Below are 225,212 nucleotides of genomic sequence, written 5' to 3' on the forward strand. Positions count from 1 at the left end.
GGCCTCAGAGCAAGTGACCTGTCCCACCTGGGAAGTGTGGCTGGTCAGAAAGCACTGAGGAGGCAAATCCTGAAGTGGCTGCTCACCAGAAATGACTTATTTGCTGGCCCACAACAACCCCCACTTAAGTTACTCTTTGGAAAGCAGTTTGGGATAGAATAATGGCTATTATACGTGACCTTCCAGCTGCTAGCACCTCTGTGAACCCTGAGACCAACAGGAGGGGAAATGCCCAGACTCACATGGGAGGGGTAAAGAGACCTGGGTTCTGGCTGCCTGGGTGGCTGAACTGCTGTTACTGAGGAAAAGCAGATTAGTAGGGATTTGGTGATCTGTTTCACTTCTGAGACTCCTGCTGCAGAGTAGTAGAGCACTGATGAACTATGGTAGGAGTAGCAGACCAAAGTCCAGTTCCATGGAGCCCCTGGGGATGTGTATGTGGGGAGGCAGAGAGGGCCACAACATTAAATAGCAGTCTGAGACGCTGGACTGGAAGGGAGAGAGGCACCAATGACTGTCCTAAAGCTTCCTCTCTAGCATCTTCTCCTTGCACTGGGTCATAGCCATATGTTCTTGGGTTTTGGCATCAGGCAGCTCTCAGTTCGGAAATCCCCCACCGTTCCACCTCAAAATCCACTACTTGTCAGTTGCGTGACCTTGCTGAGTAACCTAATACCGTGATCCTCAGTTTCCTCACCTGTAATGTAAATCAAAATGGATGGAATGTGGGGTGCCTGGGTGGTTTAGTTGGTTGAGTGTCGACTCTTGATTTCAGCTCAGGTCACGATCTCATGTAACATGAGATTAAGCCCTGCACTGGGCTCTGTACTGACAGCTCGGATCTTGCTTGGATTCTCTCTCTCTCTCCTTCTGTGCCCCTCCTCCCCCCCAAAACAAATAAATAAACTTAAAAAAGAAACGTATACTGTTTTAGGGGCACCTGGGTGGCTCAGTTGGTTGAGCATCTGACTTCAGCTCAGATCAGGATCTCACGGTTCATGAGTTTGAGCCCTGCATCTGGCTCTCAGCTGTCAGCCCAGAGTCCGATTCAGATCCTCTGTCCCCTCTCTCTCTGCCCCTCCCCAGCTTGCATGCTGTCTCTCTCAAAAATAAATAAACATTAAAAAAAAAAAAAAAAGAAAAAATGCATACTATTTAAAAACTAAAATGTATGGAATAAGAGAAAGAAAATGATAGCTGTTGTTATATTAAACCAGGTTTTACTGGTGTCTGTGACATGCAAGGATGCAAGGTGTACTCTTACGTTTGACAATACGGTGGATGTAGGGGTTAAGAGTGGGCTTTGCAGTCAGGTGTAACTGGGACAAAATCATATTACTGTCACTTATTAACTGGGACCTTGGGCTAGTCACCTAACATCTCTGAGTCTAGTTTCCTTACCTATAAAGGGAGAATCATAATATAGCATCTCCTTGAAAGCTGCTCTAAGGATTAAATAATGAATGTGAAGAGTTTTGTGCATCCAGAAATATACATCCAGAAATCAGCATCTGTTGCCATCGTATGTTCTGAAGCCTATAGGGAGTGACAAAGTACCTTACACCCACTGTCTTACTTGACCCTGGCCACGACTGGGAAGGAAGGACACATCAGGTGCGTCTGGCAGGAAGGGGGCAGGCATTAACTACCTTTGATGTCCATTGACTTATCTCCAGTCACAAGGGACAGCATCAGGAGTAAACCCAGGTGTTCTGATTCCCCATATGACTTGTGACTTCTGGAAGCTCTGAATCTGATGGTTGACAGAAACTTGAGGATCATCTCTAGGCAAGAAAGGGAGTTCCTTAAAATCAGTGTGAAGAGGTTCATTGGAAAGGGAAGGAAAGGAAGTTAACCGTTTTTGCTTCTTTCACAGGTGCTCTTGACCTTCCACTCCTGTCCAGCGAACCCCCGCAGGCTATAAACAAGAGAGAATGAATAAACCTATATTTGACGTCAGATAGCGCCCAGTTACGGGGCAGATAATTAAATCAGGATGACACGTTCAGATGTGACTGGAAGGGTAGGGGAGAGAGAGTGGGAATTTAAACTGAGACCTGAGACAAGAAAGAAACCAGGCAGCAGGAACCAGTGGTCGGTCCCGAAAGAGAACAAGCTTGGCTGGCAAAGGAGGCCAGGATGGGTGGAGAGCAGAGAGAGAGGGACGGATGCCAGGTAAGAAAGGCGCCGGTCCAGAACATTCAGGACCTCGAAAGCATAGGGAGGAATTTAATTTTATCTATAACGTCAAGAAAAGCCACTGAGGATTTTAAGTGAAGTTGGAATTACGTCTCATATTTATTTTTACATTTTTATTCACATCTTAAAAGGCGTCTCTGGCTAATTGGGACCTTCAGTGGAGAGTAGGTTACACTAATGGTAAAGCCCCTAACTTTCCAGCTGACCTTTCCCCATTTAGGATCTTCATTCCACATCTACAAAGGGAGAGTGGGAGGGGACAGGGTCCCAAGGGATCAGTGATAAAGACCTTCCAGCTCGAAAAGGCAGAACACTTAACCGCTCTAGACAGAAAGCTTCCGGGTCTCTCCGGACACCTTTTCCTTGCTACGCTTTCAGGGTTCAGGTGCAAAACCGCTGATAATTCCTCACAGCCCCCAGCGGAGAAGGAACCTCCCGAAGAACCAGGGACTCGCGGCCCTGCCGGGTAGCCAATCGTGAGGAGGAAAACAGCCAGGGGGCGGCACCCCCGCGGTCCGGGCCGCGTCATTGGCTGGTGGCCGCGTCGCTCGCCCGCGGGGCCACGTGACTGCCACCATCCGGGCCGTCGTACTGGCTGGGTCTTCCGCACCTCTCCACCGGTGCTTCCAGGCCGCTCTCCGCGGTCCCGCCCGGTGGGGCCCCGCCTTCCTCGGGGGCCGGGCGATGGGCGGGGAAGGGGACGGGCCGGTTAAAGGGAGGCCGGCCCGGGACCGGGCTACCTCTGCCGGCGCTGCTGTGTCCCCTCAGCCTCGCCACGGCGCAGGACGTGCCGCGGGGCCTCGTCGCACGGGGAGGCCAGGGACCTAGAGGTGAGAAGAGGGGAGGGGACGCGAGAAGGGGGAACCGGGCGGTGCCGGCCTCCACGCGGTCAGCGGGCCCCTCTTAGGGTCGTTCTGGCCTGTGCCGGAGACGTGGTGGCAGGAAGCCCGGACCAACGGTCGACGTGGGCGTCGTGGCCAGGCCGTTGTAGGTGGGTGTGCGTCAGGGTTGTACCCTCGGTCCGCAGACCCGGAGCAGGGTGAAAGCCCCCGACTCTCGCTGCGGCGATTCCGACCCCACTCCTCGGCCTCAGGGCTACCCACCTTCCACCCCACATCACGCGGATGCCCCGCACCTCGTAGATAGCCGTGCTGCTCTTGTGTTGGAGCCCTCGTCTAGGCGTCTCAAACTCGGAAAACTGGGAGAAAGACCTAGGAGATAGGAGCCGCCGCCACCACCCAGCGTCCCACCCTCGGACAGATGGGGAACCAGGCTTGGACACGGGAGAGGACCTCATTATCTTGGTTTTTAAAACCACACATCTGGTTAAGTACAAATCAGGGACTGTACTTCGAGACTCATAGACTAAGTTGTAATCTTTCACTGGATAGTTGGGAACACTGAAAGGACACAGAGAGGGAGGGCCAGGTCCTCTCCTGAAATTATACAGCATGTCATTTGCAGAGCTGGGACTTGTACCCACCTCTCCCAAACTCATAGAATATAAGGCTGAGTCCCCCTTTTTTTTTTTTTGCACGGATTGGGGACCACCTGAGTTGGGAGCATTCAGGACTTAAACTTTCTGGCACCCATTCTAGTACCTTTTTTTCCGCCCCCCTCCTTTTCTCTAGGGCTCTTTATGTCAAATCTGGAACCAGTGTGATATCCAGTATTGGGTTAAGCAGAAGTTCTTGTTTTTGAAAATCAAGAGAGAAAAGGAAAGCCAAACCTACTGGAAGACAGAAGCCCATTTTTTCCCCCCGTCAAGAATCTCGAAGGACAGACTAGTAACTGTCGTTTATTGAACAAATGCTATGTGCCAGGCACTGTGCTGGGTACTTGTGCTACCTTTACAACAGCCCTGCAAGTTAGATAATGTTATCCCCATTTTACAGGTGAGAAAATGATGCTGAGTAAAAGGAAGTTTTTCACCCGTGCCATACAGTTGTTGAATAGTGTGGCTGGGATCTGAATAGAGATCTGTTCAACTCCAGGACATATCCAATGATTCTCCTAGTAGGGCCCTTACCTCACTGGCTCCGAGTCTCCAGGGATTCAGTCTTGGCTCTCATCCCTGGATTTGCCTGAGAAACCGCACTTGAATATCACTGAACTATAATATGCTGCCTCCCAGGGGTAGATCTAGAGATAACACATTCAGGGCTGGGGAGAGGTCCAGATTGGATTCACAAGGGGTGAGGATTTTGATCATTGACTTCACTTTTAGTGAGCATAGACCCCCGCCAAGCAGATGCTTGCCACACTGAAATTTCATGACATAAACTTCGTTATGGCGCATGGAGGCGGAGAGAGAGAGAGAGGTCACTCCTTTTTCTTTACTACATAGCTGTTCAACTGTCATTTCTCCATTCACTCAACAAATATTTGTTAAGCACTTATTAGGTGCTAGCATGGTTCAAGACCCTGGAGATAACAGCTGTGAACCAAAGAGCAAATTACTGCACTGATGAGAAAGACAATTAACCAAAAGTTAAATAAATAAATAAATAAATAAATAAATAAATAAATAAATAAAAGTATGAGATGGTAAGAAGGGCCATGGAGAAAAATAAAGCAAAGTAAGGGGGGCAGGAGTACAGGGCAGGGATGAGGGAGGGAGGCGTGGTGGCGGCAGTGATGCTGTATTATGTGTTGTGTCTGGGAAGGAACTGCCTAGGGTAGTATTTGAGCGGAAACCTAAAAGAAGCAAGAGGGAAAGCTATGAACACAGCCCCGAGCACCATTCTAGTTAGAGGGCCAGCAAAAGGAGACGGAGGTAGGAACAACCTGCTTGGCCTGTTTGACTCTCCGCTGGGATCTGAATTATTATTCTGGCCAAAGTACAGTTACAGAGATAAATTTTACATTGTTGCTCCTGACAGAAAAAAAGAAAATGAAAACGTTACCAGTGCACATGTGTAATGTGAAAGATAAAATTGATTTCATTCTTAATCCTCTGCCAAACCTGCTTCAATAATGTTGTGCCAACAGCTTCAAGAGTTTTGCCACCTTCACTGATTAAAATTAATAAGACTCAGAACTATGAGTTGAGCACTTGGCCGCAAAATGGCAATTTGAACTAGCCCCGAAGACTTCTTAGCAAGGAAACAAATCTGGGGGGTCAGGTGGTATTTTGGAAAGAGAGGGAACCTTGGAAATTGGAAAACGAGGGTTGAGACTTTGGTCCTACTAGTTGAGGCAGTGACTACAACTTTGGTTTTTCTCATATTGGAGGAGAGGACTCATAATCTGTTCTCGGATCTGTTGAGGAGGCAAGTGGGAGGTGTATATGAAATCTTTTTGAAAGCTGTGACTTACTCTTCAAGGAACTATTATTTGATCGTGGTTTTACATGACGTTATTTTCCTCTTTGGTATTTTAGTTTTTCGTCTTACATTGATTGGGCTTTATACCAGAAACAATACGTCATAGTGGCGTTTGAGGTGGGCCTTAAAGGATTAGGAAAAGGACCAAGATAAATGGAGATAGAAAGGAAAGGCATTCCAGACTGAGTGAACAACATGAGGAAAGGCCCAGAGGAACCAGGGATGCTTAATATTTTCCTAGATTGGTGACTAGAACACCAGAGCATGGAAGGAAGCAAAAGAAAGGCAGGTTCAGCTCGTTCAGAGAGAGAAGCCTGTGCTAAACTTTGTAGACCGTATGCAGGAGGAGGTGGGGTGCCATTGCAGATTTTCGAAGAGTGATCCAAATGGTTTGATCTCTTGTTAATGAATGCTTCTTTTGAAAAAGAGGCAACACAGCATGGTGGTTAAAAAAAAAAACGACGGGTTCAGTTAGGTGTTTAAGGCTGAAGTACGTCTGGGGACAAAACTCCAAAGCAACCAACCGGTGTGGATGGAGAGGTGCAAAAGTGCAGACGTAGCAAAACGTTGACAATTGGTGAATTGTGAAATTGTTTAATAGGTGAACTGTGCTGCACGTATCATTCTTTCAACTTTTCTGAAGGTTTGAGAAGTTTCAAAAGAAGCAGTCGAGAGACAGAGTGCGTGTGAATCACACAGGCTTTGCTTCCCGTCACAGTTCCACTACTTGCCAGCAGTGTGAGTACAGGAAAATGATTCCCAACCGCACAGTCCACACCTGTTACAGCCTAGTTGTAACTGAGATTTTTCCGTGTAAGTGAAGAGAGAGAGTCTTTTGGTAGGTGACTTGTTCACATTAATCTGAGGTGAATGTTAAGACTTCAAGTTTCCCACAAACTTTAGATCTCGGTTATTTTATGGAGTCGCGATTTATTTTCCCTTCTCTGTTTTCTTTTGGATTGTTTCGTATTATTTTCTGTGATTCCATTTTATCTCCTCTGTTGGTTTATTAGCCATAGCTCTGTGATTAATGGAGTTGTATTAGGGTTTATAGTATGCATCCTTAATTTATCACACTCTACCTTCGCCATTATTATACCATTTTGTGTATAAGAGCCTTTTAATACTCTGCTTCCTCTCCTCCTGGTTTTATGTTCAAATATATATTAAACATGTAAAATAGACCACTTTAACCGTTTTCAGTTTGCAGTTCAGTGCATTAGGTACGATTCACTGTGTTGTGCAACTGTCACGACTTTTATTTTTAAAACTTAAGGGGCGCCTGGGTGGCTCAGTCAGTTGAGTGTCCAACTCTTGATTTCGGCTCAAGTCATTTATCTCCCGATTTGTGAGTTCGAGCCCCTTGCCAGGCTCTGCGCTGATGGTGCGGAGCCTGCTCAGGATTCTCTCTCTCTCCCTCTCTCTCTCTCTCTCTCTCTCTCTCTCTGCCTGTGCACTTTCTCTCTCTCTTAAAATAAACTTTAAAAAAAAAAAACAAAAAAACTCGGGACACCTGGGCGGCTCAGTAGGTGTTCTTCAGCTCAGGTCGTGATCTCAAGGTTCCTGAGTTCAAGCCCCGCATTCGACTGCACACCGACAGTGCGGAGCCTGCTTGGGATTCTCTCTCCCTCTCTCTCTGCCCCTCCCCCGCGTGTGCTCTCTTTTTTAAAATAAATGAATAAACTTAAAAAAAAACAACAACAAAACTTGAAACAGAAACTGTAACCATTAAGCGATAACTCCTTCCCTGCAGTCCCTGGTAATTTCTAATCTATTTTCTGTCTTTCTAAATTTGCCTGTTGGGGCGCCTGGGTGGCTCAGTCGGTTGAGCGTCCGACTTCGGCTCAGGTCACGATCTCGCGCGGTCCGTGAGTTCGAGCCCCGCGTCAGGCTCGGGGCTGATGGCCCAGAGCCTGGAGCCTGCTTCTGATTCTGTGTCTCCCTCTCTCTCTCTGCCCCTCCCCCGTTCATGCTCTGTCTCTCTCTGTCTCAAAAATAAATAAACGTTAAAAAAAAAAAAAAAAATTAAATTTGCCTGTTATAGATACTTTATGTAAGTGGGATTATATAGTATTTGTCCTTTTGTGACTGGCTTCATAGTGGTTTCAGAGTTCATCCATGATGTATGTGACGAGTATCAGAACTTCATTTATTTTAAAGGCTAGATAATATTCCATCTTATGGCTGATATCACACTTTGTTTATCCATTCGTCTGTTGGTGCACACTTAGGTTGTTTCCACTTTTTGGCTGTTGTGAGTCAATGCTGTTATGAACAGTAGCATACAAGTATTTGAGTCCCTGGTTTTAATTTTTGGGGTGTATATATCTAGGAATGGAATTGCTGGGTCACATAAGGATTCTCTAACAGAGGAAACTACCAAACTGTTTTTCTCAAAAGATACACCATTTTACATTTCCACCAGCAGGGTACCAATTACCTTTCAGAGAAACAAAAATTAGGTTTTAAAAGTAAATTTAGTTCTTTTTGAAATCTTTTTGTTAAAATAACTTTTTAAAATAAAAACCAACTGGGGAGCCTGGGTGGCTTGGTCAGTTAAGCATCCCACTTCAGCTCAGGTCATGATCTCACGGTTTGTAGGTTTGAGCCCCACATCGGGCTCTGTACTGACAGCTCAGAGCCTGGAGCCTGCTTCAGATTCTGTGTCTCCCTCTCTCTCTGCCCCTCCCCCCCCCCCTTGTGCACATGCTCTTGCTCGCTCTCTCAAAAATAAATAAACATTAAAATAATAATAATAAAAACCAATCCACCCATTAACAAACAACTTATTAGGTGCCTTCTGTGTGCCAGATTTTATGCTAGGTATTGTGAGAATACACAAAAAGTAGAAAACATCTCTTTGAACAATTCTTAATCTAGTTGGGAAGATAAAGCATCTCCCCAACAAATGTTCATTGAATATCTAAACAATGGGAGTTCAGAGAAAACATGAGGTACCATTTATGTGCTAGTATGTTCCTTTATGTGCAATATGTTCCTCCTCTCCCCATTTATTTTTCCAGTTTTGGCTTCTCTCTTGGGCCTGATACCCCCATTTCCAGTTGCTCACTGGACATCCTCATGTGGACATCTGATAGAAATTTCAAACCTGTGAAACCTAAAGTCAAACTTTTTGTTGTCTCCTATCTTTTCGTTTCCTCCTCCGTGTTCCTATACATCATTCTTCCTTGTGCGTGTCGCACCTCACGATCTGTCTTGGATTTGTCCATCTCCTTTAGTGTCTCCGGTCTTGTTCTACCACTGAAATGTCAAGCCTCTCCCATCCCTGCCCTGCCTTGGAGTTTATGCCTTTGTCAGCCATAGCTTACAGGATGAAATCTAGGCTTCTTGGGATCAAATACGAAACCAGTCTTTCACTCTAGTCTTAACCTCCTGCAGCTTCACCCTAGGAATTGGCATTCTAGGTGACTTTTTCCTGGGTCTTGGATTAAACTGTGACCTTTTACTTGCCTGAGTTTCCTTTCCTTTCTTGCTTACAACTTGTTCACATTGGCCCACAGCTCATCCTCCACTCTCAGAATACGCCAAACCTCTGTTAATGGCATGTAGAGTGTTATAGCTTATCTGTTTATAATTGTCTTAGTCCTTTGATTGTTGGTAGAAACTGGGTTTCTTATTCATTTTAGCAAGAACTTACTGATCTATTATGTGCTAAGTATTGTTCTTGTACTGTGGATATGAGAAAGACTATAAATAATAGTATTTTTAATGTATAAATACATTATATAATTTCAAAAGTCCCTGTGAAAGTGCTATGAAGAAATAAAGCCAGGTAAGGATTTAGAGAATGATGGAGTGGAGTATTATTTTATTTGGAATGGCCAAGGAATGTCTCTCTAAGGGGATGATACACTGGCTGAGCCCTGAAGGATGAGAAAAAGCCTGCAAAGATCTGGGAGTGATTATTACAGGCAAAGAGAACTTGAGCAAGTGCAAAGACCTTAGAAAGGGAATCAACTTGGCGTGTTCCAGAACAGCAAGAAGGCCAGTAGGAAATGAGGGTAGAGAGGTAGGCAGGGTTCAGGTATTGTAGGCCATTAGAGTAGCCCAGATAAGATGTGATGGTGGAGGGGAGTGAAAAGTGATTAGGTTCAGGTACTTGGGACAGTAGGGAGCAGGTGGATATCATATTTGAGGTAGCACAGACAGGACTTACTGACGGATGATATATACGATTAGTAGGTTAGAGGAAAGAAAGATTGACCCCTTGGTTTTGGGTCTAGATTCTGAGGCAGTGTGTCTAGCACAGTGGTTAGCTTATGATGCTTAGAAGGGGCGCCTGGGTGGCTCAGTCGGTGAAGTGTCCGACTTCGGCTCAGGTCATGATTTCACGGTTTGTGGGTTCGAGCCCTGTGTCGGGCTCTGTGCTGACAGCTTGGAGCCTGGAGCCTGCTTCGGATTCTGTGTCTCCTTCTCTCTCTGCTTCTCTCTCTCTCTCTCTCTCTCTCTCTCTCTCTCTCTCTCTCTCTCTCAAAAATAAGCATTAAAAACAGTAAAAATTAAAAAGAAAAAGATTGTCCTCTGAAAAGGCACTTCAGTTTCACAAATTACAGAACTGTTATACATGCATTGTTAGTTAAAAGTATGTGCTGTAATTACCAACAGCAGACATTGGTTTGCTTCTATCCAAATCTTCAAAAAGAAGTTGGCTGACTGCTATCAGGCTCATACAGAAAGGATGTAACCTCTCTTCTAGTCCAGTGCTCTAGCCTCTCAGTAATTCACACGGGAATTGTGTCAATGCTGCCTGTCTGCCACCTGGATCACACCGCTTTCTAGGTGTCACAGCTGCATGTGTGCAGCTAAAGAATAAAGTGAAGAAATGTCGTTCCTTTTTGTGTTACTCAAACTACCATTGTACTTTAATGTATGCATAGGTAAATGCACTGTTCAGCGTTTTGTTTTTTTCTTCCCCTGTGATTCCTGCAAGGTAATGTGGAAGGTTCAAGTATTTTCCTCTTGAACCTTTCCTTTTCTCACTCTCGATTATCAATGTTAATAAAGGGAGAAACTGGCCCAGATGATACGGTACACTTGTGTTTTATTGAACTTCATGGAAAGTATAGTTTGTATTCCAGCCTCCTTAAAATGGAAGTCTGGCTGTAGGCTCCATTCCAAGGATAAACACTGTCATGTCTTAATTTCCATGAAGCAATTGATGAATACTATAATTGAAAGCAGTAACTGGCTTAAGGAAGGGAGAGGATTTTTGTGCGAAAAGGGGTATTTGAAAAATATGTTCCAAAGGAGATATTTCCACTTGAAAACAAATATTGCTTTGCATTCTACTTTTCCTGTACTTGAGTTATTTGCTTAGCAAATATTTTAGCTCCTATTTTGGAAAGCATATACCTGGACATGTTGGGGGATACAAAGATGAATTAGACTGGAGCTTGCTCTCAAGGAGCTTACTGTGTGTGAAGGTCACACCTACCATTTAGTGTAAGATAATTTTTAATGTAGTTTTATGTTGCTTTGTGTTTTAAAATCTGTGTGAAAAAGGAAAAAAAATAGTGTTGAGAGTTTTAGGAGGTGAGTAGAATAGATAAAGGAGACTATGCGTGGCTTTTGGATTCAGACTGATGGCTGTGTCAGTTCTACTTCTAGGACTGTTTGTGAATGAATACCTAAGTTTTTGAGAGTTCGAGGTGGAAAAGGGCCACGGCCAAGAGTATAGTAAAAGGAGAGTTGGGTACACATTTGTAGGTATCAGTCCAGGTCATTTGGGGTAGCAGGTAGGTGAAACTGGAATGTGTCGAGCAGCTGAATTCTAAAGTGTTTGGAACTATCTGAGGTTAGAGAAAGCTAATTAGATAGGTGATAGGAATAGTGCCTTGCTCAAAAAGAGCTATACTTAGAGTCCTAAAATATGGATTTTATTAGCTGACTCAGTCACTTACAAGCTAAATAAATCACTGCATTGGACAAGTCCTTTCACTTTTATAATCTATCTATATTTAAAGTGGGTTTCTTATAGATAGCATATAGTTGGGTCTTAATTTTTAATCTAATCTGACACTGGCTACCTTTTCATTGGCACGTTTAGAACATTCACATTTGACGTGATTATTTTTATGTTCGTTTTAAACTCTACATCCTGCCATCTATTTTCAGTGTGTTCCATCTACTTTTGGTCTCCTTTTCCCCCCCTCTTTTTTTGTTTTCTTTTGGGTTGAGAATTTTTTACGATCTCATTTTATCTCCACAATTAACTCACCATTTATGCCTTTCAAAAAATTTAGTGGTTCCTCTTGGGTTTACAAATACATCGTTAATCAGAGCCTACCTTCAAATAATAATGAATCACTTCACATCTAGTTTAAGACTTTACAATTCCGAACAATTACCCATTTTTTTGTGCTATTTTTATACATTTTATTTTGCGTATGCTATAAACAAAATACATTCCTACCGTAGCTTAGATGTTTACCTTTTAGAGCAGTTTAAGATATTTTAAATTAAAACATGGATTTGACTTGATTTTCATTTGTTCCATTCCTTGACTTTATTTCTTTGTTGTGTTTTGTGTAGCCCTAGTTTCTGTCTGGTATATGTATACATGGTAGTGCTGGTCTGCTGGATATTCTTAGTGTTTGAGAAAGTCTTTGTTTCTCCTTCATCTTCTAACAGATATTTTCTCTAGGTATAGAATTCTGGGTTGACAGCTATTTTTCTGTGATAAAGGTATTACGCAGTCACCTTCTGATGTTTCTAATAAGTCCACTGTAATTTTTGTCTTTATTCCTCTGTATGTAATGTGTGTTTTTAATTTGGCCATTTTTAGGCTGTTATCTTTGTTTTCAGCAGCTTGAATATGATATGTGTAGGTGTGGGATTTTGTTTGGTTTTTCTTTCTATATTTGTCGTTTTTGGTATTCTCTGAGATTCTTGGATCTGTACTTTGGTGTCTGTCTTTAATTTGGGAAAATTCTTGGCCATTATGTCTTCAAATATTTCTTCTGTCCATTCTTTGTCCTCTCCTTTTGGGATTCCAAGTACATATGAGTTAGATTGTTTACTATCTTCCATAGCTCTTGGATGTTCTCTTACATTGTTGTTACTGATTTAAAAAAAAAAAAAAAATCTGTTTTTCTCTTTTTTTTTAAATTTGGGTAATTTCTATTGACCTATCCTCAATTTCATGGATTCTTTCTTTGGCTCTGTCGAGTCTGTTGATGATCCTGTCAGAGGCATTCTTCATCTCTATTACTGTTTTTTTCACTTTTAGTATTTCAATTCAATTATTTCTTATAGTTTCTATCACTCTTGTACTTTCTAGTATTAATTTTTATCTTTTTCCTTCCCGGATAGCAGCCATGTAGGGCAAGATTTGGATTTTCTTAGTTTTTTTCTTATGCCTCTTTTGCATATCTTAGGTTTGGAAAAGCCCTTTGACCCAGGAATCACCAAGAGCTGTTCCAAAATAAAAGGACCTAAGAAATGTACTCAAACTAGGTTGACCTGAGTAGGAAGTAAGAAGAGAGTTACAGACCAGTTGCATTGAGGAATGAAGACCTGCTGTGTGTATCCACCAATCTGATTGACTTGCTCAGGGTAAGTTGTGATCTAAATCTGTTCTTTTCTTCTTTTTCTACTTAATGAGACCATCAAGTAACTATTATTTTACTCTTGTTCATTGGGAGGATCAGCTATAGCCCCTTCATCCAAACAAAATTAATGTGGATTACTTTGCAAGGGTGTATTTTTCTGTCAATTCCAAAACAGGAAACTTTCTGAGTCTTCTGTCTAGTATATTTTGTCTCTGTTTGGCCACAGTCATAAAGTGTGTATTCATTTGTTCTTTGATCCATTCAAACATTTTGTAAGCCTACTATCTTGGAATTACTATCCACCTGTTGGTGATTACAATGATGAGCGAGATATCCTTTCCTCCAAGAGCTGGAGAGACTCTTAGTTAACTAACACAAGAGTATTACTAGTACTATAATGAAAGTGAAAAATACTATGGGATATAGAAGTATAGTGATTCACTTGGGCTAGGGGATTGGTCGGTGCTTTGTAGAAAGGGTAGTGTTGTTTAACTGGGTGTAAAAATGATTAGAATCTTGATGGGCAGAGAGGTTGATGGCCATTCTAAGCTAAGCAAACAGCTAACACAAAGACACTGACTTGTGAAGTATCTGGTAAACAGTTTATGGTGTATTCAAAAAGAAAAAAAAAAATACCATCTTCTTTGCTTCAGGGACTTGCAGGTAGCAGCAAAGTTTTGAGAATAGATCCTGTTTTGCAGTATACCTGGGAGTGAAAAACCTGGAAAGAAGATAGTGATAGTAGGAGACAGGCCACCCTGATACCTTTTCTGGAGGAAAAAAGTGCAGGGGGAGCCAGGCAGAGATGGGGAAGAATCCTTGATGGTTTTTACTTTGGGGAAGCCCTATACCCAATCAATTATTTGCTCTGACTTGGCTATTTTTGGTCTATATTTTGTGTTTGTTTTTGTTTTCCCTGATCAAGACATATGAGGCTCAACTAACTAAAGAAAATGAATATAAGACACCTACCCCCGAACTGAACTCGTCTTCACTCTCATGGATGACAAGTAGGACTGTTAAAATGTGTGAGCACTGAGAATTACTTAACCAGTTAATCCCGGTTTTTTCTTTGGGGTAGGAGGCTGAAGCATCTATCTCCAGAAATGTCTTTGGAAAGTAAAGAGCAACATGATCTGTCACTCACTGACTTATCTGAAGGAAATGACCACGGTCCTCTGTGTAACATCCCTCCGGAGCCTGCAAATGAATCAAGTACCGACTTCAAGCAGTTTGAAGCCAATGATCAATGCACACCTTATCGTAGGATCCATATGGAGCCTCAAGAGAAATCAAATACTAACTTCAAGAAATTTGTCATTAAAAAATTGCGGAGGACTTGCCAGTGCAGTCCAACCAAAGCCAAAAATGTGATTTTTGGTTTCCTTCCTGTTTTGCGATGGCTCCCAAAGTATGATCTGAAGAAAAACATTTTAGGGGATGTGATGTCTGGCTTGATTGTGGGCATCTTATTAGTACCCCAATCCATCGCTTATTCCCTCTTGGCTGGCCAAGAACCTATCTATGGTCTGTACACCTCTTTTTTTGCCAGCATCATTTATTTCCTATTGGGTACCTCCCGTCACATCTCTGTGGGCATTTTTGGAATATTGTGCCTTATGATTGGTGAGGTAGTTGACCGAGAACTACACAAAGCCGGCTATGACACTGCCCATACTGCTCCTTCTTTAGGGATGGTTTCAAATGGGAGCACATTATTAAACCAGACATCAGACTGGATATGTGACAGAAGTTGCTATGCAATTGCAGTTGGCAGCACTGTGACCTTTATGGCTGGAGTTTATCAGGTAAGAAACAATGGAACGGGTGGTTGCTTCTACCAAAAGAATTCACCATACATGAAATCTCAGATCTGTAAGGGATCTCAGAGATCATAGTAGTTAAAGCTGTCATTTACTGAATGCTTAGGATATGTGAGGGATAGATCCAAAATTCAGACCATAGTTTGACTCCACATGGAAGATAAGGCTGCTTCTCTTTCTTCAACCTTAGGCTGCCTCTGAACCAGTGAATTTCAGTCAGCCAGATTGTAATTATTTGGTTGCAAAATGTAGACCAGAAAGGGACCTCAGATCACCTAGTACAACTCCTTAATTTTACATGTTGAGAAACACTGGGTTTTCTTGAGATTGTGTGTGGTTCCTTATTGGCAGAGTGAGCACTAGCAAGCAGGAGGAGGGTAACAGGATGAGGGTTGGCAGAGGGAGGAGTGCAGGAGATTTCAAACTATAGATGCCCCCCCCCCCCCCCGCCACCAACCCCACTTTAGAATCGTTGCTCTAGTAAGTGACTCTCACTAAAGACAGCACTTTCCGTGGACTGCTAGGGAACAAGTTGAGAACCACTATTTCATATGATTAGCCAGAAGAAAGGATTACAAATTAAATTCTCCTTGGGTCTCCCATAGAATCCGCAAACCTACCATTGTCATCACACCCCTGTCTTTTAGCATCTGGGAGTCGATGCCAGCATTAAACCTCTTCTCCATTATAGGCATCTGGTTCCAATATGGGAAAGGGAAGAGTAGCTCACTTAGTTTGGTGCCTGGGAAAGAGGAAGAGAAGGGGCTGCTGTGCAGAGTGGTGCTCTTCAGGGTCCAGTTTTGCTTTTTTGTTATTATGTCTCACCAAGAATGAGGAAGGGCTCAGGGAAATTCTGAGGAATTATTGGGAAGAGGAAAAAAATAAAGAAGTAAAAATGTATCTTTGACGATGCAGAATTAATATGGGAAGCAGTTTGGCATAAGCACACACACACTGAATGAGAATAGTTTCTCAGCGTGAGGTTAAAGACTGTTCTATAATTTAAATGTGATTCTATTTTGATGTGAATCAAAATTTTTTTATTAATTAAAACTTTACTTTTATGGTAACGATTTATAATTTAATGGAAATACATGCCCTTGTCATTAGAAGAATTTTTCCAATTTGAGTTTTTGGAATTTGTAATTTTTTGTGGAAATTGTTTTCTTGAGGTCTGAACTTTATTCACATTTCAGAAACATTGTACAAGAAGGTAGGAATCCTAAGTTCTTGTCTTATCCAGGCTGAGGAACAGTGGGACTTTGGACCAGTTGCTTAACCCTCTGAGTGTCAGTAAAATGAACCCTCTCTTTGTAAAATGAGAGGGTTGATGTATGATTGTGTTTTTTTCTACCTCTGACATTTTGTGATGCTCTGATGTATGTCTCCATGCAAGGCAATGCCAGGATATTAGAGGATTTAGAAGCTCTTTTCCATTTATATTTAACACTTGTATATCCTTCCTTCCAGGTAGCGATGGGCTTCTTTCAAGTGGGCTTTGTTTCTGTCTACCTCTCAGATGCCTTGCTGAGTGGATTTGTCACTGGTGCCTCCTTCACTATTCTTACATCTCAGGCCAAGTATCTCCTTGGGCTCAGCCTTCCTCGGAGTAATGGTGTGGGCTCGCTCATCACTACTTGGATACATATCTTCAGAAACATCCATAGGACCAATATCTGTGATCTCATCACCAGCCTTTTGTGCCTTTTGGTTCTTTTGCCAACCAAAGAACTCAATGAGCACTTCAAGTCCAAGCTTAAGGCACCAATTCCTACCGAACTCATTGTCGTCGTGGCAGCCACATTAGCTTCTCATTTTGGGAAACTCCACGAGAAATACAATAGCAGTATTGCTGGACATATTCCCACAGGGTTTATGCCACCCAAAGCACCGGACTGGAACTTAATTCCCAGTTTGGCTGTAGACGCAATAGCTATTTCTATCATTGGTTTTGCTATCACTGTATCACTTTCTGAGATGTTTGCCAAGAAACATGGCTACACAGTCAGAGCTAATCAGGAAATGTATGCCATTGGCTTTTGCAATATCATCCCTTCCTTCTTCCACTGCTTTACTACTAGCGCGGCTCTTGCGAAGACTTTGGTTAAAGAATCAACAGGCTGCCAAACTCAGCTTTCTGCTGTGGTGACAGCTTTGGTTCTTTTGTTGGTCCTCCTGGTAATTGCTCCTTTATTCTATTCTCTTCAGAAAAGTGTCCTTGGTGTGATCACTATTGTAAATCTCCGGGGAGCCCTACGTAAATTTAAGGATCTACCCAAAATGTGGAAGGTTAGCAGAATGGATACAGTTATCTGGTTTGTCACTATGCTGTCCTCTGCACTGATAAGTACTGAAATAGGCCTGCTTATTGGGGTTTGTTTTTCTATGTTTTGTGTCATTCTCCGCACACAGAAGCCAAAGATTTCATTGCTTGGCTGGGTGGAAGAGTCCGAAATCTTTGAATCCATGTCTGCTTATAAGAATCTTCAGACAAAGCCAGGCGTCAAGATATTCCGTTTTGTAGCCCCTCTCTACTACATAAACAAAGAATGTTTTAAATCTGCTTTATACAAAAAAACTCTCAACCCAGTCTTAGTAAAGGCAGCTCAGAAGAAGGCTGCCAAGACAAAGATCACAAAGGAGACAGTGATTTTCAGTGGAATCCAGGATGAAGTTTCACTGCAACTTTCCCATGATCCTTTGGATCTCCATACCATAGTAATCGACTGCAGTGCAATACAGTTTTTAGATACAGCAGGGATCCACACCCTGAAAGAAGTTCGTAGAGATTATGAAGCCATTGGCATCCAGGTTCTGCTGGCTCAGTGCAATCCCTCTGTGAGGGATTCCCTGGCCTGCGGAGAGTATTGCAAAAAGGAAGAAGAAAACCTTCTCTTTTATAGTGTGTATGAAGCGATGGCTTTTGCAGAAGAATATCAGAATCAGAAAGCAGTATGTATTCCCAATGGTCTAAGTCCTTCCAGTGATTGAGAAAGTAGATGGAAAGAATACTTATGTCTAGCCAGTGGGTTGGGTTTGAAGTGTGTAACACTTTCCAGTTCCACAGCAGAAAATGTTGCACACTTGAAATTTTAACCTGATGATTAGGTATTATTCCTTTGAAGCTGATGGCCTTTGTAGATATCTACACATATGCAGCAGAGTAGAGCTTATAGTCAACCAGAATCAAAAAGAAGAAAATACCATGGTTTCAAGCTTTCTTGCAGATATGAGGTATTCTTGGAATTAAATGTCTATTGAATTGAACTGTAAAGTGACCCCCAAACTTAATTACCATCGTGTGTTTTAGAAGATTCGCATTTGGATTCTTCCTTCTCCAGGAAGTAAAGCTGTCGTTGACATTCTGAGAAGTGCTGGAGCCTGCTTGATATGGCTCTTTGGAGAGGGAGTAGAAAGGAGGCAGGGAAACAGTGTTGTGCCTGCTCTTATACCAGCAGGTCGGGAGACTTCTGGAGCACCAGGTTCGTTCTTACTTGTGTTTCTCCATTCCCAGTCTTTACTCCCTAGACAGCAGTAAGATCTCTGGCTTTTAATACGAGAGCGCCATTCCTTGCCTTAAGGCAAGGAACCACGGGCACTATCTTATTAGGAGCTGGATGGCTGGGCAGGCTTGTGAAATCCTACCAGCCAGCCTCATATTACTTACAGCATTCTCTGTAATACACTTGATGTTTTTATTCATGCCTTTTTGTTTAGGGTAAGTGGATAAGCAAAGGGCTCTTGCTCATAATCAGCCAAAATAATAGGAATCTGCCCTGTCTTTTCTGTGACCTCAATCAATCCCTGTTTCTGAGTATTTCTCTACCATTGAGCTCTGGTGTAGCTTTCATTCATCCATTGTTTCCCATGGAATCTGTCTTACACTGTTGTGGATTACCAGCAACTAGCTTGCCAGGTAGAAGGCAGAATGCCGACTCCACAAGTCTAGAAGGCATTTTTAATGAGCTTGAGGCAAACTGTTGGATGGATTGCAAAAAGGAATGATTGACAGTTTCCCTTAGGAATTTGTATACTTAGCAGTGAATTTTTTTCCCCTTCCCTTGGCATTTTAGTGAGGGTCCACTGCGGATTGACAGTCTTTCTCAAGTAGGAGGTACTGTTCATCTTTACTCTGCAAGAATATTTTATTGTAACCAATGGAAAAGAATGCATGGAAGTGATAGCGTGCTTCCAGAAGAACATCAATAATTAATTGGTGGATGTTTTAGTGAAAACAAAGCTAATGCTCACTGTCAGGCACCCTATTGATGTCCAGTAAATATGGATGACAGTGACAGCTTTTAACTCTTTGGGCCACCTAAAGCTGTTATGCAAGAGGATTTAGAAACATCCCAGATTCTGTGGGTGTATTATTTATGACAGCTGGCCACAGGTTGTGGCTCCAGGAATAGTTCCTTTTGAAAAGCAAGAATGTCTGGCATTGAAAGCTTATTGTCCTGTATGTGGACCTTGATAGACAAGAAAAAATACGGGTTTTCCAAAGTTAGGACGAGGAGACTAATTTAGAGGATGTTAAAACATTTAGCTACAGTATTTAAAGCAAGAAAAATAATTGCAAAAACACAAATCATTTTTTAACCTGCACTACATTCTAAACAATTTAAATGTGAGACCCAAACCCTATGGGTAGGGCATCTATTAGAGTGGGACACTTTAAAACATATTTAGCTTTCTTTTGGGCTCCATAAATTTCAAGTATTGCTTTTCTATTGGTGGAGCTCTGTCCATCTATTTGCATGGAAAATGCCTTTCAGTTGTTAAAACAAAGCAGTTTCTCAGTAAAAAGTTGGATTTCTGTCTTTGAGGTGATTGATTTCATGATTAAATATAATAGTACTAAATTTTGACATCCTTTTAGAACTTAAGTCTAGAATTTCAGAAATGTTAACTACCGTTTGTATTCGTGGGGTTTTTTGGTTTGCTTTCAGCCAATATTTGCCCTTCCTACCCAGTTTTAGGGATAGAAATAGTAAAATTCCAGTGTCTTGGTTGGTTATTTGTTTTTAATCCCTGTTCTCCCTCCCTCAAGGCAGGTTTGAATCCCGACCATTATAGATGTCTAATGTCATGTGAGAGAGTAAATAAGTACATGTTCAAGACGACCCTGTCTGTAATTTAGCAAACACTAGCACAGCAAAGAAAAGTGTCCACGGAATTTGGAGAATCCCTTAGGAATAACAGGGTCTGATTTTTACCTGGCATTTCTGTCCACATGTGGATATAAACAATTAATGGAGCTGTATGCAATTAGCAAATTCTCGAATTGTGTTCTGGTTTGTTCCTCTCCTACCCAAACAAACAAACAAACAAAGAGATTCTGCTTTTGGTAACTACTTACAAAAACACTTAAGATTTCACTAGAATTTATAGCTCCATCCTCTGCTTTGGTTGAGGCCCACCTATACTTACACATTGTTGATTGCTAGTGTTTAAAAAAAATCAAATCCGAAACCAAAATCTAGTTCACCAACAAAACTATTGTTTTCATTTTCTTTCTTGCTCAAGGGCTTAGACCTTGAGTTCAATAACTGATACTTTACATACTTTATTGATACAAAAATATCTTGCATACCTTAAACTTTAGAGTCTAAATGAAGTGTTTTCTCATTGCTTATTGACAAATGTATAAAATTCTAAATATCTTAAAATGGTCATGTAATTGAAATGTAATGTGTACATTCTTGATAGTAAAAACTGGAAGGGGGGAGTATGCTAAAAACAGAAAGAGTAAGGATAACTGTCAAGAGGAGTGAAGGGAATACACCATCGAAAAAAGACGATCTCTGACCAAATGGGGGAGAAAGGAGAGGGACTCAGTTGAATGGAGTCCAATCCCTGGTTGGTCCTGACCTTGGGAGATCAGGATTAGGAGCCACACCTTAGTTTTGACAGCAAGGTCGGAACTGGGTTCTGTTACGAGAAAGGGAGGGTAGATTCACCAAAGCAGAAAGAGCTGAGGAGCATGTGGTACCCTAGGGCTGGGGCAAAGGCCCAGTGGACCTGCTCCGGAGCACTAGACTGAGTGACTATAGCCTCTGATGGTGGTAGAAGTGACAGATGTCTAGTTGACAAGTTTTGTTTAATAGGACCAAAGGAAAACAAATTTTGATAGTCTGACTTAGCTTTTAAACAGTAGTAGTCATTGAAGCCAAAATTTGTTGGTAAATTTACAGTATGGTACATGGTAATCTTTAAACATGTATCAAGAAGTTAGATGAGTTCATTAGACTAGTCTAATGCTAATGAAAATGTTTTAACCAGAACAATAATTCTCTGTAAGGGGATTTTTCTTAGCAGTTGGTCACTGAAGAGTGCATTGTCTGGCTTTTAGCCCTGATCTTAATATGAAACTGAGAAAAACCATGAATTTCTTGGGAACTTAAATTAGTCCAGAAGTTGCAGTGATAAATTTGAGCTTTGTGATGCTTGTTATTGTTCTTAAGGATTGTTTTCCTTTGTGTATTGCTACAGATGAGCTATAGGGTTTTGTTTTGTTTTTTTCAGCAATGTAGATAATATCTCAGTACTTACTGAGGATCCGTGCTGGAGTCTAGGGTCCTGCACCAAGTACTAGAACTATGGTACTAAATCTCGCAGATGGGCTATAATGGTCACCCTCCTAGGATAACACCCAGGACACTTGGAGGGGTTTATGGAGGGGCTAAGCTGAGCCTGGACTGAGGTCTGAGCAGAAGACCGGCAACTGAGGTAAACAAGGAGGCATGAACACTCCTGGTCTATTCAGGGAATGATTCCAGTGACATGGTAAAAATCCCATGAATAGGATTTAGACTTCGTTTAGTTTTTCTGTTCTTTGATGTTTTTCATTTTTTGCATCTGTTTTCTTTCTCTATTTTAGTGATGCCTTAATTTGAAGCTGGGTTTAAAACACTGCAAAGAAGAGGAAATCAGATCTAGAAAGCTTTTAGCCTTTGAACTAATTTGGCTTTTTTTTCCTTTTGTACTAAGATTTTATTAGATAATCATGATTGGAATCATCAGGTGCTAATAACAAGAATGAAAATTATAATGGAACAGGCCCAAATAATAAGCCTACTGGTTTGTTATCACAGCCTATGATTAAAGTAAAACACTGTTGAAATATTGTAAGTTAAAGGTACATTTTAGTTTTTAAAAAACAAACATTAGTAACTTTAGGGATGGAGAATTTAGATGTGGGAGTAGGAGAAGATTTATTTTTATAAGGTAATTTTTATCCTGACAAGGACTATTTTTTAAAAGTGTTTTGCACCTAAAATTTTTAAGTGAACATAGTCAATACAGTGGGAAAGTTAAATAAGCAATATACTAAATAGTGAATTTTTTTGATATGAATTTTATTTTTCTCTTAATGACACAAGATAAGGAGATCCTGAATTATGAAAACTAGAATAATGAAGGACACCAAATGCGTTCATTGGAGGTACAATGTTTGCAAGTCTGCACTGGAGCATTGTACCTTTTTTGGACTTGAATTATAGCTCTTAAAAAGGCCAAATACTTACAATGTAATTAATATAATCTAATCCAATATAAACAAAATACCAATGGCAAAATTTCTAACTGAAGGTTTTTTAGTTGGCAAATAGACAAGCAGACTTAGCCAGAAAGGATTTTTAACTGCAGCTTTAATGGACTTATTTTACGGGGCACGTGGGTAGCTCAGTCAGTTAAGCTCTGACTTTTGATTTCGGCTCAGGTCATGATCTCATGGTTTGTGTGATCGAGCCCTGCATTGGGCTCTGCACTGACAGCACAGAGCCTGCTTGGGATTCTCTCTCTCTCTCCCTCTCTCTCTGCCCCTCCCCCCACTCACAATCTTTCTCTCTCTCAAATAAACTTAGAAAAAAATTTTTTACATTAACTTATTTTAGGGACGTTCACACCCCCTTTTCCCCATCTCCCATCCTCCCGTCCCTCACCCCTAAAATAATAAGATGCTAGGAATCAAAAAGCTCTTGCCTTTTCCATTCAAATCAGTTGGGGAATTAGTATTTGAATTCTGATGCTACCATGATTTCTCAAAAATTAGTGGGAACAAATCAATCTATATACAACGCTACCTTTTTTTGTCTCCTTTGCAATGTTATATACAAATCAAGACAATATCAGGGTGACAGGTGAATGAACGTAAATTCTCAGTTTTGTCTATTCCCTAAAAAAGTATACTGCCCTTTTTTTCCCCAATTGTTCAAGGCTAATGACTTTTGGGAACATGTTTTATACCACATATATCTGTTTTTAATTAAAGCAAGTGCCTTGATGCCATTCTATATAAATCATGCTTAACCCTCTATGGGATGAGAATGAGTTGATGGATTGCAGTCTATTGCAGGAGGGGGGGGGGTAGTTGGTTAATAGCAGATGTTTTTCTTCTGGAAGGATATGTTCATGTTGTTTATTATGTAAGATCCTGTACGTGTTGAGATCTAGAGGTGTCATTTCATTCTTCTAATAAATTGTTAATGCTAATAAAATATTACTCTGTGTCTAAATTATTTAACTGCTTCACTAAGAAATACATTTAGGTCACCAGTGATCTTTAAAATACCATCTCTTTACATTTGGAGAGGGATCCATCCGGTCATTAATTTTTCCCAACTATGACAAGAGGATCTGTCCTTACAGAAAGCCATAATGCATAAAGAAACCCAGTTCTTTTGTCTTTGCTTTGTGATCCTGAGTGAGTACATTAACCCTTTGGGGACTCAATTTTTTCATCAGTGAAGAGGGCAGGAGCACTAGATTGCTTGAGGAACCTTCTTCCAGTTCTCATGTTGCCTGACGACTACTACTCTGTACCATGTTGGAATCCAAAAATCCCAAACTGGCTAATGTCTCGCTAGTCCTAACTCTGAATTTCAGTAAGTGAATTTTGCGCCACATTTTCCCCGTCAGTAAGTGGAAGCTAACACCTTATACACAGAATGAAGGAGTTGGACTGAATGGTCGTCTAAGGGCCCTTCCAGTCTTGCTGTCCTGTGTACTCACCCTGTCTGCACGCAGCACCTGGCATGCAGAGCCTTGTGAAGTGCCTCACACACTCTGTAGCATCTCTGCAGGTGCCTTGGAGGGCTCTCCTTCCCCATCTGTCCTTTCAGTGCTCATGTTCTTGGTCTCTTCTCTCCTCATTTAGCATCATTGCTCGTTTTTAATTTTCAGATCTGATTGAGACCGATGAAAGTATGACTCTTGGAGAAATACCACATGTGCATGTAAAAATATCCACATTATTAAAAAGGTTGGTTCACAGACCCCACGTCATGACCATTTTGCATTATAAACTCCAGATGACTACATCCACGTCTATGGCTTCCGTTGCTTTATTATCTGCATGCTGGTGGCAGCCAAACACGATTTCCAGCCTTTCTAGATAGAACACCAGTCAGCCTGTCTATATATAAATCTCCAGAGCTGTTATTGGACAACTGTGCCTGGGTGCCCAGAGGCACGTCACATGCAACACATCCTCAAACTCCTCTTTTCCCGTTGACCTAGCTTGATCATGGCATGACCCAGCAACTCAAGCCAGAAACCTGGGAAATCCTAGACTATTCCTCTTCAATTCAATCACCAAATCCATCTCTTTCAACATCTCTTTCTTGCCCTGAATGTTCATTTATCTTCAGGACTATGCCACAGCCTGACCTCCACCACTCAGCCTCCACACTAGTTATCAATTATTTTCTTAAAAAAAAAAAAAAAAAAAAAAAAAGGAAGAAAGGACCTTTGCTATTTCTAAGTGGTTCTCTAGTGTGTTCAGAATAAGTTCAGAACTAATGCTGTAGCCAACAAGGCCTTAAAAACTTTGCCCTTGGGGCACCTGGGTGGTTCAGTCCATTAAGCATCTATCGCTCAGGTCATGATCTCATGGCTCATGGGTTCAAGTTCCACATCGTGCTCCATGCTGACAGCTCAGAGCCTAGAGCCTGCTTCAGATTCTGTGTCTCCCTCTCTCTCTGGCCCTTCCCCACTCATGCTCTGTCTCTCTCTCTCAAAAATAAACATTAAAAAAAAAAAAAAAAAAAAAAAAACTTTGCCCTTGCTTACATCTTCAACTTCTTGTCCTGCCATACATCCCTTTGCTTGACATAACCTCTGACCTTAGGTGATCCCAAATGGGCCGTTTAAAAATACGTTTAAATATACGCTCTTGTTATGCTGTTCCTTCCACCAGGAGTTGCCTCCCAGCCCCATATGCCTAGCTTTTTACTAGTCTTTCCAAATACTTCTTACTAAATGTCCCTTGCTCTTGGCAAAATTTCCCATTGAATTCCTCTTCTCTCATGCAGGGTCTCCCTTTGGGCTTCATCTCTGTATATTCTCTAAAATGGCATTTACCATTCTGTTGTTTTTTCCTCTCTCCTCTCCTAACTGGACTCCTTGAAGATAGGGCCATGTATTTCATCCTTAGAGACTTCATGGCCAGCAGTGGGTATAAGGTCCAATGTATGACTATTACAAGCATGGATATGTTTGATGGATAGTCAATTCTCTAACATTGCCTCATTTGCAGAGCATGTCTATCTGTCCAGGGTCAATTACATGGCCTGTGGTTATCAATGGTTGGAAAAAGTCCCTGGTGAAGGGGTAGATGTGCAATGGATTGGATCACAAGGTGGTCCAAGTCACAGTTATTTCTTAGTTGCCCGAACAAGTCTCACATCCTGTGTCTTTTCTCTCCTTGTCGTCCTTTTCAATCTCTGCCATGTCAGGGAAATTACACATGGCCGCTTCTAAGGATGCTTCGATTGGCCAAATGTTTCCATTATGTAGTCTTCCTCTGCCCTCTGGTGGCCAGAATATGCCACAACATTCCACTTCAAAGAACTATGGCCTCTGGTAGTAGGAACAATTGTTTAAGAGGTATGCAACTTTGGAATACATTATCTGAGCCTATTTGTCCTTTTGAATTGCAATTTTCTGGAAAGATGAAATGATAAGGAGTAAAACGGTTCTTGGCATATAATAGGCAATAATTCTTAGCTTCTTTCCTTTTTAATGAAAGAACCCATCTTAAGAACAGGACAAAGAAAACTTGAATTTTATCTAATGATTAGGCTGGGTGGTTCCAGAACACTAAACCCCAAGATCTGTTAGTGAAAAAAAGGTCTGGCAAGGGAGGTCCCTGCCTCTAGAAAGTACCTGTAAAGTTCCGAATAGGGATGGAAGCTAATGACCATAGATAGCATTTATAAAATACATAGTCTGGGCCAGGTATACTTTATCCTCTTAACAGCTCAGCTGAGGTAGGTGCCTAGTTACAGAATATTGGCCTACAGAGTGGATTGGTCAACTGGGGTAAAATAAATCCTCAAGTTGGGGACGAGGGACAGGAGGGTCAGGGAGAAATCATGGCCTGATGAAGACAGCAGACTCAAAAGGGATAATATTAGATTCTTTTAGTTCAAAAAGCAAAGCATCAAACAAAAACCCTAATGTCCAACAGGATCAAAGGTTTATCCAGTGTAAACCAGACCGCAAAAGTTCTGCTTTAGATATGATTTCTATCTAATAGCATCTAATTCATGTGATACATTAGAGTCAAGAATGTGAGATTTAAAAAAAAAAATGTTTATTTTTGAGAGAGAGTGGGGGAGAGGCAGAGAGAGAGGGAGACAGAGGATCCAAAGCAGGCTCTACACTGACAGCAGAAAGCCCGATGTGGTGTTTGAACCCACAAACCATGAGATCATGACTGATCTGAAGTCAGACACTTAACCAGTTGAGCCACCCAGGTGCCCCCTCTCTCTCTTCTTATTTTTTAAAACAAGTTTAAGCACATATTTACTCAATACTACTATATGCAAGGCACTTAAATAAAGCCTTTCAGGGGCGCCTGGGTGGCTCAGTCGGTTAAGCGTCCGACTTCGCTCAGGTCATGATCTCACGGTCCGTGGGTTCGAGCCCCGCGTCGGGCTCTGTGCTGACAGCTCAGAGCCTGGAGCCTGCTTCAGATTCTGTGTCTCCCTCTCTGTCTGACCCTCCCCCGTTCATGCTCTGTCTCTCTCTGTCTCAAAAATAAATAAACATTAAAAAAAAATTAAAAAAAAAAAAGCCTTTCATACCAAAGTCTTGTGTGTGTAAATTCTGCAATACCTTTATATGGAAGGAAACAGTTGAAATTCTTCATTATCAAAGAACAGATGATAACCTGGAATAATATATTTGAGGCAAAGATATTCATGGAAAACCTTTGCAAATTCTTTTAAATACAGGACAGCCCTGCCCTATCTTCAAGTCATTTTCTGGTAGAATCAATGCTTCAAACAGCTTTTTTAAAAGGTGGCATTGACACATTACACATGTATATCAATTTATACACAAATGTTTATTGAAGTGCCTATGAATGCCCAGCGCAGTGCTAGGCACCATTAAGGTTACAAGGGTCCCTGCTCCCATGGAGCTTACAGTCTAGTCAAAGAGCCACAGAACATTGATAAACATTTAAGTGTTTGAGTGCTAGAGACAAAAAGTGCCAAGGACTTGAGAGACAGAAGGGTGCTTAATTCCTCGAGAAAGGCTGGGAGAAAGAGGACTCCAGTTAGTTCTTGAAGGGCCTTATGTTCAGGGCCTACCTAGGTAGGGAGCAAGGCAAGGCATTCAGGTAAAGGCACACAAGCAGACATAGGGTTGGAGTGGAAGAAAACGGCCTATCCAGGAGCAGCACATACACTGAATTGTAGGGAACAAGCAAGCTAGAAACGTAGGTTGTAGCTAACTCTAGAGGGTGCTAAAACTCAACTGAATGATCTATTTTTTTTTTTTTTTTTTTTAAGGCATTTAGGAGACACCAAAGACACGTGGGCAGGGGCCATCGCATGATGTCAATAGATCTGACATGTGCAAAGTGGACTTCAGGAGAAGAAAGGTGAGGGAAGAAACTCAAAATCATGTCAGTAACCCTGACACAAAATGGTGACCACAGGTAAGGTGCTGACAGTGAGATGGAACCCCAGGACTCAGCCAGAGGGCACTGTTTTCCTCTCCTAAGTATTAAGGATTTAAAAATATGTATAGTGCTTTTGGGGCGCCTGGATGGTTCAGTTGGTTAAGCGTCCAACTCCTGGTCTTGGCTCAGGTCATGATCTCATGGTTCATGTGACTGAGCCCCATGTCAGGCTCTGTTCTGACAGCATGGACCTGCATGGGATTCTCTCTCCCTCTGTCTCTAAAAATAAATAAATTTAAAAAAATTTTAAATAACGGGGCACCTGGGTGGTTCAGTTGGTTAAGCGTCCAACTTCGGCTCAGGTCATGATCTCGCAGTTTGTGAGTTCAAGCCCCGCAACAGGCTCTGTGCTGACAGCTCAGAGCCTAGAGCCTGGTCCAGATTCTGTCTCCCTTTCTTTCTGCCGCTTCCCCATTCACACTCTGTCTCTGTCTTTCTCAAAAATAAATAAACATTAAAAAAAATTTTAAATATGTATAGTACTTTTAATTCTACTAGTTTGTTGAAAAGAAAAATATCCAAAACAAGGTTTTAAAAATCCATTTAAGCATTTTTTTTGTGATTGTTGTTGTTTTGTTCAACATGGAAGCAATACTTTCTATAATTAATCTGCTTTATATGTGTTTCAATTAAAATGACTACAGAAATAAAAATTACTGAATTGCCATGGGTTTTTGAAATAACCACAAAATTAAGCTGTGTGTGTAGGCCGGGGGAGGGGGTGGGCACGGGGGGAATCTACCCGACAACACTGACAGGTATTGTACATACCTTCTAAAAATGAAACAGATGTCTCACATATTAGGAATAGATACCAGGGTTATAAAGGTTATCAAGGATATTAATAATATCCTTCTTTATGGGAAAGCAACTTTAATATTATAAATGTGGTCATAAGTTTATACAGTCCTAAATAACTTAAAATCAACTCAGCTCTAGCAGATATCTCCGAAGAACAAACATAAAGGAATGAAAGTGAAGTAATTTCAGTAAAGGTAAACATAGTGTGCCTAATCATAAAGTCCAGGCTGGACTATCCACAGGTGTGGAGAACAGTGCAAATAATCCAAATAGAGGATGAGCCAAACCCTGTCACACATGTCCTCGCTCCCACAAACTTCCTTCTCACTTTGTCTGGAAAGTGAGAGGTACACTGGGCCGTATGTTCTCTCCTGTGATCCTGATTAGCAGGATTTTCTGATATTATACCATGCCTCCTGCTTTGTATTGTATCTCCTCTTTAATGCACCTCGTATTCCCCTGTGCCCCAGCTCCCTATAAGCAATAAGCCTCAAGTATTACAAGGTGTGTCAATATGCTAGGTGACTCCTGTTAATTCTTTGGGCACAGACAGATGTACCTCTACTGAATACCTGGCTAACTGGTGGGGCATATAGGAGAAAAGCTAGGAAGGTTGTAGATTACCAAATCAGCAGAAAGGAGTCAACAGATCTGGAATAAGAACAGCTAAGGCTTTTCTTTTTTCTTTTCTTTTTTGCTAGTTTGTGAGTGGGAGTTTTCAGATGGCCAAACGAAGAGAGAAGTACTAGAATCCAGCTAAACCAGTGGTTCTCAAAGTATGGATCCTGGACCACAGCAATATCAGCATAACCTAGGAACTTGTTAGGATTGCAAATTTGGGGGCCCCACCTAAGACCCACTGAATCAGAAAATAAGGAGGTGGAACCCAGCAATCTGGGTTTTAGCAAGCCTTCCAAGTGATTCTAAAGGGAGCTAACATTTGGAAAACACTGAGCTAGACTTACTGGGAAAAAGTTGGCTCTAGCCCCACAGCGTGTTTGATTTTCCTGTGGCCAATCCAATAATCTTTTCTGCACATCGGAATTACCTGGGGAGCTCCACAAACTAATGCCTGTGACCCATCACCAGTGATGGTGATTTAATTGGTTAGGGATAAGGCCTGGGCTTTGCAAATTTTTTTGAAGATCTTCAAGAGACCCTAAGGTGCAGACAACTTGGGGAACCATCTGATGAATCAAAAGATAACACACATAGTAGTCAAATTTCATTTCCAAATACCGTTCAAGGAAGTTTCCTGATTATTTCAGAGGACTGGAACGTTGTCATCAAAATCTTAAAATTTAAGTTCCGTATCCTATCTTTAAAAAAAAACCAAAACTCACTTTATTCTTGTAAACTACATGTTCTAACTTAAAAGGGACAGTTAATTCCTACATTATTTTGTTTGGAGAAAATCTGTAATTTTAGAGTCAACAAGAGTTTGTGTCACTTTTCTCATTAAATATTCATCTATGCCATTTAGGTGTCCAAAAATGGCATCAGGAACACCTGCACAAGTGGAAAGGAACTGTCTGAGTTTCTGTACACTTGAGATGGCCTCTGTGATGGTGATTTTTGGCTGCTGTGGTGAAGATGCCTCTCCCTCATCCTCACTTCCAGCTTCATCTGTATTTTCACCAGCCTCCGTGCCCTGGATGACCTCTGTGTCCATCAGATCTTGAGAGATGATAAGGTCATCGTCTGCAGTGACAAAGTCCTGGAAATTTATTTCATTTGGGACACAGGTGGCAATAGCCACGGAGTGCCACAACTCTTCAGTGGCTATCTCTGGTTCACTGGCTGCTGCTTCTGGGCCGGAATCTGTCAGTTCCATAGGGATGATGCCCGCCTTCTGCCAGCATCTCACCACCGTGGATTGCTTGACTGACCACCATGCTGCAGCGATCATGTCAATGGCCTGCCTCATGTCCACTTTTTCTTGATCCTCACTGCTGTGGCGCTTGAGGAGGATCTGTTTCAGGAGGTGGCTTCTATATAGCACTTTCATGGTGTGAATTATGCCAAGATTCAGGGGCTGCAGAACGGCAGTACAGTTGGAGGGCAGGTACCCCACCTGAATCCTTTCCAAGCGTGGCAGCATGTTGTGAGCCGAGCAGTTGTCAATCAGCAGGAGGATGCGGCGTTCTGCCCGCTTCATCCTGGCATCCACTTGCATCAGCCACTCGTTAAACAGGTCCTGCGTCATCCATGCCCACCGGTTGGCTCGGTAATCACAAGGGAGGGAATGGACATTCTTGAGACAGCGTGGGTTGGCTGACCTACCAACAATCAATGGTCTCATTTTTTCAGTCCCCGAAGCATTGCAACAAAAGAGTGCTGTCAACCGCTGCTTTGCTTTCTTGCCCCCTCTACAATGGTCCCCTTTAGCAGCAAGCGTGTGCTGGGGAAGCAACTGGAAAAACACTCCTGTCTCGTCAGCATTAAAGATATCATCTGGGCTGTAGTCAGCAATCAGTTTTATAATTTCCCCTGCATGCCACTCGTTAACCTTATCTATTCCTAGACCATTCATTAATCTGTCACTATCCTCTCTACAGACTGCTTTCAAAGCAATTCCGTGGCGATCCCTAAATCTGTTCAGCCAGCCCACACTTGCTTGAAAGTTGTCATAGCCAAGCATGTTGGCCAAGTTTAGTGCTTTTTTCCGAATGACAGAACCAGTCACAAGAATGTTTTTGGCATGGATTTCTCGAAACCAAGCAAAAACAGCCTTATCGATGTCGTCATAGAGAGCGTTTCTCATCCTTTTCCGCTGGGGTCCTACGGATGCCTCCCGGACCTTCTCTTCAAACTTGGCGCGGTCCTTTAAGAATGTAGACAAGGTGGAAGGAGTGATACCGAATTCTTTTGCCACATCGCCTTTCCTCTTTCCCGAGTCTACAGCTTCCACAACTTTCATTTTCTCCTCCAGGGAGAACTGCCGACGTTTCTTGTTCCCCTTGTTTGCCATGTCCGCAGAATGAGGGCCGGGCCACGATTACCAGGGCTGTGTGTGTCCCTCCTCCTGGCTTGTTTTGTCACAAGTGTAGAAAGCTGAGGAGACAAAATGGAGGACCTGTCGGGAACCAAAGATCACAGAATCCCCCTAAACAATGGGTCAGATTTTTCAAAATCCTACTAGGAAATGATAACATAAGGCCCAAATCAAGAGAAAACGGGATTCATACTACTGCTTTTGGTAGGGATTACTTATTTAGACTCGTAGCGTGTTTGAAATAGAAGAGATCTTACAGAGGATCTAGTTCATTTACACTTTACGAGCCTCTGTAGAAATAATAATGTCTGCTCTGATATGAGAGTAGATTGAAACAATAGACGGTGAAGAGGTTTGTAAATAGCAGTGTGCTGTATAAATTCAAGGGATTATTTTCTGACTCATTTTAAAAACAGAAACTAAGGCCAAGAGAAGGGCCTACCCAAGTTCATACAGCTCAGATTTCTTGATTCCGAATTCGTGGCATTTCTTCTACTCCACAGTCCTGCTTGAAATGCCAACAAAATGAGATCTTCAAAGCTCTACCCCTATTTGGCTTGGAAGGATTTTCACTGTGGGGATGTTTGTGGTAGCCACACATTCATTTAGTGAATATTTATCGGTGCCAAGTGGCAAGGATATCGTGATGAACAACACAGTCAAGGTCCCTGCCCTTATGGAATATACAGTATGGTGGAGGAAGATCAACAGTAACTGAACAGATAAGTAAGAGAATGATAGAGTGTGATATGGCTATGAAAAAAATAAACATGATCAGGCAGTAGCAGTTTTGCTAATTGCCTGTGCAGACAGTTTATCATGAGAGTCCTCACAAGACAGGGGGCTGTGACCTTCTACTGTGACTGCAACTTTCCAAGCGCTGACTTCTATCACCACCTCCACACTTATCTATTCATTCTTGGCATCCTCTACGTGCTAAGCACTGTGCTCGATGCCAGCCATACAGAGATGGATGGAACACAGTGCTCACCATTGAGGAGCACACCAGGGACTCAGAGAAGACAAGTACTACAGTGTATGGAAAACTATAAAAGAGGTTACAGAGTACTATGAGCTAGAACACAGAAGTGGAGATGATCAACTGGGTGGGGCATGGGCAGTGCACTTCAAAGAGGAAACCACTGATGTTGGGTCTTAAAAGTATAAACAACTAGGAATTCATGAAATAGAAGGAAATGGGTGTAAAGGCAATAAAGTACTATATAAAACAAGAAGGCATGGTCAGGAAAAAAAGTCTCTGGAGAAGAAAGCAAGAGCCAAATCATAGAAATTCTAGCTTGATCCTGGACAATAAGAGGCCAGAGAGGTCTGTTTATTTGAATGACATGATCATATTTGCATTTTTTAAATGTTTATTTATTTTGAGAGAGAGAGCCAGTGTGAGCGGGGGATGGCAGAGAGAGAGAGAGAGAGAGAGAGAGAGAGAGAGAGAGAAAGTGAATCCCAAGCAGGCTCCATGCTGTCAGCACAGAGCCCTACGCAGGGCTTGATCCCACAAACTGAGATCATGACCTGAGCCAAAATCAAGAGTCAGACGCTTAACCGGCTGAGCCACCCAGGTGCCCCAGATTTGCGCTTTAGAGAGTCCTTTGGTTGCAAAGTGGAGAACCTGATGGTTAAAATCATTTCCCCAAGAGGTGGCCCTAACTCTGAAGATGAAAGCAAGCTAGCCTAATAGGCCACAGACGGTTGGGATATGTTAATTTGAATGTAAAGGGAAGCTACTGAAGGATTTTAAGTGAGGAGAAAGATGACTGTTAGGTAAAGAATGGAACTGAAGGGGGTCAGAGAAAAAGCAGGGGAGACTAGTTAGGAGGCTGCTGTGTGAGTCCCAAAGTGAGAGAATGGTGACTGGGATTACAAGAATAGTGGATATGGTGAGAAATAGTCAGTTTGGGTCTATGTTTTTGTAGATCTTGCTGATGGACTGCATGTGAGGCGCAGGGGGAGTCAAAAGGTAACTCCCAGATTTCTGGCTGGAGCACTGAGCAATCCCATGGATGGTGGTACCATTTACTGAGATGAGAACTGATTACCGAGGAGATGGAAACCAATTACTGACGATCTACTTCATAAACGTAACTTGTTACTTTGCATGCTTTACACAGCTTACACACGACAGGACTGGGATTCAACTCCTGGGAGACTCAGCGCGAAGTCAGTGTTCTGAACACTTGTAGAGTGCTACATACCCTGTTCTGGGAACTACCAGTATTGAGAGGAGACACGCAAAGAGAATGAAGCAAGAGCCAAGCCAAAGTCTCGTAGGTCAAGCTAAGTTTGAATTTTATTCTAAGTGAATGAAAAGACACTAAGTGATCTTAAGCAGAAAGTGACCGAATCAGACTTAACAGTGCAAAAAGATCATTCCGCCTGTTGTGTGGAGAGCAGATGGCAGAGCTACAGGAGAGGAGGTGGGAAGAGACTGCATCAGTCCAGGAGGAAACAATGGTGACCAGGATGTTGGTGACAGTGGTACATGGAGAAAAGTATGCAGATTGGAAATACATCTGCAAGACAGTGAGGGTCGTGCAGGGACTTGTACAAATGTGGAACATTCTGTGACACTGGCGGGAAAATAGTATACCATTCTTGTCTGATTCCAGACCGTCTCCACTTGGGTCATTCAGCTAGGTTTCACTTCAGGAATTCACTATCATAACTGTGTGTGGGGCGGAAGGACGGATTGGGGGAGATCACCCGGGTGAGAAGGCCAGCTTGATGCGGCACTAACAGGTAAGAATCCTATCCTGAAAAAGCACGGACAGACTGGGCAAGGCTGGGGTCAGGCCTTGAACACCGTGCTGAAAGGGAGGCGCTGGGGCTCCTGAGGGCCCGACGTGGCTTTGAGAGGTGAGGCGTGGCCTCGACCTCTCACGCTCGGCACAGCCCCGCCCCAGTTACCTGAGCGCCCTACGGCAACGCCCGAGGGCTAAGCGGCCCCGGCGTCCCACCGCGGGCGGCCGCAGCTTCCTCCTCCTCCCGGAACTGCTAGCCGGAAGCAGTCCGTCCGCCTTACCAAGCCCCCTCTAAGCCTCTAAGGAGTTCCTATGGGCCCGCCTCTCGACTAGGGCTGGACTGTTGCGCTTGCGCAAAGGGCCGCACGCAGTCACGCGCAGGTGGCCGCTTCCGGCGCGCCGCGAGGGCCGCCGGGAAGGGTCTCCCTGGCGATCCGAGGTGTGCTGCTGCCGCTGCTGCCGCCGCCGCCGCCGCCGCGCAACCGGTGCTGCGGCGACGCCCGCGTCCCTGCTGTCTTCCTCGGGTTCCCCGGGGCTTGACCCCCCGGGGCCCTCGGCAGGCGTCGGTGAAGAGCCTGCGGAGCGAACCTGTGCTCCCGTACCCGCCTTCCACGAACTCATATCGCGACTCCGAGGAGGGGGAGCGAGAGGACCTGTCGCGACTCCGCGCCGTGTGTCGCCGGGCGGGGCCGCGGGGCCGGGGCTCCTCCAGCCCCCGGGATGCGCGCGCGAGCCCTCGCCTCCACTTCCTTGTTGCCGCTGTCACGACTGGAGCCGCTTCTCGCCGACAGCGGGGAGCGCGAGTGCGCCGGCCAGCCCCCTCGTCGAGCCCTCGGGCCGGACGCCTCCGGGAATGTGAGCCGCGCGGCGTGCACGCTCCTCCGGGTAAGTCCCGCCCTCGAGCACCTCGCTGCACTGTGCCACCGACCCGCTGGGCCACCTCGAGTCGGGTCCTGCGGCTCTCTGAGCCCTGTTGCCACTTCCACAGAATAGGAGCAGTAAGTCTTAGTGTTCTTCCGCATTCGGAAGGGACGTCTGAGACCCCGAGAGGGGAAAGAACTAGCTCAAAGGCAAGCCATGGCCCCTAGTCGAACCGTCAAAGGCCATCTCGTGAGGTTATGAGGAGCATCTGAAAGAACAAAGTGTCTCAGATTTCACGTATTGCCCTTAATCCTGTTTTACAGATGAGAACAGCGAGGCTGAGAGAGTAAGTAGGTTTCTCAAGGTCATAGAGCTCTGTGTGGATGCCGTTAAAATGGGTAACTTAGAATCCTGATCTTTTGCCTTCTAGAGCCCTTGGTTTTAACCTTTATATTATCCTGTCTTTTTTTGCACTGGTGTATTGAGGCCTAGGGTCTGAAAATCATCTTGGACCCAGGTTAAAATGGGGTAGTCAAACAAGCAAAAACCCAGGGCAATCTATTCCTGCCCCCACCCCAAGGTGGTTGTAATGACTCTGTTTCCTAAATTGTTTTTGCTCTGGGTGCTAAAACCTTATATGGCATTCTTTACAGATGCTTTCCTGCAGTTACTGCTTTTCTTTGCAAGACTCTCAAGGGCTGAAAAGTCGATTGATTAAGGGCAAAAAAAGGACAGTACCTACATAGCCTTGATTTGAATTCTAGCTACCCTTATCCTGTGAAGGCACTGGCCTGTTAACTTACCCAACCAAGTTGTGGGTTATATTCTCTTCCTGGGTTGCACTGTGACAGAATGCAGGGTTTATTTGTTTTAATGGGAAGGGAAATCATTAAAGTGACACAGAATGAGAAAGAACCTTGGGAATAATGTGTTTTTGACTGGGGGTGTCTTTAAAGTTATAGGTGACACATTGTCTGCATTTTCTAGGGGAGGGTTTTTAGCTTTCATAGCATTCTCAAAGGTATTCTTGCCTTCCCCAAATTTAGCAGCTTACCTGTTTCAGCTTTTTCATCTCACATAAGGAACAACTGAAATTCGGGGTGGAGTATCGACTTGTCTGAGATCACATGGTTAGAGTTGAGCCTTGAAGCCAGGTCTTCGTGCGCTGCTCAACATGCAGTGCTCTTTTTCTCGTTATACCTTAACCAGGTAACCTCGTCATTTGTGGAGTGAGGTTTAAATGAGATGTGAGTGGGCTTTGTAATACACAGATGTCTCCTGTGTTTTCTGCTCCGACTCCCTCCTCCCAGAAACCTAAGTTCTCTTCTGACAGATTTTCAGGAGCAACAACAGTGTATCATTTCTGTCTCATAAAATTGAAGTGGTTTCTGGAAACCTTTCTCCCTCTAAGGATGGAGTCTTTTGGGTAAAACTCCTACTAAGAACGTGGCCACAGATATACTAGCTCTTGTGGCCACAAATATACTAGCTCTTCTTGAACTCGTCATTCAGGTTTTTTTGTGCCTTTCTTTTTCTAGCAAAATCTGTTCATAGATTTTCTGTTTCTTAGGTGGGACGGTAATGTTGGTCTGTCAGATTGCCATTTAAACCTAAGCTGTCCAATACTCTAGCCATATATGTGGCTAATTTAAATTCATTACAGTTAAACAAAACCAAATTAATTTGGTTCCTCAATCATACTAGTCATATTTCAGGTGCTTAGTAGCCGTATTGGAGAGCACAGATACAGAACATTCCCATCATTTGCAGAAAGTGTATTGAACAGTGCTGGTTTAGAGGATTGCCAGTGGAGATGGGGAGCAGTGTAGTATAATGAAAGAAGGCTCAGAGAGTTGGCTTTTTCAATTAAAAAAAAAAAAATCTGTTAAGTCCCTATTTGGGTGTGGTGGCCTTAGGCATGTCATGAAACCACAGATTATTAATCTTTACTAATGAACCCTTTATTTTGTGTAGCACTTGACTATTCTCAAATAGACTTACTTCTATGGTATCCTTTGAGCCATATCACTGTAAATCTGTAGCAAAGGTGGATGAGACATCTTTCTTTTTATATGTGAAAGACTCGAACCTGAACTAGCTGAAGGACCTACCTGCTCAAAGTCACACAAGCTGGCAGAGTGTAAAGAAATCTATTACATACAGCCACTTACTGCGTGTCTGAATGAATCATTGAAGCAGTTTGCTTAAGGTAATGAAACATGAGAGAGGGTCCAGAACTTCTGACTCCTGGCTAAGTATTCTTTTTACCTGTTACCATATGGAATTCTTATAATGTGGGGGCTATTCTTTGAGTTGAAGAATTATTACGTCCCATGAATGATTATAAGCAAATGGGCTGTCTAAGCTAGTGATCCTAAATTTGCCTAGTCAAAGGAATCACCTGGGACACTTGTTAAGCATGCAGATTTCCATACCCTCTGGAGATTTTGGATTCTGAAAAGCTGAGGTGGAACCCTGGAATCTGTATGCTTGTTAAGTACTCCGCCCCCCCTCCTCCTCCCAGTGCTTCCTAGGATCTGCTGAGTTTGGGAAATGACTGAACCTTAAGGGCCTGGCAGAGATAGGGGATCATTGGATCAAGTGCCTGCTGTCCTTTTTAGGATAGATTCTTGAAACTTGTTTGTGTTTGCCTTTGCTCTAGCCATGGATGCATCATATGATGGTACTGAGGTAACTGTCGTGATGGAGGAAATTGAGGAAGCCTACTGTTATACCTCTCCTGGGCCACCCAAGAAGAAGAAAAAGTATAAAATACATGGAGAAAAGGCCAAGAAACCCAGGTTAGCCAACACCTTTAGGTAGCTGACATTTATAAACACAAGCTGCTTGGAAAACTGTGTTGAGGAAGACCTTGGGCTGTGTCCAGATTCTTTGAGAGTGCCATGTCTGTTATTGAACGGGTGTGGTGTTGTGGGGAGAAGGGGATGGGAAGTAGGAAGTGATACCAGCAATTGCCATTCCTGGCCAGATTATGATCATGTTTTCCTGTCACTGGAAATTGTACCATACAAATGGTGGAAGCTATGTACAAATGAACTGTGTTATTTATTATTGTCATTGTCGATACTGAAGCATTTAAAATCGGGCATTAATAAAAATACAGAATCATAAACAGTATCAGCGATGTCTATAAAGACTATCCATACTGTAGCTCTAATCTCCCTCTTAACTAAACACTCCAAACTTCTTGCTGAAGGTACCAGTTTCAGGTTACTTTGGTAGTTAATTTACTTCCCTTTCTCAACTCTGGGGAGGTGCTGTTCACCAGTGAGATGGCCAGAGGCTGTGTAGAGGAGTAAAGCATGTGAGTGATAACCAGATTGCGATCAGCCCCCTAAGTAACCTTTCCCTGAGAGAGGAGTGACAGGGCACTTGTATATCTTTGCTCATACTGGCCTTTAAAGCCAGTCATTCCTGTAGAAAATGCGGTCCATTGAAAAGTGAATCAGACAAGCTTCTGCTTCCAGCTTTCTGGAGGGAGAAACCTGTACACCATCTGGGGCTGTTACTTAAATGTTTGTTTGCTTCAGTCCCTGTTTGGTTAAATCCTTTGAAATAAAAAGCTGGGTTTTTGCCTCTTTACTGTCAAACCCTAACACTGCAGTATTTACTGGTTGAATGAGGGAAAATCTGAAGAAGTCACTGCTTCCTTTAGGTCGGCTTATCTTCTCTACTATTACGACATCTACTTGAAAGTGCAGCAGGAGCTCCCCCACCTCCCTCAATCCGAGATCAATAAGAAGATTAGTGAAAGTTGGAGGCTCCTGAGTGTGGCTGAGAGGAGTTATTATCTGGAGAAAGCCAAACTAGAGAAAGAAGGTTTGGATCCTGTAAGTAATTTTGTTTTCCAACTAATTTCTCCACTGGGTTAATGGTGAAGGCCTTGGGAAGACCAGCCTCCTGTTCTCCTGTTTCCTTTTCTTGGGAAAACTTTGAGTCCGTTTTATCTTTTTTTAGTTTTTCTTTTTTAAGGTCTATTCATTTATTTTGAGAGAGAGAGCATGCACGTGCAAGTGAGGGGCTGGGGGGGTGGGGAATGAATCCCAAGCAGACTTTGTGCTGTCAGCGCAGAGCTCAGCACAGGGCTCAGTCCCACGAACAGTGAGATCAAGACCTGAGCTGAAACCAAGAGTTGGATGCTTAACCGACTGAGCCACCCAGGTGCCCCAAGTTTTGTCTTCATGTAGTAGCTTATTTAGGCATTTCTCCTGCACAGTGTTCATGTTACTCATTGAACGTAATGAATATGTGTCGTGCTGGTTGCTATCAGTTATAACATAATCAGCAGTTGGGCTTGCAGAGTTTAGAAGTAGATACAGCTGCTTTGTATAATGTCACATTCTTCTGTTACCCGCTGGTGGTTGTGCACTGTGCCAGAAGCAGAAATGCAAGGTTAAAGCTGAAGATGATGGAGGAGACTGAGGCTTGAATTAAAGAATATTCTAGAGTGCCTTCCAGTTTGTGCCTATCAGCCATTGTGTATTTCTAGTTCACAGTAACAAAACACACTGGCAACTATTAATAGGGCTGGCTTATTTTTGTTTGTTTTTACTCTTTTTTAAGAGAAAGAGCTAGAGAGCACAAGTAGGTGAGAGGGGCAAAGGGAGAAAGAAAGAAAGGAAAGAGAAAATCTTAAGCAGGCTCAAAAGAAAAGAAAAGAGAAAATCTTAAGCAAGCTCCATGCTCAGTGTGGAGCCCAGTGTGGGGCTTGATCCCATGACCTATGCCAAAATTAAAGAGTCTGGATGTTCAACCATCTGAGCCACCCGGGTGCCCCAGGGCTGTTTTTTGTTCTGTTTTGTTTGTTTTTAACAAATTCCTGCAGGAAAAATATCCTTGTTACTGCAGGGTTAACCTTAACTCTTTTTTTCAGTTGAAACATTGTCTCTACTTTCTTTTTCGATAATATAGAGCAAAGGTTCTTCAGGAATGCAACAACTGTGTTACAGCAGAAGAGGTTGTGTTTTCCCTTAGTGGAGCCGTCTGCCAATGCCATTTAGATTATGTTGTCCTTATTGGCTTGGCATTCCTCTTCTGGAAGAGTTTTGTGCTATCTATGGTCTTGGAGATACCACTTTGTATCCCCTCCTTTAGATGATTTGTTTATAAATAATCTGGGAGACAATTCCTGTTGGAGATAGAAAGTGGAATTTAGGAATTAAGTGCATATACCCCTGTGGTTTCCCCATTATAAATTCAGCAACCTTTTGCCCTGATACGAGAAAATTTTCCCTATTCCCAGAGTGATAATAGCATTTAAAGGTAGACAGTAATATAGGTCCTTATGAAGACTTTAAAAAAAAAATTTGTTTTTAAATGCTTGTTTATTTATTTTGAGAGAGAGAGAGATGGAGAGCGAGCAGGGCAGAGCCACAGAGAGAAGGAAACAGAATCCGAAGCAGGTTCTGCACTGTCAGGGCAGAGCCTAATGTGGGGCTCAAACTCACGAACTGTGAGATCATGACCTGAGCTGAAATCAAGAGTTGGACTGAGCCATCCAGGCACCCCTTGTCCTTATTAAGACTTTAAATTTTTTTTTTTTAAGTAAATCATCTGCAGTATCCACATGGGATTTTATATATTTACCGTCATCTCTGCCACTACTGCCAAGAACATGAATAGATTATCTCTGATATTAACTAGCTGTGACCTTGGAAGAATCACTTAATCTTTGAGTGTTAGTTTCCTCATTTATAAAATGGGGAGTAATAGTAACTGCTTACAGTGTTTAAAATATATAACATAAAGCATCTAGCTGAGTCCTTGGCACACACTGCCTTGGTCAATAAATATCACTCTTTACTAGGTTAAGTGTCCAGTGGCCACATAATAAGAAAAGGTGGTATTTCATGAGCATCTGAACGTGCCAAGACTGGGGAAGGCTTTAGGTGCTGTGTTTGAACTCTCCCATGTTGCCTGGTGTGAAGGTGAGACCCTCCTGCCTGCATACTTTGAAAGCCTGTCAGAGACTTTGTGGCAGCTCGGCGTCTCGGCAGCCCTTCCAGTGTCTTGCCAAGTGGCAAGACCCGTGGTTCCAGCGTCATTCAGGCCGGCCTGGTTTCTCTGTGCTCGGATTTGTTGATTAAGTCCAGATCATTCTTTGCATTTGCTACCACTTAATCTTGTTCTCCTGACCTGTCTGCTTCAAAGGGTGACTTGAGAATGTCATTTCTCCATTATCTCTCCAGTAAAGGCTCCATAAAGGATTTGGCCTGTCTGCTTTTATGTTTCATCTGAGTGCTTCTTTTAACTTTCATCTCTGAGTGCTTCCTTTGTACCTTAAGTAGTCTCATCGACTTCTTGCTTTTGATTTATTTAAGGATCCTTTTGTAATGGACTTAGTGTTCCTTTTAAAAGATGCATCTGAAATTATTTCCATTTAATTTCAGTTCTCACTTAACTGTTGACTTTGAACTTTTCTGTTTTACTTATTGGGTAACTTTCAGTTTAATTTGAAAAAAGAAAACAAAAGCACCTTTTTCTTGGGTACCAATTAGCCATGAAGGGTTGTGCTTTTAATACCTGGTTTCCTTGCTCCTTAGAAGAGCTGGCTTAGAGTCCTAGCTTTGTTACTTTCTAATTTTGTATTTTAAGAAAATTTACCTCCCTAAGTTTTGGTAGGAATAATAATAGTACCCAACTTAATAGTGTTGTTTTTAAGGTCGGGAAAGTGTTTTCTAAACTTTAAGATCCTAGTCAGTGTTCATATTTCTATCTGGCCCACTCCCCCACCCCCACCAGTATAGTCAGGTCCTTGTCAGATATCCCCATCACTTTGTCTCATGATGTGATCGGTTCATCTTTGTAAGTCTGGGAGAAACCAGTGTTATCAGAATCCTTGCTTGCTGCCTTGAGTTCCAGTTTGACCTGTTGACTTGTATTTTAGGCTTTTTGGGATTTTACTGAACATCGTACATTCTCATGTTTCAATCTTCTGCCACTTTGGAATCCTAAAGTACCAGAGCTGGGAAGAACTCATAAATAGCTAAATTCAGCTTCTTCATTTTATAGATGGGGCAGCAAGACCTAAAAAGTGGAAAGTATTTGCTCAAAACTATGCAGATCTGGGATTCCAGCTCACAGTTTCAAATGCCAAGATCAGTGCCCTTTCAGAGTCTGATCTATTTTATCTATCTGTCTCCTGTGTGACTGAGCAAGTAAGCTACATTGGTGAAACTGTGATTCAGATGAGGGTGACACTGCTGTTGACGGAGGCTGACCCTAACTAAGTCTTTGGGTCAAGAGAGGAGTCTTTCTGGTACCCTTTTACAGGGGGGGGGGGGGAAATCATCATACATATATGTCCATGCGGTCTCATGCCATTTATCTCTGCTTGTCTTCCCCTTCCTGGCTTACTCATCCTCAGAACTCTAAGCTCTCTGCACTGACTGCTGTGGTTCCGGACATCCCAGGTTTCCGCAAGATCCTCCCCCGCTCAGATTACATCATCATCCCCAAGAGCAGCCTACAGGAGGATCGGAACTGCCCTCAGCTAGAGCTTTGTGTGGCCCAGAACCAGATATCCCCTAAAGGGCCATCTCTTGTGTCCAGTGCTGCCCCGGAGGCAGTGCCCAGCCATGCAGGCATGGCAGAGCAGTGCCTGGCTGTGGAGGCCCTAGCTGAGGAGGTGGGAGCCCTTGCCCAGCCAGGTGCTGTACAAGAGATCGCTACCTCAGAGATCCTCAGCCAGGATGTGCTCCTGGAGGAGGCTTCCCTGGAGGTAGGAGAGAGCCACCAACCGTACCAGACAAGCCTGGTGATTGAAGAGACCTTAGTGAACGGCTCACCAGACCTCCCCACCGGAAGCCTGGCTGTGCCCCACCCCCAGGTTGGGGAGAGCATGTCAGTGGTAACTGTCATGAGGGTAAGTGACTTTGGTACTGATGTCTCTTTTGCTTTATCTGAAATTCCTACAAAGGCAGCAAGTGCCATGCAGTGGTAGTGAAGAGTACTGGTGTGGACTTCTAGTAGGACTACAGTCCTCTTGAACCTTTTTGCCCCTGGGCTTACTCTAAAGTTCTCTTCACTTTCTTAGGCACTCTTACCAACTCCTCTTGCCCATGATAGCTAGGGTTTTCTTCACATGAGATAGTCCAGAGGTACATTAACAGCATTTAAATGATATGGGCTATCCATGAATCGAAGCCAGGATCTGTCAAGCTGTTAGGATTTTATGTTCCCTGAAGATTGTTTTGGCAAACACAATAGTACCTTGAACTGTTGAGGAGAGTTTTCAGATGGTCTTCCTGGGCATAGAGTGTGTAGGAAAAAGGAAGCTCTACTTAAGGCCAGATCAATGGGACTTACAGTTCAGAGGAGTCTCTCCAGTGGCATAAGTGTCATGCCCAGCTGAGGGGAAAGAGCAGCTTCAGTGATCCCACTGCGTGGCTCCCCCCTATTACCCTGGGTAGTGTGGCATCCTTAGAGAGTAGGAGTTCTGCTTAGGCTGAGAGGAATGTAGGATGGCCTACATGTATGAGAGGAGAGCAGGTACCCCCTTGCGGAGGAATCTATGGTAGGCCTAAGTCCATTTTGTTTGTTGCCTCAGTGCTATTTATGATAATGAAGCATGCCACCTGCCTGCTTAAGGCAGATTGATAGGGTGTTAAGAACATGTGACAGGGTCAGAAGAGTTGGATTCTTTCACTAAGTGCTTATGTGATTTTAGGAATCCTAAGTCTGTTAGAACCTCAGTTTTCTCATCTGTGAAATGAGGATAGCACATTCTCTGCAGTAACAGTTTTCTCTTTATTCTAAATTAAAGTTTTGAGATGATCATAGATTCGTTTTTTTGGGCAAGCACATTGTTGTTATTGGACTTGATCAGTCTTTCAGTGTTGTGGGTGGCCCTGGATGTTTGTTCTTTATTCCATCTCAGTAAAACCGTCCTTCTCTCCGTGTGCCCACAGGATCCCAGTGAGAGTAGCTCCTCTGCGCCAGCCACGCAGTTCATCATGTTGCCTCTTCCTGCCTACTCAGTTGTGGAGAACCCCACCTCCATCAAACTGGTCAGTGTGTGGGGAGCTGATGGAGATTAGCGCTCCATAAGAATTCTCTTCCAGGTAGTTCTGTAAAAGTCCTAGTAACGTTAAGACAGTAGTACCACTGGCAAACTCAAATTATCTGGTCCAGGTATTTACTGGGCAGAGGGGTATGGGGAGGGTCTGTGAATGGGGTGCTGCAGGACCCTTAAACTCCTCAAGTTACATACGAACTTTTCTTCTTAAGAGCATTTACCTAGGATAGGTTCAGTACCTCTTTCCAAATTCTCAGAAGCATACATGATATAGAAAAATTGAGGGGCCACTGATCTGATTCAATCTTATTACTGTGCCGATTAGAAAAAAGGGCCAGAGAAGAGAAAGGACTTGTTCTCCTAAGTATTCAAAACCACTGGGCTGCAAAACAAGCCAGAACCAGGACCCTAGTCTTTTGATTCTCAGTTAATGTTATTTTCCATCACATACTGCAGCATATGGGCTGAGATTTATCCCTAAATATTTCATGTTTTTTTATGCTATTGTAATGTTATTCCAAAGCTTTTTTTCTTTCTTTTTTTTTTTAAAGTTTACCTATTTATTTTGAGAGAGACAGCGAGAGTGAGGGAGGAGCAGAGAGAAGGAGAGAGAGAATCCCAAGCAGGCTCTGTGCTGTCAGCACAGAGCCCAACGTGGGGTTCAAGCTCACAAAACTGCAAGATCATGACCTGAGCCGAAATCGAGAGTCAGACACTTAACTGACTGAGCCACCCAGGCACTCCAAAACTGTTTTCAGTATCTGATTGTTCACTACTAATATATGATAATATAATTGATTTTTTTGTATATTAAATTTGTATTTTGCAACTTTGTTAAACTCATGTTTCCTGGTAGCCTTTTTGTAGTCTCTGTTGCATTTTCTACATAGATGATCATGTTGTCTGTGAATAAGGACAGTTTTATTTCCTCCTTTCTGATCTGGATTCCTTATTTCTTATCACCCTGTCTAGGACCTCCAGTACAATTGAATAGAAATGGTGAGAGCAGATATCTTTGTCTTGTTCCTTGTCTTAGGAGGAAAGCATTCAGTCTTTCACCACTAGGTGTAATATTAGTTACAGGTTTTTCAAAGATACCCTAATCAAATTTAAGAAGTTCTCTTATATTCCTAATTTGCTGGGAGCTTTTATCAGGAATGGATGTTGGATTGTGTCAAATGTTTTTCCTATGTTTGTTGAGATGGTTGTAGGAATTTTCTTTTTTAGTTTGTTAACGTGGTTAATTTCATTGTTTTTCAAATGTTAAACCAACCCTACATTCCTGGAATAAACCCCACTTGGCATTGAGGTGTTATTCTTCCAGCATATCGTTGGATTTGTTTTGCTGAAGTTTTGCGCAGAAATTTTGTGTCTATATTCACGAAGGATGTTGGTCTCTAATTTTCTTGTATATTGCTTATCTGGCTTTAGTATCAGGGTAATGCTTACCTAATAGAGCTAGGAAGTACTTTTTCCTCTTCATTTTTCTAGAAGAGTTTGTATAGTATTGGCATTATTTCTTCTTTAAACATTTGGTAATTGCTGGTGAAGTCATTCTGGACCTGGAGACTTCTTTGTGGGAAGATTTTTAACTGCAAGTCCAATTTTTAAAATATGTATAGGACTATTTCGATTATTTTTTTAAATGTTTGTTTATTTTGATAGCGCGTCCATGAGTGGGGAAGAGGGACAGAGAGAGAGAGAGAGAGAGAGGAAGAGAGAGAATCCCAAACAGGCCCCATGCTCAGTGCAGAGTCTGATTTGGGCTCTGAGATCGTGACCTGAGCGGAAATCAAGAGTCAGATGCTCACCCGACTGAGCCACCCAGGCACCCCTAAATTATCTGTTTTTGAGTGAGCTTTGGTAGTTTGTCTTTCAGGGAATTTGTTCATCTCATATAAGTTGTGAAATTTATTGATGTAAAATTGTTCGAAACATTCCTTTATTTTTTTTTTAAACTGTGGTAAAGTAGGCATAACATAAAATTTATCATTTTATCCATTTTTAAGGGTATAATTCGGTGTCATTAAGTATATTGACATTGTTGTGGAGTCATTACCAGTATCTATTTCCAGAAGTTTCATCATCCCAAACAGAAACCTTGTACCTATTAAACTATAACTCTCCTTTCTTCCCTCCCACGGCCCCTGGTAACCTCCGTTTTACTTTCTGTCTCTGAATTTGCATGGTTTAGGTACCTCATATAATTGGAGTCATGCAAATATTGTCCTCATGGTCTCTCCTTTTTTCACTTAGCATAATGTTGTCAAGGTTCACCTATCTTATACCGTGTATCAGAATTTCATTGTTTTTTATGGCTGAATGATATTCCATTGTGTGTATACGCTATATTTTCTTTATCCGTTCTTAAACATTGATGGACATCTGGTGTGTTTTCACCTTTCGGCTGTTGTGAATATTGCTCCTATGAACTTTAGTGGATAAGTGTCTGCTTGAGTCCTTGATTTCAGTTGTTTTGGGTATATACCTAAGAGTGGAATTGCTGGATCATGTGGTAATTCTGTGTTCAAAATGCTGAAGAATGCTTATCCTTCTAATATCTATAGATTCTATTGCTTTTACTTCTCTCATTGCTGGTAGCATAAATTTGGGTCTCTCTCTCTCTCTCTCCGCCCCGCGCCCCCCCCCCCCCCAAGCCTGACTAGAGGTTATCAATTTTATTGACCTTCAAAGAACCAGCTTTTAGTTTCATTGATTTTCTCTATTGTTTTTTCTATGTTCTGTTTCACTGATTTTTGCCCAGGTCTTTATTATCTTTCTTCTTACTTTGGGCTTCATTTATTCTTTTTTAGTTTCTTAAGATAGAAGCTGAGGTCATTGATTTGAGACCTTTTTTTTCTAATATAGGTGCTTAGTGCTATAAGTTTCCCTCTAAGCACTACTTTAGTGGCATCCCACAAATTTTGATATACTTTCATTTTCATTTTGTTCAAAATACTTCTAACTTATTCTTTGACCCAGAAGTTACTTAAAAGTTTTTTTAATGTTTATTTATTTTTGAGACAGAGACAGAGCATGAGCGGGGGAGGGGCAGAGAAAGGGCGACACAGAATCTGAAGCAGGCTCCAGGCTCCGAGCTGTCAACACAGAGCCCAACGCGGGGCTCGAACTCGCCAACTGCGAGATCATGACCTGAGCCGAAGTCAGACGCTCAACCGACTGAGCGACCCAGGTGCCCTGACCCAGAAGTTATTTAAAAGTATATTATTTGCTTTCCAAATATTTGGGAGTTTTCAGATATCTTGTCTTTTATTGATTTCTGATTTCATTCCATTATAGTCAGAACTTTGCAGTTTGTAAGACCTGAATCCTTTTAAATTTATTGAGATTTATTTTATGGCCCAGGTTATGGTTTGTCTTGATAAATGTTCTGTGTGCACTTGAAAAGAATGCGTATTTTGCTTTTGAGTGGAATATTATACACATATCAGATTAGGTCACGTTGATTGATAGTATTCAACTCTTACATCCTTAATGATTTTCTGTTGCCTTGTTTTATCAGTTATTAAGAACAGACATCCACCTATCACTATAAATAGTATTTATTTCTTTTTCCATCTTTATTAATTTTTGTGTCATATGTTGACTCTTTTTTTTATTAAGTACTTAAACCTTTAGGATTGTTATGTCTTCTTGGTAAATTGACCCCTTCATCATTATGAAATGACCTTCTTTATCTCTGGCAATATTGTCTGCTATGAAATTTACTTTTTTTTAATGTTTATTTATTTTGAGAGAGAGAGAGAGTGTGTGTGTGTGCACACATGAGCAGTGGTGGGTAGGGAGGAAGAGGGGGAGAGAGAGAATCCCAAGCAGGCCCCACACTGTCAGCGTGAAGCCTGACAGAGGGCTCGATCTCAGGAACCATGAGGTCATGACCTGAGCTGAAATCAAGAGTCAGATGCTTAACTGAGCCACTCAGATGCCTTGTCAGTCTGAAATTTGAATATTGAGCTTTCTTTGCATTGTTGTTATTAGCAAGTTTTATCTTTTTCCAGCATTTTACTTTTAACCTATTTATCTTGTATTTAAAGTACTTTTTTTTTTTTTGCAGCAGTATATAGTTTGGCTCTAAGAGCAAGACTTTATGACAACCTTCTATTTTTTAATTGTGGTATTTGGGCCATATACATTTAATGTGATTAATTATATGTTTAAGTTTAAATTTGTCATTTTACTGTTTTTTTATTCTGTTGTATTTTGCTTTATTTTGAATTGGATGTTTTTGATGAATCCATTTTATCTCCTTTATTGGCTTACTAGCCGTTAACTTTGTATTAGTTATTATGGTGGCTTTTTAGGATTAATATTGTACATTTTAACTTATCACGGTCTATCTTCTAAAACCTTGGATAAACAATATATTTTTAGATGAGAAAGTTGTATCTTAAACAGGAACAACCCCTGCAACCCAATTCAAAGGCCTGAGCCTTTGCTCTCCTGGAAATTGTTATTCTCTCATAATTTAATAAGTGTCAGCCAGACTCTTCCAGAAAAGCTTTTATAGATAATACTTAAGAATGAAACACCAGCCTTGAAAACTAGCATTTTTTCCCTAAAGTTCTTTCTATAAGCTGCTGTTTAGGAGTCTTTCCAAGTTCATGGGAATTTATTTATAGAACTGACCTAACTTAAATTTTTACTCTGCTTTCTGGTGGTATTCAGAATGAATATTCTGTATGGAGCCACAGTCGGAGTGAAGATCAGAGAAGTTTTATATCCCAGTAATAATAATTTCTCACAAACCTATAGAATCTTCTACGGTTTACTGAGTGAGATGTTTCCTTATTTCTTACCTCATTTGTTTTTCAAGAGATATCCATGAAATAGGAAGAATAGGAAGGGCGGGTGATTTTACAGAAGAGGGGATAAGGTGACTTACCCCCATGTCATCCCGTGTGTCAGTAGTGGAGTTGGAACTTGAAACCCGGTCTCTTTCCCTCTTACCACACTACTTCACCCTCAACCTTGACTTGCTACTATTAGAATCACCTTTTCCCTAGGCATTCTGGCACAGGTACCCTAGTGGCAGCTTGGTGTTTCTCCAAGGGAGGTTTTTGCTTTTTGGCCAGGCTAGGAAAAATGGGACTAATATCTGAGTAAACATCTGTAAGACACAACAAATCTGACAGGAAAATGTCTCCTTTGCGGCATTAATCAAGAAATGGAGCTTGGCTAATTTCTATTTGTAGCCGAAAATAAAAACCCATTGTAATCATTCTGTTCAAAGGGAAATCATTGGAGATGGTGAGAGCCAGTAGCTGAATATATTCGTATGCCGATAATTAAATTCAGTTGCATATCAAAGGACTTGATTTCTGTTGAAATTCCCTTTTTTTTTTTAAGTGGCCATACTCTATTTTTATATCTCTGAACCCTAAGTCCTAGGTTCTCTGATTTTTAACTAACAGGAATGAAGAGGAAGCAAATTCTTCGAAGTATTTAGGGCTGTAGTGTGCAGCCAAGTGCGTGGAAGGAATCTAGGACCAAGAATCAAAGACCTCTGGGTTCTAAGTCTAGGTGTGCCCTAGATTCACTATACAACTTGAGGTAAAGCATTTAACTGCTCTGAACCTCAGTAGTTACAAATACCTACTTCATAGAATTGCGGAAAGCGTTAAATGAGATATTGGTAAAGCGTTCAGCACTGTGTGGTGCTTCATTAATTAGTAGCAGTTATTGCTGTGTCTGTTCTTCTGATACCTGTGTAATCCTAGGCAGCTGTCTTTCCTCATTTGAACCCAGTTTCTTCATTTCTCAAAAGTGAACTAATTGTATCTTACAACCTTTCCAATTCTGACCTTTTAAGATACCACGAATTGGCTATTCTTCTACAAACTGGTATCCTCCTGGCAGTTTTGTGCTTATAATGGTCTTCAGGATCTGAGAGGGCTTGCACTGTGGTGTTGATTCTGACCCACTCTTTTCCTTACAGACCACTACATACACCCGCCGGGGCCATGGGACATGCACCAGCCCAGGTTGCTCCTTTACCTACGTCACCAGGCACAAACCACCTAAGTGCCCTATCTGTGGTAACTTCCTAGGAGGGAAGTGGATCCCAAAGGTAAGGTCCATTGGCCATTGCTGCTTTGGAAACCCCATAAAGTAGGCTCCCTGTTCCCCTTTAGAGCAAAGGACTTAAAAAATAAATATTTGTTTTTACTTTCTGACTATACAAGTAAGTCATTTTCATAAAATGTCATCCATAATCTTACCCATCCAAAGAAAAGTCATTATTAACATTTTGTTGTATCTTCTTCTAGTCTTTTTTCTGTGAATACACAAGTTCTGTAGCTTGACCTTTTTTTTTTTTTACTTCACATATCATGCCATTAAATATTCAAGACCGTTATCTTTAATTGCTTTATAACTTCCTATGAATGACTACACTATGTCAGTTTATTCATTTCCTGTTAAATTTTTAACAATCCACCCTCCACACTGACTGCTTAGTGATTCAGATGCGTAGCTCACATCTCACTTTTTAGCTCAAAGTCCTTTCAGTATCCTATAGCTGCTATTAAAAGTAAAGGTCCTTAACCAGATATCTAGGTCTTTCATAGTTAACTCTCCAAATGTATACTTCTGTCTCTGTTTCTAAGTAACTGATGCTTGATAAATAAATGAGCATCAGAGCTATGCCCCTGTGAAGTTCAGTTCAACACATTGCTTTGTTACTTGTTTTATACTTCACATTGACTATATAAATCATACATAACTTGTCACATTTTTGTATGAGACTGTAAATTGTTTAGGGTCAAAAGAACTAGAATCGTCCGGGATGGGATATAGAGGAGATGGTCTTGAAGGATCAGTGGAATTTGGGTAGGTAGAAAAGGAAAGAGAGAGCATTGTTTTTGTGACAATAACTTAGGCTAGGTTTGTGTTTGTTAGGTGTCTAGCTCAGCAGGGTCCACATTTATCTGTAGAGAGAAAACTTCTATAGTGCCATACCTTTTAAGTTCCTTGGGGGCAGTTTCCATAGAACATCTCTGAAAAATACTGGGATGGTGACTTTTGCCCTCTGGCTGAATGTTGGGAGTTCAGGGCATCACTAATTCCAGGAGACAGAATAAGTTAATACTTAAAAATACACTTCTGGGGGTGCCTGGCTGGCTCATTTGGGAGAGCATGAGACTCTTGATCTCGGGGTCGTGAGTTTGAGCCCTACATTGGGGGTGGAGACCATATATGTATGTACATACGTACATAAATACATAAGTAAACGCATAAATACATAAACTTTTAAAGGGAAAGAAAGAAAGAGGCATGTGATCTCTGTACCGGATTTCTGGCACTGAGTTCCTAAAACCCTAGAAATTTCCAGTGTTAGGAGAGAGAAGAGTGTCTTTGGGAGGATAAGAAAAAAAAGTACACTTCTGGAGTCTGCTTTTCTCCGTTTGAACTTCTGTCTCTCAAGGATTTTGGCTATATAATCTTGGGCAAGTCATTTTATGTCTATTCTTGATTTGGTTTTTCTTTCATTTGTAAATGGAGATTAACAATAGTGCCTACCTCATTAGGGTTTTTGGATGGATCAAATGAGATTATCCCTGTAAAGTGGATGGTGCATTCCTAGTATAGATTAAATCCTCAGCAAGAGGTCGCTGCTATCATTATTGGCAGTAATAGAATTACAGTCTCTATTACTGCTTTTTACACTATCAGTTCTCAGGGCAGGAAGGGCCCAGTGCTTGTGTGTTTCAGATTTTGTTGAGTTTCTTGTGCTCACCATCTGTCTTGTGCTGCTGTGCAGCCATTCAGTTTCCTCCCATCCTAATTATCCTCCCCAAAATGTACTTCCTCATCTGCAGTAGGGAGATTGAATAGGGTAGTTGGACTCCTCCTTGACCCTTCTTCACAGATGCACAGCAGGTTTGTCACATGACCTTATTTCTGATGCTTTTTTATGGAAGAGTCTAACTCATCCTGTAACCTTGTCTCCTTCAGGTTCTGTTTTTAGTTTGGCTTTCTTTTTTTCATTTATGTCTTTTTCCCTTCTTTGATTGAAATAACTTGAGCCATGGTTCTCTTTCTGAGAGCAAATTCACATTGTGAAATCAAATTTTTTTTATTAGCTACTTGTCCCCCATCTTTAAAAAAAAATTTTTTTTTAATGGTTATTTTTGAGAGAGAGAGACAGAGACAGAGTGCGAGCAGGGGAGGAGCAGAGAGAAAGGGAGACTCAGAATCTGAAGCAGGTTTCAGGCTCTGAACCATCAGTACAGAGACTGATGCAGGGCTCAAACCCACGAACTGTGAAATCACAACCTGAGTCGAAGTTGGACGCTTAACCGATTGAGCCACCCAGGCGCCCATAGGTACTTGTCCCCCATGTTGATTTGTTAAGTCAGATTCTTTTCTCCAGAGGTTTTTATAGAATTGCCATGTAAAGAGTAAATACTATGATTTCAGAATTTCATAGGATCAGAGTGAGTGAGTGTAAGAAGAAAAAGGGTAACATTTTAGCATCAGTGCACTTGGAATTTTAGGGAAAAAAGTGACTTTGGTCATCAGGCAGTTCAATTCCAAGTCTCTAGTTGAGGAAAGATAGATTCAAGAGAAGTGACTTGTTAAGTTCATGTAGCTAATTATGTCAGTGCTTTTCCACTAAATCACACTTCTCAGGCATTGCTGTGCTGTTTAGCTGCAGAATTTTAAGATTTGTGGAGTTCTGATTTTTGAAGCTGCAAGTATAAATAGTTTCTAAAAGCTCCAAATCTGTTCATGCCTGTCAGGAAATGACTCACCTTTTCTTGTATTGTTCCAGAGTTTCATACTGGCTAAAATTAGCCCAAGAAACGTTTGGCACAGTTCCCAATGAGTTGGATGGAACAAAAGATAGTATATAAAGCTCTGTAGCCCAAGGCCTCACTCCTTTGGCTCTCTGATGGTGGTAATTGAGGTCTCTGAGCAGGCAACTGGTGGTATTTACCTTCTATCTGGAAAGAAAGTGAAATCTCAAGAGGGTAGGCTGAGTTAAGGAAATGTGAGCTCATTAGCTAGTTATTTTGCTCTGATTCCTTAAATTATTCAGTCTCCCTGAAGAGAATTTTTATCTGCAACAGCCTACTTAGTGGGCAGTGTTTTGCTCAGAGATTTCATTGCAGAGATTTAGCTTGTCTCCTGTTTTTCTACCAACTTTTCCCTCTCCAGCAGTCAGTAAGCTCAGTGCAGTTTACTAGGAATTTTTCTCTGTATTTAACTTGTCTTCACGGACTTATTAAAGTCTAATAAGTCTAATAAAGTCACACTTACTGTGTGTTAGAATCGGAGAATGCTTTACAGGAGATTTCTTAGGTCATCTATGTTGGTTCTTAACCAGAGGCAGTGTGCTGCCCAGGCCCCTTTGGAAGTGGAAGGGGTTTTGGTAGTCTGTGACTGGGAGAGAATACTAAACGGTAATAACATCAGCCACAGATGCTAGACTTCTGCAGCATGCAGGGGAATCCTGCACCATGAATTGAGCCCCCCGAAAGACTGTTGTACTGCTGTTGACGAATGGTGAGAGGCCGACCCTCTTGTTTCATGGTAGCAAAGTGAGAGAGTTCAGGTGAAGGTTGTCTGAGGTGACATAAGTCATTAGATGTGGAGCACAACCTAGATAGAACCCAGCTTCTATGTTTATATCTCTTCATTTATAGCACTTTTCACTATTCACATGGAGTTAAAAGAACCTTCCTGAGACAACCGCGGTTTTAAAAAAATTGCTTGTGTATGTAGGTAAACGTATGTGTATGTACGTATGTGTGTGTATAAATAATAGTATATTTCCACAGCATAAAAGCTAAGGCACCAAGGAATTTTTCAAGTAGGCTGACCTGAAATAGTGGCTGGGATTTATAGTGAGTTTGAATATTTTCTAGTAAGTAATTAATATATGTATGAGTTAATTTGACTGAGTGAGAAGTTTGTGGCGTGTGTGTAAGCCAGCCTTAAGACTCACCTGAAAGAATCTGGGACAAAAGATAGAGTTTTCCCTAACAGAATTGGAATTTTTGAGGCTCATCATGTGAGATGTGACTGCATTGGGATAAAGGGAACACCAAGATAAAGAGCTTGGGACTTCTGGGCCCAAATATGGCAACGTATCAGCTTCTTTCTAGACCTAGAGAAGCAGGCTTTGAACAAAGGTCAGGTTCAAAATGCCAACTTCATTTGCTGAAACCTAAAGAGGCTATCGATAAGAAATTTGTTAGAACAGCTGTATGCTAACCTGGGTGTTGAATATTGTAGTGAAGGGGACCTGAAGTCTGAAGACTTGGATTCTGGCCAGCTTTGTCTTGACACCTGACATTAGCCTGTTCCTGCCTCTGGGTCTCAGTTTCCTAGTCTGTTGCCCATACGTTGTTGTTGTGAGGAGCGAACGAGAAAAGATTTGTGATGTGTTGTCCACTGTAAAATGCCAAATGCCTACAGGCATTCTTATTTTTTTTAGGAAAAGCCAGCCAAAGTCAAAGTGGAATTGGCTCCTGGTGTCTCCTCCAAAGGTTCGGTGGTTAAAAGAAATCAGCAGCCTGTCACCACTGAGCAAAACTCCTCTAAGGAAAATGCCTCCAAACTGACTCTGGAGAACTCAGAAGCTGTAAGCCAGCTCCTAAGTGTAGCTCCTCCGAGAGAAGTGGGTGAGGAGAATGAGTGGGAGGAAGTGATGATCTCAGATGCCCATGTTTTGGTCAAGGAAGCTCCTGGGAATCGTGGTACGGCAGCCACGAAGACGCCGGTGGTCAAGAATGGTGTGCCGCCTGAGGTCTCTCTGGGGACAACTGAGAATGACAGTCCAGGACCAGACATACCACCACCAGCTGAGAGGACCAGCACCTCCAGTCCTCTCCCTGCTCCCAAAAAGCCTGCAGGGTAAATGTGTTTATATGTTATAGGATTGTTTTTAGAATAGCAAGTTGGGAAATGTTCCTTGTTTTGTTTTATGTCGTTATTAGCATTACTGAGAGAGGCAGCAGAGCCCAATTAATGTTTCCTATTTTAGAGATATGGAAACTAAGGCCCAGAGCCACAGAATGATTTGCCTTTCCTCTTACACTCTGCTGTCTGTGCGTTGCTGGCACATTCCTGTGCATCCCTTCTTGTCATTTTCCCAGAAGCACTTGCTAGGATCCTGTTGGTACAGCCTGAGGCCAGTATTAGAAGCTAGTATCCAATCCTGGATAGTAGATTTGGAAAGAGAAGCCTTATTAAGGTATAGAAAGATTCTTGTCCTGGTGATCAGAGAATTCAGTTCTGGTTGTAATCTGTCTCTGACTTCTGTTTGACCTTGTGCATAGTCACCTCATGCCCGTTCTTTCCTCTGAAAAATCTTGAGTTGGATATTAGAAAAATCTAATCCTTAATGGCTGACCTCATAGACTTTAGATTGTGTGTGAAGCATGCATAGCCCAGTGCATTGCAGATAGGAGGTGGTCCATAAATATGGGCTATTTTTCCTCCCCATGCCCTCCCTAAAGGCTTGACTGCATTTTTCATGTGGCCCCTTCCCAGAGGCAGTTGTGGTCTTGTAACTAAAGGCCCTTATTTGTTTATATTAGTGGTTCTCAATGGGGAGCAGTTTGTCCCCAGGGGACATTGTGGCAATGTTTAGAGACATTTTTGGTTGTTAACAACTGTGGGGGAGAAGGGTGCAGCAGGCATCTAGTTGGTAGAGGCCAGAGATACTGCTAAACATTCACAGGACAGGCTCCTACAAAGAATTACCCAGCCCAAAATGTCAATAGTGCCAAGGCTTAGAAATTCTGGTTTCTATTATTTGATTTAAAATTGTTTATTGTTGACTAGGAGATATATGCACATGATTCAAACTCAAAGGGTATAAGGAATATACACTGAAAAAAATCTCTTCTAGTCTATCCTTAAGTCATCCATTTCCGTTTTCCAGACAATCAGTTTTCTCAAATTTCTGTTTTCAGAGATAATTTTAGACATATACTACAAATATGTGTATGTGTATATATATTTTTTCCTACCTTTTTTTATACAAATGGTAGCATAACTTATGTATTTCTACATCTTGCCTGTTTTTATTTATAGTATACTTTGGAATGGTTCTGTATCTTTAGAGCATGAAGCTGTGTAGTTTCGACTGTTCGTTTTAGGCAAGCGTGTCACTCGACAAGAGCCTTCTGTGATGTAGGCTCTGTGCTCAGCATTGGAGCTACAAGAAAATGTGGATTTTGTTCTGCGGGTGTTTTAGCCTCCCTCATCTGGGAGACTGATATACTTTAAATACTAATTAGAGACAGATCAGATATTATAACTACACTAGCTGTTTGTATTCCTCACAGTGGGCACTATTTTGTATTTATCTTCATAATGACCCCTGAAATATCTACCCTGAGTTTACTACACTATCCTTCTGCTAAAATGCTATTTGGAGATTGTGCTTTGGTTTCTTCCACGTGGTCCAGAATTTTTAGGTTTCCCTTCTTTTTTTTTTTTTTTTTTTTTTTTTTTTTTTTCCAGAGTTGACCCGCTCACCCCTGGGCTCAGAGCCCCTGAGCTTAAGGGCAAAGCTCGGGGCAAGCCCTCATTACTGGCTGCGGCAAGACCCATGAGAGCAATTCTCCCAGCCCCATCTAATGTGGGCCGAGGCAACAGCATGGGACTGTCCAGGGCCAGGCAGGCCTTTCCCCTGAGTGGTAAGGGCTGGGACAAACCCGGGAGCGGGGAGCTGTCAGATAGGAAGGGGACAGCATTGGGGTTGTTGAGAATGGAGATGAGAGAATGAGGGGGACTCTGAATGCATTTAAGTCACCAGTTTGACTTCTGATTGTCTCAGATAAAACCCCCTCTGTGAGGACTTGTGGCCTGAAGCCAAGCACGCTGAAGCAGCTGGGCCAGCCGATCCAACAGTCATCACACAGCAGCGAAGTGAAGGTAAGACCTGTTCTCCAGAGGTAGGGCATCCTGGGGGCAGGCCTGCTGCTCCGAGAACAGGGCTTCTATTTAGTGTCTCAGAGCCATAGGCAGAAGCCTATTACATTGGAAAGTGACCTCTGGAATGAAGTTGAGCATGAATGAGTTACTTATTTTTACTTACTTTTTTTCTTATTATAAAACGAATGTACGTTTAAACTTTTGACTTGGAAATAATTTTTTTAAGTTTATTTATTTTGTGAGAGAGTGTGCAGAAGGGATACAAAGAGAAGGACAGAGAGAGAGGGGGAGAGAGAGAATCCCAAGCAGGCTCTGCACCCTCAGCAAGGAGTCCGATGTAAGGCTCTAACTCATGAACTGTGAGATCATGACCTGAGTTGAAGTTGGATACTTAACCCACTGAGCCACCCAGGCGTCCCTTAATTTAGAAACAATTTAAAATTTAGGAAAATAATTGCAAGAGTGAAGACAGTACAAAGAAAGTACCCATGTACTTTTCACTCATAGTTGCTTATTGGTAAGGTATCACCCATTTTGTTTCATCATTTGTGCTCATGTATGTTTCTAAAGTACATGTAATTTAAGGGAAAGTTACATGGCCTTTTGCTTCTTAATATTTCAGTGTGCATTTTTCTAAGAATAAGGATATTCTGTTACTGAAACATTGATACAATACTTCAGTCTGTCATTTGTATTCCAGTTTCGACAATTTTACCCAGTTATGTTCTTTATAGCGTTTTTGCACTCCAGTACAGGGTTCATTGTAGGATTAGATACTGCATTTAGTTGTCTTGTTTCTTTAGCCTCTTGAAAAAATGAACGCGCGGTTGTTGTAGAAAATACAGAGAATTCAGTAAGGCAGAAAGAAAGTCAGTCTCTTGTAATCCTGCCACCCAGAACTAACTGCTATTGGCATTCTGTGCCCATTCAGCCTCTGAGGCTTTTCCTAGGTTTGTGGGCATTTTTTTAATATAATTTTTTAAAACCAAAAATCATGGCTCTTCACGTTCCAGTTTGTAGCCAGTACAGTCCATTCATATTAATGATAGAGGTTTTTTTTGGTTTTTTATCCATATGTGACCAGAATAGTTACTATCAAAATTCCCTAAATGAGCATTTTTTTACTAGACCTCTTTTTTTGGGCCATGACCCTCAATAACACATTTTTACATCACAGCCCAGTAAACATCCATACCTGTATACATAAAAAGAATAAGGAAGCTATGCCCTTACTATATGTGGTTATTTTGGTATTTTCCATTTTGCAAATGGAAATGGTTTCAACTCATTAAATTAATTTCATGACCTGTCAGTGGATTTTGTGGCCTGTAGATCAAAAACCCTGTTAGACCAAAATGGAATGGGAAACTCGGGCTGCCTTCTCCCTTGCAGGGTGCTCTGCCAGGCAACTCCCTTTGTTCCAAATTTGCCCCAAATAGAGTATCAACTGGCTTTTACTTTGAAGGCTGATCTGTCACCCAGATGTGGTGTCAGCACTGGATGCATGTGTGATTTAGATCTAGAAGGATCTAGTCTACTTTTCTGCTTTGTAGATTTCCAGCCTTTAGAGTCCCTTTACTTGGGTAAACTCCCGGTCTTCTCTGTAAATAGTTTCCTTTTGACTGGTAACATTGGGTATTTGTTAAAAGTTGCAAGTCCTTTTGCTAGTCTTAGGCCAGTTAAGTTACATCAAATTATATGTTCTGAATATCAACTTAAATTCAGTATTACAGAATAATTACTAATGCTGTCTTCATCTTTTTTTTCTTTAATAGTATAGAACATTTGAAAAGTTCATAGATAGTGGTGAAAGGGGAAAAAGTCACGATCTTCCTCTCAACCTGTGACATTTTAGTGAACAATTTTTTCGAGTTCTTTCTATGCCAACATTACTCAACCACATATTTGTGTGGTATATGACTATTATAAGTTTTTCCCACTTGGTAGCAGTTGTAAATCTGATTCACAGTGTTTCTGGTATGCAGTGTTAGAAGCTGCACAGAAGAATGTGGCAACCCTGGGCTTGAAAATGACATTTAAACTTTTGGCGGGCTGGTGACTGCTGACTAGCATCCTAGAGCTCACATGGAGTGTGGCTCTACAAATTCCCTGGGAAACTATTTCCTCAAGCTCTTTCAGGACACAGGCCCTCAGGAGTGTGAGGTTTTATAGAAAAGCACTAAATCACTGGTTCTGATCCACAGCTAACAAATGGCCCGGGCAGTCGGACGTCACAAGTAAAAGTTGTAGAAGTCAAGCCTGATCTGTTTCCTCCATACAAGTACAGCTGCACTGTAACGCTGGTAAGTGTGGCCAGGTGATGGGTTGACAAGGACATGGGTTTTGGTTTTAGGTGGAGGGCGAGTAGAAGTCTGAGGGAGGTGGGGAGTGGTAGTTAGGAGTGAGAGTAGGGTCAGAGATAGATCATTGGTTCTGAAGATCCCTTCACTGATCCAGATGGTAGCTGCTGGGTGAATTAGCTAGGTGTTTTGCAGGCGAGATCTATAGCGTGTAGGCCAGTTGAGACCTGGATGTTTCTTGGAGTAATTGGACATGAGAATCCAGTCCAGCTGTAGCATTCAACAGTCTTTGGACCTTTTAGCCTCAAAAGTCTGTTATCCACTGGTAAGTGTGAGAAAGGTCTATTTTTCCCCCTTAAAATAGAGTCACAGTCAGTACTGGCCTCTTAAAGGATTTGAGAAGTGCTTTGGTAAAGCATCTTTGTTTAGCCTCGCGTTTGCCACAAACCTTTTCCCTCCCCACCCACCTTTTATTTTTATCCTTATTTACTTATTTTATATATCTTTTTAAAAAAAAATTTTTTTTTTTTTAACGTTTATTTATTTTTGAGACAGAGAGACAAAGCATAACGGGGGAGGGTCAGAGAGAGGGAGACACAGAATCCGAAACAGGCTCCAGGCTCTGAGCTGTCAGCACAGAGCCCGACGCGGGGCTCGAATTCACGGACCACGAGACCATGACCCAAGCCGAAGTCGGCCGCTTAACCGACTGAGCCACCCAGGCGCCCCTTATATATCTTTTAATGTTTGTTTGTTTTTGAGAGAGACAAAGCAGGAGTGGGGGAGGGGCAGAGAGAGGGAGGGATAGAGAATCCCAAGCAGGCTCCAGGCTCTGAGCTGTCAGCACAGCACTGCAGGGGCTCGAACTCACGGACTGCGAGATCATGACCTGAGCCGGAGTTGGACACCTAACCGTCTGAGCGACCCAGGCACCTCATCACCTTTTATTTTTAACACAGCATATATTAACATCCCAATAAACATCCCAGTAAACAAACAGAGTGGGACTCTGGGGTCATCCTTTTACAGGGGAAGCCACATGGAGCAGTGGAATAAGCACTCAAAGGACTTAGTCCCAAAGTGGTTCTGGCTCTGCTGCCAGCATGCACATGACTTGGGGCAAGCAGGCATCTTTGCTTCTCTGGTCCTCAGTTTTCACCGTCTGTAAAATGCTGCATCAGTTTAGATACCACGTTGGGGCTCTTTTTTTGCTTCTAGCATTCTCTAATTTTATTGATCCTTAGATACCGATTAGCCAGGTAACTTTTGGCAGGTTCTCTGCCTGAATTGAGTAAGATACACAGATATTGAGAGAGCAGCTGGATTTTTAAAAACTCTTACCTGATAAAGGCAGGCAGGTACAGAACCATTCATTCCTTCATTCAGAAAATATTTACTGAAAGCCTGCTCTGGCCAGACCCTCTGCTAGGGATTCTGTAGTAACAAGACAGGACAGTATGGTGGACTAGTGCATAGACTGGCCTGATCCTTAAGGAGAATATCTCCTTTATCCTGAATATCTGCTCAGGTTTCTTTTCTCAGAGACTAATTACTACCTTCTCCATGCCATCTATACCGTCACCTCCCTATCCCTTTGACTACAGAAGGCCACTAGGGTTACTATCTGGGGGAGCTTCCCAGGACCTTCTCTTTTTTGATTAGATAGCAGCATGTCACAGGAGCCTAGATGCCAGAGATTTGAGCTTAGGTAGTCCAGAGGTCCTGATTGTCTTCAGGAAGGGTGTGGATGCTTGTTCACCACAGTCTTCAGCCTTCTGCTAGAATAGGCCTGCTTCTCTCTGCCAGTAGCCTGGACCCTGAGGGCATTTGAATTTCTAACATTTTTTACAAATATTTATTTTTTTGAGAGAGTGAGTGAACATATAGGAGCATGTGTGAAATTGTGTGTGTTGGGGGGGGGGGGGGTGGAGAGAGAGAAAGAGAGAGAGAAAGAGAAAGAGAGGGAGAGAGAGAGAAATCAGCCCCAAGCAGGCTTGGCACTGACAGCACAGAGCTGGTTCCGGGGCTTGAACTCACAAACCATGAGATCATGACCTGAACTGAAACCGGGAGTCAGACGCTTAGCTGACTGAGCCACGCAGGTGTTCCATGGCATTTGAATTTCTGACACTAAAGAGTCAGCTCACTTGTTTCACAGATGGGGAGGGACTTGCCAAAATTATACAGGCTGTATTAAGATTGAAAGGAGGTAACCGCAGAGTAAGGATCTTGCATCAAGGCTCTTTGGAAGTTAGTCTGAATCTGGTTTTGCCATTGTCACTTTCTTCTCTGATTTACTGATAGCTGGTCATCCTGGTTTTTGACTCTGCCCAGGTGTAACTTTTGTGGAATTGAATACTGGTTTTACTTTTTTAGGATTTGGGCCTCGCTACTTCAAGAGGTCGGGGAAAATGCAAGAATCCCTCTTGTAACTACGTCTACACCAACCGACATAAACCGCGGATTTGTCCCAGCTGTGGTTTTAACCTTGCTAAAGACCGGACTGAGAAAACCACCAAGGCTCTTGTGAGTTCCTCCCCTAAACACATCCCCTAGCCTTGTGTTGGGCTTTGTTAGTGGACCTGTTTTAGTAGAAATAAAATGATTTCTTGGTACATGATCATAATTAGAACACCAGAACTGGAACCAGTTTTAAATTCTGGACGTTCTCTTTGGGCTTCCTTGTCCTCATTATTAAGTTGAGAGAATTGGAAAACGTTCTAGCCCAGTGGATCAAGAGTTCATTCACCAAAGAGAATGGGAATACAGGCTTTACAGAGGATTCTTAAGGGGTGCCTCGTGGCTCAGTTGGTTAAGCATCCCCTCTTGATTTCAGGTCAGGTCATGATCTCACAGTTTATGAGTTCGACCCCTGCTGGTTGCACGGAGCCTGCTTGGGATTCTTCCGCGCCTCTCTTTCTGCCTCTCTCCCTCTCTCCCTCTCCTGTCTCTAAAAACTAAATAAACTTAAAAAAGTTTTTTCTTTAAATAGGATTTTGAAGAGAGGGACGGAAGGGTTACATTCTTTTAGTTCTGAGACCTGGTGGAGCACTGGTAAATAGTATTTTGGTAAACAGAGAATGCCAGTCCTAAGACTTTGTAGATTAGATCACTGCCTCTCAGGTTCCTTATAGAGCTTTTGGCTGAATACAAAGCTTCACTTCTAGCAGTTTTGGCAAATCTCTGAAGTTGGACCAAACTGTTTGGAGTATAAAACACATTCCATTTGCCCCATTAGGGCTCATTTTTTATTTATTAGAACCAGGAAAAAAATGGGTATTTTTAGAGGTCCTCAGACTTTACTCATGAATTTTTTTTTTTTTTTTTTTAATGTTTGAGAGTGTGTACATGCATGTTCTAGTCGGGGAAAGGGAGAGAGAATCCCAAGCAGGGTCCACACTGTCAGTGCAGAGCCCAGCATGACGCTCGATCCCACAAACTGTGAGATTATGACCTGAGTTGAAATCAAGAGTCGGGCGCTTAACCAACTGAGCCATCCAGGCGCCCCTCCACGTGTGAATTTCTTTAAGTGTACAGAACGTTACAGTACCTCAGGCAGCAGATGGAATGACTGGGTTGAAGGTAAGAAGATAGATCTCCCTGATCTGCCTTGGGAGGAAAGAGGATGGCGTACAGAACAGGTCAGGATCCAAGGTGGAGTCTGGCCACTCCAGATCTAAGCTGGACTTTGCAGGGTGGAAATGATTTGGATGGAAGAGGAAGGCATGCCATACTCCAGGATAAGCATGGGTACAAGCGAAGCGCTAGGGAGTCTGGTGCTCTAATCACCTAGAAAAGAAAGGTGTGTATGTATATATATATATATATATATATATATATATATATATATATATATATGGAGGAGTATGCAAAATAAACTGCTTGAAAGGCATATTGTGGCCATATTGTGGAAGATGTTTAACATTAGACCAGACAATTTGTTTTTTAGGCGATGAGGTCACATTGAATGTCCTTCATTCATTGTGAGGGCTAGAAGGTTGTGTCAGGAAGGAGGCATATGGGGGTTTGGGAATGGACAGGACTACCCAGGTGGTGAGAACCATTTCAAGCTAAGTTTTCTATGGATATGGTGGGCAGGGCAGGGGAGCTCCTGGCAGATAAATCTCACCCCCTGGCCCCAGGTTTGTTTCCATACTTGAGGTGGTGTTCTGAGGTTATCCTTGTGAGAAAGGGAAATAGAACTAAAGTATGTGGACACTGATGGCTTAGTGGAAAACACATGGGGACTGGGAATAGAGAGACAGCTGGGAGGACCCTCAGCTGGATGCCATCCCTCTTCGGAGTTTTAGTTTCTCTGGTGACAAAAGCGGGCCAGGTAGATTGTATCTGGACATTTTATTTTCAGGGCCGTGAACCCCAGAGAAGACTCAGAATTGAGCTTCAAATAATCTGTAAATCCCTGAAATAGCATGTAAAATGGGTCCGTAGCTTCCATCACATTCTCTTCCATTGGCTGCTCTCTGCTGGCAATGAGCTTCCTGGATCTTCTATGCCTTTAATGGGAAGAAAGAGGAGGTCTTCACTTAGTGTTGACCATATTCTGCCTTGACTCTGTCTTAGCTCCCTGTGACACCGTAATCTCTTTTAGGACAGGTGTATCTGTTCCCCCATGCCTTCTGACCTTAGAGTGTGCATACTCAATGTATTGATCATGATCATGGAATGGAATTGAGTCCTGTATAAGTAGATGCTCTGAACATTCCCTTCTCCTATTTGATTGTAGCAATTGGTGTGGTTTGCAGTGTGGAAATGGATGTTGGTTCCCTGGATCGAGGATGATGAGGTGACCTAACTTTCAAGGTCAGACAGGAATTGTTCAAGGACTTCTAGCCAATTGATTTCAAATCCTACTCTTGGAATTTTATATTCTTTTGTCTTTGGTTGATAGCTGCTTACCTCCAGTATCCTTCTGACATTCTGTCACCTTTCAACTTCCTAAGTTTTAGAGAAATAAAATGTAATTACTGTTTTTCTGTAAACTAAAACACTAGTCTGAGACCCAAGGACCTTAGTATGTAATGCTCTCTGGAGCCCCCTGGTGGCCATATGCTTCCTGCGCAGTTTGTCATTGGTGGCTGTAATTAAGACTGCAGCAACTCTGGGCTGGAATGGTCTTCATTCCTGTCTTTCACTGTGGCTCAGAGTAGAAGGATAGTATCCCTGCCAGCTACTCTTCCAGCCCATAGTTCAACATAGACAGGGCTGGGAACACACTGTCTCCCAGGGCAACTCATTCTAGTGTCAGTCAGCTCTCTGCAGTTGTTCTTTTTCTTCCAGCAAGCATGCATTGAATGCCTACTGTAGGTCAGGCCTTTGGAGATACAAAGATAAATAGAACATGGTCCCTTCCCTTGAGGAACACACAGTCTCGTGGGGGAGAAAGGTAAGTAGCCAAACTACAGATAAATGAGATGAGAGCTATAGGTGTGCAGAGTTCATAGAAAGTTCCTTCGTGTTATTAGGCAATTAACTTCTGCAAAGCAACATATTATATGTCCAGCAAATAGGAATTAGAATCTTTAGTGTGCTCTCATGCTGGTTTTGGGAATCAGCAAATAAACAGGAACCTTATACTCACCGAAAATAGGGGAACGGTCTCACCAGCTGTGAGACATGAATTCTGCAGTAAAAGAATGGACTCTGGAAACATGAGGAAGGGAGTGATTCCTGTTGCATTTATACAAGGGATCTCGGAGGAACCTCCATTTTTTAATGAGCATTTCAGGACCTTAGTCCTAAAAGCCTTTGATTGATATATGAAATAGTTCCCTTGTACCCAGAAGATAAAAGTGTTAAAGACAAATACCTTAAGTAGTACAGATATTTGGTGACATATCAAAACTACCATTTGTAGAGCTTTCATTGTCTACCAGGTACTATGCTAAGTGCTTTACTTGCAATATTTTGTTTACTCTGCATGATAACTCTAGGAGATTACTGGTACTTCATCCTTCATTTCATAGATAAGAAAATTGAGGCTCAGAAAGATTCAGTAGATTGCTTTGGGTCACAAATGTATGGCTATTAAGTGGCATATCCAGGATTGAGACCCGGGTCTGTTATTCTCCAAACCTGGTGAATGGGAGCTTACCTCTGAAACCATTTCTGAGTGGTGTGTATAATCCTCTCCTTTTACTGGTAGAGAACTTTGTGCCAGAAAGAGAACACCTGCCTCGAGTCACGCAGCAAGTTACTAACTGAGGTGGTTTGGAAACTAGGTTTCCTACCCTCAGCCACAGATGGGCCCATCCCTCTGCCGCTTGCAGCCTCTCAGCATTTTAGACCAAGGCTGGCGGTGCCCTGGCTGTTTGCTGATCATTCAATCTGCTCCTCTCCCAGGAGGTCAGCTCACCGCTCCCAGATGTGCTGAGTGCCACAGAGCCCCTGAGCCTGGCCCAGAGGGAGGTCCAGCGCCAGTCCACTCTGCAGCTGCTGCGCAAAGTCCTGCAGATTCCTGAGAACGAGTCTGAGCTGGCTGAGGTCTTCGCCTTGATTCACGAACTCAACAGCTCTCGACTCATTCTGTCCAACGTGAGTGAAGAGACGGTCACCATCGAGCAGACCTCTTGGTCGAATTATTATGAGTCTCCGTCCACGCAGTGCCTACTCTGTAGCAGCCCATTATTCAAAGGGGGACAAAAGTAAGCACCCCTTTCAGATTTACCCTGTCCCTAGCTGCCATATCTTACTTGGCCCATCTTGCCCCTTTTTCCAAACTTCTGTAAAGCTATATCTGCTTCTCTTAGGTTTCCTTTGCTTTTTCAATTGCCTAAAGTAAAAGCATAGTGATTAGTAATTATCCATTATTTCTATTGAAAATGCCTGAAAGTTGTCGTCACCAAGTTAGGATTTCATTTACATCTGGACTGCCCGGCACAGTGCTTGGATTTGGGAGTTCAGGGGCATTGGTTAAAGTAGGTAATGAATCCAGAGTAGTATTAACTTAAGGGGTGATTCCACAGACCACATGCCACCAGAGCAGACACCCACCTAGAAAACCTTGGAACACGAGCTCCAGCATCTTCATTTGCCTACTTTATTAAAATCTTGAGAACTTTGCCGTTGATCACTGAGCCCTGGAACTGCATAAGTTGATTTCCTTTATGTTTTTCTGTCGGTGATGTTTTGGTACTAGCTCCCTGGCCGGGCCCCAGGAGTGCTGGCTGCTGACAGCCAGCCGGCTACAGGTGGTGACTGCCCAGGTGAAGATGTGTCTGAACCCTCATTGTCTGGCCCTGCACAGCTTCACGGACATCTATGCAGGTGGGTGTCATTGTCTGGCCCTGCACAGCTTCACGGACATCTATGCAGGTGGTATCAGCCTTTCTTCCTTCAGAGGGCCCCAAAACAGGCTTGGGAACAGCCTCTGTTGGTCAGACCTCTGGTTCTTTGAGCACTGCACCTTCCCTCAGATGTGGCTTCTGAGAAAGAGGGGATTTTTTCTCGTGGATGTCTTGGTGCCAGAAGATTACTTCTGGGCTCTTATATTAGGGCTCTTGTATCTTGGATCTTTAGACAAAGTTAATTTTTAAATAACAGATCTTCATTGTGGGAAAAAAATAGAAAATGCTGACAGGTACAAAGAAGAAAATAAAAGGGAATATGGGATTTATGGGTTTATGGTTTTTCTTTCAGCAAAAGTGGGGTCGTGCTGGATATCGTTTTGGGATATTCTTTTTATTTTTTTTATGTTTACTTATTTTGAGAGCAAGAAAGCGTGAGCCTGAGTGGGGGAGAGGAACAGAGGGGGTGAAAGAATCCCAAGCAAGCTTCACACGGGGCTTGATCTCATGACCATGAGATTGTGACGTGAACCAAAATCAAGAGTTAGATGCTTGGGGCGCCTGCGTGGCTCAGTCGGTTGAGCGTCTGACTTCGGTTCAGGTCATGATCTCATGGCTCGTGACTTCGAGCCCCGCGTCGGGCTCTGTGCTGACAGCTTAGAGCCTGGAGCCTGCTTCCAATTCTGTGTCTCCCTCTCTCTGCCCCTAACCCAGTCGCATTCTGTCTCTGTCTCTCTCAAAAATAAATAATTAAAAACATTAAAAAACAAATTTTTTAAAAAAGAGTTAGATGCTTAACCGACTGAGCCACCCACATGCCCCGGAATATTCTTTTTAAGTTTGGCAGTGTACCATGGGCATCTTCCTGTGCCAGCAAGTGGGGAAATACATGACCATTTTTAGAGAGTGTATGGGACTCCATTTTAGAATTCTCTTTATAATTAACTCTTTGTGTATAGCCTTAATTATTTCCTTTGGACAAGTGCTCAAAACGGAATTGCTGCGTGTTCACCCATTCTCCCTGTATGTTCATCAGCATCAGACATTTGTGGAAACATTCACCATGTACCACAGTTGTAAGAATTTGGAATTTGAATTTCATACATACACTTGAGTGCCAAAGATTAGAGTATTTGTGATTTATTCTCCTCGTCTTCAGAGCCTTACACTGCCTTGTTTTGTATTCACGCTCTCAATGTCTTGAATTGCCCAGCTGAGTTTGTATTATTTTATGCTTTTGCGAGTAGATAATGAGAGTGCCATTTCCCTGCAGTCTATCTGAGTCAGTAGTACCTAGGATTATATATATTTTTGATTTTAGCTTTAATTTTAAATTTACATCAACAATAACATTTACTTCATTGTCGTACAGTCACATGAGTTCTGACAGGTGCACCGAGTTGTGTACCTGCCACCACAATCCGTATATAGGACAGTTCCATGGCCTAAAACATTCCTCCTGTGTGTAATCACCCCTGACCTCTAGCAGCCATCTGATCTCTTCTTCATTCCTATAGCTCCATCTTTCTAGAATGTCATTTAATCCAATCATAGTATGTAGTATTTTTTAAAAATATGTTTCAAAGATTAAAATTCTTTTCAGTGTAGTTGATACACAATGTATGCAGTATTTTAAGTGAGTCTGGCTTCTTTCGTTAAACATCATGCCTTTGAAAGTCATCCACATTGTTGCATGTATCGGCAGTTTGTTCCTCCTTCTTGTTGAGTAGTTTTGCATTGTGTGAAGTACCACAGTTAGTTTATCTGTTCACTTTTTGAAGGACATTTGTGTTGTTACCAGTTTTGGGCACTTTTGAATAGAGCTGCTATGAACACTCATGTACGGGCTTTTGTGTAAACAAATTTTCATCTTTTGGATGAATACCGAGGAGTCAGACTGCTGGGCCATATGCTAAGTGTATCTTTATTTTTGTAAAGGAATTGCCAAACTGTTTACTTAAATGTTTGTACCATTTTGCATTATGTCCAACAGGGAATGAGAGGGTTTTTTTGTTCGTGTTTTTCTAGCCGTTCTGATGGCTGTGTGTAGTGGTATTTCTTCGTGGTTTTAATTTGTGTCTCCTCAATGACTAGTGATGTTGAGCATCTTTTCATGGGTTTATTTGCCATCCACATGTTGTCTTTGGTGAAGTATCTGTTCCATCTTTGGTCTGTTGGAGTAGATTGTTTGTTTTCTTACTGTTAAATTCTTTATAATTCTGGACCCATAAGTCCTTTGTCAGATAAGTGATTTACAAGTGTTTTCTCATGGTTTTTGGCTTGATTTTTCATTCTTTTAAAGAAATCATCCACAGACCAGAAGTTCTTAATTATGACAAAGACTACTTCATCAGTTGTTTCTTTTAGGGATTACGCTTTTTGCAGTCTACGGTCTCTCTACGTCGGTGAAGACCATATATATTTTTCTGTGTTTTCTTCTAATTTTTATAAGTTTATGGATTACATTTAAGTTTGTAATTCATTTTGAGTTAATTTTTATATAAAGTGTGAGTATAACGTGTGAGGCCCAGATTGAGTTCTTCCTTTTTTTTTTTTTTTTTTTTTTTTTTTGCCTGTGGACATCCAGTTGTACCACCATTTGTTGAAAGGTAGTCTTTTCTCCATTGAATTGCCTTTGCTTCTTTGTTGAAAAACAGTTGATCATATGTGTGGGTTTATTTCTGTTCTCTGTTCTCTTTCGTTGTTTTATGTTGTCTGTCCCTTTGCCATTACCACACTGGTCTTGATTACTACAGCTGGATAGTGGGTCTTAAAATCAGTTAGTGTGAGTCCTCCAACCTTGTTCTTTCTAGTTGTTTTGGCTATTTTAGTTCCTTTGCATTTCCTTTTTTTTTCTTTTTTTTTTTTAATTATTTTTTTAATTTTTATTTTGAGAGAGAGCGCGTGCCAGTTGGGGAGGGGCAGAGGGAGGGAGAATTCGAAGCAGGCTCCACACTGTCAGCACAGAGCTCTGGGCTCAAACCCACTTACCATGAGATCATGACCTGAGCCGAAATGAAGAGTTGGACACTCAACAGACTGAGCCACCCAGGTGCCCCTCCTTTGCATTTCCATGTAAATTTTAGAATCAGCTTCTCAGTATCTGCAGAGTCCTACTGGAATTTTAATTGGCATTACATTGAATCTATAGATCAATTTGAAAGTTTAACACGCTTAAAAATATTGAGTCTTCCAATCCATAAACATGTCAATCTGTCTTATTAGGGTTTCTTTTATTTCTTTCATCAGTGTTTCGTAGTTTTCAGCATGTAGATCCTGCACATATTTTGTTAAGTATTTCATTTTGTTCAATTCTGAATGACATGGTTTCAATTTCTGACTGTTCAGTGTTAGTGTAGAAATACCGTTGGGTTTTGTCTATTGAGTTTTTACCCAGTGACCTTGCTAAATTTCCTTATCAGCTTTAGGAACTTTTTGCAGATTGGTATTATAATTTTTTAAAGTTTTGCCAATTTGATAGGTAAAAACTGGTGTATTATTTCCTAATTTGTTGCATTTCTTTGATTCTTAAGAGGATTGTATGTTGTTTTTTCTTAAATCTCTTTTGTGAATTTCTTTTGTTTCCATCCTTCATTTGAATGTTTTGTTGTTGACAGAGTTATTCCCCAGTTTATCAGTTGTCTTTTAATTGTGGTTAATTTGGGTTTTGTTTTGTTTTGGGACACAAAGGTGTTTTTGGTTTTTTGGTTTTTTTTTCTTTTTGTTTTAATTTTTATGTAACCAGATTTGGTATTCTCCTTTATGGTTTCAGCCTTTGGTATCATGCTCGGAAAAGCCTTCCCCACTCCTTTATACCCTTCTGTAATGAGAACACATATTCTAGAACTTGCTTTTGTGCAAATTTATGCTTTATGTTTTGTGCAAATATAAAATCACCCTCTTTTATTTGTCTTCAATTGATTGCATTTAAATTTTTCTGAGTCTTTCATCTTCGGATTTTGTTAGGGGTGATTTTATAGTTTTTGTTACATCCCTGGGCTAGAGGGTACTCCTGGCCTTCCCCCACAGTGTGGCTGTTGAGAAGTAGAGGAAGGGCAGCCCCGCTGGTAATGAAGACTGAGCTGGGCCACAGGGAGGGGTTTCTGTTTTTATGAAAACATTCTCTACACATTTAATTGCGTGCTTTTTTCATTTAACTGTGTATTATGGATGGCTCCCATGTCAGAGCATTTAGGTTTACCTTATTCCTTCTAATGCATAATTTTCTATTTGAGAAATGTACCATAATTAATTTAGCTCTTATGCTATTGCTGGACATTTAGTTTGTTTCTAATTTTTTGCCATTGTAGATGTTTTAACATGAGTTTCTGTGTTGCTTCTTTTTAACTCTGCAGGTCTCTTTAATGTGGGGAACAAGCTACTAGTGAGCCTGGACTTGCTGTTTGCAATCCGAAACCAGATCAAGTTGGGGGAGGACCCCAGAGTGTCCGTCAGCACTGTTCTGAAGTCAGTGCAGGAGCAGACAGGTACAGGTTGTCGTTCTCCCTTTTCCATGCTAGTTCTGAGTTCCCTGAGAATTTTCAGCACTGGGCTTCGGTTGAAAGAATCATCTTGCAGAAGAATCTGATAGTTCGGAAAGGAGACATTCTTGACTTCCCTGGAACTCTCCTCCTTTTGAATTTTGAGAATGCCAAATTAACTTTGGGAAGAATGAGTCTTTCCATCCAGCCAGGGACCCCCAGCACGAGGTTAAGCTGACTCTTTAGAAGTTCATCCTCTGATCATATGGGTAGACAAGGCCTCACTGCATGTTGATCAGACTCACTCTGAGTACATAGCTTCTGGAGGTCTGCTACCATTCCCAGGGCTCATGTTGAGACCTGAGGGTGGTGACCACCCTCCTTATTATTAGCAATTATTTTCCCCCTTGCTTTCCTTCTCTCTGTTGTTGCTTTTCCCTTCCTATCCCTGCAGGTTTCCGTTCCCTTGCACCTTGCTTGCTAGGAGGTCAGATAGAGTACTGCAGAGGTTCTGGGGTCAACAGGCTTGTGTTTGAGTCTTGGCACTGCTACTTAGTGGCAGTGTATTTTTGAGCAAGTTATTCTCTGTGCCTCAGTTTCTCCAGTTGTAAAATGAGGATGAGAATAGCTTTTATTTCATAAAGATGTGAGAGTTAAATGAGTAACGTATTTGAAGTTGTTTGCACTGTGTTTAGTGCCTAGTAGGTACTTAGTGCGAGGTGGTTACAACTCTGATTGGAATTGCCCTTTGGGGTTGCCACCCGAGCCCTTAGGGCCAGGGTGCTTGACCCCCGGGGGTTCTTAGGGGAGAAGCAGTCTTGCAGAGTTGCTGTTCTTGCTGGCCATTGGCTCATGCCCAGTGGCCTCACGGTCTTTTGCCGTGACTTCTCAGAACTCTTGCTCTCCTTGCAGAAAAGACCCTCACCTTGGAGGAGCTGAGCCAGCTGCAGGAGCTGCTGTGCAATGGCTATTGGGCTTTCGAGTGCCTCACTGTCCGAGACTACAATGACATGATCTGTGGCATCTGTGGTGTGGCTCCCAAAGTGGAAATGGCCCAGAGGAATGAAGAAAATGTGTTGGCACTGAAGAGTGTGGAAGTAAGTATCTCCTGCCGCCTTTAGAACTGTCCTCACGCTTCGGCAGCCACCTTCCTTCATGCTGTCCCAGGAACAGATGGCTCTAGTCCTGCCTGAGAGAGGGGAGTGGCTTTTTTATCTAAGGAAGGCTGGATGGAAATTATGGCATTTGTTACTTGCCAACAAACTTATTAAACATGAACCAGGTACACTTTTTAGACACTTGGGACATGGCAGTAAAAAAACCTATAAAGTTCCTGTGCTCATGGGGCTCGAATCCTGCTTTGGGAATGTGGGAAATCCCCAAATTTGAGAATTTAACAGGAAACAAACATTGTTAATAATTGTATGTTATATCAATGTCTATATTATATGTAGTAAGTAGTAATTAAAAGTAGCATAGTGACAGTAAAGCAGGTGAGGAGAAGAGAGCAGTTTGGTGGAGAGCGGGATTCCTGTTTTCTAGAGGGTAGTAGGGGGAGGCGTCTCTGATATGGTGGCATTTGAGGAGAGATCTGAAGCCCACGTAGCTCTCAGGGGAGGAATATTCCAGGCAGAGAGAGCAGCAAAACATGGTCTGAGGTGGGCTTCCTCTGCCTGGTTGAGGAATGGCAAGGAGGCTGGTGGAGAGCGGTGGAGAGAGTGGTGGGATGTGTGAGTTCAAGAGGCTGCGGGAGGCCAGACTCCACGGGGGCACATGGGCCCCTGTGAAGACTTACACCAAGTGAGATGGAGAGCCATGGAAAGAAAGTGTGGAAAAGAATGACCTGATCGGGGACTTAGGTCCTTAAATAAAAAGCGTTCGCAGAGGTAATACCAAACTCAGATGGGTTTTATACCTTAATTCTAACATCTCCAAGAAATCTATGATTCTGATCAGAGAATGGTAAAAGCAGATGTATTTCTCCACCTCATTGTATAAGACCAAATAACCTTGAAAATAAAACCAGCCATTTACTATAAGAACAAATCGGAGCTGATTGTATTCATGAATATAGATGACACAGTGCTCTCTATAGGATAATAACAGTGAGTAGAGTAACACATCATGACTAAGCTTATCCCGGGAAACCAAGATTGTTTCAACGTTAGAAAATATACTAATGTAATTTGCTGCTGTACAGGTAAAAGGTAGAAACCCGTATGATTATTTCATTAGGTGTAAAAAAGGCTTTCATTATTATTTAACACCAGTTTCTTTTTTTTTAATATTTTTATATTTTTTAATGTTTATTTATTCTTGAGAGAGAGAGACAGAGCATGAGTGGGGGAGGGGCAGAGAGAGAGGGTGATACAGAATCTGAAGCAGGCTCCAGGCTCTGAGCTGTCAGCACAGAGCCCGATGCGGGGCTCGAACCCACACACCGCGAGATCATGACCTGAACCAAAGTCAGCCGCTTAACTGACTGAGCTGCCCAGGCGCCCCAACCCCAATTTCTGATAAAACTCTTAGTAAACTGAGAAGAATAGGAATTTTTCTTAACCTGGTTACGTGGTGTTTCAAAAAATCCCATAGGTTCCTGAACTCTCTCCCACGATCATGCTGAGAGGTCTGGTCTGCATGCCTGTGAGTAGGCTAGCAGTAGCGTAGTGGTGGGGTGTGAGCTCCCCATCCCTGAACTTGCAACGTGAAGTGTCTGTTGAGGCACTGGACCTTCAGCTCATCTGTTCTCTACCAGGGGTGGGTGCGGGCCCTCTCGAGAAAAGCTTGGGTGCATTTTGGCATGGCCAGCTGAGCCTATTAGGGATTTAATGCACATGCCTCTGTTTCTTCCCAATTAAAAAAAAAAAAAAAAAAGCATATATTTTGATTACGTATTCCTTTGAAGGATGGTGGTACGTAACAAGACATATGAACGTAAACATAGTGCTTCCTGGAGTCCTGTAAGTGTTGTTTGTAGATAAAGTAAACTATAAAAAAAATTTTGCTGTTGTGTGTTATGTCATCAAGAGGCTATTGCCAAACTTCCTCGGATCTGTTCATCTCATGGTATTATATATAGTGTAGTGTTAATAGTAATGCAGCTAGGGTTTATTGAGCATGTTACTGCGTTTGCCAAGTTCTTTGGCTCTGCTCAGTGCTTTATTATAGGACTTACTTCTCCAAGCCTGTGAGATTTTTATAGATGAAGGGACCGAAGCCCAGGGGTTTTGTCCAAGCTCACCCTGCCAGGAGGGGTAGAACTGGACGTTGGTGTTGGCTGTCTGACTCCGGAGTCTGAGTTTGTAAGCACTGCTGTGCTCACTCCTGGGACCCTGAGCTCCAATTTTTGTTGTTGTTGTTGTTGTTGTTGTTCTTGTTTTTTGTTTTTAAACACATCTGGCTTCGGAGACCATTTGGTTTCCAGAAGTAAACAGATGCCCACCTCCCTGCAGAGCTTAAGTCTCGTAGACCTGCCTGGTACCTGCTTTGTCAGATCAAGGCTTTTTCTCAGAGAATGGCGTAGAATTCCCTTCACTCTCAGTATAGGCATCTCTTCTCTTCTGTGGTACTGGGTATTTCTTTCTAGAGACCAGGACTTCCTTTATTCTCCCTTTTGTGTGTGCAGGGTGGTGTGACGGATGTGTGGGGGAAGCAGGTGGAGGCTCTTCTGATGTCAGGGAAGTGGAACAAGAAGTTACTGAACAGAACTTAAATTTGCATTTGTCCCTGAGGAGACTGTCTGGTGGCCTCTCCCCTCAGGGACTGTATAGAGGAAGACCGTCTGGACTGATGACAGTCACCACATCAGTTTGCACACACAGCAGCACAGTCAGCTGGCATTTCTCATCCCCTTGTTTTGTGGAGAGGGTGGGCTCAGTAGCTGTAAAGTGTGGTGGGACATCTGTGCTCTTTGCTCGCAGCGTGCACTAGCGCCCTGGGTGGCAGGAACACAAGGCTTAGGCTTTGGAACTGGACCTTTGTTCGCATTCTTACTCTGCCCCTTACTGCACTAGTGTCACCTCAGACAGACTCCCAGACTTACGGAGCAGTAATCAGTGTCCAGCACATAGCGGGTAGTCAGTGGTAGTCCCCCTTTCCTTGCGAGTCAGGGAGAGGACTGGACTATAGATGGATGCAGAAGGGACATAGGATTGTTCGGGTGTTGGGGAGTGCTGTAGTATGGGAGAGAGGAATGCAGCCAAAAGGCAGTTGGGTACTAAGATGTCAGATCTGGGGGTCCCCTGGCCGTGCATGGCCGTCAGATGCGCCCCCCCCCCCCCCCCCCACTTTTGTTGTCCGGAGTGTATCAAGAAGGGGGGCTGTTCTGTTGCTAATACTCTGTGGCTCCTACAGTTTGATCATTTTTATCCTTATCTTTTAGTTCACCTGGCCCGAGTTCTTGGGCCCTAGTGAGGTAAACGTGGAGGACTTTTGGGCCACAATGGAGACAGAGGTGATTGAGCAGGTGGCCTTCCCTGCCAGCATCCCTATCACCAAGTTTGATGCGTCTGTTATTGCCCCCTTCTTTCCACCGCTCATGAGAGGAGCTGTGGTCGTCAACACTGAGAAAGACAAAAACCTGGATGTGCAGCCAGTACCTGGTGAGATCACCTGACTCAGGTCAGGGGAGGGCCCAGTCCAGAGTCTGGAACATTTTCATGGCCAGACAGCATAAGTGGGGGGCGGGGGCGGTGCGATGGGCAGGCTCACCTAGAGGGCTCTTTGGAGAAAGATAGTGACAATCTGTGACAAAATTCCCTAGAGATTAAAGTCATGGTGCAGAATTTTGGAGAGCTGCCAGCCAACTTTCACAAAACAGTACTTTTCCTTACCAAGTGGAATACATTTCCTATTTTATTTCATTTTTTAAATTCTGGACGTGACCTCAGATGATCTTAAAAGTATTTTAATACGTTGTGATCGGCTGGTTCTCAAACAGTGCTTCCTAACATTAGTTGCTGAGGTCTCACCTCATGTTTACTGTTTCAAGACCCAGAAACTGGTTTTCTTTTCTAAGACCTCCACATAGTTCTCTGTTGGCCAGGCAGGTTCAGGAACACAATGTACAGAGAGTGTTCTTGAAATGAGCGCTACTGCTCATCTGCTGCTGCCCTTGTGGTAAGCATCTGAGATCTTGATTCTTAAATACCCATTTTGGGGTTCTTTGAGGGCACTCTACTGAATCTCTTCCCTACATGTTCAAGGGTAGAAAGCCGGTTCTGAGAGACTTCAAATATCTCCAGAAGTTATAAGACCTTCTTTGAGTCCACCTCCTCCAGCACCCGGGGCAGTGCTTGGGGCAGAGCCTGCTTCCACCGCCTGCTGTACTTAGGCCTCGTCTCCCCCGCCCCGCTTCTCATCCTCACACATGAGGGGCTACCCGTGACCTCTGTTGGCTGGCAGCAGCCCCCCCACCCCCCCTTTAACAGGGCTGTCTCTTGCAGGCCATGGCAGTGCCTTGGTGAGGCTACTCCACGAGGGCACCTGCAAGCTTGAGGAGATTGGCTCCTACAGTGAGGAGGAGCTACGGCACCTGCTGAGGCAGTGTGGCATCCCCTTTGGGACAGAAGACTCCAAGGTGAGTGTCGGGGGTGGCAGTGCAGATAGGGACTTTGCGAGCAGGCTGGCTGCCCTTTCTGGGCAAAGAGATGAGCACCCGTGACAAGTGCCTTCACCGGACAGAAGGTGCGGGCAGTCAGGGAGGCCTGGGATGTGGTCCACAGCCAGAGCATAACAGGAATGGGAGGCCTTTGCCTCCAGTCAGTTCCTCTGTGGGCCCAGACTCTGGGGTCAGGAATCCTGGCTCTCCCACTTACTGGGCGTGATCTTGGATAAGCTCTCCTACGTTTCTCAGCCTCATTTTCCTGGTTTACAAAGTGGAAATAACCAAACTACCAACCCATGAAATTGTTGTAAGGGAGGCACTTTGCAGTATGTGGTTATCACCTCTCCTGGCTCTTAGAAAATGAATGCTGTTACATGCATGAAGAGAGACAGTGTGTGTATGCATGTGTGCGTGCGTGCACACGTATATGTGAATGTGTGTGTTTTATGCATGTATTATTTCCTTTTTTTTATACTAATATGCTGTTGAAAATGTTACGCTTTCTTCAAGTTCAGACTCAAATATTAGCTTTTTTTGAAGCATTCCCTGCCCTGTAAAAAGTAGGAAGACTCCAGGCTTCAAGAGTCTGGCACTTTGGTCATTCTGGCTGGCTCTGTCTGTGACCTGGTCCTTTCATGGCCCTCAGAGGACTTTGGGCTAGGGAGGCTCCAAGGCCCACTCTGGCCTTGGCAGTTTATTCTTTTGCTTTGGATATTGAAGTGAGCATTTGGTGCTGCACACCAGGCCTGGTCCCTTAGCATTTACTGCTCTGTTTTTAATCTTGTCTTGCTCCAGGAACAGCTCTGCTTCTCCTTGTTGGCCCTCTATGAATCTGTACAGAATGGAACCAGAGTTAGACAGCCCCCACCTCATCTCACAGGGGGTAAAATCTACAAGGTGTGCCCCCATCAGGTAAGAGGATAAGAAAGATACTGTGAATTTGTCCACACCAGATTGTCCACACAGGGAATCTGGTTGATCCAGCTCATCCTGTGGGAGCTGGCGCTTAGGTCACTGGGCAGCCTGCGGAGTAGCTCCTTAGGGGTCAGTGCCAGCATTTGCACTAGGAAGGGAGCCTGCATCGTCACCAATGAGGATTAATCCCCTTTCCACATGCTGGCCCTGCATAGCTGTTGAGGATTCAGAGGTGAGCGCCGAAGATGTCATTCCTCCACTAGATGACCTCATTCTAGAAGGGAAATAAAGCCACCATGGCATATGGCGCTAGCTCTGAAGGAACTAGACGAGACCTGAGATAGAAGATAACAGAGAGGGACCTGCTGTCTGGAGCAGCCAGTGATAAGCTGTGGAAGTAATGTTCCAGCAGAGGGAGGGGTTGACCGCTAAGTCCTGAGTGGGGAAGCCTAGTGAGCCCAGAGGAGGAAGGTTGGAAGGGTCACCAGAGGCCAGATCATGTAGAGCTTTGTAGGCCACAGCAGCAGTCTGGGTTTCCTTCTGAGAGTGATGAAGGGCCCACTGGACAGTTCTGAGTGGGAACTGGGGAGGCCGTAGTTCAGATTTTGGTTTAAGAAGAGCACGCCTTATGTCTGTAGAGCCTGAACAGGGTAGACACTGGGATGACTCTGGGAAGGTTGCGCGCCATATGACAAAGCTGGCCAAGGAAGACGCTGGGGTTGAAAACCCCTTGAACAAGTACTTAAACAGGGCAGAGATTGCCAGCACAGCCTTCAGTTAATTCAGGTGTGTGAGCGGACGTGGTGACTGGCTAGCCACAGAGAATCCGATTATCAGCTTCTTTGACAAAAGCTGCGTCTGAAGGGCAGACTTGATGCCTCTCCCTGGCAGAACAGAGCCTGCTCAGAGGACTGTGCTCATGTGACTGGGGACTGTCTCGTGGGAAGCATTTGACCACACAGGGCTGTGAGAGCTGCAGAGCTCAGGGCTGTGATAGGCGAGCAGGGTTACTAGGAGATGATAGCCAGGACTGGTAGGGGTGAAGGTAGGGAGGTAGAGGCAGATGCAGGATTCCCCACTGTACACAGAGCTCTTCAGCAATGAAATGGCATCTGGGGGCGGGGGGCCCTGTTGGTGGAGATGTTTCCTGGTTAACATTGGGCAGCATATCCGGGTCTGCTGGAGAGCTGCTCAAAATACAGATGCTCAGGCCCCACCCCCAGAGGTTAATTCCTTAGGTTTGGAGTGGGGCCCTGGAACCTCCATCTTGAACCAGCTGTTAGCTGCTGGTGCTGTGTGGCTGGGAATCGGAGCCACTGGACTTGACAGTGCTTGTTAGTGTGGAGGGTGGGGTTTAGAGCAGATGCCCTTGGGGCCTCTCAGCCTCAGTTGAAGACCAAATGGTCCCAGCTATTCTCTCAGGAAGTCGGGGACGAACTAACAACTTCAATTAGGGACAGAAGTAGGAAGCAGGATGTGACGGGCTCTGGCAGGACGGCCATGGCTTTAGTCACAAAACCTGATTATTCCTGGGAAGAAGGCAGTGAAGACTCAACTCAGTCTGTCTGCTGATTGGCTGTGCTGTGTCCTCCCATCTCCCTGCCCAGGTGATCTGTGGTTCCAAGTATCTCGTGCGGGGGGAAAGTGCCCGCGACCATGTGGATCTGCTGGTCTCTTCCCGCCATTGGCCACCTGTCTACGTGGTAGACATGGCCACACCAGTGGCCCTGTGTGCTGACCTCTGCTACCCAGAGCTGACCAACCAGATGTGGGGGAGGAACCAGGGCTGCTTCTCTAGTCCTGCGGAGCCACCTGTGGTGAGTTCCCTTCTGAGGAACTGGAATAAATCCCGCAGACTCACCATGTTTCACCTCCTGGTTCTTTGGGAAGGCCTTACGGGAACCGTCTCCGGCATCCTTTGTCTCCACTACTATTTTGTCTTGATGCTCTGAACCAGCATGTACTCCACAAATTTTTACTGACCAACCCCTGTACATGTGAGGCCACAGCATGTCACTGAGGAGTGCCCAGGATGTCCCAAACACAGATATTTTGGAGTCAAAGGAGTTGCCCTCCAGATAAGCCTAGAAAATTGCCGCTTTTTGGAGACATCATGCGTGTTGGTGTACTAAAGACCCAGACCAGCCAGGTGTTGGATTTGACCACGAATATACCGCATGGCATACCTGTTATGACCTAGAGGTACAGAGGCTTAGAAAACACCGGTCGTATCCAATCTACTCTTCTTACTAAAAGGGTAGAGTAAGGTCCAGAGAGGGGAGGTGGACTTATCCAGTGTCACAAAAGCAGATTAGAGGCAGAGCCCTTGTCTCTGCTTCTTGGTGCTTTGAACCAGGCAGTGATTCTTACCAGACACATGTGCCCTTTGCTGGAAGACATGTTAGGACCGGCAACAGGAAAAAGGGGGACATCATTGTCATCATTCATCTTTTCCTTATTCCCTGGGACTCACTGGCTCTGTGAGCTTGTGCTGGGCACTGCCGAAAGGCGACTGAGCCTCAGCAAGGGCCCCCTTCTCCCCACTCCCCGCAGCCCCAGCCTGAATTGACTAGGCACAGTAGTAAGTGATAACAGCTCAGGTAAACCAACATCTGTTCTGGGAGGTGGCCTCTGTTGCTGTCCCCGTCCTCACGAGGAGACAGAGGCACTGAGGAAGAAGAGAGGGGACTTGCCCCAGGAGATGTAGGCATATGTGGAGACGTGAGGGTTTACTGGGCTGACTGACCCCACAGCCTTCATTCTCCCCCACCACACAGCTTCTGCCTCAGTCATTCCCTCATGTCAGAGTGGTTTCTTCTCTCTCCTCTAGAGCGTATCCTGCCCAGAGCTCTTGGACCAGCATTATACTGTGGACGTGATGGAGGCTGAGCACTCTGTCCAGCACCCAGCCACCAAGACTGCCGCACGGCACATCGTCCATATAGACACACAGTCCAGTCTTGGTGACCCCAGTACCGGGCACCACTCTTCAGCCCTATGCCCTGAGTTAGCACCCTACGCAGCCATCCTGGCCTCCATTGCAGACAGCAAACCAAACAGTGTCCGCCAGCGGCCCATTGCCTTTGACAATGCCACCCACTATTACCTCTATAACCGCCTCATGGACTTCCTCACCAGCCGCGAAATCGTCAACCGGCAGATCCATGACATCGTGCAGAGCTGCCAGCCTGGCGAGGTGGTCATCCGCGACACCCTCTACCGCCTTGGGGTTGCTCAGATCAAGACAGAGGCTGAGGAAGAGGGTGAGGAAGAGGAGGTGGCTGCAGTGACAGTATAAGCCAGGCTCTTGCACCGGGACAGGGACTGCACCATCTCAAGCCATAGTGAGGCCCTTGCCCGAGGCAGATCCATCCAGGGAACCAGCGGGAATGTTCACCTTTGGGGAGGCCTCTGATGCTGGGACTGACCAAAGAGCTTCCCTTTCCTGAGCATGGTGGGGCACGGGAGCCATGGTTCTCAATCTCCTGGGGGTCAGGAGAAGCACCAGGACACTCCTTACTAGCCCCAGAGAGCACTTAGGGGACTAGGATGTTCAACAGAGGGGAACGGAGGCTGAGGGAATGCTGGTAGCGGATGGCTTCCCTGGGGCCTGCTGCGGGTCTGGGTCGAGGTCCTGGGGTGGGCTGAAGCGGAGTCCGGCCTTCCGGGGGGGAAGGCCACTGAGGTAGCTCTTCCCACCCCAGGGAACGCTCTTTCCAGCCCCTGTGGCCACACAACTTCCTTTTAGCCTGTTGCCTTTGACTTGGGGGCCTTTGGGGCCTCATTAGCTCTAGGGGTCCCTTTGGGCTCTTGATTTTCCCAGAGGAGGGATGCATTTCCTTCCTACTCTTCCTGCACCCAGATTTGGGGGAAGCTGAGGAAGGAGAAACAGCCACCGCTCTCTTCCAGGACTGTCTTCTCTGCCCTGAGCTTTAAGGAAGAGGACCCCCTTCCTCCTTTCCCTGGCCACTGCTGCTGCACCCCACATCCTTTCTGGGCCCTGGATCCTCACCACAGAAGGGATGTGGCCCACTGGCATGACATAACCTGGCGGCAGTAGGAAAAACTCCCTTCTGTGAAGGGGAAGCAGACTGGGCCATAAGGAAACAGCGGGACTGGCTCAAGTGCCTAAGGTTTGCTTAGGGCACGGGAATTGGCCGTGTGTTATTTAATTTATTGAGAGGAGTGGAGTAGGTGGCTTTTTTCCCCTCCTTCCCCTGCCAAGAATAAAATTTATTAAATTATCTGTTTTGGTGAAGCAAGAATCAATTCCACGCTCCTTGTGTGGGGCACAGTGTGGTTGAACGACCAAGGTGCTGAGCTGGTCACTGGACATGAAGAAGGATGGAAGGAGGTCCCAGGGAATCCGCAGGCCCTCGTGTGGCACAAAGAACCAGAGGCCAGCTGTGTTAATGCTGTTAGTTTAATGACAGAGATGTCCCGCAGCGTGACTGTTAGTTAAGAGGAGTCAGCTTGTCGGAGTGTGTGCTGCTTGCTTGGTGTGGCCAGCCACACGGGTCCCCTGCCTTCCAGCTCAGAACGACAGGGTGGGGGGGGGGGGGGGGCAGAACCCCGAACTTTTAGCTGCCACCTGGCTCGTTCTAGGGACCAGATCCAGGGAGGGTGGGGCTGTAGAGAGAAGGCCAAAGGGCAGGGACTAGGAGGTACAGTTCATTCTTACAAAAGAGCCCCCCCCCCCCCCCCCCCCCCCCCCGCTCTGAGGCACTGGGCCAGGCACAGTCTCTGAGCACCTGTCTGCTCTTGCCGTTTCACTTGGCTACAGGGGGGGTCCTCTGCCAAGGCCTAAGGAGCCTTGTCTTCTCAATGTTAGGGCACTTCATGGCCATAAAATCAGTCCATTTCCAGTGAGACAAGCGAGTTAGGGAAAGGGGTTCCTGGAAGTCAGAACAAGGTTAAGAGAGTGAGCTGGGGGTTCTCCCAGTCAGCATAGCAAACGTGAGGCCATAGCATTGAGAACAGTGGGCGGGGTGGGGGGCTCAGCCCTAGCCCCTGATTGGCAGTGATGGCCCAGGCCCTGGAAGCGGGGTCCTCCCGAGACCCCCGTGGATCTCACGTTCCTGAGTTTCAGAGCTGGGCTGGGCTGTTGAGTGAAATGACCAAGGGCAGAGTCTGTAGGTTCTCCCCGTGGTGCCCCATCCACGGAGGAGTTGAAGCTTGGAGGAAGGGGAAAGCGGCGCTTCCCTGTTGTCCCCTCAGCAGAACTGGTAGTTGTTGGGCTGCAGCAGGGGCTGGGCGATATCCCCCTGCTCACAGCAGGCCAGGTGCTCGCTAGAGCTCTCCTCCTCGGGCTCACTACTGCTGCCACCGCCACTGCCAGTGCGGCAGCTGCTGCTGCTGCTGCTGCTGCTGCTGCTTGGCAAGTTGGTGTAGTTCTGAGGGTGGGAGAGTCAGGGGTGGTCAGTCCTGACCTCTCAGGCCCAGCCCGGCCCTGCTGGAGCCAGCCACCCATCCTGAGGCCAGCCCCACTCACCGGCACTCTCCTGTCCTCTTGGGCCTGCTTCTGGAGGAGGGAGCAGATCTGCTGGAACGTGGGTCTGCGGGTGGGCTCCAGGGCCCAGCAGGCCTGCATGATGCTATATCTAAGGTAGGACAGAAGCTGCCCGTGGGTCTGGGGATCCAATATGCACACATGCACACGTGGGCACATGCACACACACCCTTACAGTCTTGCCCAGCAGAGGTCCTGAAACCTAGTGAAAAGTGTGCCTGACACAAGGCCTGTGCTAAGTCCTTGATATGCATTATCTCATTTAATCTCCCCAGTAACCCTTGGAAGCTATTTTCATCACGCCCATTTGACAGCTGAGGGGAGAAAAAACTCAGAGATGCTATCTTGCCCAGGCTCCTAGAACTGAGAAGGGGCACTCCCGCTGCCTGCAGGTAGGTCTGAGAGGTGGGCTGAGATGACTGTAACAAAAGACGAACATGGCAGTGAGCCGGCCACAAGTGCCTGGCCAGACGCGGGAGCGGCTGTGTCGAGAGTGGCTGGGGAAAGGTGTGCTGGGCAAGTTCACGGCCTGCCGGCCCACGGAAAGGCCGTGGCGAGGGTAGGGAGGTGGCAATTCTTGGTGGGCCAGCTGTAGCGAGGTGGTTAGGAGGCTGCATTGCAGGCTGGCTGGTTACACAGTGAAGGAGTGGCTGACACCACAGAGAGCCAAGATAAGAAATGAGAAGAGTCTGCCTCGACATAATAATAGAGTCTGACTTCAAAGTCTATCATTTGAGTTAGCACCAGTCCCATTTAAGAGACCTCTGAGAACAGCTACTTGGAAACCAGCGGAAATCCCGCACTCCCTAAAATGGGCTTGTTTTGGCCCACTGTGGGGGAGATGAAGCCTGGCCCTGGAACACTGTGGACAGGGAGAGACTAGGACCACACACCTTTCCATCCCCTTCAGCCAAAGCCTGGAGAGTCCTCTCTTCTCCCTGGGGTCTCTCACTTACATGTTCTTTGGGGCGAATGCAGGCTGGGCCATTTGGTATCCATCCTTCACCAGTTTGTAGAACTTGCTGTTCACCAGGATGCCAGGGTAGGGGTTCAGCCCTGCAAAGGCCAAGAGCACGTAGGAGCCCGTGCTCGGGGCTCACGTTCACCTGCCCCCACACCCACACCTACATAAGAGTTACAGTAGGCATAGGCTTCAGTGAAATTTGGGAATTTCAGTGAAATTCACCCCGGCCTCATCACACCACACAAAGAATTCCAGCACAGGCTTGGAATAAAAGGTTACAGGAGCTCGCTGAAGGGCTTAGCCCAAGTCTCTGTGCCTAGCACTCCAGAAGTGAGATGTGCACACTTAAGACAAGGAGGGAAAACTTCATCTGAGGAAGCAGCAACTGCACCGGCAGGCAGATGAAGGAACAGCCCAGAAGGAATGCCTGGCAGCATGGAGCATCTGCCCGGCCCACACGGGAGCTGCACTGCTTGGTTTTCAGACGCTTTGCCCGTCACTTCACTCCCACCAGCCTTTCCTCTGCCCTGGGCAGCAAACACTCTTGGCTGGCATCCTTCGTGAGGTATAGGACACCATGGTAACCAAACACGGGTCAGCCCCAGGCTGAGCCTGCACTGGCCCAGTGGCCTACCGAGTGAGAAGATTTCCCAGAGCAAGATGCCATAGGACCAGACGTCGCTCTGAACCGTGTAGACACAGTCAAAGATGCTCTCCGGAGCCATCCACTTCACAGGCAGGCGGGCCTGGCACGGAAGACCCCGGTCACCTCGGACCCCGGCTCACTGCCCCCTCCCCAGCCCGGCCCACCCTCCCCAGCACTCACATTGCCCTTGACGATGTAGTTGGAGTCATTCATGATGTCCCTAGCCAGCCCGAAGTCCCCAATCTTGGCCACACGCCCACTGGTCAGCAGGACGTTTCGGGCCGCCACGTCCCGGTGGATGCACTGACAGAAAGTACTTGCAGAGTTAGTCTCGGCCCATCCCCCACTTGAGCCTGAGGTGCAGGGGGAACAGCCAGGGTCCCCCCAGAATGCCTTGGGCTCCTCGTCGAGGGAGTGAGCATCAGTTTTGGTCCTGTACCCTGGCTCCCATCCCTACCTGCTACCAAGATCCAGGTCTGAGGAAGTTTCATATGGCTGGAAAGTTGGGTGTTTAGAAACCACCATCACTGTGGCCCACTGGGCCTGAGCAGTGGGAGCTGACTCAGAGCCAGGCGACCCGCTTGTGCTCAGCAGGTATGAGCCCTGGTGCTGGAAACAGCCTCTGACCCCACCGGCTGCTGATAATAGCAGCTGCCCCTTCAGGGCCCGACCGTGCCAGGCTCTTCCCTAAGCATCTGCACACACCGTAACCCTGTTTTGCCCTCCCAAATCTGCTGTGAGGGGGGCGGTCACAGCCCCCACCTGCTGGGAACCTCCTGAGTTGGGCATATTGTACACATCATCTCCTACCCTCACGACAACTCAGGGAGCTTCCTTTATCGGCCCCATGAGACCGTGTGCTTCACAAGAGGACATAGTCGTCTTGTTCACGCTGTTGACCAAAACTGAAGGAATAAGGCCTGTTCTTGGAAACGGGGTCCTCCATGGCCTGCTGCACCCCAGGGAAACAGGTCTGCTCAGGCTGGGGCCCTCACCGTCCTGAGTTTGAGGAACTCTTCAGGCATGGGTTTCTCCCACTCACCCCTAGAGGCTGTGTGGCAGCTGCCCACTTGCTCTCTGGCACCCTAGCTCCTCCTTGTCTTCACCACGTGCTCCCCTTTCCTCCCCTTCATCCTTAATCACCCAGCCTCACGGGAGATGTGGGGGTTCAGCCACCTCCCACCTCCCTGGATGACCACATTTGGACCCAGTTTCCAACTCACGTTCTTAGAGGCAAGGAAGGCCATCCCCTGGGCCACCTGGCTCGAGAAGTGGAGCAGGTCCCGTAGCTCCAGTGGCCTCCCGTCCTCCTTGCCCAGGTCTGGTGTGGGGAGAGGTGTCAGGGCAGCCCCACCACACCCCAGCCCCCAGCGGCCCCTGTCCTCCGCCCTCCGCACCTGCCACCCAGCGCCTCCTCACCTTCTTCAGAGAAGGAGTCGTTTGAAGAAGAAGTGGAGACAGGCCTCATCTCCACATAGGTGTCTACACCCTGACTGGAGAAACCGCTGTCTCTATATAGGAAAAAGGATGTGGGGGTGGGTAGGTCCCCATTGCTATACTAACCAGCACGGGCCTTGGCCTCCAGCTCCCCGTGTCCTCTCCAATCAGCAGGGAAGGGCAGGGACCTCAAGGTCAACTCGAACATCCCTTTCTGACAAGGAACCCCCCCAACCCCAACTGCCACCACATTCTGTGTAAGCGATCATTGATCCCTGCTTGGCCATCCCAGGGAGGAAGCTTACAATTTGTTCTGTCTTTGGGCAGCTCTCTGCCTATTACAAAGTTCTGCACTTTTCCTAATGCCAGTCTGCCCCTGGGATTTTCCTCCTGCTGGTCCTTGCTCTGCCCTCAAGGGCCACACAGAAGTAGGCTCCCTTTTCCCATAACAGCCCTGCAGGGATTTGAGGATATTCTAGGGCCCCTTCTTTGAGCCTTCCCCGCCTGGACAGTGGCTCTCACCACTGGCCAGCTTCACATTCAACCACCTGGGGAGTTGTCAACTCTCCCCATGCCCAGAACACCTCAGAAATTAGGGGTGAAACCCAGTCATTCACACTTTGAAACCTCTCCAGGCAGTTCCTGTGTGCAGCCTGAGCGGAGGCCTCTGGTCTAGAGGAGGGCTTCCTAAACTGTAATTCATGAGTGTAGGACTCACCTGGGCAGTCTCATCTAAATGCTGATTCTGATTCAGCAGGTCTGGCGGGCCCGAGCTGTGTCTCTAACAGCTCTTAGGTGATGGCTGTGAGCATAGGCTTTCAGTCGTAGGTAGGTTGGAGAAGCACTTCTCTAGATTGAATAGCCACTACTGTTTCTAGTATTCTAACAGGTGTGATTTCTGGCCGTCTCCCTTTCCTGTCCCCTCTGCGATGGAGATGCGCACCTTGACCATGCCCATACTCTAGTGTTCCCAGAAAGAGAAGGGAGTGTCTTATCTATGCTCTGACCGTGGCAAAACCATCCCCTCCCCTGGTCTAGAAACTATACTTCTAGCCTGGGAACCCGTTGGCAGGATTGGTTCCCATGCCATTTGCCCTTGAAGTGACCCCACTGTATGAATCCTTTCCCCATCTGCACATTTGAAGATAAGAAGTTAATACTTCACTTTAGTTCTCATTTTTATTTGACCTGGCCTGAGGTTCTAGCCTGCAGAGGCCCAGTGTGAGCCGCCCTTTCAGAGGGGTGTCAGAGAATCAGAAGAGGAAGCAGATCCTGCCAGCCCTCCTATTCGAGGATACTGGATGGAGTTAAATGGCCTCCTTCCCCTTTTGCCTCCCCAGGCTTGGCAGCTGAAAGTGGCTAAAATAGGGGTTCACTGTACACCCTTCTTGTTCTGATCCTGTCTCAGCAGCCTGGCCCTGAGGCCCCACAACCCCCAAGACTGAGACTTTCAGGACACCACTGTGGCTCAGGTGAGCACTGGACCAGGAGTCAAGGGAGCAGAATCCGAGCCCAGGCTCCGCCTCTGCCCCTGACTCATGTGTGACATGAAACTGGCCACTTCCTCTCTCTGGTTCCCCATGTGGCTTTGTCCATTTGTCTCTGAGTGGCTTCCAGGAATCACAGCAGTACAGAATAATGGAGACGGAAAGTCTCTGAGAGGCTCAATCCCCCAATGGCTTGCCTGGAGAAACCGAGGCCCAAGTAGATCAGGGACCTGGCCACAGACTGTTTTGCCCCTTCTCAGCCAACAACGAACAGACTCTGTCCAGGTGCTCTGCAGCCCCTGACGGCATGGGAAAAACAGGGCCATTACCCCCAAGATCTGCCCATCTCTTGCTAGAGCCCTGAACGGATCTTGGCTGACCTTTTACGTACATTCAAGTGACGATACCATTAACGCCTGTCTCCACCAGACTATGAGTCACCCATCTTTGCCCAACATGCTCCTAGAACATAGTAGGTCCTCAATTATTTGTTGGATGACAGAAATAAGTAGTAGAAAAACTGAGTTAGCCCACAGAAGCTGGGGTGACTACTCCCCGTGGAACGTGAGGGCCACACAGCCACCGAAGCCTGAGTTCACTTTAGGGACAGACCCTGGGGCTTCCTCCCAGTCCCAGCCTCTTTCCTGTCCTTTGCCAGGGTACTACCTGCGAACATATTTCTTCTCCAGGTGGATGTTCTTGTAGCCAGCGCCTGCCTCGGGGTCCTGGCCCACACTCAGGCTGGGGCCCAGCATGGCCTCAGCCTGCCTTCGCAGGAAGTTGAGCAGGTCGCCGTAGCAACAGTACTCAGTGATGACCAGAACAGGGCCTAGAGCAGCCAAGAGAGTGGGGTAAGTGCACTCCTTATCCTCCCCACCCCCGTGTGAACAGACATGGGGTAGGGCAACAGGATACCCTGGAATGGGGATTCAAGAGCCCTGAGTTCTAATCCTGACTGACTGTGAGCAGCTTTTTCTGCTTCCTTTGCCTCAGTAACCCCATCTGTCTAAAGCAGAGGAATCTCAAAAAACCGTAGTAGAATTCCTTCTTCAAAGGATATCTGTGACAGTTCCGTAGAGGTCAAGGCCCTGGGGCACCTCTGTGGACCCTGTGGTGAATGTCCAAGTGTCTTTGGGTGGGATCTTCCCTCCGGACCCCCGGAATCAGACTCCCTGCAGCAGGGCCTGGGGACCTGCACTCTTATTCCCCTCTCTGGCTGACTCTGATACCCACCAAAGTCTGAGAGCCACTGATCAGAGCTCCCAGAACTATCTATCATTCATAAACAGCTTCTGACCCATCCAGGCACCTGGTGTGGGGATTTGAGGAATGCTGAGATAGATAGGGATCCTTCCAGAACTTGGGGGAGATGGGAAGATGGGGTGGGGTGGCCATGGGCCCCGATGCCTGCCAGGACCCCTCACCTCCGTGGGTACAGGCTCCCAGAAGGTTGACTATGTTCTCGTGTTGGCCCAGGTGACTCATGATCTTCAGTTCTGACATGAGGGCCTCCTTCTCATCTGCATGAGCAGTGGCTGGGAGATGGAGCCACAGGTCCCATAGATGGGGAAGGGCAGGACATACAGAGCCACACGGACAGATGGGAGACACCCAGGAGAGCAAGCAGGGCGTACCCAGGGCCCCAGAGTGACCAGTGACCAAAAGAGGGAAGAGGAGAAATGCGGGCACACAGATAGGAGTTAGGGAGGGAGAGAGGAGAGATGGCCTGTCACTGAGCTGCTCTCGAGTGGCAGGCAGCCAAGCTGTGGCCAGGCCGTGGCCCAGGGTGGCCTCTGTGCACCCTAGCCTCTTTGGGGCTCCAAAGAGCCCCTCCACACCCAGGAGCTAAGGGGAGGCTGGGGCTCACTCAAGAAGCCAAGAGTCCTTGCCCCCAATCCCAGGCCCTGTCCCCCAGGCTGTCATAGGCCAAAAATGTGTCTCTCATGGCAGGGCAGCCCCTCCCCAAGGTACATGGGCTCCTACCCGCTCCCCCAGATTCCCGAAGCCCCTGCCCCTTACTCACACTTCAGCATCTTCACAGCCACCTTCAGGACGGCATCTTCCTTGCCCAGACCAAAGGCTGTGGCCTCTACCACCTTCCCGAAGGCACCGGCTCCAAGAGTCTTACCTGCCACACACACACACATGTACACACACACACACACAGAGTCTCCTTAGGTCCCCACCGACAAAGGGCTCATAGGCTCCTGCAATGTATGCGTGATGGGTGCCAAGACCTCATCTCACCAAACTGCAGGTTGTTTCGGGGGAACTCCCACTTCTCATTGTAGGGCAGCTGGGTGGGGTCGATGAAGGTGTAGCTGTTGCCCTCGTAGCTCTCGATGATCTTCCAGCGCACCTGGTACTTGGGCTTCTGCAGAGGAAGAGGGGGGAAAGTCAACCAGGCCTGCAGGCAGATGTGGGATCTCATCCCCAACCCCCAAGAGCAGGGGGTGTGGACAGTCCCAAGGCATGGTGGGAGGAGGCAGGGGTGGCCTGAGATGTGGTGAGAGGGCCCGGGTCATCCCATGTCCAAGGCACTGAGAGCCCCGTCCTTGACTGGTTTGGCCTCACCATGTGACCTGCCTTTCTCTAAGCCTTGGTTTTCCCCACCTGTGCACTGAAAGATGTGAGCAGGGTCACCTCTGAGAGCCTTGACAGCTTTGATAACTTGGTAATTCTCGAGCCAGGAGGGTGGGAGGACCTTGAAGTATGTCCGTCCGTCCATGCATCCATCCCCCCATCCTCCCATCCAAATAGTGTCTGGGTTTATTTTTAATTGTGGCAAGATGCATACAACAGAAAATTTATCATCTCAAATTTCTCATTCTCATTATTTGAGTGTACATTTCAGTAATGTTCATTCTCATTGTTATGCAACCAGTCTCCAGAATTCTTTTCACCTTGCACAACTAAAACTCCTTACTCATTAAGCAGCTCCCCTTTCCTACCTCCCCTGAGCCCCGGGCCACGTATCCCTTGAATCTGCCTACTCTAAGTACCTCATTTAGTTGGAATCACACAGTATGTGTCCTTTTGTGACTGGCTTATTTCACTTAGTGTAATGTCTTCAAGGCTCCCCCGTGTGTCAGAATTTCCTGCCTTTCTAAGGCTGAATAACATTTCCAGACAAATATTTCACCAAACTCCTATTTGTGCCAGACGCCACGGATTCAGAATTAAAGAAGAGAAAGCCCTGCCCCTGTGGCGTTTGCATTCAGGGGGCTAAGACAGGCATTCAACTCAAATTAAATAGATAAATAGATAAATAGACAAATAAATAAATAAATAAATAAATAGAGGACATTTTCAACTAGTGCCGTGAAGAAAATAAAGCAAAATGATGGAACAGAGAGAGCCAGGTGCAACTGAAGGTGTAGGGCAGGGAAGGCCTGAGGAGGAACCAGCCAGGTGACTGGCAGACGAAGCACTTTGCAGGTAAAGTCAATAGCAGATGCATTGGCCTGCAGGTGGGCAAAGTCCTGGCAAGTCCGAGGGACTGGCCGGTGCCCGTGTGGCTGGAGGGAGGTGAGGGCTGTTCCAGAGACAGGAAGGTCTTGAGCTCTGGGATGAGTGGATTCCCTCCTAGCTGCAATGAGAAGCCCTCGAGGGCTTGACGCCGGTCTTTACACAGACTTTGCACTGTGTTTGTTTTAAGCTAGAGGGAGAGGGAGAGGGCAGAGCCAGATCTAGGAGGAGGAGTGACTGCCTCTCTCTTTCCTGCCCAGGGTGGCAGCTGCTTGGGGGCATCATGCCAGGGGGTGGTGCCCAGGAGAAGTGCTGATGGAAGATGGGCTTTAGGTGGAAAGTGGAAGCTGGGCTTGGGCGGTGGAGGACACTGAGGCCTTGGGTCAGCAGTCCACCTCTTTCCGGTCAGCCCTAGGGGACAAGGACCAGCTGGGCTGTGCTTAGCCGCTGGACTCCTTCTCGGGTCACCCAGCCCAGGGGAGCTAAAGGGTATGTGAGTGGGTGTTGGGAAGGAAGGCAACCTGTGGCTGCAAGTTGCATCAGGTTAAGAGAAAAGACTCCAGATAGCTGTAAGGGAGAGCTTCCAGATGGTAGTTTGGGAGACGAGACTGCAGTTAGACATAAGGAAGAACTTCCAGGTTCTGATTCAGGAGAGAGACTATAGCTAAACTTAACATCCATGCTGTGACTTGGGAGGAGAGTCTGAAACGGGACAAAAGGAGGAACCTCCTGAGGCACAGAGGATTCAGGCCCTGCATGTGGGTGCCTCCCCAAACCAAAACATGGAGAGAAAGCCGGGAAGGGATTCTTTGACCTCCCCTGGCCACTTCCGTCCCCAGGGGGCTTCTGTGGCCAAAGCTGTTTTTCCTCCTCACCACTTCTCCTTCTTCTGGCCTATGCAGCTGGGCCTGAGTCAGCCCCCTCCCCAGAGCTGCTTTCCCTTCCCCACCCCCAGCCAGGCAGGGGATATTGGGGAAAGGGAGGGGGATCACAGGAGGAAGAGGTTGTCTGGCTGGATCTCACAGATCTCTGAATCCCAGACTCTACCAGGAGGAAGACACAGCTCTCTCCCCACCACACCTCAGGCATCCCTATCCCTTCCTCTGCTTCTGTGCCACCTTGGCTCCCCAGGGCTTCTATGTAGAGGGTCTCCTCGGAGGGAGAGCTAACGGGAGTAGTTCCAAAGAGAGTAGGGAGTGCTCCTTGAGCACCCCTGTGAGCTGCGTTCAGCCAAGCTGAACACTCAGTGTGCTCCATGTTTCTTATTCCTCGCGGCGGGCCCAGGCCCAGGCTCACCCCCACTGCCCCTTGGCGACTGAGATGGGCAGGGAGACATCAAAGTCCTGTGGCCCTCCCTGTCTAGGCCTGCTGTTTCTGGGCTGTTGGATGGTCTCTGTCTTAGGAAGGTAGTGACCTCAACATGTCCCACTGGAAACCTTGGAGACCCTCCTGTCCGGCCCCAATAGGCCTCCAGTCCCCAGAGGTCGGTTCTGACTCCAGAATCCCAGCTTGCACTCCTCCCTACCTCATCCTTTCCTCTTTGAGTGCCTCCTACCAGCCTGCTGACTCCTGACCTTTCCTCCTCCCCCTTTGGCCCCTCTGTGGTCTGGCTGGGGCCAGAAAGGCGATGACTCAGCCCTGAGGCAGAAACAGCCCTTCCCCCCACCCCCAGCTAGAGCCACCCCTTAGTCCAGGCTGAATTCTCAGTGCAGAGGCAAATCTCAGAACCCCATGGGGCAAAGCAGAGGGGAATTGGGTGGAAGGCCCTGAGGCAAGGCCAAGGCCATCTTGACCCCTCAAGGTCTTGTCTCATGGGATGCCCTCCTTTTCTTGGCCTTGGATGGGCTCAGGGGGCAGCTGAGTTTCCTGGATGGGAAATGAGGTGTTTCCACATTCCAAAAATGGTTCCATGGAGAGAAGATAAGGTGCCCTCAAACCAACACTGGCCAAGGGCGCTGGACAGCTCAAGGTAGAAAGGGCTGGAGAGGGAACTGGACCCTTCTCTGGAATCTCAGCAGGGGTGTCATGGGCTGAGGAGGCAGCTCTGTGGGGCACTGGGAGCAGTTTTCAGCTCCGTATAAGGAAGAAGTTGACAATAATCAGAGCTGCTCAGAGAAGGAACAGGCGGCCACAAGAGTGAGTTAAGTCCTGTCCATAGAGGTGGGCGAGCAGGGCCCGCTGTGTGTGTGTAGTCAAGGAGATGCCCAACCTCAGACACCCCTCCAGTCCCAAGATGCGTGAGCTAACTCAGGTTCCCCAGTCAGCTTCCTCCTGGGACGAGGGCGGGCAGCCTCCGTCCTGAGCTCTGTCTGTGCCCAGCACCCTGCTAAGTCCCCTACCTACATTCCGTTGTTGAATCCTCACCACAGCCTGGTAGGGTGGCCACCATTATTAACCCCATTTCACATTGGAGAAACAGAGACAGAGACACTCCCAACTTCCCCAGAGTTGTAATAGCTGGAGACTGGCAGAGACAGGACCCACATCTATCCAACTCCCAACCCCAGACTCTCAGGAGGCTCTTGGAATGTCAAAGGAAGAAGACATTACCATGGTACAGGTGGGGAAACTGAGGACCAGAGTGGGCAGTGAGTCAGCCAAGGTCTCATGGCAAAACAGTTTTGGAGCTGGACGCAGATCCCTGAAGTCTTAACCTGAGGCCTTCATTTGCTGGGTGCTGGCATGAGCATGAGAGCTGACCCCATGGACCCCAGGGTGCCCCAATATCCTGTCCACACTGCCTACTCCAAGCCCTCTTCTCATACTAAAACCCCCGAGGTGGGGAAGAGAAGGCAGCAGAGGAGGCCCACCAGGTGGTTATTCACCCCTAAATCACATTGCTCCCTTGTTCAAACCCACGGATGGCTCTGAGCCTACAGGATGGGGTCCAACTTCTTGGACCCCTCAACCTGCCCCACCTGCCTCCTCCCTCTTCCAGGGACCAGCATTTTCAGAACTCGCCTTTGTCTTTCCCCCCTCCCTCCCCTTTGCACACATTACCCTTCCCTGGAGATACCCTTTCCCTGAGCCTTGTCTCCCCCTGCTGCACACCCCCCACCCCCATTCTCCAAGGTCTGTCCCACCCATGCCAACCACCTCCTCCAAGCAGGCTCCCTTCCTCACCAACAGAAGAGATCCTTCTACCTCTGACCTCCCACAGGCCTCAGTATCTATTGCAACGGCCACCATCTTTTGTGTAGGAAGGCAGCTAGGCAAGGTGGCAGAGGCCTCGGGCTGGCATGTGGGAGGCACCTGGGACCCTCGGGCAGATTCTTCAACCTTGCCAACCCCCAGTTTCCTTACTGTAAAATGCTGGCTGCTACACTCCCTGCTTCCAGGTTGTTGTGAGGGAAAGATAAGATGATTCAGTGTTTCACATGATGGTTAAAAAACATGTTTTTTTTTTAAACCCAGCCTCTGCCACTGACTGGCTATAGACTAGAGCACTGTCTAAACCTCTCAGAACCTCAGCTTCCAACTCTGTAAGATTGGGTTAGTGATGCTATCTACATGCTGCCATTGTTGAGGGCATTAAGCTCTGTAATCCATACCCTGTCTTTTCCGGTTATTTGACTTGCAGCCATTTCCTGCTCTAGACGGTCAACCCTATGAGGCAAGAGCCTCAGAGGCTCTGAGTTTGGGCTCACTTGGCACCAAGCCATGCACGTTCGCATACAGTTGGCGCCCGCTGAAGAGCGGCTGGCTGAATGGGTGACAGAACGACTGGGTGTGCGGGGGCTAAAGGCTAGATCCTTGCAACCCGGTGACACTCCCCCAGGCCACCAGGCGCCTGGCTCCCCACCCCGCCACCCTGCCCAGGCTCACCTGCTTATACTTGTACAAAAGCAGCAAGAGCAGCAGCAGCAACAAGGCCATGATGGACATGCAAGTGAGCAGCACGGGCGTGAAGAGCAGCTCGTCGGGGAGCTGCGTGTGGGCTCCTGGAAGGGGAGAGCAGAGGAGGGAGCCGGCAGAGGGGACCTTCAGGACCCTCCGCCACCACTGAGAGCAGGCCACTGCACTGCCTGGAGCACAGTAGGTGCTCAGTAAATGCCTGTTGACTGAACAGTCTTCTCCCCCAGAAGCCCCAGACCCTCGCAAAGCCTTCCTGTAGACCCTCCCCCAGCCAGGGGCGGGGAGGACGGCCTCTCCAGTTCTGCTCATGCCTCGCCCCAAACCCTGCCCGAAGTCACAGCGTCTGTGGCTGGGGAACCCCTCAGGTCATGCAGTACCCACTCCTGCCAGTGCAAGGAGCCTCTGCAGCAGGCTGGCTTAGTACTGGCTGTGGCTTCCACACGCGCACGCGCGTGCCCACATACACACACACACACACACACACACACTAGTGATGGGTGTTCAGCTCCTACTCCTTTGGGCAGCTCAGACAGACAGACCTGGAGGTTAGACTGAACTCTGCCTTCCCAGCATTTCCCTGCTGCTTCCTCGAGGGCCTTTGGAACCACACAGCCCTTCTAAGGGTCTGAAAGCCTGGCTTGTGGCCACTGGCTCTCTTCTTCCCAGACCAATAACCTTAGTTCTTTCAATGCGTTTGAAGAACGTAACTTCCATTTTCCACATCAACACCAGCGTGGTTCTGAGGCCAGATCTCACCTCTGCCACTTAGGAGGTGTGTGACATTGAACGTGTGTGACTTCTCCCTAAGCCTCAGGTTCATCATCTCCTAAGTGGGAAGGAAAATAGTGCCAACCTCCTGGGGTCATGTGAGCTCGCTGAGATAATGACTGTAAGGTGCTTAGCACAATGCCTGGCACAGGGTAAGCATTCAGTGAAATGTCAGTATGGTCTTTTTAATATATGACCACCAGCAGTGAGACAGAGCAGCCACGGGCAGCTGCACGTGGAATCTGTCCCTGGTCGCAGCTGCCCCAAGGCACCTGAGGGGCCACCTCTGAGCCAGTCCGAGGCTCCCACTCTGTCCATCTGCCCAGAGGGTCTCGCCGGGGCTTGCCACACAGTGGTGCTGAAACCTGGCTGTAGGAAGTCGGAAGGTGCTGTGGGTCTCTACGGCTCTGGGCCTCTCAGACCCAGACACCTGGAGCCTTTGTGTGACACAGAGAAAGGCACCCCTTCCTCTAAATGGACACAGCCTGCATCTGTGCCCAGTGCTGGCCATCAGCCCCACCCTCCGACAGTGGCCCTGAATGGACGGGGCTGTGTCTCTGGAGGGAGAAGAGTCCAAGAGGGATGGAGAAGGCTGTCAAGGCTGGCCCTGGGGTGGGGATGGACTGTGTTCACTTGTTGCCTGTCTCTGTCACCAGGCTCTAAGCCCCATGGAGGCACTGCTCACCCGAGTGAGTGCTGGGCACATAGCAGATGCCAAATATCCATACTTGTGAATTAGTGAGTGAGTTGGAAGATGAGCGGAGGGGCCAGACGAGGCCACGCTCCAGGCTGCTTTCTTTCTGGGCCTCACAGCTTGCTGCCCTTTGCCCTTCTCCTCCCTGTGTCTAGTCCCATGCGGTCCAGACTCCTCCACCTGGCCTCTTCAGGAGACCTTTGGTCAGGAGGCGCCTGGAATCAGACCCCAAGAGGTGGAACACGATGGGTCTGGGATCTGCTCCACTCTGGCACTCTGGCCCTGGCCTCCAGGGGGCTGGGGCAGTTTCCCGAGCCCGCCTCCCACCATGGGCTGGGAGGGGCAAAGGCTCACCTATAGAGATGGGCCAGAAGGTCTGGGAGCTGTTCCCCACGCTGTTGAAGGCTCTACACTCATATGTCCTGTTGTGTTCCAAGGTCCCGATGGCCAGCAGGCTATGGACGATCACCTCGTGGAAGGGTACTTGGCTCAGGACCTCAGAGTGTGAGTCCTCTAGGACCAGCCCTGCAGACTCATCACACCTGGCAAGAGCAGAGTGTGGCTTAGAGCTTTGGGATGCCCAGCCCCCCTTGGCTCTGCAGCCCAGGGTGAAGAAGGTAAGCAGAGCCACTTACCTATCGGTGTGGCTCCTGCACTGCAGCCACGTCACACTGGGCTGGGGGTACCCGGAGGCTTCACAGAGCAGTGTGTCCGAGCCATTGATGAGGGTCATCGTGACCCTTACCTCCGGGGGGTCTGAGGAGAAAGAGAGGAGCGGTAGAGGGAGGGATCAGCCCCAGAGGCCCCAACTCCCCTGTGTGACCACCCTGCACTGAGCTGCTATCCCTCCATCACCCCCACCTGCAAGCCCCAGGGACCTTAGTGCCCAGCCCCCGCTCCATCACTCACATCGCAGGGTGAGCTCAAAGGTCAGGGCATTCTGGCCTCCAGCGTTTCGGGCCAAGAAGGAGTAGCGACCGGCCTCCGAGCGCTTCAGGCGAGGCAGGGAGAGGGTCGAGGTGTACCTGCACGAAAGGGGCAGGCTGTCTGGCGTGAACCCCAGTCCTGGTATGGCCCCTGCAGGACAGTGGGCTCAGACAACCTCCCTAAAGGGCTTTGTTTTATTTTTCGTAAAGCGTCCAGGGCACAAAGGCCTTGGGTGAGCCAGGTCCCCAGGCTGAGTGCCGTTGAGACATGGGAAAACCAACCCAATTCCCTTAATTTCTTCTCTCGTTTATGAAGTGGTTTTGTTCTGAGGTTTAGTAGAAATGATGTCTGTGAGGTGCCGACCCTGGAAGGCACATTAGCTGCTATCTCTAAAGCACCAGCCCTGCCAGGAGGGACCGTGAGAGGGACGAGAGGCAGGATGTAGCCATGGGGCTACAGCAACCGGGGCTCAAGTCCTGGGGCTGTTATTTCTTAGCTGTGTGATCTTAGAGAAGTACTCGCCCTCTCTGACCCTCCGTTTCCTTTTCTGTGAGGGCAACACTGATGGTAATTAATGCACAGATTTGGCCTGAGGATTAAAGGGACATGTATTCAGGGTGCTTGACACAGAGCCCGAGTCATTGTAGGTACGCAGTTTAATGGTGCCCTTTGCTGCAGAAAAAGACCTGGAAGCAAATGAGAAGAATGTCAGTTATCCTCAGCTGATTCCAGGTAATTTTTTGTTTTATTCTTTTCTTAAGCCCTATTTTGGCATTTGTCCATAATGGACGTGCATAATTTAGGTAATAAATAAGTTGTTTAAGAATACATTATAGCATCTAATTATAAATCATACTAGACTAAAACCCATGGTATGCAAAGGGCAATCTCTTCCAGCCAGAACTTTGGTGTCCAGAACCCCTGTACTCATCTGCTTGGTAAGCTGAAAGAATTTAACTTCTTTTTGCCGGACTCAAAGTCACCGTTATGAACATATCCATCACATGAGCTAAGTTTGGTGGCTGTTTGGTGCCCCGGGTTATCTGCCCTGTGCTGGATGGCCCCATGCTACTGCGTTTTGGGGGAGCTCCATGGTTTCTTTCCACAATGTCCCTGTTGCTTATGGACCAATGTTTCACTTGTCCCTGGACTGTCCCCCTCCCAGGGGTCTATAGGCTCCAGATTCAGAACTTCTGCTTTAGACAAGGGGAGGCTCAAAATCCTGACCAGAATGGATGAGAAGGAAACTGAGAAGAGAAAAATGAGGACAAGGAAACATTTTTGTTCTGTTGAACATTTCGTTCTGTGCTGATTCTGACAACTGGAAAGCAGGAGTCCAGGATTTAATGAGGTCTGGGCTTCAGCAGCTAGAAAGAGAATCCCAGAGAGTTCTGGAGTTGGAAGATGGCTGAAGGATTATCTACCCCATGGGATGGTAAAAACATTTCCTTGCCTGAGTCAGTTATAATAAAAATACTGTTTGGGACTGTGTCAAGAAAGACTCCGAGGCTGCATTTGGACCCTGAGGGAAAGAGTTCAAAAATGGATTAGAATTAGAGATATCTATCAAGAGTGTGGGAGGGGAAGCGGTTGCACGCACAGCGCACGCTTGCTGTCCTTGAACGCTGGACTCTCGTTCAAATAGAAGCGGGTGAAGCAGCTATCGTCTTAACACGTGCCATGGTGTTTCTCCCGTGGAGGAGACTCTCTTGTGTAGAAGTCTACGCTGGTGAGGCCACTTTGGATGGGAAAGTAACACCCTGAGGACGTAAGGAGACAGGAAAAAGGGACTTCTAACATGTTGTGTTTGCGGGAGAAGCAAGAGTCTGGAAATGGAGAGATGGGAGAAAAGAGGAGATACAGTGAGATGGCACTTTGTGAGAAGAGTTTTGAGCCTGTGGACAAGAATAGCTAGTGAGAAATTCTCAGAAGCGGGCCACCACAGGCCTTTCAAGAACTTTTGATGTATACGTGATCATGTGATGTGAATTCTCTCTACCCCCCAAACCCATGTATGTGGCAGAGTCCCTGTGCAGTCCTTATTACGAGTGTGTTTAGTAGAAATCATGGAGCAGTGGTCTTCTGTATTTGGATCGGCCGCAAAAGAAGAGAATGAGATTAAGAGTTCTTGAGTGAGCAGGAGAGTGCACACCCCCAAGAAATGGTAGAGCTCTTGAGGAGGGCATTGGATCTCCCAAGGATGTGGGACAGAGGGGCAAGCCAATTTGATTTCAATCTCAAACACAGATGATCGATATTGAGGTTCTAAGATCAGGGAAAGTGAGACAGAGAAAGGGGAAGGGGTTTACTCAAGGTCACCAGCAAGGTTGAGACGTGACCCAGTCAGTGTCCTGCCTCCTGGCGGAAGCATTCCCCTTCTGGATGTGGGGCTCTCCAGATGGGAGCTGATAGGTGGTACCTGTATGTGTCCTTGATGGTGACAAAATCGAGCTTGTCCTGGTAGTCAGAGAAGGGTCCCAGATAGGTCCAGTTAAAACTTTCTAGGCCTGGGTAGGCCTCCACCTTGACTTGGAGATCAACCTTCTCACCCACAGTCACCTCCTGGAGGAGACTCTGCTCAGAGGTCAAGTTCAAGTAGGCACTCTCTGGAAAGCGTAACACATAAAGATCTGGCATTAGTGGGAAGATGTCTCAGTTGGTTTGTTCACTGGTGATCTACCCATTCATTCAGCCATTCAGCTGGACCCTTCCTGAGTGCCTACTATGTGCCAGGCACATAGCCCCCACCTCTAACCAAAACTTTCCCTCTGACATCTTCCTTCTTACCACTGCCCCATAGAAGCCCAAACTCTTCTCTTCACTGAGTCCCTGGGAGAACCTGGGCAAATGTCTATTCTCCTTGCTACCTCTGCCTCCTTATTTGTATAACAAAGAGATTGAGTATATTTGTGTTGTTGTAACTTTTTGAAACTTTTTCAGTAGCAAAAACATAAAAATCTGCTGTTTTTTTCAGATGCCCTCACCTATTTCCCCTTCTCCTGGTAATAGTTCAGGCAGCGAGGCTTCCACATCCAGCTCTAAGCGGGCATGTGACTCAGGCCAGCCAGTCAAGGTGATGCCCCCTTTACACCAGTGAGTGGTTTGGGGTAGGCACTTGTGCCCATGGGTCCATGACACTTATTTCCATGAGTTTTGTTGGAGCTCTGAGAAAGGAGAAGCCCTAATTCCACTCGGGTTGTCAAGCCTGATGCTGCTAGGGGTCCCACAAGAAAAATGTACAGCTGAGAGTTGAGAGACAACTAGAAGCAACTAGATCCAATTTACCCGAAGCTCATATCCATGGGCTTTTTAGCTATAAGGCTGATGAAAATCCCCGTGATTAGGCCAGCTTAAGTTGGTTTCTGTTACCTGTGCCTGAAAGAGTCCTGACTAGTTTCTTCTAATTAAATCTTGCGTGAATTAAAATCAAGTTGCCGTGGTTGAATCTCAGGCAGAGGAGCTATGGCAAGAATCCCCATGTACTCAGCTTCTCCATGCCTCTAATGGAAGCCCCTGAAATGCTTTCTTAAATCCCCCAAGACTTTGCAAAATGCTCTGGACTAGATGATATACAGGGGCTCCTCTCCTTACTCAGCTCCGTGAAATCTAATATTCACTCTTCTACCCTGTGATGTACCTGCTCCAAAGGCCCTATGGGTCCCCATCACCTCCACTATACAGATATGCGTTTAAGGCTCTCTTCAATCAATTCTCCTCCTCAGGCCCATCTAGCTGTCTCCCCTCTTCCTACACACACACACACACACACACACAATGCTCCACCCCACCCATCTGGGTCTCCTAACATCCCATGAACACACCACACCGCAGTCATTCCAGCCAAGCTTGGAGGTTTTGTTCAAGCCACTTTCTCCGCCAGGAACACTGTCCTCTTCCTTTTTTTTTACTTAGATCCTTCTCATCCTTCAAGGCTCCTCCCCATCAGGGGGTCTCCACCCACCACTCCAGGCCACAGGGAGCTCTCCCTCCTCTGGACTCCTGCCACCCTTCTAGACGACACATTCATGACGTACCACATCAACACTACTTTGCGCATCTGCTTCTCCCTTCGGCTGGTCATCTTTTCTATCCAACTAATCTGTGAGCTTCCTGGGTGAGGCTTTCGACTTCTCTCTCCTACAGAGAACGTCTATCTATCCATCCTGCATCCATCCTCTCACCTCCTTCAGCACCACCCTTATCAAGCCACCGTAACCCCTAGCTTCGGTGACTGCAGTAGCCTCCTAACTGCCCACCCCCCCTCCATTTCCACCCTCAACAAAGTGGGTGAGAGTAAGTGTCACATTCCTTTACTCAAACCCACCAATGGGCACCCCATCTTTCTCAAGGGGAAAAGCCCAAGTCCTTACATTGGCTTACCGAGCCGAGCCCTGTGGAATCTGCCACCTTGCCCCCTCCCTCTTTGACTTCACCTTGTGCCACTCTTCCTCCCGAACTCTGCGCCAGCCACACCGGCTGACCTGTGCCTTGCGCGTGGTGAGCACAGTCCTGCCTTAAGGACAGTGCTTGCCGTCTGCCTGGAGCTCTGTTCTGCAGGATATCTGCATGGCTTACCCCTTCCCCAACTTCAAGTCATTGCTCAAGTGTCAGTTTCCCAGTGAGACCTTCCTTGATGACTACCCAATTTAAAATTCTTTTTTAACATTTATTCATTTTTGAGAGACAGAGATAGAGCATGAGTCAGGGAGAGGAAGAGACAGAGGGAGACACAGAATCCGAAGCAGCCTCCAGGCTCCGAGCTGTCAGCACAGAGCCCGACATGGGGCTCAAACCCACAAACTGTGAGATCATGACCTGAGCAAAGCCAGACACTTAACCGACTGAGCCGCCCGGGTGCCCCTTTTTTTATTATTATTTTTTACGTTTATTCATTTTTGAGAGAGCACAAGTGGGGGAGGGGCAGAGAGAGAGGGGGTGACCACCCGATTTTAAATAGCAATCCTATAGAATTGATTTGGTTTTCAGGATTTATTTTGCTCATTGCTGTCTTTTCCCAACTAAAGCACAAACTTCATGTGGGCAAGGGTCTCTGTGTCTTTGCAACTGTATCCTCAGCATCCAGAACACTGTCTGACCAGAAATGTTCATGGACACAACGTTTATTGAGTGACTACTATAGACGTGCACTAGAAAACACATAGGATTAGAACTCTTAACTGGGGAACAATTCTTTGTGCTCCTCTCCTCCTTTACCCCCCACAGCTCCCAGGACAGAGTGGGGCCCACAGCAGAGGTCGCGTCTACTGTGCATCTAGCCTAGTGCAGGTGCCATCATGGTGGTGACTGTCATGCTTCTCTCCCCTCCATCCCTCGTTTAATACACGAGTCATGGCCAGACCCAAATGACTCAGCCTGTCTTGACCTTTGCTTCTCCAGCCTCTGATCTCCCATCCAGTGCACAAGGCGTCAGACTGGCCTTGTCAGATAACATCTCCTGTGCACACTTAGGCAGCATTTACTCTGTACCAGGGTATATATACAGATTCACTTAATTCTCACAACAAACCTCTGAGGCAGTTCCTGCTCATACCGTTAGTATCCCATTTTGCAGTGGAGCAAGCTGCTGGTTGTTAGCAGGGTCAGCTTGGAGTGCTGCCTGGGATTGTGGACTCCCGGCCGCCACGAAGCACCCCACCACGCAGCCTGATCCCGCCATTCTCCTCTAAAGCTCTCAATGACTTCCAACCGGATATGATGCAAACTACGCACCCATTTTACTGGCTGGATACTGCCTCCATCTCTGCGCCTCCTTGGCCACTTGTCACACACCTCCACATCCCTGCCATTGTCAACTTCTTTTGATGCCTGAAATGCCCTCCGCTCCCTTTACCTTTGGGCCTGACATAGGCGGTGTGGTTCCTCTTCCTTTCCCACCCTTCTACCTAGCTAACCTACCTCCATTCTTTTGGGCCTAGCTTAGGCCACACTGTCCAAGCCAGGATTGGGGGACCCCCTTGGTGTTCCCAGGACACCCCGTACTTCCTGCCTGATCACACTGGGTGAGCATTGTCTGCTCCTGTGTCCATCTGACGTGAGTGTTGCAGGCATGAAGGAATGAATGAGGGAGTGAGCCGCAAAGTATGTCCCTCCTGGACACCGATCACAAAACAAAATGCAGTAATGCACTGTAGGAGCTCCAGGGAGGAAGCAAGGGATTCTGGGGGAGGATCTGGGAAGGACTCCAGAGGTGTGGCTTCCTAGCCAGGCCCAAGATAAGGGAAATCTAGCGCAGGTGTTCTTAACAGCGTCTCCTCATTCTCCACCATCAGCCCCCTCCTTCCCAATCCCCTTATACACCCCCTCACCTCAGGATCCCCGTCAACCCTCCCCCATCACCCTAATGCTCACCTACCACCCGGAAGACCATGGAGGCGGAGTGGTTGCCCCAGGCATTGGTGGCCATGCAGGAGTAGTTGCCAGCATCTTGGAAGCTCACGTGATCGAGGTTGAGAGTCAGGACTTTTTGGTAACGGTTATCATGGAAGTCGGATTGTTGAGAGATTGTGAGCTGTAGCCAGAAGGAATAGAAATGCTATACCAGGGTTGTTGAGGGATTAGAAAACTCTAGGTTCAAATCCTCAGCCTTTAAAGATTACTATCTGCCTTTTCTTGGGCAAGGGACTGAACTCTGAGCCTCAGTTTCTTCATCTGTAAAATGGCACTAACACTGGCCCCTGCTCCTAGGGTTGTAGTGAAGAACAATGAACTATTACACGTAAATGGGGGTAGAGTTGTGCTTGGCACAATATAGGCACAGTGGGACAGGAAGGGGCTCTTAGATGCAGCCCCAAACCATTCCCTTTTACTCCCTCTGCTTCCCTCTCACCTTTATATTCCTGGGCTTCAAGGTGGCCTAGGAACCCCTTGCTAAGTCAGAAATGAACTGACCTCTGGCTCTTGTCAACAGGCTGGGGCAAATGTCATGGGTCAAGGGGGTAGAGTACCACCTCCCTTCCCCTACAAGATTCAATGACATGAGCCTGAATCCTGGTCCTGAATCAGCTGTTGATGAGCAACGGGTGCACTCCCCTCTCTGGGCCTGGCCCATGCCCTCAGTCTAGAGAGCCAGCTCCCAACGAGGCTGGGCTCGGTCCTGCCAGGCCTGGTGTGCTGGCAAGGTGGGCACACTTCACCCTGCTGTCTCCCCAGGGACTGACCTTGGTGTCTCCATGACGGAGGGAGACGTCAAAGTTAACATCAATGTTGCTGGCTGAGCACACGATCTGGGCAGCCTCTCCTTGAATCCGCACCAGCTCTGCAGGCTCCAATGTCAAGGTCGCAGGTCCGGAGATGTCTGAGGCCAAGGGAAGCAACCCATGAACACCCAGGCCTGAGCCGTTGCTCTGCTCAGGGCCAGGCTACTGGCTGGGGCCCCCACCATGCTCCCATCCCAAATCCTGGAGGTGGAGGATCAGCCTTGAGGCCCCAGACAGCAAATCCTGTCTTTTGTACAGACTCTCTGAAGTCCACTTCCCTTCATCACCTCACCTCTCCCCAGTGTCACCCCGTTTTCTGCTTTGGATTCCTGCAACAGCCACTTGGAAGGCCCCCACTCCCCCTCTGACCCCTGTACAACCCAGATGCCTCACAGCAGCCCAAGTGAGCTCTTAAGAATGTAGATTGCGTCACGTCTGTGTCCTGGGCCAGTATCGGGCGGCTTCCCACTACTCTCGGGATACAAGCCCAGGCCCATTACTGACTGCTAAGCGCCTGCCGCCTGGTGCTCACCACCCTGCAGCCGCACCGGCCTTCCCACCTCACACACTGTACACTCGCCCGCCCTCCCGGAGCTTTCCCTTCAACGCTGCGAGTGGGTGGCCGCTCTCTTCCTTCAGATCTTTCGCTCAGAGAAGCCGTCTGTGACCAGTCAGCTGAATTCACCTCACCCCACCCCACACACATCCAGCTTTCTCCGGCTTGGTTTCTTGTTCATCCCAGTTGAAACGTTATTTGCTCTCTAGTCTGTTTCTCCTGGAAAGATGTCAAATCCCCAAAGGCGACATCCCCAGCGGCCAGGACAGTGCCTGATATAGAGCAGGTGTTGAATTAAAGTTCATGGCTATTGCTGTCATTGGAAGAAGATCGAATCCAGTTTCGCAAGGTCCAGAGACACTAAGGGACTCATCCAAGGTCACCAGGCTCCACAGGGCCCTGCCAGATGGAGTGCAGGGAAAGAGACCTAAGGACTTCCTCTGTCCACATAGTGGGGTCCTGTGACTTCCTGAACAGGTTTCATGGCCTTAAAACCCCAGGGCTTTGGGCCAACCATGCCACTATTACCCTGGCCCTCATTGCAGGGACCTGATTCCTGTCTCAAGCCCAGGTGTCGAGCCTGTTACTCACACCAGTCGTTCCAGAAACCAGAATCCAGTCCATCAGCCTAGCCAGGGCAAGGGGGAAAGGAGTGAAATTTCACCACACCAGTGTCACCCCCACAGTGAGAGCCTTCCTGTGTGCCCACGCCCACCTTCCCAGCACTCAGCTCCCCACCCTTCCTGCGTGTGCCCAGCACCTGGCACCAGGCTGGCACCGAGTGGGAAATCCATGTCTGAGGGTGTGGGGCCGCTTTGGGCCCTCCTGTTCCCGGAACATTCAGGGCCTGTTCCCACCTCATGGCTTTGTACCTGCTGTTTCCTCTGCCGAGGCACAGCTTCGCACAGCCACCTGCTCCCCATCATTCATAGTTCAGCTCGAATAAAATGGCACCCTCTCAGAGAGCCTCCCGTCCCACACACACCCTCTCCTCCATCACCTTGTGAGACCATCTGCATAGCGTGTCTCATGAGCTGAGGTCACTTCCCAGCAGGTGCCCCATGGGCGACCATGGTACAATTGGAAGGAAGAAGCCCAAGAAGGGGGCACCCCGTTACTCTCCATCAGGCCCGGGCCCTGTCGCAGCTCATACGTCTGCCGGCTCTCTGGCCCTCCCGGCCCCACGCACCTTTCTGCACTTTAAGCCAGATGCCCATCGATGTTACCGTCCTGCCGTCTACTTGCGCGCTGCATTGGTAGACGTGATTCTCAATGAACTTGGCCTTGTGGATGGTGAAGCCATGCCAGGGCGAGAAGGAATAGTTGGTTTGGCGCAAGACGGGCCGGCCACGCACCCGCACCAGTGAGACGCCTGCCTCCAACGCTGGGTCAGTAAGCAGGCAGGGCAGCAACGCATCCTGACCTTCCAACACTGTCACTTCCTGGGCCAGCACCTTCCAAGGCCGAGCAGGGTCTGGGGCAGAGGGGATACAGGGTTACAACTGTCCTCCCTCCACCAGGCCGAGTGGTCCCTGAACCCTGGGGACAGGGAGGCTCAGAGAAGCTGATCGTTTGCCTGAGGTCACACAATACCAGAGAAGCTCAGCCGGTACTTTAGAGTGGGGACACTGGAGCCAGGTTCAGCCCATTACTTGATGCTGTGTGACTGTGGGCAAATGACTCAACCCCACCAGCCTCTGGAAAATGGCTGTAATCATGGAGCCTACCTCACAGGGTTATTATGAGGACTACATCAAACTGGAAGGACTGCACAGGTTTTTGTTAATGGCAGGCACTCAGTACACGTGGAACTGGCTTCTTATGGCTGTGAATATTAGGGCCCAGCCCTCCCACCCATTCCCAGTGGGACCTGTTGGGCCAGGCCTCTTGGGGGTGGGTTCAGAGTCCTCACCTTTGACATAGAGGTGGATGGTGGCATTGCCCCCCTGGGGGTTTCCAGGCTCAGTGCAGTGATAGGTCCCCGTGTTTTGGAAGGTGGCATTATTCGTGGTCAGGATGCTGCTGGGGGGATCGAGGTCCAGGTTCCAGTGCGGGGAGATGGGGCCGTCCCATTCCACGCTGCCGTTGCCCACACATCGCAGGGTCACTGTTGTGCCTGGCTCCACGACCAGCTCAGGGCCGCTGGGCTGTATCACTGGGACCCCTTGAGCTGGGGTTGGGGGGTGGCAAATAGACAGAAGTGAGGCCTGAGGAGATGCTTCCTGGTCTGATGATCCTGGCCTCTGAGATGGGGAGTGCCCTGGCAGGGGTGGTGCGAGTGCTAGCATTCAGCTGTGATTTGGAATCACCTTACACAAGTCCCTGTCCCCTCTGTCATGTGCTCAGCCCCCCCCCACCCCCACCCCCACCCCCACCCCCACCTCAAACCTGCTTGGGGATGGCTTGATGTCCAGCAGCCCCCTCCTCTGAGAAACGGAGACTGGGAGCTTTCTCAGCTTCTAGTCACCTGCTGTCCCACGGGGTCTCCCCCAGACTCCTGCCTCAGTCTTCCCAGCCTCCCCAGGGGTTGACCCCTTCGGCCCCATGGACAAAGCGGGCCGTATCCCTTGTGCCAAGCCCAGGACCTGGCTCCAAGCAGGGGACTCAAACAAGCAAAGGAAAAGACAAACGGATGGAATGTTCATGGCAAAGTCCTCCGACTTAATCTATATGGGAAAGAAGAAAAGGGTCATAGGATCTCAGCCCAGCAGTGTTAGAAGGGTTCTGAGAGTCTTCTGTTATGCCCGCTCCCACCATTGGACATCTGGTCTGCAGCACAGGGGGATGGTTCAGAGGCTCTGTGCCTCAGTTGCCCCGCCTATAAAATGGAGGCAATACTTTGTACCCATTTATTGGGATGCCGGGAAGTTTAAATGCATGGAAAGCCTTTTGGACCTCACCTGTCACCAAATAAATAGTAAGGATTGGTCAGCAGTCCAGCCCAGCACCCCAGCACTGCTCTGTTTACTAGGAAGCCAATCTCTTTTAAGGAAAATTTGCTTGAAGGAGAAAAGAGAACTTGCAGCCCATATCAGGCCCTCCGGGAAGAAGGCCCGCTGCCTCTGCAGTGTCAGCATTTTTCCAGGGCTGAAAATAGGGACAAAGGAGGGAAGTGAGAGCTGATTCAAGGCCTTGGGGGGGCTGCCAGGCGCCCCTGAGCCTGTGTGGGCGGAAGCACATTGCTGGCGTCCAGCCCGGCCCCCGGTTTCCGCTCAGCCTGCAGCCCTTCCCCCCACGGACGCTCTCACTTCTGTTTCCTGGCCCTCCTGGCTACTGTCCCCTCTCCAGGGGCGAGACCCCCAGGAGAGGGAGTGCCGCCTGCCGCACACTGGAACATTCTGGGTTGCAGGGCCTGGCTCTCCCACTGACCAACTGGGTGCTCCCCATGAATCTGACCCCTCTACTCTAGTGACAGGGACAGGGACAGGGACACTCCTCCCCCCAGGGAATTGGCTGAATTCAGGGTGTCTCACTGTCCTGCACGAAAGTCCCTCACATGGTTATTTCCACCCCATCCCCACCACAGACTTCAGAATTGGAAAGATCTTCTCTGTCAAATTATTTCAGGATGACTCAAGTTCTGTTTTGATTTTATACCCATCAGAGGCGCGGGTTGCCTCTCTGCCTGAGCCTCTGATCAGCATGAAGAATTGAGCGAACTGGTGAATTCTGCCAAGCCCAACACCCGGGGGTATTTTATCCCTCCTGGGCCATGTGACCACCAGGGAGAGGGGCAGGTGCCATTTCTGGCAGGGTATCCCCAAATCCCAACAGAGCTGGTGCTGCCCCATTACAGCCACAGCAGTGCGGCGACCCCCACCCCGGGGTTTTACTGCAGGTGAGAGCTTGGACTATGGGGTCACACCCCCTTGGTCTGAAACTTGGTTCTCCCTGATGCTGGGTAGGTCACTTATCCTCTCTGACCCTCAGCTACTGTTCCATCCAATGGGATTAGTCCGTTTCCACCTCTGAGGTCTTGGGAGGATTCGATGAGGTAATACCAGTCCTTGTCTCAGTCAACTGCTGGTGGCCTGGACTACTGCTTCAGTGGAGACATTTCTAACCCCCCTTCTGGTCCTGACACTCTATATCTAACGTTTTGAACCTTTAAAGGTCAGTCTGTGACCGTACCATCGGCGATCTCGGATTCTGTGATTCTTGCTGTGGTCCCCTTCTGCACCCGCCTGGTCTCATAGGCACCTTCTCCCTTCCCCTCCCCTGCCCTGTCTCTCTAGTGGCTGTCTCGGCTTCCTGGAAATGTGGTCAGAGAAATGTGTCCTGTTTTGTCTTGTCCTGTTGTCCTGGATATTCATGCAGAGCAAGGCTGACACCCTCAACTTCTGCCCCTAACTTCCCCCTGCTGGCTTGGCCAGTGGGGAGAGCCTGCTCAGGCCAGTCCTCCTTGGGCTGGGGGCTGGGGCTTGGCAGACACTGACCAAGGTCCCCTTCTGTGCCTGTCTCTCATCTCAGCTCCCAGGGTGTCCCCCAACTTCCATTCCTCTCCCTCAACCCACACACACATGGCACTCCAAGGCCTGGCACGTAGCCCCCTCATCAGACCGGGATCTTAAGGAGCCTCTAACCATCTCTAGGGTGTTCAGAGCCTGGCCCTTGACTCCCTCACAGCAGCCCTCACCCGCCACTCACTCATGACTGGTCTGTTGGGCTAAAAGCTGAGGCTTCCAGCTTGCTGCCTCCCATCTTTTCCTTCTTCTGGGTCTGGAGGCTGGACAACCTCCCCACCCCCAACAGGGTTCCACGGACAAATTCTGGGCATGAAGACAGGACAAGGCAGTGAAATAAAACCCATGGAAATTTCTAGAGAGAGGGGAATAGTTTTATCTTAATTGGGATGGTGGGTACACAAACGTATATGTTTGTCAAACCTCATCAGGCTGTATATTTAAGAATCTGTACATTCTACTGCAAGTAATTTACATCTCAATTAAAAAAAACAAAAACAACCAGACACACTCAAGCCCAGAGACGTTGGGCCAGAAAAAGACCTTCAGTGGGGTGAGCCATCTCCTCATCGGGGACTAGACGTACCTCCTCCCCAGGATCCTGCAGCCCCAGAACTGTGAGGAGGCCAGAGCTGATGCTGCCTTCCCACCCTACTCCAGCCCTATCCTCGCCCAAGATACCTCCAAATAAGCATGTGATCAAATAGAACTGTAGCTACAAGCCAGGCCGCCAGTCCCTCGCCTCCAGTTAGGCACCCTCCTGGGAAGGAGATTCTTACCAGTGTGGCTCTACCAGTGAGTTGGAGGCAAGGTAGCAGCCTATGTCTGGGAGGGTTCTGGCCAGGGAGTCCCTCACTGCCCTCCCCCACCCAGGCCCTCCCTCATCTCCTCCCAAATTCACCTCACCTGAGCCCTGGGCCAGAGAGGGTAACCTCTTATCTCTCCTTCCAGCCCCTTCCCCAAGCCTATGGAGGAATGACCCTCCCCCCTCTGGCCTTTCCAAGTTGGGTCCTGCCTACTCTCATGGCTCATGGGCTGGCAGAATTGGCAGAGCCATCAGGAGCTCTCTAGGGCCTCCCTACTAGGCATAGGTCTGGACCAGCAGCTTTGGCCTCTCCTAGGAGCTTGTTAGAAGTGCAGAATCTCACGTTGTACCTGGGACCCACTGAGTCAGGATGTGCATTGTGACAAGATCCCCAGGTAATCTGTATGCATAGCAAAGTTTGAAAAGCATCGTTTTAGTCTAGTTCACCACTGCCCCCAGCACCTGCCTTTCGATAGATGAGGACACAGCAGCCCTGAGAGCATCAGGGGCTTGTTCAGGACACATGGTGAGCCAACATCTTAGCTGGAATGGATCCACAGCCCTGGCTGGGCTGGTTCCACCCCACCCATACCCTCTTTTCCTCCACTGCCTTTCCAAAGCAGATACCTGCAAACCTGTAGTCCAGGCTGGGAGAGATGCAGGCACAGAGTGGGGACACCCGTGAGGAGCAGGGGTTTACAGAGTCCTTGCACAGGGGCCGCCTGTGTCCCTCATTTCTGCACCCCCCCCCCCAACCCCCAGAGTCCCTGGTCTTACCATGCCAAGCTGTGGCCACCAGCAGGACCAGCAGAGCCCTTGGGCCCATGGCCTCAGTGGGGAGGCAGCAGGATGATGCAAGGCAGAGGGGTGGGCAAGGCCCTGGAGTCTCAGCGCTAGCTCCGTAGTGACCAGGACCACTGGGCATACGTTCCTCTCTGCTGTACTGGCTGTTTCTCTTGTTTTCCTCTTCCTCCTCCTCCTCCTCCTTGGGCTGATCCCCTTCTTCCCCTTTTAGCTAGGCAAGGCAACCACAGAGTTTGGAAATCTTGGGTCTTTAGAAGAAAACAAAGCCATGACCCCCAGGGGGAGGGGTTGGAGTCTAGGACAGGGCCAGTCTGAGCCTGGGGGAGCTGGTTAAGTTTAGGGCCCTTCTGAAACCACCTTCCAAGTATCCTGGCAGAAGAGACATGCCCGAGGTCAAGCAGACAGTCAGTAGCACAAAGGGAGGGGTCTCCAGAGTGGCCAGGCAGCTCTGGCTTAGCCAGAAGGAAAGTGAGGTTGGTCTGGGAGAGCTTCATGATAGAAGCAGGAAACTTCTATTTACAGGACACTCCCCAGCTGAGCCCTTTACATTCACTGATTCCTCTGGTTCCTGTAGAACCTTTATGTGATGGGTACTATTGCCATTCCCATTTTGCAAATGGAAAGACTGAGGCTCGGAGAGATCAAGCATCTTAAACTTCTCCATAGTTACATGGCTACCGAATGGCAGAGGTGGGATTTTGATCTAGGCAGCCTGGTTGTAGAACTCCCTTTACATTGCTTAATTATTTGTTTGTTTATTTGTTTATTTTTACAAAGAGTCGAATTGTGTTGCTATATTTCTTCAGAAAAATAGCATTCCTCTGCCCCTTTCTTTCCTGGGGTCAATTGCTTTTACTCCTTTTAATTGATTCCTGTAGTATTTTCCTTCTTATTTCTAAGTAACATGGTTCTAGAGTTAATTCTTGAAAGTAAAAAAATTCTAATACAACATTGATCCAGGAAAGTGATCATTCTTTCCATGTACTCGGGTATATGTAATATATTTCATATATACTTTTTTTTTTCCAGGAAAGTGTTCTGAACCTCAAGTAGTCATGAATACTAAACAAAACTGACTCAAGAAGAAATAGAAAATCTGAATATACTTATAACTAGCAAAGAGACTAAATCTGTAAACAAAAACCCCCCAACAAAGAAAAACCCTCGATTAGATGGATTCACTGGTGAATTCTACAAAATATTTAAAGAATTAACCCCAATTCTTCTCAAATTCATTCACAAAATAGAAGAGGAAGGAACACTTCTCAACTCATTCATTGAGGACCTTTATACTAAAGCCAGACAAAGACATCACAAGAAAAAAAAACTACAGACCCATATCTCTGATGAATACAGATGCAAACATCTTCAGCAAAATACTAGGAAACCAAATATAATAGCACGTTAAAGTGGGATCCCAGAAATACAAAGATAGTTCAACACGTGAAAATCGATCTAATACACCACCTTGATAGAGTAAACAAAACCCACATTATCATCCCAATTGATGCGGAAGAAAACCTTTGACAAAATTTATGTTAAAAAAAACACACAAAAAAAACTAGGAACATAAGGCAACATCTTTAACATGATTAATTAAAACCATGGGTGAAAAACTCGCAGCTAACTCAATGGTGAAAGATTGAAAACTTCTCCCTTTAAATCAGGAACAAGACAAGGATACCACTTTCACTGCTTCCATTTAACACTGTACTGGACGTTCTAGGCAGAGCAATCACAAGGAGAAATAAATATCCAAATTCAAAAGGAAGAAGTATTTGACATAATCCTATGTATTGAAAAAGCCTAATGAGTCTATAAGAAAAACCCTATGTATAGAAAATACATAATCCTATGTATAGAAAAATCCTAAAGGATCTACGAGAAAAAAAAAAACCCTCTTAGCGCTAATACATTCAGCAAAGTTGCAGGGTACAAGATCAACACCCAAAACTCAGTCGTATTTCTATACACTAACCGTGAACAATCTAAAAAAGAAGTTTAAAAAACAATTGTATTTGGAATAACACCAAAATGAATAAAAATACTTGAGAATAACGTTAACCAAAAAGATGCAAGACATATACCCTGAAAACCACAAAACACTGCTGAAAGAAATAAACAAGACTAAACAAATGGAAAGACATCCTGTGTTCATGAATTGGAATATTTAATATTCCAGTGGCAGCACTCCCCTGAGTGATCTGTAAATTCAATGCAGTCCCTATTGAAAGCCCAGTGGCTATTTTTTCAGAAACGGAAAAGCTGATTCTCAAATTCATGTGGAATTTCAAGGGACTCCAAGTAGATAAAACAATATTAAAAAAGAACAAAGCTGGAGGAGTCACACTTCCCAGTTTCAAAACTTACTACAAAGCTACAGATATCAAAACAGTGTAGTATCGACATAAGGAGAGGCATATAGGTCAACAGAATAACGTTGAAAGTCCAGAAATAAACCTTTACACTATGGTTAATTGATTTTCAACAAGGGTGCCCAGGCCATTAATGTGGAAAAGACAATCTTTTCAACAGATTGTGTCAAGAGAACTGGATATCCACATACAAAGGAATGGAGTTAGACCCTTCGCACCATATAGAAAAATTATAAAGGATCAAAGATTTAAATATAAAAGCTAAAGCTATGAAATTCTTAGAAGAAAACCTAGGGGTAAATATGCATGACCTGAACATGGAAATGGTTTCTTAGATATGTCAGATGTGCAAGCAACCAAAGAAAAATTCAGTAAGTTGGGCTTCAGCGAAATGAAACATTTTGGTCATCAAAGGACATTATCAAGAGAACAAATGAGGCGCCTGGGCGGCTCAGTCCATTGAGCGTCCGACTTCGGCTCAGGTCATGATCTCACGGCTCGTGAGTTCAGGCTCCACATTGGGCTCTGGGCTGACAGCTCAGAGCCTGGAGCCTGGTTTGGATTCTGTGTCTCCCTCTCTCTCTGCCCCTCCCTCACTCACACTCTGTCTCTCTCTGCCTCTCAAAAAATAAAGAAAACTAATAAAAAAAATTTAAGAGAATAAAAAGACAACACACGGATTGGGAGAAAATATTTACAAATTATATATATGATAAGAATTAGGTTTCCAGAATATATATGTATGTCTTCTAACTCATCAACAAAAAGGCAAACAACTCAATTAAAAGTGAGCAAAAAAGTTGAGTAGATATTTCTTCAAAAAAGACCTACAAAGGACCAACAAGCACATGAAAAGATGCTCAACATCATTAGTCATGAGGGAAATGCAAATCAAAACTGCAGTGAGATAGTACCACACACCAACCAGGTTGTCCATAATTTAAAAATCAGAAAATAACAAATGGACGATGGGGAAAAACGTGAGCCCTTGCACGTTGCCGGTGAGAATGCAAAATGGTGCAGCTGCTTGTGGCAATGGTTTGATAATTCCTCAAGAAGTTCCACGGAATTACCTACCATATGAGCCAGCAACCCCAGTCCTAGATGGATCCAGAAGAATGAAAAACAGGTACTGGAAATAATACTTGCACACGAATGTTTAATGCAGCACTATTCGTAATAACTAAAAGGTGGAAACAGTTGATTCATAGGTAGACAAAAATGAGGCACAGGCATACAACGGAGGGTTATTCAGCCATAAAAAGAGAATGAAGCACTGATACGTGTCACAACACGAATGCATCTCCAAACGCTATGCTCAGCGAAGAAAGCCAGACGCAAAATCGCATATTGCATGACTATATTTAGATGGAACATCCAGAATACCTAAGTCCACAGAGGCAGAACGCTGACTGGTGGTTGCCAGGAACTGGAGGCAGGGGGAACAGGGAGTGACTGCTCGATGGGCACAGCATTTCCTTTCAGGGTGATGAGAATGTCTTAGAACTAGATAAAGGAGATGGCTGCCCAACATTGTGAGGGTATGAGACGTCACTGGATTGTACCCTGAAATAGTCGATGTTTAAGTTATGTGAATTTTACCTCAATTTAAAACAAAAGAGGAAGAAGAAGAAACAATGCAGACTTTCTTAGAAAAGCAAAAACGGAATTCATTGCCGGGAGACCGTGCTGCAAAAGAAGAAAATGTTGAGGGAAGCTCTTCAGGCCACAAGAATACGATACCAAACAGAGCTCAGCTATGCACACGAAAATAAAGAGTGCTGGAGATGAAAAAATAAAGGTAAACATAAAGAATACTTTAATCTTACTTTTAATTGCTTGAAAGATAACAGACTGTCTAAAGCAGACATGGGCAAAATTTTTTGTAAAGAACCAGATGGCCTATGTTTTAGGTTCTGTGGGCCATAAAGGTTGTGTGATAACTGCTTAAGGCTGCCATTGTCACGCAGAAGCAGCCACAGCCAACACCTACTACGCTGTTGAGTGTAGCTGTGTTCCAATGATACCTTATTTACAAAAACAAGTGGCAGGCTAGGTTTGGGCTGTAGTTTGCCAACCCCTGACTTAAAGCAAAAATAGCAGCCGTGTATTATATGTTCATAGCATATGTAAAAGTGCAATGTATGACAACAATATTACAAAAAGATGGGTGGGAAGGATATGCTGTGTGCTCTTGTAAGATGTTTATACTATATTTGGAGCAGTATAATATTATTTTAGAGTAGATTGTGATTAATTAAAGATATATATATTTTTCAGTTTATTTATTTTATTTTTGAGAGGGAAAGAGACAGCATGAGCAGGGGAGGGGCAGAGAGAGGGAGAGAGAATCCCAAGCAGGCTCTGCGCTGTCAGCACAGAACCTGATGCGGGGCTCAAACTCACAAACCGTGAGATCATGATCTGAGCCGACATCAAGAGTCAGCGGCTAGACCGACTAAGCCACCCACGCGCCCCTAAAATTGTATATTTTAAAACCTAGGATAACCACTAAAATTTTTTTAAAAGGTGTGAGTTATAAGCCAATATGGAGATAAAATAGGGTCATAATAGAGTCATAAAATATACTCAGTTAATCCAAAGAAAGAAAAAGAGTACAAAGGAGAGACCAGGTGAAACAAATAGAAACATCTAACAAGATAGTAGATTTGTCTTATTATCTTACGTGCAAGCTATTATCATATATGTAAGCAGCGTAAATATACAAACTAAAGACTTAGGTTGTCTGATTGGATAAAAATGCAAACTCCAGCTATTTGCTTTCTATAAGAAACCCACTTTAAATATAAAGACACAGGTAGGATAAAAGTAAATGGAAAAAGATATGCATACAAACAATAATCAAAAGTGCTGGGGTGCTGTATTGATATCAGACGAAGTAGACTTCCGAACAAGGAATACTTCTAAGGATAATGAAGGACATTATATAATGACAAAGGAGTCAATTATCCAAAATGACATAACAATTCTAAATGTATATGCACCTTAGAACAGAGCTTCAAAATAGAGGAAACAAAACCAATAGAACTGAGAGAACAGATAGACAAATCTCTGGTAAACACTTCTCTCTCAATAATAAATAATACAAGTAGAGAAAAAATAGTAAGAATATAGACCCGAACAAAACTATAAACCAATTTGACCTAATTGATATTTATAGCACAATCCACTGAACAGGTGCAGAATCCACATTCTTATTCAAGGCACATGAAACATTCACCAAGATTACTATGTTCTGGGCCATAAAAAGAAAATAATAAAAAAGCACAAATACCTAAACTTTACAAATTATTTCTTGCATTATAACAGAATTAAACTTGAATTCTTTGGGACGTATGGGTGGCTCAGCCAGTTGAGCGTCCAACTCTTGATTTCATTTCAGGTCGTGATCCCAGGGTCCTGGGATCAAGCCCCACATCTTGAATTCTCTCTCTCTCTCCAACTCGCACATGTGCTCTCTTTTGCTCTCTCTAAAATAAAATAGTTAACTTGAATTTATTAACAGAAAGATATCAGGGAAATCCCAAATATTGGAAATTGAGTAACACACTTATTAACAACCCTTGAATCAAAGAGGAAATCACCAGGATAACTAGAAAATATTTTGAATTGAATGAAAAAATAATCAGTGATCTGAACTTCTACCTTAAGAAACTAGAGAGAGAAGAACAAATTAAACCCAAAGCAACTGTGAGGAAGAAACTAAAGATACCATCAGAAATCAGTGATATCCAGAACAAAAGTGTTGGAGAAAAAGCAGTAAAACCATTGAAAAAAAATCAATAAAATATACAAGGGAAAAAAAAAAACAAAACAAGAAAGACACAAATTACTAACATCAAGAATGAAAACGGGACGTTACTACCAACCCTATGGACAGGGTTACAAGAAAATCGCATAAACAACCCTAGGCCCATAGATTCATCAGGTTAGATAAAAAAGATAAATATGTAAAATAGACTAATCCCTTGAAAGACACAAAGTGCCAAATCTCACATGAATGGCCCCGTATTGATTTAAATCTTTCCAATGAAAAAAACAAACCCCTAGAAAACAAAAACCAAATTCTAGGACCAGATGTTTTTGCTGGCAAATTCTACAAAACAAGGAAGAGATAATACCAATTCTATACAAACTTTTCCACAATGTAGCAAAGGAGAGAACACTTTCCAACACATTGTATTATGCCAGCACTACCCTAATATCATAACTATACAAAGACATTACAAGAAAATAAAACTACAGACCAATGTCTTTAATGAACACAGATGCAAAAAATCCTCAACAAAATATTAGCAAACCAAATCCGACAATGCATTAAAAAAATTATTCACCACGATCAAGTGGAATTTATTCCCAGGATACAAGTGGTTCAGTATTTGCAAATCAATAAACGTGCTATGTCTGTCACATTAACAAGAGAAAAGACAAAAACCATATGATCCTCTCAATAGATACAGAAAAAGCATTTGACAATGCACAATGTCCGTTCATGATAAAAAAAACACAGTAGGTTTAGTGGGAACATACCTCAACATAATAAAGGCCATATATGAAAAACCCATAGCTAGCATCATATTCAATGGTGAGAGCTTTTCCTCTAACATCAGGAACAAGACAAGGATGTCACTCTCATTACTTTTATTCAACATAGTAGTGCAAGTCCTAGCCCCAGTAGTCAGAGTAGAAAGAGAAATAAGACACATCCAGATTGGTAAGGAAGAAGTAAACTTTCACTATTTGCAGATGACATGATATTATATATAGAACACCCTAAAGACTCTACCAAAAAATTATTAGAACTGATAAATGAAGTCCATGAAGTCACAGGATACAAAATTAATGGACAGAAATCTGTAGCATTTCTGTACACTAACAATGAAGTAGCAGAAGGGGAAGTCAAGAAAGCACTCCCACTTATAATTGCACCAAAAATAATAAAATACCTAGGAATAAACCTAAGCAAGGAGGTGAAAGACATGAACCCTGAAAACTATAAAGCACTGATGAAAGAAATAGAAAATGACACAAATGGAAAGACATTCCATGCTCATAGACTCGAAGAACCAATATTGTTAAAATGTCCACACTACCCAAAGCATTCTACAGATTTAATGCAACCCTTATCAGAATACCAACAACATTTTTTTAAACAGAACTAAAGCAAACAATATTGAAACTTGTATGGAACCCACAAAGACCCTGAATAGGCAAAGCAATTGTGAGAAAGAAGAATGAAGCTGGAGGTATCACAATCCCAGAATTCAAGACAGACTAGAAAGCTGTAGTTATCAAAACAGTATGGCACTGGCACTAAACAGACACACAGAACAATGGAACAGAATAGAGAGCCACAAAAAGAAACCCATGCTTATATCGTCAATTAATCTATGACAAAGGAGGCAAGAATATCCAATGGGGAAATGACAGTCCCTTCAACAAATGGTGTTGGGAAAACTGGACAGCAACATGCAAAAGAATGAAACCGGACCACTTTCTTACATCATACACGAAAATAAACTCGAAATGGATTAAAGACCTCAAATGTGAGATCTGAAACCATAGAAGTCCTAGAAGAAAACACAAGCAGTAACTTCTTTGACATCAGCCATAGAAAGATTTTTCTAGAAACATCTCCTCGGGCAAAGGAAGCAAAAGTAAACTATTGGGACTACACCAAAATAAAAAGCTTTTGCCAGAGAAGGAAACCATCAACAAAACGAAAAGACAACCTACTGAATGGGAGAAGATATTGGCACATGACATATCTGATAAGGGGTGATGGAACTATATCTTTTTTTTTAAGTTTATTTATTTTGGGAGAGACAGAGACAGCATAAGTGGGGGTGGGGGGAGAGGTGGGCACGCAGAGAGAAAGGGAGAGAGAGAGAGAATCCCAAGTAGGCTCCACAACTGCCAGCTAAGGAACCCGACTCGGGGCTCGAATTCACCACCCTGGGATCATGACCTAAGCGGAAACCAAGAGTCAATCACTTAACCATCTGAGCCACCCAGACACCCCTGATGGAACTATATCTTAATTGTGGTAGTGGTAACATGACTATATACATTGTCAAATGGAGCACTACAGGGCTGCCTCGCTGGCCCAGTTCAAAGAGCAATGCAACTCTTGATCTCCAGGAATCGAGTTTGAGCCCTAGGATGGGTGTAGAGATAACACAAACAAAACAAAATAAAATGGACTACTATAAGGAACTGTAGATTTGAAAGGATGGATTCTACTCTGTGTTACTTAAACCTTAACAAAACAAATGGGGAATAAAAGTATAGGACTGAGAATAGCCAAGACAATCTCGAAGAAGATGAAAAAGAAAAATGGAAAGTCTTGTTCTACTATGTATCAACACATGCTATGAAGACACTATGTTGAGGTTGATATTGACTCACAGACGGACAAATGGTACAAAGTAAAGATCCTAGAAATAGATCTCTATCTACAGGCACTTGATAAATGATAGAGGTGACCCTGCAAGATTGGGGGGGGGGGGGGGGAGGGGAAACACACAGTCTTTCCAAGACACGGATGAGGTAATTGGCTACGTTCACGTTTTTTGAAGTGTATTTCTTCTACAGAGATCCTTTGTCCATGTTTCTATTTGCTCTTGTCTTTTATTGACTTGTTGGGACTGTTTTTATTCTGTATGATGTCTACTAACCCTGTTCTCGTGCATGTTGAAAGTATTTCCCACTAGTCTACCACTTCTGTTTTAACTTTCTTTTTTGGTGTCTCTGTACACAGAAGTGTTTACTTGATATGTAGTAAAATCTGTTGGTCTTTTCATTTCTGGCTTCTGGGTTTCATGTCTTGCTTGGGCAGGGTGGGCCATTTATTGTTTACAGGGCACTTTCATTTCCATTTTCTCATACAGGCTTGGGCCACGGGGATGCAGCAAAGTACATACGTTCTCCACTGTAGAGATGAGAAGCGGGAAGGTCAGAGACGGTAAGTGACTTATCTCTGATCACACAGTTACTTTTGGGAAGACTCAGAGGCAGATTTGGGATTCTCAGGGTCTGAAGCCAAGGTCACCGCTTTCTGCTACTGGGGCCACTGGCTCAATAGCATTCCCCTCACCCCCACTGGTAGGTCACCTGCACGCCTCCTGTTGTTGGAAAGTATAGCCCGTGCTTCCCTATCAGGGAACAGACTGCCTCCTGGGGGCATCTCCTGTCACTTTTGGTGCTGCTTTCTGGACCCCCAGACAACTTTGTTCCTTGTCCCTCGATCGGCCTCCCATGATGTGGAGGCAGCCCCGTGCTCCCTGGAGGCACCACTCCTCCAGGCTGAGCACTCCGGTCCTTTCGCACTCCTCCTTGGACCTCGTCTCCAAACACATCCAGTCGTCCTCACTCTCGTCAGATCTTTGACATATGTGGGGTCATCAATATGACATTAACTTTCTCAAGTCCAACACGTTTGGAGGGAGTCCCTTCATGTAGTGACAGGGGTACAAAGGGCTACATATATCGTGGGGGGAATGGGCCTTGGAGGAGTCCTCCAGACAGAAAAAGAATCCACGAGAAGGACTGGTGTGGGGGCGGAGAGGACGAAAACTCAGGGTGAGCCAGAGGGATGGAACAGAGGTGGAAGTAGGAAAGGGTGAGGTCCAGGTGAAAAGAGCCCCTGACAACCCAGCCCAGACTTCATCCTGTAGGCCATGGGCTCTTCATGGGAGCCTCTAGATGGGCACCACCAAGTATGTATAGTCTGGGGACTCCAGCCTCAGAATCGTAGAGGTGCCTGTTGAAATGCAGAATCTGAGGCCATCCCAGGCCTGCTGAATTAGGGACGAGAGGTACAAACCTGCCCAGGAAATATGCTCCCTGGGGGATTCCAATGCTTGCTCATGGCGGAGGCCACTGCCCTCAGAAGTCCACGGATGGCCTCAAGAAAACCTGAGAACCCCTAACATGTCGGTAAAGTGTGTGTCTAATCTCAGGGTAGGGTGCCCAGCTTCCATACCATTCTCCCAAAGTCCTTGACCAAGTCTGCCAGAGACCCCTCTCTGGTGAAGGGTGTTGAGGTAGAGAAGGGATGTGGCCCCGCAAGGGATCTGCCCCAGGGGAGGAAACTAAGGCTCAGAGAGGTTAGGTCACTTGTCCAAGGTCCCAGAGCCAGCAGACGGCACAGCTGGGGTTGGGACCAGGCAGCTGGGCCACAGAGTCTGTGCTAATGACCACCACACTGCACAGAGTGATCCCGGGCCTCCCCAGCTGCAAACGTGCTGTCAGTGGACATGGGGTGAAACTGGCCTGGGATTCAGTGAGGCAATGCCCAGGAAGCCGCAGTGATGCGGCCGGGAGGATGAAGGGCAGGAATCTTGGATTGACATCACTCCTTCCTGTAGCAGAGGAACTTTGAAAAGGGTTTGCATGTCAGCCCAAGGATTAGGAAATCCCAAAGTCACTGTGTGGGCTGTGTCACACTTTTGCACATACTAAGGGCCAAAAGCTCATCTCCCCACCTGGCTCCTGGCTCCTGGCACCTCCAGACCTCATGGCAGGTACAACTTGTCCCCCACCCTCCTGACCACTCAACCCCAACCCATGCCCCGGGATTTAGGAAGTTCCCCTATCTCACGGTGGAGAAGCCCACGCCAGGAGCCAGCGACCCAGGACAGTTGGCTACTGGTCGTGCTACAACCCCAGGCCAGAGAGGTTCGACCACCCCAACCCCTACACCAGAGGATTCAACGGTCTCCGGCATCCGGGGTACGACACTGTGGGGCACTATTCCAGCACGGCAGTGCAGGTCAGGTCCCTATTCTAGCAGGGCTCATGGGACCCCTGGGATCTATCTGCTGCCGTTCTCCCTGCCTCTCTCCACCCACCCTCCCCCTGCACTGCATGCTGGGCTTGCAGCTGCTGAACTCACCTGGCCCCTTCTTACTGCTACACGTGGCTCTGCCTCTGTCTCCGTCTGGACTGAGCTCACCATTCTGCTGTCGGCCTGTCTCACCCTCTCTCTGGCCCCTGAGTTCGCAGCCCCTCTCCCGGCCAGCACAAGTGCTGTTCTAAGCAGGTTACTGACTGACTTTGTCCCGAGACCTCCAGCCCCAACGCAAGCTCCCTGGCAGGGCTTGGGCTTCTCCAGGTCTCGTTTGTGTCCTGCGTTTAGCTGATGCCCAGCAGATGGGGAGCCCAGTCAGTGCTGGATGCGTGAATGAAAGAGGAAGCGGGTGAACAAGTGAAGAGTGGAGGGGGTTCTCCACTCTCAGAAACCACTTCACTGGGTGAGTGCGTCATGCATCTGGCCCTGCTGTAGGCCCAGGAAGGAGAAGGCACAGAGCTCCCCCCTCCCTGCAGGGCCCTCACCTTCTTGGGGGATGTCGTCTCTAAGCAGCGGTACTGTCCTGCAGGCGACAGTGCTAACATTGATCTGTATTGACACGATCCATCATCCAACTGGGGACCTTTGAGCCCAAAAATTATTTGCTATAAATAATTGCACTAACACAGGGGCATGAAGAGGGCTCATTCTCCATCACCCTGTCCATTGGGCACTCCCTTTGTGCCAGTCTCTGCACAGATGATCTCATCTTATCCCCATAACCACATTTGGGGATAGCTATAATTATCCCATGTCGCAGATGAGAAAAGACAGGCTCAGAGATGGTAAGTGACCTGCCCAGGGTCACACAGCCGATAAATGACAGAACTGCATTTGAATCCAGAAACTTGTAACCACCTGCCTTCAGCAATGGCTGGGGCTCTCAAAAGGGTCAAGGCTAGAAGGGGATAACCTGGGCTTTAAAGTCAGAGAGATGGCGAATCACATTCTCCACTCTTAGCTGCATGACCACAGCCAGGTCCTGGGCCTCAATTTCTTCACAGGTAAAGTGGGGGAGAGGTTATTAACTCAGATCCAGTGAGACCATAATGCAGGTTAGTGTCCTCAACAACTATTGATCTAGAGTTCCCTCTGCGCCTGGCCCTAGGGACACAGTGGTGACCATGGAGGTCATCTTCCACCTCCCTCTGGAGCTCACAGCCTGTTGGCAGAGCCAGGAAAGGAACCAGAAGCTCAGGGGGTTGTAGGACTTCCTGGGAGCACTGAAGAAGGGAGTCAAGAAGGAGTCTGCCTAAGCTGACTAGGAGTTGAGGGTGGGTTCAGGGAAGAGTAGGGAATATTCCAGGAGGGAGAGACAGCAGGTGCAGGCCCAGAGGTGAGAGAGTGCATAAGACATCCAGAGACTGAGGCTGTCAAACAAACAAAAGACTGGGAAGAAAAGCCACTTCCAACTGAATGATCAGGAAGGCTTCTTGGAGGAGGTCACTTTGATCTGTGCCAGAACTTCATGCAAGACTTTGCCCTTCAGCCGTTGAGGGCTGGGCATCTTCAGTGGTAAGGACAGCACCAATAAAGGTGCAGAGGTCAGGCTTCTGCACAGCAAAAGAAACAGTCGACCAAACGAAAGAGCAACCTACCAAATGAGAGAAAATACCTGCGAATCATAAATCTGATAAGGGGTTGACAACCAAAATGTATGAGGACCTCATATAACTCAACAGCAAAGAAAACAGAGAATCTGATTTAAAAACGGGTAGAAGCAGGGCTCAGTAGGGGAAGCATGTGACCCTTGATCTCCGGGTTGTGAGTTCAGGCCCTACATTGGGTATAGAGATTACCGAAAACTAAAATCTTTTTAAAAAATGGACAGAAGAACTGAATAGACATTTTTCTTTTTTTAATTTTTTAAATGTTTGTTTATTTTAAATGTTTTTATTTATTTTTGAGACAGAGAGAGACAAAGCATGAGCAGGGGAGGGACAGAGAGAGAGGGAGACACAGAACCCAAAGCAGGCTCCAGGCTCTGAGCTGTCAGCACAGAGCCTGACGTGGGGCTCAAACCCACGAACCGTGAGATCATGACCTGAGACAAAGTCAGACGCTTAACCGACTGAGCCACCCAGGCACCCCATGAATAGACATTTTTCTAAAGAAAACGTATAAATGGCCAACAAGTACATGAAAAGATGCTCAACATCACTCGTCATCAGGGAAATGCAAGTCACAACCACGACGAGGTATCAGCTCACACCCATCAGGGTGGCTAGTATCAAAAAGACAAGAGATAGTGAGTGTTGGCAAGGATGAGGAGAAAAGGAAACCCTACGTGCAGTTGGAAGGTGGAAAAGCTTGCAGTCCGCTAGGGGTAGACAGGCCTTGGAGGGCAGATGTGGGAGAGGTAGCAGGAGAGGTTGGAACCAGGTCGGGGATGGCCTTGGAGACCACACTGGGATGCCCAGACTTTGTTGGGCCGTGGGGAGCCACTGAAGATGTCTGAGCTAAAGAGAGGCAAGATCACGGTTTGCTTCAGGACGGTCAATAACGAAGAAGAGAAATTGTCAGGCGTGGAACCTTCCACCTTGTCCCTTCAGAAGGGGAACAAGCACCCTTGAGAATTCTGATTTTCCAGAAGCTCTGTTACTTCCCCATGCTTGTGACTTCTAGTTCCTTGCAATGATTACCATGAAACCCCAAACCAGAAAGAGACTATGGAACTGCCCCACGCCTGTCAGGAGGAGAAGAGCCATAAGAGGGTATAAGGAGCTGTTCGAGAAGGAAGGCATCCCCAGGGCCCAGAGAGAAGGGCGGGGGGCTGAGGCAGTGGTGGGGGGGTGCGCAGGGAGACAGGCTGGCTTCTGTGGTATCCCTAAGTCACTGCTGGCTCCTAAGAAGAGCCAACCCCCTATCCAGGCTGGGACCCCCTCAGCAGGCCGTTGAGGCAGCCGTAACTGATTTTATTCTGAGCTGTGGGAATCTGTCGTAGCCCAGAGAAGCCCCGGGACCCCACTCCAAGAAGACCCCCCACACACACACACCTGGGGAATCCAGGAGTCACATCCTAAGTGGCAGCCGGTACCCTGACACCAGGGTCCTGTCTGCTGCCCCTTCTGAGTCCAGGAAGTGGCCTTAGAAACTCCCTGAGGGGCGTGCCGAGTGCCTCTGTTGGTTAAGCATCTGACTCTTGATTTTGGCTCAGGTCATGATCTCGAGGTTTGTGAGATGGATCCCCGAGTCTGGTTCCTGCTGTGCCGAGCACGGAACCTGCCTGGGATTCTCTCTCTCTCTCTCTCTCTCTCTCTCTCTCTCTGCCCCTCCCCTGCTGCCCTCTGTTTCTCTCAAAATAAACAAATAAACATTAAAAACAAAAAAGAAGAAAAAAAAATTTCCCAAGGAAGGCAGTAGAAGCATCCCAGACTGGCAGGCCAAGTACCTCTCTGTGTGTGACCTTGGACCAGTACCCGGTGGCTCTGGGCTTCAGCCTTCCTCATCTGGGACTGAGCCCTTGGCTTGTCTCACAGGCGGATGGTGAGCATCACATGGGACCACTGTTAGGAACATACTCTCTGAACAGTGAGGGATCAGGCAGGGCCCAGGTAGCCAGGGCAAGCTGGGTTTCCCAAGTGGGTCCCCTCTGGACACGGGCTGGAGGCCGGGCTGAGGGAACCCCGCACAGCCTCGCAGGCAAGCTCTTGCCTTGTTGGGTCTCCCCACCCTCTGATTACGCCAGGTAGAAAGTCTCCACTCCATGCACCCTGTCTTTAACTCTGTTCTCCCATGTGTTTGTGGCTTTGTTCAACAAACAGAAGAGGCTCCAGACTTCTTTCTGGAGGCCAGAACTCGTAGCTAGAATTAAATAATGATGTTTTCATCACTTTTATGTTTGATTTTCTTAGCTTCCTGGAAGCTTTATGATTTTGCATATTTTAAAGGGAACTTTTAGACTCAATAACATTTTAAATGTTTATTCTCTTTACTAAGCAACTCTGTGTCTAGGAATTTAACCTATGGAAACAGGTCCTTACAAAAACATGCAAATATAAATGTACTTTATGAACGAACAGTGGTCATTCCAGCATAATTTAGAACTTGGAAACACTAAATGTCCATCACTAGGGGATTGGTCAGATAATTTATGGCATAGACATGCTTTAAATGATGTGCAACTCTCATAATGAATCCATTAAATGTTCATTTTTGAGAGAGAGAGAGAGAGTGAGGGAGGGGCAGAGAGAGGGAGACAGAGTATCTGAAGCAGTCTCTATGCTGACAGCAGACAGCCTGACGTGGGGTTGGAACTCATAAACCCTGAGATCATGACCTGAGCCGAAGTCGGACACTTAACCAACCGACTCAGTTAACCACCCAGCCACACCTCGTAATGAATGCATTAATACCTACGTGTACCACTGACCTGTGAGTGTGAGCATGACGTGTTCTTAAGCAAAAAACACAAAGCTGTAAAACGGTAGTGGTAGTTTTTTTTTTTTTAATTGTAATTATATATTTACACAGATAAAAAATGCAAATTATTATTATTTTTTTTTTTTTTAAGAGAAAGAGTGCGAGCCTGCAAGAGTGGCAGAGGGAAAGACAGAATCCAAATCAGGCCCCATGCTGAACGTGGCTCGGGGCTCAATCCCACAACCCTGGGAGCATGATCTGAGCCAAAATCAAGAGTCGGACTCTCAACCGAGTCACCCAGGCACTCCGGAATACAAATATTAGTAGAGATGTAAGGGGAGAAAACCATGGAAGAATATAACTGAACTATTAACAGTGAGAAGCAGAATTTCCATAAGATAAATTCCTATACACAGAGTTGCTGAATGAAGAAAATAAGCATTTACAATGTTACTGGGAGCCTAAAGTACAAATACACAAACAACTTTCTATATTATATGGATATTTTTAAATTTTATTTTATTTTTAAAATTTTTTTCAATGTTTATTTATATTTGAGAGAGAGAGCGCGAGTGGGGGAGGGGCAGAGAGAGAGGGAGACAGAATCGGAAGCAGGCTCCAGGCTCCGAGCTGTCAGCACAGAGCCCGACGCGGTGCTCGAACTCACAAACCTTGAGATCATGACCCGAGCTGAAGTCTGACGCTTAACCGACTGGGCCACCCAGGTGCCCCATATATTATATATTTTGATAATTGATTTTTTTTAATACAAGCGTGTGTTACATAAATACTTTTATAAAGGTAATTTTTAATTGTTGTGACATTGAACAATAAAATAGAAGAGGCCTTTGGAGACAGTGCCCTAGTTCAGGGGAGGGCCACCAGTGGGGGGTGTGAGCCCTGCTTCAGCTGAGGGGCAGAGCTCCGAGAGTAATAGCTCCTTTTGGTCTTTCCCTCTTTTTCCAGGAACAAGGCCCCTGGCTGTGAATAGGGTGGAGGAAGAATTGTGCAGTCCAAATGGCTCATCCGTCTGGGAGGAAAATTCCAGCTCACGGGTTCCCTGGGGCCTGCCTGAGTGGCAAGCCTGGGAGACAGGAGCCAGCACAGGTGACCTATGGTTCTCCCCTCCCCCGACTCCTACACCCCCTCAGCACAGGGGCCCGTGAGGTCCAAGCCCTCCGCCAGCCCTTCTATATTCTTTCTATCTAGCCCTCAGGTTCACTTAGCTCTTTTTTTTTTTCAAAAATTTTTTCAAATGTTTATTCGTTTTTGAGAGAGAGAAAGAGAGAGACACAGCGTGAGCAGGGGAGGGGCACAGAGAGAGAGAGAGAGAGAGAGGGACAGAATCCAAAGCAGGCTCCAGGTTCTGAGCTGTCAGCACAGAGCCTGACACGGGGCTCGAACCCATAAGGCTCACTTAGCTCTTTCCTCTTCCAGAACTTTCCAGAACTTCTGTACTCTGAGCACCAGACAGCCCTAGAGTCTGGAGACAGGGGTTGGGACCCAGGCTGCCCTACTCCCCAGCTCTGTCACCTTGGCTGAGCATTCTGTCTCCCTGAGCACTGACTTGGGAGTCAGCCAAGCCCAGGCTCCTATCTTATCCAAGTTTCACCTGTAATATAGGGAGAGTAGTAGTACCTGGTTCATAGGGTCTGTGTGAGGGTAGAATGAGAAAATGGGTGTGAAGCAATAGGACAGACCTGGCATATAGAAACTGTTCAATAAATGGTTGCCAGCATTTTATCATCCTTTCCGTCTTTGTGACATCATTAGCTCCATTTACTACTGGGGAAATTGAGGCCTGATGTGGTATAATCTACCCAAAGTCCCACAAGGAGCAGGCCTGAACTGGGGAGGGGGGAGGGAAGGGGAGCCAAAGTCTCCTGACCTCCAGACAGAGACTTTTCCCACGAGCAAGGATAATCCCCGTCTGGAATGAGGGTTGTTTATTCTCTTTACAGGGCAGATCCGGGTATTGGCTTATTCATCTTCCACCACAGTCAGGAAAGAAAGGGTCACAGGCTCTGGGATTCTCTGAAACCAGGACCCCCAGGGGGGTGGGCTTTGTGCGGCCAGGCCATGTAGTGGGCGGGCTTTCCCTTGGCATGGCTCAGCTGCCCCTGAGTTGGCGGCTGGGCCTGTGAGTCACAGCTGCCCCACATCTCCATTCCTGTCCCCACTGGCAGCCGCAGCCCCAGACCTCTGGCAGCAGTCCAGGGATGCGAGCGGTTCCAAAGCGAGGTGCCCGTGTTCCAGAAAGAGATGCCCCCTTCCCCGCATCAGAGAAAGCAAGCGATGGCCAAGATCACACAGTGAGGTGTGATAGATCTCAGACTGAAACCTGGTTCTACCTCAGGTGACCCCTGCCAGAGGGCCCAAGTGAGGAGGTCAGGAAGCTGTGGCCTGGGTCTAAGACGCTTGTGCTGGGGCCCATGCCCCGGTTAGTTCTATTGCCCTGGCCCCGTGCTGCTGCCAGGGTCTGTCAGGCCCGGGCTGGGCTGTGGAGCCTACGGTCAGGACAGAGCTGGCCAGCAGGCACCAGGATGTCTGGCCGATGCCGGCCCCGCACCACTGAGCGGCTGCAGTCGTGAGGGGCCTGGGGCCTGCTGGTCTGCACCCCTCTGCCCTGCCCTCAGAGCCACAGCTGGGCTCCTATTCCCTCGTTGGCCTCGCCCTGGCTGCACCCACCCCCGCCCACCTTCCTCTCTCTCTTCCTCTTCCTCTCTCTTGCTTGCCCGCTCTGCTCACTTCTTCCTGCGCTCTGGCCCCCTTGGGCGCCTCTGTCTTCCTTGCTCCCACTTGAGACCCAATTGCTAACTCACCAGGGCCTGGAATCTGGGCTGGAGCCGATGCCTCTCACGAGCCACACCAGCCTGGGCTGCGGGCGGAGTGGAGGGGAGGGCAGGGGGTGTCCCAGCTTAACAGCCAAAGCCAAAGCACATGGTGGGGTGGGGTGGGGGACGCGGGAGGGACTCAGGTTTCTCCACATGAGCCTGTGAACAGTCCAGCTGGTCCCAGGGCCAGGCCCTGCAGAGCCAGAAGAACCTTTTCATTTCACACTTTGGAAAACCGAAGCCCAAGGTCCAGGCCATCCGGCTGCTAGCAAGGGGTGGAGAGAGTGTGAAAATCCCCATTTTACAGATGGAAATGAGACTCAGAACCGAAGGACCCTGTGTGGGGACACTGTGGCCGGGGATCAGCCCTGTTCACCCCATTTCATATCTGTCACCTCCCAGCACAGGGACTCAAACCCGTGAGAGACCACGAAGTCCATGAGTGAGAAGCACCAGGTTTAATATTAAAATCTTTCCCTTAAAAAAAAAAGTACGCAGATAAGAAAATTTGATGGCATATAAAATAGCACTTCTGCTGTATAAATGTGAGTTAATGTGAGTCCTAAAAATACTTGTAAACCTAGGTGATTACATCTTTGGTACCGTAGTGAGAACCCACTCCATCTCCTGGATGGGCAGAGGGGGCTGGTGCCCGGGGGCTGCTAGGCTGCCCTCCCCCCACTTCCAGCTCTCTTCCTGCCAACAGTCTTGGCTGCAGCCCTCGCTCCCCTGGCACCTCCAATGCCCCCTGGGTTGGGGCATGGCTGGAAGAGAGAGTACAGTGAGCGGGCCTGGGCAGTGACAAAGCCATACCCCACAGTTACTCCCTTGGGGACCGGGCAGCTGGTGGGTGAGAAGGAAACCCCCAAAATATCTGCCTCTCGCACCCCTTCTCAGGTTCCCTAGAAAGCCTTCTTGTCCTTTCTGGGGGACCCCCAGACTCCTCACTGTCCATTATGTCTGTGGCACAGACCCGGACAGCTGCTGGAGAGGCAGACTGCGTGAGGTGGCCTGCTTTGCCCTCTCTGCCTCCTTTGTTCAGGAAGGCTCCAGAGGTGGTTGTGAGCCTGAAAGGGGTTCTGTAGTCTTCCCATGGGGCAGTTGCTGGGGGCTTTCCAAGACACTGGCTGTCACTTCGAGTCAAGACCTGGCCAGCTGGCCTTTTGGGACTTGCCCGGGGGCCTGGGGAAAGGGCACGGTTCCTGAATGCCCGGAGAGTGAGGCAGGGTCTGAAATCTCCCCAGACCCCAGCTGATGCCCAGGACGGAGGTTTGGGGCGTTTGGCTTTGCTTCATCTGGGCAAGCGTGCCACCCCCTGGAATACTCTAGAATGTTCGTGCTGGCAGGACACAGGAAGTCACAGAGTCCACCTTGCTCATCTTTCAATAGGGCAAACAGGTCCGGACAGGGTGAGGGATCCCTCCAGGGTCCCATGTCGAGTCCAATGCGCAGCCTGATCCACACGTGTGGACGTCTCTGGCGGGCCCACCAGCACGCTCATCACAGATGTGGGGCCCACCTGGCCCCGGAGACTCTGGTGGGTGAAGTAAGACTGGTGGTGACAAGGAAAAAGACCCCCGCACTTAGGGGGCCAGGAAGACACAAATGCAGGCACTTTGTATGGGGAGGTGTGTCCCAAGTGCCTGGGACAGCAGCTGTGGGCCAGGGTGTCCTGTACTTGGCTGGGCCCCCAGCATTAAGCGTGGATGGCCCCAGACCAGCTCGGGCCTGGGAAAGTGGAGACTGGCATTAAGGGGCGGTGGCTTCCGGATGAACACCACTGTCCAAGGCTGGGCCCCAGCTCACCAGGATCCGGGGATGCCAGAGTCCCTTCCCCAGCTCTTAGGTGGATGAAAGTGCAAGGAGAAGGCTACAGCTCCTTGAGGCGTAGCTGGCTGAACAGAAAAAAGCTAATCCCCCCCCTCCGGAACCTCGAGACTCTCTCTAGTGATTCCAGCCTCCCCACCTGTCAGCCAGGGAGAGAATCCCAGATTCTGCGTCACCAAGCCCGGCTTTCCCATCCTGTAGATGGAGAAACTAAGTGCCCTGGGAGAACCCTGGCCCCCAGTCACATGGCCTCCCCAGAGGCAGAGGGCTGGCCACGGCCCCTGCAGTCCTCTTGCCTCCTAAGCCAGCCCCAGCGGTTGGGTGCCACATGCCCACGGCAGAAGCTCTCTAGAAAGGGACAGCTGATGGGAGGCCAGGCCAGGCCGGGAGGCGCTGGGTGCTGGGAGGTAGAGGGGGAGCTCCAGGCAGGGCGAGGTGGGGCCAGCCCCCTACAGGAAGCTGTCCTCCGCCTCGGCCCGAGGCCCAGGGCAACACGAATCCAGTGGTGGCTCTGGCTCCACCTGGGGCTCGAGCTGGGGCTCTGGCTCTGGCTCCTCTTGGGGTTCCAGGGGGCTGTCACAGGAGATGGTAGAGGAGGTGTTGACTTCATTCAGGGTGGAGCTAGGAAGAGAAGGCACACGTGTGAGGGGCTGGGAGGGAGCCAGAGTAAGATAACAGCAATAATCAAGAGCTTCCTGTGGGTGCAAGCTTGCACCATGCACCTTACACCCTTTAGTTCATTGAAGCCTTGTAAAGACTACATAAGAGGGACGCCTGGGTGGCTTAAGGGTCAGTTAAGCATCTGACTTCGGCTCAGGTCATGACCTCACGGTCCGTGAGTTCGAGGGCCGCGTTGGGCTCTGTGCTGACAGCTCAGAGCCTGGAGCCTGCTTCGGATTCTGTGTCTCCCTCTCTCTCTGCCCCTCCCCCACTCACGCTTTGTCTCTCTCTCTCTCTCTCTCTATCTCTTTCAAAACTAAATAAACATTAAAAAATTCTTAAAAAGAAAAAAAAAAGACTACATAAGATAGGCACCATGAGGAAAGGGCTGATCAGAGAGGTTGTGTCAGTGGCCGACATCACACAGCGAGACTTTGGAGCAGAATATCCTGTTAGCTCCAAAGCTCGTTCCTCACTCACCAGCAACTCCATTCCCTGCACTCCTGAAGCTGATCCCATTGGATCCTTCAGCAACCTCCAAATAGACGTGTGCTACCGTTTTCATTTTATAGTTGAGGAAACTGAGGCTCGGAAAGTGGAGGCAGCTTGTCTGAGGGCACATCGCAGGGCCAACATTCACACCTCAAGGTGTCTGAACTCTGAGCTTAACTCCTCTGCACACTGGCTACCAGGAGCCTTGGAACATTTGCTTCTTACGGAAGGTGAGGAGGGCCTTCTAGATCTTGTGTGTGCTCCCAGCAGCTGTGGGAGATGGGTCTCAGGGTGGCTGGGGGCAGAGCTGGAGCTGAAACCCAGCCTGTGGTCGCTGCCACTGCACCAGAGGGGGGGATCTGGTTTTGGGGGTGGGTCTGGCCTCACGGGGGACACTCCTCTCCAGCTGAGGGAAGATCCTGTCGGAATATGAAGTCCAGGCAACGGCTGGGCCTTCTTTCAACCACGCCCCCACCCCTACTGTAACTTCACCACATCTCAAGGCAAAAGTAAAACGTGAATCTCCTTCCCAGCCTGAATTCTGACCTCAGTTCCTGTGGGCACTATGCCTCCCACAACCACACCAGGCTCCCGGGGGCCCTTGGGCCATGGTCCTGGAGAACAAAGCAGAGGCCAGGGCTGGCGATGACCCCAGAGTGATACACAGGGTGCCAGGGATGCCGATTAGATTTCCTACCTCTCCTTAGGGCCTGGATAGGATGAGAGGGTGGATGGTCTGTGGGGGCCACTTTTCAGGAAACAGCTACCTTGCAGCTAAGCCCTAGCCCTTCTGTCTCTTACCAGCCTGCCCTTTCCTCCTGAGGTCATCAAAGGTCAGATGAGTTCAGTTCTCTCTTCTCCTCACTGGCAGGAACAAGTGCTCACCCTAGGTAGCTTGCTTCTAAGGCAAGCCTGACGGCATGAACACACACACACACACACACACACACACTGCACACTATTGCCTTGGGCCTCAGGCCACAGTGGCTACCTGGCAAGGCTGGGGGAACCCTCCAGGGGGCCCTCATCAGCAATCTCGGGTTTGGGGTCAGGCAGGGGGATGATATAGTCATTGTCACTCTCGTTGGGCTGCACAGCAGTGTAGAGCACAGAGCTGGTGTCCAGGGGGGATCGGAGTCCATTGAAGCCGGGAAAGCGGGCTTGGGACCGAAGGACGGCTGGGTGGTCGCTCCTCAGAAACTCCTCATCCACCTGCTGGTACTTCTGCTCCGCAGGGAGGGAGAACCCAAGAGAGAGAGGGATGTTCAGACCAGAAATGCCCGTGGGGATCATCTAGCATGAGACTCTGACCTGGCCCCTCCTGCCTAAGGCAACTGGTGCTCAGAGAGGAAGGAGACCTACCCAAAGCCTCACAGCCGGGAGGCTCTCCCACCTGGCATCTCACAAGACCAGGTGAGCTCAGGGCCCCCCAGGGAGGGGGCAGTCGGCAGACTAGTGCCCTTGACCCTCACACTTCCCCTACTTCGGAGTAGACAGGTGTGGGCTCTCCCCCCGCCTCAACCTCCTTCAGTGGGGCCTCAGTTTCCCTAACTACTGAATGGTGACAACCCACTCCATCTCACCGGGCGCTGAGCTGGGACAAGATGTCGGGGGGGAGTGTGGTTAGGAACGGACAGGGAACAGGGAGCGCGCATCACCCCTCCCTGTAACTCCCTCTGGTGGACAGGCCCTACTGGCTTCATTGGCCTCAAATGAGCCCGCAACAGGGTCCAAGCTGTCCGGCCCTTAGCAGACATGGAGCCTGGGGTTGTTCAGACTTCTGAAGGAGACCCAGGCCGTGGCATGGGTGCAGAGACATGAAAAGGGAGCAGGATGAAGGGGGCTGTAGGCATCGACTTCCAAGCAGGACGTCATCTCAAAAACCTCTGTGCTGCTAAAATAAATTCCACTCATAGCTCCAGCCCATCCCTTACTAGAACCAGCAGGGAAACTGAGGCCCAAGAGGATACAGGATGGTCCCTCAAATACCAGCATGACACACAGAGTCAGTGTCTGACTTCTGGACCAGAACTCTCCATTTCGCTGCCCTGACATACCTTCTTGTACCCCTCACCCAGCAGCCTCTCGAGAAGCAGCACCAGCTGGGAGAAGGGAGGCCGGATCTCAAACTTCTCTTCCCAGCACTTCTGCATGATCTCGTAGCTGGGGAGAGGTGCACAGGGGGTCAGGGTCTCTGGCTCAGAGTCTGCCGCCTCCAAGAACGAGGTGGGTAATGAAGGGAGTTGGGGAGGACAGGTGAATGGGACTGTTTTTCCCACTCCCTCAAGGCCCTCCCTCCACCGGTGGTTCCATGGGGTTGACCGTTCCTTGGTGAGCACACGGCCCAGGCAGGTCTGGCTGGTAGGAGTTTTCATGCCCTGCTCTGGATGGGTGGGCACGAGACCCCAGCTGAGCCCTTGACAGTCAGCTTGGGGCCTTTTACTCGAACTATGGTGGAAGCAGTGAGGAGGCAGCCGTGTGGCCTGAAATCCAGGCCAGCGCAGGGGACAGCAGAGACCAGGTAAAACAAGAGATTCCTGATGACGGCGTCTGAATGCCTAGATCCAGCTATAGCAAGGTTTTTCTAGCTCCCTGAACTAATCTATTTTCACCTTAAGCTGGCAACATTGGACATCTATGGTTTGTACCCCCCAAAAAAACTCTCCCAAAGGCTCCACTCACATCTCATCAGAGGCATGGGCAGGCTGGGCCATTCGGTAACCCCGCTTGATGGCATTATAGAACTGCTCATTCATGGGCAGCTCTGGGTAAGGGGTGCCACCTGTCAGGGAGGAGAGACAAGAGATACACAGGCTCAGACGTGTTGGAAAAGTGGCAGGTGCCCTATTCTATGGCACAGGGAGAGGCACACCAGCCCTCGAGCAGGCGAGGGTGCAGTGGCCTCGGCACTGGGAGATGTGGCTCTTGTAGAGGCTCTGGACAGAGATGACTGCCACCCCCAGAATCAGAGAACCAGAGGACGCCAGAGTCAAATAGACTTTTTGATGTCACTTCCAGACCCCTCGAGAGATGGGGAGGTAAAGAGACCCAGGGAAGACAAGGGACTTGCCAAGCTCACACAGCAGCGAGACAGCAGCAGCACTGTGACTCGAGCCAGAGAGCCCTGACCCCCCTTGCAGAGCCTGTCCCATGGCCCCACCAGGCTGGGGGTGTGAGTGGCCAGTGTGCCGTGCAGCTGAGGGCTGGGGGAAAAGGAAGCATACCCAGGGTGAAGATCTCCCAGAGTAGGATCCCGAAGGACCACACATCACTCAGGGTGGTATAGAGGCTGTTGAAGATGCTCTCGGGAGCCATCCACTTCAGAGGCAGGAAGGTCTGTGGGAGGGCAAGACGGCACTAAGTACCAGGACGGCCAAGCCGCACTCTGCCTGGGCATGGGGAGGAGGTCTGGCCTCCTTACTTAGTAAGGCCACGCGCCTTACTCCCCAGACCCTGAGAGCCCGCCTCTGCAGGCATACAGATCCCACACTCATCCCAGTGCTGGCCAGAGGATCAGAAGGCCATGTTTTTTCACCCACAAGCTGGTCACATGGCAGCCTCTACCCTAAGGAGGAGCCCCAGGGTCTGAGGCCTCTTACAGAACGGCCCTTCTTCCTGATCCCAGTAGAGGCCCTGGCCAGGTTGGCAGACAGCAGGGGCGCCAGGGACATGCCAAGGTGCCACCCAACTCTCACCCAGCCGCCTTAGATCTCTTGGGTCTAGAGACCCTCCATCTCTGGGGTTCACTGTCCCCTTGTGGAAAGTGGGAACATGAGTGGCACGCAGAATGGTCACCAAATATACACTTGACCTGCTTCCCTCTTCCCAGAACCCATTACAGCTGGTCCCTCGCCCCCTGTCGTGACCAGTGAATCTGAGCCCCGGGATCACCCTTACAACCTTAACATCTCTGCCCCCTCCTGCCCCATGCACAGCCGGTGGCAAAGCCTGTCACCACTGGGCAGGGTAGGCCATGAGGAACTCCGTCCTGACCTCCTATATGCCACAGCCACACTGACCAGGAAGAAACCTGTTCCCAGGTCACACGGGTCAGGGAAGGTACTCACGCTGCCTTTGGAGATATAGTTCGAGTCCCTCATGATGTCACGAGCCAGGCCAAAGTCACAGATCTTGACCAGCTTGCCTTCACAGATGAGCACGTTCCTGGCTGCCAGATCTCGGTGGACGCACTAGGTTGGGGGAGATGGGAGCTGAGGCCTTGGGAGCAGTTGTAGGAGAAGACCTCCCCGTCAAGGGCTTTGGGGAGAATGCATCGCCACACAGGCATGAGAGGCCACGCGGTGAGGGCTTTGACTGTCCTCACCCACCAGAGTTGTGGTGAGGGGACATAGCTGCCATATGGAGCTATGTACTTGGAGGACCCTGGCTGGCTTGGGTTGCCCACCTCCCCATGACCCTGCTCCGCTCGCTGCAACCATACGTACATTCTTGGAGGCCAGGAACTCCATGCCATTGGCCACCTGGTAGCTGAAGCCCACAAGATCTGTGTAGCTAAGCACCGGGGACTCGTTGATCAGAGTTGCCCGACAGGTCCTCTCAGGAGCTAAGAGAGAGAGCAGAAGTTCACCTACTTACTGTCTGTGTCTCCACATGGCCCACAGAACCCCCGCCCTTTTATTCACCGAGGCTGAATGTCCAATACAGGTAACTACTAACCCTCTAAGTCTCCCACAAAAGGAAAACAATTGCCAAATATCTAATGTAAACCTCTCCTACCATATCAGTGCTCTCATTGGCCGGAAAAGCCTTTGGCATTAGCCTGAGGCCTGGGCCACCTTTTCTCAGCCTGACCTGCCCACTTCTCAAGGACACTGCATCACCCTTGTGCCTGTGGTGTGCCAGCACCCCAGGAGGCCAGGTACTCCTCCAACCCAAGTCCTCCCCTCTGGATCCAGAAACAGAGGCTCCCGATGGGGCTCCACCACAGGACAGCTTTGGGCAGGTGGCTAACCTCAGTTTCTGCATCTATGAAATGGGTACAAGGCCACCTTCCTCCCAGTAAGAAAGGCTGTGATAAGAAAGCATGATTACATAGGCAAGGGGGCGGTGCATAGGCATGCACCCACCTGTGGGGACGTAGTTGTCATAAGGGGCCACGTAGCTGGAGGACTCGATGTCTGCATATTTGATTCCTCCTTTCATGTCCAGCATGGGCACGTAGTCCACCGACTCGTCCTTGCTCATGTCCATGTAGCCGCCGTCACTCTCCCCAGGCAGGGACACGTGGCTGGGGGAGAGAGGAACATCCCAGGAGGAGCCACAGGCTGTCCTTTTCCTTCCCTTCCCGCCCCTGCTCGCCCCCAGGGCCCACCGGGCGCTATTACTCAGGGATTTCTTCTTTCCACTCATCCTCCTTCAGCTAGTCACAACTTGAATGGCCACGCAGTGAGCTCTCTCAGCCAGCCTGTGGGGCCCTAAGCTGGGCACTGGGGTGCTAAGAGGACACAAGACCCAGTGTGTGTCCTTAGGGAGCTCACACCTAGGCATGATCACAGCACCCCAGCATGAGGGTCATAAGGAGAGCATGAAGCAGGTGCCTTTCTGTGACACCATCCCGCCGTGATGCCCTGGGAGGCCCCAGCCACAGCCCAGAGGCGGCAGGAATTGCCCTAATTCCCTGCAGCACCTGCTCCCCAGAGAGCTACGGGACCGTGTATACACGTGTCTCTAGAGGTAGACCAAAGACCGGAAGGAAATCGATCAAATGTTGGGGAGGACAGGGGTGAGCCATAATGTCTTTTAAGGATTTTCTGAAGTTATGCTTGTCTCTGCAATAAACCCATCTTGCTGTTGTCATCAGCAGAAGTAGGAAAAGTTACTTTTGGAAAAGAAGAAGAAAGACACTGCATTGCCCACGGGACACCGCACACCAGAGACTCCCAGCAGGGAGCAGAGCACTGTGTGCTGCGATGGGAGTCGGGCCTGGGACCGGAGAGCCCCAGGTGCTCACCGTGAAAGGAGAGGGTATCACGACACAGAGGGAGGGGCCGACGGGTCACATCCACAGAGAGTGCCCAGCCCAGGGCGGGACCCCTGCAGGCAGTCCGTAGCTGGCAGCCGACCCCACCAAGACCATCACCAGAGTGTTAAGCCAGTTCTGGGGGAGGCCAAGCTCCGGGTCCCAGACTGACCCTTGAAACAGCCCGGGCTCCTACACCTTGTCTGCCCACCCTGGCCTCGGCCTCCGCCCCGGCCAGGAGGGAGCAAGCAGGTGCTCCTCGGGGCTCCCCGAAGATTCGGGTCCCCGGCCCCCTTTGGTACCTGGGCAGAGGGAGCCCCGCGGGCAGGGCGTTGCTGTAGAGCTCGGCGCTGGGAGGGCGGCGCTTGTCGGAGCAGCGCTGCAGGAAGGTGTGCTTGTTGCGGTGAAGGTAGTCCACCAGGTCGCCGTAGCGGCAGTACTCCGTGATGATGTAGATGGGTCCTAGGGGGGCACAGGCTCAGCGACAGTCCCCGGGGGGCCACAGACTTCCCATGGGGGCCCTGAGGCCGACCACCGGCTGCACGTCGGGAAGGCAGTGGGGTAAGACGGCCGAGAGGCTTTGGCACCAGGCGAACCTGGGTTCTCTTCCCGCCTCCGCGACCATGAGCGAGGTACTTATTCTCCCTGAGCTTCACTTTCCCCATCTGTTAAATGGGGCTAACCGCACCCACCTCCAAGGGCTGTCCTGAATGTTCCTAAGGTAACGCCTTCGTCGGCGCGGCTCAGGGCCCGGCACATGGCAAGTACACAGTGGTACATATCACCAACTTATTCTGGAGCCCCGTATATAAAGGAAATCAAGGCAACTATTTATTATCAGGTTATTGGATCCATTCAAATACAACACATTTACTTGAAGCCAATCAGTGGGAACGGGAAGATATTGATGAAAACAAAAATTTTGAAATGGGTGATCTTGCGGACATAAATTGGCCTATGTACGCAATGTACTTCTGTATTTTATTTTGGTTGCACAATACTGAGGAAAATTCCAAATCTCACAATAAGCAGCTGCAAACAACGATAACATTTTTTTTTTTTTTTACAGCCTAACTTGCAATCAGAGCTTCAAATAAACACACTGGCTAGAGAGGCTTTATTCTGTGATCTGAATGAAAGCCACTGCCAACCAGCATGCTGGTGGCCTCCAGTTGTAGGGATATAACTCACCTCACAGGGGCCGTGATTGATCAGTTTGTAAAATGTATTGTGAAAATTTAAAAATGTCAGAGGACCTGGGGCACCTGGGTGGCTCAGTCAGTTAAGCGTCCGACTTTGGCTCAGGTCATGATCTCTCGGCTCGAGAGTTTGAACCCCACATCGGGCTCTGTGCTGACAGCTCAGAGCCCGTTTCAGATCCTCTGTCCCCCTCTCTCTGCCCCTCCCCCACTTGCGCTTGCATTTCCCTCTCTCTCTCTCTCTCTCTCTCTCAAAAATAAGTAAACGTGGAGAAAAAATGTCAGAGCACCCCCGGGGTTTGGAAACGGCTGACCTGAGGAGTCCGTGGGCCTTGAAAGTGTTGTGATTCTGTGAGTTTGTAAACCCCACCCCCGTGTGGGTCTGTGAGGTGAGGGCAGGATGGGCGCAGACCCTCCAGCTGGAGTGTCTCGTTGTCTGTGGATTGAGGAGGGGTGGGCAGGGGCCAGGCCTGGGCTGCTGGCATTTTCCAGAATCCTCTGGGGGAGTGGTTTTGGTACCTCCTTTGGTGCAGGCCCCCAGCAAGTTGACCACGTTCAGATGGGGCCCAAGGTGACTCATGATCTTCAGCTCTGACATGAGGGCCTGCTTCTCGCTGCTGCGGGCTGTGGCTGAGGGGGAGACGGGGCGTCAGGCCTGCCCTGTCACCGAGGCCCCAAGGAGGCCCTTCTGCCCCACCCCGTGCTGGAAGACCCAGATGGCCGAGGGTGGTGAGGACCCACGTGCAGGGGGAGGAGAAAGAGGATGGGAGGACGGTCAGGGAGGGAAGGAGGTGCCAGGAGGAGGGGGCAGGATGAGGAAGCCTCTTAGCCAAAGCAGAATCTGGAGTGGTGCTGGCCGCCAGGAGACCGGACCGCTTGCGCCCAGCAAATCAGAATCAGGGAGTGCCTGGATGTGTGGGCAAGGGGCAGGGGAGATGTGGGGCCCAGACGTGAGGGAGGGGCAGGCTCCCAGGACTCACATTTCAGCATCTTGACCGCCACTTTCATCGTGGCCTGAGAATGGCTCAGGCCGTGAGCTGTGGCCTCCACCACCTGCCCAAAGGCCCCAGAGCCGAGGGTGCGTCCTGGGGTAGAGACAATCCCTCAGCTCCTGGCCCACCAGGAAACGGCATACCCCATCCTCTCTGAGGTCAATCCCCCAAGCCACCTGGACTTAAGGTGTTCCCCTAAAGGAGTCTCCTAAGATAAGACCTCAGTGTTTGGCAGGCCTTCCTGGTGTCTCATCTAAGTTCTGCCTGCTTTCTGGACCATCTTTTGTCCCTGGAAGCCTTCTTCCCACCCCAGAAGGGTGCTCAGCTCCTCTGTATGCCTCACCCTCTCCAGCTAGACTAAGCACAGGCCTGGCATGCAGGCTGTCTTCGATGAATACTTCCTCTCTCGCCACAAAGGTCTCCTAGCTCACAAAGGCACAGGATCATAGGACCTCAATGCTGAACGGTCCCTAGGGGACCACCTTGCCCATTATATGGCGGCGGGGACACTGAGGGCCAGAGAAGGCAGGACGGCAGCCCTAGGTCTCAAAGCTAGTCATGGCAAGGCTGGACCACACCTCAGACAGTCTTCCCCCCGACCTCAAGTACCCAAACTGCTCCACGACTACTCCCTGGACTGACCAAGCACAAGCTGGTCCCGTGGCAGCTCCCAGGTAGAGTCATAGGGCAGCTGCATAGGGTCCACGTAGATGTACTCATGGCCATCAGAGCTCACAGATTCAATCACCTTCCATCGGATCTCATAACGTGGCTTCTGTAGGACCGACACCAAGGATGGATCGTCAGAGGAATTCTGGGCTTTGGGGCCCACGAGCCTATAGCCCCTTACGGAACAGATGGAGCAGGAGCCCCTGAGGCCAGGGAGGGGCAGAGGCATATTTGAAGTCACACAGCAAGTTACTGATAAAGCTCAGCTCCGTGGGCTCAGTGAGAACAGATGACAACAGGCCTTAGCTGGGCAGTGGCTGAAGAGGGGCTAACGGCCAAGGGCCCGGCTCATCAGAACCTCTTACCAGCTTCTCTCAGAGCATTGGCTGCTCCCCAGATGGGCATAGAAGGGCAGGCAGCCCGGAAATGGACACAAGCTAGGGGCACTTGGCTGGGTATGGACAGCCCCTCCCCATGCTGGGTCACTCGCAGCGGGAATCTCAGAAGGATGTAAGCTTAGAATGTCGAAATCATAGCATGTTGGAATCACAGGATTGGAATCATAGAATGATAGAATCATGGGTGCTGCAATCTTAACTCGGGAATCTTAAAACGTTGGGATCGTAGAATAATGAAGCCACAGAACAGGGCATTGAAATCACAGGTTAATAGGACGCGAACGCATTTCATTAGAATCCTGGGAGTCTCTGGGGGTGAGAGGTGGAATTCTGGAGTCCACGGTCCACCCAGAAAGTGCCTTGCCCTGTGGCTGGGAGGGGCAGGACTGATGTCCAAGTAAGACCCAGGAGGGCAGAGCAGGGGCAGGGGACCCCAGATGGCCTGGACCAGGCCTGAGATGGCCCTTGCTGCTGGGGGTGGAGGCAGCTCAGACACCGGTGCCATTCTATATCATTTTACACCTGCCCTGTGTGCTGGGCTGGGACGTGGACAGATCCTATAACATTCAAGGATGGCAGGGGCCTCCGTGCAACAAAAAAAAAAAAGGAAAAGAAAATAGTGTACCAGTCTGCACCCATTAAGCAAGGATGGGAGATTACCTTCTGCCAGAGCATGATGAGGATGATGAGGGAGATGATTGTGAGGACCACCAAGGCCAGGATGGCCGAGATCACCACCACCTTGAAGGGCAGAGCTGGAAGCAGAGACAAGAGCTGGCCATAAGCAAAGAGGGAGCTTGGCAGCTGCCCTGGCCACCCCTCACCCCACCTCCAGAAACACGAACCCTCTCTGCTTGTCCCCCTCTCCATTAACCATACCCGTGACATCAGACTCACAGCCCCTCCCTCTGGGCCAGAACTTCAGCCTCTCCCATAAGTACCCACGTCCCTAAGTAACAGCTGTAGCTCAGCTCACTGTGGGCCCCCATATCCCTCAGCCCTTGCAAGGATCAGTCTGGCCTGACCACGTGTGACATGTCTGACCAGGCCTGACGTGTCTGCCATGGCTTCAGACTAGATGCCAGCTCCTGATGACCAGACTCACCTCACCTCTGAATCTCTGCCCTTGCCGGGGCTCTCACAGCTGGGACAGAGCCTGACCAAGTGGCCAATGGACTGAGTGACTGAGCTCACACAACCTGATGAATCCAGACTGTTTCCTCCTCTACTTCCCCTGAGTACCCAGTGGCATTGGGGTAGTGACAGTAGTTATAAGGTGTATCCCCCAGGGAGCAGGGGTAACCAGGTAGGGCTAACTCTGGGCCCCCAAGTCCCAAGTCTCCTCCCTAAGGCCTCAGCCTCTTTGCTGCACAACTTCCCATTCTTTCCCCCTCCCTCTGCACCCACCCAGGCCAGACCCTCATCCCCCCCTGCCCTGACCCACTGGCCACCCATGGGTTCCCTGAAGAACTCATTCCCTCCCCCTCTGTCCCCCACCTGCCCCTCTCGGCTCCCCTGGAGGCCCTGTCCCTCCTCCCCAGGGTCTCAGACCAACATCACTCCTCTCCTCCTTCTCCCCACCAGGTCACACATCGCAGTCCTGGGAAGGAAGACTGAATCTTCCAAGGAGCCATCTGAGTACAAAGAAGAGGCTTCATCCAGCCATGGTCGTTTCCCCATGAGCTGGTACACAGCTTCCCCTCCAGGTGGCACATGAAAGATTTACTCCTGTCTCGCTCCAAGTTGGTCGGCAGGTGCCCACTTGCTCAGGGATATATGTGCATGTGTGTACGTGTGAGTGAGATAAGGTATGAAAACCTCCACCTATCCCATCCCAGGGTGGGGGGCTGGAGGCAGCTCTGCGTACAGAGACACATGTGTGGGCCAGCTCACCGACCTGTCAAAATGCCTCACACAGCCCTCAACGCTCTGCTTGCGCTGGCTTCTGCCCACCCCTGCAGCTCCTCCTTTACCACTCCCTTGCCTCTGTCTCCTCTCTCCAGCCCCTAAATCACACACATACTCTGTGCTCCAGCCAAGATTTCTCTGATCCCATCGTGCCTCTGGGCTCTTGCACAGGCCACACATTTTTACCGGAACACCATTCCTCATCAGCTAACTCCCAGGTTATCTTTTCAGGTATTGACCTAAAGCTTCCCTTTTCCAGGACACTTTCCTGAATCCCATAGCTGGACATGGAGCCCCCTCCTCTCTCTAGGCTTTCCCCCACAAAGTACTGACCCCGGCAGTGGGACTGTCTGTTTCCTTCTCTGCCTTGTCTCTGGGTTGTGGGCACTAGAAGGGCAGGCAGGGCTGGGCCTTCCCCAGTGAGAAGCTGGGGATTACTATTCCATTATTATTTACTGAATAAGGAAACGAGCGAGTAAACGAAGTACAAGCAGACAGGTATATGCACACACAGGAACTAGCAGGGAGCAAGAGCATCCAGGTACTGGAAGAGATTATTCACACGGACAAGAATCATGCACGTCTGTGTATCTTCTAACAGACGTGCATTGTGCAGCAGGCATCTGTGTGCAGATTGTGTTTGCCCGCTGTCACGGAAAGGTGTGCTGCAACTCCATGCTTACACAGACGCACACATGCATAGGAATTCTACATGCACTGTTTGCACACCTGCACGGGGATTGTGCATGCGCACGTATGTGCATACAGACATACACTCCTGGATTTATATACGTGTCTGGGGATTGGGCATATTCATATACGTGGTTTATAAACATACACTCGGTGGGCTGACACACAAGGCAGGTGACAGACATGCACTCCAGCTTTACATGCATGTCTGGGGGTTGGGCATTCTTCATTGTGTGGTTTACAAATCTACACTTGGAAGGTTTGCACCTGCGTCCAAGGATCAGGCCTACTCATATGCATGGCTTATGACATGCATACAGCGTACATATACTATAGCCATGATTTATGTCAGAGACTCATGGATGTACACACATATGCCAATACTGTGTTGTTGTGTGAGTGTGTAAGAGCACACACTCTGGTGGGTTTCACAATGCTCCTGAGTGCCCACAGACACACTGACTCCAGCCCACTGGGCTCACAGGCACGGATCCAAGTATGGCAGGGTTGTGATGGGGTGAATGGTCTTCAGGGGCCACCAAGGCGGGAGGACTCACAGTGTGGCACCACGGTGACCTCCTGCATGTCGTGGCCCAGCAGGTTGTGCAGAGTGCAGCGCACGGACAGAGGCTGATCCACACGGCGCAGGCGCAGCGTGCTCACCACCTCGAACTCCTGATCCTCAGGCCAGTAAGTCACGTTAGTCTCCAGCTGGCTGTCCTCCTCGGAACTGTTCCCCAGTGGGGTGGGTGGCAGCTCGCGCGGACATCTGCCGGGAGAGCCAGTCGGGTCAGCTTCCAGTCCCTTCCCTCTTCGGACTGGGAAACTGAAACCAAAGGCAAGCAGCGCCACAGGGCGGTGGTGGAAGGAGGCTCCCCTTACCTCCACCCCTCTGCCCGCCCCCCACCCCGCCCCACAACCCCCTTCTGGTTCCTGCTTCTTCCCAATGCCTGGTCCTGAGCTCGTTCCTCTTGTGGCCCCTAGACTGACCGGCAGAGGGCGCTCCTACCACAGAACGGAAAGCCCTGGATGGCAAAATCCACTCCATTCATTTGATCATGAGTCAAGGTAAGGAAACGGACACTTTAGGTCATACAGAGAATCTCCAAGAAGCCACATCTCCTAGGACTGGGCTCTAGCCTGGAACAATGTGCCCAGAGAAGGGGCTGATCTAGACGACCTTCACTGGGTCCTTCCAGCCAGCTGTGGTTACCCTGGGAGACAGAGGCCCCAGGTCTACTCACCTTTTGAGGTCACTGCAGGTAGACCAGGTGAGGTGTGGCTGGGGCATGCCCCGGCCGCGACAGCGGACTGTCTGCTCCCCACTGGCAGGATGGTTTTCACTCAGCTCCAGCACACGGACAGGCACTGTGTGGAGAGGGCAGGAGGCCAGGAGGTGGGGAGGTCAGAAAGGACAGTGAGAAAGGCCCTCAGGAAGGACCTGGCCCAGCCTCTCCCCCCGGGGTGGGGGAAGGGAGCTTCAGGCTGCAGGTGAACATTAAATACCAGGAATCACCGTGTGAAAACTGACAGATTCCCCTTCTGGGTACTTCAAAGGGGAAGCCTCAGTGGGGTGCTAGTCTGTCTCTAACACCTCTCTGAGACTGGCTAATCTTCCCTTTTAACAAAGACAAGAGCAGGTCTGAGGGTCAGAGAAAGCCCTGGGAAAGCGCGAGCATGGAACTAGAATTTCATAGCATTGCTTTGTTTCCTCAGAGTTTATTTTAGTGGTTGCTTTCTATTTATGACATGTGATGCTGATTTTCCATCTACAATTGAGAGGTTAAATTCTCTTTCAAAATAAATTTATTTTTAGACAGTCAATTGACAAAACAGTAAGTCTTCAGTGTGTCATTCCCTTGCTCCAAACCCTGCAGTGGCTGGTCATTTCCGTCATAGTAAAAGCCAAGGTCCATACGGCAGCTCTAGAGGACTGTACTGTCTGCCCTCCTCCCAGCCCGCAACTGCCAGGCCTCAGCTCTGACCTCACCTCCCACCACTCCCCCCCTCTCTGTTCCAGCCACACAGGCTTTCTGCTGTTGCCGCTGCCTTCGTACAGCGTGGTGGGCCCTTTCCCACCAGCCACTTGCCTGATGGCCTCCCCTTGAAGTCTTCACGCAAACGTCGCCTCCCTGAGGCCAGCTCGATGAGGCTATATGCGCCCTGAACTCTCAGTCCTGTCTACCCAGGCTCTTTTTTTCTACAGCACTCCTTACCTTCTAACCTTCTATGTAATTTGCTGTGAGGTTTTAGAAACACCAGTCTAACCCAGTGGCCTCCTTGTATAACTTGAGGCCCAAAGAGGGGATATACTGAGTTCATCCAGCAGTGGAAGTGTTGGAGCTCAGCCTAGAAGCCAGCCTCCTGAGTCCTCAGCTCCTGCTCCTGCTCCTGCTCCCCCTATGGGTGGGTGGACAGTGTAGAGAGGGAGAATTGACGGAAGCGGGGGTTGGGGGTTGGTGGGAGGCAGGGTGGAGGGCCCCTCACCATTGACCTGCAGCTGGAAGGAGATCTGGGCCTCTGCATCCTCGTGGAAGGCCCGCATGGTGTAGTAGCCAGCCTCAGCCACCTTCACCCGCACCAATGTCAGTTCTGACACATACCTGGGGAGCAAGACAGGCCCAGCTGCCAGAGCTGGAAGGACTCTTATGGGAACCACCCCCCCCCCCCAACCTCCTTGTACAGACAAGAAAAACAAGACCCAGGGAGGGACAGGGGCTTCCCAAAGTTACACAGGCATCGGTAGCAAAGCCAGGACTCTCCTGAATCCCCACCTACAGGAACCTGGCTCCACTGAGCCAAGAGGGAGTGTTGGGTAGGAGGAGGAGGGTGGGGGGGAGCACCCTTTCCCTCTCCCCCTCCCCCCTACATCTCCCCCTTGCAGAAAGGCCTGGCATTGCTTTATCCTAACATACCGTGCCTGTGTCAGCCTGCTCATCAGCCTCCCAGCCACCATCCATGCACAGGTGGTAGTGGCCTGCCTGGCACCCTCTTCCCTCTTCTCTGGCCTTTTTCTCCTCAGCTGCTCCCTGCTGGCTCCACCCATCACAAGGACAACTACACATCTGGGTGATCGTCAGAACGTCTGTTTCCCCCATAGACAGGAAATTCTAGGAGGCATGGAGTAGTCTATCTGGATCTCTGCAGCATCCCCCAGTGCCTGGCATGGCACCTCGCACATAGTGGGCTCTCGGGAAAGGTGGGTCTACGTTTATCCAGTGGCTGAAGGCTGTGGGCTGCCTGGTAGCTGCAGAGAGTAACTTCAAGAATGGGGTGGGTGGGTTGCTGCTCACCGGGTCTCAGACACATTGCGTGTGGACAGGGCAATCTCGCCTGCGCTGGAGTCGCCTAGAGTGCGGTTGTCCTTGAGCCACATGACAGTAGGCGGCGGGTAGGCCTCGAACACCACCTGCAGAGTCCGGCTGCGGTGCAGCTCCGCGAATTGTACGGCGTCCAGCTCTCCCAGCAGCTGCACGTAGCCACTCTCTGCAAGGGGCGGCTGTCAGGGGCGGTGCTCCGGGGGCGGGGCTATGCCCGGCTACCAATAAGGCAGCGCCTCCTGGAGGCGGGGCTCCCGGAGGCAGGGCATCAACTGAATGCCAAAGGAGCCCAGCCTTCTGGGGGCGGTGCTTCAGGCTTTAGGAGCCGGACGAGAGATGGAGTTACCCGAGCTGGGGTTGACGTTGGAACTAAGACGGAAGCAGGGGCCAAACTGAGGGGTGATACTGGTTTGGGAGCCAGGTTTGAGATTGGGACTGGAGTTGTTCTTACCGGGAGTGTTCTGGCTCAGGATTGCGGCTGAGGTGAGTTGCAACATGGTTGAATTTGAGGATGGGGCTGCCTGGGCCTGGGATGGCAGTTAGGTTTAGAAATCTGGTTGGGGCTGAGGTTCTGGCTAGGCAGAAAGCCTAGGCTGGGATTAGAGTTGGATTTGGGGCTGACATTGTGTTTTGGTTTGGATTTATCCCGGAAATAGGCTCTGGTTGGTACTGAATGAAGCTAGAGCTGTCCTTGAATGTGACTGACAGTACCCCGGGGCTGTGACAGTGTCTAGGTCCGGCTCAGAAAGAGGGTCGGGGCCAAGCCCAAGGCACGCACCAACCACAGTGACATTGATGGACTTTTCATCTCGATGGTCATTCACACTCTCCGATACATTGCAGATGTAGGTCCCTGAATCGCCAAGCTCGGCATTAGGGATGTGCAGGATGGAGCGTATGTGGGAGGGTACATTGAAGAGGAAGTCAGTCACTGGCTCCACCAGCCGCCCACTCTGTAGGGACAGGTGGGGAAAGCCCCCCAAATCAGGCCGCGTCCAAGAAGTTAGGCTGCAAGTCAAGATATCCTTCCCTCCTTGGCCCTTCCTCCAACCCCTGGCCCAGCGTTACCTCCATGCGTGGGTATGTCCATTCAAAGTTGACCACCTCATTTCCGGTCACAATGCACATGATGGTGATGTTCTCACCCTGGCGGACCACAGTCTGCACTGCATTCACTGAGACATTGATGGACGACACTGATGGAGAGAGACTGGCTTAGGGATGAGGAGGCCACCACCAGCCACCAGCACTTCGGCTCGGGGATGGGGTGGGGGTTCCGAGAGAGAGAAGGGATGAATGGTGTAGAAGATTCATTCATTCAACAAATATTTATTAAACATTTCCTATATGCCAAGTACTAGTCTAGGCACTGAGGCTTTAGCAGTAAACACGACAGACAAAATTCCTGTCCTCATGGAGCTGACATTCTAGAAGGGATGAGAGTCTTGAAACCAATGTCCTCTCTGGGCATCTAAGTATAGGAGACATGCATTGAGCACAACCACGCACCAGGCAGCCTCTGTCTTTAATCCTCACAATAATCCCACTAGGCGGGCAGTCACTATTTCCCCCATTTTACAGAGGAAGAAGTAGGCTCGGAGATTGTATGCTTTGTGCAAAGTCACTCAGACGGGAAGCGCACGGCTGGCCTTCAAACCCACCTGGCTCCAAGGCCTGTGCCTTTGCCTGACCCAATGTACAGCCCAGCCCTGCCACTAACACTTCCCGTAACCTCTGAGTGTCAGGTTTTTCCTCTGTAAAATGGGGAAACACCACCTGCCTTCCAAGACTACAGTGAAAATCCAGTGAAAAACGGAATTGCACACTTCGTAAAACTGGAAAGGGCTATACCTCTGCGGAGGGTCATACTTGCCTCTGCTGAGCATCAGGCCAGAAAGGGGGCTCACCCTGGAGACTGTAGACATAGTAGGCTTCAGAATCCACTTCCCTGTCCCCGATGATGGTTTTGCAGACATAGGTCTTGTCCTCGAAGATACCAGAGAAGCCACGTTGGTGGTCATAGGGGATGGGCAGTGGAATATCCACTTTCTTCTCGTGCAGTGTCACCACCAGGCTCGGATCCGTCACTCGGCAGGGAATTGTGATCTCAGATATTTCCGTGAGAAAGATGAACAGGTCCTCGGGGAAGACCGGAAGAAAGCCCATAGTCGGATCTGCCAGGTGTGGAGCCAAGAATGAGGGTCAAGGTGGCTGCTTTTCTGGCTATCCCCTGAATTTCTGTGTGTGACCTTGAGCAGGTGTCTTCCCTTCTCTGGCCCTCAGTCTTCCCATTATAGAATAAGGCTGCTCTCAGAGGTCTCTTCTAGCTTTCACATTTGATACGGTCAGCACCAGGGTGAGAAAGAAAATAAGCCACAAGTCAAAAGGCAGCTAGTACCTGGGGCTTGGAGAATGGGAAAGTTAGGACATGGAGGCCAAAAGAGAGCATACTGGAACCTGCTGAGAATGAAGAGTTCTTGGGAGCCAGGAATGGGGTGGGCTGGCAGGGAGGAGTCAGATATCCAGACCAAGGGGTGGGCGTAAACACAGTCCTGGACTGAGCCAGGCTGGATTCCATGATTTGTCTGCATTTCTAAGCTGGCTGTGCCTCACAGTGTTCACTAAGCACTCTCAGCTTCCCCCAGACACCTGCAGTTGAGAAGTCAGGGAGTGGGCACACAGGCGGGGGCCCTTACCTGGCACAAAGATGTAGAGCCGTTTTCGCTCAGCAGGCTCCGGCCCGAGGGAGTTTTTGTAGGTGCAAAAGTATTCTCCCGTGTCTAGCCCAGTGACATTGGTCAGTGTCAGTGTGCTGGAGAAGGTGCCATCCTGGTTCTTGGCCGTTTTCTGCAGGGGCTTCTGGGACATCCGTTCCCACACCACCGGAGCTGCACCCGAACAGGTCAGAACGAAGGTGCTGGAGATATTGAGGACAAGCTCTGGCTCCGGAGGTGTGATGACCAGGCCCCAGGAGGCCTGTGGTCCCAGCAGCAACAGCAGGGGCAGCAACAGCACCTGGCCTTTGGGAGAAAAGGCATCGATGTCAGGGCACAGGCGCGTCAGCACCTCCCCCCGCGGCTGACCCTGGAGGAGACCATATCTGCACAGTCCTTGAAGAACACACCTCCCTAATCCAACAGAGACTGGAACCCGTGCCTCTGAAGCCTGCTTGTCAAGTGCCTGGTCCCCAGGGACTCCTTCTAGCCTCCTGGCCTCCTGATCTTAGTGTCTCTCCATCCTAAGCCTCAGAGTCCTTCAGCTATGCTGTGTGCAGGCTGTGGGCATGTTCTCCCGAAAGCCTCAGGAAATCCTCGGGAAGCAATTCCCAGGCCTCCAGTTCCTGCATTACTTCCCAGGTCACTTTCTGAGCCCCTTCCCTGCAGCTGCCCCAGCTGCCCGGGTCCCATCCAAAGCCCAGAGGTGGCCTTGCTCGGGGAGGGTGGAGCACAGTAGTTCAGAGTAGGTCAGACTGGGCAGGAGAGACTCAGCAGCTACTGGGAGCCAGAGGGAACTGGGGTGTGAGCGGGAGGGAGGGGCGGTCAGGTGATTGGTTCCCCTCCCCCTGCTGATATCCTCCGGGAAAGTTTCTATAAGCCACGTCCCCCAGACCTATGGGTGCTCAGCCAGCCAGTCAGTCATCCTTCATCCTTGGTAGGCTGTCAGCTGGTCACTGATTGCCAGTGACCATTGATTGACTAGCTGGTCGGCCGCCCAGCCCCTGGAGCACCGACAGCATGTAACAGGCAGCAGTGAGGGAAGGGTGTGCTAGGAGAAGCCCAGCCAGGCCTTGGGAGCTCACAGCCAGTGAGAGATCCAGGCAGGGGAGGGGAGTCCCAGACCGGAAGCAGACCAGCCAGGCTGATACCAATGAGTCCTCAGAAGAGGTGAGAGACGGAGGTGACTGTTAGCAAGTGGGGTGGGGGCAGCTGGTGAGGGGCCATGGGGTATGGAGGACCGAGCAAAGGATTTGAGCTAATGGCTCTGGACAAGCAGGGGTCCACCGAGGTTTCTGAGTTGAGTGGGCAGTAGAAAAAGGCCTCCACTGAGAGCCACAGGAAAGGCAGGAGATTGAGGTTCAAGAGCACGGCAGGGCCCCTGCCTCCCAGGCCCTGGTGCTATCATGCACCACCCTCCCAGGGCCCCCCTGCCCCTTTGACGACAGGAGCTAGCATGGCACTCAGAAGCTGCAGTGTACCTACCTTTGAGGACAGGAACTGGCATGGTGCTCGGGAGCTGCGTGGTGTCCTGCAGAGTTAAACAAGGGTCAGGGCTCAGGGCGAGCCGAGTCATTTCAAAGTCTGACTTAGCACGTGGGTCCTACAGAGTAAACCCCAGCCCCAGTAAACCCAGTCTCCATGTCCATGGGGCTGAAGTCAAAAACCACCCATGTCCCATTACCAAGAGGGCACTCATGCCCAAGGGTCCCCTCCCCCTGCACGGGGCTTGGCCTCGGGGTGCCTGGACCCTGCTTTGGCTCTGCCTCTACCTCTCCAGTGGCCTTGGCTGAACCCAGGCCTCTCTGGGCCTTAGTTTCTCTGTATGTACAGTGGGAGAGGGGACTTGGGCTGGATGGCGTCCAGCACCCTCCAGCTCCAACAGCCAGTCCTCCGGGTGACAGTTCCAATACCAGGCTCTTATCTGCCAGGACAAATATTTGGGAAAGCGTGATGAAAGGCGTGGGGGAGCTGGAGGGGGTAAGCCAGAGCCCAGAGAACTCCCACAGGCTCCACAAGCACAACAGGAAGTGGAGGCGGCTGTGGGAAGGGAAGCGGGGGAGTCAGGACTGCGGAATGTAGGGGGGCACCTCCGTGCCTGGCCCCCTCTACTCAGCCCCAAGCTACACAGGGAGGCCCAGGGGAGAGGGGCCAGGGGGTGGGCCCAGGGGAGGCCCCACTGCACGGCAAGGCTTTGAAGGTCCTTGGAGACTACTGAATTCAAGTCTCCCACCCCCAGTGTCCGGATGGGGAAACTGAGGCTCTGAGAGGGAAAGAAGTTTGTCCAGGGTGACACAGCAGAACTTGTCCGAGAGGGAGACAAAGAGGCCTGGAATGATAGAGGCAGAGAGAGACAAACACAGAGACCAAAGGAGGCAGCGAGAGACAGAGGCAGGAACACAGAGACACAGACTGCATTAGGTGGGTCTTTGCTCGATCCCTGCCCTTGGCAGCCCTATCTGAGGGTCCCAAATAACCACCAGTGGCCAGGCTTACAAGGGTCTGCCCACGGCATCGACAGGAAGGAGGCCAGAAGTGGACAAGATCACAGAGCAAGAAACGTGAGAAGTGACCACATGACCGGGCAACAGGGAGCCTCCTGGTGCTGCGGGGCTGCTGACTTCCCTGAGGGGCTGCCCAGCCAGGTCCTGCTCCTGCGGCCAAGCCTGGCTTGCCCCCACTCCACTCCCCACCTTGGCCCTTTTACTCTCCAATCCAGGGCCAGGGTCCCGGTTTGAGCCCTGGCGCGGCTGCCTCCTGTGCCACTGCTGTCCCTATGTCCTCAGTCTCCAACTCTCAAAGAGGGATGACGGGAAGCTTACCACTCACAGGGCTGCATTGACACATACCGGTGGACCCCAGGCTCCCCTCTGCCCAGCACCCCACGAAGCTCCCTGAGCAGCTCTGCTCTGCCCTTCTTCCTCCTCCTGCCCCTTCAGACTGGCCTGCCTGAGGTTCCCCTCATTTCTCCCCTCTCCTCTCTCCCCACTGTCCCAGACCCGAAGCCCAGCCCTTCCACACACCCCCACTCCCTTGCCTTCTGCCCCAGCCCCTCCAGCTGGATGCCAGGCCTCCTCCTGCAGGAGGGAGCCGGGCCGTGGCAGAGCCAGCAGCCCCCACGGAGGCCCATCTGCCCCTCGGTGGGTGCCCCTCTGGCTCCCCCCTTCCTGCCCGAGATCTCAGCCAAAGAAAATCATTAGCAGCCCAGGCTGGGGGAGGGGGTCATTTCAGCCTCCCTGCCCCTCCCCTCGCAGCCTCCCTGGCTGGCCACACTGTTTATTATTCTAAAGGAGGAATTTGGTCGGCTGGCCTGGAGATGGGAGGTCACTGTAACCAGGCCTGGCCTGGCTCTGGAAGGCTGGGCCATGCCGGCTGGGCCCCCAGTTCCCCTGACCCTGGCTCCTCTCCTGCTGGGCCTCGGGCTGGGGGCAGCTTAGAGTCTTTGAGACTCTAATCCATGAGGGGCCTTCTCAAACAGGCTGTGGCCCAGAGAGGGACAGAATCATGACCTAGTCACACGGCAAAAAAGCAGAATCAGGCTAGGGATAGGATAGGCCGGTCAAAAGAGCTCAGAGCGAGTATAGATGCCCCGGGATCTTGGACTGACTTCTCTCTTTAGGCAATGAGCATTTTGGCTCTAGTCACAAGGGACCGCAGACTCGCTGGGAGACTCAGCAAGTCCCCTGCCTTCTCTGGGACTCAGTTTCCCTATGAATATAGGGAGAGGTTCAGATGGGTCAACTCAAAGAGCTATCCTGTTCTAAAACTGCTTTTTTGACTGGCCAGGGAGAAGGTTCTAGTCACTATTATTCCTGCTGGGGTGGTTTAGGGAGGTGAGGGCTGATGAGAAGGAGGGGGCTACATTAGTGAGGCTGGAGTCACGTGAGAATCCATAACCCATCTCATTCTGTGGATTGAATTTCCCTGACCATTTGGTCACAGACATGCCGTGTGGACTCTGACAAGTTGTTTCCCTCTCTGGGTCTTACTTTTCCCATCTCTACAATTGGGAGTTAGACGGTCTTTCAGGGGACTTTGAGACAAGTAAGCTGGTGATACGGAAACCCCAGAGGTGGCATGGACAGCAAGCCAGAGGAGGACGGGGAAAAACCAGAGTGGAGTTTGGTGGCACCCAGACCTAAGCTCCCAGGCCATCTTTAGATGACTCCCTGACAGGCCCAGTTATCTACCTAATGCCGACGGACCTCTGTGCTTCCCAGAGGCTGCTGTGGTTCCAGCCAACCCCAGAGAGGTCCAGGCAGCTGATGTGGAGGTTAGGGGCTTTCCTGTGACAACTCCCTCTTCTTTAGGGGGAGGGCTGCAATCCAGGAAGGAGCCACCTGGGACAAGGTGGATGTCACAGTCAGGAAGCAGGCACCCTCCGACCTGCCATACTGTCCTGCCTGGGGAGGCCCCTGAAACAGAGAAGGAGGAGACTCTCAGGGATCCCCCCTCTGCCCATGAGGAGAGTGCTGAGGACCAAGAAGGCCTCACGATTCCTCTTATTTTGGCCCGATTAGGGGGACAGAGGTCAGTCCCAAGATGCAATAATTGCCCAGCTCCTCACAGTGAATCAAGGACCTCAAGTCCAGGGGAGCAAGCGTGCTTGGGGATCCCTCGTGAGCCCAGCCTTCCCTCCTCCTGGCTCTTCTGAGTCTCCACTCCTTTCCCACCACCTTAATCTAAATAAATCCAGTCCCTCTTGGCCACATCCGCCAGCAGCAGCTTCCCTCCCTCGGGGTCCCGAGACTCCCACGACACAGGGAGGCCAGGGAGGAGGGCCTCTGCGGCTGCCAGGGAGGGAGGCTTGCATACGGTGAGCGTGGACGCACACGCACACACCCCCGCCTGCACATTCACTCGCACGCTGCTCCGAAACACATCTGTGTGCAGCGGGCCATGTGTGTGCCCAGCCCCCACGCAGGCACTCAACATGTGCCTGCCCACGCAAGCCCCGCGTGCACACACTCCCCTCCCTCCCCGTGCCCAGCACACGTGCGCACGGCACAGACTGCTGCCTGCATGCCTCCCACACGCCCATGGGAGCGTGCACGTGTGCAGAGCTGTGTGCACACGATATGCACAGAGCGTGTGCATGCAGGCCCAGACACACCTGAACACACATCCACGACACCGAACACAAGCCAGTGCATGTTCTACATTTCCTGTACCAGTGGCCGTTCTGAGCACTTAGCCTCTTTCGACTTTACTTGCTCCTCAGCCAACTCTGGGAGGTGGATACAAGGATGATTCCTGTTTTCGATGGGGACACTGAGGCAGGGAGCACTTGGCGAACTTGCCCAGGAATGCAGAGCAGAGACTGAACTCTCTCTACACCACCACCTTCTCCGCTTACTTGGTTTGGGCTGGGGAGAGGGTGGAGAGAGACAGATGGCAATGAGACTTGTTTAGCCGAGAAACCACAGGACTTGGTGATAGGTGCCGGGGCGCTGGAGCGAGAGTAGCTCAAATGAGCCCCCACTCCTGTTTTGGACTTGGAATATTGGGGGCCAGGAGCGTGTGTGTCCTGGGGGCACAATGCCATTTTCTGAGATGAGAATGGGGCAGAGGGGCAGGGCTGGGAACTGCCACCCAGCTAGCTGCTTTAGGGTTTGGAGGGGCTGGGGGCACCTGAGTGGAAAGAGGCCCCCTCAGTCTGGCAGCAGGGGACAGGCCGGGCACAAATAGCAGCGAGATGGGGATGGGGGGGGAAGGCATGCTGCGGGGAGGAGGGGGTCGTTGGGGCAGGCAGTCCCGGGCAGGCCGGGGATGCTCTGAATAAACAAGATGCCAGAGGGAGGAGGAGGCCTAGCCATGGAGTCTCGGGGTTAGAGTCATGGAATCTCAGAGCTCCATGGCCCTCGGGGATTATGTATCCAATCCAACCCTCTTCCTGTGCCCACTGTACAGGTGAGGAAACTGAGGCTGAGAAAGAACTGGGACAGGTCCCAGTGTTTTGACCTAGGCAAGCTCAGGTCCCTGGCTCTGATGTGAGGCTGGGGGCTCGAGGCCCGGGGGCTCAGACTATCTCTGTCCCCACAGAACGCCCCCTGCCCTGCCATACATAAAGCTTTATATCAAAGTCACTTTCCCTGTGCTGTCCCAGCCAGGCAGGGAACGGGGACTGAGACTCCCAGGAGATGGCTTACTAAGTTGCAGGCAGAAGCGGGACAGCGGCTCGAGTGGCCCGCTGGGAGCCTCGTCCTCTCTTCTATACACCTCTCTCCACTCTGCGTCCCCTGGGACAAACTGGCACAGATCCCTGGCTGGGGAATAAGGGGATGTGGGTCCTCGGCCCAGCTCTGTCACCCACCTGCAAGGTAGTCCTGCCCCTTTCTGAGCCTTGGCTTCCCCGTGTGCACAGAGGGTGGGCAGGGCTGTCCTGGATGCCCCTTCCAGAGCTGCCATGCTGTGGCCGTCGGGACCCTGCTCCGGAAGGCGGCTGGGCTGGGCTGGAACGCTGGGGTGGGGGTGGGGTGCCGGGGAGGGGCCCTGGCCTGGATGTCATGACTCAGCTCAGAGAAGGCAGCCAGCTTCGGGCCTGGGAGTGTGTGGGGGCAAGAGGCATCTGGAGCCAGGGACTGAGCCCTCCTGCCAGCAGCTGGGAGGGCACGTGAGTGAGGGCCACACCGGCTGGACCTGGCAGACTGTGGTCCGTGTGGCCTCAACCCAAGTGAGCTGAGGCCTACGTGCACTCCCGCGGCGTGGGTGGGAGCCAGGGAGGACTGCAGGGTCCGCTGGGCAGGGACACAGTTACAGGTCGGGGGGGTAGAAGCCCGGGAAGGGGCTCCCATCTGCCACCCTCAACCCTATGCCTCACTTCTGTCTGTTCGTAAAGGTTCAGCGCTCCACCTCTACACGATGACTCCCCCCACAAGCCTCAGGATCACATCAAGGCCAGAGAGGGTGACCAACCTGGCCCAAATCACACAGCGATGCAGCTTGGTCATCCAGGCTCTACTCTGCCACGCTGCTTCTAGACCCAGAGGACCTTCAATGTTTTCAGGTACCTATGAGGTCCCCCAAACAAAGCAGCAGCAGTCGGCTCAGTTGGAGGCTGGCCTGGGCGCTCGTTGTTCTGGAAGTCCAAGTGGGTGGAATTAACCGTGCCAGTTCCATGGACTGTTACTCTGTCGCTTCTGTCGGTCCTGCTGCACCTCCCCGCTTCTGTCTCCTCACCGCCAGTCTGTCCCCTCCCTCCTGTTCTCACACCCCAACCAAAGGAAACTTTCTGCCCCTAGGAAGGGGCTGGCTTCTTAACTCTGCCTTTAAGAACCTTGGTGCCCTGGCCCGGCCCTGCCGACAGCTCATCATGACTGACACAGGGAGGCTGATGCCCTCCCAGCTCCCCAGGGCCCGAGCGAGGCCCCCACACTCGTCACTCACTCTGTGTTCCTCGCCCCAGGAGGCCTCCCCGGGGACACAATGGAAAGAAATGACCTATTTTCTGGAAGTTCAAAATAAAACGAAACATCTGTCTGGATCAGAGCCAGGCTGATAAAGAACGGACCGATCCCCCCCCAGCCCCAGCCCCCCCTTCTGCCACACACCCCCTCACCCGCCAGAGTGCGAGTGCTTGGGGGTGGGGGATACTGCAGGCCCAGCTACTTGGAACAGTTCGTGGGAAAGCGCTCAGTGTGTGCTTCACGGCCACTGGGGGCCCAGGGGAGGGGGCCTGGGTCCTCACACAGGCTGGGAACCAGCCTGAGAAGGAGGTCAGTGAGGGAGGGAGGCTTCTACATGCTCCCGTCCACCGGCCTGCCTGCCGAGCAAACACTTCCTGCCTCCTCCGGCGCCTCTCTGGCCTCCCTGCTTGTCCCCCACGGCTGCCCACCCCCACCCCCGGGGCCATATGGCCTGGCTCTACCCAGGCCCAGTGGGCTCCTGGACCAGAGTCCTATGGATCCCATCTGGACCCCCTAGAGCGCCTACAGAATGGAACAAGGGCTTAGAAGGCACTGAAAGTAACAAGAGTAATAATAGCTACCTCTGATTTAGTTTGTATCCAATGCCTGGGCTAAGCCGTTGATGTGAATGATCTCAGAAGAATCCGTGATCTCTGTGTTGCCTCTCCCATTTTACGGAGGAGAAAAGCAAGGCACAGAGAGGTTAAATCATTTGCCCAAGGTCACAGAGCTTGCCGGCAGGGGAGCCAGTGCTCAGTCCTGGGCGGACTGACCCCAGAGCGCCCAGGCTCAATGCCCACGTGACAGCCTCTCAAAGGCAGGAGGTAAAGACGACAAGCCCTTGCCTGGCACACAGCATGGCCTCAAATGAGCCACCCGCCTTGGTCTTTCGCCCTCTGCTTCCCGACCTCGCCTTTCAGTGCAGGCCCTCCTTGTAGCAGGGTGAGCCTGAAGCTGAAAAACAGGGTAGGAGACAGGCAGAGAGCCCCACAACCTGGGGGCTGGAAGGGGCCATAAATACTCCCTATTTGCGTCCCTCCCACCCCCCCACCCCCCGCCAACAGGCTGTGTGGTGCCCAGTGACCAGCGTCTCACCACCTCATCCATAACCCATTCCACTCTTGGAGGGCTCGGGATCCTCAGAGGTCCGGCTAGTCAGAATTTTTCATAACATGGGGGGTTTTGTTCTGTCCTCACAACAATGCTGAGAGAGGGTTATAATCGTGCTTTCTGTTTCATGACGAGGAAACTGAGTCTCAGAGAGGTCTAGTGACTTACCCAGGCTGACACAGCCAGTAAGCCACGAAGCGGGGACGCAAACTCAGGCTTGTCTGACTCCAAACCTGGAGGCTCAATTGCCACGAGAGCTGGCCTGTCTCCCACCCAGAAACAGGTCTGTCCACGGAGGAACAGTCCGCAGTGAGTTTACCCTAATGGGGTCCGTACAGAATGTAGGCTCCCAATGACCGAAGGATCCTGAGGTCGGAGCCCTGTCCCTCCCTCGCTGAGGTGCAGAGTGAGTGGGGGTGAGTCCCAGCTCGCCCAGCAATTTGAAAGTCAAGCTGGGGATAGAGCTCAGAACCTTCCTGCAACTTCACCGCAGAGCCTGCCGGAGAGCGCATGGGTGAGGAGAGGAGTCCTTGCTGAGGACAGCCTGGCTCTGGCCAGGACAGCCACTGCCTTGAGGCCCGTCCCGAGTATCAGTGAGGCGAGGTGTGTGGCCGGCTCTGCCACAGGCCCGCTGTGCTCAGGGTCCAGGCCTGCCCCTGCAGGGGCCCCAGCACCTCTGCAGCTGCAGAGTTCCGGGCCTTCACCATCCCTCACTGCCCTCCCTGCACCACCCCCCCCCCCCGCCCCCCAGAGCCTCATCTCTGGCCGGTGCCATGGCAACAGAGAGCCCAGGTCCTGGCAGCCAAAGGAGCCCCTGAGAGGGGTCCCAGGCTGAGGCTGGGGAGGCGGTGGGGGTGGGGGGGGTGCGGCGGTCGGAGACAAGCAAACCTTCTGTTCCCCGGGCTGCTGCCAGCCCCGGATCAGCCCTGGGCTGGGGTGGGGGCCACAAATAGAATGGGTCCTCAGAGCCAAGTGGGCAGGGGGCAGGCAGGCCTCAGGCCGTTTGTCCTGACCCACCAGCACGTGGCCTGCCCCCGCCAGCCCAGAGCCCAAGCCCACAGGCAGGCCGAGGGAGCTAGCGAAGAGCAACCCTGCCATTAATTGGAGCCAATGTGGGGCATTGAGATTCCCCTCAGGGGCGGCAGAGCCAGAGGGGAGAAAACTCCCACATTTCACTTCCCTCTCCCTTTCTCAGCGTCTCTCTCTCTCTCTCTCTCTCACCCCTTCCTCCGGTCCCGCACCCCGCTTCTCCCCCAGACTGTTAGTCCGCTTCTCTGGGCCTCAGCGTTCCCATCTGGAAGTCGGGGCTCGTCACCGAGCTGTGGAGGCCATTGAATGAGTTCATACAAGGAAAATGCTTAGAACAGGGCCTGGCACACAGCCAGTCAGTGGCCTCGTTCTGCTTCACTCACGGGAGAGTAACTCACTCACTCACTCGCTCGCTCACTCGCCCAGGCCCCCTGGCCAGGCTCGTCAGCCAAGGATTGCACGTGACAAATGAGAAGGTAGGAAAGCCCCTTCCAGAAGGGCTCCTTAGGAAGGGGCAGCTGCTGTTGTGATTGGCATTGCCAGCAGGCTCAGCCAGGGTGGGGGCGGGGTGTCTCCTAGCATAGTCAGGGATTTCAAGGCCCACCCAGGACCACAACCCAAGTGCAATGACTCCTGTCCCCTGTCTGCCAACCACTTCCTTCCTGGACCTTTGTCTTAATCCCTTCATTTGATTCCCCCACAAATGAGGAAACACACCTAATAAGTTTTTCAGAGGCCTCTAGATTCCTTTTTGGTTTTTTTCCCCAATGTTTATTTTTGAGAGAGAGAGAGAGAGTTGGGGAGGGGCAGAGAGACACAGAGAGAGAGAGAGAGAGAGAGAGAGAGAGAGAGACAGAATTGAAGCAGGCTCCAGGCTCCAAGCTGTCAGCACTGACACGGGGCTCGAACTCACGAACCACGAGATCATGACCTGAGCTGAAGTCGGACGCTTAACTGACTGAGCCACCCAGGCGCCCTGAGCCTCCAAATTCCTAATTCAGAATTAGGCTTTACAGTAGATGCTTAATAGATGCCTACACAGCGTAAGGGATCAAATGGCCTTGTAGGGTCAGCCCTTCTGGTCTTCAAGCCTCAGCTGTCCCCTAACACCTCGGGGTTCGCTAAGCTGGGGAGCTGGGACGGGCAATCGATGTGGACTCTTTCCCTCCTGGGTGCTAATGGGACCAGCTGGCGAGAGGGCAAAAGGAGACCCTGATGCCACCCAGGGCATGGAAAGCACATGGAGCCCAGCCGGACCAGGTATAGCAGTTCCATTCTGAAGCCACTTAATCCAGGTCCAAGTTCCAGGCCGGCTGTACCACCTTGTAACTGTGTGACCTTTCTGACTTTCACTTTCTTGAGTCCCAGCCTCCCGGAAAATGACAGAAGAGACTTCCTTTTCCATTGCTGGGAGGGGTAAGATGATGACGAAAAGCACCTGTCACATAATAGGTGCTCAGTCAATGGCAACAATTATGAATATGTGATTATTTCAGTGGGAAGGAGGTGGCCTCCAGCTCGGCCTCCAGGGTTTAGTGGGGTTCTTTGGTGGGTGATGCCAGGGAAGGACATTCCACAGCGGCTCTGCATGCGAAATGGGAGATCTCGGGGCACCTGGGAAAATAGCAGGAAGAAAACTTCTAGGTCAGAAATCAGGGCTCTTTAGCAAAGAGGTAGGTGATGGGCAGGGAAGGAGTGCAGAGGTTACTTTGGGAAAGTTTGGGGGTTCCGGGTGAGGATTTAGGCTTTGCCCTGCAGGCATGAGGAAGCCAACCTTTCAGGGCATTGGTAGTGGGGAAGGGGGCGGCTGGCTGCTGGCTGGACAGCAATACAGCCCAACTCCAAGCACTGTGGGAGGAGGGGCTCCTCAGATGGGAATGACAGGAGCAGGTTAGCATCAGTGGGAGGGCATGGATTAGAATGGGGACAGTGGAGGCAGAGACGCCAGTTTCGGACATGAAGCCATCTCAAACCCTGCCTAAACCCCCTGGAAGAACCAGCTATATAATTTGTGGGGCCCCTTGTTACAATATTAACAATTTCAAGTGTGGGGCCCCCGCGAAGCATGGAGGCCTCTGTGACTGCCCATGGCGAATGCACATGAGGTCATCCCTGCTCCCTGGACTAAAGGGGAGGCCAACTGTCCAGCCAGCCAGCTGCCCGTCTGTTTTATTCATCTCTCCATGCATTTATCTATCACTGTTTCACTACCCATTCAGCAGACAGGCCCCAGCCTGGGAACCTATAAGGGCACAAATACAGGTAAGAGGGGAGAAGCCCACGGTCTGCTGGGTCAGATGTGAGCCTTTCCCTTCAAGCCCGGTGCCCTGAGCTAGGGCTGTGACAGGTTTGTAAAGCGGAGCCTTGCCCTGTGCATTGACCCTGGAATCCCCCCACCCACCCAACTTCGGCTCAGTCTCAGGAGTGGAGAAGCTAGCAGGCCACAGTCTTTCAGTTCTACTTCTCAAGAAGGAAGGCTACCAGGGCAGCAACAAGGATTTGAAACAGCCACAGAAGCCTGGCAGAGGCTAAGGGCAAAGCGGGATGGAGCTTCTGGGGTCACTGAGCTGCTCCCTCGGCCTCCCCTTCGTGTGTATAAAAGGAATTTATGGCCAGAATGGAGAAGTGATATGATCAAAGCTCCATGGTCCACAAAACTACCCTGGGGGAGGGAGAGGGGGAGGGGGAGGGGGGGGTCCCACCCCTCATGGAAATGACACTTCCTCTTTAGCCCAAACTCTGCCCTGTGACCTCACACCGGGGAGGACTGGGGCTGAGTGAGCCTTGGATGACAGACGTGGATGGAGAAGCCACAGCACATGCCCAGCTCAGTGGTCCCGGGTTCAGTGCTATCACGGATGATCTGTACGACTTGAGCTACCTCCCTCCCCTTCTCTGGACCTCAGTTTCCCACCCATAGAATAAGCAAGTTGGACCAGGTAACCCCCAGAGTCCTTTTCATCTCTGACCTTCAAGAACGGACTCCCTGGCCCTGCTGCCCCCACTTCCTAAAGTACAACCGTCTCCATCATCGGGCGGAGAAGCTGGTACCTCCTGCAGATGAAAGGTTTTGGGGCACCTGAGACATCAAATAGCTCTGATCTGAAGCAAGGAGAAGAGATGGCATATGGCATTAATGCAGCTAAAGCAAAATACACTTTGATTTTCAGCCTCCTGCACTAGGCTGGGGGCAGGGTGCCCCAGAAAGCATCTGGGAAGGGGGGTTCCTGGGGCAAGGGCCTGGGGCTTCAGGAAGCCCTTTTGCCTGTGGGCTCTGAGTCTGAAATCTTGGGAGATTTCGATCTTAAGTGTGAGAGTCGCCTTAAGACCCTCACACTTGAAGCAACAACTGTGTCGATTCCACACCCACGCCCACCCAGAGGTGGGGCGTGGGTCCCCACACCATTCCCTTGCCTCGGGACCCCATCATTGCTCCAACCATCACTGGGCCAAAGCCCTTCTTCCTCTTGAAATCAGAGCATATGAGATTCGAAACATCAGCACTGGAAGGGGCCTAAAGGGTCACAGCATCCACACATCCACACCCCAACATGCACACCTCCCTACCCTCCTTCCTCTGTATCCCAGGAAAACAGGCTCTGCGGGCACACACCCTCAGAGCTCCCTGAGAGACCAAGTGCGTTAACAGGCTGCTCTAACTATAGAAAGTTCCCCCTCTTTATTGCAGGTTACAGTTTTCCATTAGTGGTCATCGATCCTGACCTCTTTCTGTAACGGATGGAGAAAGGGTAAGAAAAACCCCTTTCATTGTGAAGTTAAATATGCATGATGCCTGAGTACACAACAGAGCTTGTGTGGCTGCCAATCCGGGCTGGCGTGGCTTGGAATCCTGGAATTGTTCGGGGCCTGGAAGGAGCTCAGAGATCATCTTGTTCAGCCTCCTGGTCTCACAGATGGGAAAACTGAGGCCCAGAGAAGGACTGACTCACCCGCGGTCACACAGAATGTGTTCCAGGGTCTGATGACCACCTCTGGAACTCTGAGGGGCCTCCGCAGCTGCGGCACATTCTCGGAGTTTGTGCTGCATCCCCAGGGGTGGCCTGTGCCCCACCCAGCCTCTCATCCTGCGCTCTGGAGTCACAAACACCCGGATGCAAATCCCAGTTCTATGGCTTCCTAGCTGTGGGACGTTGGGCAACTGACTTAACCTCTCTGGGCAGTTCCTTGTATAAAACAGAGAGGGTTTCTATCTACGCCTGGAGGTTGCTGTGATGATTATATTAGTTTGGCAAATATTTATTAAGTGCTTTCTGAATGCTGGGCCTGTTCAAAGCCCCAAGGAACCCAGCAGTGAACTTCACAGTAATGGATGGGAGGCACAACAGAACCACTCAGGAATCGGTGTCCCTGTTATATCACCCTGCCCACTCTACTTCCCAGCTGAGGTGCTATGAACTCTGCCCTGGGGGGGGGGGGGGTGTGTGGGAAGGGCAGGAAGGCCTACGGAAAGCAGTGGAGGAAGATCTCCCCCCATTCCAAGGGCCCCCTGCCTACAGCGTTCTGAAACATGCATGAAGAAGTAAGGTGGGCATGAAGGGCATTTCAGGGAAGTCTAGGGGACCCTCTCATTCCTTCCGCCCTCCCCACCACACTCAGTAGCCCATCCCAAGCAAGGCACAAGTCCCCTCCTTCAGTCCTGAAGGCAGCTGGTTTCAGAACCAGCCTGTGCCTGGAAGATGGAACTGGGCCTTTAGAATCCCCACGGTATCCAAGCCCCTTCTGTGGGCATTGCCTTTTGTGGATCGCAGACGGCTTTCATCGCCAAGTCCTGTGCAGGAGGCAGAGAGAGCAGCGACCCTCTCTTAGCCAATGGCATTAGGTCCAGCCCTGTAAAGTGCAAGCGCCTTACCTATGTTATACTCACACGGCCTACATACCTCCCTGCTGCTCACAGAGGAGGGGACTGATGCCCAATCAGACACAGGGTCACCCGGCCAGCCAGGAGCCAACTAGGGATTGATGCACAGTCATCTGATGCCCAAACCTGACGTCATTTACGCATGGTGCCCACTGCCTTCGAGATGTGGATGCAGCCCGGAAAAAGGACATGGGGACCCGAAGTTGGCCACACAGTGGACTTGAGTTGGGCCAGGACAAACGCCAGGTCTCCTGACTCTGAATCTACGGTGCTTTCCGCTGTCCCACATCTGTGGGCAATTACAAGTCTCAGCTTTTCTTCCCACAGAGGAGGGAGGGCTGCCTGATCACCCCTGAAGGGAAGGTGCTGACCAGATGGTCTCCTTCCTCACTTAGGGCCAGGCGAGGCTCCTGGCGGACCTGGGAGCAGGTGGGGCCTGAAGCTGAACTTAACCGCCGCAGAAGGTGCCGGAGCCAGGAGCAGCCTATGTGGGAGGATGGAGCCTGTCTTCCTTCTGACCTGGGGCTCCCCGGGTAGCAAAGGGTTACGTCTTTGCTTTCAAGCAGACACGGGTGAAGTACCAACTCTATTAACTGTGTGACACTGGGAAAGTCACATAGCCTCTCTGGTTCTTGGTTTCCTTGTCTGCAAAATAGGGGTAACAACAATACCAATTCCCAAGACCTGGTAGGTGAGGTCCCAGGCTCTGGGCCTGGCACAGGGCAAGCCCTCCTTGACAGTGACCAACACGATCCTCATCCTGGAGCACTGCAGGTTTAGGGCGTCTTGCATGGAGGCAGGGGAGGACTGTGTGACTTCAGATATCTCACTAGAGGCCTCTGTGCCCTCTGGGATTGCAGAGGCAGGCAGGGACACTCCTCCCTGTCTGACATAGAAAAATGCAGTCTGGAGGAACTACATGATGCTCTGGAAGGTCACCGGAGGGAAGGCCGGGGCCTGGTTCTGGTCTCACATTTGGGAACAGGAGGTATTCGGCGGAGCCCCTCCTCCCTTCCCCGGCACGTTTTCTCGTTTTCTCGGTTCCACTGACCGCCGGCAGATGCTGGGGACAGAACACAGAGCACAAACAGGAAGAGAAGGCCAAGCAACAAGGCAAAAGGGCATGACAAACACTTGGAAGACTGGAAGAACCTCGGAAGACTGCCTGGAAGAGGTGAAGTAGGCAAGGTCCTTGAAAGAAAATGGAGGGGATGAGGAAGTGCATTCTCATAGGCAGGATTGTGCTTACTCCTCCTGAGAACCCTGGGATCTGACTGACAACAAAGCCCAGGTTTGGAGAAATGAGGCAGGGAGCCTGTTATCTCCCGGAGCTCTGCCACTTAGTAGCAGCGTGATACAGTTTTGTAGCTGCTGTGAACCTCACACGTACAACCTACATAAAATCCGTCCCTGCCTCTGGAGCTGCTGGTGAGTTCCGTGAGATCATGCTCATAAAGCTCTCCACGCGGTCCTGGCATGCAGTTAAGTGTCAATGACAGCTACTATTAGGAGTTGGGGCTTTCTATAGGGGAGAATCAAAGAAGGAATCGTGATCAGATTCATGTTTTAGGATGGAGTGAAAGCAGCATCCGGAAAGAGGGAGACAGCAAGGCGGCCTGAGCAGCTGCCTGAGTCCAGAGGGAAGGGCCCAGCGACTGACCCCCTTCTTCACAGAGGGGCCCCCACATCTGACGGCCGGTCCCAGACCCCCAGCCCCACAGCCCCAGCTGCGTGACCGCTAGCCTTGCCACAGCCCCCTTGCCTTCGCACTTTCCCAGCCACTGGGGGTTTGGAAGGACATCTTAGGAATCTGGAAAATTTGCAAATCCATTTAAATCCGAAGAGGTTGCCTGGCGGCCGGCTGGCCTGGAGCCAGATGGATTCTTAAGGACAAGGCTTGGGCCCAGAGACAGGGGCCATGGCTCTGAGGTCCCCTATCCGTGTACCCTGCTTGCCACCTCCCAATGCCCCTCTCAAGTTCCTTCCAGCTCTCCCCAGCCCCGTCAGGCAGTGCTACGTTTTGGAGGCCCTCCGTTGGCACCCAGAAACCTCTGGGGTTCATTTGATGAAGGCAGGGGGCAGCAGGGCTATGGAGACTGAGACCGCCCACCCCAGAAGCAGCCTGAGCAGGAGAGGAGAGAACTAGCTCCTCCAGCCCTGACGTGGCCCACAGCCTCCCGGCCTCCTCCCATCTGGTTTTGTTAAAAATATTTTCCATTTTTTGACCTACCCAAGAAGGCACAGGCTGGCGCAAGGGGACAGGACAAGGGGTTGGGAATCCCCCCTTCTCCCAGCACTTACCTTGCTGCTGATGCCTGCGGGTGTGGGCACAGTCCTGAGCTTTGGGCTGTCACCCCCTCCAGGAAGTCCTCCTCACTGGCCTCTCATTAACAGAGAGACTTTGCTGGACCCCAAATGGGGCAAGCGCTGGGTAGGAGAGCAGGGAGGACAGCTGCAGTCTCTGGGAGCCTCAGGAGAACGGAGGGGAGTAGGGGGCTGCAGGGATGAGGAGTGGCCTCAATCCCAAAGCATCCTGCGGGAGGAGCAGGGTTGCCAGGAGGGGCCGCCCTGGGTCTGGCCGTCGGTGTTGCGGGGCACAGCCGCTGGTCAGAGGGTGGCCAGCTCTCTCCTTGCCGTCCTCCTTCTCTCTGCCTCCAACTTGTTCACAGAGGGATCCTGCGTCCCAGACGGGATGGGCAGGGACTGCGGGCGCTGGCAGCCCCAGGAGCTCACACTACTGTGGGCTTCCCTGCCCCTCCCCCACTTTGGGGGAAAGGCTGAAGGGCCGCCTCTGATTGGCTCAGCTCGGAGAAGGGGGGCGAGGGGGCGGGGAAGGTGGACGCGTGTGTCTGTTTTCAATTTCAGTTTCTTCCCCCTCTCTTTCTTTTCCCCCAAGTTTCTTGTTTTTCTTCCTCGTTTCCCTCTGCTTGCTCCCTCCGTCGCCTGCTCTCTCAGGATGTGAGGGGATGTTTAGAAATTCCGCAGCCCACGCCAACCGCTGAGTCACTTTTATTAAAAAGTGGCCTGGCCCCACTTGCCTGATGCCTTGCCGTGGTACCTGGGACCGAGTCCTCCCTCCGTGCCTCAGTTTCCCCATCTATAAAGGCAACTCCGATAAGTTACATGATTGATTCAGTCAACATCCATTTATTGAAAAGGCGTGTTGACGGGGCACCTGGGTGGCTCAGTGGGTTGAGTATCCCGCTTCGACTTCGGCTCAGGTCATGATCTCCCGGTTGGGGAGTTCGAGCCCCATATCGGGCTCGCTGATGTCAGCCTGTCAGCGCACAGAGCACACTTCGGATCCTCTGTCCCCCTCTCTGTGCCACTCCCCTACTTGTGCTCTCCCCAAAATAAATAAATATTTTTTAAAAAAAAAAGCAAGTTGAGCACCAACTATGTGCCAGATACCATGCTGGGTGCTGGGAATGCGGTAGTGAGTAAGACACAGTCTCTGACTTCGGGGTGGCCCAGGCTAGTGGGAGAGACAGGGATGTACAGTCAGGTACCCCAAAGAAGGGCAAGGGCGCTGAGAGCGCATTTAGAGGGGTAGCTAACTGAGGCTTTTTACGATCAGTCACTTTTCAGAAGAAGAAACCCAAGACCCAAGTGTGAATTGGTGCAGAGGCAAAGAGACCTGCCCAGCGTCACCCAGTACAGCTCAGAGTTCCAAACGTATCACTTCTTGTCATCTCGCAGCCCCTGGAGTACCAGGAAAGGATTATTTCTCCACCTTATAGACGATGAAATGGAAGTCCGGAGAAGTGAAATGAGCTTCCTGAGCTCACACAGCAATGGCAGAACTAGGGCGGAATCAGGCCTCCTGGGTTACATGGTGAAACAGACACGGGCAATCTGACCCCAATGGAAGACCCACACCGCAGTGCAGACTGGGCCTCCCATCCTGCCTCCTTCCTCTGTTATCCCTTTCCCTGCCTCTCATGCAGTCAACAGGCATTTTCGAGTACCTGCTCATGTTCCATGTCCAGCTTCTTGCCCTCCCTTCCCTACTAGGGTCTGCCAAGGCCCCTCCAAAACCTGGGTGGATCTCTGGATCTCTGGCTCCCCCTACTTAGTCCACCCTCATTTCCTCAGACCACAAGACGTCTCTAGTCACAGACTCCTGGCTCTTAGATGCCCGAGGACATCATTTTAAAGGGCTTTAGGGGGGGCGACTGGGTGGCTTAGTCAGCTGAGCGTCCAACTCTTGATTTCAGCTCAGGTCATGATCTCGTGGTTCGTGGACTCCAGCCCCACATGTGTCATCACGGAGCCTGCTTGGGATTCTCTCTCCTCCTCTCTCTGCCCCTCCTCCCCTGCTCACTTGCTCTCTCTCTCTCAAAATAAATACATAAAAATTGCTTAAAAGTTAAAAAAATAAAAATTAAAGAGTTTAGGGAGTTTAGTTGAGTCATCCTCTGCCCCAACACTGTATACATTGGGGAAACTAAGTCCCAAAAGGGGAAAAGAAAGGTGTCCCGGGTCGGGTCACACAGGTAGAGTCTGACTCTGCCCGGGGCTCCTTCCTTCCTACTCTCCGCACCTCTGTCTACCCCCTTCTTCTGGGGTCCTCTCTTCATGGGGCAGGAGTGTTTGCCCAAGCTGGGATTTCATGCCAACCACAATAGCATATCTTGAGGTCATTTCTTGGTCTTATCTAAGTGGAGATTGCCCAACATCTGAGCATCTGGGCTGGGCCGCACAGAGGGAGAAGAGTTCTCAGATGAGTCCTAAGCCATAGTGTGCAGGCCGTGAGAGACTCCGAAGAGAGGGGCCTGGCCTAGCTTGATAGCACTGGGGCCCTAGGGGATGAGAGGGGGACTCCAAAGACCACAGGGTCAGGCCTACACTGGGATTTCTTATGCCTGGAGACCCTACGAGTCCTTACAACTCTGAGCTTTGACTTGGCCACTCACCTCCAAAGCCTTGGCTTCTCTGCTGGGACCAGACAGTTTTGGGGGGGTGGGGTTCGGGGAGCAAAGAGGCATTTCAACCCCTAATTCCGCCCCCCCCCAACAAGTCTGGGAATGAGGAGACCCAGATATGGACTTGATTTGTGGCCTTGGAGAGATACCTTTGCCTCTCTGAGCCTCAGTTTCCCCATTTGTACATAACGGGGTTGAACTCCTTGTGCTGGAAGGCGGTTGGGATGCTCTGTTTACAAGTGTCTTAGGTTGGACTCTGGCTAGGGAGAGGAGGCTGGTGGGCCCCAGAGCAAGGGGACAGCTGGGGGCCAGAGATGCAACACAGAGGGGAGGGGGTGGCTGGTGGTGGCTCCCCCGGGAAGCTGGCGGCGGCCGGTTTCCGGCCAGCCCAGCCGTCCGGCTGGCCCATCTGGAATCATTTAGCCCCTACCACCATTAACCCTTGGCAGGCACCAGGGCTGCTGTGCCTCCTCTCAGCTGAGATGGGGCTGGGGGACCAGAGCCACACGGAACACCACAGGGCACTCCCCAAGGGCTGGACCATTGAGGCAGAAGAGTCATGATTGACAGGGCAGGCTCTAGAGCCAGAGACAGAACTGGGTTCAGACCTCAGCTTCTGCAATTCCCAGCTGCGCAATCTTGAGCCAGTTGTTTAAACTCCTGAGCCTCAGTTTCTTCCTCTGGCAAATAGAGCTCATTTGAGGAATGATTTGAAAGACTGTTGCAATTTGTAATGCACTTAAAGGACTCAGTACAGCGTCTGGAAGTGTTAAGGAAATATTGAGTTTCCCTCGTTCCAGCTGCAGCCCATCACTGTGTGCTCCTGAGCCGAGCCGGTCCTTCTCTGGGCCTCAGTTTCCCCTGTGTGCTCTGAAGGGGTGGGCAGTGGGCAGTACCTTTGAGCAGTGTAGCACTTTCAAGCTGGGGTAGTCAGCACAGCCCCCCGGCCCCACCAGGGACAAGACCGGCCATGAATAGTCTCCCAGCTGCCCAGATGCTGGGAGCCCCGTCTAGCCTGGGACAACACTGATGTGGAAAGGCTGGGCCCACAGTGGGCAGGCAGAGCATGGAGTGAGGGGAATCCTGCCTCAGGTGAAGTGAGCAGGATACAGAGGGAGAAGGAAGCTCTGGGTCTGGGGCTCAGCACTTCTCCCCCCTCCACTGCACAGGGTCACGCTCAAGGATTAAGAGCCTGAGCTCTGACACTGGAAGGTCCAACCCAGCTCTACCACTTGCTAGCTGTGTGACCCTGGGCAAATTAAATTACCCAAGCTCTCTGAGCCTCAGTGTTTTCGGCTGTAAAATGGGGATACATGTGCCTACCTCGCAGAGTCGTTGAGGGGCCTGCATGAGTGCCGCACCAGGTGTCTATGCAAGGACTAGAGCAGAGCGAGAAAGCCCCACTAAAGGTAACGATTCTCCGGCGTCTCTTCCGGGAGCCGCCGTCGCAGAAGTCCATCACCAGGGCCGCAGGGCAGCCCATCCAAATGCTCATTTTACAGCCCAGATGACTGAGGCCAGGGCTGGAAAGTTGACTGAGCAAGGCTTTGTAATGCATAAGACCAGGACGGGAAGGGATGCTTTTTGTCTAGATTCAGGCCCAAGCTCTTCCCTGAAGGAGGGAACCAGGCTGAACTGAACCCCCCTCCCCAGACCCCCACCCACGCTTGTCAGAGCCGGAAGCCACAGCTCTCAGTGGGGCAGGGGGAGGAGGGGCCCGGAAAGGGCGCCTGAGTGGGAGAATTCCCAGTAGGCCAGCTCAGCACTCACTCAGGCAGGGCCAGCAGCCACCGCATCTGGCTCTCCCACGCTCCCAGCGCTGCCCCCCTCCCAGGCTCCCCAGGCCCAGGGTGAGGAAGCAGCACACACAGCACAGGCATCGGCACAGTCATCTTGGATGTCAGGGCCTGAAGTGTCCTAAGAGTGCATCCATAGTACAGGCATGGACACCGAGGTCCAGAGAGTGGAGAAGACTTGCCCGAGGTTAGCTGAGAGAGAAAGGTCCTGGAACGCGGGACTCCTGACCCCCAGCTCGGTGTCCTTCCACTCTGCATGCACTGAGCAGGTAGATCCTGGTACCTGCAGCTGGGGAGCCAGAATCGGGGTACATTGGGAAAGGCCTCTTCCCCTCCTGGACACTCGACATAGTGGCTGGCTGGTTGGGCAGAAGAACCAAGTGGGGGACTTTGGGCCACACTCCCACCCTAGATTCCTCGGGAATGATTTGAAAGACTGTCGCAATCTGTGATGCACTTAAAGGACTCAATACACTGTGTGCTGCCCTCACTGGGCCAGACTATAGCCACCAAAGCCTGACAGGGTCCCTGGAGATAGGGCTTTGGGACCCTGCCTACCTCGCTCGGCCTCTCCCAGGCTCCAGCTGACCTCAGTCTCAGTGCCCCAGAAATCAAGAGTGTGCCCTGGCACACACAGATGGTTTGAGGATCGTCAGAACAACAGGGCCCTCAGAGGACACATATGTCCCCCTCACTGGACACACTGGGTCCCAGAGAAGGCCGAAACCTGCAGGAGGGCACATAGCAAGAACCGGGCAGAGTCTGACCCCCAGGCTCTGCTGTCCCTCTTACCATTTATCCATACAGTAGAAATTAATTGAGCACCTACTATGGGCCCCACCCTCATAGGGCTCACAAGCAAACACCAAGGAAACCACAAATCAGTGATATCATATTGTGATCAGTGTGATGAAAAAGATGAAGAATAAGGGTGGGGGCTTTTGTCTAGGCAGATTAAGGCTTCTCTGGGAAAGAAATACTTCAACTGAAGCCTGAGGTTAAGAGGCCACACACACCACAAGAGTGGGAACAGTGTTCTAGGTAGAGGGAACAGCATATGCAAAAACTTGGAAGCCAAAAAGAACTTGGTGTGTTTGAACAGAAAGAAAAGAATGGTTGAGACACAGAGGGGACATGGCGGGGTAGAGCCTGGAGAGGAAGCCAGCGGCCAGGCCTCAGGGTCTTGTGGGTTTTGTCTTGAGGTCAGGAGGGCCAGTGCACGATTTTAAACAGGGACTGATAAGATCAGGTCACTGTAGTGCACTGTGAAGGATGGGCTAACAAAGGCGACAGCAGGGGGCTAGTATGGAGGCTGTTGGAGTTGACTATGGACTGGCTGCCCTCCCTCCGGCACTGAATCGTAAATAGAGACTGTGGGAATGCACCCTATAGGGAGTTAGGACTTGTGGGCCCCAGTCCATGCTTAACCACTGACTCACGGAGTGACCTTCCTTTCCTTCCCTGGCTGCTGTATCTCCTTTGAACAAAGGGTCCGATGCGCTGCCCCTTCAGATGATTCTGCCCCTAGGCCTTAGGTTCTAGCATCCTTTCTGCTCCCTAAGTGGCGATGTACTGGAGGGCTGCCTTCCTTCCCCACAGGGAGCAGGAGGAGAATCAGGGAGTCTGGCAGGGAGGTCAAGTTGGAGACCAGGCAGCCTGTGAGCCTTCCGGTAGTACCCCGCAGTGCCAGCAGGTGACGCCCCAGCCTCTGGAGGACGAGAGGAAAGGTGCGGGAGGGGGAGGTGGGGAGAGGGGTGCAGAAGGAAAAGACGTGTCGCAGGAGCCCCAGCACCCACCCGTGAGCCTCACATCTGCCCCCTGGAGGTGGGCAGGGCAGGAACGGCCATCCCTGCTTTCACCTCAGAAATAGCTCAGGCTGGGTGGCTCGGTTGGTTCAGCGTCCAGCTTCTGCTCAGGTCATGATCTGAGGTTCAAGCCCCGCAGCAGGCTCTCTGCTGTCAGCACAGAGCCTGCTTCGGGTTCTCTGTCTCCCTCTCTCTCTGCCCCTCCCCTGCTTGCTCTCTCTCTCTCTCTCTCTCTCTCTCTCTCAAAAATAAAGTAAACATTTAAAAAAGAAAGAAAGAAATAGCTCAGAGAGAGCTCCTCACCTAAGGTCACAGAGTGAGTCAAGGCCCTTGGGCTGCAGTCTGGGTAAGTCGAAAGCCAGCCCACCAGCCTCTCTTAAGCAATCCACTTCCAACCGAAAGCTCAGCCCAGAACCTTTCCTCTTCCAAGGCCATAAACCTGTTTAGAAACCGAGTTATCACCAAGATCTTTATGAGGCCATGTCTCTGCGCCCCACCCCTGGAGGCTGTGGTCAGGTATGTGAGAGTAGCCCAGAGGGAAGAGGGGCCACGGGGAGCCAGAGGCAAGGAAGGGTCCAATAAACAGCTGCTCCCAGAGATAAGGGGCTATCAGAGGAAGAGGCTGTGACGCGGTGGACGGGGGCTTCTCCGCACAGTCACAGTACCGTGCTGGACCACCGTCTGAGACAACCAGTTCCCAGTGGGCAGATGGGGACACTGAGGCCCAGGGAGGCAGGTGCTCAAGGTCACATGGCGAGTCGGAGGCTAAGGTGGGGCGGGACCTGCCATTTCAGATTCCCCGCCTGGGACTTTTGAACAAGGTTACAGTGTTCTCAGGAGGGGGAAGCAGGATTCACATCAGGGCTGGTCTCGGGTCTCTGGTTGGAGGGGTCCATCTAAAGGTGAGGGTAACGGGAGAACTGAGGCTTTTTTGCATGAGCCAGAGGAGGAAGAGGAAGCAGATATTTGTATAAGCAAAACCCCGGGGTTTAAGAGAGAGACGCACACAGCGCACGACCTTCCCAGGCTGGAGAGGAAAGAAAAACTTCCAGAGAGGCCACCGACCTGCTATGTGGCCTCCGGGGAGTGACTTCACTTCTCTGAGCTCCAGCTGCTTCATCTGCAAGGTGGGGGTAACAAGACCCTGCCTCACCCTACCTGAAATAATACATGCAAATGACTTGGCCTCCTGCCTGGCACTGAGTGAAGGAGCGCGTTGGCTCTGTAAGGGTCTACCATGGTCAGCATGCAGCGAAGTCTATGTTGTCCCTGCTCTCCTACTCTATTGGAGGGGGTGGTGCTTGGAGGATCAGCAGGGCTGGGCCGAGGACCCCTCGGGCACTCTGGGTGGGCAGCGAGAAAGGCCAGTGGGGTCTGGAGACCCAGCTTCCGGGCCCAGCCCCGTGCCTGTGTGACCTTGCCTAGATACCTGGACCTCTCTGTGCTTCCTTATCCAGGAAATGGGGCCAGCCTGCTTTGCCCCGCCCTTCCCAACACCCAGGGTTCAGGAAAGAGCAGGCCCAGGGAAAGGTGGAAACAGAGGCCTACCCCCAGGATGTGTCTGTGGAGTAGGAGGCCTACCCCAGCCTCCACCCTGGGAGAGGACAACCCTGAGGGGATCACGAAGCTGGTGGGATGACTCCCCCAGGCCTCAGGGCTCCCTGGTCTTGATCTCTCCCGGATCAGGAAATAGGCCCCACTCTGCCCAAAAGGCCCTCATCTCTCAGCCACCGCCCAAGTCCTAGGCACCATCTTCGTCATTTCTGGACCCCTGCCCGGCTTCCCCGCTGCTCTTACCAAGATGTAATTTCACCTTTATCTGTGATTATTTGATTCATACATGCTTCTTCCCACCCCCCCCCCCCAACCAGACTATAAAACCCCAAGGGCAGGGCCTCACTACCATAATACATATTTGTCAAATGAATGAACACACGAGCAAATGAATTCCTGTATCTATTCCCGAGCTCTGATTTAGCATATTGTTGGAATTAGAGGGCACCCAGAAAGTACCAACCTTCCTGTCCCCCAGGATAGGCATGCTTTCTGCAGCGTCCGTGACCAGAGACCTCCAGCAGTCACTTGCATACCTCCTGTGATAATGAGCTCACTCTCTATTTCCTGACAGCCCATTTCATAATGGATGGCCCTTCAGAGGGCACTCTATTATGGATGGGTTGAAACCTATGTCTGTCTATGCCTACAGCTTTCTCTCTCAGGTCCCAGGTCTGTCCTGCACGGCTCCCCAAACTCAGAACCTCAAGTCCCATTCCAGATTTTCTCCTCCTGCTGAGCAATTCCGGTTTTGTCAACTCAGAGAGGAGAACCCTGTCTTTTTGGGCCTCTTCTCCCTTCTTTGTATACTTGTCAATTTTTTACTGACCGCTTGAAACAGTCAGAATTTCACCAACACGCCCCCTTCCTGACCTGGGAAAGGGAGCCTTTCCCGCAGAGGCAACCATGGGCTCATTCCATGTCAGTGACAGGCAGCTCCTTTTTCCCACCAGCTTTCATTTTGTTGCATAAACTTGGGCATGGCCCCTTTCCTTGCTGGGCCTCACTGCTGCCACCTGCACAATGGAAAGTTCCTCTGATCAGGAAGGGGACCTCCGTGCTTCCTGTCCCCGATTCTGTTATAGTACCCATTGGAACCCCAGATGGACAAGATTCTGACCAGCGCCAGCTTCAATGGGTGGGTCACCTGTATAGTCACCTAAGGCCCAGTGTTTAGAAGGGCCCCATGGGTGGTTAAATCCTCTCTGTCGCCATCTTGCAATTCTGAATAATTTTTGAACAAGGGACCTCACGTTGTCATTTTGCACTGGACCCTGTAAATTATATTCAGATCCTGACATCTGTCTGGATCTAGCCTTGAAATGATGCTGACCTGCGCTGGCAAACTAATGCAGTGACCCAAGGGAGGGACAGGTTGATAAGACCCTGATTCTGTCCACCTTTTGGGGGCCACACGTCTCTGCACAGGTAGGGTGTCCCCAGGAAATGTTGGAGGATCAAACACCATCAGGGACTTCTGTGCAGCTCGTTGGCACCGAACCCCACCCCCCGTGGAAAGGGAACCCGTCTCCCCAAGACTTCCTGACCCAGGGCCTTGTCCTTCATGAATCCTTCCCCAGATCTCTCAGCCTTGCTGCCCGTTCCGGGCTCCTCAGCTGTTTTACACACTCCCTCTTGGGTAGCTGTGAAATGTTTACCAGTCTTTCTTTAATAGGGGGAGGGACACGCATGAAGCGTTTAAAATACCAATGGGCCCCAGCTCTATAAGTGAACCAAAGCTTTTAGACCTTGATCACACAGGCCAACTGTTAAAAAAATCAACTGGAGAATTTTGCATCCAGACTGAGTGTTAGATAAGACTCAAGAATTTGTGTTAATTTTGTTAGATGTGTCTAATGGCATATTATGTAAGAAAGTGTCCATGCGTTTTAGAGATGCATGAGGAAGTATGTAGGGGTGAAATGACACGGTGTTTGAAGTTTGTTTTTAAAATACTCTGGCAAAAAGAGGGGAGTCGATAAAATAACTTACAAAAACTTGATAATGGTTGAAGCTGAGTGATGGGGATATAGTGGCTCATTACAAATTCCACTTGTGTGTATGTTTGAAACTTCTTAGTAAAATAAAGGGGGCGGGGGAGGGAAGCGCCTGCTGAGAGAATTGTGAAAAATTCCCTAGAATGTCCTCTTAAAGATGCTCCTCTTTAAGAACTTTCTCTGGAGAGTCAACTCAGGAAAACTCCCCGATTGTATGCAGACTCCTGTATGTGCATATGTGCATTTTCCCGGAAAAACCTCCACAGCTTGCTTCGGAGGCTCAGAGGGGTCGTGACCCCTCCCCCCCCCCCAACATTAAGGACCCGCTACCTTACAGAGGGAACCCTGTTTGAAGTCAGGTTGCCCCCTCACCTCAGGCTGTTCACTGCGGAGTGCGCCACAGGCCCGATGTGGCTGTGTGACGTTGGCCTGGGGTTCCCCCCGCCGGCCCCTCGGATCCCTTTTCTCCACCTGTAAGATGGGGTCACGGGCGGTCCACGCGGCCCAGGGAGAAGGAAGTGTTCGGGCCGCCAGGCCGTCGGCCCCGCAGGAGCCCCACACCTAGCGATGCCTCGACGCTCGCCCGGGACTCGTCCTCCGCGCCCCCGCCCCCTCCAGGCCCCAGCCCGTCCACCTCCCGCTTGGGGCAGCAATTTGTCTCCTTTTGAACCCCCCGCCCCCGACGGGTTTCCCCCTTTGATTCGCGGCGCGGAGGCTCCCCCCCGCTTTGAAATGCAAACCCGCCCGGGCTGGGGCCGCGGGCGCCCGGAGCTATAAAAGGCCTGGGTGGGGCGGGCGCGGCGGCAGGGCCCGCGAGTTCAGGTGAACAGTCTGCTCGTCGGGGCGGCCGGCAGCGGCGGCTCCAGGGCCCAGCATGCGCGCGGGGCCCCGCGGCCACCATGTACGTGGGCTATGTGCTGGACAAGGATTCTCCGGTCTACCCCGGCCCCGCCAGGCCCGCGAGCCTCGGCCTGGGCCCGCAAGCCTACGGCCCCCCGCCCGCGCCCCCTGGGCCCTCGCAGTACCCCGACTTCACCGGCTACTCTCACGTGGAGCCGGCCCCCGCACCCTCTGCGGCCTGGAGCGCGCCCTTCTCTGCGCCCAAGGACGACTGGGCCGCCGCCTATGGCCCAGGCCCTGCGGCCCCCGCCGCCAGCCCAGCCCCGCTGGCATTCGGGCCCCCTCCGGACTTTAGCCCGGTGCCCGCGCCCCCTGGGCCTGGCCCAAGCCTCCTGGCGCAGCCCCTCGGCGGCCCGGGCGCACCGTCCTCGCCCGGAGCGCAAAGGCGGACGCCCTACGAGTGGATGCGGCGCAGCGTGGCGGCGGGAGGCGGCTGTGGCAGCGGTAAGGACCCCTCCTTTGCCCTGAGCCTTTGGAAGGTTCCCCTGGGCACCGGCAGGTGCTGGGGCCAGGCCCAGTTCCCCCCTGTCTCACCCTTGCCGTGGCCCCGCGTGGGTCCCCCCTTTGGGCCTCCCTGACCTCTCTGGTCGGGGGGTGCTGTTCTCTCAGCTTCCCCCTTCAGAATCCCAGCCTGCCTGAGCCTTAGCTTAGGAAGCACAACCTGTCCTTCTGTATGGATAGGGAAACGGAGACCCTTAGAAGTGAAGAAACTCGCCCTGTGGTTGCCTGGCAAGGCTGGAACTAGAACGCGGGTCCCCAGGTTTATGCCAGGGCTCTGTCAGCAACACTGGCCCTGGTGGTCATCCGTTTCTTCCACTCCCTATCCCAGCCCCAAGAGGAAGCTGCACACCATACCCAGAAGGGGCGGTGCACTGATTGTGTGAACACGGGCGGATCACTTTCCTTTCCAGGTCTCAGTGCCCCCATCAGTACAGTGGAGAAAGTGGCGGGTCATATCCTTTGGACTGAAAAAGAGCCCTCTTCGGTTGAATTGGTGTGGGGGTCCATACCTTGCCATCCCAGGGCCCTCCCTGAACTCTTGACCCTGGGGGAGGGGAAAGCAGGAGCAGTTGGGAAGGTGGCTACTGTTTGGCTCCTGAGACAGTGAACCTCCTGCCCCCAGGCAGGCCTCTCTGATCCACCCTCTTCAAAGGCAGAGGAGGGGGCAGGACAAAGGGCCAGCTTTAATGAGGGGCGGCCTGACCTCCTTTATAGGTCCCCCCTTTGTCATGTAACAGGCTGCCCCTTGGCTCAGTAGTGACTCCTGTTGGCCGGAAAGTGAACACGATACCCCATTGTCCCGACTGTGTCCGGCCTGTCCTGACAAAGGCCACCTGGCCTTAGGGGCGGGAAGTTGGCCTGCCCACCCTTTGATGTCCGACCCCTCCCCCCTTCCTCCAGCTGGGAGGGAGCCTGGGACTTCCCCCACCTCCTCTCTCTCTTCACCCCCATGTCCCTACACACATACTCCTCACTCGCTGGGGCAGATGCTGGGGAGGTCTGGCTATAATTGTAGCACCTTCTTGGGAGGCCCAGGGACACAGAAGCTCCTATCAGCCTCCAGAGGCCTCAGAGGACGGGGGTGGATGCCCCAGCTCTGCCATTCATTTGTGTGACCTTGGCTAAATACTAACAGCTAACATTTATGGAACACTTACTAACGGACCAGGCACTGCCTAAGACCTTGCGTGCATTAACCCATTTAATTCTTACAACATTATTGAAGGTACTGTCATCATCCCCATTTTTACGATGAAAAATCTACAACCTAGAGGGGTTAAACCCTTATGCAAGGACGTATAACCAGTAAATGGTGGGGCTGGGACTTGAACCCTGGCCAATTGACCACCAGGCCTGTGTTCTAATCCTCTAAACAATAGCTTCTCTTAAATTAGTCATCTTTTCTGGGTCTCAGTTTTACCATCTGTGACATGATAGGGAAGGGTCTTGTACCTTTGTTTGATTTTAAAGGGGCCCTTTAGAAAAATCTGGTGGAAAATACAAATCTTCCCCCTAGAAAAAAAGTGTTGCCTAATTCAGCAGATAATCCAAGGGATTCTAGAAGCTCCAAAATGATTTCTCCGTTGACCCTGGTTGAGAACCCTGCATTAGATTGAATGAGAGGAGGTGTCTGGGGCCACTGACTCCCGGTTTTGTGTCCGTTCCCTGGAGAAATAAGCCTGCTTTTCCTGCTTCTCTATTCTAGTTGTTGCTTCCTCCTGATCAGGCAGCTTTGGAGATGGATGGTGAGGTGGCAGCTGGGAGAGGTCCAGATGGAGGAGGAGTTCCTCAGGAGCAAGGACCTGGAGAGGGTGCGCCAGTGGGGGTCAGAGGACAGGTGGGAGGCCTGGAGGAACTTTCAGGCTGTGTGATGTCAGGCAAATCGCCGTTCCTCTCTGGGCATAGGATCTTCAAGGGAACGGACCCCAGCCTCTGGTCTCAACCAGTCATTTGAAAACTGTTGTCCCTAGGCAGATAGGAGGCCCAGCTGTCAGTCTGCCCAAAGGCAAAACACCTTTCCCCTTTTACTCCCAGAAAGTAGAAAGAGAGGGCCAAGGGAGGTTTGCAGGCTCCCAAGGAGAGTGGCTGCCCCAGAAGCCAGGTTAGACTTATTCTGCTGAGGACACAGGCTCGCCAGCTTTCTAGAAGCTAGAAGCTGCTGCCTGTCTGCCCAGGGACATGTGACCAGTGTTCCTGAGATGGGGCAAGATTGGAATGGGGTTACAGACCTATCCTGAGAGAGAGGCCAAGCACCCCCCCCCCCCACTTACTGTGGCCTCAGTTTCTCCTTCTGAGCCATGAAGACCCCGGGGCTCTGGCGTGCTGCCTGTGTAATGCTGCTCTCTAGGATGGCAAAGGGAAGGTCAGCACCTGCCAGCACACCACGCCCCCCCCCCCCCCGCCCGCAACAAATGTTGCTGGCCACCTGGTCCTCTTGCCAGCCCCTTCTCTCCTGCACCTGAGCTTCTAGCACTCTAGAACATTTGAACCGGACAGTTGGGAGACCAAACAGGCAGGTGGGGAACTGAAGCCCAGGGACGGCAAACAATGTACTTGTTTCGCACCAGTGGAGGCTGAGCTGGGATAGATGTTGGGGGAGTCTGTTACAATTTCTCCGATGGTTTCCCGTTGGAAAATCTAGACTCCCTGAAGTCCACCAGACTTTAGAGCATCAGCACCTGGCCCCCGCCTGCCTCCCCAGCCTCGCCCCAGGCTACTTACTCTCTCCTTGGCCACCAAGCTCTAGACACTCCAGCCTTCTTTTACTTTCCCAGATGTGCCATGACCTGCCGCAGGTCTTGTGCGTGTGCTGTTCCCTCTTCCTGAAAACTCCTTGGCCCTAACTCTTGGCAGGCCTAGCTCCTTCTCACCCTTTAGGTCTTAGCTTGATGGTCATCTCCTCAGAGAGGTCCTCCATGATTTCCCAGGGAAGGCTCCCCCTATACACACACTGATAATCTTCACCATGTTTCATTCAGAGCACTAACCCTGCTATCAGTTTACCCACTTATGTGTGTGTGTGTGTGTGTGTGTGTGTGTGTGTGTGTGTGTATTGTCTGTTTCCCCACCCACCAAGGTAAATGCCCATGAGGTCCAGAGCCACGTCCATTTGGCCCATCACTACATTCCACATGCCATCTCAGTGCATGGCATTTAGTAGGGGCTCGATACATTTTGTTGAATGGATGAACAGGACAAGTGTGAGGAACAGTAAGACAGCTCTGAGAGAAGAGGGGGGGAGATGAGATCTGGGCTTTGACATGTTTCTGAGGTCCCAGCCCTGGAGATGGGCCCATGACTGTCCAGCTGATAGAGCTCTTGCCTGTGATGGAAGCCTGGTTGCTCCCCCTCTCCCTCCTGGGACGGTTACTGCGGCCTCAGCCGAGGAGGTGGCTGAGATGAGACTGGGACTACCACCTTGGCTTTACCCTGAGGGACAGTGAGAACTGGAGAGAGGAGGGAGAGGCTGTTGGGCTCCATCCCATAATCAAAATATTAACCAATTCTGAGTGATTGCTGTCACTTGACTGGGACCAGGATAGGACAGGACTATAAGGGGTCCTATTTTGTGGTCTTCCTTGTTGGCGTATAAATACCAGCTTTGTCATTAAGAGGGTTATACATCACCCTCTGTCAAAGGCTCAGCATCTATTCCTTGGGAATCGACAATACTTCGCAGGTTAGTGGCCTTTGGGGTGGTTGATGTCCCACACAGGCCAGGGAGATGCTCACGGGGATGATGAAGCTGTTGCAGCAGGGTTTAGGTCTTGGGCCAGCCCCTTCAGATTTCAGACAGAGAAACTGAGGCCCGGCGAGGGGATGAAACTTCCTCTCCCCACCACAATCCAGATCCCCTCTGTTGGCCCGTTGCCACAGCCACCAGCCTGGCCTCTCACCTTCACCCTCTCTCTGATACCCCAGCTGTCCTCACAACCATTACCAGATGTACCTTTTCAAGGCACATCGCCTGATCCAGAGCATTCCGTGGCTCTCCACTGCCTTTGGAATGCCCGTCTCGTTGTATGTCATTTCATTGCTTTCAAATCCAGCCCCATTTCTGTGGCATTCAGAGCCCTCTTGAGAGGGCTGTTGAAGACACTCTCTCACTAGTTTGTCTAGATACAGAAATGCTTACTGGGGGTGGCTTACGGCTGCGTTTGGGAGCCTCAGGCCTGGGACTGCATTTCTGTTAGAAGCTGCCGAGCCTCAGGCAAGTTAACTTGGATCGTCTCTCTGAACCTCAGTTTCTTCCACTATAACATTAGGATAATAATAGGATTGTACCTTGAAGCAATGGGGCCCACTGAGCCCAGCCCCTCTGCTTGGCACACAGTAGGTACTTAGTATATCAGTGCCTATGACTGTCTCTGCCTGTCCTTAGCAGGTGCATGGAAACACACACCTCACACTCCCTGCCTCTCCAGTCCGGGTCCCTCAACCTAAATTACCCACCCTTCCTTCCTACATCTTCACTAGTTCAAACGCTGTGCCTTCGCTGCCACGGCCACCTCCTCTAGAAAGTCCTCCTTGGTTTCCTCCCCTCCAAGCACTACGTCAGGCCCTTGTTTTCACAGCATTTACCACTGTCTTCTTTACCCCTTCCATCTCCCTCAAGGACCTGTCAGAGTCAGCCCCGTCCTTCTCACCATGCCTTCCCGGGGGCAGGAGCTCGTGGCAAAGCCGAGAACTATGGCATTGGTTGAGTCCTCCCTGTGCACTAGGCAGCGTGCCAAGAACTTTGCACGGGTTTTCTCACTTAAGCTTCGTAAGGACCTTAAGAGGTGCGAGGATCTATTATTAGCCTCATTTTACAGATAAAGTTAATGAGGCTCAGAGAGGGTAAGGTACCTGCTCGAGCTCACATAGCTAGGATGCAAACGGCACGGGCTTCAAACCCAGACTCCACGGCCTAGGGAGTATCTATCAAAGAAAGCAACCCACTCAGCAACCCCAGACCCCTGCCCATGTGCGTCCCAGCCCGGGGGGGGGGGGGGGGGGGTGGAAAGGAGGCTGGTCAGGGAGGAGCTGGAAGACGCAGATGGGGGGAGGGTGGGCACAGCAGGGGCCAGGCTGTTTAAAACTGGTTCTCTAGGCAGAAGCTGGATTTGACACCTCGTCTCTCAGATGTAGCTGGAAAGGGGAATGACCCAGTTAGAAGGTGGCAGAAGGCTTTTTTTGGTTGGGTGTCCCCCCCCCCCCCCCCCCCCCCCCGCTTTGGCAGATATTGCTGCCGAGAGCTCAGGGAATCATTCTGAAGGTCTAAAACAGCTTTGTTAGCAGTAGGGTCTGGCTGGTCAGGAGGAAGTTATCTTCGTGCGCTGGCCCTCCGGTTTCTGTTCTGGAGCTCCTGGGATTTGGAAACAACGTTTGCGTCTGGAGTCAACGTGGGTTAACTTGTTGAACCCTCCCCATGCCACACTTCAGCCCTCAAGCTTGTAGGGGTGCACAGGGAGGGGGCAGACATTAGTGGAAGCCAAGATTGACCCTTCAAGTTCAACACCTTCCCGTGACTTCCCGTTGCTCTTGAAACCAAATTCAAACCCCTCACCCCAGGGCTCAGAGCTCTGCTGGTCTCTCCAGCCTCACCATGTGCCTCTCCCATTCGTTCATTTATTCGTTCAGGTAGGCAGACTGGGGACTCTGGCCAGGAAGGCAGACTGGGGGCTCTCGGGAGCTGGCATTATCTGCCCCTTGCTCTGCTACTCTCTGCCACAGGGCCTTTGCACATGCTGTTCTCTCTTCCTGGCACATTCCTCTCATCTTTGATATAGAAACCTCCTCAGCCTTCAGGTCTTGATTGAAATGTCACCTCCTCCAGGAGACCCCCCCAAAATAATTAAAGGAGGTCCCCCCCCCACCCTCCACCCCTGCAACTTATTCCGGCTCTCAGCTCTATGCTTACTTTCCTTCATGCTAATCCCAGTTTGTAATTATTTTGTTTGTTTGTTTTTAATCTGCCCCCCTCCCATGAAAGAGGGGAAGGAATGGTTTAACAAATCAATCCTGATCATCTACCATAGTAATAACGACATCAACTAGTACCTAGTAAGTACTCAGCACATGCTTAGCATTTCCTCAAATGCGGGTATTTCTGACCCCAGAACTGCACATTTCTGCATTAGATTAGTGGCTTTGACTAAGGCTCTGGGAGCAGGGGAGCTGGACAGAAGGACTGAGGTTGAGCTGACCAGCTGGTGGGCTGGCTGTGCGGGCCTGACGTGCCTCTTGGGCTTTTGGCCTGAGTATCTGGAGGGTGGTAGCCATTTACCGAGATGAAGGAGGCCAAGGAGCAGATTTGTGTTGCATATTCAGCAAAGACTCATCAGGTACTCACTGTGTGTCAGGCACCATTGTGGGGCTGTGGGAGCAAGACGGCATCATCCCTACCCTCGCGGAGCGGACCGGGGGAGCAAGGCGCTGAGGGGAGGGGGCTTGCAAAGGTCACCCCGTGATCCAGGAAAGGGCTGGAGCCTAGAGCCCCTCGCTGCATCGCACCCAGAATGTGTGACCTCAGGACGCAGGCCTGCAGACAGTTGGGCAGGAAGTTGACTTCCAGGGTGACCCTGGTAGGGCAAGGCTGAAAGGGGCACCGGGAAACAGCCCAGAGAGGCCTCAAGCTGTTCAGGCCTGGGGGAAGACGCGGAGGGACACAGTCGCTGTTTGCCAGTCGTGGAAGGGCTGTTCTGGGTCAAGGGCCCCCCCTTATTTTTTGGCGCCCCTGTGGAAAAACCGAGGGAAAATACAAGTAGGTGGTGGATGTAAAGAACAGGCTGCTTTGCAGATATACAAGCACACTCCGCTTAGGATGTGACACAGCTGTGGGCATCTGGCCCGAGGGAGGGTTTTGGTCTAGGAGGGCCGTCCAGTTGAACTTTCTGTGATCGCGGAAGTGCTGGGTATCTCTTCTGTCCAGTCTGCTAACTAGCCACTAGTTAGTTAATTCATGTCCTCAGTTTACAGGTGTATTCCTGGCATCCAGAGAGGTTCGGTGACTTGCCTGGGCTCATGTCGCTGGCCTCTGGCCAGGCTGGGGTGGAACAGACAGGTCTCCCCGACCCTGAACTTTTCTGTCTTCCTCACTGCCTCCCTCAGCCAGGCCAGGCCGTGTGCCTCCACGGAGAAGACATGGCAGGGGACGATGCCAGGGTGGCCTGGGAGGAGAGGGTGCAGTGCCAGCTGAGTGCTGTGGCTGGGAAGGAGGGCGACAGTGGGGAGGAGAAGCTGGCCTAAGGCTGCAGGACCTCCCCATGCCCCTCCCCCCGGCCATGCCAGCCTCACCCCTGCTCCAGAGCTTGAATGAGGAACCGTGATGGAGCAGCCTGGGCCTGGCCACACAGCCGGAACAAGGACCCAATCAGGGCGCAGTAGACACCCTCAGGGCCCAGGAAGGGACATCCATTCATCATGAAACCGGCCAGGTCAGGGCTGCCACAGCAGAGGTCCCACCCCTGCTGGCGGGATGGAGAATCAAGCCCAAGCCGAACATCCATACGCAGCGGCCGGGCCGGATCTCCCCGCTCGCAGGCCAGTGTGTTCCTTGCCCTGCAGCTCCCCATCGGGCCGCATTCCTCTGTCTCCCTAGGGACCCTTCCCGCATCCGCTTCCACAAATAGCTCAGCTGTCCTTGACATCCCCTTAGCTCTTTGCCCTTTACAAACTGCTTTCCCGTCCAAAGCCCGAAGAAGTTCAGTCACTTGTCAAGTCCTTCGGCCTGGGCCCAAGCCCTTAGAGGAGGGCTCAGAGCTGCAGAGAACTTCAGAATCTACAGGCCCTCAGCGCTGATCTTCTGATGCACGGGAGAAACTGAGGCCTGGAGAGGAGAAGGGGCTTATTCAAGACCACACAGATGGCACAGAATTGGGGCCAGGAAACACTGACTTCAGCTAGTGGTGCAGAATAGCGTCCGTGGGCTGCCAGAGACGGCAGGGAGAGCAGGATGCCGTGGATCAGGGCTGGAGTATTTTTAACAGGCCTACCTGCGTACATGTGCGCATACTGCGTGTGTGTTTGTGTGTTGGGGGGGATTGTGATGCACAGTCAGGATGGGGCTGGACCACACAGGGAGGGGGCATGGAGGGTTGAGGCTGGGTCGGTGTTCCAGGCCCTGAGGGCCGGAACTGGCAGTGGCTTCCCCAGGGCCACAAACCTAGCAGGAAGAGGACAAAGGAAGTGCTGACCCGGGGGCCATTCGATTTTCCTGGAGCCACCCACCCCGCCCTGGGGACAGAGGCTGAACTCTGTCCTCGCCTGGCCCAGGCTGGGTGGGAAGGCCCCACCGCAGGCCGCTGTGGCTCCTGTCCCCTATCCTCCAGCTGGGCAGGCCCGGTATCTAGGCTCTCAGACAGGGAAATCGGTCTTAGAATTCTTTCGGCAAAAATAACAAACACAACCAGAGAATCAACAAACATTGGGAGCCTCATGTTTCCAAGTTGGAGAGGACCTTATAAATAAACAGTCTCATCCAGCACATCCCCCATTGCCCAGATCCATTTCCAGCCTTTCTGCTACAGGGCTTATCGTGCCACTGTTGGAAATCAGCACGGTCTGCCCATCCTTGCGCACCTACTAAGTGCCAGGTAGTGCGCTAGGCGTCCTCCATTTATGTCAAGTGATCCGCTGTGCCCCCCGGTGGTTGGAGATAATTATGGGAGTCCTCACCCTGTGTGAGAGGTTCTAGTGCTCTTTCTGAGGCTCGACAGACCTGGGTTGAAATCCCACCTGCCAGATGTGTGGACCTCTCTGAGCCCCAGTTTGCTTATCTGTAAGTAGGGATCACAGTTGCCCGGTTTCATAAATTGTTGAGAGATGTGTGCGTGTCCACACGTGGACGTGTTGGCCATTATTAGAATGTTAGTTGCCTGCATTGTATAGATACAGAATATGATGCTCAGAAAGCTGAGGTGACTGGTCCTAGATCACCCAGCCAGTGAGAAGCTGTACTGCACAATCCCAGAGGTCTGCTTGCTCAGACCACCTCATGCCTGGGACACCTGAGAGCTCGTCACACATCAAATCCCTGAGTCCCATTTTAGCCCCACTGAATCTGAATTTCTGGCTTAGAATCTGTGCTTTTAAAGAGCTTCCCAGGACCTCCAGTGTGCATGCTTTCGGAGATGGGGACTTTGCTACCTCCACAGCCGCCCAGTGCACACGGATGGGCCATTCCTCGTGTCCCAAAGCCTGAGCAAAGAGAAAGCCTCTCATTTGGGTGAGTTATCCGAGGATCTTCCCTGGTGTGCTCACCACTGAAGAGCTGGAGGGGGCTCCCCACCCCTCCTCCCACCCACTCGCACTGGCATCTGGCCCGGAGGGTTATTCATTAGGTGGCTGGGAGCGGCTGGCCTCCGTCAGACACCTGTTGCAGGAGCCCGGACTTCCCTCTCAGCCCCAGCATCCCAGGGGCCTGTAAATCATTCATCCCAGGGCCCTCTCCCTGCCTGCTGCTCTCACACACCTCCCTGCCCCCTCCTTCCTGGGCTCCTGGGTGGCGCAGGTGCTCATAGGAGGGGGAAGGGAGGGTGGCTTGGGGCAGTCAAGAGTTCTGGCCTAGAGCTGGGACTGGAGCCCAGGGCTCCTGACTGTCATTAAAAATACAAATTCATATCGCACATGGTAAAAAAAAAAAGAGAGAGAGAGAGAGAAAGAGAAAAGAGAAAGGAAGGAGGGAAGGAAGGAAGGAAGGAAGGAAAGGAAGGAAGGAAGGGAAGGAGGAAGGAAAATAACAAATGAGGGGAGCCTGGGTGGCTCAGTCAGTTAAGCGTCCAACTTCAGCTCAGGTCATGGTCTTGTGGTTCGTGGGTTCGGGCCCCATTCCGGGCTCTGTGCTGACAGCTCAGAGCCTAGAACCTGCTTCAGATTCTGTGTTTCCCTCTCTCTCTCTGCCCCTCCCCCACTCGTTTTCTTTCTCTCCCTCTCTCTCTCTCTCTCTCTCTCTCTCCCTTTCTCAAAAATAAACATAAGAGAGAGAGGAAGGAAGGAAATAAAGGAGAGACAGGAAGGAAATAAAGGAAAGAAAGAAAGAAAAAGAAAGAAAAAGAAGGAAGGAAGGGATGGAGGGAAAGAAAGAGAAAGAAAGAAAAAAGAAAGAAGAGAAAGAAGGAAGGAAGAGAAGAAAGAAAGAAGAAAGAAAAAGAAAGAAGGAAAGAAAGGAAAGAAGGAAAGAAAAGAAAGGAAAAGGGAAAGAGAATCCTCTCAAAGACTCTTACATTCTCACCTTCCTGAGGCCCCACAGCTTCTAGCTCCCTCTCCAGAGGCAACCCTGTTATTGGCTTGTATATTCTTTTAGAAAGAATTCTATGGGTACACATACATGTGTGAGTGTGTATGTATGTGTGTGTGTCTCCCCATTTTTATACAAAAAAAAACAGTAATATGCCATTCACGCTATTTTGTCTTTTTTTTTCCTCAACATATCTTAGAAATCACTCCATATTAGTATGTAGGGACCTTTATAGTTTCTTTCTTTCTTTTTTTTTTTCTCACCATTTTATTTATTTTTGAGAGACAGAGAGAGACAGAGCATGAGCAGGGGAGGAGCAGAGAGAGAGGGAAACACAGAACTCGAAGCAGGCTCCAGGCTCTAAGCTGTCAGCACAGAGCCCGACGCGGGGCTCGAACTCACAGACTGCGAGATCACGACCTGAGCCCAAGTCAGACGCTCAGCCACCTGAGCCACCCAGACCCCCCAGTATAGTGTTCCTCTTCGTGGACCTACCGTCTCTTGTTTAGCAACTTCCCTACGTGTAGACGTGTACAGTTTTTAGTCTTGTGCCTTTCAAAACAGCCATAGCTTTGGGCACTTTTTCTGTGAGATCAATTCCAGGAATTGGGATTAATGGGTTGAAGGGTGCGTGTTAAATGAGGCTAGATGGTACCAAGTTGGGCTCCAAGGAGAATGTTCCAGTTATTACTCCGTGGACAGCATATGGGATCTGTTGGTTCCCGGACCACAGTGTGATACCAAATGTTTTGTTCTTCGGCAGAGCCATTTTCTTAGCAGTAAAATGGTGTGCTTTGAGAGCTTCACCAGATAGAGGTTGGCCAGTGGTTCCTGAGCTTACCAGCCCCATCTCCTGGGCCCAGAGAGGAGGCGACAGGGTCTGGGGGCTGGGTCTGCCCTGGCAAGAACAGCAAGAGATAATTACGTGGCTAGAGCCCTATCTCCTATCTGGTACCCCCCTCCTCAAATCTGGGATGAGTCAAGCTACGGTTTGAGTGGCCAGAGCCCAGGGTTTATACCGCTACCAGGCAGGATGGCCCTCGGCAAAGATGCCCCCCTTCTGAGCCCCAGTTTCCCCCCATTACAAAACTGGGTGTGATGGATCCCCACTTGCTCATCAGAAAAAATGGGAAGGAGCCCTGGGTGCCTGAGGAAAAGGGTGTCTTTGTAAGCGCTGCTCGTAATCTCAGGCTGTTTGGGTGGGAAGGGAGCCTTGCAGCCCCACTTCAGGCTGTGAGTGTTCTGGGAATTTTCAAGGGCCCACCCAGCCTGTGGACCATCCAGCCCCAGCCCAGGGCTCTCGGGGGCCTGTCCTCACCATGATCTGGCCCCTCCCTTCCCAGAAGTACAAGTATAGCAGTGGTCTGCTCTTTGAGCGTCTCTTGCCCAGGATTAGGGGGCCTCTTGGGGGGTTCTGTGGACCCTAAGCCTGACGGGGTGGGGAGTTGTGCCAGGAGCAAGGAGTGGGACTCTAGACCAGATGACATGGCCTTGGGCAAGTCCACACTTGCAGGGGGCTTCAGTGACCCCGACTGTACAGGGAGGTTGAACTAGAAGGACTCACGAGGTCTCTATTATTTGGACCTCCAGCAGTTGTATAACCTGCTGGAACCCTTAGTCTCTTCATCCTTAAAATGGGAGGAGACTAAACCGAGCCCTTCTGGCGTTAGCCCAGCGAAGATGCAGAGCTCTGTTGGGCTCTGGGGGTGGTGGCATTAGGCAGAACTGTTTTTGAGTTGGCGTTGAATTTTCTAGGCCAAGGAAGGGCCCATCTGGAGCCAAGGCCTCAGCAGCCACTCCCTTGTCCCTTTCCTGGGCCAGACCTGGCCGAGGGCCGAAGTTGTCCCGTGCTACATCAGGCGGTGGGCTGAGGTCAGTGGATGTGGAAGCGTCCAGTGCGGTTCTGCTGCTCTGGCAGGAAACCCAAGGAAAAAAGCCCAGAAACATCTGCTGTCTCCCATTTTCCGCAAAACCATTTGGCTCTTGGGGAGCCCGGTGGCCGTCCTGCCAAGCTGCGTGGGCTTAGTAGTGGGGCGGGAGCTGGGAGAGGGGTGGGTGGTTAGCACAGGGGTGCTGAGGGACAGGCAAAGCCAGAGCTGTGACCCCGGAGGGGTAAAGGCCAGGCTGTGTGGGGGTAACTGGGTAAGGTGGAGCAGGGTCGATGGTGATTCCAAGACCCGCCATACCCTGGTGGGACACACGTGTGGGCCTGAAAGTGCTTGCGTGTGCCTCCTATTTATAGCCAAGTTCTCAGCTTCTTACGAAGGAAGCTGGTGTTTAGTCAGGCCCCCGCACCAGCCCAGGCCAAGCATGACTCTTAATATTCTCTCCAGACAGACCTCTGATCCCAGCCCCAAAGAGAGCCCTGACATTAACCCCAGTCGGTCCTCAAGTCCAGCTCTTGGCCCCAGGCTGAGCCCTGTAGAGAAGCCAAGCCACATCCTCCTCTCTCCTGGGTTACTGCGGGACTATCTGTGCTTCCCCCATCCTCTTGCCAATCTGTCCTCCATGCAGCAGCCAAAGTCATATTGAAACCTACATCAGACTTCCTGTCTCCTGGGCTCAGAACCCTGCAATGGCTCCCATCCCAGACAGAGTAAAACCCAGAGTCCTTTTCATGGCCTGTAAGGTTCTGGATAGCCTGCCCCTCTGTCCTTGCTCACTGCAGTCTGGCTATGCCAGCCTCCTCACTGTTCCTCACACATGTCAGATGTCAGGCATGTGCCCACCACGGGGCCTTTGCACTTGCTGTTCCCTGCACCTGGAACCCTCTTCCCCAGACACCTGCATGGCTATTTCCTTCGCCTCCTTTAGATCTTTGCTTAAATTCCCCTTCTCAGTAAGACCTTCATGGACGACTCTATTTAAAATCACGTACTCTCTCCTCCCCAAATTCCCAGTCCTCTTTTCCTGCCTTCTTTTTCTCTGGAATACCTATCAACTAACATATCAAATATGTAGTATTAACATATCAAATTATTTTGGTCTAGCTCCCTCCACTAGAACCTAATTTCACTGTGAGAAGGGATTTTTTTTTTTTTTTTTTTTTTTTTAGTTTTGCTTACTGGTATACCCCAGTGGTTGGCCCACAGCAGGAGCTCAGTAAATATTTGTAGCCTGAGCCTGAGTCACTGCTCTGTGCCCGCAGAAGAAGCGGCAGTGTGGATGGCTCTGGGCAGACCAACCCCAGCTTGGGGCTTGGTGTCTAGGGCCAGGGCCTTTTGAGGTACCTGACAGGTCCTCAGGGCCACCAGCTGTCTCAGTGTTTTCTGTTTGGTCTCAGGGCCAGCAGCCACCAGGGGTCTGATGGAAATTGAGGAGCGCCCACCCCAGGACGGTGCGGCAAGCTTCTGCCTCTACCTGTGGTCGCTCTTCCCCACTCTCTTCTCATGCACTGGAAAGAGGGGCAGCTGACTCGTCATTAGTCTCCATCTGGCCTGGCCTGCCAGGTGACCCTCCGTGTCGCTGGTGTGAGTGCCTGTGGTCTCAGGATCCTGAATCAGAACCACCAGGGGGGCTTGCTAAAAATGCAGACTCTATCGCCAGGCTTTCCAGTTCACAGGGTCAGGGATGGCTGGGAAGCTGTGTTTTCCACAAGCTCCCCAAGTGTCCTTTGCGCAGCGGCGTCTGGAAACTGCTGGGTTAGAGCTGGTGGAGCTGGCGATCACAGTAGGGTCAGAGGAGCCGGATTGAAACCCCAGCTCCACCAGCAGCTTGCTGTGTAACCCTGAGTGAGTGGCTTCTCTTCTCTGAGCCTCAGTGCCTCCCCAAATGGGCATGAGAGCAGTGCCTGCCTCTAAGGTTGGGGGTCTCCAAGCCTGACGTTGGGGGAGTAATTGTTACCCCAGGCCTTGGTGTGTGTCCCTCCCCACCTCAAGGTTCTCCCTTGGGGGCCTGGATTTCTCCCTTCACGGGGCCCTGCCTGGGCCTTTTACAGGCCCCACCCACCCCCTCACCACGTCTCCTGGCCCCTCTGCTTCTCAGGTAAGACCCGGACCAAGGACAAGTACCGCGTGGTCTACACCGACCACCAGCGCCTGGAGCTGGAAAAGGAGTTCCACTATAGCCGTTACATCACCATCCGGCGGAAGTCAGAGCTGGCCGCCAATCTGGGGCTCACTGAACGGCAGGTGTGTGGGTACCCCCACCTTAACCACAGGAGCAGTACTGGGAGTCTGGCCTCCAGGCTGTCAGGCAGATTACGGACTCAGTCAAGGGAGAACAGAGAGGTTGAGTCTCTGGCCATAGTCACACAGCATAGCAGAAACCCAAACCCCACTATCCCTGACCCCCAACGGGGGGGATAGGGGATCTGCTTAGCTATAGGCTACAGCAGGCTATGATGATTCCTGTTTAAGTCCCAGGGAGCACAGGGAAGTCTTCCTGGAGGAAGGGTGTTAGAGCATGGCCTTAGAAAATGGGGACAGAGGAGGTTACAGAGAAAGTTGTCTTTAGGGTTGCAGGTTGTAGACGGGGATTCAGCGTATTCAGCGTCCATGAATAGTCTGGGTGGTGGTGCAGGAGGGAGGCCCGAAGCCCCCTGTGGAGAAATAAGAGCCCAGCTATCCTCCCTCTTCCTCTCGCTCTGCCTTTTGGTCTCCTCCCCCGTCCCCCCCCCGCCCCCCCCCCCAACCTAGCCCATCTCTGCTCTCTGATACCACAGGTGAAGATCTGGTTCCAAAACCGGCGGGCAAAGGAGCGCAAAGTGAACAAAAAGAAGCAGCAGCAGCAGCAGCCCCCACCGCCAGCCCACGAAGTGGCCCCCACCGCAGCTGGGCCGTCCCTGGGGGGCCTGGGCCCCAGCTCTGCCAGCCTCTTGGGTGCCTCCTCCCCAATGCCTGTTAAGGAGGAGTATCTGCCATAGCCCCCTGCCCCCACCCTGCGGGCTGGGGGCCTGGGGACTCCGACGCTGGGCATGTGGCTCCCGTTAAGGCCTAGGAGGCTCGGTCTGAGTCCCAGCCCTGCCACTGACCTTCTAGGTAACCTTGGACAAGTTGCCCACCCAGCCCTTGCATCCCCTTGGCCCATCTGTGCAGTGAGCCTATGGGAGAAGGACCTTTCCAGCTCCTGTGTTCTAGGCCTCAGGGGGGTAAAAGAACCCAGGGTAGGAGGTCTCAATCCCCAGAGGGCTAGGTGAGGGGCCATAAGTCCCTAGGTCCCACCTCCCCTTCCATAGGTTCAAGGGTGGGAGGCCCCTGGAGGGAGTGCACTGACTCTGGAGAAAGGGGGCAGAGCTGAGAGAAGATGGAAAGCTTGCAGCCCGGAACCGGAACCGAGGGGGAGGGATGCGGTCAGCTCACACCTGCCTCTTCCTGCAGCCTCCCCTCTGGCTGCCCCCCACCGCAAATTGCCCTGACCCCTGTCCAGGCTGGATGCAAAGCGCAAAGCCCACAAGACGGAACCAGAGCAAGAGGCTCTGATGACCGACCCCTCTGGACCGCAGAGCCATATCCCCCCGCGAGCATTCTCAGTGGGGCCTCTAGATGGGGGGGAGCCAAGGGGGGCCAGAGGGGCAGCGTCCACCTGCCTAGTTTCTGTCACCCCACTAGGCTGTCCCTTAGGGCCCAGGCCCCAGGGAGTCCCCGGGGGACTTCCTCTGGACCAAGCGGCGCTCACAGCTGGGCAAGCGTTGTACATAGAGTGGAATCTCTTGGATGCAGCTTCAAGAATAAATTTTTTTTCTCTTTAAAAAGAAGTATAAAAATCATTGTACACAGCATTAAAGGAAGATGCTGAAGAAGCATAAACCGTCCTCACCCTTCCCTAACAATTGCGCGGTCCCCTCCAGTCTCTGTAGGCCTGTAACAAGGTCACCTTTAAAATGTGTTTGAAAGATCAAAAGAGGACATTGTTAGAGCAAGTCCATGAGACTATGTAAAATTTTAAGTGCATCTTATAAGCAGAATCATCAGACCCAATATATCAGTTTTGTTTTTTTTTTATTACTCAAGTACTTTCAGCTCACATTTTTCTTTCAACAGATGATACTCATTGGGAACCCCCGTGTGCCAGGCCTGGCTGAGCCCACAAAAGTTCCTTGGCCCACAAAAGTTCCCAGTCAGAGCTATGCCCTGGGCATCAAAGGAACAGAGCATCCGGGGAGCCCAGAGTGGGCTCCCAGCTTATAGCAGAAGGTCTGGGAGGCTTCCTGGAGGAGGTGATGTTTGGATTGAGGCCTAAAGGTCTAGTAGGTGCTGTCAGACCAAAAAGAGACCAACATACTCATAAAAAAGAGTACTGACAATGTGAACTTAAAATATAATTTTTTTTTAACTCCTGAGACAAGCTACTGTTCTCAACTCCCTTCCAGGGGCGGGCAGAAGTCTGGGGCCGTCGCTCCTGAGAAGCCTCTGGTGCCAGCTGCCTGCCCCTGTTTACCGTTCTGGGATGTGGCCCAGCCATAAAAAGTGTGTGCAGCCTGCCTGCCTGCCCTTTGCTCCTGGGGCACGTGACAGCAATGCACAAGGTGGATCCAGTCCCCACACAAGCCCCTGGGAGCAGCAGGCACTTCCCCCTCCTCCTGCTGGTGGCCTGGGAGACAGCACAGCTTCCCCGAAGATGGTGGGCATCTAAGGCCTGGGAACAAGGCGGTACCAGGGAAAGGACTATGCTTCCAAGAGCAGAGGAGGAAGGTTGGTGGAAGGTGTGGTTGGCAGCGCGCGGATTCTGACCTTCACAAATATTTGCTGTGTGACCCTGGGGTAACTGCATCTCCTCTCTGGGCCTCATTTAAGAAGTGGCTCAGGTCAAATAAGTTTGGCAAGTCCCTCAGACTCAACCCTTCTGGGGGCGAGAGTGGCACGTAAACACATCAAAGGCTCTGATATGTCCAGCAGCAAAGAAACCCCTTGACTTTTCTTTAATCCAGCATTCTCCATGCTTTGCTACCCGGGAGCCCCCTACCAGCCCCTGCTAGCACCCCAGGGAGCACCACACACTCTGGAGTGTGGGCATGCTGTGGGCTGGAGGGCCATGCTTCAGCTGTAACTCGGTGTTCATGGCACGTTTTGTCACATGGCCTGGCCTCCGGCTTGACTACCTCCAAGCTCTGAGACTTCAGACAAGTTACTTAGCTTCTCTGAGCCTCAGCCTCCTCGTTTGTCAATGGAAATGAAATACTTTGACCTATCCAGATTTTAGCACAGGGTAGGTGCTGTCTTTTAGCCACCTGCTTATGGGGCTGTTGTGTCCTAATGTGAGATGCTGGCGGGCCCGCCTAATGTCCCCACCACCCCAAGGCTGAGGACAGATGGTGGTGTGGAAGATCTGAGGCAGGGCAAGCCTGTCCCCAGCCACAGGAAAACCTCTGTCTGGCGGGAGGGCAGTGGCCGGGCCTGGCAGGCTGGGTGAGCAGCAGGTGAGGCCCACGTGGAAGGTCAGGGGGCTAGGTTGGGCCCACAAGTGAGGCTGATCACCTGTCAACCTCCAGAAAAGAGGAAACCTTTATCTAAAGGGACTTTCAAGCAGTGTCATGGGCTGCCTTGTGAGACAATGAGTTCCCTATCACTCAGAGGGTCCCCCCAGAGCCTGGGGTGTTGTGGCTCAAGAAAGGGACCCTTCCTGTCCTGTCGGACCCAGAAGCCAGCCCAGTGCTAAGAGGTATTCTAGCTTTCCTCTCGTGAGGAGCTGCTGTTACTTCTGTTCTGTATATAGCAATTTTATGTCCCCGTTCCCCCTGGGGGGCAGGCGCCGGTGGCTGGAGACTGGGGCTCCAGACAAACATCAGATATGGCTTGGCCTGGCCCTCAAAGGCCCATGGCCTGGTCATGGCCTGCAGCAAATCAGAAGCATGCCCATCAGCACTATGTTTTGCATGCAATTTCATCTGCAGACCCCTAATGCCCCGCTGAGAACCTCAGTCTGTCTCGACTGCCAAGAGATCAGTGTGGGCAGAGCAGAGAGGGCCACAGCTCCACTCTAGGGGAGGACTCAGCCCAGCTCTAGGAATAGAAAGGGTCTCCCGCCCCCCAGGGTATGTGTGTGCACACGCACGTGTAACGGATTGTGATGGGGATCTGTCCGAGGAAACCAGCCTGGCTCCTGGTGGATGAGGTGCCCCGCCAATGGGATGCAGAACCTGGGAGCACAGCAGGCCTAGGAGAGGGTGGCTTTGGAGGGCAATCCTGTCCCAGCACGGCCGCACCAGAGCCACTTTCTCTGAATCATACCAGATGGACCAGCAGCCTGATTCCTCATTTTTTACAGTCGCCACTCGCTGGTGTAACAAAACACATGCTCTACAGTGATACAGTCTGAACGTTTCAGCAAATTAAAAATGTTTATTTATATGCATTTAAAAATATCTCTGTATATAATAAAAGGAAATACATTTTCATCTAAGACTTTCCTTAAATCAGCACACATCTCCATTAGACTTCTGGTTTGATGTGAGACCAGGAGAAATGAGAGAGAGAGAGGGAGAGAGAGAGGGGCGGGAAGAGGGAAAGAGAGACAGATTATTTACTGGTTGGGATTCCTAAGTGCTGTCTTTCTGCCAAGTAGTAACCAAACTTCCTCTGGGAGAGGGGAGAGGGGACAGCGGCTGCAGGGGACGTCAAACACGCTTGGTGTTCTGAGGGTGACTGAGGGTTCAGTGGGCAGACTGACTTATGTGGACAATATCTTCTAGAAGATGTTGGGATTTTGTTTGTTTGTTTGATGAAGACCAGACTTTTCCAACAAGGGCTGTGGTGATAGGGCAGGGGATGGCAGAAAGCTGTGATCTGGAGGGCAGAGCCTGAGTGGGCTCAGACTCCTAGATGCCAGGACTAACCCTGCCTCTACTTCACACAGCGATTATGCAAGTCCTGCCTTTTCTGGGCCTCGGTGTCCCCATCTGAAAAGTGGGAGCCTGGATCCATTTGCACTCACAGCCTCAATGACTGCCTCTGATGTGCAGTGTTCACCCCATAATGTGTTTGCTTGTGGAAGGCTAAAGATCCAGTCCTGTTCCCTCCCATTACCCCAAGGCTGGCTCCCCCCAGGACTGGGGGGACCAGGTGCAACTGGGAGGGGGCCATAAAGAAGCCAGTCTTCCAGGGCTCTTGAGCCAATGCCTCCCCTCTATTCCCTCTTCCTGTGGTTCTCTGGACCTTCCGTAGGATCTGATGAAACCCACGTACCAATGGGAGGGGGTTGTTCAGCAAAGCTGGAGCCTGTCCTATAAGAGAAGAGGTGATAGTCCCTGGGGGGGGGGGGGGGGCGGTGGGTGGGTTCCACCTGGGCCTTCCTGGATTCAGGAGCTGCTGGCTTTTGCCCTCTTGGCTTCTCTCCAAAGCCCAGAGATTCAGTGCTCTGTGTGGCCTTGGGTATATGACTTCACTGCACTCTGAGGCAGGTTCCTCAGGTGCAAAATGGGGACGCACAAACCTGTCTTCCCAAGCTGTTGGAAAGAATTACAAATTAGATATTAGATATAAGCCTTCATCAAACGAACACAGTAGGGTTCAATAAATGTTCCTTCCCTTCACATTCAGGCCCAAAGGGCTCCTTCCTCCTGTATCTGGAGAGCCCCTGGCCTGCCCTTGAGGCCGGACTTAAAGAAAGGGGCCTCTGGGTGAGCAGGTGTGCCCAGAACCCGCCAGCCTCTTTCCCGAAGCACACTTCAGTGTAAACCCTTCTTGCCCCTTCCAGACTCCGCGGGTATGAGAGGCAGCAGACCCTTATCTTCCCCATGTTGGCTGATGGTAGGGCAACCCTATGATTTAGTGTCTGAACTGGGACACCTTTGAGTGAAAGGGGCATGATTTGCAATGCATATGCTGGGTCCACTAGCTTATACCAGTTCAGGCCCAGAGATGAAAGAACATGAATGCTCTAGCTAATAATTTCCTATCCTAGTCACAGGCTCACACAGACCCTCACGCTGCTCCGAGAGGTCAGTCGGGTACGGGGTGGCTGATGGCTCATCTTAGAGGTGTGAAATCCTAACAGTCCTGAGGTCATACTGCTGGTGGGAGAAACCCAGGTGCTCACGATCTAAGTCACAAGCCATGACAACAACACGGCGACCCTTGCCCTGTCTCTTCTTCCCAAACCTCTCCCAGGGAAAGGAGACATGTTCAAGACCTCCACCAGCCCAGAAGGTCCATGAGGCCTGACTCTGTCACTGGAGTCACTCACTAGCTCTGTGACCTTGACTCAACCTCTCTGCTTCAGTTTCTTCATCTGTAAAATAGGGATAGCACCATCTGTCTCTCCAGGTCCCTGTGTTGAGACAATAGGACCTAGCCCAGGATCTGGCACAATAAATACCGTGGGTGACTGAAAACTATCTGATTAATGGCTGCTGTGTCCTTTTCTTGGCAGAAGCGGGCAACCTCTAGTCAGTCGATAAACGTCAGCTGAGCCCCTGCTATGTGCCAGGCCCGGTGCTACCTGCTTTCTATGCACAGTCTCCCTGGGTTCCTCGCATCATTGTAAGGGAGGGCAGATTCTTAACCCCATTCTCCAGATGAAGAGGCAGCACAGCACGCTTAAGGAATGTGGGCAAGGTCACACAGCAAAGAGGAGGCGCTGCCTGGATCGCTGGAACCTAGAGCCCGGCTGTTAGTGTCCGTGCACGTGGCCTGCCACTCACTGCCCAACTGGGGAAAGGAAGGCCCAGAGAGGGCAGGTTACCTGCCCAAGGTCACGCAGGAGACGGCGGCCCGAGGCCTCCGGACCTCCGAGGGTTTCCGTCTCGGACCCCCCTCCTCCCGCGCTCGGGCCCCTCCAATCCGCAGCTCTGCGTGCGGGGGCGCGCGCATCCCCCGGCTGTCCGTCCGTCAGCCGTCTGTCTGGGTGGCTACGCGGGCGCAGCCGTGCTCCCCTCCCCAGCCCGGGGCGCTGCGCAGGGAGAGGCAGGGCATTCGTGGCGCCCGGCGCGCGCGCCCCACGCCCCACGCCCGCAGCCGACAGACGGCAGCGCCTGCGCCCGAGCCCGCGCCCCCCCAGCCGGTGCGCGGGAGCCGCCGGGGCAAAGTCGCGGCGGCCGGCCGGCTGCGCGATCTCTGGCTCCCTCGCTCGCTCTCTGCTCTCAGGGGAAGGCAAGCCCGGAAGCCCCGGTAACCCGCCCTCCAAGATGAAGAAGCTCCAGGGAGCTCACCATCGCAAGGTAGGGCACGAGGACGAGGGGGCGCACACGGGGGCGGGGGCACACCTGAAGGCGGAGTGCAGAGAGAGGCCCGCCCCCCGTCCAGGCCCCGGGAGGGTCGGGGAGGGCGCCTGGACCGTTGCGAGGTTCTGGGGGAGTCGGGGCTGAGCTAGATGGCAAGGAGGGGCGGGGTCACGGTCTGCTGGGGCAGGGGGGTGGGGGGGGATGCGGTTGGGAGGAGGGTTGGCAACACGGCCTTCCCCATCTGGGGGTCGGGATGTGTGTGAGGGGACCGAGGTTCGTTGGGCCGGGTCCTTCGAACAGGTGTCTGAAACCCCAGGAGGCGTGGGGTAGGGCGGCTGGGGCCAGGCGCCCGCCCTTCCCCAGCCCCCCGCCTGTTTCCTCCGGGGGCTGATTGGGGTTGGGGATGTAAGAATAGCCGAGGGCCAGCCTTGAGCTGGACTAATTACAGGGGTGGGGGGCGGGGAGCCGCCCTGGTCCTCATCGGGTGCGCTGTACACTGAAGCAGCGGCGGAGAGCCAGCAGGGAGACGCTATCTTTCCTGCCCGCGCTTTTGCCCTGCGGGGACCCACCACCTGCTTCCTCCCCACCGGCTTTAGCTTCCCTGCTAAGACCCCAGGCTGCCCCACTGCAGGGCTGGCAGGAGGCGAAGGCAGGGAGGGAGGAAATGGGAGACCCAAGGGATACGGGGGTGGGGCGGAGGCTGGCATGAGAGAGGTGGGCAAATCTGTGTTCTTGGAGCCCTGGGCCGGGACCTCAGCCCCTTCCCACCTCCTCCTGTGGGGTCAGACCTCCCGGCCCGAGGAGCCTGTGTGGGGTCAAGTTTTCTCGCTTTGGGCTTAAGAGTGGGGGGTGGGGGGTGGGGGATGTGGTGACCCCACAGGGCCGGTAGGTGTAGATATGAGAGAGAACTCACAGGGGCTGGTGTTATTGTCCCCCCCCCCCCCCCCCCCACCGATTCACGCTCTCTGCCCCTGCATCTGGGGCCATCGGTATGTGTCTTGGGTCTTCTTGGGCCCTGCCCTCCGTTCTTTTCCATTCTCCTACTCTCTCTCCTTTCCTTTCCTCCCCTCTCCACTGCCACCAGACCACACAGTATGTAAATAGCCATAGTCTGTAAAGGCTTATCTCACGTAATCCTCCAAAATTCTGGGGGCTAAGTCTCTCTAGCCCCACTTTATAGACAAGGCAAAAACAGACGTGGGAGATGCAGCTAGCTGCTTTCCTAAAGATGGGCTCAGTAGCCTAGGACCAACAGGGCAGGGGTGGGGCCGCCTGGCCTCTGTGTCCCCTCCTTGGGTCTCAAGGTGAATGGGGCAGGGAGTGAGGAATGCCAGGTATCAGCAAAGGAACAGCGGTGTTCAGAGACGAGCACTGGGCTGAAAGTCAGGGAGTGTGGGTTCAGGTCTTAGTCTGCCCTTAACTTGCTGTTTGACCTTGGGCTCGTCTGTTTCCCTCCCTGAAACTCAGTGTCTTCATCTGCACAATGATGAAGTTGGACTCCACATTTCTATTGTCTCTTGCATCCTGAAGAAGGTGTGAGAGCCTTGGCTTGGGGCAGGCTAACCTCTTCCGGCCCCTGCTGCTGCTAGTGACCTACATCTGTTGGTTCTTAAAAGAGGGGGTGCAGGTCTGGCAAACCCACGATTCTGTTTCTGCGTGACTCCGGATAGGCGGCGGGGCGGGGGGGGGGGGGGGGACCGGGGGTGGGAGCTTCACACACAGGCGGAAGTGTGAAGCGACTCATTAAGCTTCCAACCCTGCCCCATTGATTTGGTCACTTGTCTCCCAGCCAGTCCCGTCCTCTTTGTGCCAGCCTCCTGGGATTCATCCATGGTGGGGTTGGGGGCCCCAGGTGGTCTTGAGATTGGCTCATCTTTGGAGGACCCAATCCCCTGTCCCTGGAGCAGGAGCAGGCTTCCCTCTGATCGGAGGAGGTGGGGGACAGAAGAGCTGGCAGCATCCTGCTCTTGGAACTCTTGTCACCATGGAAACAGAGAGCCGGGACTGCTCTGTGAGCAGAGAAAGGGCAGCAGCTTCTCAGGAGAGATCAGAGGAACCTCATTACTGGGCCCTCCTGCCAGCTGGCCTGAACAGGGTTGGGGGGTGGTCACAGGGTGACTGGCCTGTCACACTGCCCCATTTCAGGGGCCGATGTTAACTAGCTGCTCCTCCATACCTCCTGGAGCTCGCCTGGCAGGGAGTGATTCCGGAGAGCCAGTACCCACCCAGCTGGGGAGGGACCTTGTGGAAAGGGGCATCAGAGGGCAGGGGTGAGTTTCAGATCAGTCTGGGAGCCATTGCTACCCTCAGCCCAGCATGTCTGAGATCACCGCAAGCCCAATTACTGGAAAGGGCTTTTTCACACTCTTCCTCATTATCACCATCACCCATAATTATGCCAGGCTGTCCTTGCTACCACTGGCCCTCTGGCCAACAGCCAGCCTCAGGCAGGATCATTACTATGGTCGCCACTGTCACTGAGAGTCACCTCAGTACTGTTACCCCCATTCTGCCCCCTGAACCCATTGCCCCGACCCTGTCACCGCAGCCAGCCAGACACCTCCAGTCCTGTGACACCTGCACTCTCCCTTCCCCATCTTTATCCCTGCAAAGCCTCCTCTGTCACCACCCAGTTTGTGTGTAGACACCTACTTGGGTGGTGCCGGGAAGGGGAATTTGAGGGGGGGAAAAGTATCTCATCAATAACTGATTACTGAGTCCCTGTGCTAGGATCTGATCTGGTCTTCAACCACTGTAAGTGCCTCTGGTGAAGCTTCCCTCACAGACCATTAGAACCAGAAGACTAATAGATAGACCTACACTTCTCTGAATAAAGCTCAGCATGCTAGCTTCTTAAAACCCTTTTCTTAAATAGAATTGCAGAATACTGTCTGTTCTAGTCCCTATTTGGAGAATTGCAGTGGGTATTGGTCCATTAAAGGATCTGACAAGTCCTGCAGTAAAGAAAACTTTTGCTTTGTGTTAACCCAGTGTTTCCCAAACTTCTTCTTTTTCTTTTTTTAAGTTTACTTATTTATTTTGAGAGAGAGAGTGTGCACACAGGCCTGGGGAGTGGGGAGAGCAGGGGGGGGAGGGCAGAGAGAGAATCCGAAGCAGGCTCTATGTTGTCAGCCATGTCAGCGTAGAGCCCAACTCGGGGCTCAGACTCACAAACCATGAGATCATGACCTGACCTGAAATCAAGGGTCTGATGCTTAAGCAACTGAGCCACCCAGGCGATCCCTCCCGAAACTCCTTTGCCTCAAGAATCCTTTTTGCCGCTGAGCACCTGTGAACATCCAAAGGGATGTGTTTTTGGAAACACTGATTTATTCAATGCCTTCTGTGTCTAAATGGGGAAACAAGGCTCAGAAAACTCTTTCCTAAAGTCACACTGTGAAGTGCCACCGACCTGGGACTAGAATTGTAGTCTCCTGACTCCCAGTCCAGAGATATGACTGTTTTCCTATAACCACTGCTGAGCAGGAAACAGGGCGTCCTTTCTCCTCTCTCAAAACCATGAGATTTGATAATCGGCCTTCTTTGCAGCTCCATTCTTCTCTGCCAAGGGTCTGAATTTCAGAGGCAAGCAGGAAGGGTGTGGCTGTCCCTTTCTTCTGACCCATTTCAGGAGACCCTTTGGGGACTGCTCTCTGAATTGTAGATAGTTATCCTGATATCTTTGGGCTCCCCTACAGGCTAACTCACCCCCAGAGCCAGCATTCTAAGCGGCTGGAGGAGGACCTCCATTTCCCAGCCCCAGTCTGAAGGGAGAATGCCCAGTGCACTTCCCCACCCTCCTTAAATTGCAGGAAGGGCTCTTAGGGACCGCTGGTTTCCGTTCCCCTCTGTGCACGTATCTCTCCTGTAATGACAGGAAGATTGTGACTTTCTGAGATAGACCAGAACTCAGTAGCCTCTTTCTGCTCGTGAACTAAGATTCACAGCACTCCATAGGCCTCCCTGAGCCACTAGAGAATGAATTCAATTCCTCCCTCAGGGGAACCCGTGTTCCCTCCAAGGCCTCTTCTTTCTATGCTAAGGGCCCCTACTTCTCCCCTGTCCTCCTGTGACTACTTCTCCTGAACACCGTCCTGTCTGGCCACCTGCCCAGTGGACATGCTCCAACCTATGTCTTTCTTAAAATACGGTGCCCAGAATAGAGTAACAAAAGGCCAGCACCACGGGCGCCTGGGTGGCTCTGCCGATTAAGCGTCCGACTTCAGCTCAGGTCATGATCTCACCATTTGTGGGTTTGAGCTCCGCATGGGGCTCTGGGCTGACAGCTCGGAGCCTGGAGCCTGCTTTGGATTCTGTGTCTGCCTCTCCTGCTTGTACTCTGAGTCTCTTTCTCTCTCAAAAATAAATAAACATTTTTTAAAGAAATTTAATTCTCTCTCAAAAATAAGTAAACATTTTTAAAACAATTTTTTTAAAAAGGCCAGCACCAGCAGTTGAAGACACGGGCTCCAGTGTCAGGAAGCTCTGGGCCCGAGACCCAGCTCTCCACCAGCCAGCCGCATAAAATCTTGACACCTCCGTGAGCCTCGATGTTCCTCATGAGTGAAGCAGCGCTTAGACCAGTACTTACTTAGCTCGTAGCGTTATTTTGAGAATGAAATCAGGTGAAACGTTGAGTGCGCGGAGCGCGTAGTAAGAGCTCAGTCCACGGTAACTGTCATTAAGATCATCGTCGCATCATCATCAACATAGGACCGTCCCTTGATGTGACCTCTGTGCTAACCAAACTGAGACCCAGGTAGCTCTCTTAGTGCTTGAGCCATCCTGCTGGCCTCATACGTTTGTAGTTCCCTGCAACCCAGAGACGCTCCTGCGAAGGACCACGTGAGCCCAGGCAAGAGCGGTTGATTTTCCCAAGCAGGAGAGTATCTTTGCATTTAGCCCTGTTTGATTTTATATTCTTATTTTTGTTTAGGGGAGCGGAGGCATCACAGTGCTACCCTGGCCTCACCTTTCTCCCTCACCCCTTTGGTCTCTCCTACCGGCAGCCCATTACCCCAGACCTACTGATGACCCCCAGTGACCAGGGGGACGTGGACCTGGATGTGGACTTTCCCGCGGACCGGGGGAACTGGACAGGCAAACTGGACTTCCTGCTGTCCTGCATCGGCTACTGCGTGGGCCTGGGGAATGTCTGGCGCTTCCCCTACAGAGCCTACACCAACGGAGGAGGTAGGGGCCCGAGGGCCTGCTAGAGGGGCATCTAGGCTAGTAGGCCACGGCTGGGGGTGGAGTGAGGTTTTAAGTGGCCTTGGCCACCATCTCCCCTGCGACCTTGAGCAGAATTGAAAGCAGTGACACGGGGCTGGGAGAAGCGAGCTCCCTCTGCCTTGTCTTTTTTCATCACTCATCCCCTCCTCTGTCTCCCTCATGCCCAGTGCGGATACCTACTCGGCTCTCCCCCAAGGCCTTGGCCCTTCCCGGACCCCAAGAGATGGGCAGAGAGGCTTCCTCCACTTCTTGAGAGCAGCCTCTATCTGCCTCTCAGCGATCACTGTGCTTTCAAAGTTCTCCCATCCCCCCCTTCTCCCCCACCCCCGCCAGGACCTCACTCCATCAGTCAGTTCTCACTCTCAAATCTTCGATCCGCCCTCCTGTCCTGGTTCCTTCCATTCAGACTGCATACGTGAAGTCTCCCCCATCTTCAACAAATCCTCCGCCGTCCCTGCTTCGCCATCAAGTGACTGTTCGATGTCTCATTAACAGTAGCTGGGGTTGAACACTCACCATCTGCCAGGCCCCGGGCTTAGTGTTCTCACTTAACCCTGATGACAACCCTCCTGGGCGGCACCATTGTCCTGATCTGACGGCCAAGGCTTGGAGAGGCCAGGTTCCTTGTCCAAGGTCATCTGGTGGCCGACCCAACATTCTACCTTCCATTCTGCCTTCTCGAGAGCCAGTGTGCTCCCACCCGCCCTCGAAGCCTCCTTCCCGTTTCTGCCAAACTCATTGAAGAAACACCTATTGGCAGAGCGACAGAAATCCAAATAGGAGTAGATGAGGCAAGGAAAAGATGAATTGCTGTGACCAGGAAGTGTGGGACTGTAGCTGGCCTCTGATGCTCTAGGAACTCGATAATGGGCCCAGTTCTGCTGGCTCTCCCTTTCCCTGGTTCCCGATTCTGTTTCTTTCTGGGTGCTCACCTCATTTTCTGCTGGGACAGTCACCCTCCTTGAGGTTGGGCTGGCGGGGGGGGGGGGGGGGGCCACAGACAACTCTGGAATGACTTTATCCTCAGAGCTGTTCTCTCTGAGTGAATCCATATAGGACCGCAGGGAAGGTCTTGAACTGGCTTGGCTTGGGATAAATACATCTGAGGGGGTGGGGTGGGGTGGCTGTTGTGAGTGACAGCCCTCCCAGAGCCCTATAGTGGTGGGCAGTTCTCTAAAGGAGACGGCTACCGGTATGAGAAGCAAATGGGGAGGGATACTGGGCACACAGGATGGCCCGTGGCAGCCACAAGCATCTAAGGGGGCGTGGCAGAGAGGATGCAGGAAGGTAGATCGGGGCCAGATTCTGCAGGGTGTTCATTCATTTCCATACTGAGGCGTTTGCACTTTTCTCTGGCAGGGAATTCACTCCTTTATTCATTCACTCACTCAGTGTTTGCTCGAGGCCCAGCCCTCCTCTGGGCCCTGGGGCTGCAGAGGTGGGGAGATCCCCACCAGCCACCTTGGCTCTCAGTGAGCTGGTATAAAAGGACAGTCCCAGTCCGCACGAGAAGTGCTCCATGGGGTCGCAGGTGTCTGCCATCAGGGCAGGGGCGGGGCCGGAGCTGGGCTTTAGGGGAGCTGACCCACCCAAGACCTTCCCCAACCTCCTTCCTCCTCGCAGGTGCCTTCCTCGTGCCCTACTTCCTCATGCTGGCCATCTGTGGCATCCCCCTCTTCTTCCTCGAGCTCTCTCTGGGCCAGTTCTCCAGCCTGGGACCCCTGGCCGTCTGGAAAATCAGCCCCCTCTTCAAAGGTGAGGCCTCATCGTCCCGGGAGGGGTCCGGGCCTGGGGGAGGCAGGGAGGCTGCCCCCCTTCCCCCAACCTCTAGGCAGATGGGGGGGGGGATGAAGCTCAGAGAGGGGATGGCTTCCGGAGGCCACACAGCCTGGCCTGCAGGAGGCCTCGACCTGAGGACAGCCCCCACTCCCCCACCCCCAGGTGCCGGCGCGGCCATGCTGCTCATCGTAGGCCTGGTGGCCATCTACTACAACATGATCATCGCCTACGTCCTCTTCTACCTCTTCGCCTCCCTCACCAGCAACCTGCCCTGGGAACACTGTGGCAACTGGTGGAACACAGACCTCTGCCATGAGCACAGAGGCTCCAAGGATGGCAATGGAGCCCTGCCCCTCAACCTCACCAGCACCGTCAGCCCCAGCGAGGAGTACTGGAGGTCAGGCCGCCGCGGGCCCCTAGCCGCCGGCAGCAGGGAGGGGGCGAGGATGGGCCGGCGTCCCCCAGGGGCTCGGCGTGCACCTGGAAGGCCGAGTGCCGGTGCTGGTGCTGGTGTTAGACCCCGGTTCTAATCCCAGCTCTTCAGTGACCAGCTGTGCGACCTTACCCAATATATTTGGCTTCTGATGCTCTGCCTTTGACGTGGGTCTGGTCATATATTTCTGAGGGTCACTGTGAGGATTAAGGGAAAGAAGGTACGATTGTGCCATCCAGCCTGTTGGATAATCATGCTGAGTAAATGCTGGCGGACAGTTGTGATGCTGGTGACAACAGTGATAGGAACCTTGCTGGCCGCGGCTTTGCCCCGCGTGTGTGGCGTGTGGCAGGGTGACCAGAGGACTCTCAAATCTCCATCCCCCACAGCCGCTACGTTCTCCACATCCAAGGCAGCCGGGGCATTGGCAGTCCTGGGGAGATCCGCTGGAACCTCTGCCTCTGCCTGCTGCTTGCCTGGGTCATCGTGTTCCTCTGTATCCTCAAGGGCGTGAAGTCTTCGGGCAAGGTAGGGCCTTCTGGGAGGCCCTAGAGGCCTGAGGGGCTGGGAGGCGTGAGGACTTCCCGGAGGAGGCAGGGCATGGACTGAGCCTGAGAGGATGAATAGACTTCCTACTTGGAAAAAGTTCAGGGGCAGGGGCGGGGAGGGGGGAGGTGGGTGGCTAGGGATTGGGAAGGGGGAGGAAGAAAGATGTGGCGGTAAGGGTGGGCAGTGGCTAGAAACTTGCCAGGGACAGGACTGATCTGTTACTCAAGTTTGCATCCTGACCCAGTGCTTGGCACTTTGAAGAGGCTCCGTCTGCATGTGTTTGTTGAATGCTTGGAAGGTGGGTGTATGAGTCAGAGGTAACTGACCAGAACCCAGTTGTCACACTCGATTGGAAAGTCCAGAGGGTGTGCTTCAGGTACAGCTGGGTCTAGGGGTTCAAAGGATGTTATCAGGAATGTGGTTCTCTTGGTCTCTCAGGAGTGCTTCGTATCTTACCTGCTTGGTGAAAGGTTCTCCCTTGCTCCACTTCTCAAAAACCCTAGAACTGGGTCTCACTGTGTAGGCTGGGTCATGTTCCCATCCCTGAACCGATCACTGTGGCCAGGAGGGTGGGGTGCTCTGCTTGGCTGGGTCTGGTCAGGTGCCCACCTCTGGAGCTGGGAATGGGGTCAGTCCCAGCTAGGGAAAGTCAGGTGACTGGTGTCTGAAGGAGGCCAGGTGGATGCGAGGCAGACAAAGCCATGGATGCCCACTTGAGGTTATGAAGGGTGGGAAGGACCATGAAGCTGTTTTAGAAAGACTTGAAAACCTTCTGAGTGGTTTATTCACTCATTTATAAATTAGAACTTGTCCCTGTGCAAAGTGCTGGGAAGTGTCGCCCACGAGGAACAGAACCAAAAGAAAGACTAGAAAGGTAGGGTAGAAACCAATGAGAAAGAGGGGAGAAACAATCATGGTGCAAGTCGGGACAGTGACGAGCCTGAGACCTGGTGGCGTTTGCTGAGAAAGTGGCTGGAGGTTTGGGAACAGGTAGAGACAGGATGGAGGGGAGTTTGGGAATGTGCAGTGGCTGCTGACCACGCAAGGTGGGCTTTCCTGGGCTAGGGGCACGGGGGGTGGACGCATCGGAGGGGAAACTCTCATAACCCCTGCAAGGCAAGGCTTCCGGGCAAGGGGCGAAGGCAGCCTGGACCAGGGCACTGCAGAGCTGGAGAGAGTGGGTGGGTCAGGGACTCCTTGGGAAGCAGCGACAGGACTTTGCTGAGGGATCCATGTGTGGAGGGAGGGGCGCAGGGAACGAAAGAAAAGCATCATGGATGATGGCTCTTCTCATCTTGGCCTACCCAAAGGTTGGGGAGGCTTGTTGGGTAAAATGGGGACTTCTGGAAAAGGAGCAGGGTGGAAGGAAGGTCACCCCTGCCTTCCCTCCCCACTTATCGTGCCTCAGGTGGTATATTTCACGGCCACGTTCCCCTACCTCATCCTGCTCATGCTGCTGGTCCGAGGAGTCACCCTCCCAGGGGCCTGGAAGGGCATCCAGTTCTATCTCACCCCTCAGTTCCACCATCTGTTGTCTTCCAAGGTGAGGCCCTCGGGGCTGGGGCATAGAGGGAGGGGTCAGGCCTGAGCCAGGGAATAGAAAGAGGGCGCCCCTGGGGAAAAGAAGGTGGGGGGGGGCACCTGGGTGGCTCAGTCGGTTAAGCATCTGACTTGGGCTCAGGTCATGACCTCGCGGTTTGCGAGTTCGAGCCCCGCGTTGGGCTCTGTGCTGACACCTCGGAGCCTGGAGCCTGCTTCGCATTCTGTGTCTCCCCCTCTCTCTGGCCCTCCCATGCTCATGCTCATGCTCCATCTCTCTCTGTCTCTCAATAATAAATAAAACGTTAAAAAAAAAAAAAGAAGGGGGTAGGAATCCTTCATGTGATGGGCCCCTGCTACCAGACCCTGGGCTCGGCTCTGTGCTCAACACTGTGTGTCTTTTTCACTTATTATTCTTCACCATCCTGTGAAGTAGACATTATTCTGGGGCACGTGGCTGGCTCAGTCAGAGGAGCGTACGACTTTTGATCTTGGGGTCATGAGTTTGAGCCCCACATTTGATGTAGAGTCCTAAAAAAATATATAAACCTTAAGGGGCACCTGGGTGGCTTAGTCGGTTAAGCGTCTGACTCTTGATTTTGGCTCAGGTCATGATCTGGTTCCTGAGTTCAAGCCCCGTGTTGGGCTCTGCACTCATGGTGCCCACTGACAGTGTGGAGCCTCCTTGGGATTATCTCTGTCTGCCCCCCCCCCCCACCAACCCGTGCGAGCACGTGTGTGCTCTCTCTCTCTCAAAATAAATAAAACTTAAAAAAGAAATGTAAAAAAAGGGAAGACATTATTCATCCATTTTACAGATGAAGAAACTGAGACCCAAAAGAGTGATAAGTTTAAGGTCACGGGGCTAGGGAGTGGCAGAGCCGGAATTCCAACCCAGATCTGACTCCACACCCCAAGGAGGGCATTTGTAATTATGGAAACAATGGTACCGACGGCTTTAACATTTCTCATTTGTTAACAGATGCCCGCCTGACCACGCCTTAGCACTTTGCACATACGTGGTCATTAGTCCTCACCACCACCCTCATTTCAGAGGAGGCGCCCGAGGCTCAGGGAGAAGCTGTGGCATGCCTAAGCCACACAGCGAGAAAGTGGGGAGCTAGAATCAAATCCGGGTCCCTCCAACTCCAGGGAGGAGGGAAAGGGGTTCCAATGGGCTTATTGTCAATATGAATCTACTGAAAATTTATGTGAGACGCCACTTCCTTCAGAACTGGACCAAGCTTAGCGATCATCTAGATCCTGGATGGGGAAACTGAGGCCCGGAAAGGGACTTTCCCCAGTCCTGCAGTGTAAGTGCTGGAACAGGGTTTGCTCCCAGCCCGTGTCACTTGTGAGCCGGGCTCCTTACCGCACCATCCCTGGACCTGCCGACTCGCTCTCACTCCACCTCCTTCCTCCTCTTTCCTTGGCCCTCTGGACGCCACGGTGTGCAGCCCCTTCTCTTTGCTCTCCATCTGCACCCTTTCCTGCCACAGGTGTGGATCGAAGCTGCTCTTCAGATCTTCTACTCCCTGGGTGTGGGCTTCGGGGGTCTCCTCACTTTTGCCTCCTACAACACGTTTCACCAGAACATCTATAGGTCAGTGCAGCCTCAGAGCCCTCGAGGCCAGAGCAGGGAGGAGAGTGGCTGGCCAGGGCGGGCCTCCTGGGGTGAGGGCGGGGCCCGCTCACTCTGGCCTGGACTTCTGTGCCCGGACCTCTCCCGGCAGAGACACCTTCATCGTCACTCTGGGCAACGCCATCACCAGCATCCTGGCTGGCTTCGCCATCTTCTCTGTGCTGGGCTACATGTCTCAGGAGCTGGGTGTGCCTGTGGACCAAGTGGCCAAAGCAGGTGGGCAGGCCGGCCAGCCCTGGTGGGTGGGTGGGGGGTGGGGGGGCGGGGGGGCGGGGCACCGCTGGGGCTGGGCCAGGGAGCACAGTGTGGACCGGCAAGGTCGCGGATGGGTTTGTCCAGTGCGTGTGTGGGTTTGCGCACACACGAACGCGTGTGTCTTTGCCGGTCTCTGGGTGTCCGAGTGCAGAGGGGGTGTGCGTCAACCTGAGTCCGGAGATAAATGGATTTCTGTGTGAGAGTGTCTTATGTTTGATCACGTCTTAGTAACTTGCCTTGTTTATCCAAGTGAGTCATTTCCTATGTCAAGAGGACATGTGCACGTGAACTGAGGGTTCAAATGAGGATGTGAATCAGTGTCTTGTGCCAGTGGACGTGTCTAAGTGTGTGTGTTAGTGGAATTGTTTGTGTCAGTGATGGTATACATAAGTGTATGCAAGTGAGGTTTTACGTTGGGTCTTGGGTTTATTCATGTACTCATTTTTTTTTTTATTTTAGAGAGAGAGCGGGGGAGAGGGAGAGAGGGAGAGAGAGAGAGAGAGAAGAGAATCTTAAGCAGGCTCCATCGTCAGCATGGAGCTCGATGTGGGACTCGATCCCACGACCCTGGGATCCTGACCTGAGCCAAAATCAAGAGTCGGATGACCAACCGACTGAGCCATCGAGGCACCTCTCACACACTCATTGTTAATCCATTTATTTTATCAATCTATGTTTCTTGAGCACCAGCAATGCACCGGCCCACGTCCTAGGAGTTAAGTGTTAGAGGTGTGCAGATAGCGTGTGTCTCTGGGCTTGGCTGAACTAGTGTGCCCCGGTGGATGTAAGCGACCGCGTGTGTTTGAGTGTGCATGTGGGGGGCCTGCCCCGTGCCCCAGGCTGCTGACTCTTTGTGCCCTTGGCCCAGGCCCCGGCCTGGCCTTTGTCGTCTACCCACAGGCCATGACCATGCTGCCTCTGTCGCCCTTCTGGTCCTTCCTTTTCTTCTTCATGCTCCTGACTCTTGGCTTGGATAGCCAGGTGAGCCTCGTGTGTGCCAGCGGGCCCCCTGTGGTGTGTGTTTGTGTCTGTGAGGTGGGTGCGTCTGTGTGTGTCCATGTGTGATGTGTGTCTTTGTGTGAGATGTGCAACTGTGTGTGTGCATCTCTGTGTGCTGTGTCTATGCGTGATGTATCCGTGTGATGTGTCTGTGTGTACCTCTGGGGGTGTCTGTGCACGTGTGCTGTGAGGGGGGCAGAATTCTGACCCTCCTCCCCCCTCCCCTCAGTTTGCCTTCCTGGAGACCATTGTGACAGCTGTGACAGACGAGTTCCCGTATTACCTGCGGCCCAAGAAGGCTGTGTTCTCGGGGCTCATCTGCGTGGCCATGTACCTGATGGGGCTGGTCCTCACCACTGACGTGAGTGGTGCTTCGGGGTGGGTGGGCAGCTGGTGGGTGAGGCAGAGGCAGGCGCCCACAGCAATGTCAGTGATCGTTCCCTGGGCTACCGGCTTGTTCCTGTTCGGGAGGAAGCTGGCCCACCCCAGGCGCTCTCCCCGAGGGCAGCTCGGTCTAGGACCCAGAGTCCTGGCTTGGAAGTATAAAAGACCTGGCCTCCAGCCTGGTTCCTGCTCTGGCTGAATGACCCCAAGACAAGTGGCTTCCCCTCCCGGAGCCTGTTTTCCCACCAATAAAATGGGGGTCTACGTCTAGGATTGTTGTGAGACTCAGATAAGATGGTGTGTGTAAAGGGCTTGGCAGGTAGACAGCAGTCCCACTGTTACCGTCTTGCTGTCACCGCTGGCCTGGCTGCTTCCTGCCCACCTCCTGCCTGGAGAAGGGGTCGCAGCAGGGAGCAAGACCGGGGTGAGGGAACCCCAGAGCTGTGACTTGTGTTCCAGGGGGGCATGTACTGGCTGGTGCTTCTGGACGACTACAGCGCCAGCTTCGGGCTAATGGTGGTGGTGATCACCACGTGCCTCGCCGTCACCCGGGTGTATGGTGAGAGGGGCCACGGGAGGCAGCGTTGAGGCTCCCCACCGTGGGAGGGTGGGAGTCTACTCTGGAGCCCGCCTGCACTGGGTCCCCGGTCCCAAGGGCCAGGGTCTCCAGTCGGGGCAGTTGGGGTGGAGGAGGGGCTGCTGGTGGGGCCATTCTCCTCCCCTCCCCCGTGCAGGCATCCAGAGGTTCTGCCGGGACATCCACATGATGCTGGGCTTCAAGCCGGGCCTGTACTTCAGGGCCTGCTGGCTGTTCCTGTCCCCGGCCACGCTTCTGGTAATGGGTGGGAAAGAAGGCTGCTGGCTGGGGCCCCGGGGCTGAGAGTAGGGCCCCGCCCTGGGCACTCAGGCTGGTAGGGCTGCCCTGGCCCAGAGTGGGCCTCTGTCAGGGCTGAGGGGTGGGTGGGCACCAGGATCTTGGTCTACTCCCGTCCCCTTGATGTCCCCAGCTGTTGTAGCCAGGCTGACCCTAGCCCTGCATTTGGTTGGCAAAATGAGTGGGGCATTCTCAGGCCTCGGGCCCTTAGGGCGGGGGCTTTGAGGCTCGTGTGTTTGCTTGTGTCTGTGCTTTCTTGGCCTTGGAATTGAAGCAGTTCAGGCACAGGCTGTCTCAGGAATTGGGTGCTTCAGAGCTGGGCTGTCTCAGGCCTCGCAAAGGCTCCGAGGATGGACCATCTTAGGTTCTGCACAGCTAAGGTTATCTCCGACACTGGGTGGCTCTGAGCTGGGCTCCCTCAGGCCTTCGGGTAGCTCAGACCTGGGCTACCCCAAGCCCTGGGGCCTGTGCAAAGCCCACTGTGACGCTGGGGCCCCCGCCTGCAGGCCCTGCTGGTATACAGCATCGTCAAGTACCAGCCCTCAGAGTACGGCAGCTACAGATTCCCAGCCTGGGCAGAGCTGCTGGGCATCCTGATGGGCCTGCTGTCCTGCCTCATGATCCCAGCCGGCATGCTGGTGGCCGTGCTCCGGGAGGAGGGCTCGCTCTGGGAGGTAAGTCTGCCCTTGGTCTTCCCGACCCGTGGCCCGGCCCTGGGCCCACCTGCTGGAACAGAACACATCTGCACCAGCACCTTATCCAGGGCCTTGCAGGCTTTTCCAGCCAGTAGCCTGAGCTATGAATCCTGCTTGGGGTAAGGCAGTCTCAAGGGGCTTCGGGTCCTGCCCTGTGGCCCCCGGGGCCACGCGAGGCCTCTGAGGGGGAGCACACTCCAGAGACCACCGATGTGGGCCAGTGTCCACGTGTGTTGGGGAGAGGACAAGGGAATGGCCCAGGGTCCCACTGTGAGTCGGGCAGAGGTCAGGACCCAGACTCCGGTCACCAGCCCAAAGCTTCCCTATGAAACTCAAGGTCAGAAGGCAACACTGAGGGACCCCAGAGGGTGGACTCTCACTCTTCTCCCTGCTGCAGCCCACGGGTGGCCTGAGAACGGGCTGATGGTGGGAGCCCTGCCCACGCCAGGCTTTGTGAAGAGATCTAGAAAGCACAGGGAATGCAAGCTGTCTGGGCACGGGGATCTGCAGGCCTCAGAAGAGGGGAGTGGGCCAGTGGGTGTGCTGTGATGCTGTGTGACCACTGCAATGTTCTGCCCCTCTCTGAGCCTCATCACACTCTCAGGACTTCTGACGCCATGGGTGTGGAGTCCTCTGGGGGCAAGAGGCTGTCATAGTGAGCAGAGCTGAGGGAGGCTACTAGGGCCTGGGAAGAGCCTACGGACCCCCAAAGAGAGCCAGCTTGTGCTGGTTCATAAGAGCTAATTGTTAAATACTCAGGGATATTGTGAGCCAGTTGTTAAACCATCGATAACTTGAAACTGACCTTGGTGGGAATATTTACACCACCGGAACTGGTTACAAATCGAGCCTCCTGTGCCCCTCCATACACCACCCCCCAGCCTGCTCGTCAGCTTCTCCCACCTCCCATAGAGCTCCACTGCACCTCAGCTGCCCCCCACCCCACCTTCATATCTCCACCTGGAGAGAGGCTCAGAGCCCTCCCCCTGCAGAAATGACTGCACCACCCAGACCACAGGCTAGTCCTGGAGTCCAGCCACCGCTCTGTCTCCAATTGCTGTGTGACTAGGAGCAAATGCCTTGCCTTCTCTGAACCTCGGGAGCCCCACCTGTACCTCTAAAGGAAACCTGTCTCCTTGCGTGAGAGCCAGGGTGTCTGCAAAGGAAAGGAGGAGACAGCCAGGTGGCGGGGCCATGTTGTTATGGGGTCAGCACTGCAGAGGACTTGCCCAGGTCCGGAGTGCCACCTTCAGAAACCAGGGCTTCTAGCACTGACACACTAGGAGGAATCCTAGGGCTGCCTTTTGCCAGCTGCATGACCCTAAGCAAGTTAACACACCTCTCTGACCTTGCTTTCTCTCTCCTTAAAGTGAGGACAGTGACACCTACCCATAAGTGTTGCTGTGAGAAGAAAAGAGGCTCGTCAGCATCTTCAGAACTGTGAGGGGCAGAAAAGCAGAGTATTCTAAAAGTTTAGGATGGAATCAGACTGCCTGGGTTCAAACCCCAGGATGACCACTGTGTGAGCTTGGCTAAGGTGACAGACCTTGCTGAACTTTACCTCCAGATAGTATCTGTGGGAGTAGATGATGAAAGTCTTAATGCCCCTTTCCCAGGGACTCTGTAAGGATTGAAGAAGCCCACATTTAGCATAAGGCTGGAACATGGTGAATGTTTTGTTCCCCACCAGGGATTCTCACGGGGGCGATTTTGCCCTCAGAAGCCATTTGCTAATGTCTGGAGGCACTTTGATTGTCGTAAGAGTACAGTGTGCACAGGGGATGCTCCCGGGATCCAGTGGGGAGAGGGCAGGGATCTGCTAACCATCCTCAGTGTGCAGAACAGCCCTTACGCAGGGATTCTCCAGGCCGAGACGTCCACAGTTCTCAGGTCAGGAAGTCTTGATCTAGGCACTAGTGTGCAGCTGGGAACAGACCTAAGTCCTTGCTCTCAAGGGGCTTGTATTTTAATGTGGGAGACAGACAATAAACAAACAAATACATAAAGATAGTGGTAAGTACTATACTTAAAAAAAAAAAACAAAACAACACAGAAACAAAAACAAAAAACAAACCTAAGTTTAGGAATAGAGAATGATGGAAGGTGGTATTTTGGCCAGGGTGTGTGGGAAGACCTCCCAGGGGGGTGGGGGTGTGTGTGGCGACAGACACCTGACCAAATCGACAAGGTGATCTATCTAGCTTTGGAAGGGGAGAGCATTCCAGGCAGAAGGACAGTCGGTGCAAAGGCCCTGAGGCAGGAGGGGCTGGCATGTTTGAGGGCAGCAAGGGGGTCAGCGAGACTGGATCAGAGCAGGTGAGGGCAGAAGGAGAGTGGTCAGAGCTGAGGTCAGGGAGGCAGACAGGGGCCAGGACGTGGAGGCTGTGGTGAGCACTTTGGGTTCCATTCTAAGTGAGATGATAAGCCACTGGCAAGTTTCTGAGCAGTGGGGTGACGTGCTCTACAACAGTTAAGTGTCACCATGCTTTGAGTATGGAGCCATGCTAGGCCTCGGGCTAAGGGCACCGCACACATTATCCTCCTTGAATCTGCACCCAGCAAGGCTCCACTTGATGTTGGTTGTCCGTCTGCCTTCAAGGGTCTGGGGCTCTTCTCCCTGCAGCTCAGGCAGAAGGCTTTTGGGAATGTAGTTGGAAAAGGGAGGAACCCTAGAACGTCCAGACTTAGTCATTGTCTTAGTCACCTCCCTCCTCCCATGGAAACTGGGGCTTGAGAGGGAAAGGTCACACATCAGAGTCAGAGCGAGGCCAAATGTTAGAGACTTGGAAGGTCAGCGACAGTCCTGTCTCAGTTCTCCTGGTTCCTGGCTCTTTCCCAAACCTCCCAGCTCCTTAGGACTCAGCATTTAGGGGAAGGCACCCAGAGTGGGCTCCCGGATTGCAGTCACAGCAGACACCATTTACTGGGCCTTGCCCTGTTCCCGGCACCCTGCTAAGTGCTGCATCTCAGGGCCTGCCCGTGAGGGCATCATGATCCCCAAGTTACAGAGGAGGAAACAGAGCATGGAAAGCTTAAATTCCATGCCCAAAGGCCACCCAGCTCGTGACAGCAGAGCAGGACTCTCATCCAGGCGTGTGACTCACTCCCCTGGGGAAGGTGCTACCGCCCGGGCCCCCTGCGATTCTTGCGCGGACTGATCCAGGTGCCGTGGTGACGTCTCTGTCCGGTGCCCGGCCCCAGGAAGCACTCCACCACGAGCGCCGGCCGTTTTCACCGCTCTCCTTGCTCTGCTGCAGCGGCTCCAGCAGGCCAGCCGACCGACCATGGACTGGGGCCCGTCGCTGGAGGAGAACCGGACTGGCATGTACGTGGCCACGCTAGTGGGGAGCCAGTCACCCAAGCCACTGATGGTGCACATGCGCAAGTACGGGGGCATCACCAGCTTCGAGAACACTGCCATCGAGGTGGACCGCGAGATCGCTGAGGAGGAGGAGTCTATGATGTGAGACAGAAGGCAGGCGGGCAGCCTGCCTGGCCGCAAAGGGTAGCTGCGCCCTCTGGGGCTCTGAGAGGCCCCGAGGCCGTGGGAGGTTGCCCCGGGTGATGCCGGTCCCCCGTGCAAGTCCTTTCTTGTGGCCTCTGCCTCTCCTCCGTCTACCTTCTCCGCGCGTGCACACAAACCCACTCAGAGCTCAGCCCTCATTTCGCAGATGGATGAACTGAGGCCAGGGAGGAGGGACTTGCCCAAGGTCACATGGCGGAGGGGACTGGATGCCAGGCCTGCTGGCCAACCAGCTCCCTTTCTCACGTGGCAGGTGGGAGCATCTTCTCATCTCCGTTCAGGGCCCAGACTCCTCTCTTTTCTAGGGGAGGCTCCCCATACACTTCGAACAGCCAGAATCCAAGCTGGGCAGGGACACCCAGGGCATGGCAAGGCCCACGAGGCCCCAGGCATCAAGGGTTAGCAAGTCAGGTGGGAGAAGGACCCCTGTGGACTCATGTGCCCACCAGGTTTCCTGAAGGAGGTGGGGCCTGAAGGCGCTGGAGGATGGGGCAAGTTGGGAGAGAGAGAGGAAGAGGAGGGCAGGGTGTGGAGGCCCCCCTGTAACCCCTGTGCCTCCCCTGGAGCCCCGGGCAGAAACCAAAGTGTTCCCAGGTTACAGCAGGGTCCAGGTAGGAATGACGAATGAGGGGGAGGGGGAGGAGGGACGTGGGGTGGGCAGGGTTTTGCATGATCTGGGTGTGCTTTCGATAGAATATCTTTCAGGGTCAGCGTGCAGGGTGGCTTCGAGGGGACAGGGGGGAGGAAGCAGGCCTGTGGAGGGCAGGCAAGAGGGGCGGTGGCCTGAGTGAGGGGGTGGGGTGGGGAAAGGAGGAGGACCCCACACTCCCCTCCCCCCCAGATAAAGGCCGGCAGCCTCCCACACTGGACCCCGCCCTCCGGTGTAGGGAGCCCTGGGCATGATTAGGACAGAGGACACAAGTGGACAGGTGGGAGTGAGGGGTCCTAGTCAGGACCCAAAGCCCCTGCATTCCCTTCTCCCTGCCCTGGCGGCCCTCACTGTCTCCTCCAGCTCCGGGCACTGCTGGGAAGTTGGCCTTGGCTGTGGACGACCAAGGCAACTAAGAGGCTTGGAGATGGTCCGCACATGTGGCTGTCTGGTCCTGATGCTGCCCACCCCTGCTCCGGGACGCGGGTCCCCGGGCCCAGGCGTGGGGGGGTGGAGCCAGCGAGCCCAGGGCAGCCGACTCCTCAGCCCCGTGGCCAGAGGCCTTGGCATCTTCAGTCCCTGGCACAGGAGGGGCTGTCCTGGGGCCCCCACTCACCCCCAAGAGATGAGGGTGGGGTGTGTGAATGCCTGAGTAGAGCTTCTGCCCACACAGTGCTCCCCAGCGGGGCGGAGCACCCTCGTGCAGGGGGCTGGCCTCTGTGCCCTTTCTCCTGCTGTCTCCCCAGCCCATCCATGTTCCGTCCGTTTGTTGTCAATAAACACCAACGAGCTCATCCTTCTCACCCCTTCTCCTTACCGCTGAGAACCATGAGTTGGGCAGCCCAGGGCTCTCCGGCTGACGGCCGAGGGAACCGAGGCTCAGCTGTTTGCTTCCCTGGGTCCCCCGGCTTCTGACACTTGCTCTGCCATTGTGCTATGGCCGTGGTGGGTGGGTGGGCTGAGGAAGGGTGGTGAAGAGGAGGAAGCCCTTGAAGACTGCTTTGCCCCCCTTGTACATCTGGGCAAACTGAGGCCCACCGAAGGGGAAGACTTGCTCGAGACTACCCAGCTGAGGCAGGAGGCCGTCCCCTTTCCCCCTCCAGCTGCTTCCCAGCCTTACCCGCAGGTGCAGCTGGGGCTAGAAGACCAGGGTTAGGAGGGGCCCAGAGTTTCCCAGGCTGGTGCGACCCACCCCCTCCTGGCAGGACGTTGCCACATAAAAGAGTCCCAGGGCCTTTCAAATGCGAAGCCCAGGTGTTTGCAAAGGCTTTGATTGGGGGTGGGGAGAAAAGGCCGCTGCCTATTTTGGATATTAATAAATTTCCCCTAACAAAGAGCCAGGCCCCCTCCTGCCCCTCTTTGGGGCAGTAGGTGGAGGAAGAGTGATGGGTTTGCTAATTTGCTGAGGGCACAAGAATGGCCTTCACAGTTCAAGGTGCCTCTTCCCACACTCTTGGGGGCAGGCTCCAGTCTTGCTAACAGAGGCCCCTGGTGCCAGCACAGTGGCCCCAGCCCAGGAGAGGGCACTCTCCAGTCCCCCCAGCTGTCTCTAGGACAGACCCCAGGCCCCGGGCCAAAGTCCTGTGAGTACTCATTGCCCAGCCTCTTGGGTGCAGCCTGGGGTCCTGGGAGTCCAGAATGGGCGATCCTAGAAGTCCAGTTTTCTCTTCTCCCAGATTCCCAGTCTGGATTTGGAGAATTCCAGGAGTTTGTGGAGCCCACCAGTTTCACTTCCAGTCCCTCCAGGACGCACTTCCCCTTGCTCCTGGGCCTGCGGTTCCTGGTCTGCCCTCCCTGGCCCCATCTTCCAGTCTGTCCCGCTTTTCCCATTTCCGCTGCTCCCAGACAGGCTGTGCTGCCACATCACCCTTCTCCCACCTCTGCCACCAGCGCCAACCCCCAAATGCCCTCAGACCCAACCCCCCAAGTGCCCCCAGCCCCATTCCTTCATTGACTTCAGATCTCCCTGGCTCAGAACAGACCCCAGCCGGGCCCGGCTGCAGTAGGAACTGACTGGGGACCAGGAACACCTGGCTGGAGGGGTCCGTGGCGACGTAGTGGGCAGCTCAAGGAAGACGTCAGCCCCATCTGGAGTAGAACCCCAGCCTGGAATCTCAGAACGCCCTAGCAGGTGACAATCCAGTGCCTGCAGAGCCCGGCAGGCAGGGAAGTGGGGTGCGGGATCGTGCTTTGCAGAGGCTGGTCAGTGGTGGGGACCGTGGGGCACTAGAGAACAAAGCGTGCCTCTCTTCGGGGGAGGCTGACCCTCAGAAGTAGGGGCCCAGGTTGCCGGATACCCTGGCTTTTCAAGACAAGCTGGGAGTGAGGATTTTTGTGAGAGGTTTCCCATTTTTGAACATGAGCAACTGATGGGAAGCAAGTGACACAGTGTGGCTCCGTTAGGGTGGCTGGCAGGCCCACTGCTCTGCAGAGGCAGGGGGTAGTAGGGCTGTGTCCTGTGGTGAGAACGTGGCGGAGCAGAGGCCGGATCCAGGGCCCCCCCTCTACTCAGTGTTCTGCTCCCCTTCTCAGCTGACCTCTGTGTGCATGGACTCCTGACCCGGGCAGGCCAGTGGGGGGCCCCGGGAGGCAGCATATGCGCCTGGCTCAGGTGTGCTGAGGGTGCCCTGGGGCCCCTCATTGCTGTTCTAGGGATGTTCTAGAACTCATCAGAGACGGTGTTCTCTTGGCGGGCACTGGGAAGCGCTAAGATGGGGCGCTGACCACCTGCAGTCACTTCCAGTTCCAGCCTGTGATCTGCAAGAGCAAATATCTGGGAGGCCCAAGGGGGAGAGGGAAGTGGGAGGGGGCCCTGTTAGGGTCAGCCATATTCCTAAAGTCAAGTGAGGGTCAACAGCCGACACGGGGGGACACCGGGTACCTTGTGTTTGGTTCTCAGGGGGCCCTGCCCCCTGTGCTCCCTTCTACCACCCCAGCCAAGTTCACCTCGCATGGTGCCCTGAGCCGGCCCATGCTTCCTCATCCAGAGTCCTCCCCGTTCATCCATGGGACTCCCATCCATTCTCTTAGGTCTGTCTTCCACATACCCTCCATCCTCCACCAGGCGTGGGCTCCTCGCATCCTCAGGAAGCCTGGCTCAGCCCTACACCTGGCGCGAGCCGCGACAGCCGGCCTGGCCTGCATGGGGTGCTCACGGCCTTCGGAGACACCCCACTTCATTTCTGTGCGGTTAAGACACGTGCAGCACTCTCCCTGGGGCCCAGGGCACTACGATGCAGGGCATCGTAGTGGGGGGCTTGTCACCTGGTGCAATCCCAGCTCTGCCCCTCCCTGGCTGTATGGCCGTCAGGGACCCATAGCATCAGGTCACCACTTTGCACATCGCGGCAGCAACTGAAAGCAGTTTGTTGGTAGCTCTAGGGACAGCCAGCGAAGAGTTAAGACAGTCCCAGCCCCTCTGAATTTCACGTGACCCTGGCTTGCTGAGCCTACAGTTCTGGTTCTGCGGTGGACACTCTTCTCCAGACTCATTTTTTGCTGGTGGCTCATGGAAAATTTGGCTCCTTGAGCTCCAGGCCACTCCCTCTGGGGCCTGAGGCCTCGCTGACGCTGGTCCTGCCCTGGAAGGGCGTCTAGGGCCGCCTGCCTGCCCTCGGATCCTTGGCCAGCACCCCCTCCCTCGCCCCCCCTCACCCCTCTGTCTCCGCCTGACTTCCTGCTGCCTGACCTTTTCCCCCAGGACAGAAGGCAGCCCGCCCCCCTTGGCCACGCCGAGGCCTCCTCCCGGCACCCCGTCCCGGATCGCTTTCTACTGGAGGGAAAGAAAGCCGCTTCCCACTGACAGCCACTGCATCTGTGAGCAGCATCCCTTCCAGAACTGTAGTCAGCAGGAGCCAAGGCAGGCTCGGACTCTGCCAGTCGGAGCCCAGTCTTGACTCAGCTGTCCACTGGCTGGACGACTCAACTGGGTCTGCTGCTTCATTGCCCTGACCCCCAGTGTCCTGACCCTCAGATGGAAGATGGGAACAATGGCTTTCCCTCTGCAGGGAATTACATGGGATAATATAGGTGCTCAGTGCATAGTTTTTAAAAAGCGATCAGTGCTTAGTGCAAACCCTGGCAGGCAGAAGGCCTGCAGGTGGGATGGTTCTCATGAGCCTGCTGTCCCTAGTTCAGATAAAGAAAGTGAGGCCCAGCTCCCGCCTCCAACCAACAGAGGGAGAAGGAGGGTGGGGATTGGTGTGCTTGGAGCCAGGGTCAAGGCAATGGTGGAAGCCTCAGGGCGAGCTGGCATCCTCCAGTTCCATGGCAAGGGGCCTGGGAGGCTGGGCCTCAGTGTCCCCACCTGTAAAATGAATGGGTAGGAAAGCCACAGAGGGAAGTGGTGCTCATTCTTCGGAGCCGGATTCCAGGACTGGGACCCTCTTGCTGGATGGAGTTAATGGTTAAGAACTCGGATGGCGTCACCAACGGGCTGGGAGGTCCTGCCAAGCCAGCAGGAGGTGCAGATTCCGGGTGGGAGTAGGGCAGCACTGAAATCCTCCAGGCTCCGAGGCTTGCTTTGACCTTGACTCGGCTGACCAGGGGTCAGGGTCTCACAGAGTTTCAAGGATTGGGGTGGCAGGAGGCAGGGGCAGGGGAGGGGCCAATGGTCAATATTGATCTAGCTGAGTCAGGGGAGTGGATGGGGAAGCGGGCAGGCTGGGGTGGGGTTTACTGATAACTGGTCCTCCAGCTCCCAGCATGGCTGTGGGAACCGGAGAATGGGGTGGTTGGTGCAGAATCCCCAGACGGAGTGCTTCTCGAAATTACAGCTGCCTGGAGGCCAGCTCAGGCTTAATGCATCCAGTCCTCTGTGGGGAGGGTCTAAACATCTGTATTTTTAGCATACTCCCTGGGTGACTCTGCATAGCCAACTCGGTTCCCATATTGGGGACCGTAGGCTCAACCCCTTCTTTGTAACAACGAGACACCTGAGGTCCACAGAAGGAGAGTAACTCACTCAAGGACACACTGGGAGAGGATGATGATAATTCTCCCCTTTTTCTTGGGCGAAGGGGGAGTCTACTTCTAGATAGCTCCATCCATCGTGCAGCTTTGGCCCAAAGCCCAGGAAAGAATGGTAAGGCCAGGATGCCCAGAGGGAAGTGGCTTCTGAGACCTTGGTAGGCCCAGGTAGAGAAGGGAGGGTGGGGCATGTCCCAGGAGGAAGGACAAGGAGGAGGGGCCATTCCCACAGGACTGGACCTGCCCCGCCCCGCCCTGAGCAAACACTCCCAGCACCTGCTAGGGGATGTTTCCTAAAAGATTTACTGTGGTCCAGTCCGGGGAAGGCCATTTCCATTGCTGGGGACCTACCTGTGCCCTAGAAGAACACGTCCACATCAAGGGATATTTGGGACCCACATGGCCCTCTGACACTCTGGCCCCAACAGCCTCCTCCCTAGCCTCTTCTCTCCCCACCCCTCCCTGATCCACTGTGCTGGGCTCTCAGCCTTTGCTCTGGCCTCCACCCTCCCCACCATTTCACCCTGTGGGGCATGTGCACAAAGCCTCTCGGGCAATCCCAGTCGCTGCCACGCTTCTCCCGCTCCTTCTTCTGGTTCTGTACACTTCGCACCTCCAGACCCAGCCCCCACCCCAGCCCGTCCTGCGTTCTGCTTCTCTGCATGTCCCTCACTCTTGGGATGGCCTCTCTGGGGACGGGAGACATGCCCAGCTCATCACTGGGCCCTACTCAGAGCCCAGCTGGCTGCAGCAGGCCCCAGCAGGTGTTTGGAGGGGCTAAAAATCCCAAAACCCCCCTCCCTCCCTCACACCCTGGGCCGTCCTGGTCAGGTTCCTTCCCCTCTCCACTACAGTCTCTGTGTACATGGAATGAAAAGAAGAGAAATGTAGTGCCCAGCGGAGGGGCAAACCCAGGATCCTGAGAGCCCGGGAGTAAGGGGTGCCTGGTACCTTGTGTGAAGGAAGACTTCGCCATTGTTACCGCAGAAGTGGGGGAGTGGGTGGGAAGTTCCAGCCCCTGCACCAGCCATCCCTCCGTCACTGCTGAGGCACACATTTGCCAGGAGTTTACTCTGAGCAAGCGTGATGATACTCTGTGCGTGTGGGGAGCAGCGACAAGATGCTGTCCTGCCTTCAAGGGGCCCTCAGCTTCGCAGACTCTTCCTTAGGTGACTGCAGCCCAGGGCGCTATGAGGAGATGGCTATGGGGGCTGGGTAAGCCCACAGAGGGCCCTAACCCAGCAAGTGCTGGGAGAGTGTGAGGGAGGCTTCCCCAAGGAGAAGACACTAGAACTGTGTCCTGAAGGGTGAGGGAGCATCGCTGTGCACTGAGCAAGAGGAGAGGAGCCAGCGGGTTTCACAGCAAATGGGCAGTGGGGAGGTAGGGACTGCGGGGTAGACTATGGAGGGACAGATGGTCAAAGATTCCTAAGAATCCCAGCCACAGTTGGCTGGCTGTTCAGAGACGGGGAAACACAGACTGGGTCACCAGAGGCCCTGAAGGGATTCCGGGTTCTGTCTGGCAAGAAGCCTTTTACCCTCTGAGCCTCATTGTCTTCAGGATAAGGCTCTTCTAACTGACACAAGAGGTATTATGAAAGCACTTTGTGAGCTATAAAGGGTCACACTACTGTCAAACAATAGTAGTGTTTTGGGTGGAGCTGGTGTGTTCTGAGTTAAAGGATACCTCAAGGGGCGCCTGGGTGGCTCAGTGGGTT

At 50.5% G+C, this 225,212-nt stretch overlaps 7 protein-coding genes and 1 long non-coding RNA gene across 16 annotated transcripts; 5 read left to right on the forward strand and 3 right to left on the reverse strand.

Annotated features, from left to right (window-relative positions):
• The first annotated feature begins 2,769 nt into the window (after nt 1-2,769).
• Nucleotides 2,770-34,515, forward strand: SLC26A2 (solute carrier family 26 member 2). 3 transcript variants are annotated; one of them, XM_078445794.2, is made up of 5 exons: nt 2,770-3,029; nt 12,923-13,100; nt 14,178-14,904; nt 27,720-27,811; nt 33,818-34,515. In XM_078445794.2, exons 3-5 carry the CDS (start codon nt 14,203-14,205, stop codon nt 33,948-33,950), a joined length of 927 nt encoding a protein of 308 aa, XP_078301920.1. In that variant the 5' UTR covers nt 2,770-3,029; nt 12,923-13,100; nt 14,178-14,202; the 3' UTR covers nt 33,951-34,515. The 3 variants fall into 3 exon arrangements, with proteins under 3 accessions (XP_078301920.1, XP_060490663.1, XP_060490664.1); XM_060634680.3 differs by lacking the exons at nt 27,720-27,811; nt 33,818-34,515 and adding an exon at nt 16,390-23,419; XM_060634681.3 differs by lacking the exons at nt 2,770-3,029; nt 27,720-27,811; nt 33,818-34,515 and adding exons at nt 3,039-6,263; nt 16,390-23,419.
• TIGD6 (tigger transposable element derived 6) lies at nt 30,014-34,739 on the reverse strand. The gene is made up of 2 exons (XM_060634682.3): nt 34,614-34,739; nt 30,014-31,747 (listed from the first exon to the last, which is right to left on the reverse strand). Exon 2 carries the CDS (start codon nt 31,662-31,664, stop codon nt 30,090-30,092), a length of 1,575 nt encoding a protein of 524 aa, XP_060490665.2. The 5' UTR covers nt 31,665-31,747; nt 34,614-34,739; the 3' UTR covers nt 30,014-30,089.
• An 86-nt stretch (nt 34,740-34,825) lies between these two features.
• HMGXB3 (HMG-box containing 3) lies at nt 34,826-82,106 on the forward strand. 5 transcript variants are annotated; one of them, XM_078445758.2, is made up of 20 exons: nt 34,826-35,332; nt 37,971-38,109; nt 38,985-39,159; nt 42,696-43,193; nt 44,239-44,337; nt 50,302-50,433; nt 54,808-55,226; nt 56,844-57,019; nt 57,160-57,257; nt 59,462-59,560; nt 61,934-62,083; nt 65,918-66,219; nt 66,714-66,841; nt 71,217-71,348; nt 72,255-72,439; nt 75,724-75,943; nt 76,787-76,920; nt 77,743-77,859; nt 79,470-79,679; nt 80,693-82,106. In XM_078445758.2, the coding sequence occupies exons 2-20, from the start codon at nt 37,973-37,975 to the stop codon at nt 81,158-81,160; spliced, it is 3,879 nt and encodes a 1,292-aa protein (XP_078301884.2). In that variant the 5' UTR covers nt 34,826-35,332; nt 37,971-37,972; the 3' UTR covers nt 81,161-82,106. The 5 variants fall into 5 exon arrangements, with proteins under 5 accessions (XP_078301884.2, XP_078301891.2, XP_081652352.1 ...); XM_078445765.2 differs by lacking the exon at nt 34,826-35,332 and adding an exon at nt 37,397-37,517; XM_081796226.1 differs by lacking the exon at nt 34,826-35,332 and having other exon boundaries at nt 37,543-38,109; nt 54,808-54,954; nt 55,051-55,226.
• Nucleotides 82,107-82,267: 161 nt separating this feature from the next.
• CSF1R (colony stimulating factor 1 receptor) lies at nt 82,268-111,657 on the reverse strand. Its single transcript, XM_060634688.3, has 21 exons — nt 111,436-111,657; nt 107,303-107,560; nt 106,580-106,864; nt 104,796-104,932; nt 103,987-104,146; nt 100,037-100,223; nt 97,600-97,715; nt 97,326-97,446; nt 97,045-97,232; nt 95,199-95,314; nt 90,153-90,279; nt 89,929-90,033; nt 89,330-89,440; nt 88,572-88,734; nt 86,401-86,492; nt 86,205-86,302; nt 85,162-85,284; nt 84,970-85,081; nt 84,328-84,427; nt 83,354-83,462; nt 82,268-83,255 (listed from the first exon to the last, which is right to left on the reverse strand). The coding sequence occupies exons 1-21, from the start codon at nt 111,581-111,583 to the stop codon at nt 83,076-83,078; spliced, it is 3,036 nt and encodes a 1,011-aa protein (XP_060490671.3). The 5' UTR covers nt 111,584-111,657; the 3' UTR covers nt 82,268-83,075.
• An 18,687-nt stretch (nt 111,658-130,344) lies between these two features.
• On the reverse strand, nt 130,345-167,921 carry PDGFRB (platelet derived growth factor receptor beta). 3 transcript variants are annotated; one of them, XM_060634685.3, is made up of 24 exons: nt 167,480-167,921; nt 154,945-155,169; nt 152,240-152,285; nt 150,737-151,060; nt 149,948-150,214; nt 149,109-149,236; nt 148,819-148,993; nt 148,014-148,206; nt 147,208-147,323; nt 145,965-146,088; nt 145,278-145,489; nt 142,783-142,877; nt 141,698-141,830; nt 141,044-141,148; nt 140,583-140,693; nt 139,167-139,326; nt 137,972-138,132; nt 137,330-137,448; nt 136,952-137,074; nt 136,109-136,220; nt 135,567-135,666; nt 134,942-135,047; nt 133,876-134,108; nt 130,345-132,353 (listed from the first exon to the last, which is right to left on the reverse strand). In XM_060634685.3, exons 3-24 carry the CDS (start codon nt 152,259-152,261, stop codon nt 132,182-132,184), a joined length of 3,291 nt encoding a protein of 1,096 aa, XP_060490668.1. In that variant the 5' UTR covers nt 152,262-152,285; nt 154,945-155,169; nt 167,480-167,921; the 3' UTR covers nt 130,345-132,181. The 3 variants fall into 3 exon arrangements, with proteins under 3 accessions (XP_060490668.1, XP_060490667.1, XP_060490669.1); XM_060634684.3 differs by lacking the exon at nt 154,945-155,169; XM_060634686.2 differs by lacking the exons at nt 150,737-151,060; nt 152,240-152,285; nt 154,945-155,169; nt 167,480-167,921 and having other exon boundaries at nt 149,914-150,175.
• LOC132680840 (uncharacterized) lies at nt 148,213-158,237 on the forward strand. Its single transcript, XR_009610733.2, has 2 exons — nt 148,213-148,523; nt 157,593-158,237. It is a non-coding gene; the product is annotated as an uncharacterized LOC132680840 (long non-coding RNA).
• A 10,105-nt stretch (nt 167,922-178,026) lies between the features above and the next one.
• On the forward strand, nt 178,027-194,860 carry CDX1 (caudal type homeobox 1). Its single transcript, XM_060634689.3, has 3 exons — nt 178,027-178,599; nt 192,860-193,005; nt 193,539-194,860. Exons 1-3 carry the CDS (start codon nt 178,155-178,157, stop codon nt 193,737-193,739), a joined length of 792 nt encoding a protein of 263 aa, XP_060490672.1. The 5' UTR covers nt 178,027-178,154; the 3' UTR covers nt 193,740-194,860.
• Nucleotides 194,861-199,407: 4,547 nt separating this feature from the next.
• Nucleotides 199,408-219,320, forward strand: SLC6A7 (solute carrier family 6 member 7). The gene is made up of 14 exons (XM_060634690.3): nt 199,408-199,970; nt 204,983-205,166; nt 206,829-206,960; nt 207,147-207,381; nt 207,807-207,945; nt 209,375-209,509; nt 211,005-211,108; nt 211,239-211,363; nt 212,271-212,383; nt 212,631-212,762; nt 213,245-213,344; nt 213,520-213,620; nt 214,166-214,333; nt 217,612-219,320. Exons 1-14 carry the CDS (start codon nt 199,938-199,940, stop codon nt 217,819-217,821), a joined length of 1,911 nt encoding a protein of 636 aa, XP_060490673.2. The 5' UTR covers nt 199,408-199,937; the 3' UTR covers nt 217,822-219,320.
• The last annotated feature ends 5,892 nt before the right edge of the window (nt 219,321-225,212 follow it).

The sequence above is a fragment of the Panthera onca genome, chromosome A1 (assembly GCF_046562875.1).
Source record: "Panthera onca isolate mPanOnc1 chromosome A1, mPanOnc1 haplotype 2, whole genome shotgun sequence".
In the NCBI taxonomy this organism is placed as follows: Eukaryota; Metazoa; Chordata; class Mammalia; order Carnivora; family Felidae; genus Panthera; species Panthera onca.

What these genes read in the sequence shown, in the direction of transcription:
- SLC6A7 (XM_060634690.3), top strand. Translation starts at nt 199,938, where the DNA reads ATGAAGAAGCTCCAGGGAGCTCACCATCGCAAG. An exon ending in AGCCTACACCAACGGAGGAG is followed by an intron (nt 205,167 to 206,828) that starts GTAGGGGCCCGA and finishes TCCTCCTCGCAG; the next exon opens with GTGCCTTCCTCGTGCCCTAC. An exon ending in CCCAGCGAGGAGTACTGGAG is followed by an intron (nt 207,382 to 207,806) that starts GTCAGGCCGCCG and finishes CATCCCCCACAG; the next exon opens with CCGCTACGTTCTCCACATCC.
- CSF1R (XM_060634688.3), bottom strand. Translation starts at nt 111,583, where the DNA reads ATGCCCAGTGGTCCTGGTCACTACGGAGCTAGCGCTGAGACTCCAGGG. An exon ending in TCCGTCATGGAGACACCAAG is followed by an intron (nt 104,147 to 104,795) that starts GTCAGTCCCTGG and finishes TTCTGGCTACAG; the next exon opens with CTCACAATCTCTCAACAATC. An exon ending in TTTTGTACAAGTATAAGCAG is followed by an intron (nt 90,280 to 95,198) that starts GTGAGCCTGGGC and finishes CTTCCTCTGCAG; the next exon opens with AAGCCCAAGTACCAGGTGCG.
- HMGXB3 (XM_078445758.2), top strand. Translation starts at nt 37,973, where the DNA reads ATGGATGCATCATATGATGGTACTGAGGTAACTGTCGTGATGGAGGAA. An exon ending in GCTCCCAAAAAGCCTGCAGG is followed by an intron (nt 55,227 to 56,843) that starts GTAAATGTGTTT and finishes TTTTTTTTCCAG; the next exon opens with AGTTGACCCGCTCACCCCTG. An exon ending in ACAGCTGCACTGTAACGCTG is followed by an intron (nt 59,561 to 61,933) that starts GTAAGTGTGGCC and finishes TTACTTTTTTAG; the next exon opens with GATTTGGGCCTCGCTACTTC.
- CDX1 (XM_060634689.3), top strand. Translation starts at nt 178,155, where the DNA reads ATGTACGTGGGCTATGTGCTGGACAAGGATTCTCCGGTCTACCCCGGC. An exon ending in GGGAGGCGGCTGTGGCAGCG is followed by an intron (nt 178,600 to 192,859) that starts GTAAGGACCCCT and finishes TCTGCTTCTCAG; the next exon opens with GTAAGACCCGGACCAAGGAC. An exon ending in TGGGGCTCACTGAACGGCAG is followed by an intron (nt 193,006 to 193,538) that starts GTGTGTGGGTAC and finishes CTGATACCACAG; the next exon opens with GTGAAGATCTGGTTCCAAAA.
- PDGFRB (XM_060634684.3), bottom strand. Translation starts at nt 152,261, where the DNA reads ATGCCAGTTCCTGTCCTCAAAG. An exon ending in CATCAATGTCACTGTGGTTG is followed by an intron (nt 148,207 to 148,818) that starts GTGCGTGCCTTG and finishes CGCCCCTTGCAG; the next exon opens with AGAGTGGCTACGTGCAGCTG. An exon ending in GGGGGCCTGCACCAAAGGAG is followed by an intron (nt 139,327 to 140,582) that starts GTACCAAAACCA and finishes GTGCCCCCCTAG; the next exon opens with GACCCATCTACATCATCACG.
- SLC26A2 (XM_060634680.3), top strand. Translation starts at nt 14,203, where the DNA reads ATGTCTTTGGAAAGTAAAGAGCAACATGATCTGTCACTCACTGACTTA. An exon ending in TTATGGCTGGAGTTTATCAG is followed by an intron (nt 14,905 to 16,389) that starts GTAAGAAACAAT and finishes CCTTCCTTCCAG; the next exon opens with GTAGCGATGGGCTTCTTTCA.
- TIGD6 (XM_060634682.3), bottom strand. Translation starts at nt 31,664, where the DNA reads ATGGCAAACAAGGGGAACAAGAAACGTCGGCAGTTCTCCCTGGAGGAG.